Source organism: Cottoperca gobio, chromosome 13, assembly GCF_900634415.1.
Source record: "Cottoperca gobio chromosome 13, fCotGob3.1, whole genome shotgun sequence".
NCBI classification, from domain to species: Eukaryota; Metazoa; Chordata; class Actinopteri; order Perciformes; family Bovichtidae; genus Cottoperca; species Cottoperca gobio.
In genome coordinates, this window is record NC_041367.1 from 18371851 (window position 1) to 18660208 (window position 288358).

General features: G+C 39.6%; 1 protein-coding gene across 3 annotated transcripts; it reads left to right on the forward strand.

Moving 5' to 3' along the window:
• The first annotated feature begins 67044 nt into the window (after positions 1-67044).
• On the forward strand, positions 67045-209630 carry nectin1b (nectin cell adhesion molecule 1b). Of its 3 annotated transcripts, XM_029445967.1 has the most exons (9): positions 67045-67922; positions 114911-115282; positions 117175-117474; positions 118150-118267; positions 123755-123906; positions 175853-176000; positions 185647-185740; positions 191490-191591; positions 206967-209630. In XM_029445967.1, exons 1-9 carry the CDS (start codon positions 67871-67873, stop codon positions 207204-207206), a joined length of 1578 nt encoding a protein of 525 aa, XP_029301827.1. In that variant the 5' UTR covers positions 67045-67870; the 3' UTR covers positions 207207-209630. The 3 variants fall into 3 exon arrangements, with proteins under 3 accessions (XP_029301827.1, XP_029301829.1, XP_029301828.1); XM_029445969.1 differs by lacking the exons at positions 185647-185740; positions 191490-191591; positions 206967-209630 and adding an exon at positions 177719-179897; XM_029445968.1 differs by lacking the exons at positions 175853-176000; positions 185647-185740; positions 191490-191591; positions 206967-209630 and adding an exon at positions 137454-138651 and having other exon boundaries at positions 67053-67922.
• Positions 209631-288358: the final 78728 nt, after the last annotated feature.

The window sequence follows — 288358 nt, forward strand, 5'->3', positions numbered from 1 at the left end:
TGAGAAGTTCATGTCTTCTCTGGTGGGTTTCTATTTAAAATGTCTGTCCAGTAAACAACATTTATAGCGCCAACTGTCTGTCATTTTAATGAAGTGCTTCACTCGGATAGCCATCCAGAAACTGGACAAGCAGTATGGGGAGACTGACTACAAATAAAACTAACTCGGACGTCTACGACACAATCACACATTATGTGAGTTTATGTTACAACCTACCCCACTACTGTGATAATTTGCTTTAACAAGATCTACACTAACTCAAATGAAAGAAACTTATTTATTATAACTTTTAGCAAAAAGAAAATTGCTGTATTTGAAAAATATGAATACAAAAAATTATTATTACTATATTTATTTCTTAAATTATGTTTAGTACATTCATTGGCATATTTATTTATTGAGTCATTTATTTTTTCATTTTGGCAGTTTACTTCCTCCATGATTATGTTAATATTCATCCAGGTTTACATGACTCGCATTACATTCATAATATTGTCATATTCAGAATAATAGTGTGTATGTGAATGCATCAGTATTAACAATATAATAATAGTTTTATACTCTTATAATTGAATCAGATATCGGTGACATTTTCCTGCATGAAGCTGAAAAAACTTGTGTAATTTTGCTGCTGATTTTACATTTAATACATGAGACCTTTCTTTTATTAAATCAAATAATCATTCATATCTTACACAGCACTGTACATTTTATTTTTATATTTTATACATCTGTCATATTCTATTTTAGCTTGTTTTTATTTACATTTTGAGATTTCATATTTTATAAGACTTTTTGTTTTTACAAATAAATAAATAATAAAAAAGCTATTTATAACCTCATTTATATTATAATATATATATATATATATATATATATATATATATATATATATATATATACAGTGTGTGTGTGTGTGTGTGTGTGTGTGTGTGTGTGTGTGTGTGTGTGTGTGTGTGTGTACTGGATTCTTAAATGTGAATGTGTCACACAGGCCTAAGGGTTTAATCCCTGTCACAGTTGTGGCAAATGTAGATGGCTCTCCCTGGGGTGCAGGTTTTGTCGGTCTAGAACTAACTTTTTAATGAGCTGTTACAGCTCTCCCTACTCCAAGCAGCCACTACATAGCTAACTGTTTTAGCATGTGGGTTTTAAATTAGCATGAATGCAAAGCATCAAATTATAAAATGCTACTTTAAGTTATGTAAGTCAAACCATTGCATCAACAATATAATGAACACTTGGCACAAAAATATCTTTGTAACATTTATGTACTTAGTTTACTTACTTTAATTGTAAAATCCACAATGTTGCTCCCAGAGACAGAGCCATTTATGCCACAAAATGGGAGTGTACGATAGCCTATTGATGCCATCACCATAGCTATTTTCTGAGTGGTCACACTGACAGTGTGTGACAGTATAGTCCTGCATCAAGGCTAGGTCATTTGGGATGTGCCTGATATTCAGTCTGTGTGTAGCCACTGTCATCAGCAGCCAAGATGGTAGTTCATACCTGTCAACCCTCTTGTTTTTCCTGGGATTATCTCGTATTTTTACTTCTATCCCGTTTTTGTCCCTTTTAAATATTTTCCCGTAATTATCCCGTATTTTTAACCTTTCAAAAAAAACAAATAGGCCTAAAAAAAAGTGGTAAAGTGTCCTCCGGTAGAGCAGGTAGCAGTATTATGTTTAAATTTAGCTGAAAAACGTTATCCGCCAGTAAACACACAGAAGAAGAAAACAGGAACAATAACACAGAAGAAGAAGACGAAAACAGATGATGAGAGTCACAGTGAACGGGAGATAGATGGAGACGCAGTTGTACCTGCCAAACAATTTAAAACTTTATGCAAGTAACTAGCCAAATGAGAGGAGACCTTCCCTTATTTATTAAAAGCAGAGTCGGGCAAACTCGTGCTTTTTGTAAAGTGTGCCATTCAGATGTTAGCATCGCACACGGCGGAATAAGCAATGTTCTCCAGTATGAACAATCGTCCAAGCACAAGTACGCCAAGAGGCACAAAAACATCCACTGTCAATGACTTCATGTGTGACAAGAATTGTGTCGGAGGCAGACCAAGTGACCAGAGCTGAGGGAAAGATGTCAATGCTTTGCGTTAAAAATAATGTAGCCTTCAGCTTCTGCGTTGATTTCAGTCGCAGTGTCGCGACATGTTTCCCGACTCTGACATCGCAAGGAAGTCCTCGTCGGGGGAAACAAAAGCCACACAACTCATCAATCATCAAATAAATTGATGATAATAACTCATCAATGTCTGTACAAGTAATACATATAATACAATAAACATGTATTTCCTGAATGTATACCCGTCCCTTATGTGTTTACATTTACATTGGTGGCTGAGAGCTGTTACAATATGGGCGGGGTCCGGCAAAAAATCTCCCTTATTTTGAAATTCCAATGTTGACAGGTATGTAGTAGTTACATCATCAGGCACTGCTATAAGCAACAAAGCTAACATTAGTGTTAGCTTGACAATGCTAGTAGGCCTAGATATATTTTAGACATAGTAGCTATTTATTTTTACAGGGCAGACCAGTGGTGGTATCTACGGGTACATTTACTGAAGTTTACAATACTAATTTATCTTTTGTTTTTGTGCTCACCGTGTTTTCAACCCTTTCACGGTGTGTTTTCAGTTCATGAAAGGTAATTGTAACATTTTGGTTGCCTAAAAATGTCTTTTGTAGCATTCAGTTATATTTAGCTCCACCCTCTTGTCTCACTTCTGGTTGCTAAAAAACAAAGATGGTGACAACCAAAACGCCAAACTAGATGCTTCAAAACAGTAGTCCACAAACCAATGGTTGAAGTCGCGCCCACTTCTTATATACAGTTTATGGTTGTAATAGTGGTGGGCTACTTATTTCCTCCTGCATAGGATAGGGTTGCCACTACAGGTTCCTCTGCAGCCATTTTGCATTTAGGCCTTGCTTAGGCTGATAGTGTTACCATATCCTATCATTACATGATGGTGTCTCCTGTCTGTATATACAGTGACATTTGAATTCAATTATGTACAAATTATATACAAATCTATGGTACAAAAGACATCAATCTTAACTAGTAAATAAATCATGCGCATCTTCATGGGAAAGTATATTTTTATGATACAGTGAATATATTGAACACAAGTATTTAGTAGTGTAGAAACACCATTTTTAGAGGAAAGGGTTGGATAAAGATATGCTGAAATACTAGATAGCTTCATCTCTTCGGGTTAAAGAATGATTCTAATGAAACACTCTGAGGAGGACAAATCCCTCTTTGGTTAAACTGCTCACATATCCTACTGTGATGAGGGCTCTCAGAGAGACATTGCTTTGATTGAAGATCAATAAAGCTATGCCGTACATGTCAGGTGCATGTAAAGTCACAGTATGTGGTATTGTGGTACATGTTTTCTTTGGTCTTTGGGGGACACTTTGCTATGCTCACCCTAGTCAACCATCTTGTGTTAACAGTAATCCAGGCATGCTTTGATTTGAAATGCAGAATGGTATTTAGAAACAAATTAGGATTTACAATCATAATCTGACAAATGGCTCAAAAATGTATTAAATATTGAGAAAGAGAGAGGACAGGAAAAGCACCTCCGAATCAGGAGTAAATCAGTGCACACAACAGAGAAGTGAAGTTATGGTGGTGACATGAAGCACATCAGTTCTTGAGGGATCTCAACAACAACAGACACAGGTATGAAAGCAGAAAATAACGGTTACTAAAAGAGGAATTGTTGCTTGCAACAAACGACAGACAGAGAGAGCAGCCAAAGTAAATAAGGCCACAGATGAGATTGATCAAAACAGTGCAATTGAGTGTAGAAACACTGCGGCTTGTCAGATGTTCTCATTGGCTTAGGAAGTAACTGCAAGTATCTCCAGCAAAGTGTGTAAGTGAGTCACAGAGATGAAAATGGTTCCAGCTCAAAGCTTTTTTCAGTTGTTTCCAATTACTGCCAGCAGTGATCTGAAACAAGAGAGAGCTCATGGAGGTATGGGCTTTTGGGACCTTTAAAAGGACGAGACAGATCTGATGTTGAAGGATAGTAGGCGGAACACAAAGTTTCTTCAGAAATGGTCTACAGTTGTCAAAGATTTAGATTTATCGTTAGTTTGTACTTTTGAAAATGTCATTTTTTTGTGCAATTAGTTTCAGTTCTCTTATTATGTTTAAGTTATAGGCTTAGTATCTTTGTTCGAAATGTTATAATGCAAACAGAGTAGAAAATGTGCTTTTTTTTACCCGTAGGGTATACGCTACAGATAAAATGCATTATTCATTGTGCATTCATTCTTTTTAATGCCGACAGTAGAGATGTGACTGATTCATGGATATCAGTAGTTTTTTATTGTTTCGTAAAAATCTATGTCTATTCTATGTGGTCAGTTGCCTTTTAAATGCAAACAGTGCCAAATGTACCCAAAAGTAAGTAAGACATACAGATGTGATGACATATATTGACATTGCCTAGTTTTTGAAAAAGAGGTAGAATACAGTATGTATTCATAATAAGGCTTTAAACATTCTTGAAGCAAGGAAAACGCTTTTGATGTGCAGCCCTACGGTCATTTTTGTTCATTCTCTAATATATGTCCCAATGCAGCAAATTGACGTAAATTAAATTGTATTCTTTTTATCAATCAACTTTCTTGCAAAGTTGCTCAGCTTAAGCTTACTGTATGATAGCTATTACAGCTTCAGCGTCTGTCAGACACATTTCTTTCATCATCAATAATTCAATTGTTTTTTTCTTTGTTTTTTTATAGTAAAAGAGGCTCCCTAGAGTTGCTAGAGCTGAGGTGACGTCTTCAAATTACTGTCTAAAACTCAAAGATATTCCATTTACATCCTATAAAAATAGAGAACTGCACAGCGTATATATATATACAACAGGATATGTGAATTTGACACCAAAGACACTCATCTTGCGAGAATATTATAATCATTCACAACATCTGTTTGTTGCTGCTGGTTTCAAGTATCTAATTTAAATGTCTACTGCTGTACTGCTGCAATTCTATATTCTACACTAAAACAAAGACTTCATTTAGCTGTGAGAAGATCTGGACAAATGAATTCAAGGTTTTAAAAAGGCAATAAAAACCTTTGACAGTATAGTTATTTGCCTACATGATAAAAGTCCAAGAGGATTAAAAAAGAGCTTCTTGCTTGCTGGCCTGAGAGAGGTTTTCTTTTTTACCACTTGAGAGAGCTCTTGCTGCTTTTATTTCTGCTGGATCTCCAGTTCCTCATTCACCAAGTCAGCACACGCAGTTTGATCCTGCTGGACTACCATTTTCCACGGGGTAATAAGAGTTAAAGAGTGAGGGCTAGGCTATCATGTTCACGGTCACTCGTAAGCAGCAGATTTTCTGCCGAAGCACAGTGTCTCCCCCATGGCCTCCCCTATAGTGCAAAAGTGGAGAGGCAATTGTGTGAGGATTATCAGTCTCCTATTACTGCAAATGTCACTGCATCAGCACCACTCAACGTGATTATGTCAATAGGGAAACACATTGGCAGTGTTTACTGACTCCGAAACCGAGAGCTGGGAGAGTGGAGTTGCTTTTGCCGTAGGCCAAGAGGGAAATTAAAAGATAATCAAGAAACACTGACCCTCAGTGGTAGTCCTGCTGTAAAACCTAATACCAACATATAGCAATGAACACATCCTTAGTTCCTCTAAGCAATTACAAAGACAATAGATAGATTAAATCTGACTGCAGCAGAGTATAAATAATGAAGCAACATTTTCTCAAGTGCTTATAGGGAATGAGACAACATTATTACTCATTAGCAGACACAATGGACATTTATTTAGACGCATAAATCTCCTGATTGACTTTTATAAACACACCAAAGATAATTTCTTATTGCTACAGTACAAATGAGCAACACAATCTAAATAAATAAAATGATGAAATGATCCATATTTTTTATTTTCTTTGCTACTTTCCTAGCTCTCACATTGCTTCACAACGTCTGCTAAAGAAATGGACTTCGATACCATAATAACCCTGAGAGGCTTTAGCTTTGCTCCACTTCTGTCTGTGAATCTGACATCAAAGCTTGCACTCCTAATCCGCCTGCCCTATGGAGGTAAACAGTGGCCCATGTGTCGATACCTGGCCTGATGACGAAGGACTACCGCGTGCTATGCGGGGGCACTCTGAGCTGGATTAAGACAAAGTAATCCGCTCTGTGGAGATATGGGGAATAACCGGAGAGGTGCCAGAGGTAAAGCAAATAAATGATGTGTTCCTTTTGTGGGAAATCTTTAGTAACACCCTCTGTGCTGCAGTACAATGACTACTTCCTGTCTCTTTTCATAGATGGTGGGGGGGGGGTATGTTAGCCGACGTTCATCCTGATGGTTTTATGTACAGCTAATATATGGAGCCTTTTTACTATCTTTATCTCTTAAGAGCGTGTTTTTCAATTTGAAAGGATGCCTTCTTCATGTCACGTTCAGATTTTGTAACGCTTTCCCCAAAAACAATGCCCTCGCACTCAAAAAGTCCCTGCTTTCGCTTAGACTGGTTCTGCTTCTGCTCAAACTGCATGCTTGCACTCAGATATATTGTTGCTTGCACAGATTTCCTGCGCTCCAGCTTCAGCCCTTCACCTCGCACTCAGGCTGCTTCTGTGCGCACGTGAAAAGTCTGCTCTCGGATTTCTCCTTTGCTCTTGGATTTTTCGTGTAATATCCCTGTCAAAAAGGTGCAATTAAATGATCCTTGTTGTGGGTTTGTTTGCTTTACTTTTAGAGCATCTCAGATGGGCGGTTACTCTTTATACAGGTTCATTCATCCCCTTCCGCCTCCAAAGCTTTACTATATGTAGTTCCCTGGCTTTTTGGAACAACTTTTGGAATAAAATGACACTAAATATAGCCTACATGTATCAACGCCCGTACTGTTTCTTTTGCTATAGGCCTAATAGCTACATCGGTCTCCCGTTAATGTAGCTGTTATATTATGCTAAAGGATATCGAACAGTGTTGTCGGTCAGTGGAGAAAGTTACAGTTAGCATGTAGCCGTGGCTCTGTCAGCTTGGCTAAGTGCTGAAAAGAAGCCTGGGGTTATTCTTACTTTCCTCTATGAATGAGTCATAAACTGCTCTGGCATTATGGAGAGCCTTCTAATACGTTTTAAGATTATCTAGCCAGACTACTATAGCCTAGCCTATGTAGTTCCCTGGCTTTTTTTTTTTTTTTACGACTTTTGGAATAAATTGACAGTTAATATATATATATATCAGCGCCCCTACTTTTTATTTTTGTTAAATAGCTACACTGCATCAACAACGTCAGCTCCTGCTCGTTGACAGCTGAACACAGAGAGATATTAGCTTTCTGATGCTAGCTAAAACCGTGATGGTAATCACCGCGGTCTGCCTCTTCTCCTTAATACATCCATTGTTTACATGCATTAAGCTATCTCCCTCGTTGTAGCTTTAACTGAACATACTCATGCTGAAAAGTGCTGTATTTTCAGTGTCAGTGGATTAATGCACAGATAACATTAGCTCTGTTACGCTCCGTCATGTTTTTCTTATAGTGAGTGAGGACTGGGTGCCGTGGTGTATAATGTTATTGATTGTCAGTGGTATTCCTGCAGACTATTGCTGCTGTGGTCGTTAACCACCAAAAGAGGGCTTGAAGCGCGGCTCGGCACCATGGAAAGTTAGTGGAGCTACTGCAGCTGTTAGCAAGCTCCGTACAGACTCATGCTAAACGTAAATACAGTAAGACGTCAGCGGGCGGTAATGACATCCGTATGAGTAAATCGGAGTGCATTAAAATGAATGTGGAGTTGTGTGTACATATGCAAAGACAATGTCAGACTAGTTTTCTCTGGTCCCCTGCTAAACCTAACCAGGGATGACATGTTAAACCGCATGTCATCATTCCAACACTGGCTGTCATGGTGTTGTCCAGATAATGATGTGAGCTTCATAGATAATTGGCAGACTTTCTGGGGAACTCCTGGACTGATTGGGAGAGTCGGCATTTATCCTACTTTGGAAGGAGTGAATCTCATATCTAGTAACATTACAAAGTTTAGATATGTCTTACACGATTCGGACTCTTAAACATCAGATCTTTGTCATCTCAAACTGGACTAGTAAAGTATTTATTATCAGATAATAAGATGAATTTATTTTGTCTCACTGAAACCTGGCTGAGACATGAAGAATATGTCAGTCTAAATGAATCCACTCCTCCTGGTCATATTAATACTCACATTCCTCGAGGCACAAGCCGAGGAGGTGGAGTTGCAGCCATATTCTACTCAAGCCAATTAATCAATCCTAAACCTGAACTAAACTATAACTCTTTTGAAAGCCTTGTTGTTACGCTCTCAAACCCAACATGGAAAACAATAAAGCTGGTCCGTATTCTGAATTTATATCTGAATTCACAGAATTCTTATCCGGTTTATTCCTTAAAACAGATAAAGTAAGTACTGTAGGTGACTTTAATATTCATGCGGACGTCAATATTTACAGCCTTAATACTGTTTATCTCATTATTTGATTCAATTGGGTTCAGTCAGAATGTACATGAACCAACTCACTGTTTAAATTTAAGGAAGTGATTCCATTGGCACTTCTTTCAATACCATGTCTCAATATCAATATAATGGAGGACTCCAATGCTAACTTTAGTCCCTCCCAAATAATCATCTTGTCGATAGTGCTGCAGGCTCACTGCGAATGTCACATGACTCTGTCGCTCCTCTAAAAAAGAAGATAATAAAACAGAGAAAGCAAGTTTCATGGCTTAACCCTCAAATAAAACCCGCCTGTTTGCCATCCTGGCTCCAAAATGCTGGAACGAGATGCAGATTGAAATCAGGTGAGCAGAAATTCTTCACACCTTCCGTCACAGACTGAAAATCCATCTGTTTCGGCAGCCCCTTGGTAAATAAAAAACAAACTTATTTCTGTATGTAGCACTTCAATTGGTTTGGCTTATTTGAAGCTATTGCACTGCACTTAAAATTATTTAACCTGTTTGAAGCTAAAGCAAGATTCTTGCTGTTTGGAATTGTATCCTCATGATTGTTTGCACTTATTGTAAGTTGCTTTAAACAAAAGCGTCAGCTGAATGAACTGTAATGTAATGTTAAACCCCAAACTAAAAAAAAAGTTGAGAAACTTGAAAGGAAGTGGTGTTTCACCTAAAATAATTGTGTTTAGTCTGGCTAGATAATCTTAAAATATATAAGAAGGCTTTCCGTAATGCTAGAGCAGCTTATTACTCTTCATTAATAGAAGAAACATAAGAACAACCCCAGGTTTCTTTTCAGCACTGTAGCCAGGCTGACAGAGAGCCACAGCTATATATATATATATATATATATACACATACACATATATATATATGTATAAACATACACACACACACACATGCTAACTGTAATTTTCTCCACTGACCGACAACACTGTTCAATCTTAGAATAATATAATACCTACATTGGCTGATGTAGCTATTAGAGCAAAAGAAAAAGTGTGGGCATTGATAAAAAAAAGTGGTTTGAAAAAAAAAAGCCAGGGAACTACATATAGTAAACCTTGGAGGCAGAAGGGACCTGGTTAAAGAGTAACCGCCCATCTAGGACGCTTTATAAGTGAGCTATGTGAGTGCGAGGGCATGGTTTGGGGGGAAAGCATTACAAAATCAAGGAGTCATGCTCTCAAATAGAAAATGAGTCATATATTGTATCTGTAGATTGTACAAAACACTGAATAGCAATATAAAAGCAGTGCACTGGGAAATGAGTTTGTGTGCTGTAGTAGGCCATGTCCACTTCCTCCAGTTTTGCCCCAAAACCTAGGCCACAGTATGTACTGTATTATGTATTTTGTGTGTCATTTGTAAAGTAGTTTTATGGCACCCCCTGTGAGGGAATGTAGAAATGCATGGTTTGGCTTATGGTTCAGCCAGGCTGACTGCGGCAAGGCTGTCAGGCGCCACTGATGTCTCTTAACATTGTTACATATGGTGGGATCCAGCATCATAAATCTCAGTGCAGTTTACTACTAGCTTGTATTGCTGTTGCCATTTGGTTCCTCAATTCAAAACGGATTATTTCAGGCACTGCATATGATTGTAGTTTAAATTCAGAAGGAAAATAATATATTTTCCATGAGTCCAGGTGTGATTGGTTATCGCAGAGCAGGATTAATATTTTGTTTCTAGCCCAAAAAGGCTATGCTATGAATGGTGGGCAGTAGCCTGATGTATCTCTCTACAGTCAGTGTGACACTATGATGAGAGAACTCTCACATATATCTTTTTTAGATTTTGTTAAAAAAAAGTTATGAAATGGTTAAAAGAATAAGTTGTATTTATATTATTTAATAGGCGTTAAGTGTCAAATTAATTGTCTCACTGTTATGCATTTAGTGTGTGGTTGAAAAGTTGTTGAAAATGGTGAGATGCATTGATACATTGATACGTTTGCTGCAAATTTGTCAAAAAGTAAATATTAGTAAAAATGAATAACCTGAATTAGGTAGCCAGATTTGTGTCAACATATTATGGGATAGAATACTTTTGTTTTTTTTAACTGTCACCACACTGCCTCCCTCAGGCTGAATTGCATGACATTTGGCACTCATGCATTTCAAGATGAGATAAAACTTCATTTATCCCGGGGGAAATAGTTGTGTACAAAGTGGGAAAGAGTGCACATATACAGTGTATAGTACAAGTTTTTATACAAGGCAACTCTTTGATTCTGTTCGTCTTCAGCACATGTGCAGTTTGCCTGCCTTCATGGTTATATAGGCCACTCACTTTTCAACAATCAAAACCAAGTCAAATCTACCTCTAGAATGGTCAAAGAACATTTGTTCTACATACACACTGAAATGTAATGACAATATAAGGATGTGTAGAACAACACCTACAACATAAAAGAACAAACAAATGATTTGTGTCTTTTATTGAGCCGCTCTGCCTCAACAAATATATAAATTGGCTTCACCATGAACATTTACACAAACTCGATCACTCACTCACTTACTCTTCCAACCAACCAACCATAAAACCATGATTGCGTCAACCAAGGCACCGAGGAGAAACAAATAAAACCGAATAGCAATTTTAGGATTTGGGATATCTGGACATGTAACTGTAATGTTTTCCCAAAGTAATGTGGTGGAGCGTAGCCGGAACTGTCATAACGAGCCGTGGATGATTTATTGTTTACTTGGGTAAAGACAGAGGGATTTAAGTGGAGCAGGCTGCTTTGTTAAAGGTGTTGTGCTCCCTCTCACCGGCTGATAGAAAACAACACGTGCAAACTTTGGAACAAAACTCAAACTAGTGAGGTGAGCCAATCCTACAGATTTCCCCAGGCTGATGTACATTTCAGGCCTGCTGGGAATGTTGTGCATGTGTTGAATCAAATGTGATTCAGGGTTCAGTTATGTGTGTGTGTGTGTGTGTGTGTGTGTGTGTGTGTGTGTGTGTGTGTGTGTGTGTGTGCGTGTGTGTGTGTGTGTGTGTGTGTGTGTGTGTGTGTGTGTGTGTCTGTGTCTGTGTGTGTGTGGGGTTACAATTACAGTACACAAATTACTGTAATTGAGTGACAAACACAGACAATGATGGACAAATGTTTTGATGGAGAATTAAGTCAAATTAGATATTACTGGTATAAACATATGTTGTATATATGAGTCTCTCTCAAATAAATGTATAGATGGAAAATAAAAATACAGGCAAAGTACAGCAAGGGTCAAGAACATAAATATAGAATATAAAAAATACAATACTAGCATTCACTCAGCAGCTTGGTACACACCCACCTGCATTATCATACTGTATGGGCAATTTAAAATCTCTAATTCAAAATCTGCAATTTAAGTGAAAAACATATCTAGTATTGAATTTTACACAGAAGCAAACAAGTCTAAAGCAACAGCTGTTCCTTAGGAAACAGCTTGGCTGAGTCATAATTCATGATGTGACCAAACAACTTATTGCCAACAACATTGTGTAAAAACTTCCCTTTTGGTGCAATAATGCAGCACCTGCATGCATTAATCTACTGCATGACAAAGGGGCTGCAATGCTTCCCGATGAAGCCAAAGTAGCTCAAAGCTAACTGAAGAACATTCTCTAAATGCATTCACTGTCAACCAGAGATATGTCACCTTTTTTCTTTTAACCAAAAGTCACTGCCCTGCTCAAATCAGTGAGGATGACAGAGCGCTTGGCTTTAGCTTCCTCTGAGCAACACAGAGGAATATGTTGAGCTCAGTCTTTGGCAACACTTACCCTGTATAAATTGTTAACATCAATCCCAAATGATGCACCTGCATGTTGAACCTGCAGGGGATTATACAGTATATCATAGTTAGAGACAGTGTCTCAAAGAGGAATCTCATTACAATTTGCTCCATGAAAAATAATGAAAGAAATGACAAATGAACAAAAATTGCACAAATTCACTTCCAATCTCTAAATTTGGCAACAAGGATGCTTTATCACAATTTTTCTGCGGTACTATTCTCAATATATTTTTATGACGGATTATCTGTTGTATATCGTGTGTTTTTTGTATTAGGTGAAAATACCTGCCGCATCCTATTTAAGAGGCAAATTAAATGTTGCTATGGAATTTATAAATGCCTGTATAATGCAGGTATTATCCTTTTTCCCACCGAATTGACAGTGCACACACATACAGCAATTCAATCAATGTTGTTCGTCTGCTCATCTGACAGTTCTGTCTGAGTCTCCCACTGTGCTCCAAGGATTAGCTGACGTGTTGGATAGTATTCAGGGTATCATTGGTAGAAAGAGTAACATCTGCTGGTGCAGAACTCGAGGCACACTGAAATAAATAGTGTCAGTTCAAACAGCTATAGCGCAATTGAGTCTTTCAATCAGTCCATGGGTTTTTAGCATGGATTAAGCAACAGTGCAAATACTCATAATTATGTCTGCATCAAATAATTATCAGATAACTATTCATATTCATACTTCATATCTCAACCGGCAGTTATATAAAAGTAATATAAAATGCTGTATTTGTATTTTTCCTGGAAAGCACGCATCCACCTACCATCACATTTCTCATGCATTTTTTAGTCAACTGTTCTCATGCCAGGATGCACTTGAAAAAGCCTATCTGGTCTTTGTGAGAATCCATCTGCATGTCTTTAAAGTCCTCTATTAGAAAGTTAAATGAGCACATGAATATCCCTAGGGATCGTTTACCTGCATTGGATAGAAAATACGATTTTTATGGTGGAGTAGACATTACAGTGCAGCCACAAAGTAGAATGGATAGCCTTGGTCCAAAGCTTATTTAACACTTGATGTCATGCGGCTACATCATTTGTGCAGGCGGGATAACTCATTTGGAAAATGAAAATTCCCTTGGAGTGATGTGTAAGACCTAATTGGCTGCAATATTGTATGATTTGTAGATTACTTCTTGTCAGCCACTTCACCGGGTGCAAAAATGGTTGGTAATGTGTCAGGCTGGATTGTCTGAAGGGCTGTGTCTGATATTTGTTTTTGAAGAAACATCTCATTACAAATATATCTTGTTCACTCACAAATACAAAATACAGGAAAAGGTAGCAACTGTGAAACAGATTTTATTCACAACTATTCACCACCTAAGCTTCTTGATAACATACAAATTCTCAACAAGCATATCTGTTGTTGCAGTTATGCAAATTGACCAAAGGATGGAGCCCAAAGACAGAGATTTCCAGGCTTGCTGCTGGACACTTCAAGAGATTTAGTCTGTGAGGTTCATGCGTGGAGTCTGAATAAAACATGCTTCTCTTGTGCCTTCAGCAATATAACAACATCAAGACTTCATTTCATCGCCGTCTGGCCAAAGTCGCATTTGATTATTACTTTATTTCCTTTTAGCATTCAACTATTTCAAAGGCTTAATATCACTCAGAGGAAGGTCTTAGATTTTGTTAGGAAAATGTTGAGCTCCAAGGCAGTTTCCATTACTATAGGTCAACAAGGTATTAATAGAAACAAGGAAAGACATTAAGGAGAAATTTGCTGGTCTTTCTTTGGTGACTCACCACATTTATATGTGGAGGCACCAGTGTTTTCATGTAGCTCAGGTCTTTCTGGAGCTGTCTGCCCACTCACAGCTCCCATGTAAATACAATTGTTTGCTATGAGCTAGTTTCAGCTAAAGGTTAGAGGCAATGACCTCCGTCCAGCTCTAATTAATCAGAGCGATGCAACTTCCCACTCCATTAACCTTACAGGAGTGAGAGGTTCATAAATGACGCAGGCCAGACCTATGTGATGAAGCGGCTGCTGGTGTTTTCAGTTAAACGGTTACGTCAGCAACACTCATTTATACACATCACAATAGAGATCCAGTAATGTAGTCCATTTTCAGCAAGTCACTTGTTCTGTTTGAGACTATCCTTCCCTAGGGTTAAAGTTCTAATGGAGACTACGCAAACCGGAAAACACTGTGGTAGTGAATTGTCAATCACAAGGTAGCCACGCCTCAAAGCCTATGCTGCTTTATTATCTATTTTACTCTAAATGGGACCATAATTCACAAAATGAACATCATGCTGTATTGAAGAGGACATGAAACTAGCGACTGAGACCAAACACTCATTTTTTAAACCTGAGACATTAAATCAAATGAGAAGTCGGGTCATTTTCTCATAGACTTCTGTACAATCTGATTTTTCTGACTTTTGTTTTGCAACCAGTAATAGCCCACTATTGAAAGAATGCAGGTTTTTGGCCCTTCTGCATCGACTTCACATGTCAGACCCGATGTTGCCGCTTGGTTGCCCAAAATGACTGATCCTTACGTCATGGTGATTTTCCCATGGAGAAACACAACTTTATCAGCAGATAAGAAACATTGATATTAGACAATTCTGCAAATCACTGGATTATGTTCAATGCCAATGTTTTTCCAATTATTATTTCAACAACTGCATGGCAAATGGTATGATTAAGGTTGGGGAAAGATTGTGTTTGCTACAAATACATTAATTGCCTCACTGTGAAAGTAACAAGTTCCAGTCTCTTGCAAGAAAGTCAGACATGCTGCATGTGTACATATACAACTTCAACATGCACACCCTTACTTTCCACTTTGTTACATTGAGGCCACTCTACTCGGATTGGTCGTAATGTGAATTGTGGAATATGCCAATATGGACTTTATACCTTGGGATTCTGGGCTGAGAGGAGACATCTTTGGTCATTTGTTCAAGCAGGTTCAACCAACATACATTTACCTCAGTAGCAAAGCAGGAAGTAAAGCTGCATTCCTACACCAGTCTGAAAGATCTTACCCAAAATTCCCACTAAAAGGCAAGACACCATTGCCATGTCCACAACACTCAATGGTGGTTTCTTCTTCATGACCATCTTTCCCTAATCTTAACCAAGTGTTTCTGGTTTCCTAGCTATAATTTGTTTTGCCATGACCACAATCTTTTTTCCCAACAAGTAATTTGTTGTGTCTTTGTTTACTGATTGGGGTGTCAGATCAACAAAATACTCATGAGTCATTTTGGAAAACCCTGATAAACTATTTTGTCATTAAGATGACAGATTGTCTATCTCATTGAATCACATTCATTAACAAGGGTGATTTTACTCTGTTATAATTAGATGCACACAGAGCTGCAACGATTAGTTCATCATTTATGCCATTTTCAAGCAGAAATATCAAACAAACTGCTCCTTACATCCTCGTAACTATCAAGATTTCCTGCTTCAATCTATTAAATATTGTAAATTGAATATTTGTTTGTTTTTTGACTGATTGAAAACAAAGACATTTCAACATATGACCCTCGACTTTGAAAAACTTGAATGAATATTTTTCTATTTTCGAAACAAATAATTTAATTATAAATAGTGGTTAGTTGCAGCAGTAAATGTAAAACACATTCAAACCTGTGAGCTGCCATTGTGTTTCTTTGAAGCACCTCATGGAGAAATGGGACACAATTTAACTTTTGCAGTCTGGTTCTGAATTCAAATCAAAGTCCTTCCACTTACAAGTCTACTTTTCAAAGGTCAGAGAATCTCTGGGAGCAATAACCATCTGTTTCACAGTTGTCTCGTGTACTCTGTTTAGGGAAGTGGAGAAATAGAAAATACAACTTGCCATGTGCAGAGAGGAGAAAAGTACACTGTCAAGCTGGAGAAAAAAAAGGAGAAAAGAAAAAGCTGAAAATCAGTAAAGCATCAGTTTCTGCTCTACTTTTCGATGAGAAAGTTTTCCATCTATGGCAATGAATGCTTATCTGTACAGTGCCGATTTGAAGTTGCTTCATGGAAACGCAGTTTATTTAACAAGCAGTCTTATGTTGTATATCAAAGTTTATAGAAGGTGAAAATGTGGGAGCAGATGGTTATTTCTACTGGAGATTTTGCAGAAATAAATCTGATGACAAATGTGAAACATAACGTGAAATGGATATAATGGGAAAATGGGTAGCTTGATGTTTTTTTAATTTCAAGCTGACACTTTTATTAACTTCTCGTCATGTTGGTGGTATCTATAATGGAAGTCAATGCTTGTGCAGCAGACCTGATTCAAAATCAATTTCCAACATTGAACATTCATCTATCTCTCGGTCTTCCTTTGGTTGGGTAAAGGTGCTTGAATCTACTTCAACCGCCATAGAACCGAGAATTCAATCCCATACAGTCACACACCTGCATAAGCACATCCACTCCTACAGGGTCACAGAACAGAAGCATAAAAGTCGTGCCCATATACACAACAAAACAATAAAGCAAGGAACGGTATTATTTCACTATAGTCTAATTTAGTTGCTTCTTTTTCAGGGAAAGCAGTTAAGAGAGCTGTGTGTGTCACCTCCGATGATCTGATGTCAGGTTTGTTCTGACTGACAGCTGAGCAGAGTGATGTCACTCCACAGTTTGTCAAGTAGTGTGCCCAGGGGCTATAGGACACCATTTATCTTGGGAAATACGTCACTGGGGCTTAACTTTACGTTTTTTACCCATCAGACTATCTAATGTTGGCGGGGATGATTTGGGGCTGAATTAACATCCACTTTTGTCTCACTGTCAGAGGGGGAAAATACCACGAGTCATGGTGCAGCTTTAAGTAGCTTCATAATCTAGACAAACATTGTACAAATTTTTTTTTTTATTGGCTGGTATTCATTAATTCATGTTTGACTCCATGCGTGTTTGAAGTTTAATTGGGTCTTATGCCACTCACATATGCAACTATGCACACAAGCATACAAATACAGTAAATGCACAATTGTTGACTCGATGCAATGGACTGGACTTTGAGTAAGAAAACAAACAGCTTAGTTATTTTACCTTTATTTATTTATATTTATATTTATTTTTATTTGAACTGATGTGCAAGTGATTTGTTGTCGTATTATAATAACATAGCATTTGACATGTACACGCATGTATGTCACAAAGTAGACCCTTAGGTTCTTTTAATACCCCAGTCTTGATACACACAGCAGAGTTCTGTTTTAAAACGTATACGTCTTTAAATCCGTAGCAGCAAAATTGCATGTGTCAAAAAGGCCACATTTTAAACAATCAGTCCTTAAAGATCGATTCAAAACAGAAAGATCAGACAGAGTCTTTACACTGCTGCTGGTAGCAGGCGGGGAAAGGAGGGTTTCTGTGTGACTCAGTTATCAGCACACTCTTCCTGGTCGAGAAGGCAGCAGTGTCGGTCCTTCCCGCTGTCTTTATTCGGTGCGCTCTGTCCGACAGTTTGCAGTTTCACCTCTGGATGTGGTGTGCCTTCCTGAACGCTGTCCGTGCTGTTCTCCACACCTGACCTGCACCACCAGGTCCCAGCTCTCATCTGACCCCCCCTATCCCCATCACAGCCCTGAGCAGCTCTGTCCAATCCCACGCATCTCTCTTGATTATCTGAAACGCCTCAGGTGTATTTTACAGAGTGTCTTAATTGCCTGCCAGGCAAAGCATAAAGTAAATAACCAGAGGAAAAACAACACCACGCTCCAAAGAACATTTACACTGTAAAACATGCAAAACACTAGCTTCCTGGCTTCACTTTGTGACATGTACACTATATGCATATATGTGGTTTGTCAGTTGCAAAGTGTATATTTATGTTCTGTGTTTTATTATGCAAGTTACATTTGCAAGGTGTTTTGTGTTAAAAAATGGCTGGTCCTTGGATGTTGGCGACGTCATTGGTGCGATGAGATCATCTCCGACGACTTCCTGCTCTGCTGAGTGGCATGCTTCATCTGCTGACAGGATGTAACACCCCAGGACTAATTCATTCTTCTTTTAAGAGAAATTCCATTTCTTGTCAGCCGCTTGCACACTCAATAGTACATATCGTGCAGTTAACATATTATAGAGACGTCTCATCGGCTGACCAGTGGGAGAAATTAAGTGTTGCTCTCTTTGAATCAGCCATAGCGGTGTAGCAATTATTTCAGTGTAACAAAAAAAATCTCAAAGTGATACTTTGAATAAAATATGAGGCTCATTCTCTGAGCGACTTCAAGCAGGGGCTGATGGTAAAACTGGTAAGCGCGTGAATAAATGGATGTCACTTTTATAAATGTATCCGACGGTGAAATCAATTATAATTGATCCCCTATTTATGAAAGTTGGCAGGGACATTTATTAAGCCTCTGAGGGTTCGGAGTTTGATTAAATGGGCTGAGCGGCTGGGCCTGGTTGTTTTCATGTCATAACAACACTTAGTTTTGTAAAGTGCATCAACAGTGTGTCTGAGTAACATTTATTTTTCCAGTTGTGACAATCGGTGTTGGCATTCTTCACCTTTTGAAGTGAGATCCTGTTTCAACTAATTATGAGAAAGATATGCAAATAAATTGCTCATTCGATATAGGTCACATAAGCACTCACACATGTGCACATTTTGGATTTGTGTAACCTCTTGTTGTTTGTTCCAACGTTGTAGCCTGAAGCTATTTTTTGTCCTTACCTCTGTGTTTTTTTGCAGCTATGGTTCTGTGGCTTGTTCTCGCCACATGGGTGGCCTTTCGATATGGTAACAGCCTTTAGACCATCGCAACCAATCAGAAGTAACATATTAGTGCCAGTCATGTTAGAGTAGGTTGTTTTGTTGGAAGCATTATTTATTTGAAACAACGTTAAGCCCCAGAGTGGATGAAATGTATTTTCTGTACTTGAGAAGAAATTACAGTCAAGATAAGCAATGAATTAGCTTTTAGTGACATTAGATTAGCATTAGTGCATTAGATTGCATTTGAGTCTCTCTCCCTTCCTCTTTCTCTCTCTCACACACACACACACACGCACACACACACACACACACACGCACACGCACACACACACACTACCTACAATTCAATTTCAGTAATCAGATTTATTTTCAACATAGACAATGCTGTTTCCGCCAGAAGCCAATGCTGGAACATTTCATCAACATCTTGACACAATCACAAGTCAGATGTCTAATTTACATTTGGCCACATGCCACTGAGCTAATTAATGATTTAAATCCGTTTGGATGGTGAACACAAATCAATAGTTCTTCTCTTTAGACACTTTAGTGGAGTCATCAGTTGAAAAGTTTAGAGCAAGTTTGTTTAAGAGGCCTGAAATGTACACTATAGGCTCATTTATATATATATATATATATATATATATATATATATATACATACACACACACACACATACATATATAGGCTTTTTTAAAACAATATTTTGAAAACAGCTGCTGAAAATCACTGACTATGAAGAGGGAAAATGTTGAAATATTAGAGGGAAAGTAGGTCATTTTCATTTCACTTTCTAATGCAATGCCTTAGTTTAAAGCCTGAAAGTCTTCCATATGCTCTGCAGAACTCTGTTACCTGGTTATTTCATGTCAAGTACGTGTCCGTTAGTATAAAAGAAAATGGATTTCATATTGTGGCCCTCTCACCTGGGAATCGTCTCACTTCAGCTCTCCTCTCAGATATACCTTTAGTTCCAGCTGTTTGCCCTTTCGGACTCCCAGAGCAGGCTGGCCTTTGTGTTTGTTCTCTGCACTGCATTTTGAACAATGGCGTTGTGAGTGGGATCAGTGCAACCTCAGCAGCAGCAGTTACTGTATTGATTTGGATCATGGTGTAAGTTGTTCCTTGTCTTTGTACCAAAATAACATTGAGTGGTGTGATACATATGTACCTCTACACCCCGAGCAGAAAGCTGTAGCCTGTAATGTCTGAATACAACTTGAAATAGGAAAGTTATGTTATATCCTGCTACTGTCTTCACAATAAATACAGATGTTAGTCTTGTCTTTGTATTTTATCCCAGTGGATGATTTCCAAATATAGAAACTAGAATAAACAATCTCGATTCTTTCGTCAAGGTTTGAAAGTTGCATTTTGAACTTGGGACAAAATTCCATTTACATTTTTACTCCATTATTTGACATTTAGTTAGATCCTTGAAGAGTAAATTATTCTCACTGCAAGAGACTCAGATCACAATCAAGATAAAGCGAAAAAAAACAGTCATCTGTGTTCATTATGTCCATGATCTCATAATGCAGTTTGGGTGTGCTTAGTTTTTTACGCTGTGATTTTGTAGTGTCTATTATGACACTGCAAGTTTCAGTGTTTTATTGTATCAAATAAATATTCTCGTAGTCCCAGAAAATTCTTGCAATTCTTGCAGTCACTTAAGAAAAAACTTTGCCAGTTCAGTCTTTAATGAGCAACTCTGCTTTTTACTGTGAGCCTGATGGCTTCACAGGTTTGCGTCACACAGCAGTTCTCTGGTTTCCTGCTTTGGGAGAGAGCTCTCCACGATTGCAATTAATCTCTGGACTGTTTTAAGCTAAGTGAATAACAAGGAGAAGATTCAGAAGTCGACGAAAGTTCCCCTCCACTGGCTGCAGAGACTTTATTTAAAATAAAACTTTTTTGTGACATGTTGGGATGACGGCATCGCGTAAATAAAGTGAAACAGATCTTAACTGTTGAACCACTGTGGATAAAAACTGCAAAACATTTAAGTTGATTGTCAGGACTTTAACCTCCGCTGCACTTTATCTGTTGGAATCAAAAGAGATACGAGCGCAGAGCAACACAATTATAAAATGTGTCAGTGTTTAACTTATTTCTGAGTTCACAAAAGTGGTTTTATGTCATTTGGACTTTACCCTCTAAAAGTTTTAGAGCATACCACACAATGGCAGATGAGTCATTATGGAGCTCAAGAGAACTTTACTGTTGACAAATGATATTCATATCACTTACAAGCTGAAGCTCACCCGAGATAACACATACAGTTTAAAGCCTTGAAGAAAATAGCTCTTTGATTTATATGTAACTGGTATTTCAAGGGTTCCTATACTTTTATTTGTCAAAGACATTCAAGTAGAGACATTTTAGATCAAGAGGCTTAAATGTTTTTTAGCTGGGACCTAGGAAGAAACAATCAAAGTCACACAGAACACATTATTGATTGCACCTGAACTTTTATCTGTTGTTTTCAGCTGTCTGATTTCAGCAGGTGCACTTTGCCTTCAAATTATGCAGCTCTTATTTAGGACACAGCAGCGCATTCAGGTTTTAGATGAGACAAGCATTAGAATAAGAACAAGCAAAGCAATCACTATCTTTTCTTGTCCATGTCGCTTTCAAAGACATTAGCCTTCTTGTTAGATTATCCAACTACCACTGCTTGTAAAGCCATGACAATAATGTAAATGTCCCTTGATTCTTGCGTACACTTCTTGAACTTGCTGTTAACAGTGACAGTCACAGCTGTGGGCTGTCTAATCACAGCATTATGCCACATTCAACTTCAAACCATAATTACAAGCAGTCGAGTGGGAAGAAACTCTCACGTGAGCCTACGAGGTCGAATTCCAATTCAGGGATGTTGGGGATTTCTGACAGTGGTGATAACTTCCACTTGTCAACAACCTGCTGGCAGACTGGCTGCAAAGCCACCACCACTGACACTTAAGACTAAATTAAATCCAATATCAACACTCGTTCAATAGATTCTAGTGGGGTTAGGTTTTATGCTAGAAAAACAAACGTAATGATTCACACGGAAGTACATTTTCAGTGATGCTTATGATACTTACATAAGTTTACTTAAATAAAATGCTTACTGCTAATGGAGTATTTATTTATATATTGTAGAATTGCTACTTTTACATAAATAAAGGTTCTGGATTCGTCTTCCACCACTGAGAAAAGGATATAAACAAAATAATACACATATAGAGTACGTAATAAATACATATTAAAATGATGGCTACTGCCAAAAATACTCCTAAATGAATATACAAAATAGAAAACAAAATGTACTAGGATTAATACTGTATGGTCCCTATACTTGAAACTCACTACACTGCATGTTAGGACATAACTCCCTGTACGAATATTACTGTACCCTAATAAATTGGATTACAAAACCGTGCACACAGATTGTGACTCTGATGGCACGGTTTACACATCAAGTGTATAGTTAATAAACAAACATGTGTTGAAAACATGGTGCCATCTACCAAAGTCTCAACAACCAATTATTTATTATTACGTCAGTGGAATAATGGATTAGTTGACAGCATGCTATCCTTAGACTCTTCATTCCTGTAGTTTGATGAACAACTGTTGGATGGATAAAGGTCAGTTTGCCTCTTTCCATTGTTTCACCAAATACCAGACACACTGACTGTCTGCCCTGCACATTGTATAATGATGGTAATTATCCTCATGGGAATTAGAAAAAGAAATCCTTCCGTATCGACCGTGCGGCTCTCCCTCAGCGAGATGGCGGGAGAGACTGTTTCCTTTATCCAACACTCCACAACAAATTTCCCATTGACGTTGCTTTTCATTTTTCTACCTCATTAATGTAATTGGAGCGCATAGAAAAGCATTCTACTCATTTTCAATACATTTGCATCTCTGAAAAGGAAACCTTAACCCTGGCGGAGTTATTGTAGAATCCTGCAGAAGATAAAACTTGTTGTTCTCCGAGTCCCATTTAACACTCACAACCAAAACAGATTTGAGATGATGCTTTTATAGCCTCAAATAAACCACTCCAGGTCAAACAATATACCCCGGCTTCCAGCCACATTTACAATAATAATGTCCAATTTCTAAAGATTCCCAGATACTTGTTTTTTTTATGCGTGCCCAGCATCATATTGATTTAGTTTCACAAACATAGGCGAGCTGAGGCACACGGAGTAAACTGTTACCTTGTAGTGTATAAAATTATTAAACTCTTAAAGAGACAGCTTTTATTTAATCACATGGACTATGTAAGGCGCTTCGTGGCACACATACTAAATGTAGCATTTTATTGGGGCTTGCATGTGACATTCTCATCTGTGGCCTCCTGCAGGGTTATATAACTCAAACATCCCTGCAGCCACTGAGACAGAAAATGTCCTCTTCAGTTCACTGAGGCATACCAGCCCCTGACAACCATTACTGTGGCCCCTTGCTTCCTCTACATTGTGAGCATGAATACATTTCCATGACTCCCACATGCTCAATCTTTCATGACAGGGATGTGTGTGAAATCTTAAGCCAGCCTCCCCTACCTATAGTGTAGTGCCAGGTGCACAGCTCGCAGCGGCATCAGGATACTAAGCTGACTGGCAGAGGAAGAGGCATTTCATTTTTTACACACAGTCGCAGCTTTCTTCACTTAAATCCTGCAAGATTGTTTGAAAGGAATAACTCGTCTTTTATGAGGAATTGTCAAAAACAAGCGCGGGGATAAAAACCCTGCAATGAAAAATCAGGAGTTGGGGATTTGCTTCAGTACACATTAATAAGGTCATTTTACTGATAGTAGAATTTTAGATTTTTTTAGTGGTCAGAATAGAACAGTATCAGACTCTAAGCACTAATCATCTTACTGTGCAGAATCAATTGCAATGACGTTTATTGCCACATGGATACTGCCAGCACTAAATATGCAAGAAAGTGCGGAGGCTAATGATGCTTGCCAATGGGGGCTTGAGTTGATATTATAACAGATTGCACTTCAGTCAGGGTCTAGCCAGTGGGAAAAAAGAAGCAGCTTCTTTATTCATGGAGAAAATTGTGAGCACAAAGAGGAGAGGTAAGCGTCATGGATGGGAGAGAGTTGTTTACACTCTAAGGGAAATTTTACACTTCAAAGGATTAACTGTGTCTCAGTTTTGACAGTGAAATATAAAGGTTATTCGAAATATAAAGATTTCCCCTCATAGTTTCCAATCCAAGAAGTCATTATTGATCCTGTATGTATTCTCAGTCCTATATATTTTTTGTGAAGTTTATCAGAGCGCTCTTGTGATGAATTTGCACATTTGAACAATAGTGTGTCCTCATCTGTGAATGTTAACTTTCCTTTTCATTCCTCACATCCTCTATACTGTGAGGCACATCAAACGGACAATGTGGGATTCTTATTAAATAAAATGACAAACGTGGAGGAAAGATTGAGTTCTGGGATATAAAGTTTCTGCCTGGCATGAAAGATGGAGCAGCGGTTGACAAGAATTTTTTTTTTTTTTAAGGAAAGTGTTGAATACATCCAGCAGTTTCTGCACATTTACCTCTGATGCAAGAGACTGTCACCTGTAACGTCGGCCAAACATGTCTCTCCTCAGCCTATTCATTTCAACTGCTGGACTTGACATTCATCAAAATATTACACAAATCCAAAAGGTTTAGGAGACTCTGGTGTCATCTGTCACACAGATGAATTTGCCTCAACCAAATGATGTATACCAGCTACATTGCTCCAGCCATAAAATGTACTCTTCGAATAATTATGACGCAAGTCTGAACGCTTTGTATTCAAACCACTCTCGGTCTTATGAAACTATGTGCAGTTGCAAGTTGTTACCTGGATGATTCGTCAAATAAGTTGTCGTTTCCTTTCTTTTGATCTGCAGTGTTCTGTCGTCTTATTGTGAGAGCCCTTTTTCAGATCTCGCTTTCAAAAATGTCCATCTGAGCTAATAGGATGAAAAGTGGTTGGAGGCATAGCTAGCATAAACATTCTCTTTGCTGAGATTAAAGCACTGTTTCTAAGATGAAAGTGCAAACATAGACGTTTTGCTAATTTTCATCTATTTCATTCTCAGCTCCGTCAGCTCCCATTGTTAGGATTGTGTTGGTGGGGCACATTTGAGTGTCTGGATGGAAGTATGGTGTAAAATACACAGTTGCTAGATCTGCATAAATACTTATATTTTAATCTAAAAGTTAACAGGTAACACTGCACCACTTTGTGTAATGTGCTAATTGAGTTTTATGACGGGCTGCTTCAGGTGTGTGTCGCTGACTGCTGCTTTCGTGTTCCAGAGTTGCTAATCTAGTGTTGCTCCCCATTTCTCAGATTATAAAGCTTCACAAGAAGCAATTGCAAAAGCACTCTCCTTCCCCACAGGGAGTTCTGACCTCTCACAGTGATTTCCACCGTGTTCTGCTAAAACGTACATGTCTAACTTAATCTAATCCCCCTCAATGTATTTTTATTTTTTGTCTTAAATCATCTGCTTTTATATTTGACATAAGCAAATGGAGTAATGACCATGTTACAGCTCAGTGTTTCCTGAGGGTCTACAAGATCTAATTTTTTTATCCGGCGCTCTTTTTTTTGTCCTTGAGCAATATCCTTGTGAGGCAATAAAACATCCATGTACACCTGAGAGAAGTAAAAAGAAGAAAAATAAATTGCCTTTGTGCTCAGTGGGCCAAAGGCAGGGAAGAAACAGAAGCTCATCGCTGCAGCCTCTTTGTACTACTAATTCGAGTTTACATTTACGTCCTCTCATCTTTGGGGGTCAATCATCATACTTCAAAAGTATTTATTGTGAGTAAGTATTGTACTGGTGCCGTTCATGTGAGTCCGAGCGTCTGTGAGGCGAGTGAAAGGAAACGCTAGTGCGCCTTTTCTATGGACCCATAGTTGCAGCGATCACCTGAAGATTGGGTACTCCAACGCTGTGTCTAACTCTCTTTATCCATCTATGCCTGATCATGTTGAAGGTCGAGGCCCTGGCTGGTTGCACAGCAAACAACAAAGATGACAAAAGCTCTTGGCAATCGACCTTCATCACCATCTTAACCGTCCACTCCCGGCAAGAAACCACGTTCGGCGGCAAAGAAAAGGAGTGATGTAAAAAGAGGCAAAACAAAATTAAACATTGCCGTGGCTTTCCACCGCTGCAGACAGCTCTTGGCAGGTAAAGAGATAAGGTTTTTATGATTAACTTGCAGCATTTCTTCCAGGATGGCAAGTAACACTGGCTATGTAACGTAACATAGTGCAACTAATGTCAACACAAATGAAAAGAAACATTGCGAATGGCTGTTTTGATGTGACTGTTTTCTTTTTGTCTTGCTAAAATTGAGCTAATCAAGCTATAGAGGGTATGTGCTGCTTTCACTTTCCCCCCGAAACACGGCCACCTCAGTCGAGTGGCAAAAGTGCAAAACAACATCCTGCAACATGGATGACATTAGAAGCCACAGGTGAAGACTCTAAAACAGCAGTGTTATTTTCACCGGCTCTAAGTATCCCACAGAGGTATTCAGAACACTTGCCTGTAGTCGGGCGATTGTATGCAGTACTCTACGCTCACAGGAATACCTCGAGTGGATCTGCCCACGCTTGGTAAGCCAAAGGGGGAAGAAAGAGAAAAAGAATAGACAACATGTATGCAGTATGTCTTTCAAAGGGACTTCAGCATGGAGCGACTATGAGAAGACACCAGCAGCACCCTGGAGTGCTTTGTCACAGAGCAAATGCCTTGCAAGAGTGGAAAACTGGAACGCACTCACAGAGGTCATAGCTCTGACAAGGCTACACACAACTCTAGATTAGTTCTTTTCATATTAGAACATGTTTAGAATGTTTTAATCTGTACCTTGATCCATTTCAAATACAAATAGCGTAGCAGATTGTCTGTGCTGCAATGATTTTTCATACCTTATTTAAATCCGGTCAGCAAATATACAGTTAGGGTTTTGTATAAAACTGTAAAGTTAAAGTCAAACCCATGATAAATGAGTTTGAATGTATCATGTTGCTGTTGGAACATCTACAGGTAAAATGGCATTAGATTTAGCAGAGTAGTTTGGGTAATTGGTTACAAGTGCACAATGTGTTTATCACTTATGGCAATTTTTGTGAATCTGTATTAAATAACGTACAGATTGTCTGAAATGTGTAGGAGTGAGAGGGAACAATGTAAATGTGGACAATCTGTTGAGGCAGAAAAATGTGAGGCCATTACTGAAAAACTTCTAAGATACTGATATAGTGTTGTTGCTTCAGTTGCTAAAAAGTATGTTGTTAAAGCTGGGGTAGGCGGTATAGTTTTGGAGTCACTGGACAAAAATTCCATAACAACTTTTCAGCTTCCACAAAAAATCCACAAATGCAAATGTGCAGCCTACACGTCCCTTCAGAGAGTGAAAGCCTGATTCAACTTTGAAATATCCTGCAGTACAAGTTCCTATACCTGCATAGGCAACAACTGCCTGCACTGCAAAGTAACCAACAAAGGGAAGACTGACTTATCAAAACAAGAGTAGCACAATATCTGTGAGGCGTTTCAGAGATGGAGAGAAAATGTTGCTAATAGTTTAGCGGTTAAACTATTAGCAACATTTTCTCTTGGCTACGATAGGTAACCATGGCGGAGGGTTCACTTCTGTGTCGAGGACACAGCACAGGGCTGCGGCAGCAGAGGGAGGACCCCCAAACCTCGACAGCTGCACGGCCCATAGGAACTCTAAAAACCCAGGAAAACCTCTGAAATGATGGCGGCTTTATTCGCCTTTTCCAGAAAACTGCCTTCCCTGGGATACTGGTTGAATTACAATTGTGCTCAAAGTTTATTATAGATTTTTTTACCCATTGACGTCCAAGTAATATTGCGTACTGCCGCTTTAATAAGATGCACCGCTTGATTCTTAGGTTGTGTAGTGAGCAATAGAATGTATTGCGTCCATTCAAAGTTTCAAAACGACCTCCTTATAAAACATGCAGAAAATAGGAAGTAGGAGGAGTAGCAGGAAGTGGTATCAGCGGCACTTTAATGAATGTTAGCTTACAGCTGTAAATGAACAGAGCGGAACAGAAATCTTGTGTTTCATGCGGATCTGTGTCGTTTTGCCGATACCTGATCCGTTTAAGGTAAAAGTGCAGCCCTTTAACTGTAGTCTCTTAAATAGTCTTTGATATATCTTGTTAACCAATGCAATGTGTTAAATAAAAAAATCTCATCTCTTTCTACCTGAAAGGGATGAACGGAGGAACAAGAAGCTTTGTTGATTAATGCCACTGTACTGTTTTTATGAGAGAGGGGGTATACATTAATTTCACTTTTGGGATTCTTTCACATCAGCATACAGTAAATTGATTTTTAGGAGGGAGGTGTTCATTTTAATATCCCAGGCCATTTGTAACCATGAAAGCAAGAGCTGCTCATCAGCATTTTGGAAATTATATAAGCTTCCATGAGAATATGAAGAGGAGCTGCTCACACTCTGCATAGCACCTTTTGAAGCTTGAAATATGCTACGTGACATTTAAAATCCTTCATCATTTCCACTGGTTCTTTACTTAGCAGCAGCTGACCCAGGCGCAGTTTACGGGTAACACAAGGGAAAACAACTTCTTTGTGTACCTTCTTCATCCTTCCTGTGAACTCTTTTTACCGTGAGCTCACAGATGACAACGCTTGTTTGAATTGTCTTTGATAGATCTGCTCAACTATGCTTAACAAGATTAACATAAAAACACTTATTTTAAATCTTTACTTATTCATTGTATTTTAGTATTTGCAACCTTGTGTGTATTTCCAGTGTCATTTCCAAATATGCTTTACAATAGTGAAGAAGGGTGATTGGAAGACTACTATATGAAATAATGTAATTCTCTTGTTAACACGTCGGTAAATAGCATTTAAGTGAGATGAGCGCTACCTGTGTGTGATGGCTATAACAAGCTGCAATTACATGATGGCACTTCTTGCCAATTTGCGGCTCCTGTCAGCTCCCACAGTGGGGCTGTCTTTGAGATTGTAAAGAGGAACAAGTGTAACATTTGAATAGGCGATGTGAAACAATGAAGATGCTCATATAATCAGGAAATGTAATATGGCGTTTTGCTCAGATGTTAGCATTTAGCTGAGTTTATTGAATTCAAACTAACTGCATTATGTGATTATTCAGTGGAGGAATAATCTGCCTTCTCATCCATGTCGCCTTTGTTAAAGTTTTGCACAAGTGATTTAAATCTCAGCTTCTCAGTAAACTTTATGTATTCGATGTACATTTCAGGTACGTATAATTATCAGAATATAACCTTGTTAATGAGAAACAACGGCATTGGCTATAACACATTTGGAATAGTTCTTTGAGTTTCAACTGTTTTGTGCAGCTCAGCGGGCTGCTTTCCCTCTTACAGTATTTCAAGGATGAATGTTTTCCATTACATACATTGTGCATTGCTTATCCACAGGAAGCCACTCGTGGTCTGACAAGCATTGACCCGTGATACCAGAACCTGTCATCATGGAATTTTTTCATGAATCTTTCACTGGGATGAAACTATATTCCAATGTCACACCGTGCAGTTTGGTAGTGAGGAGCCAATGGAAGTGTGGATACTGTCTGAATGAATAGTTATTATACATCTTTAAAACTACTATGTATTGTACTGACTACTCACCACAGGGACACACTGTTTTCCCTATGACACACTAAAAACTGTTATTATGAGAGTTTTACCACTATCATTGCTATAACACAAATAGCCCACTGTGTGAGGATCCAAAGGTATTTTACTCCCAGTGCTCCTGGGCATCAGTTTTTTGCCACATAGTTTGTGCCCTTTTCAGGCTTATTGTATATCCCCATATGATTTACAAAGGACATTTACAGTAAGGGATTATAACAAGAAAGTTCATCCCAGTAGCCACATAGGTGTTCTGATAGAGACATGACAAGATGTATAATATTATAATGTTTCCTTAACCTATAGGGACATATTCAAACTATTCATTCATTAAAAGCTCCTCAATGAAATGTACAACAACTGAAGTAGAAAGTAGAATAATTGTATGCATTTCTTATTTTTTGATCCCTCAAACTTGTAGGAAACATAAAATACCCGGAAAACATAGATGCACATCCATTTCAGTTTTGGTTAGGGAACCCACACATAATTGAATTTGCAGTGTGAATGCCTTCGGCACATTCATTGGAAAACAGAATATTCAAATCTACAGTACATTAATGTGACATGATATATGCTGCTCTGCACAAAATCATGGAAATAATGGTTTTGCATCAGAAATATGAAATCTGCTTATTCATGCCAGCAGTTTTATCAAATGCAATGAATGAGAAAACTTACTGAAGGATACAAATTCTATTTATCCTTTATTGTTTCTTTGTTTTGTCTTTTACTTCTTTGTTCTGCTCTTTAGACGCACCAGATGTCATATTATTATATTATCATTTGTATTAAGGTGGAATCTGGCACTGCCACTCTTCGTGAATGATTAAAAACACAGGCACGTACATTGTGTTTGCTTAGTTGTGCAGGGATTGGAATTTGAATATCCATTTCAATTATTCATAAACCAATCAGACGATCTAATTCTTTACCTTTATACTATTATGACTCAACAGTTCATAACCTAATACGATATCTTAGCTGTTGCATTATGTGAGGCCAGAGAGAGTTACCTCGGTATAAAGGACATAATGGACTTATGTTAAGATCAGACTTGGTGTATAGGCCTTGATTCACGTATGTAAAAATAAACCTTGTATGTGTTTTTAATGGAACTGTACACTTCAGGGTTGAGCTGGTCCGTGGCAGCACACAAATCTGCACTTTACAGTAGATATACTTTATATTCACGCCTGCTGTAGAAGCTCTCAATCACAATCACTCCTCAGATTTCATGTCAGGTTTTGGTGTGATATGAACTCCTCCCCACATGGGAAAAAAATATCAAAAGTAAAAAATGAAATTCAAAACTGTTGCCTGAAGCGATTATTCCAGACTCTGTTATGTCATCTCTTCTGCCTCTTCGCGCCCGTTTGGTATCTTCTGGTATAAAGTGATCACAGACCAGCCAGGCTGGCAAACATGAGCATGCTGTGTGTAGTTTACTCACAGGATTTTTGGATATTCAAGTTCATTTCATTAAAATAATGTGTTTCCTGTTGCCATTCAGAACCTGAAAAGTTGCCTATAGTGCAGCTTCATGTCAAAGTCTAAATTAAGGAAAGAATGAAAGGGATGTACCCAAATAAGCTATTAAACAAATGCACACATATGAAATGTCATTTTCAAATTTGTATGCCTCATTTTGAGTGGAGAACGCACTCTGCAAAGATCATTTGGCCTGCGGGCACAGGCGCCATTAAACATTGATCGTGCGTTTACTCAGGTTTCAGGGTCGCATAAAAAACAGGGAGACGCGACATAATGCAAAAACAGAGAGCTATGGGAAAATATTTTGCCACTACATACTAAAAGTCAGTCACATCAACACTTAAATAAGCAAGTAAATACTTAAACCCATTATTCAGAAGGGAAATTGTAGTTATCATCCCGTCAGCAGCACATTTAGTGACGTTCTGACCATTCTGTGCTGTTGTTCAATCACTTCTGCTCATTTTCTTTAAACAGTCTTAACCTGTCAGTGCTATTATCACAACATCTATTGCATATCAGCAAAAGGTATTAATTCACCCAAAACGTTTCATTCATGCTTCAAAACCTAGTTATTGTCTCAGTAAATTGGCCAATGTTACCAAAATGAAACATTGTTTTGTCATCGTGTGAGCCGTACTGATCAAAATGTTTAGATGTTTTTTCACCATGGCAACCCTGGAAATGTTTCTTATAGAAAACTCTGTTTTGTTCTGCTTTGTTATTGACACTGACTGCTTACTGTACTACACAAGAATGTCAGTTCTGTCTAGCTGAAGGCTATTGTGTTTGAGCTTTTTAGATTCCCATTTCAACAGTAGGTAAAAGTTTAATGCTGTACAACACTGTAGTACAGCACTGTAGTAAGGATATGCACAAAATATTGTTTGTATACTAAATGTATTTGTTTAGCAATGTGTTACAATGTAACAGAACATTTCCTTCCATGTAGAGTCATACAGTGAAGAGAAATGTGCCACACAATGCAGCAACAATGAATAAACCTGTACCTGTAAATTGTACCTCCTTACAGTACATATCACCAGGATACTTATGGAATACACACGTATGTCTGACAGATTTTGATAATTGAATGGATTACTTTAGCATGTGATGGCTCAAAGGTTTCTGGAATGTTTAGAAATAGTTTTTGAAGAGTATTTACTGAGAATCAACTCATCACTTTGGATCAGCAAGCCATGTGCAAGTGGTTATCGTGCAAATCGTACACAATAACACTTGCTCTTTAGCACACATGTGCCAAAACACATGCAATTCGCTGGAATTAATGAGAAATTCATTCAAGAATTGAGCCAGAGCGAATGAACAAAACTAAGTAAAAAGTAGACACGTTCACACCCACTACTGACTCTCTTGAGGTTGTAAAAGGTCCAACAATATCTGAAATCAAAGAGGAAACTTCCCTGGCGAGTAATTGCAACATGTTATCTGATCATCGGGATGCAGAATATATTTTGTCGGTTCTGCCTCATCACACTCATCTCTCTCATTGTTGTGGAGGCAGAGTTGAGACAGAACCAGATTAGAGTGTCCTCTGATGAATGCTTAGGAGATAACCCCTCACAGGTACCGCTTCACACAAAATTACAAATATGTCGAGGCAGCTTGTGACAGGACACCAGTATGGCTAGCGGTGTGCACCCAAGTGATACAAAATACAGCTAGATAGTAAATCACTGGCTCTGGCTCCAGGGATGAGAGCACCGGTGGCAGTCACACCGTTGAGCTGCATCGTGGATGAGGCATCGTATTGGCAGTGCACTGAGGATGTGTTTGAAGTGATGAATAGTGGAAGCCTAACACACAAGATATCTGGGCACATTCTGTCTCGCTTATTATACAGCCAGGGTTTGCTTTGCTGGATAAAACAGATTCATCTTCTCAGCCCAGAAGCAAAACCCTTGTGTTTTCTTCGCGTCCCGTGTTTCTGCTCAAATGCAAGCACTGTCTGCACCTTTTCTGATTTAAAGATATTGTGTGCTGTACATTCTGTATAAAAATGGCAGTCCTGTAGATGTAACACTTGGAATGATTCTTGAGTGATGCTTTGTACATATTTTGCAGTTTGAAATACTTTTCCATTCTTGGCACAATCCATGTTGGTAATCTACCATTTACTAAAAATATAAAACAACAAGAATCTGCCTAGTCTTACTCTGCCAACACCATGTTTCACTGTCCCAGTGCAGGACAATCTGCAACTTTTGTCATTGGATAATGCCAAAAAACTGATGATGTTCAGGGAACAGCATCTTTGTCGAGGCTGAGCCTATGACAGGGTGACAATGTGTAGCGATAGCTTCCATACCTGAGGTGAGTTAAGCCATCAACTGTATGCTGTCTGGACATATAAAAAGGTAATGCAACATACGCAGACAAATTGGAAGGGGCTGGCACAAAAATTGTGACAGCCAATTGGAAGACTTGCCAAACACAGTCCATAATTTAAGACTGAAACTTTCCTGAAGCTGTACACCCATCCTAAAATGAAAAACAATGGTCATAGTTTGTTTTGAGGATGTTAGTCTCTTGGCTGCACGACAGGGAGAGGAATATTGTAGCTATAAATGAAAAAAAGCCCACATCTTATGTCAATACACGAGAGTCAGAGTGTGTGCTCTTTGCTCTCACTATGTGCCTCTTTGAAGAAATAAGAGTGAATATAAAAAAAGTACATTTTGCAGACCTTGTCACAAGGGATTAAAGAGTATTGGAACATGATACACAAATATGACAAATGTACGATAACAGTGACAGAATGGAATTGGAAATGTTGTACCCAGTTTAGAAATGTCCTTTTATATCGCATACAATACCAGCAGTCAATGTGATATTGTCAGTTGTTAGCTCTGCTGGGGAGTATTAGAAAATAGCCTTAATCTTTTTATAGAAGTATTGTTGTAATTTTCTGATTTTCAAGTCGTTCGACTCTGTCCTCAACTCACCACCACACCCTATATGATGATGAGAATGGTCTGCATGGGTTTTCTTCTTTCTTTAAATCGTGTCTGTCATCACATTAATCATTTAATATTATTTGATATCTGGTTCAGTAATTTCTTAACAGTAATGTTCATTATATTGTCCCATTGTTCCTCGTTGGTCCGTTGTCTATGTTTCCTGGTGTGGTTGGTCCCTCTGTGTTGATCCTGGTGCTCCCTCGTGCTATCGTGCCAACCTGGTTTGTCCTTTTTCTTGTTGCCTTAGCCTGATCCCTCAGTTTTGTTTTATACCGTTGTGTAGTATTTAGCTTTGTTTATTAAAGCTTGCTTTTTGTTTGTAACCTGCCTGTTGTGTGTACTTGCGCTTGAGTCCTCTTTTAACCGCACCGAGATCGAACAAACCGACTATAAAATGGACCCAGCAGATCTGTTTGAGGATGAACTAAGAGCGTTGATATTTCCTCATATGTGTTTATGAAGACTGGAAACAAGCCTATTGTAGGGAGGTCCAACAGGCTGCTCTTGGCAAGCAGGAAAGTGGCTGATAAGGCCTGGCTGAGGAGTTTTTTGCCTGAGTGACAGATACTTTTTAAACACCCCTGATTGGCAGCCTGAATCGCAAGCCTAACCCTCCCAGTCAGCTAGCCACCACTTCATAAACCTTGTGTTCCTGACTCTGCAGCCGATCCTCTGGCTCAAGCCTCAAACCCATTCTTGGGAACTCGCCTGGCTCTTGGAGGTCGTCAATGTCTCCCAGGCATCTGGGGAGGAAACCCAGCCATCCTGTCAGCTTCAAGTCTGCTCCTCGGCCTGAGTCTCCGCTGCCTAGCAATTCTGAGTCCCTGCTGCCCAGCAACCCTAAGTCTCCTTGGCCAACACCAAGCGAGTTCGAGTCCTTGCGTTGGCGTTCCAGCCGACACCTGATCCTGCCTCAGCTGCGGCAGACCCCAGTTTCTCCCACCGAGCTGTTGCATTCCCCTATCCCTGTTCTCCCAGCCAAGCTGTGGCAGTCCCGGTTTCCTGCTGAGTCCCTCCTTTGTTGCTGCCCTTCCCCCAGAGCGGCGCTCGTCTGGTTGTCCTCTTGCCCTTTTTTAAGGTTACACACAAGCAAGACTTTAGCCATAGTTATGGTTTGATACACAATTTACTACATAATTCCCTGGGGGTTTAGAAGAAAGCATGTTTTCTACATATGTATCCATTTTTACTCAAATGTGAATAATTATGCAAGATTATATGAGAATGATCTGAGTTACATTTCAAGGATATGATTGTCAGTAATCAGTGAATACAAATAATGAGCTTTATCTTTATTGTTCTCCGATAAAAAAAGAAACGAAAAAAACTGCCCACACGGGGCATGTGTGAAGGATGCACATTATCTTTCGACTCTGCAGTCTGCTCTCTTGGCTGCTTCATCAAACAATGCCATTATCCCAGATCAGCATGTGCTACATGGGTAGATAAGAACTTGTAAATTATACAGCAGTTATACTACTGCAAGTGGCAGAGAGTAACTTCTCCACAGCAGCTACATTAAATCAGCTCCCCTCAACAAAAAGGTGTCTCCTTTGGTTTGAACTCATCTTTGCAGCTTGGTGCCTCATCTCCCTTTTAAAATACCTCTCACTTGTCCTCTGTGGAGGTTTGCGATGTCCTGCAGCACATATTACTAAACAGTGGAGAGCATGGATGGACTCCTTTGGAGATCCAAATTCTAATTATGTAAATGAACTCAACTTTATTTTAAGATTGAATGCTGATAGTGAACTTTCCATGTTTTGGTAAAACTTGATTCTGCTCGCCTGGAAGGTCAGCCTCTTTTTTCATTAAATGTCCGGCCTTGAGGTATTGCCGACAAAGTATAATCACTATTCTGCATTAATATGCTGATCAAATCCTGGGTTCCAGGCATAGACGTGGCTTTTCATCCCTGCCATCCTGCCCCCACATTTCCCATCAAATATTCAACATCAAATATGCACGAGCATCATCATCAATGCAGTTTTGGGCACACTGTACCTGCTACAGGGTTAATTCCCGGATCCAGGATCGTGCATCCTTGACTGCCCATTTAAGCAGAAAGGGATGGCTCTCGTGGCTACGCCTGGCTGCAGACATCATCTACAATCTGTTTGAATCGGGGATGTTATGCATTCTAAATGCATTTTGCAGAGGGAAAACGCCTCCCCATTTTTCCTTGAAAATTCTATATGATGTCCTTCTATTTCAAATGAAGAAGGTAAGAGATCTATGCAGCGGGGAGTAGCACTAGTTGAGCTAATAATTGATAATTGCAAAGGTGCAGTGGTAACCAGTTCAGGCTGTTCTCATACGCATAGCTAACCCTAAAAAAGGTAATGCACTGCATTAGTGTATGCATAATCCCACAATATATGTATGTATGTTTTCCACGTAATTGTAATCCAGGAAGTATAAAGAACGACACAATTTGCACAGGGAGGATGTCAGGGTGGATGAGTGGGTCCAAAAACACCAGACTATCACCCAGGAGGCGCTGTTCATGTTTCGTGTGAAACCTGAATAGATGTATTCATCACTTAACTTCCATACTTAAGTAATGCCACTTGTGTATGTTATGTTAAGCCAAACCACAATATTTTCCTGAGCCTAAAAATACCATACAAATCGTTGTATGAGGATACGTTGACCTGTAGGTTTTCTGTTGTCTACCTTCATTTTCCTGTAGGAGCACTGGAAAAACTATGAAAAGCCATGCATTGCTTTGCATGAAAAACGATATTTCTGTGGACGTCCTGTAGTGATGCTGATGCAGTCAGAACAAATGCATCATACCTCGCAGCATCACTGTCATACCCATAATCAAAGTAAATAATGTCCTCTCCGCTTTCATCCCTCTTAAGAATTGCGTGAAGAAACGCCAACACAAAGAGCACTTACTCTTCATCTCCTTATATATTTGCATACAGCATACAAATAATCCCTATTAATAAGTGGACAAAATGTGTAAAGCAGCATGAATAAAGCCCTCCCAAAGGCTTTAAAAATTATGCCAGTTATCATTTTCATAATTCAAATACTCAGCTAAAACACCAGGTTTAAGCTGAATAATGCTGAACACAGTTACAAGCTTCAGTAAACCCCGCTGTGTCCCTAAGATCTGCACTTCACATCTCACTGTACACACAAATCTCCGAGCAGTGATAACTGTCATCCTGAAGGTCAAGATTTCCAATAGCCTGTCTTGAGAATGTGAGATAGCCAAGGTATAAAGAGATGGAGATAGAATAAGAAAAAAATGATTATAGTGGAATCTGACATTTTCTGGATAAATGCACTTTGGCACTCAGAGACTGATTGTGAGTGACACTCTATGACCAGTCCAAGCCTTTCTGAGCATCTGTGCTGTCAGAGACAGCGAGGGGAGGTGGCTGATCTGGTTGTGTTATCATGTGGATGTTATTCTCTCGCTGAATAACTTACAGCTAGAAGATTATATTCGACAACAGTATACAGAGAGAATAAGTAATGTTGGCATTTCTTCCTTTTGCAGCAGAGGTCTGTCAGGTGATTTAACACACCCATGGCAGCCTTATTCAAGGTCCTCAGCTCTCAGCTTCAGTGGTTTTTACCAGCTGATTGTGTTCCTGAATAAAGCTACTTTGTTTTCTCAACTTAATTTATAAGACATAGGAAGTTGATTTGCCCCTAATAATTTTGATTGATTTTGTGTTAGATGATGTCAGCTTGTTTACTTGCAAACCATATTGTCTCCAACTTCACTGTCTCAGTCTTAACACATCTGATTTTCACACCAGATAATTTGCCTCGGTGTCCTGAGAAGGAAAAGCAATAATTCTGAGATTTTCAGATTTAAAGGTCAGTGTGAAAGAGACACTTTTCATGGTTGATATTTGGCAATGTTATGGGTCCTGTCAATGGCCTTTGGGCTATGAAGAGGTCAAAACTCCAGCAACACTTGTATAGAAGAGCACTTATATATATATATATATATATATATATATATACAACAACTTTATTGTAAGACCAACGTGTTTCAGCGTGTAGTTTTCTAAGTGCAAGACCATCTTTCATTCCACGTGTTGCCAATGAAAGAAGCTTTGGAAGCTGTACTGACTGACTGGTACTGATATAGTGCTGAACAGAGCAAATGACTCATTATTCTGTGTATATTTCTCTGTGAAAGAGAGAGATAGTGGGAATAGCATTCTTTATTTTCCCTCATTTGTAGTCACATTGAAATATCCACAATTTTCTAGCTACAATACTGAAGCTAATATTGTAAAGAGTGTGAAGAGATTGTAATAGTAATGTTAGTATGCAAGTAGCATCAATGGATATCTGTTTGCTTACATTATTATGCTCAATAGCTTGTCAGTCAGCTTGCAGCACAAAACTTTTATTTCTATTTGATTTAGCACATTCCTAAATTGAAACAGTCCTCTGGGTCCTTGATGAATAAAAGATAACAAAATAAAACAACAATGAAACTATGAATATGTGATAATACCAACAGTCTACAGAGTCTGTCAGCTTGTGGATCCTCACTTTTAGCTCAATTCTAATCACATTATAACAAGAAACTTAAACTATTTATCTTGTTATAATGTGAAATGTTGCAGCAGGTCATGCTTGGTGTGGGCTGTTATGCTGATGAACGTGACTGGCGAACACGGCTGTCGTTATCTCTCCTGTCGCTCGACGTTCATTTGAAGAGATTTTGTAAAAGAGATTGTTTTGAATGCAGCCCAGGTATTTATTTAATTAGCTAAGCTTATGGTCTTAATGGTTTTCATGAACAGGCTTCTAGTCGTGCTGCCTAGTAATTATATTTTGTAATAGTAGGCTATTACAAAATTGTCAGACTGATGGACTGATGGACACATCCACGAATCATAGCTTCATCAGCTTAAAAAAACGTTGATGTGGGTAGATTTTGTAGGCGTATCAAAAATACATTTTAATACGTGTTTTGTTTCACACATTTACGACTATTTGTTCTCGTAGTTATGACACAAATACGATAATTTCAAGCCTCTGGCATGATAGTTTAATATTTCCCATCTGGTGAAGCTGGACATGACATAGGCTTACATACCTACATACAGTATCTACATCCCTACATCCCTACATACCTACCTATGCATACATACATACACACATACATACATACACACATACATACATACATACATACATACATACACGTATACATGCATACATACACACATACATACATACATACATACATACACGTATACATGCATACATACATACATACATACATACATACATACATACATACATACATACATACATACACGTATACATACATACATACATACATACATACACGTACATACATACATACATACATACATACATACATACACGTACATACATACATACATACATACATACATACATACACGTATACATACATACATACATACATACATACGTATACATACATACATACATACATACACGTATACATACATACATACATACATACATACATACATACATACATACATACATACATACATACATACATACATACATACATACATACATACATACATACATACATACATACATACACGTATACATACATACATACACGTATACATACATACATACATACATACATACATACATACACGTATACACGTATACATACATACATACATACATACATACATACATACATACATACATACATACATACATACATACATACATACATACATACATGCATACATCTAAATAGATCTAAAAACCCACAAAAGTGGCTTTCAGAAAAGATAAAAATTGCCACTATGGTGCACATGCTGATTGAATGTGAACACCATGTCTCTTTGCCTCCTCATAGAACTAGCTGTCTTTCATCTTTCAGCAGTTGAAATTCTACATGACAGCACTCTTTCTCAGGGACTTTCTTTTTTTTGGCTGTTTGGACAGTTTTCTAGTGGACCTTCATGATGTTGTCAGTTGTGGCTGCCTGGAGATTTATGATGCAATTGCACAGCCTTTATAAGAAAAAAAACATATGAGCTCAGTAAACACTGAGGACATCATTTAGCTTAAATGTCTTCAACCTTTTCTTCCAATAAGAAAAAATAATGGTGACGTGTCCGAATAAATCAGCCATTTTGCTCATCAGAGAAACATCGATGGCCTCCGCGGCTTCATTGTGGTCTGAGGAGATAACATATTTGAATGATCTGACTGGAGTGCACGTGAGCTGCAATTGTAGACTGCTGCAAGAAACAAAGGTTTTCTGTGACTGGCAGAAACAGATAGGCTGCTTTTGTTCTCTCTGCAAAGCTCCTGTTGGCTTGACCTAAGCCAGGATGACATGTTCACCTCCTATCCTCAGTACCTATTTCTGGATGACTGTAACTTGCTCTGACATTGCTAGGGGCAACACTTCCTCTGTATAACTCACAATGTAATGGTTCACTGATATTTTTTGGCTGTTATTTATCGCAGGCAAAAAAAAATAAAAAACATTTCTGGGGAGAAAAATGGAATAAAATGTGTTTTGGGCCAACATAGCTGAAATCATAATTAGTATAAACATTGTATTTGCATTTTTGAATGCTTTGAACAGGAAGCAGCTTATAACATCATTTTGTTCACATTCATTAACAGTTGGACTAAAATAAAGGACATGCACAGCAACAAAGCCAAAACATCAAAATGTATAACAAAATCCGTTTTACTATGAACTATAATTCAATATCCGGCGAAAATAATCCATCACAGTCGAGTAAATGACTCATCACGAATTTAGAATAAAAATAGATTCTATCTCTTACCAACTGTAAGGAATGCAACCCACGTCACAGTGTGAGATGCATTAAAGGACACACCAGTTCTCTTGTTTAAAAACATACATTATGTCTTGCAAGTACACGAGGACATGTGTGCTTTGTGAAGCAAGCCGTCACATTGTCAAAGACATATATGTGCAAGTGCTCTTAAACAATATGAATAGTACAGGTCCATAGTTTATGGGAATACAAGCTTTACCTCTCTATTCTAGCATTTTCTATTTGTTATATATGAAAACCTTTTATGTTATTCAGTGCCAGAGAAAGCGCTATGTCTGCATTTTAAGTAGGAATAAATTGTCAATTTTGTTTATACATTTCCTTTGACATTCCACAATGTTGTCAATAAATATCGTCTTCAAAAACGTCCCAAAAGGCACATTAAAGAGTTTATATGATTGATCAAGTTGTACACACTTCAATCATTGTGCTGTTTAGTGAATAATCCAAGAATATGAAGTATGTCGCTGCTACTCCCACACGTCTAAGAAGGCCTTGTGGCAATAACTGGTCAGGCAAAGTGAGGAAAGAAGGGAGAAGAGTCAACTGGAAACTCATTTTAATCAACCTTTTCTCACCGCACATAATAGGCTACATTTTGCTATCTAGTCCATCAGGATAATCACCTTTGGTTTCGCATGCTGCAATCAGTTTGACTCTGTATCAAAAATTTAAATTGCAGCACGCAGCACAAAGAAGTATTTCAGAAGTGTGATAGAAAAGGAATGTTCTGGCGGCAAGACCATTTTGAATAAAATATGCCTGAAGATTAAAACCAGTTTCTGCCATTTAAAGGGGAAACAGGGTGGAATTTCAATCATCAAAGGTGCTCTTATGAATGGCAGTGTGGTTTGCTTCGGATTGGAGTTTTTTTTTTTCAACCACTGAGGAAAATTAGAGAGATGCTGATAACATGCATCAAAGGCAGGCACTTATACTCAAGGCTGTGATGTGGCAGTGTTGCCTGCTACACTGCCAGCAGCATCCAGGACGATTTTATTTTTTAATGTTCTCCATCTCATCATTGTGAGCAAAACTTGAAAATATTGCCAGTCAAGGTAGTTCAAACATAAACTCAGAGTCAATAAAACTGCCTTTAACAGTGAGCAAAGCAAACACGATTTCAGGTTTGTGAATCTCACAGCTTGTTGTCTAATATTGACTCTACTGCGGGAATGTAGGGATAACAAGCAAATTGTCAAATCAAGTGTCATACCCCTGTGATTGAGACTAAAAGGAAACAAAACACATTATATCATTTTTATTAAGCTATGCTTCTGTGTTCAGAGTATTGCTGAATTTCAGAGCTCGAACCTGTAGCGACTGGCGAGAAGCAGTCAGATCCTGAGCACAGCTGAGAGCTCTGTTCTATTTATAATGCGTAGGGCACTCGCCTGTCCTCATGAATAAACCTTACTGGGATGAATGCTTCCCACTGGGACTACAAAATGGGAGCGAATGGAGGGTAATATCCGTACTTTCATCACACCGAGACAGAATACATCAACAACTTCAGCAAGTAGGAAATTAATAGATTAAATCACAAGTGGAGGATACTGTCGGGTTTTATCCTATACTGTTGAGATATCCTCTGTAAATGTTCAGGGTGTTTTTTTTATTAATATTAATAAAATGAAACTGAAATGTTGTTTGCTAAATGCAAAGGATAAATGGTTAAAATAGTAATATATAAACAGTTGACTAACAGTTTAAAAATAGTTATCTTAAAACAATTGATAACACATTTTAAATAGTTTGCTAAAAACACTGGATGAACAGTCAGCTTAAAGGTGCAATGTGTTTCGAGCCAGGGAAACAGGGGGCAGTACTGCACCTCTAAACTGGGTCCATACAATCTCTAATTACATTTTAGTTGTAGTAGTTTGGCATATTTATTGTATTCTAATTTATTCTTTACATCGTGTATTGCATTTACTCCTGTGTAATACCTGTCAGTCAGTCAGTCGGCAAGAATACACAAAATTCTACCAAACTGCTGAAACTCTGAGAGCCGGTCAAAGAACACTGCGATCTTATAATCTTCATCTGCCGACAGCTATTCACTCGGTGAAACAGCCTCCTGCAGCTGTGAGGACCAAGCGAGGTGGTGCGGGTGGTTGTCTCTGTACTGAGGACAGACTGCAGCTACAGTGACTCACTATCACCTCTAGAGGAACAAGTGGTATTACAGACTGGACGTAGCGCAGCTAGCTGTTAGCATGCTAACTTCAGGAGATATCTCTGCAACACAACACATAGACATCTTTGACATAACGTCAACACGGTTACCTCTTCACATTCTGTTGATAATGTTAGTTAATTGTGTTAATGTTTTAAGTTTAAATTCAGGCATGTCTTGCACATTGAACCCTTAAAGGCGACATTGTATGTTTATTTTCAGGTCCATACTTGTATTTTGAGTTTCTAGAACATGTTTACAAAAACGCGTCTCTTTAAGACCCCCTCCAGAAAAGCCCATGTATGATTATAGGAAGGAGAGACACATCTGAATAGCTTATTGAATCAGACAGTTTGTAAGTTTGTACCCACATATATGTACACAGGCACTAAAGAAGTGAGTCTTTTGTATTAAGTCCTCATTAAAGCAATTGGCTAAATAGTTTAAATGTCCAGTTTCAGTATGAAAAGAAACTTGATCAAAGCAACCTAAATATGGACATTCAATCATATTTAAAAAAATAAATACTGTAACAATATCCACTTGTATTCAACCAATTAATAGTGTTAAATAACATGTAGTTTATAATCGGTTCACAAGAGCATATTTGATGCACATGAAGGAGAATTTGAGCTCATCTGACAGGGCTGTGAGTGTACGTCTACGCCAAACAAACAAAAAGTTGTGAACCACAGCTTTAATGATTTAAAGCTGTGCACTCAGTGTGGACGCATGTTGTGTGTTTGAGATATTGCCTTCAAGCTGTATTCTTTGTGGTAAGAGTTCTATACAATTACACCCTGTTGTGAAGCAAAAGCAATACACTGTTATGTATTGTTGGTGATGATTAATAAGCTTACTGACCTCTGGGTAGCATCGTAGCAGAAAAGTGATGACTCAAGCATGCCAGCAGCATGACCCAGGAGGACATTGTGACTCTAGCCATGAACTGAATATCCTGTTTTTGCATTGTTAGTTTATGATATGTGTGTTTCTTAGTGACATAAATTGCTCACCTTCAACTCGCACCCAGCATCCGGCTTAAATTGGACCACAAGCTCTCTACAAAATACTCCTCAGTAGATCAACGTAAAGCTTGCTTAAGAAAGTTTCAGAAAGAAAAAGTACTTTAAAACAACAGAAACATAATTGATTGATACAAACGCAACGCTTTTGTGTCGTACTGTATATCGAAGACACGTCACCTTCCTCTTCTTGTTTAATACCACAACAGCAGCCCCAATTTACTTTTTAATTCCCATCTCCAACAATGAACAAAACAGGCGGCTGAATTTGTAAACAACTGTCTCTGTTTTTTCCAACTCAGTGCTTTGATGTGACCCTAAGGTGATGCCAATAGGATTGACAACACGCTTCTGCAGGGCTTTTGGATTTGGAATAAATCACAGAGACAGGCCCTACCCTCTCGGTGCTGTGCTCCTGGACATTAATATATCTCCCATATAGCTCACTGCCCCAGTCACTTCGTTCAGATGAGAAAAACGACAAGGTGCCTTGGGGGAAATAAATTGCATGTATGCAATTTACTAATACATGGGAGAAATAACACCTCATAAATGTCGGTAGGTAAGCGGGAGAAGGTGTAGATTTGACAGCGATTAATTTATTCTCAACAGCTCACTGCTTTAAATACAGAATGAAGGCGTGAGACATCACAAGCCTAAATCAAAGTATATCATGTCAAAACAGTAACAAATGAGAGACACATAACAAGTCTGATTTCATACTTTCAGATCAAAAGAGCACAAATTGTAAATGCAGGTATGAGGTCAATGATAGGTGAATCTCACTCTGGGTTTCTCATATCGCCTGAAAGAAAGAAAATCATTGTATATCATTTTAAATGTGTCTTAAAACAGCTGTATGTGTCAAATTCAACACTTCAAGCTCATATTTAATATTGTTCTTCAGCAGAAACGTCCCTGAAATGTGTTGTCATGCATAAGAAAATTAACCTTTATATTTCTTTTCTGTTATGTTTGATTAGGTTTCGCCAGAAACAATCGCAGCAGGGGATTGTATATTGCATTACACCCACATTAATGCAAAACCGGTTGGTAGATTATCCTATGGCTGCATCACATCTTATTTCACGGGTAAATAAAGGATCAAGAACACATTAGAGACTACTCTCGTATTAAATCAAGTTACAGCTGAACATTATTTGCAGACATGACATAATAAAATGTTTCATTTCAAGTGGTTGTTAAGCATTTATGCCACAAATCACATGACCTCTCAAAATACCTCTGCCTTTTTCATATTTTATGCCTCCTGCCTAATTTAAAGGAAGGAATTAGAGCATAAAATGACTTAGCTGTGTATGGGGGAGGAGCAGTGGACACACACATGACATTAAGCACTACCCGTTTCCTCACCCCGAGCTGATGCCTACAAAAGAGATATTTCTTTTATTGCAAGATGTAAAAATGTCTAATTTAAAATCTGACTTACATTATAGAAGTCCAGTTTCCTGAGGCGGATATGGCAATGTGCACTAAGCTATTCAGCATCAACAGATGCACACACATTGAGATTCAAAGCCAAACATGCAGAGTTCGGGGGGGGGATTACATGTTGCTGAATTACAATAACCTGATTAATTCAGATGTTATCTGTTGGATCACACTCACTGTGGAATATCACATTCACCATTCAGGTCATTTCAAATGCAGAAATTGATTTTTTAATTATTCGACTGTGAACACAAACAACACTGTCCATCATATCTCAAATTAAACTGACAACTAGTTGACCCGAAAGTGACAGAAATCTAATTATTTGCCGACTCTGAGTTGTCCAGTGAATTATGTATATCAATTTAAAGAAACGTCACAGCCTTAAACCAGATTAACCGCATCTGTGAGTCGTTTTTAATTTGGATTATTTTCAGTCTCGCACACACAAATAACAAAATAAACTATCTAACCATCTAAAACACTGCTGCCTTCAATATCTAACAGGAGTAATACAGATGCACCAATTCTTCTTTCGCACTGAAATGATGTGTATAACAGCTGTCACAATATCAGATTGCCATTATTTGATTATTGTGGCCAAAAGAATTGACAATAATAAAACTATCACTATATCTATAGAACATTTGAAAATAATAAAAAATAAAGCTATTAGTCCAATTTATCTTTAACTTTGTATGAGGAGAGACTAAATATATTTGGTCCAAAGTAAACTGAAGCACATGGCAAACAACTTTATTTAAATAAAATGAAAGCCAAGTGCGTCCTTATCATAGCCGCACAGTATAGCGAATCACATTCTCTTTGATAACCTCCCAAAATCAGGAACTAATTCAGCACAGGCGGGAACAACTGTGAGGGGACAACAGGCTGCGTGTGTTCATACAATAACAAAAAAATAAATATGTCAAATATATGAATATATATAATAAATAACTTGTTTCAAAGCCATATAGATCAGTCTATTACATTTCTTAAATAACACTCATCTTTAACTTTGCTCAATAGCATGTTGTTGAACAGGAAATGTTTCAAAGTTGAAACTAAAAGCCAAGACTCATTAGTGAGTGACCATTAGTGAGATAATATAGCATCAACAGTACACCAAGGATCCTGAGACACATTCATTCCTGACATCACTTGTATACAAAAAGAGTCCATGACACGTAGCCTGCAAACACTCCTGAAAACAAGCAGCATTGTGTATGCATCGTTCCATTCACAACAAAACATACATAGCGATCACAATGTCAGCAACGTGTTGAAGTGGATGTGTTAAAAATACAGCACAGGCTATAAAAGGTTACAGAAAGGTGTTTCCCCAGCTGTACCAGTGACAAAACAGCCAACCTAATTAATTATTCTAAATAAAAGGATTCAACTCTGCAGATTGTCAGTTCGTTGCACATTTAATAGTGTGCTGTTTTGTAACCCTTATTTAACCCGACAAGTTAAATGAGGACACCTCCCTCAACGGCAACGGCCTGCTGGGGGAATAGTAGAATGGAGATGCATTTGCACGGACAGACCCCCCCCAAGCCGCACATACATATACAACCACACACAAATGTACAGTATACACACAGTTTACGATGACAGGTGATATATTTTCTGCTTGATATGCTGTAGCCCTGTAATCTTAATCTTGCTCTTTCAGATTTGTTTAATGTCACGACATAAGACATGACTGCAGCTGGCACACTGTGCAGAGCCTACATGTAGAGAGAAGCCTTTATTATGGATATAGGAAGAGAAATACTTCCTCATTTCTACCTCTCTTTATTTGCAAAGAAAAACAAGGGTTTAGTACGTTTCATACAGCTACATTTGAATCCAACAACACACACACACACACACACACACACACACACACACACACACACACACACACACACACGCTCTCAAGCAAGTTATTTTATAGGTTGTACCATTTATATGTTAAAAAGTAGAGCAAATGGCGTCGCCTCCACAAGAGGAGTCACTTCTCAGCCTCCAGAGGTTATAAAGACCAATCTCACAGCAGCATAACAGGATGTAAAACATGCATGAGTAGTTTGCAGCATCATGGGGAGTGTTAGCTAAGCCAGCCTTGACATCTCTTATATAATGCTAATGCAACACTGGGATCTAACCGGGCTTTTTGCTGTCTCGTAGCAATTCCACTGCAGCTATTCCACTAAATAATATTCCATTTCACCTCCCCTGTAATTCCGCCTTGTCTGTAATTATTATTTTATTTTGCGTAAATAAACGACCTGTGTGCCACAAATGGACTTCAATGCACTGCCTTGCTCCCACTAGATGTGTATGGTGCTCATTGCTCAGTCAGTCATTTCAAATGTGTAAAATTCATTACACATGCATCATTGATTTTAAGCTTCATTTGCATTGTGTGGAGCCTAAGGTGTTGACTGTGTTGTAGAAAGAATGGTTTTCACTGGCAAACAACTCCAGCTAAAGCAGACACTAAGCACATTGTTTTCCTAGCTTTCTTTGATGGTTTCATTTAAATATCTTTCATGAGTTAATAAAAGCAGGAGCAGATGGAAAAATATTACATTTCACAGCATAGAGGTTTTGATTTTCTCAGGCCAGCGCGCTGAACATTATTTAGTTTAGTTCCAGAGCTGGAACATTACTTGCACAGCGATTTTAATTTTCCAAAACTTTTATGAAACAAAGCAAATTTTGTCAGTTTCATGAATCAGGTTTTATACAGGGTCTTTCTTTGAAGCACTGCAGTGTTTGTTTTGGTGCATGCGCCGCTGGATCAACACTGTCAGGTTGTGGGATGTAATGCATTCATTAGGAAGTCAAATGTGGCACAGCCTACAGCTGCACTCCTCCACCTGTCTGGCTTGAATCCTCCAAAATCAAAGCGACAGCCAGCACTTTAACGCAATGAATGAATGAAGAAAAAACTGAAAGAAAGTAACTGGATTTTGCAATAGGACCAGCCACAACGCCAAATTGGGCCAGGGGCATAAAGTGGGTGGGCCACCTTTTAATCTGGTAAAGATTTGGTTTATTTAACAAAAAGGACTTTGATCACAAAGAAGTGAGACACACAATTAGAAATAAATCAATACATGTGTAACTTGTGGTGCTGTGGGTTTACACAGTATTGTTTTCAGAGCTGTTACCAGGAGTCCCAGTTAGTTTTATTACATTAATCAACACCTGGAATTTAGCTTAAAAATCAGTGTTTGAAACGGCCCTCTGATCAACTTCTCAATACAAAGCAGGAAAGAGGCTTACATTATGGTGGTTGTAGTGTCATTATTTTGCTGATTGACCCTCTGTTATTGCTCTCCATTATTGTATCAATACGAGTTTCCTGATTGCATCCACATAAGATGCATTTGCATTTTGTTTACGGCAGGCATTGAGCGATGTGACTCCAGTGACCATTACATTGCCTCTCTGCAGATTGGCTTGGTAGTAAGTTGGGAGACTATTCCAAAAATAGGCTCAAGTGACAGCAAACATACAAGCTACTGAAGTGCCCTCGAGCAAGACACTGCAACACCTTCAGGTACGCTGTGCTGTAGCTGGAAGCACACTGAGACCACAGTGGAAATAAGGAATCTGTGGCGTCTGACGCATAAAAGAAAATTCAGGCTGTGACAGCTTTCCTCTTTATTTCCATGCACAAAATAAGAAAATATACAGAAATGTTTGCAACTGAGCTCGATTCATTGAAAATAATCTTTCTTACGTAAGAAAAGGTTTCTTTAAGAATGTGGAAATTGCACTGAGCTGTTGCAATGATTAGTCTAAGTGCTAATCAATGTCAGCCATAATTACTCAATGTTTGCAATGTGGGTTTCTTGGTGGCTTGATAAACTGTTTTGCTATCTCCCCCCCACACCCATCACATTTTATTTTGTCTGTTGCTGTGGAGGACATAAAAATCTGGGTTGTTCCCTCCCACAGGGAGAGGCCAGTCTCCAGGGAGAGTTTGCGACAGACAGACGTGATTATCATCCATCTGTTCAATTAACTGTCAGCTTTCTCAGAAATGAATGAAAAGGCTGCACAAATAAAGTACATTGATAAAGTCAGAAGACAAATTGAAACAGTGGCCTCATGCATTTGAAAGCGTGAAATGTAAAAATGGACACACACAAAATGCAAACTGGAAAAGAAAGAAAGAATTTAGCTAATTTCCGAGAAGAAATATGCATAATATCGATATCTTGCCTCTCTGGCAAGTGATAAGGATAATGAGCTTTTCTTCCTCCTCTGCTGGGTTCAAGGAAATCCCATTCTCTGTGTTACAGATGTAAGTCTCATTATCTGACCTGAGTTTCTTCACTTCAATTCCCACAGTCTTTGCTCACTAAGCGCATCAGGCTGATTAAAGAACTTTTCTTGGAGACTAAGCCTGTTTTATGCGTGGGTCCCCTGTTATCACACCACAAGCACAGCCCTGTGCTCTGGTGGCCAAATAGATAGTGTTTCCCAAAGCTGGCTTTAACTCAGACAGCAGCTCATCACCTTTCTCCATTCCTCAGGTTCCCTCCCCTTTAAACAGCATCACAGCATCACACACGCACACACACACACACACACACACACACACACACACACACACACACACACACACACACACACACACATCAAAGCATCCATGCAGTGAACTTTACAGCACGTTTGCAAAGCTATAGTAAACTAAATCACACAGCATCTTTCAGAATGTTTGCTTTGCTCGTATTTCTATTCACATATTTAAAGATATTCAAAGGTTTTGTGCTGAAACCATAATCGATTTACCTCTAGTTGACCATCAGATAATGTATTGTCATCAACAATTGATAATGGTATAATAATGCATTCGTCAAACAAAATTGCAAAACAACTGGATCAAGCTCAAATATGAGGATCTGCTGCTTTTATCACTTAAATATTGTGAATTGATTAGTTTTAAATTCTTGGTCAGACAAAACATGCTATTTTGTATTTCCCTGGTGTACTGGGAACTTGTTAAAACAATTTTCCATTATTTGATGGACATTTGAAAATCCATAGATCAATTGAAAGTGAAAATAATCATTGGTTGCAGTGAACTAGAAAATGGTTTACATTTGACTGTATGCATTTTGAAAATAAGATGGTATATATTGGAATAAACCTGACACGATTTACCAAATAAAAGGGATTTCCATAAATGTTAATTCACTTTCTGAGGCTTTGTCATTTCCATGCAGACAACTGTTCGCCTTTGAAACATTCTGAACTGCTGGGCTTGAAATCATGTTGTCTGAAAATGTAACTTTGCAGCCTGTACACCAAGCGATAGTAGTTATGTAACTGAAAGATGCAGCATGAAAATGACCATGAAGCAAGCCCCCTTAAGGACAACAACTCGTAAAATATATATATATTATTTGTTGTTGTCATGGAAACATAGCCAAATAGCCAGTCCAACAAAGCTGCCAGACGCTGATGGTCTGAGGCTCTTTTTGATGATAAGCCGACCTGACACTATTTTCACTGTCCCCATGGAAGAAGGAAGAAGCCATCACGCTGGCTTGATCAAACCGGATCTCAAATATCATTTTCACACAGGAACAGCCTCCTCTTTGGAAGTCTCACTTGCATAATTACCTTTTTTTTAAAGGGGCCACGTGTGATGTTACACATTTACAGTATCCTGTGACTATTTGAACAACTACAGTTAATTGTTAAAGTATTAACCTCACTTTGGTGTTCAAGACTGTTAGTTATACCACAATATCCAATGGAAATCTATAGAATGTCTGTTTGGTGTTTATGTAAAACTCGCCCCAAGAAAATGCAAATAATGCAAAAGTTCATCTGAAAATGCAAAATGTGTTCAAGCAGAGTGTACTAAACATGAATACAAAGGTAACATTTGAGATGCATGTAACAAAAAACACATACTTGCAAGAGATTGATTCTCATTGTTTTGGGAGAAGGCCTATGTGAAACTCATCAATGTTTTCATGTGATGAATGAATGCTAAAAGGATGACAAAATGCAGCTGTTTTTCAAATTTCCCACAGGCACAATATTCCACCAGGAGACAGAGTTATGTTTGTTTACAGCAAAAGGACTTTGTGTCCTTTTATTAGTCCAACTACTGAAGTGCCCGTGAAAAACAAGCCTGTTCAGAACACGCCTAATGCTTGGTCTTTACACTCGACACTGTTATTCCTCGACTCCTGAGCAATACACGTGCCTTGACAGAGATGCATATAACATATAAGTTAGTATGGCAAAAATGTATACAATTTGAATTGTAATGGCAGAGTTGCGGTGTTCCTGTGGGCTCCGTGCTCGTTGACTCCAAGTAATGTCAGGTATCATGGTATCATCCACGCATTAAGTATATCTAGCATCCTGCAAAAGTGAACTGCAGTCAATGAGACCGTACAGGTCCGCTGCAGCCCTGAAGTCTCTCCTCTGCTGCTGCAAAGAGCGCTGCACGCTCTTAGTCGAGGTTTATTAATATTAAACATGTCGCGTGTCAAAATAATCCCTTTCACAGCCTGTCAAAGCAGGAAAAGCACAGGTGTGAATAATCACATGGAATGTAGCCATCGTTAATATTGTTCATTTCACCTGTGCTTTTCCTGCTTTGGCAAGTCCATTGCACCTAATTCCACAAAGCATGTCCTTGGGTCCCCAGCAATAGTCTCTAGAGCCACCAAATGTAAACTAGTTTGGATTAACACTTTCTGAGATATGTGACGGACATACCCACATACATACATATTTACTTATATACAGACAGACAGAAAGATTGACAAACAGATTTACTGATATAGATTCCTTGCTTTAAAGTTAAATAGCAGCCATTGCATTGGACATGCCTTTTTAACAAGTTGGAAACACAGCATGATGCTTTGCAAATTATTCAATAGATGATTTCTGCAGTGTTGGCAGTATGACACGTGTATACAGTGCTGTATTCTGTCCTATTTATTTCACCCTCACTAAGGGCTTTGAGTCACCCATCTCTGCACCTGTGTACACTGAAATATGCATATACATTACAGCTAACTATATAGGGATCCCTGGATATTAATCCGCACACACCGGTTCGTTTACATGTGTGAGGCTGACTTAGCAGTTATACTGTTTTCTAAGAAACTCAAAAAGTTAAATGTAATGGTTGGTTGCCCCTTGGACTATTATGAGGACTATCGTGAATCATTTCACTTTGATGGCCTTGTGTTTCAAGGATGGGCTGCTGTGATGTAGTTTTTAGGTCATTCTGTGTAGAGAAACCTTAACGTGCAGAAGCTGTATTTGGATTGGCTGCCAGATCTAGTCAGCCTTGGGGCTGAAGACTGAGCACCAGCGTCCGGATCATCACCAGCTTGTACGCTCCTCCTAGGAGGTAATAAGCCTGGGGGGACGTGTATGGAGAAGCATTGGATCCTGTCACACTTCTCCTCTCCATACATGTCAGACACATGCAGAGAAATAGGCCTACAGGGTTAGATCAGTCAGGGAAAGCGCTCCCACTCTCCTGGTCCTCCAGAGCCATTTAGTGATCATAGAACCTGAGTTACAACGAGTAACTATAATTTTTTTGCAGCATATTTAAATATTTAGAGTGAATGTTGAAAGGCTTGCAGTGATCGCTGGGTTTTGTCTGTCAACTGGCCCTCAGCTCCCATCACGTCCAAAAAGTGGCCCTTGAACTAAGCAATTTGATTATCACAGATACAAAACCCATTCCTTTCTACTGTATTGTTTGGTAGATTTTCGTTAGATCAGCAACATTCACACGCTGAGAAAAACCAGCTGTAATCAATTTCAGCATCCTGAAGTCTTATCAGCTCTAGCAGGTCCTCTTTCTTTCTTTATTTTCAGCTATCTTCATATTCTCAAATGTTGCTACCCTCGGTTGAAAAAAATACTTTTTCACAAAAACTTCATACGACTGGTTGTTACCAGGAGGTGAATGCTGATAACCCCATGGCATGCACAGAGGGTATTATTCAAACTCATGCAGGCATACCGGCTTTAGGGATAGGCTGGTGGACTGTTGGAGTTTTCAAACATGAACATGAGACCAACAGGACAGGATCACGTTTTTTGAGATTGAGGGTGTGGATTTATTAATCTGTGGCTGTTGACTGGGTTTTATTTTCTGTCAGACGACTTATATTCCTGCAGCATGCTTGCTCCCTTTGAATCAGATTGCACCTTATCAGAAGAAACAGACTGCGCAGAGCTATCTTAAGATACTGCAGCAGGCTGAGCTCTCGATCCACGTGTCGTTCAATAGGCACATTAGCCACATCATTATTGCAAGCCCAGTGACACCAACGCTACTTTGAGGCAACCCCCTGTTGTTGAGCTCGCTACATATCTAATTGAAAACCAGATGTTTCTCTCACATAAGCAGTAAAGAGGATTGATCTGGAGCTGATTCCTTGCCCCCACTGTGATAATACGAACATAAACAAGTCCTCCAGATACAAACAGATTTCCATCTCTCTCTCAAACAGAATGTGCTTTTCTTGATCTTTTACTAAACAAAATGATCCACATAAATGTGTTACCTATCTCTTAGGTTTTACCCCAGCAGAGAAATGATAATCAAATAAGTTCCATGACTTACTTTACTGATACTTCAGCCATGATTTAATATTATAATGGAACTGGCTGTTGCCCAAAGCTAGAATTTATTCACACAGACAGAGTAATTTTGTCTTTGTGCACCTCCAGAATGGTCCCTGTGATGAGCCCTGTGTCACTGCCCACCCATTTGCTGATAGCCCACTGGTCACTCACCATCTCTCTCATTTTCTCTCTGCAGGCCTTTGAAGCCCAAGACTGAAATTAAAGATCTCCAGATATAATCCTTTCCTTGCAGCTCTTGGGTCGTCTTTCCTCTTCTTGCTCAGCAGTTTAGCTCCGCAGTCTTTGCTTCGCACAGTGACATGTATTTCTGTCAAGTGCAGTAACTTGAATTTTATTGTGTTATTGAGATGCATAATCTATCAATCTATGAATAATACATTTATTTATATAACACTTTTCAAAACAGATGTTACAAAGTGCTTCACAAGACAATAATAGCAGAGAAGTTAAGCAAAAGTAAAAACAATAGCGTAAGTATTAAAACAGAACATACAATAACAGTATAGTCGTAAAATAGTCAAGTGATAAAACAAGATGATCAAAACAAATATATATATATACACAAACACATACATACATACCATTTTTACTTTACCCATGAGGTTTAACTCTTCTCAAACAGCTAAATATATTTTCAATAATAATAATGTTATTGCAATCAGAACCTTGCATTTTTAATTCTGCTCTTTATAACATTTACATTACAGGTCATTTATCAGACGCTCTTATCCAGAGCAACTTACAGTGAACTAACTATAGGAACAGTCTCCGTGGAGCAGCTCAGGGTTAAGTACCTTGCTCAGGGGCAGCCCTAGTAATGAATTCACAACCATCTGGTGTTGTATTTGGAGACTGATGCATGAACCACTAGGCCACCTAATGAATGAATTGTATAATGTGTAAATGAATGCATTGCCTATTGCGTTTCAAATTAATGTTAAATATTTTGTCCGTCATAGCTTCATTTTCCCAGTTTCTTTTTTTTCCATCTTAAAAGTTCTGGCCGGAAGTGCAAAGTTCAAGAAAAGTTAAGTTTACTCGTCAAAGTTCAAACCGGGAGAGCAGTCATTAACAAGTCTAATGACAAGTCCATGAAGGGGAAGGCAGAATAATCGGAGCCCAAAAACAAGCAGGCAGGGTCAGAACGGGCAGATCAGATAAACAGAATAAGACACTAATAACTAACTGGACAGCTTGACACACAAGACAATCTGACAGGGACCAAGTGAAAGTGAACTTGTATACTGTATATGCTGAGGGACTAATGAGGGAATGAGTCGCAGGTGAGGAGAAAGGCGAGGGAAACCAGGTGAGGGGAGCGAGTATACTGCGAGTGCCGAGAAGGAGGCAGAATCTGAAATGACAGGACTGTTAATGATAAGGCAAAACCAGATGAAAACAAACTAAAAGTGGGTGGAATTTGTGACAAGCAGAGAAAAAACTTTGCCGTTACTAAAACTTCTTCATATGCTAAGATAACTGCAGATAATAATCCCACTCAAATGACAGGGTAGAATATATCTTCTGCCTGCAGTGCATTTCCTGAGAGCTTAACATAACAGCTATTGATTGCATTTGGGTGCACATCTGATGGCTTTTATAATTGTTAATATTGATGTCAGTGCAGAATATTAGAATGAAATTTGCAAGAACACAAGCAGTGAAATTACTTTCTGTCTGCTGCCATGCTGTTAAAAGCATTAAAGTGTGCTCAAGGAGTGCAGACATGTCTGTCTTCCGTATGAATCAGCAGACTCTTACAAAGTCGAATCATGTCTTCCCCTGGTATCCAACACTGATTGATTAACCTTTTCCTACTCTGATTATGTTATTGGAGTAAAATGAGACATATTGAAGGAGATTGTACTGTTTTGATGAGCAGCTTTAGGAAATACATCTTATCATCGGCATAACATCAAATCTGAGCGCAATCCATTACACTCAAGAAGAAAGAGCCATCTCGTGTTTTTTCTGTTGAAGCTTCCAAACTACCGCACATCTCTTCTCTTGCTTAGGTCTAGTAACTACAGCACACGATCCAGTAACTCCCTCACCTTATGCACTACTGTTGACAGCTCTGCTTTCAGGTGCTGAAATGCACCTTTTAAATGGAGTAACCTGCAGACCGCCCTCAAACTACAGTCTTACATTCCTTTTTGAAGATTATAAAGCTTTATTATCTGATTTAGTTTAATGATTCTCATAACAGTTTTTAATTCTTTGTTTATTGTGTAGTTGTGTTTTGTTTTGCTGCTTGTGTTCTTGTGAATGTTTCTTGTTCTCATGTCTCTCTCGGAAAAGAGATCTCAATCTCAATAAGACTGCGTGATTAAATAAATCCAACTCATATAAGCAAACTTTGAACACAACATAGTGAGTCAGAAACTGTGAAATCTGTTTTGTGATCCCTAATACATTTTTGGAGGATGCTGGTGACCAGCTTAAAAGTGTATTTCCACGCTCCTATTTAGAACCGCCAGCGTATTCAACTGTTTTCTTGTTTTTTCCATCAATACAAAAGAGTGGCCTTTCGTGTCACTCCTTCCAGATAAATGTATGCTAATAATCTGCATGGTAAATAAATCATGAAATATAAATAGAAGTTAGTAGAAACCAGCAGAAAGCACGTGTCTCTCTGCAAACACTTTTAATTATGTATTCCTTTGAAATAAAGAAATGAAATCACCCGCCTCAGGCAATAGTCTGGAGTAGCCTGAGCGTGAATGCAGTCAGCATTTCAAAATGTCCAATTTAGGTTTTTGTACATTTACTTTGCATTAATGTACAGGGAGACCAGGAAGGAACATCAAATCCATAATAAATAAATCCATTTATTTCTCTGTCATCATCCAATTTATGTTTATGTTTTTTGGTTTGGATTACTTGCAGTCAAAAGCACAGACATAGCAATCAGTAATAAATATAAGAGTAAACACACCCTCGTATTGCAATAACTGATATGTGTTGTTTACTAACAGCACATTGGGGGTGCAGTGTTCTGGAAAACATTCACTCAACAAGGGGTTTGGGTTTAATGATCATGTCGTGGGTGACACAGCAGATGATAGACAATATAATTATAAACAAACAATTTGGTTAATGCTGAATCATCCAGCATCTCAACTGGAGGATTGAGACTCTGATACTAACATAGTGGCAGAGCAGCTGTGTCACCTTCAGGCGTCCTCCTCAGAGTCTGTCAGAAGGAGATTTTCCCCCTGTTATTGCTTTGTAAAATTGCTGATTTATGTTGACAACATTGAGGAAGTTTTTTCCACATTGCTTTTTGACCTTGTAGATATTTGCATGGACTCCATGCTCTCTGGAGTCTAGAGGTGTGGTTTGTGGGCGTAGCTGATTTTAAATATTCCTGTGGTGTCCTGAAGCCAAGGTAATGGAGAGTCTTTATTTTCTACAAGGAGTGTTGCAGCACTGGTTGTTTTCAAGCGTGCTAAATCCTTGTTGTGTAGGACCAGTTAAGATGTTGATTATATTAGGCATTTTATCTGACAGGACAGGCCTGGAACATTTTCTGTGAATGTGTGAAGCACATGTGCTAAACCGTGGCTTTAAATGCCGGCACAAAAGCTGGATTCAATTCGTTCTCCATTCAGCAATCAATTCAGCAAAATGGATATTCTTCAAAATTCAAAACAGTGAAAAGCTTTTGGCATGAAAAGGTTGTCATACTGAACCAGGAGATATCAGAGTGAATACTCGACCATTAGCAAATGAGGCAGATTCTATTTACAATTTGAATTGATTGGATTGAAAGCGAATCAACCCCGGCTGGCACACGTGGACATCACTGACAGTAACCTGCCTTCCACAGCTTAAGAAGGAACAGCTATTCTAAACCTCGTCTATTTTTAGCACTGATGAGTGAAATAAATATGGCTTATTGCCATCAGAAGGGTACTGTGATTATGAAACCATGAGTGATTTAGGGATGGCTGATAGCACCCTCAGAATAATAATTCATTTTTCATGTGGGTAAGTCTGGTCGCTTCTGTATGAGAGCAGAGACAGCCACATTTTAACAAGGCAGCCAATCAAAGTGGAGACAGCCTAGCTTGGCTATAGGACGTCAAAGTGCCTTGAAAATGAGCCCGTTGATAGATAGTTAAAACCATGTAACTTAGCAAGTGCTGCCATGCATGTAATCCATCTCATTATCCTCAGAGCAGAGATTTTATCCTGCTGCCACTGCAAAAGCGCCTCCGTGCTGAGATGTAGCTGTTGGATCCACAGTTTGCAAAGATTGCAATCACAACACTTCGGCACAGTTTCAACTGGAGCTGAGAGTCGCAAAAAATCAAGGGTGAACGGATTAGTGTAGCTTTGACTATTGGAAAATATAAACAGTCGAAAAAGGAAGCACATTTGCACTGGACAGGGTAGATTCTAGTGCGTCTAAGAGCATCAGTTAAATTCATATTTTCAGTTAAGTAAGAATAAGGTTTTAGATACCGAAGATGACATTCTAAATGCAACAAATCAATTAAGAAGATAACCATTTTAATTCCCACTTTATTCATTTGATAGTATGTCAAGATATTGTTGTTGAGAAAGAAAAAACTATTTTATGTCAACTCATCTTTCTGCACTGCAATGGCTCTCTCTGTTTACTAGCACATTAGGCTAATGTTCACTCATTAGTGGCAGCTAGCTAGCAGACAGAGATAAATTGTATCCCTGCAGAAATAAATGTGGCAATGCAGTATGCTGTGAGTTGATATTCACTCATTTGCCAGTTTCCTAGTTAACTTGTCTACTGTAGTAGGTGAGTAACAGGATGTGACTACTTTATTAGAGATTGATTTCCTCTTTAAGTTGAGAACTGGCATTTCCTAAATGTCCCCTGAAGGAAAGAATTACCCAAAGTCTGTCTCTCACATTCACATACACACACATACACCCACATGCACAAGTATATCATCCCTCCTTGTCTTGTAAGTGAAACTCAGGATTCATAAATAGAAGACTGAATACCTGCTCTGTACACGCAATTTGAAATGCTGTAGGCTGCAGTACGTCATCTGTATTTCTTTGGTTAGCCATCATTTTGCTGTTTTAAAACAAAAAACACAACAGCACTGAACTATGGAAGCATAATGCATTTAGCTTGACAAAGAAAAATCACCGGGCTTTCTTGCAGTAACAAGGTCTTTTGTTATGATTAGGAGATATTTTCCTTTTATTACTAAATCTGTTTCCATTATCATGAAAAAGGATGTAGTATTATCAAAGTTTTTCTCAGTATTAAGCACCTATTTGGATCCTTGTCTTATCCTATAAAACATATCAGTGCACATCTCAGATTTAATCACATAATTCAAGTAAATCTACTGATTTTCAATAACAATGGCATGCTTTAAGTAATCATTAACCTAAATACAGTGAAATTATCAGTTTTAAGCTAAAGTTTGCATTAGTTTATTTATAATAGACCTCTGATTATTTTGAAAACTTCAGGCTAATGAAGTATTTTTGTGATTGTGCCTTGCTTGAAGGTATTTTAGACAGAAACAATAGTTCATTATGTGTTCAGTATTTTTTACCTTTGAATGCAAAATGTAAAATGTTCATGTGGGAGATAAAGGTGAAGGTGGAGCATCTGGTTAGTGCCTCCATTCTTCACCAGGTTGCTCCCATAACAAAGCGTATTGTTTCCTTCATCAAGTCATGTCCCGGGTTTACGAACAAACTGCGTTCCAGATCGACTATGAAAGCTGTTAAGTCACCGTACAACTTTAAAGTTCTGCTCAACTGTTTGGTAGAGCACATTTTGAGTCACTATATCTTATATATATATTTTATATTTGATTTTATTATGTTATTTTATTTGACTTTTTCTAAAATAAATATATTTTTTCTAAAAGCATGTTCATACTTCATATTAAATACGGCGAAAACGGTGGTGTATGCTGAAACATTGAGAGTTGTTTTTATCGCACCAATGACAAAAAAAATGCAAAGAACATTTTTTTCCATTGCATTTTTCTTTGTGAGGACATTTAAGGGATACTACTTCAAACCAATAATTTACGGCTCCGGTAACACCAACTCCCTATTCTACACAATCAATAAGCTCTTAAAGCCAACTAGTACACCCCTCCCACCCCTCCAGCACCATCCAAGCAATGCAATACATTTTTTAAACTCAAAATTGCAGATATTAATAGCAGTGTATAAGCTCGGGTCCTGATTTTCCCAATTCCTGTCCTCCCTCTAGTGGCCTATCCAGTTTCAATACAATCTCTGTTAACTACATCTCTAAACTCAACACTATGATGCAGGCCACCTCCTGATCCCTGTATGCTGTTGCGACCTCAATACTTAAAATAAAAAGCATCATAAACAACTCCCTGTCCACTGGTATTGTCCCTTACAAACTACAAACTGCTGTCATTACTCCCATCACGAAAAAAAACTTGTAGTTATTTGGACTACCTCTCCAATTAACAGACCTATCTCCAATTTGCCCTTCTTTGTCCAAATTATATAACGCGCAATTTCAGAGCAGCTCAATAACTACCCCTCCACTCATCACTTGTTAGAGCCCTTTCAGTCAGAAGTCAGAACTGGTAACAGTTTTGAAACAGCACTAGTCAGGGTAACCAATGATTTCCCATTCCTTCGACACGGTCGATATTTTCATACTACTCAACCACATGAAAAGTGTGGTTGATCCAACTCAGCGCCTCTTAAACATGGAGTCCCACAAGGTTCTGTTTCGGGCCCACTTTTATTCTGTATTTCGGGCACACAATAAGGAGATATGGGCTGTTAGATGGACAACACTCAAATTACTAAATCAATCAAACTTGATTTGGCTGACCCCTGACCCTGCTTGGCTTTGAATTGAATTGGTTTATCACCTTCGTTACCTCTAAATTAGATTAATGGAAGGTTTTGTTCTTCGGTCTCCCATCAAATACATATAACTAGTAAACGTTCCCGTATTCTTACACTCACCTCCCCATATCAAAATGAAGTATAACTCCAATCTTACTTACACCGGCTTCCTGTTCACTCTCGCATAGAGTACAAAATCCTCACACAGACATACAAAGCTGTTCATGGCACTGCGCCCCATTATCTGTGACCTCATTCATACTTACACACCCTCCCACCCACTTTGCTCGAACCATTCTCCAACAACCCTGCTGCAATCTGAAAACTATGGGCGACAGAGCCTTTTGCTGCAGTGCCCCCCAGTCTCCTTAGTTTTGAGAAACGTCTTAAAACATCTTAAACATTTGCTAAGAAATGTTCTTATAATGCATAATGCATAATGTGTTTGTGTGTATTATCTCTCTATACCTGCAATGTTGCGTGCTTTCAGGCCTAATGTTATTGTTTGTGCTTGTATCCTGTCTGCTGCTTTAGGTCTAGAAAAGAGCTTTACGAATAAATGTATATATTTTCTTTTACATTAAATAGTACCAGCTTCACTCTTAAATGCTAACAAACACACAGAGACCTATTAAATATGAACTTTTCTTCAATTTATTTCAAATTATAATAACATTATTTATCCTATAAGGACAGTTCAATGAATTCCATTACATTAAACATAACACATAACATATTGTACATTTCAAATGATAGATAGCAGAGTCCAGATGTTTTCATTTGCATTTTTGTCCCATTGAAGCGCAGTGTGTGGGCAGAGGTCAGGTGTCAAATGTATTTATATTTAAAATACCATATCATTGTCCACTTTTAGAAACCTCATAAACCATTTATATTTGGCCACAGAGGTACTTTACCTTCAATTTGTCCAACACTGAGGCACCAGAGGTGAGAGGAGTACGAAGGACTTGTCATCTAATCTTTTCTTACCTTTTCTTAGGATCCACTGAGAGTTAAACTCTTTAATACTTCCTCTGTTCTTCTTCCAGTGATTTTGGAGCACATGGTGCTAATGCCAGAAAGCCAACATATTACCCTTTGATTGGTATTTAGATAAAAAAGATAATACTATGTCGATAAAAACACTGTAAAAGGTTGATAAGACCTTTCCATTTGCTTTAAAGGAGATTAGCCGTCTCTTACAGTGCAGTGTTGGCTTTTCTCTTCAATGCTGCGTTTGTGTGTTTGGTGCAACATGAATATGTCACCAAAGATCTTGATGGTATCACCAATATGAATTAAACCTCCTCAAGGGAGTAGTTTGTTTTAACATGTATTTTATATTTTAGCTCCACTGGCTGTAAAGATTGGCTGTATCACTCGGTTACTACTGTGGCCCGGTTTGGCAACTGGCTATAACAATGTTAGTCCTGTTAGAGTATTTATGTCTACAAATAATTTATAATAATCGCTTTATACTGCTTGGAGATTGAACAACACTTAAAAATTCATTTAACAATTCAAGTTTTTGCTTCTACAGGATTGAAGACATTACCAGTCTCAGTCTCGTGGGTGAAACAATTACTATCCACGGTATGAAGTCATTACATTAAAATGGTCAGTAATGTGTTTGCAACAATACAATTACACAGCATTTAATGATGAGGCAAATCAGGTAAAAACAGCCTGGTAAGGGTGTTTGCTATTTCCTTATGAGTATCATGTTTTTGTAACACTTTCAAGATTTTCATATGTTCAGACATCAACGCTAGATATAACTTTAACATTGTAGATCTGTCTACAATTTCTATAGGACACAGATTTCTCTATCACATGTTTTTCAGGCCAGGGAAACTAACAGTTTTGGATCAAAAGTGTTGTCTTCTCTCCAGGGAGGCAGACTTGGGTCAGGCCCAATGCAGATTTCATGCTATTCTGGACTGCTAAAAACCTGGATTGTGTTTCTCTCATGAGCACATTGCCAAACTTCTGCCATTATCTTTGTGCTCACAATTGCAAGATTGTGACAGCTTACATTATGTCACCAATGCGACAGATGATAATGATGACAAAAATCATTGTTTGCATCACTGACAGAGGTGATGACAGAATGTGTGACGTGTGTGAAACAGACACCCACCCTGTGTAACAGCAGTTATTTTGACATAATGTATCAGAATTAGGTTGTTTTTCTAAATGGATTTTGTTTTAGAAAATCAGTTTTGAGAAGATTTTTCAAAATAAAACAAAAATATTGAAATAATATCACCAGAGTTGCCAAATTGGATCTTTTAATTTATATAATATCATTTTCACAGGTAATACAATGCTTGAAGTCTGAATAAACATATACATACAGTAGTAATACTGTCATCAGCAAAATATCCATAACTTTCTCTGTGCAGAGAAATGCATCATCACTGTTTATTTGACAATGATGTGTTAATCAGAAAACCCTTCATCTAAAGTTCCTAAATCTCCGCAGTGGCTCGTTCCCGGTCTTGAGCTCTGGCACAAGCCAGAATGAGTATATCAAATTTCATCAGCTCGCCTGTAAATCAATCATAACCTCGGCCACTCAATGAAGAGGGCATCTGAGTTAATGCACCACAGGCAAGGGGCAAACAGATTCTTTCAGCCATAATGTGTCACATGAAGTTTGGCCAAGCATTGAAGCTTTTTGAGAAAATATTTTGACAATTTCCCACACTGAAACCCTCTGCTGATCAATGAGCTCCGGCCACTGGAGAGCTAGTTGTTGAGTGCCTTGCTCAAGCACATATTTCAGGTAGTTCAGGCTACTGCTGCTGCACTAACCTTTCAAGGTTTATAAAGTAAAGTGATTATCTCCTGTATGGTAAAGACGTAGTGTAACATTGACATTGTTTATTCATTCTGTGTATTTTATCTATAACCTTGGAAATACTCCTGCTATCTTAAGGCCCTATCACACATATCCGTATGACAGAAACGTATACCGGCGCATACGAAATATCGGCAATAGGTTGATATACATTAAGGGTATGTTGTGATCGTTTGAAGGACGCAGACGATACGTCGAACACGCCAGACATACGCCCTGTCACACAGTTCAGTATGGCAGAAATATGCCGCAGTATATGAAAAGTAGCTCAAAATACATCCAACTTTTCCACAGCGGTGTTGTAGCTGACACATACATAACGAATACATAACTAATTATTATACGTATGTCAAACATATTGATAGAGTATCATTTACTTATACAAAACAGATCGTCTGGCCAACGGAGCTGGAAAAGTGCCATTTGGTTCACGTCATGCTGATGCTGGAGAACAGCTAGAATGTTCTCTTGTCACAGCCTCTCAGCATCATCCATGCTCTTTGATGATGGGGTGATGTATTCATCAAGACGTGCTGTGAAGAAGTGAGGATGAGCTACTCACAGGGACCCTATATAATATATTCAAACCCCAATAAGCTCCCAAAACGCTAGCTGAACGCTAGCTGTACTGTAGAAACACGTTTAATAAGTTACTCCTCCGTCAGGCATCATCTTAACAGAGGGTAGGAATAGGTTATCCACTCGTTATCGATAGATTGGCTGTAGGATTCACCGTCAGCCGACGTAGCCTATATCTAACGTTCCTCTAACGTAGTCACGTAGGTATTTACGTATGTCTAACGTAACGCAATTTATGTGTAACGTCTGCATAACTTATGAAGCACATATTGGGTACGTCCAAATTTTTTTAACATGCTCAAAACATTTTCACAGACTCAGAATTCAACAACGCACCCCAGCGTAACACAACGTGCTCTTAACGAATACTACTTATGCCTTACCTTATATCAACGTACACCAGCATATTGCCGATATTTTGTTATACGTTATGCATTCGTTGGGCATTCGTCTGATACATTATGTATAAGTAATATAAGTATAAGTGATATGTTATCAATAGGTTAGACATAAGTATCTGTATACGTTCACTTTTCCGATCTGATCCGATGAAAAGTTGGACGTATTTGGACTCTGACAAATTGTGAGCTATTTTTCGTATACGTTTCCCGCCATACGGATATGTGTGACAGGGCCTTTACGTTATACCCATGAATTTCCCTTTTTCCATGTGTGTCTTGTGTTTCAGTGGCAAACTACACAGCACATTCAGTTGACAGGATTATATACAGCTAAAAACACCACTTTGGGATAAGGATGCATCATTTCAAGCAGCAGCCGTTTCGTTTTTATTCGCAGCTTTGTATTTGACAAAACAAAATGTTAAGTCCTACAGTTTATCTGTATGCTGCCAGTACGTATGCACTAGTCTGGTTGTATTGTGTTAAACAGGATTGTAGTCATGTTTATTAAGTACACATCTTTCACTTAGATAGAGTATGTCTCATGTGGTATTCCACTTTATCCAGCATGATTTATGTTGCCGTGCTCCAATCACTACAGTGACCCTAATAACCAATTGGCCTGGTGTTCATTTGTCATGCCAGGTAATTCCTCTTGCTGTTCAGCAGATAATTCTGTGGCGCTGATAGTGAATCACGAGCAGAGACGGGATGTTGATCACGTGCAAGCCTGCAAACTCCAAAACAACACAATGGATTCCGAGATAACACATTAAGCATGAGGGTCTTGGTCTGTTTTATTTATCTGAAAAACTACTGTCCACAAGAGGGAAGTGTTATCACATTCATCCTCCCATTCATTTACAGGCAGTACCTTCACAGGCCGGATCCTGTTTGGTTGCTTCTGGGGAAAAGGATGAACTGGCTCGGGAGTGAGGAGGAAGGAAGGAAAAGGGGGGGCTGGGTACTGTTCGTCAGCTCCACCTCCCATGCACATGCATACAAACATAAATAATTGAAAATGTAAAGAAAATGTTTCAGTCATTTGTTCCCTCTAAGATCATTATCATGTATGTATTATAGTGCTGCTTCCGCTGTGTTTAATTGACAAAAAACGTTACCTCACTATGAGAATATGTAAGGATGACATATTATGATCATATTTTAGCTTTCACTGCCCCACCCTGGCATGTTTGTTAGACTTGTGGTTCACATGAGGTCTGGGGTGCTGCAGGGGTCATAGAGGGGATCTCTGATGGTGCACTGCATATGAAAAATACTGCATTTTCTCACTTATTAAACTCATTTGAATGTTGTAATAATCGACAAATGTAGGTGTTTTGGTTTGGGGATATGCTGTTCTTTGCTCTTTTGGTCATTGGACACTAATTTCATTATCATCCTAATTTCTATTTGGGAGGAAATGGGGGAAATTGTCATAATAAAATGAAAATGTATTTAGTCCTTTATGCTTTTCACCAGTAGACCACCAGTCATGATTGGATTCAAACAGATTCCTCAACATATGAGAGGCTATTTTTTTTTTCATATAGTATTTTTTTCAGTCACGACTAGGCACAAAGTCGGTTTTGGTTTTGATTCTCATTTCCCTTCAGTCTCACATGTTTCGGGGGTTCTTTAGGTCGTGTGAGATTTAGTCATATGCACAATGCATTATTTCACTTCAGCATGACTGTACACGCTGTCACCGTCCTCTTCCCACATCCCCACCCTGTATCTTCGACGGATCTATCTCAATCCTCCTCAAATTGTTTTTCCTTTTCCTCACTATTGTATCACCTTTTGTTCCAAATCGAGTCATTTTGAGGTGCATAAAAAAAGTTTGACAGTCACTTCCTAGGGGGTCTACCAGGCTGCTGTGTGTTTTTTTTTTTTCAGCCGACGCATTTTCTTTTTGCAGGACAATCCAGGCTCCTCCCTTGCACAACGTCACCCGATCCAGATCTCTCCCAAAGCGTCAGCGATAGTCAGCAACACACTGTGGTGGCACATTAGCTGGGCGGTGCGCATAGCGGGAGAAAGCAACACTGTATTTCATCCAACAACAAAAAAAACGATCAAGAAAGGGGGGTGCATCCCACCATTTCCAGAGTTACAACAACTTCACCGGCCTGGTGTGGCTGATCTCTCCGACTGGCCGTGTCTGCAGACAGGGAGAACTGGGAACTTAAGGAACTAAAACGGACGGTGCCAGCAGATTATCTGTTAGGTGCTGTGTCAATTGCAGACGGAAGAACAAGGCGACATTTCCCCCGGAGGAACTCTTCCAAGTGTTGGAAACTTCCCAGCGCAGCATCGATCGAGGACCTCCCGCCCACTTTACCTCTGATCCACAATCCTGGAAGGAGGGAGAGAGTCCTGCAGTCGCTGCGGTGGATGGAGCAACAAAGGCTACATGGTTAAACTCGAATAGCTGCTTTGATAAGAACCCAACTCTGCTTCTCTCCTCGCGTGCTGTTTCCTAAAAGACTCCATCACCTAAACGGCAAATCTGTAGCCGCAATTGGATCTCATTTTGGGGACCTGGCCAGGTTCTACTTAGTGCAAACTCTCCCTGCCAGCCAGAGGAATCGCTGTAGACGTGAAATTGATGCTTTGGTACGGAGAAGGGCAACACCGATCCTCTAGTTTTGCGAAAGTCTCCTACTGCTCAGTGAGGGAGGTAGACTAGTTCGAGCAGAAGTGGGATTTGCAGAAGTTGCATGCTTGGTCTTTGTCGTCTCGAGTGAGCCCCGTTCATCCACTCTCAGCTTATCAGACGAGATCCGGATAGTTGAGGTGCCATGGCGATGTGTGTGGGGATGTGGATACTCCTGCTAGCGCTGCACGTCCAAGGTAAGCCGCAGACTTCAGCAGGGAATCATCCGAGACATATGTGCCTTCATTTATCATATCACCTCCCTGCCTGCTTCTCAGTGTGTGTGTGTGCTGCATGATGTTTTGCAATAACGCACACTTGATTAATGCATGAATGGGTGTATCGATTTGATGGCGTGGTTTGCGTTTTGCAACAAGATGTGCAAATGAGTGAAATAAAATTGGAAAATGTTTTGAATGAAATCAAATCGGCTGCAGAATACTTGGCTGCAATATAATGAAGTTACCCGGGCAGCAGGCAGATGGCGATATATGCGAACCGTGTAGGCCAGCACTCTCCAAGTTTTCCAATATCTCATAGTGATGGCAACTCTGAGTGCTCCTGAATGATTATTGAAACTTGTGGCTTGTTATTATCAGCTCTTTTCTGTCAGATGCATATTCTAAACTATTAGAATTTAAGGACTCATGATGTCCAAATCCTTCATGTTAAACTGATTATGAAATCCACAGGCCTTTGCTGTTTGTTTTTCATATTCAATCTTGATATTTTTTGAGGAAGACTGACTCATAATCTGGTGACATTTATCTTCGGCTCCAGTCATACTTTGTCCTGAATACATAATAGATTTTAGGAGACAGAGAGAGATGGAGTGTGTCTTTTGGGCGGAGGATGAGGTGTTGAGGGAAGCACTGGTGGTTGATAAATGAAGTGATAATTTGACATTGATCGTCCTGACATTAAAGCTTCCTCAACTGGGCTTAATTATTTAAACACATGCTCAATAACAATATTTGACTCTTAATAGAAAAATCATCATTATTTTGGTTAGATTGACAACCTTAATTGTAAAACAAAAACAAGCCAACAATAAAACATCATCTATAGGTGTGTGTGTGTGTGTGTGTGTGTGTGTGTGTGTGTGTGTGTGTGTGTGTGTGTGTGTGTGTGGGATCCATTATCTACAGGGGTTTTAAGGCTTAGTTGAATGTTTACTCGTTTGTTTACATCTTGAACAAGTAAATTCGGGTCTGGCGCCCCTATTTTAAGAAAGGAATGTAAGGGGGTCAAGTGTGGTCAAGAAATGTCAGATCGTGTTTTGAATGGCAGTGATGTCGTAATTTTCTCTGACAGACTGCAGCTTGTACGTGTTTACTTAATCTTACATCTTGGTGATCCCTTTCTAGTCCAAAAAGTATTTTCTAGTGCAAATATTTTTGTCACATCTCGGTTGTTATCCCTCCACCTCCTTCGAGCTCCAGAACAAACCAAGATGTTAACCTTGCTCGCAGCGAGGCTTCATGTGGCGTCATGTGTTTAAGACCGATTGAATACTTTGATCAAAAGCCCTGTCTGATTTACATTGAGATGATCCCTTTGCTTGTGGAGAAGATCAGGATTAACTGGTTCCCTTGGGATTCATGGTGGAAATCTTTTGAAGCTGTTCAATCAAGGGAGTGGAAAAATATCTCGAAAATTGCACTTAAAGTGTCCTGGAAATGTCTTATTTGAGCAAAGCAGGAGGTGTTTTCTAAGCCTAATTAGACATTGCATGAATAACTTTGCTCTTCTTTATTTTATTCATTTTTTTGTTGCTAAGGGTTATTTAAAACCAAAGTGACTGCACAATTCCTGCTTCAGACATCTTCTTGAAGGGAAGGGCTTAGAAAATGTTTCATTGCAGCAGTTGTTTTGGAGCAATTTCTTTTGTGATGCAAAAACAAGAATCTGGTCTTTCACCCTGAGGTTAAAGGGCGTTGCCATAAATGCCTACTGTCTTTGATGGCTTAATTGATATACAACGTGTTCCAGACTCTTCCCTCATTATAGATGCACAAACATGTGGGAGAATGGCCCTAACAAATGGAAGTAGCAACACAATCCTTTTGCAGTTATCCATCAGGGAAAGCCATTTGTGCTTGTCGTGGTAATAACCATTTGTAGAAAGCACCAGAGTGCCAGATTCATAAACAGAAAAATATTCCGAGCTGCTCGCCAAATAGATTATCAAATAAAAGGAATGTTAAGAATAATGGATCTTTGTATAGTAACAGCAGCTCTGCTCCTGCTTTCTTATATTAGCACTCGGTCTCCCCGGTACTCCAGGCTGATATTTAATTGAGTGTGAATTGAGTTTGCAACCAGGTGGTTGTTTATGGCTTGGCTCCATCCTCGGGTCCTGGTGCTGTACGAGCCTATATAGATATCACTCTCAGTGGTGGGATAAAGAGATTTCCCAGCTTTAATTCCTCATCTTAGTTGGATTAAACATTTGGGAAATGAATGCTGAATGGTGGACGAGCATCAACTTTGAATGTAGACTATTCTTCGGGAAGGGAGATTGTGCAGTTGTGTATTATAATCTTTGTAATGACTTGGCAGGCTAAACTCTTTCTGCTGGAGACCCCTGTTGTTCAGTTCTGTCAGTCACTTAATGCAGTCTCTCATTTGAGTTTCCACAGCACAGTTGTTTGTGTCACTGCCCTTTAACTTTATGTGACGTTTAAATCTCACGTGATGTCTCCTGAGAGATGTGAACCACAGGTGACGTTTCTTGTTTCCTTTTGATGGACAGCTTTATTGTTTGACTCTTTAGGGTTAATTGCTCAGCTAACTGCCTGATTTCTATGCACACGCTTGTCACCGAAGCCTGATGCACAACAGTTTATTTTGACTCATGACAATTGGCAGTCACATGCTGTGCTGCCCGAGTGTGTATTTGTTTTTCAGACACATTTGAAGCACATTGAAGTCAACCTTAGTGTATGAAATGTCACGTACTTCGGATTGGATTGATTGATTGAATAGCTGGCATGTTCATAAATAGTGTTGAAAATGGAAGTTTGATGTTGAGCATTGAAACAGGCAGTGAAATGTTTCCTTCGGTGGATCATGGAACGAATACTGCTGGAACATTGTAATTAGCATTTTGACTCTCTGTCTTTTGAAGAGAAACTGTAATTGCTAGTCCGTGGCATTTCACATTTCATTTGGACGACAGTTGTATTATAGTGAAATGAAGAGAGTCACTACGGGATTGTTGGGCCTTGATAGTTTGAGTGTGAATGCAAATTGCTCTGATCCTCGCTCCTTTGGGGAGTCTCCCTTTGGTCCCTGCTGAGGTGATGGATGGGAGAGAGAGCTCCGAGTCCTGGGAGACTAGCTTGAGGGGAGCTGACAGGAGATTAAGCTTCGCTTTCGCCATAGAAACTAATGGAGGTACTTGGCCACTCAAACTTCATCTCTTTGAGCATTTAGCTCATTGTGGTTCTGCTGTCAGCTCTTTAGCAAATCCTTCTCCAAACACTGCATGAAACATCTCTGTGAAGGGAAGTGGCTGTGTTTTGTCTGTTATGAATCTGGAAATGAAGTTGCCCTTCATTAATTTCAGTTTTCTTTTCTTTGGCAAAATATTTGAATTAGAAGTTTTGTTCCATACACCACAGCGATTGATCCAAGAGGCCACGTTCTCAGTTTTCTTTGTAAGTTCACGATGCACATCAGCCACCGTGGTCTCCGCCTAAAGCCTGCGTATCACAAAATGGATTAATAAAACATGACGATAAGCACTGAACCTAAATAATGGAAAGTTTATGACAAAATGGAGTGTTCTCTCCATGCCGAAGACTCCACAAATAGTATTCAATGAATGTTAAATTGAATTCACCTCTGAGTTTGAAGTTTATTTGCAGGATTTTAGTCCTGATGAGGAATGAATGAATGTTTCAAGGCCTCGACTTTAAATGTCTCTGCGGTGATGGAATAGTTTGGATAACTGAACAAAGCTATTTTCAGGGATATAAAAAGATAGTCAAATATCAGAGTTATGTTTGTTCCAGACACAGGCTGTCTAAAGTTACCAGAAAGCTTGTTTTGTCAGAACATGCAGTTCAGTATCATATGTTTTCATTTGTTATTTTAGTGTACAGTGTCTGTTAGGTGTCCTCTCCTGCTTCTCTGCTTTCTTCACACTAGACTGTCACCATGCTGGATCAGGATGGCGAACACGTTTATCAGGAAGCTGCAGCTGCAATTTTCTGCTTTTAAATCCTTGAAATGTGTCTCTGTTTCAACTCGAATCGCAGAATCAGCTAAGTAAGGAAAAGGGAAATCAATAACAGGGATCAAATCTCACCCTGGGCTTTCTGATTTGGCATTAGTCTGTCGAGTCGGTTTCTTTCTATTTAGCCGATCCTTGTCGAGGGATTAAATGGTTAAATTCCTGTTCTGCTCTTGAGAATGAGAATGGCATTGACTGACTACACTTTGTTCCAAATTTTCCTTGCAGTTTGTCAGATAGCTGTTCCAGCATCCGAGGATAGGCTTATTATGGTTCCCGAGTCGATGTAAATCTTCCCTGAAGAAAAAGTAAATAATCTCACATGTTGGAGGGATTCTGACAGTCTGCACTGTTTCCATGTGACTGCGTCTTGGCTTGCCGCTCGCTTGTAAAGTTATTTTGCACTGTTTCTCCCTCGGAGCTCAGTTACTATAGTTACTACCTGTAATAAGCCATTTCAGTTAAAGATCAATCATATTCATTTACAGGAACTGCAACCATTTCTGTGTTTTTTCCAGGCGATGTGCGAAGGCAACGCTGCCTTTTTAATGCATCATTTACATTTTTTTTATGCAGTCGTCTTGTATTTTCTGCTTCGTCGTATAATATTTTTTAATCTTATGGGAATAGCATGCTATGTGACTGGGTTTACAACTGGGGCATTTAGTCACGGGCTAATTCCCGGTCTTCCCACTAAGACTGTTTTCCTTTTAAAATAAAGCAGATCTGATCAGTGCATCATCCCCTGTGTGACAGCCTGAACAAGTCAATTTACACCAGGCAGGAGCAAAGGGCTCCTAAACTAGTCAGTGAAGAACCTGCTGAGAATGAAGCGGAACGTGTTTCCTATAATGTAGAATTTAAAACATCTCTAGGTAGCGGAATTTTGACCCAATACCTGTGTCACAGAAACGCATACGTACAAACACACTATGTATTTTCTGTCACCTGATTGGCTTCATTAACTTTGAGGTTGTGTAACATTGGCTTGTGTGCTCGTCTCTCACGGCTTTACTTTGTGAACCAGTTAAAAAAACTTGACAGACTAGTTGATTACCATGTTTTCTGACTCAGTTGAATTTTGTGCTGACTTGCAGTCTTTTGACAAGAGCTGGCCTGCAGCTGCCTCCTACTGTCCTGGGTCGGACCCAAATATCAGTTGGCGGACGTATCGGGCCAATAAAGGCCTTGAATTAAATATTTAATGGAAGTTTCTCCCTTACGACGACAATGTCGATCTGATGTTCTTTGTCACTACCTTATAATTCCACTTTTAAAATCTTCTATGTTATTGTTAAATCATTTTAAGTATACCATTTTTTTCGAAAGTAAATAATGTTTTCTAGAGTTTCTTCCTTCCTGGCGTAAGTATTTGAAAGAGCCGTTTTAGTCTCCGTTTCACTCGAGATTTCTTGTGCTTTTGACACTCGACTGCTCGAGTAAGTGGCTTATCCATCCTGTAAAAGCAAATTCCGCTGAAAATTCTGAATGTTTTGAATTTGTGGCCTCAGACAGGTCAACTGAGAAGGCAGTGAATATTTACAAAAGCTGTCTCCAATTCTGACTGAGAACATCCGTACCGCCATCATAAACCATATCTGGCTGTCAATCCCATTACATGCCTTCCAGCTCGCCGACTGCACATGCCATACAACGGTAAATACCAACCAGGGCTAAAGTTGAAATGGAATCTTGGCTTGCCAAACCCATTGGAAGGAAAATATCGAGCATTCACTTCTCATTTACAAAGGGTTTCAATCTTCTGTTACGGAAATGCTAGGAATCACAGTCATATCAAAATTTCCGTCATTGGTACATATCACCCGAGGTTTCACTGAGCCGCAGTGCTGATCTCCTACCAGAACTTTACATTTTTCTCTTTTACTTTCAACAAACTTGAGTGTCACCCCCCCCCCCCCCCTCCTCCTCCTCACCCTCTATCTCTTCTCCCCTTCCCTCCCTCTCCTGTCTCCTCGCTCTGCCTTTGAGGACGGTGCTCGCTGAGAGTTGGCTTGGTTAGCACTTGATACAAAAGGGGGTTTGTTTCATGAAATGTTTCCCTTTTTAATGAGTGATGGTGTTCGCTCATTTAATATTCCGCACTGATATCTCTCCGGGAGCTGACTGTGCTTCAAAGCAACAGCGTGGTTGTAAATGGGAGTGGGTGAGGGTGGGGCGGCAGCAGCGGTGGTGTTGGTGTTATAAGGGAGGGGTTGGGGGCTGCTTAGAAAACACAAACACAGGTTTATTTATTCTCCCAGACATATAGCTAAGCCTCCCGTGTGCTGCAGCTTGGTGCAAAGCTCCTTAGTGCCCTCGTCCTGTGCAGACAGACGAGCAAAATATGACTGATAACAGGTCAGCTCTGTGTCTGTCATATTCCTCTCAGTGTGCGTCTTTCAGTCATGCTTGAACCTTTCCTTGCTGTTATCGACTTTAAAGATAATTGCTCAATTTAAAAGGATTTCAATTGCTTGCGTGTAAACATTTCTGAGAATATTTCAGCTGTTATTCGTCACTCCACACGCACCACAGCTGACACCATGGTTTGCCGGTGCCTGCATTATACTGAGATTGAGGTCAACCGAAATTCTTCATTTTGCATTTTGTTTGTTCGTGCACATGGTTCAAGTCTGCTGTGAAAGAGATGAAGATAAACAGAGATAGACTGCAGTTTGGCATTGATCCTTCTGTTTTGTTAGTAGCGTCTATTCCAAAGCAACTAATGTAGTCTGCTATTGATTCCCCAGTTTCAAGCTTGGCTGAATTTGACTTCAATGTTGCATTGTTTTCAGAAAATCACGTGTGCTAAATGGCCTCCGCCTCCTTCCTGTATGCCCTCTCTTTTTTTAACTGGTATTGCAAAAGGTGTGATTATCAGAAGATTTTGTATTTAAATGTGTGTGACACAGAGGTCAGAGAATGAGTATTGGAATCACTAGTCCCACCTCCGAGCGGGGAAAGGGGTTGTGTTTATCCCTTTATCTCGCATAAACACTGCCCCTATTTGAACTATTGACTTGTATGCATACAAGCAGAGCTGTAGGCTATGGCTCTGCAGTGCTTAAACTATATTTACTTCTCTAAATGCAGTGCACTAATTCACACATACAGTATCTCATATGCCAGTAAAAGGAAGAAAAAAAACCAAGGAGAACATGCATTAAATTAATTTCATTCCAGACATCTATTAGGATACACTTGTATGAACATGGAGTCATTTATTCATATATAGATAGAAGATGTGTGCACACCCTCCACACACAAAGGACTGTCCAGGACTGCTGCAGTATCCCTAATGCATTATGACAGCCTGGAAAGCAAGTCTCCCTCATGAGGACCTGCTGCTGCACCAGTCTGCCCCCTACCATCCTTTGTGTCTTCTCGACCCTATCTGATGTATGGTTGTGACCCATATTATATTTTAAAAATATATCATTCAAGTTTCTTTGATGTTATATCAACTGACATTTTTTTTCACGGACATATGACATAAGCAAGCATGTTTGATGTTGCAGTAGTGATATGTCTTTGATAGCATTTATTTTTACAGTTGAACATTAAATGTTATTTTTGGAAGACAACAGCAAATATAATATAACAGTAGAATTTGAACTCTAAACAATAACATTTTTATGTAAAATAAAGTTTTTACAATAATGATGAAACATGCCAAAATACAGTATATGATGTCGGCAGTATTTTTGTGGTATTAATTTCCTATCTTCTACAGATTATGTTCATTGCAGCAGTTTTTATTTTTTTCCTTTTTCCGAGTTATTTTTGGAGAGAAGAGTAATGTCTGATCATTTCCAGATTTGCAAAATGTTCAACAATAATGTCTTTCAGTTGATATCTCCTGTTATAGCAGCTCATGGCAACTAACATTTTAGGTTCAGGAAAAGACTGTCATGGTAACCGAAATGAGGCTACGCTATGTTAACTTTAGAAAAAACAAAACCTTTACTAAAGGTTATAGGACAATCCAGGTCATAGTTGACCTGGAAGCTGAATACTAGGGGGTATTCACTTTTTGTCTGGGATACATTTTATTATATATATAGAAAAATAAAAGCCTATAAAATGCCTGCTGTACCCCCACCCACCTCTCCCCTTCTCCTCCTCCTCCTCCTCCTCCTCCTCACTTCTTCGTGCCTCTTGCAGTTGAATAACTTTGCCAGGGGTTTCCACATGGGAGCTCCCACTCTGGCAGCACATGTCCTGCTTGGCTGCAGGTTTGCAAGTGGAATTAACCAGTCAGGAATCTGGAGAGAGCTTTGATACCAGTAAAGGAATCACGCAGAGCCATTTTGTTCACAGCAATTATCAGTTGAGCCATGAAGATGCCAAATGTCATGTCAGGCCAGAGAAACAGAAGGTTGGAGGGTCAAGGGTCCCCCCACTCCCGCCTACGTGTCAAACATATGAGTTACAGCATTTATATGATGATAAGTTATGCAGATATAAGTGGCCACAAGAACACCCACTTACTGACCCTGCGCCCACGTACTGTGGCTCAGAGTCTCACCGAGTGAGAGTGAACATTGCAGTTTGCTGCCTTTTATTGATGTATCTGCGTTCCAGTTCTTCTCCCAATTTAACCATGTGTTCAGTACACATAGTGTATGAGAATCGTAATATTTATTTGGTTACAGGAGCTTGTGATTGTTCCCGGCACTGTGTACCTCCTTTGTCAGCATTACGAAACTGAAGATAGAAGCTAAAGAGGAACAAATGTTGGGATGAGAAACTCGATATAGACGAAGTTTAATACCGCAGCAAAACCCTTAAAATACCTCCCCTCTTCTGGCCTGCAGACTCATACCTCTGAGGACGCCAAGTTTCAAATTGTTCTGCAGAATGGGTTTAAGGATCGTACCTTCCTTCCTAGTCATGGAAGACAATTTGCAAGGGAAAACAGCAGCCTAAATGTAAAGAGTAAAAGGGGAAATGGAGATTTACATGTAGTCCCTGCGGGGGATGGGAGTTTACAGAGGGTCATGCTGAATGAGGCTATGTTCCAGGGGATTCTAGTTTGCCTTCAACTAGTGTTCTTGGCTGAAGTTCTATTTAGGCACATTGGGTCTGCTCTTTGGAAGAAAAGACTTGTGCAAATAAGAGTTCATTCAATTTTTTCCAGCTCATTAAGCCTGTTTTCTTTTCCTTAGCGGGAAGCTAGTGGACCCCCCTAAACCAAATTATATTCTCCATTAAAGCTATCTTCAAACAAATGCGTTGCGCGTTTCATAATTGAAGAATATTATGACACATAAAACAGTAAATTAAATTAAAAGCTCTGTGATGTGCGAAATATCATATTGTCCTCTGAATTAGTCTAATTAAAGCCTTTCTTAATTTAAGTAATAAGCGATTCAGAAGCTCAATCAGATCTTTTAGAATGAGTGGGTTCAAGTCAATATTAAATTGAACTTCCTTTTTTCAATAGACTTCTCAATATGCGATGAAAGTAGTCGGGCAATGAGACTGATTGGATATATCCCACATCACCAAGGGTGTGTTTCATCCCTGCTGTTCGCAAAATTTTGGTGAAGCAAAAAAAAGAAGAAGCATTTCCTGGCAGAGTGAGTGGTGCTCCTGTGGAAGTAATCCAAATAACAGAGGGCAGGTTCTGTACGTCGTTGTATGGGATTTAAAGAGTTAATCCTATTGATTGGGTTGTGGGATTTGACAATGTAATTCTGGGGGAAGGTATTCTGACTTCTCACCGTTGAGAAGATTCGTTGTGTGAGATTCGGAGGCAGTCCCCCGTCGCCGTAACGTGTGTGTGTGTGTGTGTGTGTGTGTGTGTGTGTGTGTGTGTGTGTGTGTGTGTGTCGCAGAGTGCGCAAATGCATACGTCCGTGCGCAGGCCCTAGGCAGAGGCAACTTCACGTTGCCTGCCCTGCTCCCCCCTGATCCTGACCCACTTTCTTTCCCCCGCTCCCTCTTTAATTGCCGCGCGGCACACTGAGGCCATCTGCTCGACTGAGGCCCGTCGCCATGGAGATGCTGGGAGGCTTTTCGGATTTGCTGTGGACTGACCAACAGGGAAATAGAGGTCAGGGAATGGGGGTAGGGTGTTGGACAGTCATAGGGGCTCCAGAGCGGTGATGAAATACTCGTCTGACAGTAAAGTAGTATATGTATGATACAACATACACAGTCAGATCCTCTAAGTGCTTTTAAGAATATACATGTTATCGGGAAAATGAGCTTTTCATGATTTATGATCCCAGAGATTCAACGGGACCTGAGAGGTTCCCCTAAAACTGAGCGTTCATACAACAATCCCTCAATTTAGCCCGAAACATGAAAATAATGACATTTTGAATTACATGGATCTGACACCAAGAGCTTGAATGTCCCAATCAGGAACAATAAAAAAGTTTATCTGGAACTTCTTCACATAGTTATATATCTTGAGTCCAGAGGGGGACAATGAAACAAAACTTTCCTGATTAATACAAATTACGCTTTCCACTTTTGCTCCGAGGCCATTTTCCAACAAAGGGCCATTCGTCTGTGTTATGATTAATGTGTTGCCTCAGTCAGATGTGTATTTAGCGTCGTCTCATCTGCCTGCTTGGATCATATTGAGCTGTGTTCCTTTATCCTCATGAGTGTCTTTGTATATTTTGCTGCTCCTGCTTATTTCCTTCCCATTGACACGTCTCAGTGAAGAAGCAGTTGTGCTATGTTTCCAATTAACACTCAGGCGTATTTCAGAGCCGTGGTCTGTACGGTTAGGCCGCCTCTCGCTCCTCAGACTGTCAGCTGCATTTGCATCAAGCCTGCTGCCCCGTGTGTAGTTTAAACATTCAGATATTCCATGCCTGTTCCACAGGATCATATGGTCAAATAGCTAAATGTGGCATTTTATTCCAGGAGAATGTTTTACTTAAATGGCTCTAATGGAGTCTTGGTATTGACCTCTGGCACATGCACAGTCTTGAGCTTTGAGAGAAACTCTTTATATTTACTCCTCTTTCAAAGGTCAATATTGGTAACTGTCATTTCTGAAGTGCCATTTATAGGTCAATAGCTCATTAGTAATCCGGTGGAGTTGGGTTCAAATGCAGCTGCTACCAATTCCACTTTCATGTTCAGTGCAAAGCCACAGGATTCTGTTACAATGATGAAGAACTCGACATGATTAATATCATTTTGTCAAGAACACCGGGCTTATTTTACTCTACAGCTGTGACTAATGATTATTGTCCCTATTTTCCATTATAGTTTAATGTTTTGATTATTTTGTTTTTATAGTTTGAGCTATAAAACGGAAGACAATAATGAGAAATGAGAAGCTGGAAACAGAATGTTTGGCATTTTTTCTCTTGATGATTACGAAGCTCCCCAAATAGTTAATTGTCATTTCATTTTGAAAGATGAACTTGGATAAATTGACGCATTGTTCCAGCACTATCACACACATTAGGCTACACAGGAATGCTGTTGCTGCAGGATACCATAGCTTTACTAGGTGGTAATGTGACCAGTAATGTGTGTTTGTCTGTCTGGCAGACAGACTTATGGAAGTGTTCGCCTCTTCCATGGAATTAAACTACTTTGTGGTGTCTGAGTTACACTGCATTTCTACCAGATTGCGTAACAAGAGTCAGACCTCCTACGAAGACTGTCAGAATCCACAGACTTTGCGGTCGTCACTATCTGCATAGATGCCTCAGTCGCACTTCAGACAGCTTATTTTGCTGCTCCATCACCTGCCAGTGACAGAGTAACACAGGAGGCTGTGACAGCGGAAAAAGTAGCTCTGTCAATTTAAACCCCAGTGAGCGCTTGATCTCTGAGCTGCCCAAATGTATAGTCGGAGCTGAAGTTAACAAGACAATGTGCCTGTAATTGAACCGGGCCCTTTTCAGCACTGTGAAAAGATAGAGACACCGTCAGCCTGCTCTCCAGTCAAGGTCATGATGTCGAGGGCTGGATGTGTTGTATTTACTGCCATGCCCTTCGTCCTATCACAGCTTATCCAGCTGCTGCTGTGCAGAGGTGGGGTGGGAACGTGTGCGCTCTGTGGGCAGCACCCTAGATTATGTGCTCGGAGAGATTAATCAAATCGTATGATGTTATGCTATGAAAGAGTGACCAAGTAAAGTTTCATCCAGCCAGTGTTGCCCACATTTGCCCCTTAAGCTGCATTGAATGTTGCTTTGCTTGTCCGGCCTGTCGTTGGCCAAGGGGAAATAGAGTTATAGCTTGACATGAACTGGTGCAATGATGAGAAATAAACTGTCTTTCCAAAGGATTATGTCATGGCAGAGCACTGTGGATGGTCCTAGTTAGTTGGAGTGTTTTTCATAGTCCTTGATGTGCCAAACTCCTGATTGCAGTTTGAATGGAGGCCACGCTAAAGGAGGACTCTAATTACCCCTCCTCAAGTGCACATGCTGACTACGCAGTGGTGCCTTTTTTTGATTTGTTTAACAAGGGCCGCCGTCCTCCTGTGTCCTTATTTGAATTGAGCTTTTAGTATCATCCAACTCCGGACTCTCCTCTGCAACCGTGTCCGAGGCTGTTTAAGCACAGAAGCCTATACTAAAAAGATTTGTATTCCCTTTTTATGGACAGCAGGGGGAAAAAAGGTTATTCACTATTCAACAGAATGCCATCTCCTCCTCCACTCAACGGAATATTTATTTATTTACCCTTTGGATGCCATTTTGGTCTGTAGAATCCCTGGAGAGGAAAATGCATTAAGCCACTCACTGTATTTACTTGTGTTGGATTGATGTGTGAGGGCAGGCCAGAGGATGGAGGATGGGAAATTGATCGTCGGTGAATGACTGTCAGGGGAATCTTGACATCCACAACTGCTTTCACGCTTTGAACTTGAAGAATTCATCAAGCAGAAACTCCGTTCCATCTGAGGATACATCTACTCACCGCATAGATTAACATATTGCTCTTTGTTCAGGCACACGCACTTGAGTGGTGTGCCTTATTTAATTGTATATAATAATAACTCAACATCCAGGTTATCATAGTAAACCCAAACAAGTACTGAGCCCTGGTACATTTGTTAATGTGTCTTCTCTCGCTTATGAATAGTGGCGATGTTCTATTGCAGTGTGAAAATCAGGCCATTTCCCACATTCTGTAATATGTATCTGTGAAATTATTGGATGGATTGCAGACTTACAAGTTCCTCTAGGAGTTATGGCATTGATTTGGAAATACAAATAGCTAAACATAGAAATCACACATAGTAAATACAGCAATATTCATGTCATATAAATATCCTAATGGTTTGCAGCGGTAGCATTTGTCTGCATAGAAGCTCTCATTTTTCATAATTCCTCTGCAGTACATCAACTGCAAATCAACAAAACATTGTTTTTTGACTTGCAATGGCTATCGGTTGTTGTACTCTAAAGGATAAATATGGAAAATGTATTTTACTGTATGTTTAAGAAAAACCTGCAGTACAATTGCAATCGCCACAAGATCAAAAATAATCATAACAACAGAACAGGAGGAACTGGTTAGGTGGAGCTGACTGTGAAGATGGCCACAGTGGTATTGTGTTTGAAGGGAAGTGGGCTGAAGGCTCGTGGTATTACTTTTTTAGAAACAAATGGGTGAAAAGTGATGGGTGGATTAGCAGTTTTTGCACACTATCAAAGAGTGCTGTACAAAATACTCTTTTGCCTATTGTGGAGGCTCTCTCTATTGAGTATGGGAATGACACATTTGCAAGGTAATCCCTGGAGCAAAGGTCTGGTTTATTTAACATTAACACAAAGAAAGTCTCAAAACTAAACACAGCTAAGAGTCTGTATTCTGCAAATACAGTTTTAATAATAAATGATATCCTTTTTAAAATTCCCTGCGAGATAAACAAAAGCCAGGAATGAAAGGCTTATCTATGTGCCTTTTGAGGTTTGCCTTCCCACACACCTTGAAAAGAGTTCTCATCTGGCAAATCTTTTTTTTTTTTTTTTTTTTTTGAAAGGCCTGCATGAATTTAAGAGGGGAGCCAATAAAAAAACTACCATTACAGGCTATGTTATATTTTGAATTAAAGGCATTTCAAGGTTGGGTAGGCGGATCTCCCAGGCATGAATAAGCCCTTTGTGCTTCATGTGTAGACTCATTTGTTTAGCTCGTCTGGATTCAGACAGTACTGATTTTCATGCGGTGGATGAGAAATTAGACTTCATGAACGAGAGAATTACGTGCATTACTGTTTCATGATGATGCACGTTTACTCAAATCCACATAATTGCCGATTATTTCTCAATCTTTGCGGGAGTCTAAAACGTGCTCCCACAGGTTTGATGCCTGAATATTCAGGCTGCAATTTGCCAAATCATTATTGTAAGTGAAATTTTGTTCTCAGCTGACTTCCCTGGTTTAACAAAGGTTTAATTAAAAAAAGAAAAGCTGCACTCTGAATTAGGTACATATTGTGATGCGGTTACGGTCACACAACGTTTAAAGTTAGGACTGAAACATCATCGTGCCTGTTCTCTCACTCAAAGAATGTAGCCATGCAAGACTGAGACGACTTCCTGTTCTACTTAATTCATATGATTAATTACATTTTGTCAATTAATATTCTTGACTAGTTATGTCTTTCAGATTATTCACCACCATGACTTGAACCTTAGATTTATGATTAATATTTATAGCAGAGCTGTCATCCTCCTGTGAATCAACAAGGCTTCAAAACTCAAGAGCCAGTTGATGTGCAATAAATCAAAGATTGAGCAGGAAAAATTTAGAATTGTGTAACCTTTCTGCAGAAAACTTACTATGTGATTTATTAGTACAGAGATGTTTGCTCCTCCTACTCCTATTACGTGTTTTAGGTATTGTAGGAAATGAATATATCCAAGAGACTGAATGAGCTGAGGCAGCATGACTGCAATGCATGCATTACAATGGAGTGTGTGTGTGCAGGCTTTTCTTTCACGCAAAGTCCCTTTACACACACACACACACACACACACACACAAACACAAACACACACACACACACACACAGCGTTGAGGTACTACTATACTATCCAATCCCCAGAGCTTGCCTGAATGTGTGGAAGTATTTTTAGAACCACACATGCACACACAACATGATGTGTCAGGGCGGCATCATGTTAAGGATTCAGTCAGATGGTCCTTAACGCTTCGCCCAGAGCGCTGCAGAAGGGATGTGTTTGTACCCAGCGCTGGAGGGGGGTCACGTGCTGACCTCATTGTGTGCACGAGTAAGTGCACTCTGCAGCATCAGTGTGCAGCTCTCCTCCACATAATGAGAAAAGCGACTTATTTCAGTGCTTATAGCTAATAGATTGATTTCCCTGGCTCAAATATCCTAGACAGACACTTTTTTTTTTACGCTCTCAAGTCGGTGAGAGAGGCAAAGGCAGCATTAAAAAATGAAAAATGGACCCCTTCTCTGAAATGCATAATATTTTTATCCCTAGAAAGGAACTGACATGCTTTATTACTCTTTGCCTCACCACCGCCACCCATCCCTCATAGAGAGCCGTGTGCTACAGTAGTGCTGCACTGCTATGGAGAAGCACTTTGCAATGGAAAAACCACATTGCTCCTTCGTAAACACAGAGGTTAATGTCTTATTTACAAGCCGCAGCCCCCACGGTTGACATGTTGGCACAGATGTCTTGCAGCCTTTTTGAAACAGCGCAGGCAAAGGTGATCCAGGACAGACAGATCCATCTTCCGCCGTCCTCCTCTCAGTGTTTTGGCCTGACGGAAGTCCCATATCCCCCTTCCTGGACCTTCAAAGATTGCAGCTGGCCTGCTTTCTTCACCGGTACATTAACTCCTGCAGCCTGCGTTGCTTCTCTGGAGCAGATGCAGCCAGAAGAAAACAAAGCTAGCAGGCCAGGGGGTTAATCACACTCATCTTGAGGTCTGGCGCGCTGTTGCCAGGTGTGTCACACTCAAAGTACACTTGGCTTCTCTTTTGTTGCTGCTCTTTGACCTCAGCCTTTCACACCAATTGCAGTATGTGTTTGTGAGCACGTAAAGAAAAACAGGATCTATTCAAGATCCTGAGACTGATGGATTTTGTTACAGCCTATATGTCACGTTTACATGCAAGTCCTGCAGAAGGAACAGGAAGTGAGTTAAGCGCGGACGCTGGATGTTCTCAGTGGTGTTGTGTTTTTTGAAGTGAAGAATTCTATTGCTGGAATGTAAAATAGTACAGTGGTCACAAAACATAAAACATAAATATTTTGACTCTAGATAGATCAAATGGCCCCTGAATCTGCACAGTGTCTGGGAGGGCCGAGTTGAAACCACTAAAGAAGAATTACAAAACACCTTGAATTTGTTTCAGATTTGTGTTTTATTACTTGTTGCATTTAGGTTTTGGGATTATATGTTCTGTTACAACTTTATTTGACATTTTATTTCATATAGTGTACTAGCATGTATCTCTTAGACTGTTGCACAATACACCAGGGGGGCCAACGTAACAATAGTTATTCCTCCTCCTTCACTGATTTGTGACATTCACATCGTAACTCCGACAGTATTGCTCGTGACAGATTGTATTTGAATAAGGCCAGAGTTGTACATCAATATGCCAGTGACATTTTCTATCATGTCGACTCTTGGCATCAAATGTACTTTGTTTGTAAATATAACCAGCAGGGAAAATACTTATTTCTTTAAAAAGGAATCATAAACAACTAGTTCTGGCATATCTAACTCATTTGAGAATGAGATTGATACCTGGTAAAGAACATCGAGGTTGTCTCTTGGCCTTGAATTGTCACAAAACATAATGTGGAATTTTCCGAGCTGGTGTCGCCGCAGTTAAATTCTTGTTAAGTCTGTTACATGCTTATCGTTCCTCTCTGTTCCCAGTGATGCATTTGTGTGGTAAAATGCCAATTCCCTTTTTTGAATGCCTCTCCTAAGACACAGCTGCCTACTTAGATAGCTAATGGCTGTGTTTTGTGCTGCCGCGCTGTGAGCCGAGTGTGGCGCGATGGCATTTGTTCTGACCGCCCAAGGCCTGGTCTGTCATGGTGTATCAGGCCAGCCAGTGGCCATGACTCACACATGAACCCTCTGGGTGCTGAAGCTCACCGAGAGAAGACACAGGAGTTTAATGTTCAGCGCCCGGAAATACATTTGTCGGCTTTTGAGGTGGGGAGGAGGGGAGGAGGGGAGTAGGGGCAGTGCTGATGAGGAGGTGTTAGTGAATATTTTCTCAGCATAACAGCTGGGCCTGCAGAGGTATTTTCACAGTGCTAAAGGTGCTCATGTTTTCTCGGCATCTCGATCTGGGCAAAACCATCCTGATTTTGCACTGAATTTGCCAGAATTCCCGCTGCAAGCAAACAGCGTGTCCAGCTCTATGGCATCTGCTTCCTTGGATTTTCTGTTAATTTAGTTGATCTGTTTAGGCATTGGCCTTTTCTTTGTCTGCTCAGTCACAGTGCTGCTCATGCAAACCCCCCACAGCTGTCCTGTTTATTTTCAACAAACTATGGTTTTCTCCTTTTGCATACTTAAACTGCTTCAATTTCGGCCAGCTTCCCTGGAGTGATGCGGCATTTAGCACAGCAAATGTAAAAGCTTTCACGGCTTGGTATGGGTTGCGTTCGTATTTTATGAACTAATGATAGAGAACAGCAAAACAAACATTTGAATAATTGAAAATGCCACAGATAAGTACTTTAACCTGGGCCCCTGAGACGCATGCTGATATTGTCAGGTGCTTGGTTCCCTTTGCTTGCCTTTCTGCTTCCTCTGATGGCTTCATCTCACACACTTGACATATTTTCAGAATCATATCCATCAATAGATGTCAGCTAGCCCCCCCTCCACGTTCACTGACAAAAACAGTGGCTGTTGTATAACATCATCTATCATCCTGGGGCCTTTGTTCAGCATCCTGTCTCATACGGGGGCTAGCAGCCAGTGCGAGGGTGGCATTCTATTTGACAGGCCAGTGCAGATGCTAAATGACAGTGACACAAAGAGGGGGCCCACCACGCAGGTCCTGACAGGGCTGTTTTCCATAGAGATGAGGCTTGACTTGACTTAAAGGCCCAACCCAAAATCAGATTACAGCACCGCTCTTGACACCTCTTTGGCCTAGTTTTGATGTTTGTAATTTCCCTCGATAGGAAACACTTTTCATGTGACTTCTGAACGTCAGATTGAAATGTTCTTTGAAGCTCCCAGTGGTTTCTTTGCCTTTTGTGTTGCTTGGAAATTATATTCATCAAGTGTGTATACTTCCGATTAAAAAGGGTTAGTAGAAATTTCCTCTCAGCTTTTAACTTTTGGTTTGTTTTGAAGTTTGGAGTTAAACCATTAACTTGACCAACATGTAACATCACATGTGTATCCTGTTGAAGTGTCCTCAAGCTAGAAACTGAACCATTGTCTGTTCTCTGAGTCACCCTGGTTTAGAGCGTTTGCCGCAAGAGTAAATGTAATGCTAATATTCATTACAGTGTTTCGGCTTACCTTATATCCATTTTCTCTTACGCCCCCCAGGAGAACGGCTGCTCTGAAACCTTTTGTTAAACTGAGAATATAAAGTACATTCATATCTGCAGTCACATCTGTTGTTGGGATATGGATACGTAGACACGTCGCCCCACTGTAGTCAGATTACACAGCCTTGCCATTTGCAAAGTTGTCTTTCTTGCTTAGGTGTGTCGAGGCTGGTTTTGGAGTCACATCGGTTTTGTTTGTGCTTGTGCTGCTACTATATGGAGCCGATGGCTGTCATCTTGCAGGATTAGCGTCTTGTAAAAGCTTTATTGTCTCCCTCAAAATGCAATGTCATGTGACTCTGGCTTTCATGTCTACACAATCTAATGCACAATGCTGAAAATATTCAGACAAGTTTACATTGGTACATGAAAAGTCAAACATCTAAAATGTATAAAATTGCCATCACAATTTGTTGCAAATATGTGTCCAGCGCCAGAAAGAGAATCATTATATTAATGGCCTCATTTCAAAGCTCCTTTTATGCAACTTTGATGTCCAGTCAGTGTCATTGTGTGGAATCCATTAGAGAGAAGGAAAGCTTGCCTTGATTTGCCTCCTAGTGAAATAAATGCAAGATAAATGCACAGCATTTATAGATCTGAGGTGGGTCTGCGAGTATGTGCCTCTTTGTACCTGTAAGTGACAAGAACAGAGATAAAAGCAAAGGACATGTTACACACTCACATGTGACCACTTGTCCACCTGGAACCAACACGTTGATACACGTGTAAGACTCATAGTTGGTTGTTAATCATGTTTGTGTTCTGTGGTCGTTCGAGGCTATCTTCAGAGCTGAAGTCACTTTGTTTGTCATCAGGATCCATTTCAAACAAGATTAGATCATAGGCTAAGAGCTAATTATTGGTTTTTGGATCTGAGTCCTGGTTTGAATACAGGGATTTTAACACTACAAGATATATTTATATTTAACATTTGTGCTATTTTCTCAAGAACGTCTGCCCTTGTTGGAATGACAATATCAGTGAGGGATTGTGCAGCCTTGGTGGAGGTATGAGCTCTCAGAGTGCTCGGGAGCATTAGGTAATATGCAACCTTTATTAACTTGAATCAAGTTCCATAGACAGGAAATACAACATCTACACAATGCCTTGTGTTTTTCTGGAACTTCCCCACTTCATTCACACATCTCCATGAAAGTAGCATGCAACTGAAACCAACAATTAGGTCACACCTTCAAATTGAGGATCAGTAACTGAAACATCTTCTGCTAAAATATATTTAGAAAATACTGCACTGGAACGGAATTGTCCTGTTTTTACTAAGAATGTACCTTACTTTGAATGAACGGGGGATACATTTATTTAAATGAATTGTTCACCTGTTTAGTCTATGAGGGACCACTGTGCTAAAACCCATTATTAAAGGAATGGCACTGAGCTTTTAAAGCTGGAGTCTCAAACAGACACACACTGATGGCTTATAAAGCTGTCATCATCTAAAGAGTTAAAGGGACACTGTGAAGGCGAGGGGTTCACAGAACATGTTGTTTTAACTCAGCACAGATAGAAGGACATCTTTTTATTTAGTTTATAAATGGGATTTCTTATGTCTTGAAAGGCAGACCCACTTGTGGGCTGCTTGGATATCAGTCTACTTTGTCTTTATTTCTGTAAAAAAAATAAAAAAGCTGTCTGCAGTATTTCAGACACCATCTTTGTGTATGACACAGCTACATTTCTTTTCAAAAGGGTACTTCACATTTGCCATTAGGAAAATATATGGATTTAGTGTGCAGCCTATCGTTTCGCTATCAAAAAAAAAAAGCTTCAGTATCTCCAGAGAAGTGCAGGAATTGCAAGTGTCAGCTTTAGCTTTTAGTAGCCTAAACGCCTGACATTTGCTTCAGCATTAGCCACTTCTGTGTAGACTATAGGGATAATGCACCCAGAGAGTTGCATGCCACAGGTCCTGCCACGATGTGAACTTGCTATAGAAATGTTGGAAAACTAAACTCAACGCCATTCATATCCTGCTCACTACAGGGAAGGCTGACTCATCAAAAGAAGGCTCAGTTTTCTCCTTGGGGTAGAAGTTCACAATTTTGTTCGTCCGGCCTTCTGTCGTTTATTTATAGTAATAACCCGGGGAGGATTTGTAGTCCAGCTTTGTGTCAGCCTGCATCACCCGATCCTTAAACTGTAACAGCATCCCTCACTACACCTCGCCATTCTTTGCTGCAGAGCTGAAATTGTACCCTGCTTTCTCTCTGAGAGCTCACTGCTGCAATCTTTTTTTTTTATCTGCCGCTGCACACTTCTTCACTTAAATAAATAAGACACTGATCAAGCGGTGCATTCTGTTTTAAGAACAAAACTAACGGTGATTACACAGGCATCTTTTGATACAATGCTCAGAAGCTATTTATTATTATTTTTGTTTCAGGAAATGAGGATTTTGTAAATTCCTGTTGTAGTGCTCTAATAGGCGACAGGTGAGAAGCGTCTGAAAAGCCTGCTGCGAATGCAAGCTGTTTCCTGTGACAGCTTCATCTGTGAAACCATATTCTCCAAGGGCTCAAAGCCTGCCCAGGGATCACTGAGACCGTTTAAGATTACATGTCTGCTGGCAGGGAGCAGCAGATAGGTGAAAATAATTGGCTTCGTCACCATCCGCCCCTCCACCTCCCCTCCCCTTTCACTCCTTGCGGTGACTGCAAAAAAATAGTGACACGGTGAGGCAAAAGGAGCCCAACCTCCCAACACCACCTGAGCTACACGTCTTGTCTACACCGATGCTGTAGCCCGGCTCCAGTGGCATATAATCAAGAGAGGGAACCCATCTGCCTCTCGCTGATTGGGTGTAAAAGAGGTTGCAGACCTAGTTTTATGCAATTAGTGGAGGGATGCCAGACGCTAATGGAACACAGAAGTGTTGGCAAAGCATTATGATGGGTTTGTTGGGGCCACGGGAAGTAAAATAAAAAAAAGAGGACTTGCCCAGAGGAAGAGTAGCACTGTACAGTATTTAAAACAATAAACTGGAATGGACGTGGGGGAAATTATCCAAACACAGCATGCTTTTGGGTCCTGGGCTTTTTAAGGAGGGGCATTGTGGGGAAGTGAGGCTGCTCAGTATAACATGATAACTATTATTGAAGTAATGCAGATGGTTAGGCGCAGGGGGAGCACTCTTGAGGGAAACATTAGTGAATGGGAATTTCTGTAATAATTAAGCGCTAATTTGTGTTGACGGCGGATGCGGTGTTGATGCTTTCGCAAGACTCGGCCAAATCTGATTGGTGACAGCAGAGAGGAGGAGACCTTTTGTGTTGACACAAAGCATCTCAGAGGGGGATAAAAGCAAACATTGGGACATGGGGGATTTGTTATGCATGCTTTAAATGTCACGTTTTGAATTTGAGGATCGCAGAAATAGCAAAGCTTAAGATAGGCTGCATGCTAACGCTGTACGCCAGACAGGAGTCTTAATCAGACCAGGCAGGTTTTCAGATTGTGTAAAATTAGTGCTGGAATAGTCATGTGCAAGTAATTTGGCTTGTTTATGTACTTAAGCATTAACAAGGCACCCCGTTGAGTCTGTTGAGCAATCCTTTTGGTATATGTTAGAGTTAACTTTTAAGGTGAATTTGAAAGTATAAAAACAAGGTCAGCCACAAAGGCTTCATTATTGATTAATCTGTCGACAATTTTTGTGCTTAGTAGATTAATCATTTTGAAATGGTTTGTTTTGTCGAGCCAACAGTCTACAACTCAAAGATATTCCATTTGCATTGATATAAAACATGAAAAGGAGCAAATTTACGCAAATATGCAAAGCTAGATCCTTCAGATTGATGTTTGCTTGATAAATGACTTCAAAGATAAATTGATTATCAGAAATTTTTGCAATTCATTTTCTGTGTATTGACATATAGCTTTAGCACTGATGTAAAACTCAAAATACCCAATGGGGGTTCCAGATAAGAACAGAAAGCCATCTTTCAGTTTGATTGTGAAAAGTGTTATTCGTGTAAGGTTGATACATTCTTAAATCTCCAATGTTTTATTCATGACATGTCTATTAACAAGGAGTCTTACAATGAGCAGGCGTTGCAGAAATAAAGATGCAGCATGGGGCAGAAGTGAAACACTGCTAGTTCAGCAGTAGTCGGGTCGAGGAATGAGCCTTGGTTGACTTGGTGCGGTGGCCTCCCTGTTAGCGAACCAATTAAAATACGCAAACCATCACGGATCACATGAAAGCAGCGCAGATAAATTGGTAAAGGGATAAAGTGTAGCAGATGCTCCGAGTTAGAGGGGACTGTAATGTCACCATCCCGCTCTCCGTTTGCAGCTATAGGGAGATCTGAACAATGTCTCCGGCAGTCTCTGGAGGGTTATTCTTCCATTTTTTTTTCTTCTTTGTTTGCACTTCCCCCTTAAGAATGCTTCGCTGCCAAAGTGTCACTGGGGGTTTTAAATAAATGATCACGATATGCACTTATCGGATGACAGCTCTGCATTCTCTGCACCAGGCACACTCATCTGCTGGAAGTTCAGGTTTGAGCTGTGACAGGAAGGACAAGTCCCTGCCTGCACCTACAACGCCAAACCAACCGTCTCTGTCGAAACAATTACTCATAATACCAGAGGCTCAGCCTACTGAATAGGGCTGTTGTTTAGCTGTTGCCATGTAAATATTCCTCACATGAATCATTCTTGATATTCCTGGACCTGCAGTTTACAAAGACCTTAACATTGGTTCACTGTCAGCAGATAGATGGTGAAGGTGGTATCCAACAAAATTGTCACTTGGAGGCCCCAAGAATAACTTGCAGTAAAGACATTTGCTTGGGAGAAAACAACCAAATGGATGTGAAGTGGGGGAAGAGGAAGGTCCCCCACAGTAAGGCTCTAGCCTGTGCTGTTTTCCTGCAGAGGCAAAGTGTCCTTATACAGATGTAGGGAGTTCAGATGTGGTTAGAGCTTCGGCTTTTCAGACACACTGCTCCTCATGGACATTGGCAGTGGACGGGCACCGAGTGGCTGTCAATCCTTGAAGCTTGTTTGCACAAAGCAGAGAGTGAGGCGTGTTTGGCTGGCAGCGGCGCTCACTGGGGTTTTCAAGCGTCTCATATTGGCCATGTTCGTGGTTAGTGAAATGTGTAGAAATTATATGTGACTCTGGCCAGAGCGTAAGCTGCGGCAGAGGCGGACACACCCGACTCACCCACACGTCTGGGACAAACTGAAAAAAAAAGGAAGGAAAAAAGAAGCAGCATTGGTGACATCAGCCGTGTACCGAGCTGTTTAACCGGTCTGTGGATGGGAGTCGTAATCTAGAAAAGCCGTTAAACTCACCCTCAGGTGGTTTGGACTGGTGTGTGTACGTGTACATTTGTTAAGACGGAGTGTCTGTTCCATTTGGGATTTGTTTGAGTTTGGCAGAAGTGTATTAAGTGTGTTATTTAGACACTACGAACGCTGGGGATTACTATGGTCGAGTTTGCACAAGTGGACTCTGCCATTGCTAAAGAGGGTCACATACCTGTACGTAGTATTATGGAGGGGTAGTGATACGTCTGCGTTTCTTATTCACTGTCATGCATGTAAGCATGAATGGTTCTGAATAGACTAAAGTATGTTCTTAAAATAATCCCAGGTGGTTAAGGGAACAAAAAAAAAAGATATTATGGAACACCATTAACAGAACAAGTCGAGCCTTTTCTCAGTTTTTCCCAAAAATGTGATTGACTAGCGCAAATTTCAGTGACTTCATTTAATTGTGTGGTTAAAACCTGCTTCCAATTGCATATAGGCAGTGAACTGCTGTAGAAGTGACAGTGAGTGTACCCCAGAGGTTCCCAAATTGCTCACTTTCAACCAAATTTAGCAGAGTTTTAACCCAGACGCCGACACTTCTTTTGACCTGCCAATCATCACAGATTTCTGGGTTCCTCTCTTACTCCCATTTGAGTGTGTCAACTTTAAAAGTCGTGTTTTCAGCTTTGATTATACAAGAAACATCACCCATTTACCCTATTTAAGAAGAAGTAAAATGATTATTTATATGCCATGTGACACCAATAACAACGAATGGATTTCTTTTTCTCAAGCTTGCAGTGCTGTGTCAATGCCAGCTTGACTGCTGTGAGTGTGAACACACATGTCTTAATATGGGAGCAAGAGGATCAGAGACCAAAGATTGTAATAGAAACATTGAAGTAGAGCCAACGGCACCATGGACACATTTATTCACCTCATTATATCCAGTCATACTGCTGATATGTTTACATGAAACAAACATTTGGAAAATGTGGCAACACAATACATTTCCTTGAACTTTGAAGGGTATTCATTTAAGGATTGAATAGTACTTTAATTATGTCACTTGCTCTAAAGCTGAAAGACATAAATACTTATTCTTTACAGATGCTTAAATTGAAACTGTCGCACAACTCGAATGCTTACTGGTATTTCACTACGCAGATTGTGTGGCTTTTGAAAGCGGGATTGGTTCTGACACAATTACCTCACCATTCAGAAATATCACAATTTCACACTACACACCATGAAACGGCCTTATCACACCGACCAGCCCTCGGGTCTGCTCCTTTTTAGGTGTCTCATTCATAGTCCAATAATTATTTTAGACTTCAAATTTATTGACTTAATTTACCTTTAATGTATCTTTCTCTGTCAAGAAGCCCACAGTGTGTTGCTTTATTGACCTACACTGAACCAAAGACTGCCTTTATATCTGAGCTTTTGAGGAGAGAAGGAAAGAAAAAAAAGATGTGGACATGCTTCCTTGTTGTTTTTGCACTGAGCACTGCTTCTCGTTCACACATTATATCGTACAGAATTATCAAGCAGCCTGGCTACAATTTAATAAAAGTGTTTTATGTATATTGTTATCCTGTGGGCTGCTTACTCATTAGTTTTACACCCACGTTACACGGCGCTATCTCTTCTCAATGGCACATCTGCTAACTGCATCTGTGAAGCGGGCGCCGAGGCTGGAAACCAGGTGTGCTGCCGAACAAGACCCAAGTATTACACATAGACTATTCATTTCTCAGGCTGAATGTTCATCCCTCCCTCACTGATGACTGTGGACTCTTTCAGACCAGACGTGCCCTGCAATCTGGAAATAGGCTTGTTTTTCTTTTAAAAGGACTCGTATATATTCTGTAGGATCAATGTTTTTTTTTGTTGACAAGGCTGTCTGTATTATACCCCAGTGAGGACAAAAAGGAGGACAACATCTTGTCAAATGTCAGTTTAATCTTCTACCTATTTCTTTATTTTACATGTTCCTTTCAACATGTGCATCCTTTCACATCCTTCTTTTTTGTTTTTCATAAAAAAAGGACTTTGCACCATCTTCTACATGCATCATGTGTAAATAAAAGCAGTCGCAATGCCAGGGAACGCATAATAACAATGTTCCTCGTAGGTTTGACGCTTGCAGAGAGACCTTTGTGATCTCTATGGGCTGCTATACAAAGGCCAAAGCTCAGAGGTTGTATGTTGCAGTGAACGGTAAAGGAAATATATAAATTATGTGTTTCTTTACCATATTTTACCTTTTTATGAACATTGAAAGCATGGCCACACGTACACGGCTGTGGAGGCCATATTTACATTCAACAACACATCTAGTCCTGACTTGTTGGTTTGTTTGAGCATTTTGGCAACGATCTCCATGGAGACATTCCAGCTCAAGTTTACTCAACATGGAAGTATAAACAACACATAATGCTGGAATAAAGCTCTCATTTAAAACTGAGCTTGAACATATTGATGTGTCCTTCGCTCGGTTATGAAATGTAGGTGTGTATTGAAATGTAATGTGGCACATTTGAGAATAGTTGCATGCGCATCATAATATAAATGCACATTTAGCTTGATGGCCCTTCACTGTGCTTTTAATTAGCTTAATTCAATCATTCAACTGTGTTCTCATCATGGTCTATAAATAAGCCACATTTTTATTCAGCTGTTCCTTAAGGATATTTTCTGCTGCTTTGGTTCCATAATGCAGTTCTAAGCTGTGCACTGATGCTCGTATGAAAATTTGATGCACTACACGCTTGGTTCTCCCTCATCGCTGCGCACGGGCAAAACAAGCCCATGCCTCTCAAACTCCCATTTGATCTCGCAACCCAGCTGTTTCTCTGCTCTCTGTCCTCTCCTTCTACATCCTGGTTCTTCTTCCTTTCTCTTTATCCTCATCACTTCATATGTGCAAAACATAAGTAAAAAAACTGCAGGCTTATGTGTGCCTCTGTTACATTGGTTACATTGGTATGCTACTTTTAGGTTTCAAAAAGGGGCCAGTGAGAAGCTTTTGTCTCCTCTTCATAAAAAATTCACTGACCTTGACTGACCTTTTATGTGTCAGAAATCGTAGAAGCACAGAAACATGGTTTCTGGGTGCTTTTAAGAAACTACCCGGGGAAAACTGCACCACTGTCCTAAAATGCACTTAGTGTGAGGCTTTGGTCACTTTTTGTGAGTACTTTTCACATTAGCATTTGATTTCAAAAAGCAAAATAGAGTGTAATAAATAAATTGCTATATTTATAATGTAAAACACTCCTAAAAGTCCCTGTTAAACCGTTGCTGGAGTGTCTGTTAGGCTGTGTTGTTCCTTGGAAATAAGTAATTCAGTATTAAAAAAGCATAAAAAGTGACTAATCGAAAAACGACCGATTAGTCGACTAAGAGGGGACATCCCTACTTTGTTTGACACAACTTTGTAGTCGTTCCTACGATCCCTCACAATTCCACTCTGCCAAACACCGATTCTTTCATCAGGAACTTTACTGTTTACAGTGTGGGCGTCGTACGTTCACAAGGTAGAGTGCAGTATCTTGCTAAGCACATAAAAGGAGACAAAAGAGACACAGCAAATAGAAGCGCTGCCTGATAAAATGAATCTCTGAGGAATGAAAGTGCTCATCTCGATCTTTCCCTTTTCCATCCTACCGTTTGTCTATTTTTGCGTCTCCTTCTGCTTTTCTTATAATACTCCCCTGCCTTCTTTCATTGTTATAATACAGTAGGTACCCTTGGATGTGTTTGGAACATGTGAATGAAACATTCAAACAAAGATCTTGGGATGAAAACGGGATGTTTTTTACTGCTGGAGAAGGCCTTTTTGTTTGCCTGTATGTTTCTGTTTCTGTGTTCGCTGGTTATCCTGTCAGCAGCCTCTCAGAGGATCTGCTACATGACTCCGTGAGCCATACAGACCAGACCATATAGTGAGTGTAAACATGTCAGAGCCAAATCTCAGGGTGATAACCCCAGCAAGGTCAGTCAAGGACATTGTTGCCTCAAGGAGGGGACACACACACACCACACAATAATGCTGAACTGCTATTTTATTCATGCTCTCACTGGGTTGAGCATATTGAATATTTAGACAAGATGAACTATAATGCATCCCCCACCATTGTTTTTATTCATTAGGGGGCTCAAGGTTTAGAAGCAGGCCAGTGCAGGTCAATGAATTCTAAATAGAGTGGAACCTTATTTTTCCAAACTTTAATCCTTCCTGTGGGTGTTTGAATCTGAATGATTCTTTCACTGAATCATGAAGTGCATGTAAAACATTGCACTCATTTCTGAATTGTGAATTGCAACTGCACTGAGGAGTATTTCCTGTAATCTGAACACTCTCTGTTCCTCAAAAGTGTGTGTTATTTTGGATAGCAGCTGATTCAAGGGCATCTGCTGGATCTTCGAAGACGAACTGCAACAATTCTTCAAGAAAGAACAGAAAGAATAATCAGTTCTTGGCTTACTGTTATGATAAGGAAGAAATATGGGCAAGAGTTAAAAGATGTCAAGCAAGTGACAGCAACATGTCTGATTACTTTAACCGTCAGCGTGGCAAAAATAGAAATGTCAGCTCAGTCTGTGTCAAATTGTTGCCTCAGATGCAGGGTGAACGCCAAATGCTGCAGCTTTTATAAAATTCATGGCACAGTTTTAGAATTTGTATTACTTATAGTGACACGTATTGAGCTGAACAGAGCTCATTGCTCCAACTGCACGTCGCGGATTCACTTGTTAAACTGCTCGAGCTCTCTTACTCGAAAACTCTTCTGACTTGGCTCACTAACTCAGGATTCCAAGCTCTTAGGGACAGACCAAGGCCCACTTGATTAAAATGCCATTATTCTTTTTGGCATTGTAATCATCAGTATAGCATTTCATACGGAACGCTTTCATACTTTATGAGTTCTAAATATAATTATATTCTTGTGAGTTAATTTATCTCTCTGGCATTTGGAGACTGTAGAACAATGTAGATCCCATAGATCTGGCTTTTCAAAAAAGTCTGATTTTTTTTATTGCTAAATTATTTTTATATCCTGTATCCTTCAACAATATTACCGTTTCTATGTGTATTTAGATTTTTAATAAAAAAAAATCTGACGCTGTAGAACTTTCGTAGTTTCGTAGGTGGTTCTCCTTTCTAATGGCAGCTCCGCATTTCTTCTATATATCGCAATGATTTGCTTCTAAAACACAAAGTCAAAGCTTTCACTGACTGTCACCTGATGTTCTTACATGACATGCTGCTCTGTTACTTCCTCGACTGTGATGCGCAATGCAACATTAAAAAAAAAGAGCAAAAAAGAGGACATGGTGCCGTTTTCCAGCCACAAGCAAAATGCAACTTGCAGCAGCTGAGATTGACCACGCTGCATGGAAAGAGTGATATTTTTGGATTTCAAATAAAGTTAATGAGAGTTAATGTATTCTCTTGCAACTTGCAATGCATTCCAGCGAGCCACAGATGTGTGTATTACAATCTGCTTGTGCAAGTCCTGGTCTTGTAAATTACATCGACTTTGTGTACTTGAGAATTTATGTACAGAAAGGCGCTACTCAAACTCCTAGTGTTACAGTGAGACTGAATGATGGTCACTGCAGTCACAAGTGACAATTACAAGATGATAAAAGGTTAAATGTAGTGTATCAGTAGCACAAGAGTCATAAAGCCAACAAATTAACCCTAACCCTAAATTACATCACTTTCACAGCTCTGTCTAAAGTTTGCTAACATTAGCTACCATAAAGCACTGGTCACTCCATACAAAGAAAGTTTGTAGCACCTTTTCTAAAAGTTTTTTAGCTTTTCATACAGTTCTTTATTTGTTTTGAGTCTTACCGGTCAGTCAAAAAGAACATGTAAATGTATTTATTTATTTCAACATGAACATATTACGAATTTCAACCTCTTTACCATTATCACTCATATTATCACACAAATGCTTCTTTTGCTGTACACAGATAGCAGCCGTCCAACTGTTATCCAATTATAGTGCCATCCACCCTACGGCTAATCAAACTTTTAATTCTCTCATGGTGCCTCATTCTGTAATTGGTTTATGTAGTGAAACCAACAAACAGTGCACATCTAGACTAGCAATCCCCTGACAGCCACACATGCTGAGTCTGCTAAATTAGCTCTAAACAAATACACCAAAAAAAACTTTTAAGGTAACCCCTTGTTGGTTGGATGTAGACGACCAGCAGAGACCTACCATGGAGTATTTGGATAGGGCTTTACGGTAACTCTGTGGGATGAATCGTAAGCTGGAAGAACGATTATACAGTAAAACGGTAGATTGCAACATGATTGCTTTACTAGGAGCTTTTCTTGCTGTCGTCTGTCTGCCTAACAACCTACCACCACAGAGGAATTAGCCATTTGCCTTTTCTCTTGCAATCACTACTGTGGTTGTGTGTTGAACAACGTTCCTCCATCATGGACGGGAGCTACTTCAAGACATGGAATGGATGCTGTTTCGAGCTGGTGGTTGGCTTTGTGCACTCAACCCGCCGTGTTAGATTGCAGTAATAATATAGTAGGTGTCAAATCAGTCTTGGATGTAACTACTAGGTGTGTTATCCCTATAAAAAGTGAAAAGCAAGAACAACAAAGTGAGTAGTTTGAGTGAATTTTACTTTTCAAGAGGCAGTAGCTTTTAAAACATTTTCTTTCCACATAGACAGAAATATGTTCTCCGTGCCGTAACATGAACAAGAATTCATCTTGTGGGAATTCTTCGCAGCATTTTAAGAGGGCTCTTTGTATAAAAAGCATGCAGAGGTTTTGGCTGCCTCTCTCCCACTATGGGATTGTGTCAAGCTCCCTGCAAAAATTGTACAACGGCCTCACTGATTGCTTTTGTTGCAGCCCCTTTATGACCCCCGGCAGGGTGAGCATTTAAGGTGCTGTTGGATTCTTTTTTCAGCAAAAGTAAAGGAGATCTTGGAAGTATAGTGACTTGTTTCTGACTCGCAGAGAGTTGAAAGAGCGGCACAAAATAACAACCTCCACAGCACACAGGGCCCTTTGTAACACCTTTTCAGTTGTGAGGGGAGAATAATCACAAAGCTACCAGTGGAAAGCTCAGTGCGCTTTGAGACCCATGGTGAAATGGCCTATAGAAGTGATCTGAATAATAATATTAAAAAGAATAGCAATCTCTTCACACACACTCACTCAGAAACCTGTGTTAAGATTGAGGCGTCATGCAAGTTCCCTGGAGTTGGAGTGCTCCGTTGTCTGCGATCACAGGACTGACTCATTTTAAGTTGTGCAAGGTAAATCATGTCTGGGCAGGTTTTGTGACGTTGTTTTTGCTCTTCTTCTTGTATCGAAACATAAGCAGCTGGCCTGCACCGGCCTGCAACTCTTACATCTTGACAGTGTGGATCCTTCAGGTGTTCAGCGGAGTGTGTCACGGGTGCAGCCGAGCCAGCTGATACGAAGGTTGAGAGCCATCAGCAGAGTTTAACAATGTTTCACACTCTCTGACTGGCTTGCCTGGTGAGAAAAAAAGCAGAAAAAAAGCAGCGCAAACAACCTTCGAGTTGTGTCCCGTCACAGTTCATCAGCCAAGCAAAGTCAAGCTGGCTGAGCTGTGGGAAAGATGGGAGCGTCACCTCAGCCTGTCGAGGCCTGCTCACCCTGCAGGGGAGTGGCAGCACATTAACAAAGAGCCTCCTGCAGCGGAGAGCGGGAGCAGCCAGGCTCTGTCCTTCAACCACCTAATAAGCCAAGGAGTAGGACACAGACCTGGCTGCGCCGCACCCTGCAAATAAACTAGCTATAAGGATGGCCGTGCAAATTATTATGCTCGATGTGGCCGTTTCCGCTTTGCTAGTCTAACGGGGAGAGGGCGAGCACGGCTTTGTCATGTGGCATTCTTCTAACTAGGTCACAACAAGTTTCATTTTAGTGCAGCCGAGCGCGATCTGCTCGTAGCTAGAAAATGGATATATAAATATTAAACAGTTTTATTTATTTATTTTTTTCATGTTGTTTTTCTTCTATCTCCACAATAACAGGATTAAAAAAGGGGGACAATACATTTGTATTCATAATGTAAACTGCATTTCAAAACTATAGCAAAATTATGGTGTGCATGATAATTGCTAAATAACTAACTGTTTGGGGAATAGGAGAACAACACACTGTTAATTGCTGCGCACCATCGATGTTCCCACCTCCCAGGAAACTAATGTCTTTGATCATTGCTTGAATACAAAAAAGAGTACACTTAACTCTAAATGCATCTGCTATTAATGCTAGTTTGTTGGTGAATCAACTTTCATCAGGAACAATAAGCTGACATATTAATAAGCGACTATTATTCTGAAGTCTCACAGTGTGAACTCGTGGTTTATATATATGTATTTTAGGGAGATTTGTTTTACTTTTTTGGTGCCATTATTCAGAAATACAATCTTACATCAGTTAAATGTTTGGATTGATCAGCTATTGAGGACACATTTACTCATCAGCTAAATCCACATTAATAAGGGAGATCAGCAATCACTCTGTTCCAAATGTTACCCGATGCAAAATGGCGTCAGCGTGAGCCACCACATTAGCATGATAAATGTAAACGCAGTCGCTGGAGAGGCTGCTGATTAGTATGAAGCATTCCTGCCTGGTAAAACATTTGGAGAAAAATGTCTCTTTATTGTCTCTGCCCTGCACCAACACATAGCCTCTAGCCTCTGCAGCTCCATGGACACCAACACATCTATTATGTATGAAGGGTCGGCTGTGTCACTGTACAGCATCTGAGCATACGCTGCAGCCAAGCTGGAGAATATAAAAGCAGCTTTAAGAGCCCAGCCTCTATTGAAATCCTTCAGCCCACCACTAGCCTTCATCATTCAGCGATTTATTGTATTTCATTCCAAGACAGTGTGTGAAGGGTTAGCACACATTTTGCTGCTGTAAAATGATTTTATTTTAATGTAAATTAAATGTGTTATAAAAATGTAAAATCTAGCTGTATTTGTAATAACCCTGTTCCTTGCTGTTAAGCTTGGAATAGCAAAGTGACACCCTGTCACTCCCTTATTTTATTGAATCTCAGTAGCTTGTAGAGTTGTATGTATCTACATAAGCCGTCACAAATAGCTCAAGTCGACCAAAAGATAAAATGATTAATGTGATTATTTGCCCTGTTTTCTTTCCTTACCCTAAACATATCCATCATTCTGAAATGAATACTGGCTGTAATTACCACCCTGATATGCATGACGGATTAATGCAGAACACAGTCTAAAATTATAAATAACTTTAAACAAGAACAAACCCAAGATTATGCCCACAAGGAAAACCCCCGTCACGGCTCACTGCCCTTTGTTTTACTCTGTCCTGCATTAGCCCATATGTCCAGCTTTATTCCAGCATCCATTCACAACATTTATGTGCGTATTGCCTTGTGATCATCCACAACTTTGAATGCACAAATGCAATTTTGTCAATTGTCAAGACGCTCATTTCTGCTCAGACATTTTCTAGCAGCTCTGCGAGGCTGGGATTGCAGGTGAGTGAGTGTTGTAGCACAGGGTACACTAGCAATCTGTGAAGGGCACGGAGAAGATGAGATACTTTCAGCCAAGATACTGTCATTTTGTAGGCAACAGATATGTGCACTAGTGCTGAACACACTGGCATTTATAATCCTGGTGGCAGTAAGTGCTCCCTGAAAATACCCAGGCTATAGTGGAAAGATGTCATCATCAACTAATGACAAACTATCTAAATGTCATGCTTGTAATTGTCACTGGTAGTCAATAATTACTGAATGCTACAATTAACAGTGAACATGATTTTTAGTCGAAAAACACAGTTGGTCATTTTTACAGCCTTGTTTCCTTGTAAACGTCCCTTTTTTTCACGTATTATGCAAAATGTTAAAATTGCAGAAGAGGAAAAGAGTGCCTTTTGATTGTGATTAAATGTGCGGAGGTCTGAGGCTCAGTATAGTTTGAATCTCAATTCATATTAATGTGTTATATAAACATGTTTATTTAATTTAAAACCCTTTCATTTGACAAAAAAAGACACAATTTAATCAGTAAATATCTGAATAAAGAATTTTGATTTATTCCTTAGTCTTTACTAATAGTCTTTAATCTGAATTCAACAAACAACACTAAAGGTCTGACCAGACATTCAATGCAATTTTTCAATGACTGATGCCTATTTCGTACTAAGTAGAGACCCAGTCGCAAATAAGCAAAACTTGTCATATTATGTCTTTCGCACATTACCCACAAAATCCATATATGTTATGAGTCTATCCACGCTTTCTTACCTAGTGTAGCTTAAGGACATTGTATCACATCTTCACTCCTTCTGACCTTGTTTGAAACCATCTCCTGTGAATAATAAGAAAAGATGCATGCACGAGGAAGGGCCAAAGAGTAGCTGCAAATGGAGATGTAACCTAGCACTTCACCAACACTTTCACCCTTTCCTCCTGCAAACCCAGTTTCACACCTACTTAAAAATACTACTGGAGAAGTGTGAACTTGCTTCTTTCACCTTACTGTTGTGCTACATCTTCATTAAATATCTAAATGTATCTAAGGGATAAAGAACGTGTGCGGTTCCCCAGATAGTATATTGTAACTGCTTATTTGGTGTAAAAAGTCATTAACCAGTTCAGAAATAACCCCAAACAGTCTCCCTTTGTAGGCAAAATCTTTAGCGTTCACATTTAATCTATTTTAATCGCTCAACTGAGCAGTTTCTTATCAATCTCTTGCACTCATTAGTAAAACGATAACTATGATATTATGACATAAAGTTGTATAAGTAATGATTCCCCTTTAATGGAAATGAGCAAGTCTGATGCCTTCATAATGCTTGCTTGGCAGCGTCTTCAAACATATCTTTGTTATGCAAGTCAGTTAAATCGACTACTTTGTTTTCTCACAGCAAACATAGACAAGATTACAAACCGTATTGACATGATAAAAACGAGAGCACAATGTGCCTCTGTGCTCACTACTGAATCAGATCAAGATAGACCAGCTAGGTGACTGTTTTTAGCAGGGATCCAGAAACCTGCAAAACTGGAAGGACTCTAGAGATGAAAGTATAAATGAGTGGTGTGTGGGACACGCTTGGAGTTATCTTTTGATGAAAGTCACCCGTCTCTTGAAGTCTTAAACCATGGTATTAGGTTTCATTTTATAGATTATTGTGAGATCCAATGTCAAAAGAAGAACATTTTCTCTTCTGTGAAGCTCTGAGTGGAAAGCCTACCAGAGGGGATGAAATCGTTAAGGTATCCACGGGAGCAGGTATCTTAATTCACTATCATCCAAACTCAGGTTGAAGTAAATTGAAATGTCCATCTCTGGATTATGACTCCAGAGAGCATGACCAGCTGTTGCAGTTTGTGAGACCATCTTTTTTTCAAGATTACAGCGAGAGAGAGAGAGAGAGAGAGAGAGAGAGAGAGAAAACATGTGGACAAGGCACAATAAACTCTGTGATTCGAGTAACTTATTTGGAGAGACTTCAAGTGAACTTCAAACATCTCTTTAATGATCTGTAATCCTTTGGCAAATCTTCAATGGGCAGCCGGGCTTTCAAAGTTATTTTTACCAGGATGTGGAAATCCATGATGAAATTAAGTCTGAAGCTGGAAAAAGAATAAATACATTTCACTGTGTGCTTGTCGCTCTGCGTTTTATTCTGCAGGGGGTTTTAAACTAAAGCAAAGGCAATCTTTAGATGCCCTTGGATGTACAAATATGGTCATCCCCTACTGAGAACAACACTTTCCCTTTTTGATATGACGACAAGCAGACGGAAGTCAAAAGAGGAAGAGCCAGGTGAAAGGTTCTTTGCAAGCCAAAGTAGCGCTAGAAAAAGAAAACGTTGGCTCTTAATGGAGCCATTGATCCTGCGCCAATGGAGGACACACCCAGTAGGGGACTGGCTCACAGCGAGCAGACAGGTGTTCGCTCGATATCTGTCCCACTTCTCTGACCTTAAAGCTTTTAATCAGCTCTGCCAGAGAGCTTGTCAATCCTGTCAAACAATGAGCAGCCCACAGTATAGACACAGTAAGGGAGGCCAACTTGAGGGTAAGAGCTCCGAATAATACTCCTGCAGCCCTGAGGAAAAAGCCTGTACATGCAGTGTACAGCTATTTTGTCTGGGCTCCCACTGGACTGGCCCCTGTGTCAGCTACAGTGGTAGTCTAACCTATGTCAGCAGATTTCAAAGGCTATTAATGCCAACGCGTAGGCGTTCACGTGAGTGATTTCATGTGGGATTATTTCTGTGGCTACAAAAAGCTTTTGGTTGACTCCCAAAAAACAGTTTGTTGCTCCATTGGTTGAATGATTGACAGGGATTTCAATACGGCTAAATTGAGTTGTTGAATCTCCCTGTGACTGCCTGCTTCTGATCAATAGTAATACACTATCAGGATTTGTCAGCTATACTTTATTTCTTTGTTTCATCCAAGCCCTACGAGCTAGAGGCCGTTCAGTTCTCACAGGCTCATTTCACTGCATCCTTCTGCATTACCAGTCCGAATTGGCACATTGTGAAGTTTAACTACAGAATATCTTTTCAACACGGAGGGTAATTACGGGGCTGGCTTGATTGCAGTTAATAGCACAAGCTGTCAGCAGAGCAGTCACACAGCAGTCACACAGTTACAATTTGGCCACACTGAAATTGCATTGCGCCGCACAATTATCTCCAGTCACTGGAAGCTCTCTTCACAAACGTTCATCTTATCTGAATGCTTCTTATTATTACGTTCCAAACTTAAATGTTGGGATAAGCACAAAGTGATTGTTGATCCCACTGCTTTAAGTCTGGGCTCAGTTTTATTCAACACTAAACACGTTAAATCCCGCTCCTTAATAATTTTCAATAGCAGAAGCTACACTTAAAAAGGCAAGCTATGAGTTCATTTCATTACTTTTTTTATGCCCCAAGCCCACAGCCCACCCACTGTGGTGTTTTCAGATGAAACCGAGAGAAGTCGTTTTGTACATTTTTGATTCCTATGATTGATTGGCGCTCACATTCTTTCTCTTACCAGTCACATTTTAGAAGTGCCTGTCCTGTTTTTCTAGCCGTGGACATCTTTGATAATCTACCGAATGCTTTTCGTGTCCTGGATCTCTGTGTCAATACACATTGTTAGGCATCCAGCGAGCAGAGGAGACTGTAGTAACTCATACCACCCGACTCAGCTTTCAGGCTGTTCCTTTCTCCTTGCTGTGGCTTTGTGGTTCCTTACTTATGTCTCCATGTCAGTTGCTTTTCTCTTGAAAGGCCAGTTGCAAAATGTGCAGACATTGAAGTGCTGTTATTTCATTGTATTCTTTAAAAGCTTTCCATCAAAAATAATGTTACAATATGAAGAATGAAAGACACAGATGCCCAAAGAACAAAACGTCCAGAAAATTGCTCCCTCTGATGTTCTTGTTAAGTTTTTAAAAGTAGCTCCATTTACCAATATTGTTTATGTTTTTTTTCATGCTGACAAGCAGACATACAAGATAAATTGCCGTGGCGTCAAAATGACATATAGGCAAGATATTTCATAATATCCCACATGCATGTAGAGCCTGATGTACTGGAAGACAGCGTATGGAAACATCCTGAGCTGTGAGAAAGTGCTGTATATGGTGAGGCTCAGGGTCGGGTGGGAAAGACAATACTCCATCACAGCTGGAAAGCACATGCAGCAGAATATGAACATGGTCCTGAGATGTGGTGAGCATTCCAACGGTTATATGTATGTGGAACATGGAGCCTTACTCGCCTTGGAAAGATAGGCTGTGGTCGTGGTTTAGGAAATGGTTCAGTCCTGGTCTCGGAGTTCTGCCGAGAACCGCTGGATTTCATAGAGGTCTATGATCAAAACACACATGAAAAAGGGGAATTTGGCAAAGGCCAGAAACCAACATTTATGCTGAAACACTGCATGTTCCCATGTAGCCATCTCCACCACATGTTGGCATCAATCTTGTCGTTTTGTTTACATGTCATACTTGCTGTTGATGCTTCTTCTGTAACTTCTGTGTCACTTTTTTATAAGAAGTCAGTTTAGAGTCAAGGTCACAGAGACTTCAGGGCAAAATGATCCTGTACAAAAAATCCTGGCCGTGCAGCAAGGAATGCGTGTTAAAAATGCACATGCATTACCAAGGTGAAACATTATTTAAATAACAAGATAAGATAACATGTTCAGGGATAGAATAAGTATAGCATATCTAACTGTATCAGCTTAAGTAAGTGTGCACATTCATTTCTCCAGTGGGGAAAACAGGATACTAATCCGTGCCTAAATGATGTGACTGCAGGGCAAAATTCATAATCGTGTTTATTTGTACTTAATTCCTTCTACGCGTGTACATAGATGACTGGTCTGTTACAGTATTAGGTCGATGCTAATGGTGAGTTGATTTTATTGCTTTTAGTTTGCATGAGATGTCGCTGCTCGTGCCACGAGGGCTGATAATCAGCTAAAGATTTGCTATTGTGACAACACTTGTTTTGAGAAAATGCACCGCATTTGTCAGAGTCCCATGGTGACCATGACTCAGACACATACTAAGTGTGCTTGTTAATTGATAGCAGACTGGGGCTCCAGCCCACTGCCCACTTCAGCTGGAGTGTGAATTCCCTCTCCTATATGTTAATAGTTCCGCTGTATAAATGGCCCGCGCCAGCAATGCTGGAGAAGAATAGCTCGGTGCAACACAACAAGCAGAGCCGTGCGCACATTGCCCCTGCTGTCCTCTTTAAGTCCCAACCACAATTAGAGATGCACTTTGATGACAGCCAGTTCTTCTATCCCCCCCCCATACATCTTTAAAAATGTATGATATGCAGAGCATTCATTTATTTCAAGAAATCTTTGGAGGCCGCTCGCAGACTGAAAATGTCTGAAAAAAACTCAGTGGCAGTAATCAAATATTGATTGTATGTTCTATTTTCTTGGTGTAATAAGTCACTGGTCATGCAACACTGCTCCCCCCCACCCCCTCAGGCTTCCTTCCTCCTGCATGCCTGTAAGATATCAGCTGGCCTTTGTCAAAAAACAAAAAAAAAGGTAGATAAACTCCTCCGGTAAAGGTCGACACAGGTCAGATGCCAAGAACTATATTCTACGCTCTCATTGAGTATTTCTAAAGGTCACGTTGCATGTGGTGTACGGTTTTACACCCATTTTACACATTTTCACTGAGCATGCAGAAGGTCTCGAAATCACTTTATTTTCCTTCCTCAATCGTCCCGTTTCAGCTGAATACTTGTTTGATTTTTGAAATCCTAATGTTTTATAATGTATCCAACACAAGTGCTTGGCATGATCACATGGAAGTATTCAGTGTTTGTACTCTATGCAAGACTTATCTTTACTTGTGGACAATGGAACAGATGGTGTGAGAGAAGGATTTGTCATGCATGGTTGTCCAGGGCCAGACTCTTTCTCAGCACTTTTTGGCAGGACTTTATATGCGTTTCATGCTGTATTTACTAAGTGCTTAACAGAGGTATAGGGTACTGCTGTGATGCTGGCTCAGACTGAGCCACCCCCATCCTATACGTCCCACTCCAAAACCATTCTTATAGATAATCCTGTGTGCTGCATTGTCCAGTGCATATTCAGTAAGGATGTTTGTGCTTCGTAGTTCGATAAGCAACATTAATAGTGACTCATACATACAAAGCGAGGCAACCTGCAGGGATGATGGGCTGCAACAAATTATTATTTTTATCACAATTATTTTGTCATATATATTTTTCCACATACATTCTTTGATCTCGAAAATGTCAGAAAAGAGTGGAAAATTACATTACATGTTCACAGGGCCCAAGGGGACGTCTTCAAACTGCCTGTTGGTTGTTTTATCAACCAACAGTCCAAACCCCAAAGACATCAAATGATATAAAAAGCAATAAATCCTCACACTGGAAAGCCGGGCCAGCAAATCTTTGGCATTTTTACTTCATCAGTAATTCAAAGGATTAATACTTAGATTAATAGATAGACCGTTGATTTCAGCAAATTTATTCAAGTGAAGTACGGCAGCCCAAGGTTTACCTGTGTATCTACACTTTATTGACATGCATTGTGGTTCTTTTTAGGTGAAATGTCAGGTCAGCCACCTTTATGTCAAATGGACATAGATCTAAATAAATTGTCCTTGTACTATTCCATTAAGGACCGTTTCAGTTAGATCCTCTTTAACCTTTCCCGCGAGGTCTGCGTAACCTACGAGTATCACGAGGAGCTTCTCTCGCAGTAGTTTTATTATAGCATTACGTCGACTGTTTAAAAAGACATGTACACATAGCCTCAGTGTCACCCAGTGCTAATACTGATACTTCCATGGGAGGTGTGTTGCCTGCAGCGTCGTCTCTCTTCCACTTTAATATCCTGAGTGCTATAATCTGCTCACCACGTCTGACCCACTGCGTGTCACTCTCACTGCTTACCCTCCCCCGTAACTCCCCAAAATCCTCAACATCAAATTTATGTAACCCCCACCACACCCCTCAACTCATCCGTGCTTCCGAGCCCATACCTGCAGCAGCCAGGGCTCTGCTTGTCTGAGACCATAATGCATCACTTTGCAGCGTGCCTGCCCTGTGGCCCTCTTTTTATTTATTGATCAGCTCGCTCCCGTTAAGATGTCTCAACAGCTGCCCTGGTTTTAAAGCCAAAGAAAACTTTTGCATTATTGAAAAATAACCAGTGCACATCACCGTGCACGCTGAGCCCATTCTGTGGATGAGATGCTTTGTTGACTAATTGTCTGGGCCGTGTAAGTGCTCCCCAGTGTCTTGGCTTGAGATCTGTCTCATAAAGCATGTTATTATCTAGCTGTTATTGCTCTCGCACCACAGCATCTCATTTCTGATCCCTCATTTTGAAAATTGCAGTACCTGGATCCGTGCCCTGTTTTGCCCCCTCAGTTTCACTGTAACGCTTACAGTCATTAATTTACCAGCCATGGGGACTCTCCCCCCTGTTCAGTTGTACCCGGGCCTTTTGTTTACTGGCAGTTGCTTGCTATCTGGTATCAGTGGGTGATGTCATCATGCCATTTGGTCAGGTAACGTCAACGCTGTTTATTTAGTGTCGTAGAACCGAAACCGTGGTGGCCTTGTTTAGTTAAGCTGCAGGGGGAGGGAGGACGGTCAGAGCTCTCTGATGCTGTGTTTACACTCGATACGTGCCATACTTAGTCTCTCTCTCTCTCTCTCTCTCTCTCTCTCTCTCTCTCTCTCTCTCTCTCTCTCTCTCTCTCTCTCTCTCTCTCTCTCTCTCTCTCTCTCTCTCTCTCTCTCTCTCTCTCTCTCTCTCTACCCTAGGGCAAAGCCTAATTTATTTTTTGCCCAGCTTTATTTGTCATTGCCACGGTCAAAAACAACTGAAATCCCAGATTACTTCTATCATATTTCCTATTAGACCAGAATATATAAGGCATTAACTACAGGCAATGTTACCCACACTGTATATATTAAATTCAAAGAGGCTCCCAAAAAAAGGACATATTTTCGGTTCTCTGAAATAGTCTGAACACAAAATGGAGGTGCTTTTTCCAGTGTTTCATTCATGGATGAATCATGATCACGCTGAAATAAGATGAGAATCTCCGTTGCAGGCAAACTGATGCATCCCCTTGACATTTGAAATGCCTTTAGAGCTGCTGGAGGGGCGTGCGTGTGTGGGCTTGTGTTCTGAACCTCGGTGGTGCCTTTATGAAACGATGGATGCAGCTACATTAGGTGAGAATTGGTGCGTACGGTTGACTGGCCGATGCTACGCACCGTCAACCTGAAAGTTGTGGTTTTATATGTGGAAAACACACGACTACTGTGCGGCGACGTTCGCTCATTACGTTTCTCTCTACCCCAAAACAAACAGCCGTTGGGAATAGTTCAAATGAAATGCACAACGCCTTTCATGGAGCAATCCCAGATTGGGAAGTTCCCTAGCACAATAAATATTCCCGATAATCATTAACATTTACAGCTCAGCAGATGTTACATTGTACTCAATGGACGAGTGTGTTGTACAAAATACTATTTTAAATTTGAACCAGATAGTGGAAAATTAGGAACAGGTCTACTAACCATCTGTTCCAGTTACGCTTGCCTCTGTAGTTGAATGTTTGCTTTGGGAGGAAGAGGGTAAAGAGAGCTGGTTTGGCAGGTACACCATTGTTTACCCAAGAGACCTGGCTGATGCACCATCAAATAGTGTCTGAGTGTAGATTAAAACAAATTGTCTGACACATTCTGCTCCATCTCAGAAAGATGAATGGCCATATTCAACAAAAAGCAACATTAAACATAGAATATAGCTGTTAATATGGCTATAAAAGCCGCCATCAGCGTGCGATAGTTCCCAGTTATCCTGGATAGTAATACCGTCGTTTATTGTATAAAGCATTTTGGAAAGCACTTCTGTTGATAACATCAATAAAATGCCACTGGTTAAGCTCCAAAATACTGACAGAGAAAAAAGAGTACTAATGTTCCACCATGGGAATAAACAAGCAACTAATGTGGGTGTTATGTGTGTATGAGACAGAAGATTTGGACTCCCCCCTCTGAACACCCCATGTGTGGTCATGATTATGAATAGAGGAGCACAGAGGCCTGTTCTATTGCCGTGGGAACTGGGACTACATTAAACAGTCATTACCCTGAGTGGCTCAAGCCAATGTAAACAACAATAGTTAAGTAACAATGGATAACCAAAGTATACCAAGCATGACGAGATGATGTGTATTTGGCAAGAGGTTTATACCAAAACACGGCTGATTTATCTGCGGAGCCGCAGTTGATGAGACATAGATTTTACCTATTTGCCCAAATTAAATGTTAGTGCCGATGTTGGACAGAAGCAGGAAATATTCCATGTCCTCTGGAAGACCAAACAGAGCGCTCAGTCTATTGAAAATGGAAACTATTCACTCTTTCCTCCCCTAAAAGCCACTGAGAAGGCATTTAGGTCCAAGAAGGGTGCAGTTTAATGACATCACATTACACATTTTCTGGGTTTTGAAGTTTTCTAACTTCAAACGGGAACATCTCACTGCCATTTGGGACTGACAGTGTGCCAAGTTTCCTGGTGGGGCTTTAAATAGAAGACATTAATGAGTGCCTCTTCTAAAATATGCATCGAGTCCTATTTAATCTTTGCCTTCCTCACATTGCAGCAGCAAGAGGTGAATTATTCTGAACTTTATTTGACTGAGGCACAAATGGATTTCTCTTGGATGAGCTTGGCCCAAGTAATGAACCAATCATTGTCTTTTGAGATATTGTTGGTCGTGGGCCAGTTCAGCTAAGGAAAAAAAGACAATAGTGTTACATATCCATTACGAGATGAGCTGCCAAGTAGCAGTTGTTTTATGGAAAAGAAGAGGGGAGGCACTCTGGTTTTCAATTTAAGGCTTTATGTTGTTGTTATTGTTTTATATGTTGAGCAAGTTCTGGTTTAACATTGTGCTGAATAACATGTGGGATTAAACGGATGGATGAATGTGGTATATTTAGTGTTGAAACTTTAATTAGATTTTTTCTCTCCGCTGCAGATACAAAAAGCAAATATTAAATGTTAATATCATGTTTCTCATTCATTTTTTATTTGTTACAGAAAGGAATCAAGCTTGTTTTTCATGTTTGTGTTTGTATTCCCACATGGGTAACACAATCTCTGATTGATTTATTCCCCCCTTAGCTTTTGTTATCGTCACAGGTCTATATTTTCCTTTTGTACCGTCCACACACCCGCCCATTTGACTGAAGGTTGTTAGTAGGTGCATTGTCCAATATGCCATGTGCAAACATCACAAAGCACATGCTTTTCCTTGCAGCCTCGCAGACCAGATCTTATTACAGTTGAATGTTCTGTGCACAGATCTGTGCCGCGGCCTTGGGAGTCTCTTCCTATCAGTGCAGGGCCAGACGGTACAGCAGCTGTTTTAATAGTGCCCCATATGTCCCCTTTGATCCAAGTCAGCTCACCTGGTGTGAATCAAACCACTCTTTTTTTATATTCTGCCAGTTTGACCATACTATGTTTGTGTGTCCTATTGCCTTTCCTTCCAGAAATAGGGTTCCTCTCTCCTCTGGCAACTCTCAAGGCAGTGTCTAGCCCCAGGTGTATTAAAGCATGACTGTCCCCCCAATCACCCTCTTGTCAGGGTCACAACAAAGCAGCAGCACATGAGACAACACCAGCCAGCCTCAAACCCACAGCACACCTACAAATCTCTCGAAAGCGCCGCCTTCCTTTTTGGCTCCCTCTCACCTGTTCTGCATCTGCACTTCTTTGCCTATCTTTTTTCCCCCCCTTTCTGCACCGCTGGCTCTTATAACCGCTCACAAATTCTACCTTCTTGCATGTTTGTGGCTCTGCTCTTCTATGGCTTTTCCGCTCTGTGGCGTAGTCTGTAATTACAGCTCTATACTGTGAGCTCAGCCAAGGACTCGGTCCTTGAGTGAAAGGGGTCCCTGTGGGCGCCCACGGTCCTTCACGGAGGGGATTTAGGCTCTGTGGCTGTGTAATTATGCCTATTCCTCTGGTTTCCATTTGCGTGAGCTGCTGTTTATTTAGTTCAATCTGAGTGGGGAGCATCTGACTCAAAGGAGGAAGGGCAGAGGGAGGGAGGGGCTGCAGCTTTTAACAAAGCCAGCCCCTGCCACGATTGTTTTAGCATTCAAGTGGGTGAGGTCTGGCCAGGTACATATTTATGACTTTTTACAGCCTTCCTGCAAACATGCCCCCCCCCCAACTTGAGATTAAACTTTAACTAGTGTCGTCGCACAGTAAATTGTGTTTACTATTTCAAAAAAGATCACACTATAGCTGCCACAACTGGTAATCTAAGCTGTGATAAAATGGAGTAAAGCATTGCCCCGCGGCGCACGAGGACACAGGTGTTCCTCAAGGTACAGATGACAAGGTTGCCAGTCCTCCCTGTCAAACTGTATTAGTAAATCAATCTGTCATTGACAAATCCCCCCAAGTTTAAATCTCTAGAGAGAGGGTCTTGCTGATGTGGCCAGAAGGAAATGAAAGATGATGTGCACTCAGTAACTTCAAAAGGTTGTCACTTTTGTTTTTTTATATGATTTGATGTAGGTAGTGGAGGCTGTACTTGAGGATATAACTGTGGATAGAAATTGCCTTTCACTTGTAATGCGCTGCATTCCAGCATAAACCGTTCAATCTGAGAGTTGTGCGGCCGCTATGAGAGATGGAAAGAAATGCATTGTTCAACTTAATGGTCCTCTAGCCAGAGTCTGCACCAACTATCTCCTCTCTTCGTGCATGTATTGTGCCCTGGTGTACTTTGGCTGACTACCTACAATTTTCAAAAGAAAGATATTGAAGACAATCGCTGCTGCTGCTGCTTAGACAGTTTGACAGCTTGCACGCACAACTCCCCCATCTCTCTGCTTCAGATGCATGTATAGTTGAAGATACACTATATCAGATATTGCATTCAGTGGGTGTATACATAAATGGGTCTCTCTTATGTATTCTTACACTTTTTAAAGCCCCCTGTGGAAAGTTTATCTCTGAACACAGCGATTATCCATCATTGTGATGCCGTTACTCATTGTTAAAGAGCCGCTCTGTTTGCGCAGCATGTGTGTAGGCCCCAGTCCTCCACTTGAGGCCACAACATATTTTTCTCCCTGACTTTATTCACTGGTGGCTTTATGAGTCCAGTGTGATTAACGGAGCTATTTCACTCTTTTTCTTCCTGTGGGTCCACGTCTATCCATAGGAGATAATTATAGCTGTGGCTGGTTGTAAATACAAGGCGAGCCAGGAGTTGTCCTACCAGGAAATAGGACATCATCAGACTTCACCTGGAAAGGAACATAAATTAGAGGCTGAGATAACAAAGACGTGTGGAAGAGAACAGGATGCTGCAGCAGTTCAATGACACATCTGTTTGGTCATTTCAGAGCCCCCAGACCAGGTGTGAATGAAAGTTGCAGTTGTCGGAACAATTGATTGAAGTAACAAAGAAGGGCGAGAGCCGGAAGAAGAGCTGCAACAATTATCTTCAATATTGATTTACCTGCTGCTCTATTTCTTCTGATTAATCAATAATTATTTTGTCATTAAAATAAACCGAAACCTAAAGATATTCAGTTTACAATGATACAAAACAGCAAATCCTCCCTTTTGACAGGCTGGAATTGCAATTGTGTGGAATTGTGTCTTAATACACGACCAAGTGATCATGAAAATTATTTTCAGTTCATTTTCTGTTAATCAGTTAATTGTGAGATAAAAGCAGGCAGGCTGAAAGGGACAGCTTATGACAGTATGCAGACATACGATGCATCAAGTAAAAAGCCAAGGGGCATGAGAAACAGAGGTTCACACTTGAGTTTAGTAAAAGGTCAACATATGCATGAAAGATTAAACCCCAGGCGAGTTTACAGAAGGTCTATCCTTTCTAATTGACCCTTTTTTTTCTTTTCTTTTTGCTACCAAGCTCCCCACAGGCTTCAGGAGAGGAGAATCATTTCTGTGTTTTTATATAGTTAAAGTGTGTGCTCTCATTGTTTTGGGTGCTTACGCCACATTGTTTCTTTTAATAGTAGCTTCAGGCATTCATTGAAGTATTTGTGTGTAAAAAGTAATTAAAATGACAATGGGCTAGCCAGTTTGTTGCTGGGTAGGTAGAGGGGCAGCGCGGCAGATGATGACTGCCCTCGCGCTTATTCATTCGTGCTGCATTGGTTCTCGCTCGGTCCTTCCATCTCATCAGAAACAGTACCCCCGTGTATAAAGACAAGGTTGTATAGATGTTCCCATTATGTTAATAACTCCTCCAGCTTTTACACACAACCACCTCCATGTTCCAACTCTATACCCTGATGTTAAGGGAGCAGACGTTGCTTCTGTAGCATATAGGAGATTGTGTGGCTGAATCCATGAGTTTGACTGTGAGTGCTGTGCGTGCATGTACTACCTAGGAGGCTGAATTGACTCTTTGGCTTTCTGTGCATGTACTTGCTATTGACTGTGCTTGGTCTTGGACACTTGTTAATCGTAATTGAATGTTTCGTTTTTTTTCTTTCTGTCTGTTACTTCTAGCTGGCAACGGGCAGATGGTGCAGATGGACTCCAGTAAGTCTGGCTTTGTGGGATCACAAGTGGAACTGCGCTGCATTTTCATCAACAGTAACCCGCCTGTCAAGATCTCTCAAGTCACCTGGCAGAAGCTCCTCAACGGCACCAAACAGAACGTGGCCATAGCCAACCCAGCCCTCGGCGTGTCCGTTCTGCCACCCTTTAAGGAGCGGGTCAGCTTCAAGCAGGCGGCGGTTCGCCATCGCACGCCCTCGCTGGAGGACACCACCATCGTGTTCTCCAGCCTGCAGCTCTCTGATGAAGCTGCCTACATCTGCGAGTATACCACGTTTCCTGCGGGAAACCGGGAGAACATGGTCAACCTCACTGTATTTGGTAAGAACTTGTATAGAAATAGTTAAAAGTAAAGATTTTGGAGATTATCAGAAATCCAGGAAATTTTGGCAAGATATTGTATTTTAGTGGAAACAAATTCTGCCTTTAAATGGGTTTGTGTTTACCCTGTTCATGAGAAGAGTCTATATAAACTCGCCCCCAATGTGGTATTCATAAGTTCACGAGTTGTTAAGAGTTTGCCGATATCAGGAATGGCAGTGGTCGTACATTTATCTTTATAAAATAAGTTAATATGTTGACATTTTTGTCATTTTCAGTTGTTCTTCTTAATTCTACAATATATCTGAAGAAAATGTTGACATTCCCAACAGCTCAACTTTCTCTAAAGTGTAACGTTAATATTGCCATTGACTAGCAGCAGTGTTCCCATGATTTAACCACTTGAACACAACCATATAGTGTACAGAACTTCCCATTTTGTAACTACAAGCTCCATTTGAAAGCAGCAGAAGTCCCCAGTACAGATTTAAAACTTAGTTGTTTTTGGCAGTCATGCAATTTGTTTTCTTTTTTATCTAGATCTGATTTGTTTCCATTGATACAAAAGCACCAACAACATCACCCAACTGTCTCTTTTCAGCTTTGTGACAATGATTTGTTTTTATCAATATGTTTCAAGACAAAAAACAGGTGTTGCGTCTTAGCAACAGGTAAAGAGTTATGCCCTCGATAATGTTAGTGCTGTTCTGAAGAGAAGTCAGAGAGTTGCACAACATGTCACCTAAATTTGGGTTATCTTCGACGAAAGAACATCACATTCTGAATCAGATAACGCGGGGTCAAACTTCTTTCTCTTTAGTCAAAGCCTAAACGAAAACACTTTTACAGCTCTGCTCCTCGATGTTACATTGCCACAGGTGTTGTTGTAAAGCAGGTTGAGTTTTTTTTGAACACCTAAAAACCAGATGCTGCTGTAGAGCTGCTGCTATAATGACGTTGTTTACAGTTAAAACCATCGGCAACCATCACATCATAGCTGAGTGTCATTCCATTTAGGACCTTGTTGTGTATACATGTTAATTGTTGAGGAGTGACGTGTCGTTTAACTCCCGTCCCATTGGTCCATGTGGCTTTTACAAAATAGGAAACCGCTGCAGAGAGCAGTCAATAAAAATGGAAGGTGAGACGTAAATCAATAAGGCCTCTTCAGGGTGTATAATTTGCCTTGAATAATCTCATTTTGTGGGAAACAAAGGAGCGCCTGAGACATACTTTACTTTGGCAAGATGCAGCTTTGAAAAGGTTGTATGCTGACTCTGATTAGGGATCTAATTAGAAATTAAGTGTTGGTGTGTTTTCCATTAAGTCCCAGTAAAAGAAAAAGCACTTGGCTTAAGTAGTCCCTATTGCCAGAGCTTCTTGTCAGTTCTGAGTCCCCATTTTGTGTAACTGAGCCTCCCAGGTCTTTTTAGGCTTCTGCGGCTCAGTGAACGTTAGGAACCTGTGTGCAGATAACCAACCGGTAGCGTTCAAAGAGTCCTCTTCATGGCTTATCTCTTTCAGTTGTGCTCAAACTCAAGCCTGCCTTTTGATGTACTAAAGAGTAGATTGCTAATTGGCAACTCGCAAAGGATTCAAATTGGATGATTGTGCATTTGGGTAAGCAAGTGGATTCGACAGCTGCAAGAGCTTTGACAACTGCTTTTGCTTTGAGGAAGGAAAGAAGCAAAACTTTTCTGGATTTGAGTTGCAGCACTGTTTTCATCTCACATCCCTTTAGTTGAATTTACTTTGACTTCGAAAAGCTCATTGTAGACAAAACTAGATACTATAATGAGATGGAAACTGAACAAAAAAAAGACAAGATCTCTATTTAATGAGCTTTGACTACATGTAAGTAATCTGATTGCTTTATCCTCTCTTCTCCACAGCTCGGCCTATGACACGTATGACCCTGACGACGCCCACGATTGTGGCCAGGTCCTCAAAACGCAAGATGACTGTTGCCACTTGTGTGTCAGCCAATGGGAAGCCCCCAAGTGTGATCAAATGGGACACCAGGTTGAAGGGCGAAGCCACTTTCCAGGAGACTCGCAACCAAAACGGGACGGTGACGGTACGAAGCAACTACGTGGTGGTGCCGAGCCGCGAGACCCACAAACAGAAGCTGACGTGTATCGTGACATACCGGAACGAAAGGATCACAGACAGCGTGGTGCTCAACGTGCAGTGTAAGAATCTGTCCATCTTAAAGCTGCCGTATTAAGGCTATTTTACAGATTTGTTTTTTTCTTTAAATAAGCAGGTTGGGTTGAACTTATTTTCACCTGTATTTCATGTTCTCATGCATCATGTTTTGGTTTCCTGCTGCAAGAGTGAACTGATCACCATAGTTTACAGTAAACAAGGCCCTCAGCTCGGAAACTTTTCCAGTTAGACAAAGTCAAGAAAACAAACAAGCAAATGAGCTGCTGAGTATGCACCAGACTCCCAACAGGAAAATGTTATAATACAAATATATTTATTTTCACAAAAAAAAAAATCTTCCCAATTTTTAAAAATTATTTACTAAATTCACATCTTAAAAAGAAAAAATATATCTCCAGGAAAAAACAACACTAAAAAATACAGCCTCATAAATCAATTTTGTGCAAAAGGTATGTAGGAGGAGTTCACTGTTTTACTGTTTAATTTAATTGTCCTATACACTTGGTTAGATTATGCTATTATACTTTACTTATTAACAGTATTTACCCCTAACTATAGTTATGTAAAAAAGTAGTAAAGCTAAAAAAAATGTTGAGAAATTGTTTAAAGTTTTTTTTGGCAATAGTTAAGTTGCTACAACAGAGTTTTTAGATGATGTTGTGAAGTGATGAACTGACTTTGGTGTGACTTCCTTACAGACGAACCTGAAGTGAAGATCGAGGGCTTTGATGGAAACTGGTACCTGAACCGTCAGAATGTTCAGCTGACCTGCAGGGCTGACGCTAACCCCCCTGTCACCATCTACCAGTGGAAACTGTGAGTCTGACTAAACCCACACAAAACCCCTTAAGGCTCAGAAGACAAGACAGCATTGCTACGTGTTGTTTCTCTCACTTTGAAAAAAAAAGTGTGTATGTGGGGAGCTTATAAAAAGCACAAGACGGCCTAGTCGAATGGAGTCTGATCGTTTCCAAAAAGTGTTTTGTATGTGTGTGTGTGTGAAAAGAAAGAAATTTGCAAAGATGAAAACACAGCGACTCCCTCATCCTGAAAGGTCTCTCTGTTTATTTGTTTGTTTATAAAATGTGTAATGAAGATAAAACTTAGACCCAAAGCAGAGCACAATGGTCCTATTACGGCTGCAACACACACACACACACACACACACCCCTATCTGCCTGATGGTCACAGACACTATGAGATAAATGTAAACAGTGCATGCTTTGCTTTTCTTTTGGGGTTTTGCTTTGTAGTCTGAGGACCAGCATGCAGGTGGAGGCGTAAGAAAGCGTCATTGTTAGCGATGTTGTGTTCTCATGAGGGCACAGAAGGCAGCGGTTTGTCCCTGACACACAGAGGAGAGGGCTGAAACTGAAAGCTGGAGTACGAGCCGTGGATTAAGGCCGGCATACCGCAGGCCTGACATCAGTGTTTTTGCCTCTGAGACTATCACTGCAAATACATGAGCAAGAAGAGATACAAACATGTTTTCAAGGCCTCTGGGAACCTCCAAAGAACCCCGGGTTTGATCTGCTTTGAGTAATTGCATGAAAGTCGGTGACGCAGAAATGATGCAGTTTACATATGAGCATTGACACATGGAAGAAATACAACTAAAATGCAGAATTGTTTGCCGTAACTTACACTGATCAAACTCTGTTACTGTGTTTTGATGTCAGATGAAAAATAAATTATAGAAAGGTAGATGCAGCTCTTTGAATACAAAACAACTTTTGTGAGCCTATCAAGGTTTTAAATGAAAGTATTATACGGTAAAATTGAGGGATAAATGTAGCAATTTGTCGTGTAATTGCTTGGTGAAGGCTTGGTTGAGGAATATGTCACTATACTTGAGTGGATGTGGATTAATAGACCATTGTGCCCTCATTGTATCTACTCTACGGGCCACTGTTGGATTTTAATGAGGCATGGGAAGTTTTCCCCCTCTTTTTCCTTATGCATAGATTTAGCTCTGAGGGCACACACTGATATACACACAGCAGCAACAGAAGACGACAAGATAGAGAAGATTTGACCTGCTTGGGTTTTTAATTTTTTTTTTTATCAGAGGCAAAGAAAGATTTAAGGAGATAAGGGAAGCGAGGGAGAGAAGAGGCGAAGGCTGAAGAGATGTGATCTAGAAAGACGAGGGCACTGTGCTGACAGATAGGAGGGGACGGCCATTGCTGCACTGAAAATGAGATGCCAAATCTGTTGTGAAGGTTCCCCTGGGCTCCTGTGTGGAGGTCAGCACAAGGCTGTGACGGAAGGATCCGGAACAGGCCGGCAGGATTGCGTCACACTACACCACAAAAACACACACACAATAGGTGTAGCCAAATGCAATACATATTAATGTCTCTGAGGAGGTCCACATTATTTTCATAGACAATGAATTGTGTATAGTATAGTGAGTAGTCGGTGAGATCAGAGGTTTTTATTTTATTTATTTGGCTTATTGTAGCAGCTATTTGTATTCCGTTTTCACACTTTCTTTGTCTCCCTGCATTGTGTGGAGAAGATAAAGAATTGGAGCATCTTTGATTAGTTTTTTTGTTAGAGCACAATGCCAGAGCTATTTCTCAAAATGGGTTAATTGGGAGCTGCACGAACTTAATGGAGACTCGACAAAACCTATTTGAACTTTATTGTTTGTTTTTTTTAAATGTTTGCTCGTAGGGCATTCTTCACTCGCCACGCTCATTTGTTGAGTCTGTTTCAAGTGCATACTCTAGTTTCCAGTGAGCACAGGAATACTAAGTGGGGGAAGGGAGGAGTGAAGAGTTGTTCATGATCACAAAAAACTCTATTACTCGTGTGCTAAGATTTCACACTTAATAGTTTCCCTCTTTTTTTCCTCTCCCTAAAAAGCAATATTCTGCCACACACACACATATGGGATTCTATAAATAAGGAAGCAGCATTATTGTTATCACATTGTGATTACTTCCAACTCCTCTCTAATTAGTTGGCTTACTTATCTCTGTTGTAAAAAAAATTTGATTCTATTATTCATGTCAATTAAAGGCCACCGTAAGGGAGTAAAGTACTATTCACCAATAGCTGTGGATAAAACCCACAGATGACTGAATCTTCCTTTTAAGGCAGGTTTAATGCCCCTTTTATTTAACAATTAGTAAATATTGCTAATGTTGCCTGCGGCTCATCAAAGACAGTGAAACCTCACATTAAACTTGAATGTAAGAACACTTTCAGGTCAATTACACATATGGATGTTTGATTAAAGACATTGTCCTTTAGTGCTTCTTATTTGTTAGTTTGAATTCCGTAAAGTCTAAATTTCTTCTTCTAATGAAGATTTTAAACTCCTCTAATCCGTCGCATGTCCAATGTGAAATGTCTTAATTTTAGACCTGATTTATGAATAACAATAGCATTTTAAAATGTTGGCCTTTGAGCACGAACAGACTGTTTTTTCTGTATTGAAGTTTAAAGCCGCCTCCACACCATCGTGCAGTTTGTAGTGGGATGGATAGAGTGTCCTTGAGTCCCCTCAGCCCACCCTCCTCCACGCACCCACATGTGTACAAACACATACTGTACATGCATGCACACGAGCAAGCCGGCCAGTCATCAAAGAATCTGCATCACTCTCGAGCTGTTTGTTAGCCTTTCATTTTCACTGCCCCATGGGCTCCGCAAACACACACACACGCACATTCAGATGTCTCGTACAAATGCTCTGCTCGCTGCACAATCTGCGGTGAATAGCATCTTGCCAGCCTTCCTTTCTGCAGCAAATCAATTGAGCTTTGCAGGACTCAGCATTTGATAGAGGTTCACAAGGTAACTGATTATTGAATCGTGACGTACTGTATTGAGGGTTGTTTGCAGCTCCGTTGCGAAATGTCGCCAGGCTGGCCAATGAAAAACTACTCGACCGCAGCTCTTTCTATTACCCTTTTTGTTCCAGACTGTGGACACTTTATTGCTGAGAAAAAAAAAAGGTAACACTTGGAAGGTCATATCTATAATAGATTATAATCACATTCTTAGAACATTTGAATGCATTTATAAGGTTTTACAAATCTCTTTATACATTTGTCATTAGGCATGACAATTTATGACAAGGTTTATAAAGTATTATAAGTGGTGACATAATATATTATAGGTTTACTAATCATAAGGCTTTACCCACTGTTGACACTTTGGCATTGAGGTATAACGCATTATGAATGCTGAACATATACATTATATCCACCATTTACAATACTTTATAAACCTTGTTATAAGTTGTCATGCCTGATAAAAATATAGAAATGTTTATAGTTTTCTAAAGCTCTATAAATGCATTTTCATGTCTTACGAATGTGCTTATAATGCATTATAGACATGACCTTCATTTAACGTGTTACCGTGTTTTTATACAGACTCGCCCTAAAAGTCTGCTCCGTAATATATGCGTTTAAATACATATGGATCAGCTGTTTCCAATCGACATATTACATATTAATTACAAATAGCTTGTCACTGTGTCTTTCCCCCTGTCACTGAAGAGCCTTGTTGAAAGTCTGTTTAGTGCAGCTCAAGTGCTTGATGTTCCACACATTGTTGTTGGAGGCCGTATTTTATTGCTTCTCATTTACCGTAATTTCCGGACTATAAGCCGCGACTTTTTCCCCATTTTGCGACCCTGCGGCTTATATAACAGTGCGGCTTATCTATGGATTTTTACAGCTAACGGCCACTAGGGGAATTCCTAAATCTATGGATTTTACAGGTTACAGTCCACCGGATGCAGGGAAAGAGCGCGCAAAAGTAGCGAGTGGTACGAGAGACAGACGGACATTACGAGAGCGAGGCAGTGTGTGAGACACCCTCATTATGGAAATATATATATTTATTTCGAGGAGTCTTATTTTGTTAAATATGCTTTTATGTTGATACTCCTGAAACCGGATACTCCTGAAACCGGCACTTTCTGGGGGTTCGCGCCACTTTTTCGGGAGACGGAAAGAAGGATACGCTGAAGAGAGGGGTGCATGTCCAAAAACCCCGACTGTGGAGTTACCGTATGATGATGACTTCCATGTGTTTCTTCTGTTTCAACGGTAATTTATGGACAAATTAAGGAAAACACCAACGGTCAGAGACAATAAATGCTGATTGAACAGGCAGAAGTTCTCCATCGTTATTTCCTGGTTCTACACAACACAACGCAGAGTCGATCGTGGTGTCAGCTACAGACCGGCTACATACACATCAGTCAATTTAGCGTCTGCGGCTTATAGCCCAGTGCGGTTTATATATGTACAAATTAGTCAATTTAGCGTCTGCGGCTTATAGTCAGGTGCGGTTTATAGTCCGAAAATTACGGTAGTTTTTTCTCTGGCTGTCATAAATGGAGAATTACTTTGTTTTTAATGTTCTTGCACACCAGCAGATCTCAAAGTAAGAGCAAGGCCAGGAGTGAAGGGAGGGAGGTCTTTGCTGCATCCTTTAAAAGAAAAAACAAAGTCACCCACACCCAGCAGCTCACCACACTCAGACCACAGAGTTATTTGATATTTTCACAGTTTGTAGCTCTACTTAAGCTGGATCCATTCAGAGCAGCTGATGAAGCTCATCGAGGGGAAGGCAACAGGAAATGGCTAATTGTCACAAAATGTGATACCTTTTTTCCAAGCCTCCGGGCTACACAAAAGGGGTCCAGATAATAGAATGGAGGGTTAGTGTGCTCATGATCCCTGACCTCAAAGTGTGCTGACCTGATCAAAAGACATGAGCAAGTCTGAACGCGGTAAAAGATAGCGAACCATGAAGACAAACACCTCAGGCAGGAGAGACGGTCTCCAGTTCTCATTGACAGCCCAGCATTTGGTAGATTCTACATTTATCGCTTGATCAGCTGCCTCTCTTGACAGCCCCCCTGAGTTTTGTGTCCAGCCATGTGAGCTGTGCCGTAGTAAAGCAAAGAAGAACTGTTCCACCCCCACCCCCCACCATCCTCCTACCACTGTCTGTTTTGTATTCCACATGCCAACAAATCCTGTGTCCTCAGGCATCAGCTATGTCTTGCCTGTTTGGACCTGCTGGGAATCCCTGTCCTCATAATTTTGTTTGGACTTGATGGATGATGGCTGAAATATAGCACTGTCAAATATTTCTGGTATTTATCTTACCCTTGCACACACATCCAGGTTTGTTTGGCACTAGAGACTGTATTTTTCATGCGCATTGAATTGCTTTGCTGCTCCCGGGAGAGGGTGGACTGTGGTCTGGTGTAATTCTTCCTTTTTATGGTGTCTGTATTATTGCCTCTCCCTCTCTCTCTCACCACAGCTTGAACGGCTCCCTGCCCAGTAATGTGGAGATCAAGAACAACACCCTGTTCTTCAAGGGACCAGTTTCCTACGACCTGGCCGGCACCTACATCTGCGACGCGACCAATGGCATCGGGACTCGCACTGGCATCGTGGACGTCAACATCACAGGTAGGTTGATAAAGGCGGTCGCTTTCGTTTTCTCTGTCCCTTCAGTAACTCTGGCATGGCTTACATCAATACAGTACCCTGCTAAAGGAAACCATCAGACCCCTGTCTGCACAAATGAGCACAAATATCTATACGTATACGCACAGACCAGCTGATTGTAGCAGATTGCCTGTGTTTTCTTGATGCTTCTCCCACCTGGCCTGGCTGTGCGGCAACCCTGCTGCACTGCAAGGCAGGTTAGATGAGTTGAAAAAAAAGCCTCTGTGTTTGTGTATCAAAACTGCACACACAAACTGTGAGAACAGCCGCCCCCCTTCCACCCTGCCCTGTTACGCACCCAGGCACATGTGTGGGAGCGATATAAAGCAGGTCTATTATCAGCGCCTAAAATAACATCATGGAAAATGGGGGTTTGAGGTGAAGGTACTGTATTGATCATAGTTTGCTCGCATCACGCTCCCATTTCTCCGAACAGCCCATGCCTCTTTTGTAGTCGAGCTCTACGTTCGTTCTTTTGTCTCTTCTGTCTTCCGGGGAAAATAAAATGCTGAACAAAACTGATTCAGTTCCCTTGCCTTCCACATAATCGTTGGCACACACGCACGGTGGTTCCTCTGGATTATTATCCATAGGAGAAGATATTTTGCACTCAAAGCCTTTGCTCCACCAGATCTGACTTTTGCTATATGTACTTCTAATGTGGGAAGCTTCTTCTATTGGTCCCAGCTGTGTGTGTGGTATTGGGAGACTGTGACAGTTTTGCAGCTCTGGTCGGACTGGAAGGACATTTTTCCCTTCACTCTTTGTTCTGCTTGGTTTCTGGGAAGCGGGGGTGTTCTAACTTGCATTGCTTTGCATGTTGACTCATGTTGTGTCTCTGGGAACGCTGTGCTTGGTGTGAAGTGAACAGCTGTGCCTTACAGTATCATTGCAAACTTTTTTCCCCCCCTGTTTCCTCTCTTTGAGTGTGTTATTCTGTACTGGTTAAGGGTAAGGCTAGAAGGACAAAGCAGCTTTGTAGGATATGATGTCATTACTTGAGATGTGAGAAGTTGCCCATCTAAACTAGGCGGGTTAGCAGTGCAATAATACAAATCTCAAAGGAGCTTGAATAGCCCTTACTTATCAAGCAGGAAAGTGAGGAAGTAATCTACCGTCAGTAAATCACCCTGCACCAGCTTGTATTGAGTAATTGTGTTCCGAAGACATTGTACTGTTTGATACTATATCCCTTTGGAAAGGCAAAACAAAGGCACCAAAGTCATTTTCTATTTCAGCTTTTTCATTGATTGCTTAAATTAACAAACCACATTGCTGTTGTCCCTGTGGTCTTTTTGTTTATTCTCATCATCTGTGTGTATAATTGTATTAAGTGAGCGAGGTGTGTGGGTACATCGTTTAAGCACATTCAGTTTCGATTTGTCTACATACAAATTTTATATTTATATTATATTTACATATCTACATATACAGTATATATACAGTATATATGTCTGGATAGATGGATGGATGGATAGATAGATAGATAGATAGATAGATAGATAGATAGATAGATAGATAGATAGATAGATAGATAGATAGATAGATAGATAGATAGATAGATAGATAGATAGATAGATGTGTATGTTAAGCCACGTAAAGGTTTGCAGCAGGTTAAAGAAAATGTAATGATTGAATTTGAAGCTGTGAAAACACTCTTTGCTTTCAGTGAGACCTAGCTGTTACTCCCTACCAGTCTACATGTTTACAGTAATTAATCCACTTAGTTATTACATGTCTTTTAGAGAGCTAGAATTATGTTAAACAGAAGTGTTCTTCTTGACATCTTGATTGTCACGTTTCTCCTCGCTGAAAGAACTCATCCATGATATCTGGAGATACACTAAGTACCGTCTTGCCGACTAGGGCTGCACAATTATGGCCCGCAATGAAAATCACGATTATTTTTGATGAATATTGAGATCAAGATTATTCACAATAATCACAATTAATCATCGATTTTAGGGAACAAATACTTGTACTGCACTTTCACACTTAAATCAACAGAGCACTGCTTTCGCTTCCACCTTGTGTTACATTCCTGCCAATGAACAAATCTTTGCATCAAAATGAGACTTAAAAAAAGGTTCTCCGACACCTGAATTCAGTACATTTTCGATTTGCCCGTCTGCTCTGTGTTGTATATTACTGTTCTACTGACTGCAGCCGCAGCATTCAGCAGAGCACACATTTTAAATGCCAATATCGCAGTTGATGGTGTTAATTTAATTGTGGGTAGCCAAACTCGTGATCGCAATTAATATTCTATTAATTGTGCAGCCCTCGTGCCAACACATACTGTATCCTGAATATTGAAAATCACACGGTACTTGATGGTCTGTTTGCATCCTCTGTAGTAATAAGCTGGCTGGATGCTAGCTGCAAGTGGGATTTCTATATTGTTAGATGGCAAAAGTCCTGGATTTTAGAATACATCCCCAAAGGGTCCCATACAAGCCTTAAAAGCATGTTGCCAGTTCCCATAGTAACAGTGACAAGAAGAGCCAGCCTCCACGCACAGTTCAGAGCCTCAGCTCTAACATGGAGCCCAGTCAAATTGCAGCTCACAAACAGCCAGAGTTGACTGTCAAACAGTAGTCTGGTTTGGTGCTTTAGGTTACAGAGAGGAGTGCAGCAGCAGCATGTACAAACAGGGGCCAAGCTGTCCCTGCCCTTGTGCCTCATGCAGGTCCAACATGGATACCTTACAGTGGGATCATACGACGCTTGTGCTCTTTGCTGATGTTGTGAAACGTTAGTCTTGTCCTGTCTTGAGCAGGCTTATCAGCATAATCTCCTGCACCACCAAGAAAGATCATTAACCTTCGAGGATGAGAAATGTTTCTGTTTAGAAGACATGTCTGTGAATGTAGTGGCAGACTTTGCATCAGCTATTAAGACGAGCATAAAAGACTGTTAGAGGTGAACTTGAGGGTGGGCATGGCGTTTCCTTCTAATTCTTTTTGAAGTGCTCTGTGCAGCCTTGACATTGGCTGAGCTTAATGACCCGGTGGTGGAGTTAAAGAAGTATGCTGATGCTTCATTAACTTCAAAGAGCATCGTTGTGCCTCCCAACAGCCTCAGACAGGCCTGGCTGAGACATGGCAGGTGAGAGAGCCCACTGCTGGCTGCTGTTCAAGGCTGCAGCATCGGGCCTCAGTAATGCTGAGGGAAGGTGACCAAGCCGATAGCTGCAGTATGTTGTTCAACAGAGCAACCGGAGCTTAACATTTATAGACTAGTGCTGAAGATGAGTATTTATTGTCCTTGTTACAGGGCATATTTCAATGCTTTTGGACTAAGAGGCACTCCGGCCTTTTTTAGCCTGCGGTATACTTTGTCTGCGCAATGACAAATATGACACAATCTATCAAGCACTTCATACCACCATTGCACATAGTTTTGTCACTATGAAGATTTATCCAAATGCACTACTACCAGCTGCATTATGCATGGCGTTGGCAGTAGCGCTTTTTGTTTTCATTTTGAAGATGATTTTTAGATTGACACAGCAATATACACCTGCCAGCGAGACAACCCTGCTTCCAGTGTCAGGAAGATAAAATATCCCAGACAACTTGTTTGAATCACAGAAAACCAATTTTTTCACACTGGGAAACAGCACTGATGGAGCACTTAAAGAATGCACATTTTAATCAAGCTCCTCAGTTTTCGCGGACGGGTTTGCGAGAGCCGCATAACTGTCACCTCGGCAGATAGCGGGCCCACAGAGCACCTTGTTTCAATTTGTTTTGGGATAGTGTTTGCTTTGGAGATGGCATCGACTACGGTAAGTCACATGGGCAAAGGCGGCTTTCTCCAAGGACATGTGTTCCGCAGATATGGTGTCGCTTGTCAGAATCTAATGAACCACTCTCCTGTTTTAATCAATCCTCACTCTCATGAAAATAAAAAGGGGAAAGTGGAAGTCTGAGGGAAAAAGAAGAGAGCGAGGGGATCTATGTGCCTCTTCTTAGCAAACACCTCTCTCATTCACATTCAGTTCACGTTCAGAAATCTCCAGAGGGAAAGTTGACAAGTCGTCAGTTCTGATTAATCAGAGAATTAGCATCATAGGCCATGTTAAGAAATAGAGACAATTAAACAGCCCCACAATGAAAATTATTATCGATTGATTCTCAGCAGCTTTTAAACTGTCTGATAGGAAAACTTTGACTCCTCTGAAATATTGCAGCTGAGAAAGCCGCAGGAAGGGGAATGAATAATGTGGTTGAACCTCAAAGATCCTCCCCAACTTAAGAGACTAAAATCAGCCTTTCATTAAGATAATCAGCTTTCCCACCATCGCACTCGACACAATTCCAAGCGGCCATCTTTAACAGCGCATAATAAAAAGTGATGAATGGCCGTTTTGTCAGGATGGCCTTACAATTATGTCATTATCACCCCTGAGAAAGGGGATGTGTGTGTTTTTTTGTCTTGGCAGCACACTGTAATGTGACTTGTGGGAACATTCCTCTCAGTGGAGCAGCACATTCACTACAGAATTAATTTGTTTACTCACTTGAATAATCTTTTGAACTTGATAAGATATTGTTTAACCTTGACTCTCCCACACAACAGCGCTAATCTTTGTGAGATGGGGGCCGGAGTGAGTCAAAGAAAATGCATAATTCCTGCCACATTAGTAGGATCAGCTGTGAAGGATAATATCAAATCATCTCGGGGTCAGCCATCATGTGATCCTTTTCAGTGATTCCACTTACGGCCCGGCAGCGCTAAGTTTCATTCCCCTTTGTCGGAGCTATGGCACAGAGAGAGCAGAGGTGCAGTCAGCTTTGCTACAGGGCTTTACCACTTGGGTTAAGCTGGATGGAGTGAGAGCGTTCTCATCAATTTAGCTGGAAAGCGTGAGGATGGATCCTTCTATAAGCACCGGTGCCGAGATCTGTTCACGCTAGCCTGAACCTGTATGAGAAAATGAAGTTGAGAGAGACCACATGGTGAAAATGAGATTAATAAAACATTGGCAGTCCAATGGAAATATAAATATACTACTGTATCCATGTGGCAGAAGGAGATGCTTCAGTGGGTCTGATCTTTTTGGGGAATTTAGTTGGGGAGGAAAAGTGGATTCCAGAAATGGACTACCAGGAAAACCTGGAGAGGTGCAGAGAAAGGGCAGGATGACTTTATGTAACAGCTTGTGTCAACTCCTGATGTTCTCTGCTTCCTCCAAGTCCTACATTACAATGAGAAGCAAAGACATTGAGACACAGTGGTAGTGGGAGGAGTTGACTTTCTTATAAAAGTACCCACATTGTCTTTTTTTTACAATTTATGGAACAATAGCTATGTATGTATGACGATTCCTAAAGCTTGCCAGCAGGTTGGCAGGAAAGCAGCAGCGTGTTGTTGGCAGTGGTAAAAGGAGCTTTTTCTACATACATTTAAATTACTGAGCAGTAGCTGTTACTCTTGAGATGACATTAGATGTTATAATTCTCTGGAAAATTGTATAGCAATTTGAACTGCATGCATAACAGACATTTTACAGCCGACATTATAGTTATCCAATTTCTTTAGCCACAGTTAGACATTTATAAGACGTGTTGTTTATTAGACAGGTATTGCCCTCATTGTGATATTTCTCCTGGTTTCTTCTCTTTTCTAAAGAAATGAACAGCTGTGAAATGGACGCATTCTGTAAAACATCAAAAACAGTTTTGCTAAATGATGTGATACTCACCACTGATTCCTCACCAATCTCGGAACAATCCAATTAGCAACTTGAGACGCGAGAATGGAGTTGGAGTTGAGAGACGATGACGTCTACAATCAAATTGATAGACAAGTAGCCACCTTTTAAGCTTTCAAGCTAATTTTACACAGATAATAAGCTCAATCGTCGTCAGACGAGATTGCATTTTGGCCAATGTGTGCCTCCTCATTTGCTCTCCACACGAACTGTTTACCTGTATTAAACCAAGTCCTGCTTAAACGTGATTAGTCAATAATACTCAAACTGCAAACGGAAACGATGCCAACATCTTGACCCATTGCCTACAGATGTTTAATATGAATGCAGAATGTGTGTATAGAGATTAATTCCTCATAGTCTTGAGAAATACATTAAATTAAGGACACAGTGATATCATTTCATTGGACTTGGAGGGAGACTTTAGGACAGAGTGGTTCTCATGGCAAATGCTTAAACTATTGTCCACAGGAGGTGGGAAATACCAAGAACAATCCTTAACTCTTTGTAGTGGCTTTAAAAGAAACGAGAAAACTGTGAATAACAGTCATTGTTGATGGCATGGTTCATTTTTAGCAGTCCAGTAACGGACACATTGCTCTCTCCGTCACTGCGACCAAGATGATGGCTCTGTGTGATAAAACTTGCGAGAGCGCGACAGGAACATCCTTGAATAAAACAAGTATCGGCCCATATATTACTGACATCTAACAGCAGAGCCATTCCACGCAGCCATTTGTCTCTTTTCTTTTCTGTGACATCATAATGTCTCTTGTCTCTGTCAGCTGTGCACAGGCTCCCCCAGCAATGTAACATTTGTTTGTCTTCGCCTGTCATGGTGGAGTCTGAGTCAATCTGTGCTGTATAGCTAGAGCACATTTCAATGTCACCGCCTGCATTATTCATAGATTCAAAGGCCACACGCGTATATCTTGTATATCATTGCACCCTCACTTCAAGTAGACACATGTTGGCAGGCGGGTTGAGGAGCTCATCCAGTGTCCCGGTCTCCTGCTCCCAATGCTAGCTTCTCATCACCGTTGAACTTCCAGATCCGGTGTCTACAAACCTCGAAAGATCTGGGTCTGCAGGCTGATAGAGTGACTGTCTAGCCCCGACATCCTCACTACAGGAGGGGCTGCTCGCTGCTTCGATCCTGCCAAGAATACACTTCATTATCCAAATGAGACATTAGCTTGAGCCGCTCCCGTGCTTGCACACTATAGGCCACCCCATAAAGCCCCTGCTGTGTTGTGCTGTGTCAGGGAGAGCACTGAGGGGGAAGACATTGTGGCTGCAGCTCATTTTGCATAAAATGGAGGAGAGTGATGCTTACTGTGTAAAGGGGCCCTTTTTGTTTGTTATTTGGAGAAGAAGAGATAGCCCGGCTGTGAGAGTGAAATGGAAATGTCACCAGGGGAGAGCATGTGAGAGCAGAGCAGCTGAGATCGTAGTGATTTATCTTAACATTTGTTTCTGCATGGCTTGCTGTTTCTGCTCTCCAGAGGATATGCAGAGGAGAGGGATGTGGCAGACAGATGGAGCAGGGGGATTGGCTGAGACCCTTCGGCCCAGCTCTGCTCCTCCGTCCTCCTCGCTCTCCTCCTCACTGTCCACCCATGTGGTGTTGGATCTGTCACGCCTCCCTGAGAGCCTGATGAAGTAGGTCAGACGCTGTCCCAGGGTCTGACCACTGGCTCCAGAGCCGCTGTGTGGTGATTCACTCATTACACACAGCTCCAAAATAACAACAAGGAGACAGAAGGAAAAAAAACGACAAGGAACAGAGGAGAAGCTGAGGGTAGAATTGTGCAGTGAACAAACATTGCCCCGACGTCTTGTGGCTTAACGCCTTTTAACATGCAGATTTGTTTGCTGCATGTCTGCTGACCCAATAACTTATCCTTACAGCACTTCCACTTAGCAATGCAGCCAAATGCAGGCTAGCAGGGAAATGTAGAGATGCATTAATAATGGTACCTTTTCAGCAAACATGTTTCTTAAAAGAGCATTGATGTTTAGATGCCTGTGTTAATATTCATTGCTCATTAAAGGCTTATTAAGAATGATTAATACAACCCCCGAAGCACACAATGACAATATTACTGTATATCAACTAGGGCACAAATCATGCTTTTTGAACAGGAACAAGTATTTTCAATCACAACTTGGATATGGGAAGTGCTCTCATTTGTAAACTTAATCAGGCTTCTTGTTGGTATGACTTTATTGTTTATTTCAACTTTAAACCACCAGAAATATGATTGAAAGACTGTCCAATGTTGTGAATCCTTCGTCACCAGGAGAGGCCAACAAAAATAAAAGTCAGAATTTACGTGCTGCTTCTGCTCTCGAGAGATGAACTCATAAAGCAGTCTCTGTTTCTCTGACAGGACCGTCCCGCGAGTCGTTGCATGTTCACAAAACGTCACACATGATGTCACCAGCGTCATCTCCTCCAGTACATCCCATGCCTCTTATCCGTCTACTTCTTTACAGGGAATTTAATACGTGTGTGTGTGTCTGTGTGTGTGTATATATATATATATATATATATATATATATATATATATATATATATATATATATATATATATATATATATACATATATACATACATACATACATACATACATACATATACATATATATATATATATATATACATATATATACAAAAAAGTTAGATATTGGAAGGCGGGCGTGCAGTGAAAGAGAGCTTTGCCTCAGCGTCAACTCCCCGGTAGCATATTAAATTCTTGTCAGTGATGAGCTTTTATTCGTTGTGGCAGCATTACATTTCCTTCACAACCACTGGCAAATTCAGACAGGGGAGTAATGAGGATCGTTGGAATCACTGAATTAATGCGTCTTCCCTGATTGTTCCCATCCTCACTCACTCATTACGCCGCTCTTTATTTGCCGGTGTCACTCCCCCGCCTCTCAAAGGCACTCGCTCCGTCTTCTCTTTTCCTCTTGTTGCCTCTCGTCAAACTCTCAGAGTAGCCCTCTGTTTTCTTTTCATCTTCTGTTGTCTGCAGCTTGTTCCTCATTTAGTCATATTTAAACGCCACTCCCTGCGCCGCTCTTTGAAATCCTCTCTCATTCTCCCAGCCTCTGTCATAACACCTTGTCCAAGTGATTGCGCTAAGACTCAGGAATGTTTGTACCTGTCTCTCTCCTCCTTTTTTTCATGTGCAGACATGACTGGAGCACACCCAGAAACTGTACCTGCAGGACGGAGTTGCGATACAGTTTCTCTCCCTTTAGAAGCCCCTTACTGCTTCACACATTCCTCTCCTTCAATGTCTTTGAACAGTGTGCGGCTGGCTTGTGTTGCACTGTAGCTTTCACTGAAATACAAAACCCTGCTCTGAATGTATGTTGTTTTCTGAAGCCACAAATCTGGCACGGAGTAGTGTGTGCAGCATTTGTTTACCATTTGTTTCTCTTAAAGACTTCCTTCTGTTTTAGACAAATGACTCAGAGGGAGAACAATCATCGGGTTGTGAAGGAAAGAGATTTTGTCACTAAAAATGGTCGGAGGTAGTAAATCATCCACTCCATCAAGTCAAATGTGAGTGTTCAAAATAGTATGATTAATGCAATACAAAATACATGGTGGTTGTAGGGTTTAAACGGCTGCAATATTCATGTTGTTCATTACCTGTATAAATCTATCATGCCTTTGGATTGAATTATAGCCTTTCATAGCACATTGTGGCACCTATTAATCTCAATAGCACATTTTAGTCGTTGTGACTCAAGGTTACCTCCCTATCTGCGTATTTCCAGCGTCGTGTTAATAGACACTGTCTTTTGTTGCCTGGAACAGTATCAGGGCTGTTGTTGTGCTGCTTTGAGGTCTTTTTTATCTATCTGTTGGCAGGTGTTGCCAGTAGCAATGGCGCGCTGGTGGAACGCCTCCTCCCTCCTCTGCGCTGTCAAACACCCCTACATACCCCAGCCATTTCAAATGCGTTTTATTATTAGCGTTTCTCTAACGTAATTCGTTTGCACCATAGCCAAGTTCTAATTTCACATGCTCACATTCCCTGTACATGTGACAGACAAAGGCGCTGGTGAAATTCAAAAATCGTTTCCCATTTTGTTATCCATGTTGCATACACGAGGCCAAGTGGGCTGAATGGGAGGTTGTGATGTGACCTTGCGGAGGGATAAGTACAGAGCAGAAGTGAGCTGGATAACACCATCAGAACAAGAACTGTTCTTTGCCAACACACTTCTTTGAGTTGCAAAATAAAAGCAGCGTGTTCCTCCACTGCACTGAAGTGGTCTGATGAGCTTCTTTCTTTGCTTTTAAAGCACCCCCATTACAGAGATAGAGCCACCTGAACACTTCAATAATCCTCTCTTGCATTCCTTTAGTAAAACATCTCAATGGCTTCATTCCTTCTTTTCAGTACGGCAACTTCCTAGGCCTCCACGGAGGTGGATGTACCTGCCAAAGAGCCACAAAAATACCAGCATGTTTACAACTGCTTTCATGTTTATAGTTTGTACGGACTATAACTCATTCTTCAATCATTAGCGTTGACATTCACATTCTTCAAATACGAGTGTCAAGAGGTGGTGTCACCTGATCCTTTATAGAAATGGAGGTGATGGAGAGCGCCTTTGATGGCTCGCTGCATCTTCTTTTACTGCGGCTATTCTGTATTTTTAATGGTCTCGCCTTGTGTTTCTCACCTCTCTAAGTGGTAAATATTGAGTCTTGGCATCTTTAGAAATGCAAGGCAAAGGGCTTCCTAATTAAGATTGACTAAGGAGTCTGATGAGAGGCAAGACATATCCTAGCAAAGGAAGGCAGTTACTGGAGGAGCAGAGGATTACGGGAGAACGTTTTTTCACTTTTCTCTCTCCTCCTTCAATCCTCTGGATTTTCACCCTTCTTTGGGCTTGCTGGGAGGATGTGTTCTCGAGCAGGGGTGACCTGGCCCGGCTCTCTCATTCATGTGTGTAATGAAGGCCTCTGTCTGAATAATCCCATTAGGTGGTGAGATTAAAACCTGAGCTGATATTTGAGACTGTGCCCGGCACCGCTTTAGAAATTGGAGAGCTTTTCTGTCGGCCCTGGGAGAGAGGGGGCCGAGGAAGAGCAGCTGAGGAGAGTGACTATGTTTGGGAGGTCGTCGCTCCTTTGGACTGATAGGGTGCCATTGTAATTAAAGGAGAGGGGGAGGCTCCAGCAGCTTCTCGAATTCGCCCATATCCATCCCTTTCTACCAGAGTTATGCAGAGATTCATCTTTTCCACTAAACAGCAGTTATAATCGAGTGTAATGGTTTTGATTCAACTGTCTAGGGCAATAATTTAAAAAATAATTTTCTGTTTATATGGGAAATTTGTCTTTTTTGTTTTGCATGATGAGGATAGCAGAGGTTTTTATATTGGCTGTTTTTTGCTGTTACTTTTAGGATTGCTTAACACAAAGTTTCATTTTGGCTCAATTATGATTAGTTTCCAATTTCAAAAAGACAATTTCCATAATTGTCTATATTGAGCAGTTCACTGTGTAATGCACTACACATGCTATCTGCCATGTGTTGCCTTTACGTTGTAACATCTCCATAATAATTTGTGCATACAGTAAAGTGGTGGGGGGAAATCGATTATTTTACGATTCACAACTTCCAAAAAAAAGAATTTAAATAAAGAAATGACATGAAAGACCAGTTGTACAGTGCTATTTTGTGTGTAATTTATTTTGTTTATTGGCAAGTTTCTGAAAAATAAAAAGCCAGCTAACCTAAGCCTAACACTTTTATTTATGCAACAGGCATCATTTTATTTTGTTATAACTTGAACTTGTTATTCTTGAAGTCTTGAGGATTGAGAAACACTAAAACATTGTTTAGTGTTTATTTGTGCAGGTTTAGAATTTAAAAAATATTATATTTTGTCTTAGGTTTATTGCAATCAGTTGTTTTTACTTTTTCAAATATTTAAAAAAGTCTATAATCTTGTACACACACTTCACTCTGCTTTCTTGCCATAATTTGCCACAGCGCCTTTAATAGCACACAGCTGAAAAGTAGCACCCATATGTACAGAAGTGGGAATTGTTTCGAATCTAGAATCGATTTTGAATCAAATCGTGACATAACAAAAGATTCACACCCCTGATACAGTGTAACAACTGTGTTAAACGTGTGACATTTAAGATGGCACAGGGTGACGTTTGTTGATGTAAATGTCCGTAAAAGTGTATCAAGAAGGAACATCTTGTACTTGTTAGTTAAATAAATCTTACTGATCTGCTTCCTGAAAATTACAGAACTTGTTTTGATCAGATCCAGAGAGTTCCTCTGAGAAGACAGCTGATGAACAGTGTGAAGATCTATGCTTACTAGATTATGTTGAGTCATAACAGGATGGTAATACATCAGTACAACAGTGGGCAGAAATAGCATCTAGGCAGTAAATCTTTTCTGTGTCTCGTCTTGTCGAGCCTTTTTGCATAGCGAGTCTGTGGTGTTCGCCCTGCGTGAACAGAGGGAGCTTCCGACTCGCTGGAAACTTTCCTTCTCTTTTTTCTCCAGTCCTCTCCCACACCATTTTTTCAGGAGATTGTTTAACTCTTTGTTGTTGTTTTCCACCCCACCTCTCTATTGAGGTCTTGAAGTTAAACGTGCCTGTGCTCTGCAGGTTTAGACAAGCGCTTTTGCGCCTGGAGGCTTTGATCATATTTCCTAAAAACATCTCTTCTGTCTCTACGCTTCAAGGAGCTCTGCAGGTTTTAAGTAAAGACTTGTATGTAAGGGACATAGCTTTCAACGCTTACATTCGCTGTAAGCAACAGCTGTGCGTGTCATGAGCATTGTTACATTCCTGTGAGGAGGCTCTAAAATGGTGGAGTGAATGTGATTTTTTCAGTGTAGCTCCAGATACGGTAAGATGTTGGCAGTTATGAATAATAAACCATGTATCTGTTTTCTATTTTGCAAGGCTAAATTCCAGCAGTTAGATTCTTGAATCTTGGTTATTGTTTATCTCTAGCAGGCAATTAGTCATTGTCACTCTGTTCTCTAGATTAGAGCACATCTTTGACTCGTTTGATACTTCCCTCTTTACTGAATAATGTATATTTTTCTGTGGAAGAATATTCTGTATTTTCTTGTGCTGTCTGCTCTGCTGTCTGAATGGAGGAGCTTCATGTTTATCAGCTCTCTTGATGCATTGTGGCTGTATATGCTTGGCTGCTAATAATCATCTCTGCCAGTGCTCTTTCATTGCATTACCGCTACACTGATGATGAAGATGGTTATATTTCATGCTGGACTGTACTACAGTATATCATGCTCTGTGCTTACTTTGACTTGTGTGAAAGCGGCAAAGCTGAATGTATTAACTGAAAGGCAACGTGGATTCATTCTTCCACAGTTTGTTCATTAAATTGTTTCATTTTCTTCCGCCTTCCAAACAGAGAAGAAACGATGGTTAATGCATGCTGACAAACTGCATTCACTTTGATCTCTTCAGTCTTTTTACTCTCTGGTTTTGTGTGGACTGGATGTTTATTTCTTTCCATGTCTGAAACTGCATGTGACTGTTAATGACGGAGCCCTGCCACACTCGGTAAGGGCTCCTTTGGGGTTGGGGGTTGCCGTGGGGCTGGGGGTCCTTCCTTTTCCCTTTGCTTTTCCGTCCTTGTCTCCCTTACTTCATCTTTCCTAAAAAAAAAAAAAAAAATCTACACCTGCACAAATGCACCTCCTCCCACCAGAGCACTGACACACTCCCTTCCATCTGTCTTTTCCTACCCAGAATTCCCTAACAACCCGACATCCAGGGGCCAAGAGATCACGCAGGAGCAGCACAATGCAGGTGCCGCCATCGGGGGCGCTGTGGGGGGAGTCGCCCTGTTGGGCGTGGCGGCCATACTGCTCTTCGTATTCCTGCGCCGCCGCCAGCGCACCTTCAAAGGAGACTACAGCACCAAGAAACACGTGTTCGGTAACGGGTACAGTAAGGCCGGCGGCCTGCCCGCCCACCCTCCCATCCCCAAGAACCTTCAGTACCCGGACGACTCAGACGACGAGAAGAAACCCGCCCAGATCAGCGGTCCCGGAGCATTCGAGGCGAGCGAGCGCGAATTTGACACAGAGCAAGAGGACCTGAAGAGGCCCTATTTCACTGTGGACGAAGGGGAGAGCCGAGATTATGACGAGCGGACTCTGGCTTTCCAGTATGACGCTGAACCTGAGATAGCCGATGATATGATCTCTCAAACCGACGGCTCTGTCATTTCTAAGAAAGAGTGGTATGTGTAGTGGCATGCAACAACCAAACCAAACCCTTTGTCCCCCCCACCTGCATTCCACTGCACCCTTCACCTCCATCACGACCCCGCCCTCTCATTCGTCAAACTGCACCCTTCACAGTCCCCTTTCCTCTTTTGGTCAACCTAGTACCCCCTTCCCCCTGACTCCCCCCACATCAGACCCCATCCAAACTAATCTCAATTAAAAAATCAAGCGTCTATTTAAAGTGCTAGCAACATCTACTCAACAAGACAGCATTGGTATCAGTTCCATCAGGTGAATGGGCAAAGAATACAAACTAAGGTATGTAAATGGACTCCAGTGTCCAGAGTGGTGATCGGTTGATTAATACTGGTGTAATATTCTTTTTGTGTATTTTTTCATGTTCTAAATGTATTAAATGTATAAAAAGAGACTGCAGGTTGAGGTTTTGCTGAGCACATTTGTGAAAGTCCTACACTGGATGTGCGGATTTGTTTTCGTTTTTTATTACCATTGCCGTTTTTGTTATTTTTATAATGTCATTTTGTATGATTTTTAAGTGACCAGAGAATTGAGAGTTAAATGTTTGACATGATTACAGGTGGAGTTCTAAGTGTTTGTAATTTAGTGGTCAAATGTTTTAGAGAAAAAAAAAAAAAAACGCCATACAGCACCTGTATCATTTCTGTTTCTCACTGGGGTTAGCGTCCATGAAATTACTCATTTTTGTATATTTACAGCATTAAAAGCAGATGTGTTATTGCTGTTTTCCAAAGACATACTTAGTATTTCTTGACCCCCTGTGTGTATAGGCTTGGTTTGTGTCTTTACTAAGAGGGAGTCAGTTTACTGAGCCATGTGGCAGATAAATATTGAGTGTTTTCAATCCCCCCCACACACACCTAAATTTCAATCACGGTAAATAAGTTTCCACATCAGTGAATCAGAATAACAGGGGAGAGAAGGGCTGCAACAATTTTACTTTTCAGTGGTGCATCAAAATCACGTCCAAAAGAGGTTTGGTGAGTCTCGGTGTCCAGACCTTCAATAATGCTCTGAAATATCATGATTGTCAATTGACTTGACCTGTGTACACGAGCTCTCGATCTTGCCACTACAATGAAATGTGTTGTTTTTTTTGTGTTGTCATAGTTATGATTTGTTCTAACCCTTCTTTTATCAAATGGATGTCAGAGAAAAGTGTCTGGGGAGATTCCCGAATGATGACTCTATCTCTTTATAATTGTGTGACTGTGTACTGAAGAATTGGCCTAAGCCTCCTCCGCTTACACCAACAGCAATTTCTATGAGGAGTCGTCCATGGACTCAAAGGACTCGGATAGGAGGAAAGTGTCGACAGATGCTTTTATTTGCATCTATAGAGAGAACATTTTAACATGTAAAGGGAATTGAAAATATGATGGTGGCCATGCTGGAGTATAATAAGTCACCTGCTGCTTTCATTAGGTTTATTTTTTCCATCTCTTTTTTTTTCTTTCTTTCTAAAATGACTTTCAGTAGCTGTTTGGGGGATTTTAAAGGAATGAATGATTGTCCTTCTCTTAATGTTGGAATCTGAATCTGCCAATAGGGCTGTCAGAAGGCATTATATATATCTGGCTTTTTTAAATCACTGTTAATAAGTGCCAGTGGCCATAGCAAATGACTTGTTTCTCTCCTCAGCATTGAGGTCCATTACACGATCAGAAAAAATGCTTTTGCTTCAAACAAAAAAAGTTCAATGTGAAATATCGGATAAAGCCGAAGCAAAGGAGTAAATCCGAGGATATAAGCGACACATCTGACTGGCTCTGAACAATATAAATACTATATTAAGCCTTATTTTATGCATGTTTTTTGTGTTTGAGTGGATGTGCGTACGTGGCTCTTTTTTCTGTATCAATTCCAGTGCGTTTGTCCTCATTTGCAGCTCAACAGACGGCACTTTGTCAGTGTTGTCAGTATTGCCAGAGGTATGAGTTTATGGGCACACAGTACCCAGGAACAACGTTGCAGTTAAACACATAAAATAGTACATAAATATATATATATATATATATATATATATATATATATATATATATATATATATATATATATATATATTATATGAATAAAGATGAAAAAATAACATCTCCCTGAGAGCAGATTGCTGGAGATGTGAATGTTTTACAGTCCATGCTTGTCTACTGTACGTTTTTAGATGAGCATGTTAATCATGAGCCTCAATTTATATTGTATTTTCAACACAAACTTAACATTACAAAGTGGGAAATATAATGTTCTTATTAAAAGACTGTTGATTTCAGTTTAGTTAAATCTTCTACTGCCTTATTTCTGTTTTTGTTCAGTGTATCATCACAGTTTGAGAACATACATGAAACTTGCAACAGAAAGTTTCAGAGCGGGAAAACTACATGACAGTCGCAGCTGGGTTGCTACTTTCAAAGTGCAAAAGCAAATCGCAATTTGATTGCCTTTAGTTTATTGTTCACTTGCAGGTGAAATGCTTTGCTGTAACCTTTATTTTTTCATTTTTATTCCTCATAGTTTGCATATCAAAGCATGATAGAGACAAAACGTTTTAATCTTTTCTTCTTGCATTCAGTGCCTATCTAAGTCAAGAGACATGAGGTAGTCTGAACAGTTGCTGCTCCATCATATAAGTTATTCATGCCGTAGAATAACATAATGAGACATTTTGAAATATGACATGGACTGCAAACCTCTTGAAATCAGACAAATGATGGTTCTTTACTTGCAGTTAATTATAGTTAGTATCGTGGGGATGTTATTCCATACGAGCTCCAGCACAATACGAACAATGTGTCTGTACTTCTTCTTTAAATCAATTGATCTCCTAAAAGAGGCCTTCATTCAAATTGTAACTTTTAATGATGGCTTAACAGTGACACAGCACTTTTTTCTCCAATCGATTCTGGATAGTTTAAGTCCTAAAGAGATCAAACCTTTGCAACTTAGTCGCACATCGCTGACTTTTCTAAGCACAACAATTGAAACACCAATCTAGTGAAAAGAGATGAATTGAAATGAATAAAAGCAACTTTGGCCCAAAGTAAAGATCATGTCGACCCTCTTTTTAAAGCACAAGTTTAAGGTTTCATTTCACCTTTTTTCTGCATCCATTATGAAGCCACTGCCACACTAGCTTCTAAGACATGTTGGAGAAAGAAAAACCTTTCAGATTGGAGTGGACATTCTGTATACTGGTAGATGTAAACATTGTCTTCATGTTATCGGGGTGTTATGAGTTTCTATTTTGTAATACTGACTGTAACTTCATTCCATCCTAATCTACTTTTTGTATTCAGTATGTTCAACATTCCACTGTAAATACTGTACATACGGTTGAGATTATAGTTGGGATTTATTTAGGGACAACTGCGTAGGGACCCTGTTCATGTAAAATATACCTATTTTGACTGCAAACATAGAGACTCGGTGATGGATAGATGAAGTTGATGCATAGCTTATTTCCAAAGTCCCACCTAGAAATGCTCCCCAAGTACGTTTTTGATATGCCACTAGCGGCTTCACTGTCATACATAAGGGGTGACGCATACAATCTGTCGACTCAATGTTATTGAAAGAAAATCAAAAGAGAGAAATTATCTGTATGCAGCCATGTGAATGTATATTTCTGAGGGTGTTACAAATATGAAAAAAAAATCTCTTGTTCAATTGTGATGACCCAGTGAAGTAACTTGTATTTGTTTTAAGCATTAAATGAGTTCAATAGTCAACAATGTTCTGTCCCAGTTCCCTGATTGGATAGATGAGTGTTATCTGACTGAATATGGTTCACGTCTGCAACACATATCTTATCCCTGTGTATTGACTTCTGTAATTGCAGCTCTTGTGTCCCTGTCGCCTCATGCAGGTGCTTGTTTGGATTTATTTTCCAGCATTATCACTTCCTGTGAGCCTTAAGTGTAAGACACACAAGATTTGTTTTGCAAATAACCTTTCCTTCCGGTTTTAACATCTATATACCTTGTTAGGACAATATATAAATTCAGATGTTGCTCTGCTCCCATCCAGCCATTACCCAGATCCACATTGCAGCATCCAGTATTTAGCGCTTCATTGCCAGTCCACTTTTCAGAAATAAAATGGTGCCGTGCTAACGCTGGATGTCTTCGGATGCATCAACGCTTCTCTCCATTGTTCGCTCTAGTTTTTAAGTCCGAGCGTGAGACCAAACTAAATGAAAATGAAAAAGATAAAGGCAATACAATCAGACAGAAATATATTATAATCTAGACACAGTAAATCTTACAAGTGTGGAAGGTATTTTACCACCTTTACAACATGTGTTGGTGCCAAAACCGCTTCCATCACTGAGAAAAGGTAATTTAATAAAGCTGAGAGGGTCACAGTGTAGTATACTGATCGTCATTTTATTTGAGGCTAACACGTAGATAAAGGGATGGATATAGTGTAAAACAAGGCTCTATAATGGGTATTACTGGACCTGTTTAGTGTTTTCTCCCCTTTAATTGGAGAGTGAAAACTGTCCGGCAGATGTTGGTATTGAGTTCAGTGCTTAATGAAGCTGCAGTGATATGATGAGAGATGCCCAGTGTAGAGCCAGACAGATCTGTCTCAGACTGTGGGACTCAAGTGCAGACATCTGCACCGTGCACATTAAGAACAGCCCAGAGTTTGCAGCTGTTGCCATCCATTTGCTAAAAGAGCCCTTTGTAGCCCAAGGGGCTTTGATGGCACATAGGCTTTTAACATGCATGGCCATCAGTTTTTTTCCCCCCTCCTAACAGAGCCGCGAGTGGAATTCTACATTTCCTTTATCAAAGTACTCTTAGGATGAAATATGGCTGGATTTTTGTTTTAAAATATGTTCCTCATGGGCCGTGAATTCCAAAGCAAGTTTGTTAGAGCACCTCGTATGTGATGCCACTTCAGCGTAGCGTAAAATCAAACAGTACAAATTACAGCTGCGCCGTACTAAAGGCTACAATCACTGTGGAGACAAGTGAAAAATTATCTCACTGACTGCCATTACTTTGCTCGGAGATCACTGTTTTTTAATCCTCATATTTTGTGGTGCTAATAATTTCAGACGAGCAGTCGAAGCTAAATAATTCTCCAGTAATCACAATGCAGTGCCCTGAGCTGAGTAACACTTTTCTTGTGAATCACATTGGTATTCAAGTACAAGTTTCTTTTAGCAGTCAGTTTGATTTTATTGGCCACAATTGCTCACTGAACTTGGTAGAGAAGAATTGATGGCTTGCTACAGCGACTTGTTGAGCTGTCGATAAACTAAGAAGTGGGAAATATATATTAATCCGAATAGCTTCAGCACGGACGGCCAATACCACAGGTCGCTAATCTACAGTGATTAAATGGTTAATGAACATGCAGTATGCATGAGCAATTCATTGGGCTGGATACAAGAGGAAAGTTTTGCTCATTGATCAGTGAGGTGGCTTCTAGCTGCACTAGTTTGTAGTTTTGAGCCAAGTTTGTATATAGATCTGAAACATCTGATATCTTCAAATGACGGGTGTTTCAATTCAAGATCTATATTCAGTGGACTCTCAGTGACTTTATGAAATGTTCTCTCAGTAGGTGTAGTTGTTGTTACAAGCGACACAGCAACCTAACATGTGTCACAGCCTGCAGAAACATGAATATGTTATATAATAATATTACCCATGATGTTGTCATGCATAGTTATTTCTAATAAACCGTATAGGGTTTAACATTGTTCATGGCTTCAAGAAACATGTTAGAGTTTTTTTTGCTCTTGTTTTCTATCTGTTTTCAATGTGTACAGTCCCATGAGGTTGTTCATAATAAAAATGTGTTGCTGTAAACGACACTCTTACTCTTATGTTTAACATTCACAAAGGTCTTCTGGCTGTATTTAGGCACAGCTGTACACACATAACTTTATTTCTAATATAAGTTCATTTCCAAAGTTTTGCTGGATTGATCACAATACTATGAGTTCAATAACCGAGTTATAATTAATAACTTTGACGTACCTTTATCTGCAGGTTTTCAGCCGCTGCTGGAACACAGTTGTGTGTTTATGGCCTACCTGCCACTGAAGTCACATGACACTATATTTTTACACATGAAGAGATCACCCTTTAATGTGCTAAACAAAACACATCATCCTTCCACTTAGAAAATGTAATGACAGCTGTTCCATACTCCTACTTTGTGCTGATGTTACTCCAAATAAAACGGTAGCTCCATGATAACCATCAGGAAAGAGGCTGCTTACTTAAGCTGCAGATATTTTCATTGGTTGTCTGATCCTAAAACCCCATTTACTAAATTTCACTCAGTTTTTTATTCATGTCTTCTCATATTTTGAGTGCTGCGACTAAAGTTGACACAAGTTTCACTTGGAATGCCACCTAAAACCCAAGGCACATCATTTAGAGAAATACTCCTGCCACGACCAAACCGGTGAAATACAGTGAAATTCTCTCTGCTCTCAAAAATGATTTCCTCCGTAATGCTGCAGTTGACTGAATGTTCACCATGAAACAAACATTATTGTGAATGAATAGATCACAAGTGTTGTTGAAACACTAACGCAACACCTGGCTGAGTGTTGTTGACATGTTTAGAGCTCATTAGGTATTGCCATCCATTTAGGCCTTTTACAATGCCTGTGTGTGTGCTTTGCCACAGTCTGTGAATACAGCTGTGTGCACCTGACACCTGAGCTTATGGACTGCCCCAAATAATGAATGAAATGATACACAAAAGATAGTCAGCATTCGAAACAGACTTTTGATCCTTTACCTCCTCGCTGGCGACAGCCATGACTGGAGGTTTTATGTTTTTGATTGTCCGTCCGTATGTCCGTAGAACACACTAACTCATCCCCCCAAAACACATGAACGTCCACGAGAGAGCGTTGGGGAAAGGTGGGCAGCATATCGCTTTCATCGCTAACCGTATCCAACTACCTCATTCACATGTAAGAGAACACCAAATATCATCATATTGATTGTAAATAATGAACAAGGCAATTCTTAGAACTCAGCTAGCTAGCATGTTAGTATTGGGAGATTTGTCTGCCTAGCCTTGAGGAAGACTCCAGTCGAGCACAATGAGTGCCAAATGAAATGATTGAGCGGGCTCATTACAGGCCTGTGAGAGCTACATATTCCAGATTCCAGATTTATTCATTGCCAAAGTGGCAGAAACTGGAAAACAATTTGCACGTTTGTCTCTTTTTCACCATCGGCAGGAGGTGAATACGACGTCTGGGAAGAAGCAGAACTTCTGTTAGCAGTTAGCAGTCAGCAGATTTAGCCGAATCCCCCCCCCCCCCCCCCAAAAAATAACTTTCTGTTGCTGCCGTTACACAGGTTGGACTCAGCGCTCCATCAGCACACTGTTAATACCGGTGCTGGGACATTCGCCAGCCGAATCTGAGCCACCAAAGAGGCTGCACGCTCTGCCGAGAAGCAGTACTGTGTTGGCACGGAGGACGAAACAAAAACATGAGTCATTTCCTCGACCGTACAGCCTCCAGTGCCACAATACACACAGATATCTGCGCCCCACCTGGAGATTATAAGATAGCAGTGATATTTAGAAAAACTCTCAGAGTTTCAGCAGTCTAGTTTAATGAACTGACTGCCTGACAGATAGGCAGGCATACATAATACATATGACAAGCTACTACAACAACAATATAAACTGGATAATATACTATAATTGGCTTTTTTAATAACTGATGGTTTTATTGATTGACACATTTAGATTGTGTTGACCAAGTAGTAGGAGTGAAATACTGCCCCCTCTTCCTCTGGAGCAGCTGGCTCAGAACTACACATTGAACCTTTAACCTTTACCACATCTCTCTCTCTCTTTTGGTTGTAACCAATTATCATAATGACCAACCTTGTGAAAACATAATTTCAAAACCATACACCGCTCTACATGTCAACAAAATCATCATTACAGCATTTGTATTTGTGCAAACCAATTATTCACTGTTTTTATGAATACCCACAACAGTTTCTTAAAATATATAAATACATTTCATCACAAATCATATACAGTAGCATATGAAAGATAAATAATTATAGTTCTTTTTTGCAATTAGGATAAACGCAATGTGTATAAAAGGTTGAGTAACACAAACAAAGATCAATGAACTGCTTCTCTCTGCTGTGAGTCAGAACTGAGCACAGTCTAATTTCTTTGAAACTTGCTCCATTAAATAGTCATAAAGCACATATCTGAAACTCACCAGACTCCATTGATCATCTACAAACTGAATGTAGGTTGTTTATGGAAAAACCCCAAGAATGATTTGTTTACCAGATATGGCTTTTTTTTTGTTGTATATCGACTCATCTCACAAACTGTTATTTATACCATTTTAAGAAATGTTAAGTAGTTACACATTTTCCAATTTGTTTTCCATTGTGTAGAATATTTTCTGAATTTAGAGTTTGCTCAGTTTTCTTTGTTTGATAAAACATATTTTGCACCTGATCGATTGGTCATGCGGTTTACACCCCACTGATAGACAGAACAATTCAATTCTATTTCCAGAAAATGTGAAATTATAATGAATTGGCAATTATTTGGATTAACCCAAGATCAATCTGCTGAAATTATTATTGCCTATTATTTTGTAAATGAGACGGCTCATAAACAAACTGCTCGGATCCCATGAATAAATTTGTTGGCATCTTGAGGGATCCCTGCAGTAGCTGCTGAAGACACACACACACACACACACACACACACACACACACACACACACACACACACACACACACACACACACACACACACACACACACAGACACACACTAGTTTTCAGGCCCTCCCATTTTCAGAGCCGGTCATGGCATGAGCAGCTCTGCTATCCAGCTGCGCATTAGCGTTCTCCAATTAAACTCAGCCATCCCAGAGCAGAACGAAAGCCCTAAACCCTCTGGTGAGAAAAGTGCTGACAACCCTCATCTACAAAGTCCTGCTGGGAATACTGTGTCCCTATGACCATTTACCCAGCGTCAAAGAAGTTGTGTGTGTGTGAGTGAGTGTGTCTGTGTGTGTGAGTGAGTGTGTCTGTGTGTGGGTTTAAGAGGGGCAGATAGGGAGTTAGTGTGCATACCCTTCATCCCTTTGTTGACCGATGCTTTTTCTGCACTGAGCCCGAGTGACCTTAGACACACAATAACTTTTGAATTACAGTATGACTCTACATTTAGGATTGCTGTACATGTGTGAAGGAATGTGTGGTATTTGCTGGGCACGTTTGTGGTCAAAAGCTGGTAAAGTTGTTGGTCCAAGGCAAACTCTTGTCACGGGCTACAATTCAAATCTCGTTCAATATTAATTCCCGAAGGAGCGGAATGATAAAAGAGATTGTAAATGACGTTCATCCTGAGATTCTTAATTACACAGAGACTGGGCGTGGCCGCAGGAACAGAAAGATAGATTTCAAGGACATGATTTATATTGTGCACATGATAGTAATGCATATACAGTCACAATATATGTCCTGCAGCCAGTTAACAATAGGTACAGATTGTTCTTTTATTACATTTTTTAAAAACTGTTTACTTGGAGTTTAACTTCAAAACACTATTTATTTCCATATAGCAATGTTACAAATAACAGAAATCTCCTAAAAATATAGAAATAGTAATATATATTGATAAATATTCATATGACTGAAGAGCTCCAGCCTGCAGATACATTGATTATTCCCCACAGTGCTCTCAGTAAGCTGAATAAAATGATATAAGGCTTTTTGGTGCGAGTGCGATGTCATATTTGTACGATTTTAGCATTAAAATACTTTGTAATAAGACAGAGTTTGTACAAAATACAGTTGGTTTACAGATTCTGAAAGCTGAAGACCCCATGTTTTCAAAACAGTATAATTACTGTAATAATCTATTAATAGACCATCTTCCATCGCAACAATTGCACCACACCGTCGAGCTCGAGGAAGCATGCAAACACATGTTTTAAATTTAGTGCCCTAATTTCCTGTCCTGATTAATTCCATTAGCTTGATCATTTGTATTACATTTACATGTATTCATTGATTTAATTTGACTTCAGTTAAGACTAGTTTGGATGAAATGTGATTACCTATCGGTCTTATTGTTAGTCAAAAACAGACGGTTGGATTCCAGTGCGATGCAGATTGGAAAGATGATGTTTAGGAATAACATATCAACATGATCTTCACATCCAGAACACTGAGCGCACTCTGCTTTTTATAATAATTTAATAAATAAACAATACAAAAAAACCCTGTCTTCAACAGAAGGATCACTTAGGTGTCTGCGTCGTCTGTATAGTGGTTTCTCTGAAGACATACTGTCCTCAGGCTAAAGCCACGTCAAAGCCAGTGTCCTTGGTGATCATCATGCATGAATCCGCTGCTCTCACTGGGAAGAAAATGCATCACAGGCTGAGTCAAATCTCATTCAGCATCATTATGTCAGTTGAAATGAAAATTTCCATGGCCCCCAGATATTAAGCTTGCCGTGATATTCAACTGTTAAGAATCACTGAACCCGCTCACTGTAAGGAGAGCTCTCCCGTCCACATTGACAATGTGAGTTCCAGCGCCTGACAAATGGGACAAATGGGGTAAATTAAGAATCCACTGTCCCCCCCCCCCTCCACACACTCGCTTCCCTGACTATTGACTCTCACAGCTTTATCAGTGTACATTAGTGTAAGTGCCAGTCTACATTTAGACTAACAGTGCCAGAGGAGGCAGCCCATCAGCACATACAGGCATGTCTGTCGTCATGCACAGCCAATGACCCTTTGTCAGAAACAATTCTCATCAGCAGAGCCACCAGGCCGAGGCTGTGAGACTGTCCTCAACTCAAAACAAATAAGAGGGGAGTGTATACAATCAAACTGTACAACTGCACTTGGCACGATTTTCAAGTCTGAATACACCTACATGTTTGGTCCAAATCATGAAAAAGTGTCTTTGCCAAAGAATTGAGCCACAGCGGCAGGATGAATAAAAACTAAAGAGTCTAAACTTGAGCATATAAATGATCTAGTTAACGGCAGATCTCTTGCAGGTACAGAGATCTCTTGATTCACTTGCACCTTTTGTGTTTGTGTTTAGAATGTGCCACACAATGCTGTGTAGCACAGATTGCTCACTTTTGATGTTCGCAAAATGCACATACGGTAGTTGCGTCTGGCTGTCAATGTTTCACACTGCAGGCTACACTCCACAAATAGTGTGAACTGTGGCAATTCAATTTTAAATGTGAGTAGTTGGTAAAAGAGCGGCAGTTTTTTTTAGAGTGGATCTTTTTTCTTTCCACAGTTGGATATGATCAGACAGAGATGTGGAGGCATTGGAGAAAAAGAAGCAGTGGGATCTGATTAAACGCCAGCAGGGACACGCAGGTAGCTTTAGCGGCGGCTGACTTAACCACTCAATTATCTTTGGGCACCAGAGGTCATCAGAGAATATTTAATTGAGTCCAAAGTTCTAAATCTTACACCGCTTCATGACTCAGGGAATGTGTAGATGTGGACTTCTAGGCTTTGACCCCCAAACTCTGGTGTTTGAAGGTTCGACATTACTGCTAACAATAATAAATCTCCTAATCGACTACAAATGCATATGCAGAGCCGGTCATTGATTAGATTAAAGTGCTATTTGCAACTCCATCTTTGAACAGCTGATCTATGCAGAAATGCAAACTAACACAAACACAGCCAGTCGGGACTAATTCTCCTGAAGTCTCATGGCCAGTTGCCATGACGAGTCACAACCAATTAGTTGCCTCAGGAGGATTGGCTTTCTTCAGCAGCAGGTTTCAATACCCAGACCTGAGGTCAGTCACTGAGCCCACATCAGCAGAGCTTATATTGCTTTGTGCTGGGAATGTGTCCGTGGTATTTAATGGTCCATGTGAGAAAGTAGGTCCATGGACTTGATCTGTTTTAGATGTGAGACAGTTCCACATTTACAAAATGGCAATCTTGTCCTTATCTTCCAAAACGACCGTTACAGAAAAAACTCTTATACCGTTTTCTGATCTGCCACTTCTTTGGTTAAGGTCTGGCTGAGTTGAGGCAACAGAACGTACAGGATTGGCAAAAAGAAACCAATGTTGACTAATTGGAACAAGAGCAGAAGATGAACTGTGTCAAAAAGTGTCAGTTATAAGTGAAAGCATACATTGTTATTGAACGGCTTTACAAGTAATATATCATCTTTGTCATGGTGACTTGTTTGCCTCTGAGACACAACTTGGTACATACAAGCAGCTGACAGCTGTGGAATCTAATAGGTGGCTGCAATGTAAAAACGTCCAGGCGATTGGTACAAAACCAGAACTTGTCCAAGCTAACCAGCTTGTTACCGACTGGTTTTCAGGTAAAACATAATGAGATTTGGATTTTCCCCTTATGTTGTGGTTGGGAATGTAACCACATCACAGAGTAAGGTAGAGCGCTATCACAGAACTAGCTAACTTTATGGGTTTCTGCCATTGCTTTTCAAAAATGTACGTTATTTTAAGCTTCTGCTGAACTTCATCCTCCATGTTGCAGGAGCTGTGCTACTGTAACTGGTTTGACTTAAGGAGGAAGCCATTTTATTAATAATTATCAGGCACATACTGTACTTTAGTACATTTATGTTTCCTGGTTGATGTGGCAGGAGATTTGAACATTTTTCTGAGCTTTAATTTGCTAATCAAAGTTGGAACAGTATTAGCATAATTGAATACTCACTTACTGATGACATGTTTATGTATGTCTGTCTCTCCCTGACGACGATGAAGGAGCACAAGCTGATGATCACGCTGGCTTTTTTTCAAAAGAGCTTTGTTATCTTGTTTTGCTGAGAAGTTGGCAGGATCCGTTGCCTTCTGAGGAATTTCTGATTACTTTTACAACTTGTTGATCTTTCTTCATTACTTGGAATGTGCATATTGCGGAGGTTGCGTTGCATTAGCCACTGTGTACTCAATCATTAAATCACTTTTATTACTGTTCTTGCTTTGCCATGACATGAACATTTTTAGACAACAAGGATTCTTATGGTTTGAATTTGTTGCCATCAAGTCGACTGATTTAAATCTGTGAGAAGTTTATCCGACACTTTCTGCAAGACTTTGTCACCAGTTTGATTGTTTACATCTGTGATGATCATTTGATGACACACAGCTTCTCGTGGTACAAGTAGTCATTGGAATAGTGAACAGTGAGTGAGTAGAATACTGTTTGGGAACATTGTATGTGTGCACTTACATTTGCCTTGGGGCCCTGATGACTACCTCTTTTATCAGAACAACAAGCGAGGAATAACTCACCCTAATGCAAGTATCGACAGAGGCACTTCCTGCCATGAGGCATCTTGTCGAAAGGAAATGTGATACACAAGTGTTGATCTAACAAGTTTCCTTTCTTCTAATGAATAGCCTTATGGGGTAAAAGCTTCCTGTTTGAAGAGAAGGTATTCAACAACGGCAAGTGGATTCCTGGTTGAATGCTTCGTGAGTAACTTGGCAAAATGTGTCTCTTGACAAGAAAAGCTCCACTTTAAACTTCAAACTAAACAGCACCACAACTGAGCTCAACACATGCAGGTTGCTTCACACCACTGCCAACTGTGTCAAATGTAATTTATCTGTCCTGGTATTCATTTTCTCTTTATTTTTTTATATGAATTAAAATATGTATTAATGTCCTATTTAATTCTGTTCATGTTGTTTGTGAAGCACGTTGAGCTTACTTTGTGTGAAATGTGCCATACAAATACATTTGACTTGACAAAGAGGTTTTAGCGTGTGCTGCCTCGACTATTTCAATGACAGAGTTGAAGGATGTTTTCTTGTGAGCGACCCTGGGGCCTCCAACTGCAGCACATGTGCTCATGCCACTGCAAAAAAAAACTTAGGTACAGCCCCAACAAAACCCATCTATCAGCTGGCTGCAGTGCATGAGAAGTACAAAACACAATTCACGTGGCCTTGACTTTCTTTTTCATGTGAGAATCACAGTTGAATGATCACCGGGGCGACCGTTCACGGAGCGCTGCATTCAGAGGACATCTCTCTAAACACAGTGTTTTATCTGGAGGGGCCGAGCACTATTACACATCATGACTGCTGGGCTATTACAGAATATGTGTTTGGATGAAACATAAACAAAGAAGATGGAAGTAAAACTCCAGTTAACTTAAAATGATTGCTCCGATTCTATAACGCTTACTGATAATACAGTACATACATCTTCAAATATTAGATTGTTTTTATTTCAAGTAGAATTTTACCAAAAGAAACAATGTATAATATCATAACTTCAAACATCCTGTCATCAAATAAATAAAAGAAGCAGTTCAGCATGTTGGGTAAATGTGCTTATTAGCTTTCTTGCCAGGCGTTAGATTAGAAAATTGATATCACTCGTGTCAATCTTATCAGTTCACTATCGGCAAGTAAGCAGATGAACGTATTTCCCAAAATGTCAAACTATTCCTTTAAACCTACTGTTTTATTTATTCCATACACCAGATATGTTTATGGTATGAGATCACACTGACATAGATGAGCAGGAAAAACAGGGGGAAGTGATCTAGATGGCAACTCCAAAAATAGTTAAGTACAATAAACTGTATTCACCCCCGCAGGCATAAAAACAACGAACACATGCTACAGTACGCAATGCTGCATCAGCTGTACACCATACACCAGATACATAAAACCATACCCTCTGGTGCAACAATAAACACGGTGGTGTGGGATGTTAAGAAATAGAGTTCAGTTACATTTATTGTTGTTAAATGGAGTTTCAGCACCTGGGAATGTTGTTATATTACAATACATGAGGTAATGTTGTTGTTTTCTTTTTAGTGCTGATTAAATTGCTATATCTTATTGAATGCGGCTGTCTTATATGTTGTAGTGCAGAACAACGGGGAGTGGTATTGGTTTCCTACCTTATATTGAACGACAAATTTCAGTTGTAGTGAAAGTGCTTTTTTGTGTGTTGTGTGTGTGTGTGCTTTGAAGAATGAGCATGTTCTAATAATAAGTTGTTAAATTAAAAAGCTTTTTTTTTCTACTGCTTGTTAACTTTTTTATCAAAGAGATTTGTGTCGGCACTATGGTGACAGCAAATTACATTGTTAAGACTGTCCAGACAGCCACAGACAGGCCTGTAACCATTGGACCCTGACATTCCTGCTGTTTTGACACATCATCCCCATCCCTCACCTGTCATGATTGACAGAAGTCAAACCCATCCTTAGACCTGTGTACATAGACTTGTTTTTTAACTGGCTCAAAGGTCAAACAATTCAACCAAGTAGCTTTAGTGTAGAGTTTGTTGCCCTTCAGCCACCAGAAGGTCAATTGACAAAAGTAAAGAGCTGTCACATATCAACATTACCAGGTTGAGTAACAGCAACTGGGTAGTGGCTGCAGAAAATGAAGTAAAAATATAACCATTTGAAACGTGGGAAGCTATGTATCAATTATTTTGTGCCAGTTTTATTATTAGGCCTATTGTCCGACTCAGTTACCTGAACACAGAGCAGCTAATTCAGTCCTCAACGCTTGTTTCTATCAGGAGTTGTGAAATGCATTTACCAAAACCTTGCTGATAAGCTTTAATTAGAATAAAAATCATGTTGCTTTATTCAGTTCATAAAATAATGACAACACAAACTACAGTGACAGCTCATGAACAGAGCTGCAGGGCAGGCTGGAAATACCTGCAGGGCTCACAAAGAAAAGTCTCCACAAGAAAATGAACACAAAACAAATGGATTTAAAGAAATTAAAGGCAGCAAGACACACACACACACACACACACACACACACACACACACACACACACACACACACACACACACACACACTGGTCTTGGATATGATCTCAGAGGCAAACTTCCTATTCAATCTGGTAGACTATTCTATTTTTTCAAAAGACTATTCCATTTGGTCCCTTTGGTTTTGAATTTTATTCTGGTCGTGGCATCTTCAAAGGAAAGGGACAACAGTCCCAGAAGTGGCAAGTGGCTCTTGCGTCCGAACCGTGAATGTGATCTTCAGGAGTAAACAGATCATCGAAAATTGAAAATAAAAGGGGAATTTCAAAGTGGCAGACAATCAGCTGTTACAACAGTGCAATTTAAGAAAAAAAAATGTTTTTTTATTAGATGTGTTGGCTGCTGATGCCCAATATAGTGATTGTATAGGACATTACTAAACCAAAATGGGGTTTTGTTGAATATTAATTAATAGGTTAATAATTACGTACAATATATAGGTACAAAGCCTAATTAAGAAAAGGTGTGGGCACAATTGAATGTACAAATCAACAGCTCTTTGACACAGTCTCAACAACATTGAAACTAATGACCTTCACATACTGTAGGTAGTATTTGTTAAGCCTCTTTCACACATGCACTGCAACCTTGAAATTACATTACCCGGAGAAGCTGTTTGCGAGAACGCAAATGTCCTGCCAGCGCTCTTGTATTAAGTCTGTGTGATGTCCAATTGAGCCCATGTGTAAATAGAGCTGCTCATGGTCCGGGGCATTCACTGTGAGCGAGCGGGCGTGTTCTTTACATTTCTATGCTAGCCATCGAAAACCTGAAGAAAACAAACATGGGAGGGTCATTTACACGAAAACGGCAACGAAAAATCTAACTGGAGAGACGTTGAGATTCTGGAATTTCTGTTTGTAAGAGTCAATGCCTAAATCGTCAGACAAATTCAAGCAATGGTATATGAGAAATTAATATTTTTAATCATTTTCTGCATTTGCTCATGATATTGTGTCCACCCTATTTAATCATATGTTATTATTAATCTGAATGACAAAGATTTTTACTGTAGCGGATGCGTCTATTTAAATGACGACAGCTCTCCGAATGTTTTTAAGCAACTTCATTGTAGAGGAGCTTGATATGATTTTGCGTACCTCATAATTAAGTCCCTTTTCATCCATCAGGGGATGTCTTTTATGTTTGTGGGGCTGAGCTGCAGTTCGTGTTGTAGCAGTCCTCTCCTGTCATCTATTTTCAGGCCAGAATGAATCAGCCTCTCATCTCTTTTTTGTTCATTTTGACACCCGACAAAACTCATCGCCTCTAAGGGAATTGGAGTAGAGGGTCTTGTTTTGTTCTGGCAGTTCTTTCAGGAATGGCCATCAATCAGGTGATCTATTGTGTTAGTGAGGGACCTTTCTCTATTGAATTCATCACTTGCTGCAAAAAGCAGATGCTACAAAGGTATTGAAAGTTTGCAGGCTACATTATAATCTGACGTGAAAGAGCCACAGTGAAAGTCGAGGGGCAGTGCTTCATAATGATTTCACTGCCAGTTTATGTCAGGACGAGGTGACCCCATTGGACGGCATCTCGGCTTCAACAGAATTTGTATTACATGGATATTCTCTCATGATTATCCTCCACAGACTATGTTCTGGTACAGTGATTCCCACAAAACAAAAGAAGCAGATCGGATTATTTGGCATTTTCCAGAAATGGAAAATAAAGCCGAGATTGTGATGAAGCACCACAACAACAACAAAACAACCACTTGAACTCCTTGTATAATTGTTTTTTTTAATTGAAAAAACTGCACAATAACCTTTTGGATTGCATCTGTCTACATTAGACATTGAGGTTTTTGAATAGATTTGTTGCATGACAGATTGTTGAAAAAGGAGCAATCCTTTTTCCATGCAGAAACCAAATGTTGATAGATTTGGTAGAATGTCAGTAGGCTGGAATAAAGAGAGAAAACGGAGGACAGGGGTTGGTTTGGATTTGTCCATTTTGCTCCAGCTGATCGATGAGAGGGTCTGCGGTGAGCTGTCTTGAACACATTTACTTGTTGTTTCAAAGAGTGTAAAGAAACTGGGGAAGGAGTCCTTTGTAAGTCTTAATTTGCTGGCATTGTCAGTCAATGCCAGTGTTCTTTAGGCTGGGCCTGCCCAGACCAAGGATAAACACAGTGTAGGCTCTGTTTAGAGAGCCATGGATGGAGGCAACCAGAAACAAAACAAGGATCCTGGTGAAATTCTAACTGTGTGCAGCATTTCCGCAGATGACGAATTTGGGAACAATGCATGTTTGTTTCGGGTTAAGAAAGAAATATGAGATTACTCTGACATGCCTTTAGGTTACTGATTCCAAAAACCATTTCTCTAACACACTGATGTCAGAGCGAGTTTCACAGCATTTCTCAGCATCTGCAACACCAAATCAGGACTCAGCGGAGCTGAAGCTGCTTTTTCAGACAACTCTTACGGAATTGTATATCACTAAAACTTGCCAATGCCAACAGCAACAACAACTACTTTTTCTTTATGTCAAACACATAGAATACACTTTGTGAATTGCTTTCCTTTTATTTCCACACCCTGCATTTTCAGCTGTTTTTGTTGCAACTTTATGCACAATCTCGTCTTGAGAGTGGTTCATTGTCATTTTGTCCAGATTTGACAGTTTTTAGACAATATCTTCATTTGCAAGTATGACTTTAAAAGAGATATTTCAATGGCATGTGGCCCTTGGGATGTCAGTGACAAACATACCAAGTAGCACTTTACGGAATATATTGTAAACAGCTTTTAAACTCTGTGAATGAATTACCTTTCTCACATGAAGGTATTGATTCTTCACTCTGACATTTGTTGATCCACCACACCCTTTCTCTGGTTTTCTTTTTATTAAAATTCTATTCAAGTTTTCTGCCTCGTGGTTTTCACACTGAATCATAATTCTCCCCTGCCCTCATAATGGTGGCAGCCTATGAGTCTCAGCTTGTTAGACTGACATTAAATTCTGGTTCAGGCTCAGTGTTTCTCAGACACTTCGGTATAGCTTTCAGTTGTTGCCGTGTCAAAGAAAAAAAAATGATGTGGTGTTCCCACCCTCTGCCAGTCCGAACCAAAAAGGCTCCCACACAGTGTCTGTTATGAGTTCTGCTGTGGAACCGTTTTGTCAGCTGTGTGGTGTAGGAGTGGGTAATGACATGCTTTTACAGATGTCTCTAATCAGTCATGACAGGCAAACATTGGAATTCAGCTGTGGTTATTAATTTCACCGGGTAAGGCTTGATTTTAATAGTCGTACTCATGGTACATGGTGAACTGGGTTTATATTATTATAATAAAATAAGATTGTGGTTGTAACTGCAGAGTGATCACTGCGACACCAACATAGAAAAGACTAAAACCCCTTTGATTTGACTTTACAGTCAGTGAGCATTTCTTGACAAAAGTACCCTTTCTTCTTTTTTTTTGCACAATTTAAAGAACACCTCTTACTATATTTATTTCACAGACGCATTCTTAATATGTGGAATAAAGCACAATATTAAAACATGATATTACTTTTTTCGAATCTTGCACATTTTTACAACTTACAAAAGAGAAAATATCATACATTTCCTTGCAATCTGTAAATGACGCATATTAGTAGCCTACCTTTTAAGTATCAATCACAAACTTGCAACACTATTGCTCAACAGAATGTTATTTTACACAATTCTGCAAAACCCTGCATACATTCAATGATAACATTTTTCAACGTGGGAATAGTTTGACATTTTGGGAAATGCTTCTTTCTGCCAGAGAATTAGATGACCTCTCTCCTATCTGTCCGATGTTAAGACTACAGCCAGCAGCTGGTTAGCTTAGCACAAGGACTAGAAACAGAGGCAAAAAGCTAGACTAGTCCTAGTCTAGTGACAAAATATGCCAAAATACCAGCACCTCTCTAGCTCACTAATAAACACGTTAATATCTTGTACACCATTTTAAGGGGAGTTATATGCTAAACTATATCTTGTCTCTAAGCTGTTACCAAGCAATCAGCAGAGGAAGTTACTTATCCCAACCAAGAAAGAATACTGAAATGAAAGACTCAAGACAAAAAGTTAAGTGGAAGTGCCACATTACCACTGCTTCCAAAAAAGAAAAGAAACTATCTTACTCTACTGTTGCATAGTTACTTACATAGATGCAACTTATTCCTCAAAATTCAAGGTCAATCATCTTTTGCTACAAGAGGTTAGTCTATGCACAGATAGTTCCCCTTTATAATCTGCGTCTCTTTGGTGAATTAATGTGATACAAAGGCTCGAAGACAAATATGCTTTGGGCCGTGATTGACAGGTGTTTCAGCCAATGACAGTCAGCTGCTTACTTATCTCAAATTACGTTTTCCTTTCCATTGACTATATTTGGACTTTTCCGTTGCTTCAGCAACTGCCAAGATATTAATGAAGGGTAAAATCGAACCTTCAAAACATTTCTGCAACAAATCAGAGATGCTTTTCTATAGTCGGGCAGAAACACTTGCTGGACTAAAAAGAAGAAGATTGGTGGCCACCATTATGCTGTTCTCTTTGAATTCAGAGTGAGATTAAGGGAAAGGTTCTCCTTTGAGACTCACGAGATAAAGAGTTCGTCACTCCCAATGGCCTCGAGAGACTCTGCAGAAATGATTAGGTTCATGTGCCACTCAATTATCTGTTCCCTTAAAGCCTTCTCTTTGACGATGCAATTATACAGGATGGATGTGAATCATAATGATGGACACTGTGATGTGGGGCTGGCCACTGGTGGAGCTTTAAATCAGGTCTGCTTAATAGATCACACATGTCTTGGCAATGTTTGTATTTTCATTCACAAGACAAGAGTCATATTCTTTACGAGAAAAAAAAGAGGGTGGTGAATGCAGAGAGAATGACGTTTCCCTTTTACATCTGTTAAATTAATTTGCCATGAAAAGTGCTCCTGATGCTTTTTATAAACTTTCAGTGTATCTCTGCCACTTTCTTCTGATTTTTTGCCACTGACCAAAAACAAGTCGCAAGACAATGTTGCTTCTCTGTTAAAACTATCAGCATGGTCTTGCTCCTGGGTTTTTATGGAGAGGTTTAACTGTACGCTCCCTGCCTCACCAGATCATGTTTCTACTGTTCCCCCACTGAATCTCCCTTAGGCCCAGCTGCCTGGCAAAACATTCATGATTAAATGTGAGACACGAGCCGTCCTGCCAAGAGAAAGCTGGAGGAGGGGCTGCTGGCTTAGGACAACCACAGTTTGGAATTTCTTCGCTGTTTGTCATACACACAGAGAAAAATGAAAGCAGATGTAGAAGCAGAGGGAGAGGGGAGAGGAAGGGATGGAGGCAATCATCAAAGACGAGAGGTCTCTCAGGCAATAGATACTGTAGGAATAAATTTAAAGCAATATTTGCAAAGCAATATATGCTGTATAGAGACCAACGAGCCAAGTGGGGGTTTTAATTATACAGAAAATTCTCAGAAGGCGCTAACATCTCATTGGCTGGGCTAAGCCACAGTGAGCAGAGACAAGTAACCACAGTTTTTTTCTGACTAACATGCTAAGATACATTGAAGCTCCACTAATATTATAATTATATGGGAAGAACAGGAACAAATCTCTATTTATATTAGCAATGAATGAAATGACTGTGCGTATGAGAAGGATTGCTTTATGATCCAACAGAGAAACATTTCTCGATGCTTCAACACTTGAGCTCCTTTTAGCTCATAGCTTTTGTCCCGGCGCTTTCGCAAACCCCATTACCAGCACCAGATACGCCACCGTCCAAGAAAATGTTAGCACTTTAAGCTAGCTATTGAAGAAAGTCGAACATGTAGCAGCTAAAGGCAATATTTTTTCAACCTCCAGACAAATGCATAATTTAAGAAACAGCTAAGGGAACTAACACTACCTGCAGGAGCCTGGAGGGTGGAGCTGAGGGTGGTGAGGGAAAATTGGTATCACCTGGTGGGACTTCTCACTGCACTGTTTAAGGTAGAGTCATTCAGCCACTCTGTCTTTCTCTCTTGGCTTTCGCTGTTTGTTAGGTTACATTTGGTTTATTTTTCTGCACCAATAACCACAAATGCAGTGATGCAGTGATCACAATTTAAACAACATTCACTGACTACTCACACATATCGAGTTCTCCTCACACTACTTTGTTCACTTTTGAGGCAACTATCAGATGAAAGTACGGTTGGAAAAGTTTACTCGAGCTCCATCCCAATTAGCATAAATCAACTGCAGCTGTGTTAGCTCATTCACTGTGTGTAAACATGGAGACATAGAACACAGTTAATTTGATAAGCAGTATGAAGTCAAATGTAAACGGACCAGCCTGGTTTATCACTTTTGTCCCAAAAAAAGAGGAAGCATTGAAGTGTGAATGTGATGGTGGGAGAAATTATTGAAGGGCAACACTCATACATGTTTAATTTGTTGCTGTATCTGGGACAATGTGAGACTCCATCATACTGTAGAGGTTTTTAGGAATATCCCATATGCATTAAGGCACAGGCTTACCTGGGCAAACATACCATGGAAAATACCCAATACTCAAGACAACTCAGGAAAACAACTTTCACAAATATTATATGATTGTGGCCTACTTACTTACAATTACAGCAAGCACAAGGTAACACATAGCAACGTGTTTTTGCTTTTAATTGAATAGACTGATCTTCTATGTCTTGCCGTTGTGCACACAGGCCCACTTGACTTATTGTTGACATATTGTCTTATTTTGATGAGTCACATATTCTGTTTACTAATTGGCATGGCACTCCATGTACTATTTGTCGCTGTCCATTGATGGGGATTCTGAATTAATGTTGCCATTGCATATTGTGAAGGCAGGGAAGGACTTCCAAAACGTACGTAGCTCTAGGGCCTAAAGTTATATTAAGGCTGCCTCTGGGAATATCAGTGATGTATCTTCCACTGTGCTCATCTTCAATGCAGTTGCATTTTCGACCTCTAGGATAAAAAAATCTCATGTCTAGGTCACAGTTTGACCAAGATGTCGAGTTAGAAAAAACAATAGGTTTAATGTGTATGAACATCAATAGACTGTAAACATGATTTGCAGACCTGCTGGAATATTTTAAATTGTGTTCATTTTATTTGCAGATTTTTGCATTGCTGTTAAATAATTGCTGGTGTGAACTTTAGGTTTGATGTTGCCTTCAGTGTAGAGGTTTTTGTCTCTTTACAGTCTTTTGTGATATTGGTAACCGTTTTGACAACATAATTAAATTTTGAGCATGAATCTGGCCATTTTGCAAAAATCCTGTGTTTTTGTTACCTGTTCTCAAAATATCTATTGTTTCTATGAATGCCTGAGAACAATGAGAAAGAAAAAAGTAATTAAAAAATCAATTTGTGTAAATTTGACATGGCATCTACAGTCGAAGTTTTTACACTGAGCATTTCTGTTATTCTGTGTGTTTTATGGTACAAAATCTGATGTCACTGTTGTCAAGAGTCGCTGTAAGAGAAAGACTAAGAGGATTGTGAGCGATACAAAGAGAGCGAAAGAGAGAACAAGCTGTGGTGTCTGATTGAAGTGTTTGATCCAGGTCATGCTGCGGTCTAATCATTGGAGCTGTGGATAGCCACGGTCGGTGGGATGTTTTATAAAGGAGAGATGGTGGTGCAGGCCTTCTTCTCTCGGACCTAATTCAATTGAAGAATAAATGAGTTCTGTTGGTAATTTGGAGATAACCTGTGCAGTGGCCGAGCTTAAAGGAAGATAAGAAACGACACAGGAATGAAGACAAGAAAACGAGACAATTTTTCACACTGCCTTTGCTAAATTAAACTTTTCCCAGTCCTCCTCAAACTTTAATTAAAACACACACTTGCATGCACATTGCACACACAGGTTCACACAGCCGTACTCACGCGGTCGCACATCCACCAGATAATCCAATAGGAGCAATCAAGTTGTTTAAAAGAGATCAGTAGACAGTGAGCAGTGAGCCAAACTGGAACACACTGAAGCTTCTCTATCTGTCCTTCTGTTGTTAAGATTAATCAGCGAGGTACACTCTGAAAGTCAATGGTCCTTTGAAAAGTAAAACATAGTAGTGCAGTGGAGAATTTTAAAGGGTCAGTTCACCCTAAACACAAAAACATCTCACTTACTCGTACTGGTATCTTTCCAAGAAGATAGTGGTTGGTGTTTGTGCAGGTTTTTGGGTATCTTTTTGTGATTACTGCTGCTAACCCAATACAATGGAAGTTAATGGAAGCTTTCAATGGGTTTCTACCAGAGAAATAGAAAAAAGAAAACAATATACCTTAGTAGAGAAAACAGATTGTTTCGAGTTTTTGGGAAAGTGAATGGATAAAGGTGAAGATGTGTTCAGGCACAACACTCGCTGCAAAATGGCACAAATGATGTGAGGCAACAATTTGTATTCTAATCTAATCTAATCTAATTTTTGTTATTTGGTTGGGCTAAGGTTAGGGTTAGGGTTAGTGTCGGGGTTAGGGTTAGAGGAGGGAGTCATTTAAAAGGTATTTAACCTGGACTTGTTAAGCCAGTAATAATAATAATAATAATAATAATAATAATAATAATAATAATAATAATAATAATAATAATAATAATAAATAAGCTCTCAGATGTGGCACAACAGATACTCTCTACAACAACAATCCAAACAAACTATTGCCAATAACACACACTCATACATATAGTAGAAGTTAGCCTATCAAAACCAGAGCCCAACCCCTAGCCTCAAGAATAGCTCCTTAATCACAGGGCTTATATATTTTTGATCTTGTTTGAAAGTACGAAGCTAAGGAATATGAATCTATTGTAAGTAAACATAGTAAACCTATTTATATTACCATTCCAGAGTAAATGGAGATGCGTTAAAGACATAAATACAATTTTTATCCTCACCTAGTATATAATCTGAATTTTAAAGGCTATATCTCCATTATAACCATGGACAGTGATGCATCTGAATGTATTCTCCTACACTTTTACTATAGCTGGGACTGTACATTTGATGAAAATACACTAAAATACACCATTTATGATACAATTTATAAAGATATTCTGAGATGGTCTCAATGTCTTGGCCATGTTTACTGTTTACTGGAAGTTTTACTTTAAAACACTATTTATTTCCTTATAGCAATGTGACAAATAACATGAATCTCCCCAAAAATGTAAAAAGTAATGAACACAATACATTTTGATCAATAATTATATACGGCTGAAGAGGCCTATAACGTGCACATCTTTTATAAAAGTATCATCTCTGATTCTGATTCTGATCTTACATCGCTACTTCTTGTAACTACACCTCAGGGGTCTGTCAGTCTCAAGGGAAACCACATCCCTGTTTGTGTGGCACAACACGATTTAAATTGGTTTGAAATGATCTTTGATTAGTGCAATATTTTGAAAGGGATTAATGCCTCTCATCACTGCTTACACCAGGTCAAAATTATATTTTGGCCTGTTAAACCTTGCTGAAAAGGCGACGATGGATGTCATACTAAAATTGAGTAAAAACCTCAACTTCACAAAAGCATATTTTCATCTAGACTGAATGGATCATCTGTGCATCTGGTGTTTGAATCAAGTTGCCCACCGGGGTCCTCCTTGAAATGACACTGTTGCAGCTCCACTGAAACTGAACAGAGAAACATGTGGTTGTAAATGGCGCCGTGAACCTCCACATGTTAGCACTTTGTGGATGGGACCATTTTATGACTTGTCTCCAGAGCAGTTCCCCTGATTCCCAGACGATTACTTCTCTACAGAGTAGTGTTATGGTTGGTGGCAACACTCTGATCTGTAATTGCAGTGTCGAGGCATAACACGTTGTGAGACATATGCAAACCCAGCAGACACAGTATAGGGCTCTTCACTCCGTGTCAGCTTTGAGTTCATCCTTTGTCTTCAGTCTCTGAGGTGTTTCACTGCATACAATTTAACAATGTATGCTGTTTCATATAAGACTAACTATTGTTTTCAGCTGTTACACACTCTGACTTGAATTGAATTGAAACTCGGCATGCATTTTGAATACAGTCCCAATACATACAACATCATCTAAACTTGTTTATTCAAGTGGCATATTTTTCAATCTGCACAAGCAGTAGGAAAAGTTTTTTTCTTTTATTCAAATGAAATATGAAGCTGTGATGTGAGGAATCATCACACGTCTAAATCTTTATTCAGTCTTGATGGACTTAACCAAACTGTGCCGCTGCTGTCAAGGTAGGGTTAAGGTTAGCTGTGTTTGCTTTGGATTCTGGGAAGAACTGTGTGTGTTTCCTGGGCTCTTGGAGAATAATAAAGTATGTTTATACTGCGTCGTATTGACATTTATTTTCCTTATTTTCTTCTCTCTATTTTTCTTTTTGCCACAACTGAGCGGTTTCCAAAAGTAACAAGCTAAGCCCAAAGGAGGCAAGTGTTTAAATGTTTTAACCTGGTAGCTATTAAATGTCCTGTACAATAGGAGCGATTATTTTTTTAACTGTATGTGTGTATTTTTAAACACATTTTTGTATCATAATCAAAAAGAGGACAAATGCATCGGCTATAATGCACTCACATGTCTCCTCAGCTAGAGGTAACTGATGTGATGTAGTGATGTACAAAAAAATAGCATTTTTCTTCGTCTGCACTGATTTTGTTTCCAAGGACTTGCACAACTTACATTTCTTTAGAGGGTCTTTTTTTTCTCCCTTTTTCTCCCAATGCTCTTTCCCCTCACAGATTTTCCACCACAGATCATTTTCAGTGACCGCAGTAGAGTCTTGAGATTCCCCGGCAGTATTTAGCGGTGGAAGTAAGTAGCTTCAGCAGCTCGATGAAATGTCTTTGAAACTCTGGTGTCTGTCTAAGCGGTGTGTGCTCGAAGCGGAGCTGCACTCGGCTGGGGCGAGGGGTGATGGTATGCGTGCAGAATCACAATAGTCACCCCTGTTACATGGTCTGAAGCAGATCTGAGTTCAGGCAGCTTCTGTGAGTAAGAAGAGAGATTTTTCTCTTGTCTTTCGTGACAAGGACATACCTTCCTCTTTTAACTTTAAACCCTAAGCCAGACTTCACAGGGCAGGTCAGGTTTATATAAGCCCACTGCTCTGCTAATGGAAAATATGCATAGCATACCAGTGCATATGGTACATCAGAGTGAAGTGAAAAAAATATATTCTAAAACACTCAACTTTGTGGACTCATCTTTCACAGAGACTTGAATCCTCTGTTGAGATTCCTCAAACATTTCTTTGGCTGACCTACATGACAGTAATCTCAAATAGCTCTCCTCCTCGTTGACTGTAATAGCCTTAAAATTGCTGTTTGAGGTGATGGGTCATATTTGTCCCAGTGGTCATTCTTTGCTGCTTCAGCACAGTTCTAAATGACTGCAAGCGACTCTGCTCTAGTATAATAACCTGTCAGATACTCTTGTGTTCCTTTTTCTCAAATCAGAGTGATTTCACCTTCGTGTGGGGATTTGATTTTTGAGACAATAACAGATTGGCGACACAAATATATTTATTTTAGCAGTGGAGGTGATTCCAGAGAATCCCCCTGTGTGAATTTATTTTTACCTGGAAAATTCAGTATGCCCCCATACTTTGTTGTTCTCTCTACATTCCTCCTCTGTGGCAAGGACAGCGTTTCATCAATCCATGGATTGCTCCCTCATGATTGCCGCATCATGTTTTCACTGAAGTGTTTGCCTGAAATCTCAAGCGCTGTGGAGAAAGCCAATTTTAGAGTTCTTATAGCAATGTGGCTTTTCATAAACCACAATGAACTGCACATTAGTGCCAATCTGTGAAATCTGCATTCCAGTCAAGAAGCAGGGAGGCTGTGCCTGCTAGTACAGTTGTTCTGGCTGATTTACAGCCTTTATAGTCACTGCTTATGGATTTATATTCCATGTACAGGTCTATATGAATATAGAAGGTTTCAAGCTTCTTCACCACAAGAGAAGTCATGATTTCCATACATTTATTTTGATCAGTATGTGAGCATGAGCACCCTACACTCCCCTACAGGACAAGAAACTCCAACATGTTATGTCATCAAACAGACTGCTGTGATTCACCAACAGTAAGGAACATGTTAATTTATTGACAGAGAGCATATTTTTAGACCTTTTTTTCCCTGTAACTCACACAGAGTTGAATTGTATGTTTTACTCATCAGCCGTGACATGTTTATTTTATACCTAAGACATCTTCCTCTTTTAAATCTGTTTTTTTTCTTCTTGCGATTGATTTTCAGTTAGAAACACAACAACAGCATTTAATTAATTGACCATTTTAATCAGGTGGTAATTATGCAATTCATAGAGTTAATGTTATTGCTGAAGCATAATATTTTCTCCCAACAAATATAGACTCACTGTATATATCAGGGTGCAAGCTACATGGGAGATGACTCACTTGAGAACATGATTTGTGACATGTTAGGGGGGGGTCTATGAAATATTAACAATAGGCTATTTTTGTTATGTATGTAAAATGAAGTTATTATTGATGTATGATCTAGGGTGATTCATCCCTAATTCACTTAAATAAATATGCTGGCATGCATACTATTCTTGCCATCACTATAAAAGCTTGGCGGCGCAATATCATAAACTACACTCACTTTATGACACAGATCAGAAAAAAACACATTTTCTTAGTCACACTCATTATTGGCCATTATTTATTTCTCTGTTTTGTAGTCAGCATATGTCACCAAAACAACCTATTTTCCAGTTTTTGTGCATGCACTATGTCCTCTACAAGACTTTCTGCTCTGTTTTTCAATCTGAATTAAAAGATGATTATGAAAAGATGATGTGAAATTATCCAAAATATAAAAAAGGGGTGAAGTAAGGGTTTGTCTAGTACAACATCATTAATATGTTGTGATTACAGTTAGCCTATAAATCAATCTCAGAAATGTGTTTTTGTAAAGATGTTTCTTTTGATCTTAAATTTGAGACGAGACATCCAGGAATCATTTCAGAAAACATAATTGGTTCACAGTTACATACTAATTATATTTATGTATTCATGTCTAAAGATTTTCATATCTTAAAGATTTTCTATCAAACCAAAGATAGAAAAGAAGCAGTCAGCCATGTTGGAGGACCTGTTTGTTTACTGCGGTCTCTGCTCTGAACTAATGAGGACAGACGAGATGGTCATCTCTGAGATGATCTCTGAGATGGTCATCTCTGAGTAGGAAGAGGTCATGACCTTAGGACATGTTGTCTTGGTAGATTGGAGGTTGCTCAGCACTAGGTAATCCAGGAGTTTTTTTTATGGATGCTGTTAAGTGACATTTTGAGTGGTGGATCTCTTCCTCTTTAACTTGCTTTCTCTTGTTATGTCACATTATAACATATTACATATGTAATAATAATATAATAATAGCATATACAAATGGAAACATTTACACAATAACAGTAATTAACAGCTGTACAATTAGAAAATAAAAGTTCTACATATAGCATACTGTAATGAGAAGTCATTTCACCTTTGGCAATGCTAATTATCTACCCTTAGTACATAACAGAACTAAAAATAGCAAATGCAGCAGAGATGTACTCACACCGCCAGCTAGCTTCTGTTATATGGAATATAATATCAGCATCAGAGTTATACCTGGATATATGGTTGATTTATTGAGATGACTGCTTGTCACCAACGTTTGAACATATTGTGTAAAACACTTGCATGTGATTAATCACAACATGAAGGTGATTTCTAACTAAGATTGGGAAAACGATTTTGATTGATGAACTTTATGTGTCTGTGTCGATTACAATATCCCTGTCAACAATTCATCTGCCAGTGTTATAAAGAGAGTCAGCTGCGTGACAAAGAATTCTTCATCACCAGATGATAAACGAATAGGATTCCAATTCATTATTTGACATCAAACTGAACGTCATATCTCACATTAGCACAGTGTAACAATCTCTTTCAGAAAATAATGATAAACTCATAGTTTATTTTAGCACCGTTTAGATTTACAATGTTCTTTGTATCATCTCAGGGGAGGCTCCATACGTGGAATCTCACATGACTGAATCTCGAAATGATGTAGATGCCTTCAGACCATTATACTGTAGGAAATCAGATACAATTCTTATTGAAGCTGAAACAAAATGTAAAGCACAAAAGCTAATAATAAACTATTAAAAGGTTAAAGTGCAGCTGATGAAAAGACACAGTGGAGGGAAAATATAAAATCAAAATGCCAGACATGAGAGAGGTGCTATATGAATGAATATTAAAACAGGAATTCACATTCTTGTGCTTAAATCAAGTGACTTTCCAGTGTGTATAAAGTCAATGATAATCTTCCAGCGAAAGCACAAGCAGTCCAATGCAGGAATATGAATATGTTGTGTTTCAGATCTAATACTCAATCCCACAGAGGTTATTTAAGTACATCTGAGTGTGCGTGGTGCTCGAGGTGACACACTTGCTTAGCAGTAAAAGGGGCTGGCCTTTGGGATGGGATCTGCAGACTCACCAGCCCAAGTGTTGCTAAATTGAAAACCTGCTCTCGAACATATCCAGACTGACTGGGTCTGTTACTCTGTCAGCTTTTAACCAGGCAAAGGAAATTACAGCCGTGACCTCGTGGTGCTTGCCAGAGAGAGACACTGAGAAGTAATTTTGCTTACACGGAAAAGAAGGTAACAGAGGGAGGACAAGGTGGAGACGAGGGTACAGATCTGTATAAGCATTGCAGTTCCCCAAGTTTAGAGCTGGGAGCAGCCATTAAATTAGCATTCAACACATAGAGGAGTTCAGCTGGGGCATGAAAGGGCTCAAGAGCGAGGGAGTGCTTGCTAAAGCAGACTGGGAGCCCTATCACCAACACTGCACGGCCAGCTCTTTTTATGGGGCCAAAGCTAGTTCTCAGATTAGTGTTGACGCACGGCAGGGAAATATGCAGCAGAGTTACTGTACACTTTAAATCTCCCCGTCATAAAACAGAAAAACTGCAGCCTATTGGAAAAACTACTGTATATGATACTAGTATATGTTTATATATTTTTTTTAATTAAAGTGCTGGAGTAAACGGGCCAGTGGGCAACATGGATGGAAAGTTATGTAGCTTTTAAAGTAAGCTATTACATCTTGACAGCAGCTACCGGCTTCCTGAAGTTAATAAATGAGTGCAATTCACTTCCTGGAGCAACTTTGCGGCTTATTCCCCCATTAGGAGGCACTGGCCCACCCATTCCAATCATTCTTTAATTACCACTGTTTTTATTTAGGCTGTCACAGGAGGTAATACCTCATGACAGCATCAGGATCAGCTTGGCAGCCTGCAATCTCATCTTCGTTGACAGGCGCTTTGGTGCTGCTTGTCGTCGCTTCATCTACCCCGCTGGACTCAGCGGTGCACCAGACACTCCAACTGATGCCTACGTGGTGACATGGAGATCTCCAGCTTGCCTTGCTGACATTGAGTGTCGTCTGTTTAAGCGTGGAAACATGCTAAGTGTTTTTTTTCTCATAGAAGGCTCATGATTACTTCCCCAGATTGCCTTAACGTACCATTGAGTCACAAAATGTTTACACAGAAACGGGAGAGGCTATAACGTGAAACAGAATGGCTCAGCAGGCATTTATTCAGCCATGCAGTGACATCCATCCATTAGTCTAGAGTTGGTCCTAAACTGCAAGAGGCTGTCTGAGAAAATCTAAATGGGAAAATTACAAATTTTCTAAAACTAAATGCAATACTATTATGATATTAGGTTATAATCTGGCCTCAGGTGTTTCACATGTCGACCCAGCAGGTCCAAGACAGTTAAGTTCACAATGGGCTTAGTTTCCTCTTAATAACCACATCCCATGTGTTAACAATTTGTGTTTAATGAAGTGCTGCCCTCTGTGGAGTGATACAGAACAGCAATCACAGACCATCACTATCCCCCTGCCCCCATCGCCTCTGGCCCGCTGTCTCGTTTTGACACATCGGGTGCAGAGACAGACCATCAGTGTGAATCTAGGTGAAATAGAATGCAGACCTCTCCAGAGGGTAAACTACTGTGGAAAAGAGGATGACATCAGGAACCCCAGCTCCCAGGGGAGACGGCTCTGGAAACATTGAACTTTAACAAGATTACCAACTTGGGGAGGGGGCGGGAGAACGAGACGAAACAGCATGTGCCGCTTGGAGTTGGCAGCATGAAATACAGATTTATGAACTCCATTAAACCACATTTCTTTCTCTTTATTGGGGCCTGCAGCATTTACCCAATGTGGAAAAGGGTATAAAATATTTTTTCTCCAGATAAATTACTAACAGCCTGAGCATTTACTTCCACATAAGGTAGCTGTGTAACTCGAGAATAGAGAGATAAAAGCAACTAGACACCTTGACTGTTTCACTCCCCTGGTCAACCGGCTACTTGTGTAAGGCGAGCTAGAAAAACCAGACACTGTGGCCTTTGGAACAGGTGGCCATCTCAGACTGGCATTGGTAGTGTGGAGCTGGCGTGGGTTAGTAGCCAGACTCTCAATCTGTCCACTTGAAAACTCCCCAGTATTGCTGGAAAGTATGATGGACCCTGTGGAGGAGATAGCAATTACAATTTCTGATGGGAGCGAGGGAGAGTGCCAGGAGCCACATCCATTCTTGGAATATGATCAGACTTATGACTGGAACATTTTTACAAAGCGCCACTACACACAAATGTTCTCTTAATACCATGAGTGTGATGCCTTATAGTTTCAGGCTTTCTATACACTTCCTTTTTACTGTCTTTTAGTTGGATTGCCATGGGCGACTGTACATTTAAAGACATCATTAAGCTGTGAATTGTCTTGCCAGTGTTTGATGACCCACACCAGGGCTCAGCAGGTACATGGCAGCGAGCGGCTGCAAAAAACCTGCTTCCATTTAAAGCCTGCATTGGTGCATTCTGTGACAGATTGGATTTGGAGTGGGCAAAGCCTGCTCCAGCTGGAGACCGCTCACCCCTTGGCCTCTCACCTGAACTCTTCCTGCTCTGGTATGTGTGACTAACATGTTCTATGGGAGACTGGTAACACTAGAGCCCACATGTTTTGGCTATTGAGTAGTCCACAGCTGGCGCTTGAGATTACACCATTTTCACAAATTTTGAATGGTCCAGAAGCTGAATTACCGTATCACTCTGCATGTAGGTCACATTCACTCAAAAAAAGGCCACAAGCAACAGTGAGGAAGTAATCAATTTTCAGGCCACAGCTTCAGCTGATCACTTGCCTTTGCTCCACAAAAAATGTTACCAGATCTCCTTTAAGAAATAACCGCCCCATGTTGGGAGCATGCATACAAATCTGTAGGTTCTGCCCTGAGGAATGAATTAGTAATAATCACACGCAAAGCAGTTATTCACTGTGTCCCCCGAACCCCATGAGACCTCCGGCTGGCTGCGCGTCTAAACTCTGCAGCAAACAGAAGAACCTGCTGGGTCGAAGTAGCACTTAACCAATGGTGTCTTCTTGATGGATTGTCAGGGAAATTTGATTCTCCGTGGGCTACCGGCTGACATAAACCTAATGCCACAAAAGACTATCAAAGCTGATGGAGGACTGTGTTCAGGCCTGTGACTGTACTCTATGTTTGGATGCACTGTGCAGCAGAGAAAAACAACAATAGCTCATACATTTGGTTCAGCTGAATGAACTCTGGGGAGTAGATGTGACAAGACTGAAGATTGCCGCCACCTCAGAGGGAGCTGCAGCCACAAGAAGCCAAGGTCAAGTGCGTCGGCGCAAATGTGCCCCAGCGGTGGACCGACAGCACAGAGAGAGCCGCTGCATGGATGGGTGCATTACACTTATTGCAAATCAATAGCAATCTTTCAGTGGCAGCCACGAGACATATTTGAACAACAACCTTTACTCAATAGAGTTTGGTCAGATATTATGCAGGTTTTCCACTGTTGAAAAATCAAAAGAGGTCGAAGGGTTTTATACTTAATAGGTGCTCTGTAGGGTTCTTGTGGCACCTTTTTGATAATGAGCTCATGCTTTCAGGGCTGTTTGTCTTCAGGTAAATTTCATGTTTCTGTGCGATCCAACTAAAAATGGATATAAGTGTAGCCTTCAGAAGCAATACCACAACGTATAAATACTCCTGCATTCAGATATTTCCTTATTTAGAATGCATAAGTAGGCTATTATCAGCAAAATGTACTAAAATATCAAAAGTTAAAATTATTTATTTCTATTTCTAAAAATGGTGTTGTAGAAGAAGGTATAGTATACAATTTAAATGTTACAGCAAAGTACAAACACAGCAGAGTTGTACATTACATTTACAGTAGTACATTACGGTAGCTATATATATTGCTTTCGTGAAAAAGCATAATTTCCTGTGGAACAGGAGATCTGGAAAAGAGCATACTCTCTCCTAACATTATAGCTGGGGTATTCCATTTTATGAAAGTTATGTTTCTTGTTTCAACTAATTAAAATGAAGGTGTAGATAATGACGGTGCTGGTGCTAGTACTGGCACTGTTGGTGGTTGTGAAAGCAGGAAGCAGATAAATGCTGCATACAGTAACTCAATCCCCGTGTCTATTACTGTTGGCAATCCACTGTTTATTCTACAACAAGGACAAAGCCTTCTTCATGTAGTACTGCCTGTTGTGTGCTGCGTGGGGGAATTTCCAAACGATTACTTTCACAGGACTAAGTCACGGGCATCAGCGAATATAACACAACATAAATTTGAGTCTCGGCTAAAGATTAGAGCCACAGAGGCTGAGCACAATCCAAGGTTAGGCATAAATAATTTTCAGTGACTCATTTGACTGTCAGATCACCAAATTTTTCCTCAACTCTTGTGGCATCTGAACTGAACTCCAAATTCCCGTCTTCACATTCTTCAATAGCTCCTGTCCTTGAGTGTTTTCGGCAGGAACTCTTTCACTCGGTTTATTTATGCCATCAACAATCCACGTGTTAAGGGTTGAGATGTGATGTTCGGAACTGGAACTTTTATATAATAGTATTACACTTTGTGTTCCTACCACCATGTTTCCAAATTCTCAGCAATTCATCTTCTTAAAAATACATTCCCTGCAGTAATTGAATCATCAGGCACCCGTTATCTGCTACAGTTGTACTATCTTACTTGGACTAATTGAATTTGAAGGTGTTGTTGGCTGCACATACTGTAGAAGGGCTTGGCTTCTGCAGAGGGTAGCTCTCGGTTTTGTGATAAAACCATCCCAGCTCAGCATTTTCGTACACAGTGTTGGAGTTAACGGTGAGGTTTGCTACACTGTCCACATTGGCGACAGTGACATTTTTGCCTAAACGGTGCATACATGTGAAGATTGATTAAACGTGTGTACTGAAAACAAAAGCTTTAATTTTTCATGATTAAGAAGCAGACAAAGCACTCAGGCTGCGCGCCAGATGGCTCACCCTACCTTTATATGTTCGGAGGTGACAGTCTAAATCCTGTGTGCAGAGTGCCTTAGGCTCCACAACAGGGAAATTGCATTCTGATCCAGTCCACTCCTCTGTGTGTTAGTGTTATACAACAGACTATTGTGTCTGGCATTTGCATTAGGGCCATGAAATTCAGCCCACTGGCTTTCACTATGTAGCGAGATGAGACAACAGTAGGAGTTCTAGCTTATCTGTTGCCATGCTACAGCAGCGAGATCACATTCACGCCCGCTCTTCAAAGCTATACTCCACGGCCCTTTTTATTTAAATGCATCACAAGAAAGAAGTGTGTGTGCTTACAAGAAAATCTATTTACTTTCTTTTGGTGTGTAGATTTGACATGATATGACTTTTAAGTACCAGCAAACAGAAAATAAAGAAGCAGCAACAAGTGCAGCGTGACACGTCATCGTGATGGACACAATATATGTGACTTTGAGGCAGCGTGTGTTGGGTACAAGGTGGGGTAACGTGCCTGCTATTGTGTGGCCATATGTGAAGTAGTCCTCTGTGTATCTATCATTATGGGCAGTGAATCAAACAAGCAGGCAGGGGCTGTTGAGAAGAGGCCCCCTGGGAGCGAGGCCTTGTCCTGTCACTACCGGCGGGGACGGCCAGATAATAATGGAGACATCATGAGGGCACGAGATAGGCTTTCCTTTTCAAAGTGTAAGATGGGGAGAATTTGCAGTGTCCCATCACAACAGGCCCACAGCCATTGATTGGTCCCTGGCGAGTCTTAAAGAAGGACAGGTTTAACTGCTTTTTCCCCCCCGAAGTAAACAGATGCCGGGGCTGTTTGCCTTCTGAAAAAAAAAGCTCCATTATGCTTCTGAAAATAAATGACTGTCCTATTTTAGTAATACCGGACTACATCAGTTGAGACACAGTAGAAAAGGTTCACCTGCAGTAATTTAGGTTTGGCAACGTGACAACAGAGGAATTACATTTTGATGTATTCTTATGTCATACAGGACAATTCATTGACCACATGAAATGTAAAAGCGTCAAATCAGCAAGCCAATAGGCAAAGATGTGGCAATGATTTCAGAGCATGTCACATTTCTTACAATGTATGGAGCTTAAACAATAATGTGCTGGCATCAAATAAGTGTTTATTTTCCAATGTTTCCTCGAGCTTCTGATTTCTATTTTCTCTGGCATTGGTTACAGATTGGTTCAAAAACTCTAGAAGACACTTCCACAGATTGTCTCTCAAAGACATATCAAAAAATGTATATTTTTATATATGATAATAATAATAAAAATAGGTTCTAACAATGTCTTGAATTGTATCTGTACACTGCTATCCCTGTGCCTTTTTTGAAAAACTCAATAAAAAAAAGTTTTTTTTGATAGTTTGTTTCCTGTTTTAGTTTGAAAGTCTGTTTTCTCTTGTGTCTTGTCTTGTTTTACTTCCTGCCTTTGTTTGTTTCCCACCTGTGTGATTGTCTGCCCCGCCCTTATTAGTTTCACCTGTGCCTTGTAAGGCCTGCTGTCACCTGTCCCTCGTTATCTCCCTCCTTCCCTTGTGTATTTAGTCTGTGTGCTCCCCTTGTCTTCGTTTGACTTTTCTTTGACAATTCCCTAGCAGCTGTATCTGCCTGCCTTTCCTACCTGTACGTTTTCTTTTATTAAAGTATCTCTGTTGTATCTGAGCCTGCATTTGGGTCCTTACTGCCTGTGTTGCTCCATCAGCCTCAGCATGTCAACAGAGTGCTGAGCAGAAAGAGTAACATCAACAATCAGTGATGTATTAAAGCTGAGTCCTTACTCTGCAGAGGCCAGTGGATTCGAGTCCAACCCGAGGCACTTTGCTGCATGTCGTCCCCTCGCTCTCTCCCTTTCCTGTCTGCCTTTGGCTTTAGCTGTACTATTGAATAAAGGCAAAAACGCTTACAAAAAAAATAGTCTAACCAGACTAACTTTTCAACCATTTTAACAGAATTAGATTTTTCTTAGCTTAGGAAACCACAGACATGTGTGTATTGTGCATTCATTACCCCCTGTTGGCAAGGACTTTTAAATATTATAGCGGTGTGCTCTTAAGAGTGCATTTGGGTTCGCTGTCAAATTCGAGATAATTTAGGCTCCTTTTGAACAGTTGATGGAGTACACATTAGAAATACAGCAGCAGCTGCTGAGTGACCACAACTGTGTGGTATGCATGCAGTGCTAGGCTGAGCAACAACCTTCTCATCCTGAAAAACGTGTCTGACAAAAGTTGGATGTGTTTTATGACAGAAACCTCAAGCCTAAATAATACCATGTCAACTGACTAAGACAATACAATACAATACTCTATTGTGTTTTTCTTTTCTTTGGATGCATTACTGTTTTAATTTTGAAATATTTTTTAACTATTGCTTTATGTCCCCAATTTCTGTGATTTATTGCAACCATGTTGTGCCACGGAGATGTAACATTACTGTTTATATCCTTACGCTTTCCTGATATGTGGAAAACGTTGTGCCATGGAGATGTGACAGAAGTGTTCCTTTGTCCTCCCTGCTGTTGGAGTGTTATTTTTTCCAAGTTCAACGCAGCAGCATTAATAACTCGAACACCTATTCTGACACTGTTATTTCTCCTCTTGTCTGCAGAGAAGCCAATGCCGCAGGGTCCCCCAGGTGGTGTTATCGGGATCCTTGGAGGTGTCGTTGCCATTGGACTCATCATCGGCGTGGCTGTAACTGTTTTCATGGTCCATCGGCGGCAGCAGAAGACCCGCACTGAGACAGATAATGACCTGTGAGTACTGAGCCTCTGCCAGAGAACATTGCAGGGGGCTGCACGAGTGGTAAGATTAGGTGTGCACTCTTGTCAGCCCACGAGAGAGAAACACTTTGAAAAGGAAAAAAAACTTTTTTTGGGGGAGAGTTAATGTGTTCAGAGACAGAAGAACACACTGCAAACATGTCCCTGCCTCCTAGTTGTACATTGTGAGAGCTGATAATGATGAAAAATAACCTAATTGCGTCCAGACTTTTAAAAAAGCAAGCTTATTTTTGTTTACTTTTGCAGATACAATCTATGATTGTCATTGAAGCGGCAATTATTAAGTAGTTGCTTGATTGTAATGGGGGCTGTAGTGAGCCCATCTAGCATTAAAACACTATTGTTTTAATCAGGACTGATTGCAGGAGAATGTGCTGCTTGGAAAAGCTTCACCTCTGTTGGATAGTTTCATCATAAGGAAATGAAGGAGATTTTCCAGGAGATTATTGAGTATGCAGTAGGTCCAGAGGTCGGGCTGTTTCCCAATGTTATTAGGAGAAACAGTTGTGGAATTATGCAAATTAATTTTATTTTAAAGAGCAACTGGCAGATCAAAGATTTGATAACTGGCTTTAAAAACTTGCAAACTTAAAATCCCATGCTGTTCAGCGTGGAAGAATGACGCAATTATGATTCAAATATTGATCTACTTCTATCAAATCTGACGCTGCGGTGGTAGTTAAAGTCTGAACCCTACAAAAGCAATGTTTGCAGGTCCTTTAAATTGAATTTGGAATGTGTTTTAAGAATAAATAGGACTTCTTTCTTGGCATCAATTAAGCCAGTGAGACTGCTGTTAAAGTTATAGTTGTATTTATATGTATCTCTCCGATGTTATTTACTCGTGCCGCCCCTCCTCCAGTCAACCTGGTAATTTTGTTCTGCCTGTAAACCAGGGGCCATGACAATTTTGAACATTGCCAGCTGCTGCTCGTACACAGAGGGGGAAACAGAAGTTGCAGAGGATGCAGCTGAGAGAACAACAAGCGACAGAGCTTTGTGAGATCTAAAATATCCTTATGTCATTCCAAAGGTGATAAAAGTCTCTGCCATCTGTTTCGGAAGAATTGTAAGGAATCTGTTTTCAACAAAGAAGGAAACAAGCATTCAAGTTGCATATTGCTAATTGCCTTTGTCTAAAACACCTGGTTGCCAGGGTTTCCATTATGTTCTTGGCTATACTGAACATACACGATGCAAAGCACATCCCCATGGGAAGGATGCTGCTGTGTGCAGGGGTTGGCTATCTTCCTCCCTGGGAATATTACCAAAACAACTGAGGTTGGGGGTGTGCAGAATCTGGCTGAGGGTGCACATGAGTCTTTAATCAACTCGCATGATGAGATTACAGTGCTTATTTTAGAGGTCTCCCTCCAGAATCTTGTAATTGATTTGATATTCAAAGCGGTGATGCTAACATCAAGCATCGGCGAGACACTGTGCCAGGTTTTTGGCCTCAGCGGCTCCTCCTGCTGCCTCTGCGGCTGCTTGAGGTCCACCGGAGAGCCCGCCGGAGAGCCAGATAGCACACTGCTTCTACCTCTCAGGAATGCTTTTTAAGACAAATGAAGCACACAGACTCTTACCTCTCCCATTGCTTTCTGTCTCTTTCTCCCTCCCTACTAATCTATCTTTCTTTCTCACTCTGATGCCAAAGTAACTGCTCTCTGTTTCCCACTCCCCTCCCTCAGCATTGCTGTTGCTGCTGTTGCTGATAGTTGTGTGACACAGGCTCCAGAGAAGCCAGAGTCCCCCACAAGGAAAGTAGAGGCACCTGACCCCAGTCTATCCCCCGCTGAACCCTGTCCTCCTGGATCCTCTATTCTGTTGCCTGCATGTAATGGTGGCCTGCAAGTGACATACTTGAGCACACCATTGTGAGCGCTGAAAGCAGACAAACGTTCATCGACACGATCCTTTACTAGACATTCACACCGGACTTTACATCGAAACAACTTTTGAGTTCAAGGATTTTCTTTTTTCTTTTTATAACACTCGCTCAAATTGAGACGTTTGAAGTAAGATTAAAACATCTCTATTTGGTGTGTGACAAAAAAAAATACATCTAGCTAGATAAATAATTATGAATGAAAATTAAACTCGATGAAGAGTGTCAAGATAAATCAAACCTAATTAAAAGTCTTAAGATAAAATTTCCAGCTCCACTTAGAGTTTATCAGATCGGGGGAGCTTGGACAGAACAGAACACTTTTTGGACGAGATTGAACATGCATATCAAATTGTTAATCAGAGGGAAATCTGTAAGCTTATAGAGGCTTTGTTTTACATAAGCTAAAACTCACTGATAATGTCTTTTGTTAACAGACCACATTGTGCAACCTCCCTCCGCCGCCTCTTGCTCTTTCCTCTCCTTCTGTGTGCATGATTGTCGTCAAATATGCATGACAAGAGTTGTAGTCGTGTCAGTGCTGTGTAGCTGTTGTTATTGTTTCCTACTTGTAGCTCGGCATGTTAATGTAATGAGATGTGATTCAAAGCTTTCATTGTCCAGGTGAATAATTTGTGTCCGTTTTCCTGTGGCGTGTCATCAAACATGTTCTGTGTCTTAAGAAGAAACTGTTTACTTTTTCTTGAAATGTCTAATTATGTGAATGCAGATGAGTTGCAAGTGAATGTGCAGGAAAAAACCACTGCGAGAGATTCATAGTTTTATATGAGTATCTGATGTCAGGGTAAAGGGGAAGCATTTAGCCAGACTGTTTAATTCTGCATGTTGATGAGCCGTTAATCAAGCTTGGGCATTTGATAACATGCCTGACTGCACCGTCAGTCACGCCTCTGTTTTCCCTCACAAAGCAGCACATGATGTGACTCAAAATTGGTCAATCCTAATAAATCACTGGCCCTTCAGAGGCTGCACTGGCACAATAGTCAACTGATTATCAAAATAGATGGGCATTGTCAAAAGCGATGTTCTCAGAATAATGTGTTCATCGCTCTGTCTTTTGCCCGAGCGTGATGTATGACCTCCAAAATACCGAAAAGCACTGCCAATCGTGGCGCCACATCCCTGCAAAATGAATTCACCCGCTCGAGCTCCTGACGTGCTGCTGCTGTTGACACAGTTACAAATACTCGCTGGTATGAATCACTTTGATGACAACTGGCCATATTTACTACAATATCTGAAAAGGATCAAATGCAGAATGTTAAAAGGATGATGAATTATGAGCTGGATGTCATTGTCACCAAACTACATCAACTGAGTTTCCTCAACAGAGGGACAAATTCTTCGCCCTTAGGGGCTGGAAATGATTTTCCGGGACTAAAATGTAGCACCATTCTGATTTTGGAAGACACTTGAAATTATTGATCGACTCTACAGTGAAGTTAAACTGAAATATATGTGATGCTGAAGTTATAAAAATAGATGTCTCCTTTTTAGTAGGACAATTTGAAAGACGACGCTGGGAGAAGTGGTTCACAGAGATATTACTTATACTTGTGTAGCCTTTGATTTATAAACCGGTCACCAGTGCTGTTCATCTTTGCTGTGTGGAGACCTTTTTAAAATGTGATAAATGGTAACTCATTGTTGGACACCTTCTAGCTTTAAGCTGTAACCAAAGTAGGCTTGTCTGTCTGAATTATTCAACATCGACTTTCTGTACTGGGTGTGAATTTGAATCATTCCCTGTTGTTGTTTATGAGTAAAAAAACATGGTGCTTGGTTTTTTCTGTACAGAATGTTATACATGCAGTACAACTGTCTATAACATTCACCTTTACTTTCATGTTATTTTGTATAGCAGTGTATGTAATCTAGTATAAATGCCTGAGGTGTGGAAAAAGGTTTGGAAACTGGCCATTTGTGTATAATTGTAAAGTTAAATGTTCTAAAACACAAAACCTTCCAACAACAGAAATCATTTATTGATAAACTTGTCAAAGAACAAAGAAACAGAAGTCATTTTGTTTTATTCTTGTTTTGTTCTTCTCTTGTGAGAGGGTAATTGTTGTCCGCCTTTTTGAAATGATCGGAGCAAGACAAAGCATGGAAGTAATTGCCTCCTAAAGATCAAATCACATTTATCCCGTCTTGCAATTAAAAGTATCATTAGCATTTAAATTGCCTAATAAGATTGTGATCAACAGAAATCAATGAGAGCACAGAGGATCAGCTCAAACACTTCACATTGTTTTCCACGATTGGGACTGTGGTGGTCATATGGCGGCTCTTTAATCCAAACGCTTCTGGGGATGCGACACTTCACTTTCTCTCTCATGCAGCGGACAGCCAGTGTTTTCTTAACTCTGATTATCTGCAGCTCAAAAAACTGCCTCGTTGTTGCAAAAAATCCTAATAGAAAGGTCACGTTTTTTGTGAATGCATTGTTAAAGTCATTTTCTTTGCCGTAAATCTTCCCTCAGAGATTACTCTTCTCAGTTTAAGGATTAGTTATGTTTTCTCCTCGCTATCTCCCTTAAATCTCCCCTTAAGCTGCCCTGAGCCTTTCGTAGCCAACAGAGCGAGGAGGAGCGAGGTCTTCAAGGTGGATGTCTGAGTAGGAAACAGTGCAGACTTGAATGTAGCTTATGGTTCCCTGCCCGGTGCTTTCTGCTCCCCACAGGCTTGTAGTGCTTGTCAGCTTTCATTAGTGTCTGGGTGTCTCACAAAGCCAACGCCCACATGCTGCCTGCATCACATTCGGCTCCGAGGGAGTCTATGTGTAATCGCACAGCTGACATGCACATGAGGTGGTCAAGCTGGGATGAACATCGTCGTGCTGCATCTGACTAATGACGGACTGAGCAAACATTAAGTACAAACTGCAGAATTAGAAGGACTGTGATGCATCAAGAGGTGAAAGTAGGCCTACTGAATTTCTTACTCTCCATATGGTACACGGCAACAGTATACATCATAGCAGAAACAACCTTAATAAATATTTAATGTTACACAGCCTATCAAGCCTTAATTTAACTTTATCTTTATTTTGGTTGACACTATCTTGTTCTTAACATCTTTTTATTCCCAATGGCAATTCTGGCCAGTCGAAAGGTTACATCTCCAAAGTTGTACGCTCAGAAATTCAGGCTGCATATATTAATCAATAACATTCACAAGAAGAAAGGAGAAAAAAAAATGATATATAGTATGTATTAAGATCAAAGGCTAATCTTATTTAGCTTGAAAGCAGTCATTTTAATGATTTAGCTGGCATGGAGAAAAATGTATTTACCTGCAAACCCTGAGTGACTCCACAGCTGACTTAGTCATTAGTTTCGATTAGTTTGTCAGGTTTATATGTATTTATTCTGTACAGTTTGATTCCCCATATGCATGTGTAGCTTATTCTGTGTCCAAATGCTACATGCTAATTCTAGGATAGTTCTGAGCATGTAGCGTGCTCACGCTCGAGATGTCCACGTGCGCACTAAGGTTGCAAACACTTTGATTGCCCTGTCAATGGACCCAATGCACTGCACAGGAAATAAAAACATATTGAGGACAATGTGCAGACAGCTTCAGGACCATCCTGACAAATAATAAAGCAGTATTACATCTGTGGGAAAATGCTTTGCTTTCTCTTTGTAAAAGTACAATTCTGATCTATTAAAACTCGGGTCTGTGTTTCATGGTTTTATCCATCCTTATGGGTAATAAGTCTCACCTAGTCTTCTTCAAAAATCTAATGTGGTGACATCCCAAAAACAAATATCAGAATGTGCAAGAGATACAGAAGCAGACAGGCAATCACAAAGGTTTTGAAATAATTCCAAGTCCAGCCCAAATTATTGGGAAGAACGGTTCATCACATTACATTCATCACAGTTTACAGACTGACTCCCTGTTTCAGTTTTGACATACTTTGCTTGCCATATTTGTGCCCACACAATATTTTGGCTGTGTTCCCTTTCTCTTCTAATATTAGAGAGCTGCAGGGATGACATATTTTTTTTAAAGTTTAAATGCAATCGCAAGAAGTAAAGAGATGCAGTTAGGCCATAAACACCACGAGGCTGTAAAGGTGGAGGAGAGATGGCGTTTCATGTCCCAGGCGACATCTGTCGTGTCATTTAGACACTTTTTAATGACGACCTTTTTAAAGCTTGAAATTTCACGAGTGTGGTTTTTACAGACACATTTTACGTCCTAGAACAAAACGTAAAAATCTCTTAAGCTTGTGTTAACCCCAGAGCTTATTTAAGGCATCTAACCAATAACCCATTCAAAAAAACAATATACTTTGAGACAAGGAAACTGGAAGTGCAAAAGTGCTAACGTTACCACATTAGCAGAGATCAGCAATTACTTTGGCGAGTTTAACATTATAATAACTAATAGAAACTAATATGGCATTTGGAGAACGCAGACCTCCGCCAAGGCACTTTCCACAAGTGAAAAATAATGCATGGATCAACCCTAAGACTTGGATCTCCTCCAAAATGTAATGGGTTCTTCCTCTGCCCATGCTACACCCTTTCACCAAGTCTCATGAAAATGGTGCCAGTAGTTTTTCCTCCTTGGCGGAGGTAATGATGGCCGAAACTGAAATGTCATACCCAAGTTAGAAATAACTGGAATCATCCTTTAGATACACTCAAAGATGACAGCAGGAAAAAAAAGGGGCTTCTCACAGCTCGAAAATGAAAACAAATTGTGAATAGAGATGACACAGCTTCCGGAGCATCTCCAAAAAAGAAATATATCTTTGGAAAAACTTTAAGCTTTTTTTTAAGTTCAATAAGCAATAGTTTCTAGATTCATAAATTTCTTCAGTGAACATAGTAAAGACAGTAAAGTTCATTAATGTCTTGTGTACTAACAGAAACAGTATATTTTTAAAGATGAGTACATTAGTACATAGTACATTAGGACACAGCTTGGATGCCTAAGCATACACAAGCTGTATGTTTGTCTTGGCCCATGAGCACCAAGCCATACTGTATGTTTGTACGCTCTGCACACACACCACTTCATTAAACACTGATGGTACTTTTCGCTCTGTTTTCCTGCTATTGTGTCAACCAGTAGTGACAGTGTATGCGCTGACGGCCTCCTACTGTTTGTGCGTAACATGATTACAAATGTAGCTGAATTCAATCAAGACAAGGAGCTATGACAGGGAGAAAGTGGTTGCTGCTGGGTGGTAGTCATGAGACGAGGGAGTTCCTTCATGTTTGGTCAGATTCAATAAGCCCACTCCGCATATGGGGCCCGAACACACTGCCTATTGGAACAGGCTCTTTCACATAATGTGCAATGAAACGCAATCATCGGTGGTCCTATGGGATCAAATGTAAGTTGAAAAATGCAGCCGGATCTTAATGCAAATGATGCATACGTAAACATGGTATGATTTCATCCTGCATGAAGATGTGCAACTGATTTGTCTTGAAACACAATAAATATTTTATCATACGGTGGACGAGGCTGCAGATTTTCTTTTAAATAAATTGACAATAAGGTCAGTGCAAGAGGAATTAATCAGCTTTGTGTCTCAGCTAATTGAAGGAAAGTCATGATTCGGTGTCTCAGTGCATGCACAGTGCAGGCAGTGGCTGGAAATTACATTTTACCTCATGCATTTCTTGAAAGCAAATGATCTTGTCAGCTATCGCAGCTTTTTTTATTTTATTTCTCACCTGTATCAGAATCCAGTCAATCAAAAGCAACAGATTACAATACTGTATAATGAGCACGCTGCTGTACCTGTGGAAAACCGAATTTCCACAAGACTCATTATCTGTCTCAGTAAAAATATGGATGCTTCTCCTCTAAAGGCTCTGCGATGGAAAGAGTGTATTGTGCTGCCTTTCTGTGTGTTTGCCTCTGTGCTGCAGGCAGGCTGAAGAGGGTGCCACATGAATCTGGCAGCGGCACGACAGCCCTGTCTGGAGACAAGGTGATACGGACTGGAAATAATGAGCGTGAAAGAAAGAGTTAAGAGGTGCACTCATGCACAAATTTTCTGCACATTAAAACGCCGGCTTGGCCTTGCGGAAAGGTCATGTTATTCAATAAGGACGTGAACCAGTGCGAATGGGAGGCGGGAGGAGCTAGAGATAATGCATGTAGGTACACAGCTCAGTGTCTGTGCTCCACTTCATTATCTTTGATCACTCCTGATATCATGTCAGAATAGAGCAGATGACATCTGACTGCCAGCATGTTTGAGGGAAGGGGTTTTCTTTGTAACGATTTCGTAGCAACAACCTCTCTGCTGCCTTGTCTGAAATAATTATCCGGATGTACTTCAAACAAGTTCAACATCAAGCTTTCAATTACCGCTGTCTTTCCTGCCCACGATTTAATATCCCCTCGTTATTATCGTATCCACGACTGTGTGCCGGGGCGGCCTTTATCTCCAGTGAAAACTTCATTGCTGATTTGAAGAAAATGGTAGTTTACAGTTATGTTAATGGCGGCATGTAAATGGTTACAGGTGTTCAGGCTTTGTTCCTCCCCAGGTGTGTCAACAGAGGGGTGGGGCGCTCCGCCTTGGGATTAAGGGGGTGTTAGTGCCAGGGATCCAGGGAAAGGTGGAGAGCAGAAACTGCCTGCTGAGTTCTCTGAGTCACAGCTCATGTGAAACAAACAGTTGCTGCCCACTAGAAAGGCAAGTATGGAGCTATGTCCGGGCCATAAGTTTTGATCATTTCAAAATAAATGTGAAAGTTCAAAGTTCAAGTTTTGATCTTGAACTTTGAAAAATACAAATAAATAGTTTTTCAAGTTGATTAAATATTTTGATTCAGTTCTGTAATTATTTTGAATAAATTATTTTAATGTTTCACTTTTATATATTTTGGTGTTTGAGTTTTTTACTTCTCACAGTGCCTACGTTTCCTGAAGGCACCATTATTGAGGAAGGTCCTCAACCTTCTTTGTTTTGCTGTCACTCACATTTCAACGCCCCTCTCAGTTGAAGCCATGCTCCACACGCCAGATCGGGGCCAAAAGTCTGAAACTGTAAAAAAAATACAATCTGAAACTGAAAACATAAAATCTGCAACAAAAAAAAAAAAAAAGAACTCAAATATCAAAATATATATGAAAGTGAAAAATTTAAATAAATAATTTATTCTAAAGAATTACAGAACTGAATCAAAAATAATATTCCAAAATAAAAAAATATTCCACCTGAAAAACTGTTCATACACTTAGAATATATTTGAATATATTATTGTATTTTTCAAAGTTCAAGATCAAAACTTGAATTTTCAGTTTAAATATTTTTTTTTCCAAATGATAAAAACATTTGGACCGGATTTAGCTCCATAGGCAGGCAGTGTGTTTGTCCACGTGGCACTCTGGATGAGGCTCATTCCACCCTGAGGACTTGACTCACACATGCCCTTCTCCCTGCCCCCCTATACTCCCTCCATCCCTACCTCCTCACCTCAGTGTCCAATTACAGCCCACTCTCATTAGCACAGTGTCTCTCCAGCGAGAGCCTTTGAAAGGGCAGGGGGAATGGCTGCCGCCGCAACAAAGCCACCAACACGAGATCTATCAAAATCCAAGGAAAGAGTGAAAAAGGCAAGTGCAGGCAGGACTTCTCATTATAGAGTGCTGTAGAGGTGAGGGACGTAAAGGGTGGAGATCCCTGACTGTGCCGAGTGTCATGTTATCTTTTCACTCTCTTAACAGGACCGACCTCCCACCCGCCCACAAACCAGCCCCTCCTCCGCCCAAAAAGAAGAACAGTGACATGAAGGGACACTTGACATCCGATGACATCCAGGTAAGAGCCTCCTCCTCCTCCTCCTCCTCCTCCTCCTCCTCTTTACGTATCATTCTCTTCTTTGCCTGATCTGACACAGAGTCTGAGAACTTTCCAATTCCGGTCCTATTTCTAGAGTAAAAGGTTGCCAATCCAAACTTAAAAATGTTTTTGAAAATGACAAAAAACAAGTCATAACATGCCCAGTTATGTTCAAACCACAACTATAATAATACATTTCTTATACTTGTCCTCTCTGACTGATCTGACACACAGTCTGAGAACTTTCAAACTTCTGTCACATTTTCTGAGGGAAATTTTGCCAATTCAAACCCAAATATATATATAGAAAATGTAGAAAAACAAGTCAGAACATGCCCAATTATGTTCATACCACAGCTATAATAATATATGTAACAAAGCTTCAATCTTTTGCTCTTCTTGAAAAGTGATTTTACTCTACATCACTTAATGGTTGGTGTCTGAAGGGTATTTATGGGAATCCAGTGAAATGTCAGTTTAGTGACAGTGAGGCTATTGTTCCTCATGTTGAACAGTATTTCTCATCATCTCACAAAGCTGTCCAGCTGCTTCTTGTCCTCTTCTCTGGACTGGTGCTTGTCACAGAGTCCCTTCAAAAATCCAGTCACAGAACAATTAGCTCAGAGTGCTTGAATATTTAAATATAGAAATGTAATGTAATTACCAATCTGACGCTAATTAATTTCCCTCTTAATAAGTAAAGTAATGGTAAGTGGGTCAACTTTGACACATAAATACTGACCTCACACTGCATCATAAATATTAAAAAGGACTGTTGTTTGTGCTCGGAATATTTCTGGTTTGAATGCATTATTATAGCCCCTGTGTTTCCTATTGGGTATGTGCAGCATATGATTTGAAACATAATGCGCTATATGGTTATTTAACTCTATTGTATTTGGAGAATGGTGGAGATTATTAAGTACCTCTCAAGTCTGATAAACTACTTTATTTCACAGCAGTGTTTGTTTGTTTGTTTGAGAGATGTTTTCGTAATTCGAATGAGCAGTTTTATTATTAGTAAGAGACAAACTGAAATGTCAACATCGAGTGGATTAGTGAGGAGAATCTACTGATAACAATTTTCTCAGATCAGTGATCTGGGGCGAAGAGGCAAAACACTCCCCACAGACCAGTGTTCAACACCCCGGCAGTGGCACTGCTTAGATGTACAGACAGGCAGAGGTTTGGGCGGATGCATGAACAGTATGTGTGTTGCACCCTCCTTGTGAAGCTCCTTCCTGGATTGTGGAGAAACAGCTATGGGACCAACTGCAAATAAGAAAATAAAAAAGCTCTAAAAATAACAGCTGCATTCCTAGGACAAAACGTTTTTCTGTGTCTTTGCTACATTTGATTAGCAGTGGCAACTTGCAGTTTAAATTGCATTTGCTTGGCGGACATATTACATAATTTCTTGTTAGTATAAAACATGTACGTATGTAGATTTCTTGTATACTGCAAAAAAGTGTACACAATTAATCTGTAGCATGCAGAGTTGGCATACAGTTTATGTGTCTTAGATGAGACACATGGCTCTCTACAGTGGAGTTAAAGGTACAGGTCACCCCAAAATCAAAAAAGCAGATTTTTACCTGTAGTGATATTCATCAATCGAGATTGTTTTGGTGCGAGTTGCCGAGTGTTGGAGATATAGGCCCTAGTGATGCCTTTGCTCTAATATAATGGAAGCAAATGGTGTAGAAGGAAGTGTGCATCTACTCAATGACGAGCTGTAACGTATAGCTCGGGTAAGCTCAGGAGAGCCTCTCAACAATGAGTAGATGCACGCATCTTTCTGCACTGTGATACAATATAGAGTTAGTTCCATTATATTGGAGAGAAGGCATGCGTCTTTACAGGCAATATCTCCAACACTGGGCAACTCTCACCAAAACACTCTTCATAAATAGCTCTACAGGTAAGAGGAAACATGTATTTTTGATTTTGTGGTGAACTGTCACTTTAAGGCAGCATTATGAGGGCATTCATGGTGAATTATGGTGCCTTCATAATGCTTGACTACACTCATAAACACACATAATACATTCTGAAGCACTATATCAGCACTCAGCAACAGCAATCTTTATAGATGTGACTTATAATGAATTATGCGTGTGTTATGGAGATACGTGTCTAGAGGTTGACTGATTGGGCTTATAATGGACAAATGATTTTGTCCACAGCACAAAGAAAAAAGTACAATAGTATGTTTTCATCAAAGGTTGGCTACAGAGGACAGGAGTCAACAGAGTTCACAGTGAGCTTTCTAAAGCCTTTAGTCGAGGACTGTGGCACAAAATAATTGGCCATTCCAAATTGGGGAGATAAAGTTAAAAAAAGAATTATTAGAATCTGAATAATTGAAGCTTCACCTAACCGCAGTTTGCTGCTGCGTATCAGCACTGCTGAGATTTCAAATCCAACTTTATGATACTCTTTATAGCTCCAAGGTCAAACTCCTGGACATCTGTGCAGAGAAGGAAATTAAAAGAAGGGAAAGTAATGTGCTCTGTCGCCACTTGAGCAAGGCATCCAATGCTACACTCTCTGGTGATTAGTGGACAGATGTAGATTTATTAGACCCTTACAGGATTTAATGTAAAATAATGTATGGCTGTTGTTGCTTTAAAGGTTCAATGTGTAAGACAAACAATTATCTAACATTATCAACAGAATGTGAAGAGGTAACAGAGTTGACGTTATGTCAAAGACGTCTATGTGTTGTGTTGCAGAGATATCTACTGAAGTTAGCATGCTAACAGCTAGCTGCGCTACGTCCAGTCTGTAATACCACTTGTTCCTCTAGAGGTGATAGTGAGTCACTGTAGCTCCAGTCTGCCCTCAGTACAGAGGGAGAAGAAGTACAGCTGCCTGACTCGCTTATTACAGCCATGTTCCGTGTCTGTTTTTATAGTTTGTTTATTGGATTACATTTAAAGTGGTAGGAATGGGAAAACCCCCCGCACCACCTCGCTTCGTCCTCACAGCTCAGAATTACACATTGAACCTTTAAAAGAAGCTGCACGCTCAGGAAGAGAAAATATGATAAAATAAAAGTAAGCAAAAAGAAATAGCACAGAAAATAACACAGAAGGTTTGTGACACGATGGGTAAAGCACGGATGAATGAACAATAATCACTGACGCATAAACAATAAGCATGTGCATGTGCAGGAAAAGTATATGTATTAACTGAAAAAAATCCCTTTTTAAGGTTCAAGCTTTCAGGTTTCTTAATATCCATGGCTGTATTTTATTCTGCACAGCAGGTCATGACATGTGTGGCTGCACCTTCAACAATCATTCAACATCTGTTTTCCATGACAGTTTCCAAATGATACAAAAATGAAAATAATTTGCTCCGGCATAATTTGAGCTACAACTTTAAATCATAAACCACAAATCAGTCTTCTGGTCTCGCCTTCCTCCCTTCAGCTGGACAAGTTCCTGCCCCAAAACCTGTCAATCATCTTGATGGGCTGCTTCCTAAATGACACTGAGATAATCAGCATCTGTAGAACTGCCAGGCAATTTGTAATAATAACACACTTGTTGTTGTTGTTGTTGTTGTTGTTGTTGTTGTTGTTGTTGTTCATGATGTTTGTGAACTGATTTGCTAGACTTTCTCCCAACTACAAACAAATCTTTATGATAATATAAGTATAAGAAATAAGGAGTTGTTTAAAATAAAGAAATAGTATTATTAGAAAGGATCATTTATTCATTAAATTCACCCTAAAACAATGTTTTTGCTGTGGCTGCTAGACCCCCAGTTCATCTTTTTATTTATTATTTCTTAACAAATAAAGGACCACACAGACCGGTAATGCAGTATATCCTATTATTGAAATATGAACCTGAAAAAGTTGGAGATTACAGCTTTATTTTAGCATAGGTTGCTAGGTGACCAGGCTGGCCTGAAGAAATTGGCAGCATCATGGTTTTATCTTTGCCCAATGCACAGTGCAAAACTGGCAACACAGCCAAAGTATCAACATCTGCGCTCCCTACATCGCAACACTCGGTGTGTGTTGCTGTGAGATGAACTCCAAGAGCCAAACAGACGACATCCTGGAGGCAGATGTCTGTATGGGTCCAAAGAATGTTTCCTCAAGCTAATTGCTTAGGAATTCCGGTGCACAGCTCACCGTTCCATCACTCAAATATGAAATGTTTCGCCTTCTGATGTAATATAAATGGAAATGCTCACCCCTACCAAGTGCATATTGACTAAAATTCAACAGAATTATTTTTGAGTGTAAGAAAAATGGGGATCAAACAGCGTTTGGCAGCCTTTTAATCCCTCAAATTTAACTGCACAGCGGTGCGGAGAGGAAATGCATTGTTCCAACATCGGTTATATTAATCTCACATTTATTACGTTGATAACTTCATTGTTCAAGGACGACTTTGATTTCTTTCATTCACTTTTGTTTCTTTTCATTGTGCAATGTGCAGGTCTGACAAATGTTTCATGAAGGTTTTGTGTGTGCTATTCCAAAATTAATTAATTCCTTCATGTCGTGAAAGGTGTCTAGAGCCTCACCTTAAAAACCCTTTAAAGGCACTTCGCTGTCAGCGGCGTCAAACTTTGCATTGTGATTATGACAGATCAATTAGGAACACTCTGTGGTGAAAGTTTAAAACCAGCTGAAGGAAAACTATATGAGCACTTTGCACTCTCCCCCCACCACCTTTCTGATACGCTGCTTCTGTTATGCTGCAGAAAACCTTATAGCTGCATCTTGAAATTCAGAGTGAGAACCTCAAACTCGTGGATTAGCCCCCAACTAGTGTGCTGAACGGAAAAAAAAATAAAACATCTTCTGAAGGCAGCTGTCAGTTCTCGTGTCGTTATGAGATATGTATTGTATATATAAAGTGGAATAGGATTGGTTCCATCATCTTTAACCTTCTTTTATTATGTGCTCTGCTCTCTTTCCGGAATCATTTTTTATTATCACTATAGGGTTAACATCGTTCCCTGTTAGATAGTTAGACATGTATACAAAATAATTTACAATAACCCCTTCATTATGAAATCCAACATGATTCAAACTCTTGTTCTATATCTTGTAATGTACAATATTTGTTATGATGTTGAAATGGTTAATATGTTAATGTTTTGTTTTTTTCTCTTGTAAAAAGGAAGCAAGATATTATCTCTCATGTAACATATAAAGGTGGTTTCAAGGAGCTTCATCTATGTATTGACAACCTGTGTTTGCTAAACTGTAATTAATCCGCAGCGTATCTGTTTTATAATCACATGTGTCCTTCATGTATGAATTCAATTCCCTGCAGTTTCCCCTTCAGTGGCTGTGTAGCACAGCAAGCTCCTGCAGCTGTATATTTCTGCTCCACTATTTCATAAGTTTGCATCATACCTTTTGTGTGATATGGAAGGGATTAATTTGACAAAATAACTTTGATGACCATGTGGAGTTCAGCGGAGCGACTAAAGTTCAAACTGTTGTCAAGCTTGTCAGATTTCCCATCTTGTTTCTGCTCATTACCTCTGGAAAACCAAATATGAGCAAATGAAGTCAAGACATAACATTCGGCTGCTGAAATGTTGCAGCTCTGAACTAATGCGTATGCAACCACGGTAGCAGTTTAACGATGGCCGATAATTTCAAAGTTAACCTGGGTGAGGGGTTGTGGAGCCTGCTTTGGACTCTTGGAGCTCATTATGAATCTTGCTGAGCTCTCTGTGTTTCCTGTAGGTGGTTCATCTCGACAAGGATGAAGAAATGCAGAAGCTTCCACTTCAGCCTCCTTATTACGACATGGCGCCCTCTGAGTCGACCCCCTTCACTGATAAACTGGTGAGTAGTCCTATGAGCGTGTTCAAAAGGAGCTTCTCTATGAAGTGTGCATCGACAGCCGCTGCCGCTTGCGGCCAGTAGTGATTGCTGGTGCAGCTTTATATTTGAGAACAGATTGATAAATGAAATGCAACGCTGTGGTGCTTCTTGAATGTCACGAGGACCTTTAACGTAGCTGCTTCCAGCGGGTGCTCTGACCAAGTTCCATATGTCATCTTTCATATCTGCACTACTCCCCTTCGTCTATCTAAACCTGGGCCAGCCGACGTCCTCTCTCCATGTGTGTGTGTGTGTGTGTGTGTGGACTCTTCCACATTCGGACCCCAACACTCATCAGCTGCTCTGCCCTCTGACTCCCCTCCCCTCCACTTCCTCTAATCTCTCGTAATTACTTGTGTGTTTGCATGGCAACCGTGTGCAGATGAATTGCAGTACGATGCTCGACAGTATATTATTCCCCCCCCCGAGTGTTAACTGTTGACTATGAAGTGTTTGCTTTCTTGTATCAGATGCCTCCCTCAGTGGCACAGATGCTTTAGTGCTTTCAGGGGGGGGGGGGGGGAAGTTGACTGAGTTAAATAAAATAAAATATTTTGGACTTTTAGACAATGTATTTGCATGCGTAAGCCTGTGTGTTGTTGTGTCAACGCTAGCTGGAGCAGCTATATCATACAGGTGTCAAACAGGAACAATCTTCTTTCAGTTCGTATCACCACCTGCAATGTGAAGGTAAGTAGTGTCATGTTGCATGAAACAAACAAACACCTGCTGTTGGTGTAGATGTGCAAAGAGCAGCTTCCAGAGCGCTAATGTGCAGAAATTGAAGACCGTACCATGTGGGTGTTAATCTGGATTAAAGCATTTGCTATCAACACCTTGTACCCTCTGATTCCACTGTGAAATCTCTTGATCATGTCAGTGACAGTAATGTCTCTTTTAGTTATCAGTTTGATTAGATTTATCAAATAAACGTAACATTTCTAAAAAGCGCATTTACAACCGTTTCAAAAGTTACAATCATGAGTTCAAGACCTTCCTTGTTTTCTTTATTGTCAACAAATCCTGTGAAACAACAACAAACACCAATAAAGTGATTGGACTAACAAGTATTTTCTGTGTATCCAAAGCCCAATATAGTTCATGTCTCGGTATCATAGAGCTCCATTGTTACTATTAAAACACACCAGTGAGCTACACTGTGGCACTGGGTGACATGTTCCTTTTATTACCATGACCGTGATTAAGTCAGTCCCAAATAGTCCAAATACTTCCTGCTGCCATGAACACTCACTAGACAGGCTGTTCTTTATGAGAACAGCATAAAGAGTGAGTATAGAGAGTTCATGCAGGGAGGGGGAGGAGTGGTTTGGTGGGTCCAAAAACACCAGACTTTCTCCCCGTAGACCATTTGAGTCCAGTGTGAATCCAGAATGTATTTATTTGTCATGTAACTTCCCTACTTCCGTAGTTATTTTAACCCAAACCACGATCTCTTCCTAAACGTAACCAAGTTGTTTTCTGTAAAGACGCACATTTATTTTGTTGCTGGACGTTCATAGGAGAACGCAAAAAAAAGGGAGGAAAGAATATCATACTGATCCGCTGTGTGAGAACACGTTGCACTAACGCACCAAATGTGTTTTCATCCAACGCTGGTAATTTCCCCTGAGAAATTCACTATTTGTCCCTCTTTCAGTAATATCAGATAAACAACTACAGTGTCTTTAAACTTGATCTGTGTGACCTTTTGTAAAGATGTTTGTCCTCAGTAGGAACCACTGGGTTCATAGATGAAAGCCACAGTCAGAGAGTATTAAGAGAGAGACTAAGACATTGTTAGATTTGGTCTTTTCATTGGATTTGTTGAAAATAACAAATCAAGCACTCAGAGAAATAAACCAACTATTGAGTTCAATAGTTTGTAATTCACTTAAAAGGCAGCCTGGCCACTCAGGCTTTTAAGTTGAATTAACTTGCTTTTGTTACAGTGTTTGATTGACATCACAGTAAATAATGTTTTATATTTATCTGGATTGCTGGTCTGTTGAATAACTGGCTTGATGCTGTCTGCTGTGTTTATTCAAAGTTACTTTTCTTTAGTATGAAACTGATGAACACATCTCTGGCTAAACTTCCTCTGAAACATCACCTACATTTTCCATAACTGTGCTTTACAGATGCTCTTATTTACCTACATGTTTTGTGTTTTCATATTTTAGCCTGTCAGCCAAGCTTTTACAATAATACTTCTTTGCATTTATGGTTTGCTTTTTAAATGGCTCCTTGTGTCAAACACATTTTTTTTGTGATAACTCAATTACTATCACTATTTCCTCCAGACAAATTGATTTAGATTTCCTGCATAGTAATTCAAGGATATTAAACTATCATCTCCAACTCTATACACAACGGAACCAGATGTTTAATTCTGATAATCCTTGGAGTTGGACACAGACTGGGTACTTCTTTTAAGATTTATTTCCTATCTCTTTCCTATCTAACATTTCACTTAAATTGAAGTTTAGGGGCTGCTCTCAAGATGAACAGGGTATCAGTGAGCTTTTCGAAACACTATTTGTGAGAGACATGCATTGACTGCTGAGCATCGAGTGTTACTAATGATGATTCTCTAGGGGCAAAACACTATCTGCCAATTTTGAATGCGATGTGGCTGTAATTTTCCCCCTGATTGCACTCTGGTCATGACAAATATTCTTGATATTTAAATATCCAGCGAGCACAGGGTGTGAGTGGTCGGGGAATATGGGCCGGTGGAGAGATTGCATAGTAGATTTAAATTATTAACGTGAAATTCTGTAAAAGCTTGAATCATTTCTATGTAATTCTTTCTCAGATGGAAATAAGGTACACTGATGCAATGCAGGGGTGACAACAGGTATCATCCCATTGCATCTCCTCCCTCACACCCCCTCACCTTCTGTCCTGAGAGGTTGTTTAGGCAGATACAGGACAGCTGACATCTCTGCTTTGCATGTACTCAGACACGCATCTCCCAATGTCTTGCTCCATGATCACCAGGAACAAGCAGAAAGACTAAAAGTCGAAAACATTACAATTGAAAATGTTGCCGGTTGAATTGGGAGATGTGTCTGTTATAGTTTGATTCCTGCCATCATCTGTAATTCTAGGTTGTTGGTTATACAAACATCAGTGCAGTCTGACTCCCATTTGTCCCCCTCTGTGCTGAGAGTACCGCTTTGTTTTGCTTTACATAAAATGACATGTCAGTCCATCGCCACGTTAACATCCATCTTTAGTCGGTGTAATACACACATTTTCACTTCTCTTGTTGTTAGAAAGGCACAATACCTGTCAGGCGATAGACTATCAGTCGATGATGTGAAATTTATATTATTTATTATTCAAATAATGAAATAATAGCAGATATATTATCGGCCGATAATGCAAAGGTAGGATACAGTAGGTAGAGGTACGCAGCTTTGAAGTAGGTTTCAATCAGCCAATAAACAGAAGAGAAGAAGAAGAAGAAGAAGAAGAAGAAGAAGAAGAAGAAGAAGAAGAAGAAGAAGAAGAAGAAGAAGAAGAAGAAGAAGAAGAAGAAGAAGAAGAAGAAGAAGAAGAAGAAGAAGAAGAAGAAGAAGAAGAAGAGCAACAATAACAAATACATTACCAGAAAAAAAGTAATGAACATTTGAAGAGTCAGAACTGTTCTTTGATTTTGTTGCATTAATAATAGTGATGTCAGATTTGGTTGGAATATTAAATCCTTCATCATCCTTTGCTCACTGCTCCTCAGCCTTTCATACCATAAGATGTGCATAAAATACAGATTATGAACTTAAAAATACAAAACTCTGTATCTGTTATCTTATCAGTGTCGGCCATGACATGAGAAGGCAGCAATTATCGGTGTTAGTTCTTTTATCCAAACATTCCCTGTTACTACACTAAATACTTTACAATGTATTTTATATGTTTGTCTTGTCAGTGAGAGTCTATTTTTTGACGCAGTGCATTTGAGTCTCTTTTTTTAGAGCAGAAAACAACAATCCAAGAATTATTTTTGGAATTGGATAAACAGTGCTGAATGCTGTCATTGTCATTTATTGATTAACCCATTAGAGTCATTAACTCAATCATCCACATGGACAATTGCTCATCGAGTCAATCAGTCGGCCAATAATTGGAGTTTGTGCTCAGTGGTCAGATGCTGGTTGAATGAAGGACTTTGTCTGAGTTTACATGCACGATGATATTTCAGTTTTAAAGCAACATTTCCAGCTACTCCATCAGTGTGCTCTGGGGTTTTGTAAATACCTCCATGTGCAGCTCAATAACTGGGGTTACAGCCAGGACACATAAATTATTGTCTTCATAGTTTAGTTTTTCAGAAAGATTGTGTGGGCATGCGTTAACCATAATCTAAGCATTAGTTGCAACATGTGCGTTTGTTTTGTTTGGTTCCAGCGATTGTTTTTGTTTAAATCAGGTTTCATGCCCATCAACTCTGAGAATTGCGTAATATTTAGAAAATCGCACACGAGCAAAAATCTGAAATAAACACATTGTTACTGAATAGAAACCTCTCTCTGTTGCGAACGCAAACACTTTCATTAAGCTTTTTTCTGAATCTAAATTATAGAACAATGTCATTATATGCATGTAAACAAAGTCTGAATCCTTCCTCATCTCTAACCATTTATTTATTTATTCATATTTTGATTTCAGTCTGACTATTTTGTTTTTCTGTGCAACATCTCCATCTTTTCATCAGCTTGTCACATCCAGGCTTAATCTGACATTTTATTTATGTGTTCCATGATTCCACATTTGCCTTCCTCTCTAACACCGCTGCTCACTGACTCAAAATGTCCCCATGGCCGTCAGATCTTCACTCTTTATTTTTTCTCATCTGTCTGTCTGCCACTCTCTCTCTATCTCTGTCAGTCTGTCAATCTGCCTTTCTCACTCTTTCTCATATTTTTGGCTGCCTCACTCCTCACACGCCTTTCGCCTCTCTTGTCTCCAGAACTCTGGCCACAAGGACTGCGATGTCCAGTATGCGGAGCTGGATACTACAGCTTTGGCCTCTTCTCCCAGCCCACGAAGCTCTGCTCACACTGGCCCTGGGGACCTTGTCGAGTATGCAACCATCCAGCCTAGCTCACACTAGCGCATGCCATTATAGGCCTTTCCCCTCAGACTTTGGCCTCAAGGTACACAGACTGATGCACTCCTTCCCTTCGTTCATCCCCCTCTCACATGCACTGACCTCCCTTTATATGCTCCACATGGTTGCCTTGTCTACCTTCCTCTTGAGTCCCGGCCGTCATTTGATTTCCCCCTCGCAGCTTTGCAGAGAGTTTGATTGCGGTGGAGATATTTTCAGGCTATTATTTGTACAGAATATAACACTCGTGGCAGAGACGTGCAGAGACACAATGAAATCTAAATCTAGCCTGCCCATTATCGGGAGCAATCATAAGATCAGCCATTTAATTACATTTATTATATTTATTATATTGAGAAAATGTCATGTAAAATATGACTCACTGGAAAACAATATTTGAAACATTTATTTTTTCACACTTCATCTTTTCGTCTTGCCGTCGTGTGCATGAATCCTGATGGTATAGAAATGTAGGGATAGTCTCTGCCATGTGAACAGTTCCTCCTAATATCCACAGTGTGGGCGATTGAGCCGCATGAGTCTTTTGCATGAACATCTTCAAAGAATGTGCTTTCACATTTAACGTAGTGTTTCAAAATGTTTTTAACTTATGGTAATTGTCAACAACAATGAGGGTGGAAAAATATTGGAGGTATCATGTAAAATATTTTTTTTCTGAAGAGTCACAAACAACATGTGTTTCTCAAGTGATTAAGCCACACTTGAAACGTCTGATTGGTAGCAAGCTCTCATCTCCAAGATGCTGCTCTAATATCCCATCTGAACCCCACAGCAGCCAAATCCTCCCATCACACACAAGTACAGGTCATTATAGACGCACAGAAAAGTGCGATATGATGGCCCACAAATTACCTTGTTGCTAGACTGGTTGGGCTGGTTTCTATGGCAATCCCTAAAGGGTGGTAATTTTTCTTTAAGCTATTGTTGAGACATGTTGAAATGTGTTATTGAAATATTGAAGCAGCAGTTCTCTTCTAGCTGGTGTAACATCTCCAGGCAGCAAGAATTTAAAGCTACATAAGGTATTCACTCGTTGTCGGCTCCATATAACAAGAGATGCTGTTTGAATTTTGACCAGCCGAGTAACCAGAAATAATGTCAGTAAACATGTTTGTCCACCCTGCAACTCTGTGATGCTTTACACCAAGAGAAGCTAAAGAGACAATGAAGCATTGAGTCCAGCTCTCTCTGGACAAATAGCCATGGTTGCCAGGAGACAGTTTGTATCCTCCCTTTAATTATTGGCTTTGTGATGATTAGTTTACCCAATGTAACAACAATGATAAATAAGCAATTCCTCAATGTACCATTATCGACTTATACATAGCAGTCGGTTAAATTAAAGATTCTTTGGCTTGCATGATGAATAATTATGACATCTGTTGTCGTCAACGAGCTCCTCTGTCAGTTGTTCGACACGTAAACACGACAATAAAACAAAAGAACAACACAGAAAATTCATTTCAGTCAGCCAACTCACAATAATGAGTTAACTCAATACAGAGTATTTACAGTTCACTTCCTCGTTCCCTGCAATGACGGGAGTGATTGTGGAGTGACAACAATAAACGTTCCCCACAAGTCTCCTAGAAATTACATTTGTGTATATATAGTGCTAATTTGTTTTTCCACTTACGTTGGGATAAAAAAAAAAACGTGCTACATACAGAAGTTGTAGTGTGGAGATCCGGATGGATGGCAGGCGTACAAAGTGGTCAGGTTTCAACAAAATCAAGTTACGGTTGGGGAAAGATTGTGCTTTTGGTTAAGATTAAGTTAATTAAGTAAACACATCATGTCTCATGCTTCAAGTCACCGTTGAATGTTGCTTTATTTAACCAAGATCACGATCTTTCCCAGTGCTGCTAGTGCCTAATTATAACAATTTTAAAATGTGTTATCCTTAGTTTCTACGAGCGGAAACTGCAGGGATAACCAAGGGAATACGTTGAGATATGTTCCGTATTATATCAACTAACAACATATCGTCATTATGTTAATAGCAAACAGAATTAGGTTTAGTTTGAAACGTACTCACTGTATTTCTATGAGACAGGGTTGGTCAACGCGTGCATAGTGTACACCTCGCACAGCAGCGAGTTACTAGTCTTTATTGTCATAAGACCAATAAGCAGCCAGTTCTCAGGCTCCCTCCAACAATGCTCATTCAATATGAATAAAAAGCCAAAATGAGAAGGCAAAAAAGTTCAGAACTCAAATAAAAAACTAAAACACTGTATAGCAATATTATTACTGTATTGTTCAGCAAGGAGACAATCATGTATGTCAGTGTGCTGTACTGTAACAGGGAAATAGCTCTTAGACTTCCTTTCATATTGCTTATTTTTATTATTAGTAGTGATTATTTGTATAGATTTATTTAGGCTTCCATAGGAGTCAATCGAAGTATTTCAGATTGTGACTAATGCATAGACAGAGTGGAGAGCAATGATCTGGTCCTGATACAACCTTCACTCCGCCATGCAAATGAGCAGATTTAAATAGTCCTGCAAACATCGCTTTAATACAAAACCATGGCCACATTCAGTCCATATTAACATCCCAGACTTATCTCTGCTATTAAATCTTTGGCAGCTGCATGTTGGAGGAAGCTCCTCAAAGTCTCCCAAAAATATCCATAGTAAAACATAATTCATTCTGGCTTTGGGTCTTAAAAGATTTCCATTACAATACCTTCATTTTTCTTGAAACAGTAGATATTATCTTTAGTGGAGCGAAGAAGAGCCTCATTTCAAAATATCATTATGTGTTAAGGACATCATTGAAACAGGTAAAAGTGAATTAGAACAAGAGATATTATCTATATGACCGTTTTAAGTATATTCAAATATTTTGAGTTAAAATCGTGATGTAATAATTTCTTTCAAAAAATATGCAAGGCATTCACTTCTCTAATACAGTGGACGTGTACATCTAATTAACATTTCTTTACTAACAATTACAGTATGCAATTGTGTACTGTAAATAAAACAGATACCTGATATCTAAACATGTTCTAAGATTACACATTAGTTCTGAGAACAATTAATGAATTTTCATTCAGTTGTTATGTCATCGTTCACAGCTGTTCAGTCAGCAGCGCTGTGATGGATGGTATACTGTAGCAGCACAAGAGCTCCAACAGGGAATTGCCTGTAGACATTGGCTGTTTGTAAAAAGGCATTAAGCCTCGTCTTCACTGGCTCCACTCACAACGTTACACCATTCAAGAAGATCTTTGTTTGCTCAGCCAACAACTGAACTACTAGTTCATAACCAGGCTGACAAAATCCTCATTTTATTCTCTGATTTAATCTTTTATTCACCTTTTGGTCAATGACTTAAAGGTAATCTGTGAAATAAATCAGCCAACTGTTAATCACAGCTTGATTCTAGTTAAACAGCAACCTTTTGCTTTTACAAAGTTATTACATTATCAGATATGAAAAGTTATTTGGTCCATACTTCTCCAAGGTCAGCCTATCTATTTAACACACTGGTGCTTAAAAATGAGTTCAAGGTGAGCCAGATTTCATTTAGATTAACCTTCACTTTCACTTCAATTTATGCATGTGAGAATGTTCTCCTTCTTGTCCTCTTTTGCTTTATATTCGTACAAAGTCGAACATAAATCCCAATGCTTTTATTTCAGTGAGAAAGAGGAAGTCTGACCTGACCTAAACTGATCTAGAGTCAGCTCTGTTGCCGAACTTCAACATGGGGCCTTAACTGCCATCTTTGCCTGATTGATTTGGCACCTTGACCACTTACAATTGAGCAACAAAGAAGAAAAGCTGCAGGTTCTGTTGCATTAACGATAAAACAACGCAATCACACGCAACAAAGCACCTGCAGCCTTCTGTTGCATTTCCCATTTGAATAATTGTTGAATCCTCATAGAACAGTTTTGAAGCTGCTGTTGTTTCTGTTCCCGGTGTGTGAGCAGCTGGACAAGCTGAATGGACGTGTAGAAGCACAATTTGTCTCAGGTTTGATTCTTGATGTTTGCAGACTGTTGTTTGGCAGAATAAACATGACATCTGAAGACAGACAGAAGGGAGTAAACTGGTATCAAAGTGAAGTCATCCGTCTATTTTGGGCAGACCTTCCTCTTTTTACATTTGCACCTTTTTCATTTCCTGTTTCAGTTTGTGTTTATTATGTAGAAACAGGACTTGGATAGAACACAACATGCTGTCTTCTTTTATTGTTTTTAACACTTTTAGTTGTTTTTGAGCAGACGAGATGTGAACATGTGAGGAAAAGTGTCAAAATCAGTCAGGCTGAGATGGCCATTCATTTTCGAAACAGCTCCCCATTTGAAATACATTCATATTATCACTGAAAATTAGATCACATTATAACCATATGGAGTTTAACATTTTATTACATTAGTTTACTTTTTGACATGTCCTTGATATATCTGGCCCGATGTATATTGAGCGTCACAGGCATAAATCAACAGTCAATTACTTTCCAGCTACATGTTGGAATAAGTAACACACTACTGCATCAATAGTGATCAATGGTGCCATATAGCAGTCATCAGAAAGACAACAGCTTCCTAAAAATAGTGCAAAAAAGCCAAACCCAGTTTCTTTGGCAAAATAATGTTAAGAAGTCTGAATGTTCATAAAGCTAAAAGGCAACACAAGTGTACGGATAAAGCAGCAACAGTGACGTCCAGATACCACAAAACACGTCTGCCTACTGAGAGCTGGTTTCTTCAGTTGTACACCAAAGAAAGGGTCAGGGGTGAAGATGTAATGCAACATAGCTGAATAGATCTATCATATGTCAACATTACAGGTTTCTGTAAATGTGACATAATGAATTAATTGATAATTACATTATTACGCATAAATGAAGCCGCAGGGGATGCTGTGCAATGTCCTAAGAAAATACAAGATGTGCAAAAGAAGTGCACGTAACTTTAATTGCGATCATGAAATATGGGCACAGTCTCAGTTCATCTTGTAAAGGGAAAGCAACATTTTTGCTCCAGATGTTAGTGACTTTCTCCGCAGCAGACGTTGCATCTGTTTCTAGTGTTAAACAACAGGAAAACATTAGAGTGAGAGCTGTGAAGTTAACAGTCGATGTTTTCAATCATTGTCTGTCGTCACTTCAGTTCACATTCAGTGTCAGGGTATGAACCAGGCAGTGGCCGATAGTCGATGTGTTTCTCTGAACAGAGGGCTCACTCAGGGCTTTTCATTGTTCACTCTCCGTGCGAGATTATTTCCAACAATCTCTTGTTCTTACAATAATGTTGACATCCAGAAGGCCGGAGCACTCTTCTATCAGCCTCTCTAATTTTGTGACGTAGGCTGATAAGATTTGTATATTTTTACAAATGGTACATTAGTGCCTTGTGCTGCTTTTCCAATTTTTTAAGTCTAAATTCAAGGTAATGTTTTCTTTTTTTTTATGACTTTGTACAAATTAGATGTACCTTTCAAAGTAAGTAAGCTGTGTGTCTTCAGATTTCAGCCATTATTTTAAATCATCCAAGTCCTTGGCACACCGCCCAGAGTTTGATGATGAAACTGTGGAAATACATATTCAGCTTGACTTCTGCTGTACATCACCCTAAGGTGAAATAGTATACAGTCATAAAAAAAAGTTTTGTTGATTAACACAATCTTACAGGTCAAACTGAAGCAGTTGCCAATTGGCACACTAGCATACGGAGGCCTCCAATTTAAATGAAATCTGTGAAAAAATGCGGATTATTTTAATTTATTTTAGTGCAAGTAATAAAAGCAAATGACAAACAGGCTCAACTTTTCTTGAAGTTACAGACAGTATTGTAAGGCCAAGAACATAATTGGAGAAATGTAAAGCCCCGATGTGTAGGATTTGAAAAGGTCCAATGTTTATGCCCTAAGTGGTAGAAAGAACAAAGATGGCTGAAAGCAATGCTGAAATGTTTTAGTAATCTGACAGCTGGCGGCTGTTTGAGTTTTGATTTTTGTGAAACTACTGTACTTGGTGAGCTGCTCTCACATACACGTAAACCTGAGTGTGGGTGTGCTGTCAGTGAAGCACATATTTAGCTTGCAGCTGTTATAGAAATATGATTGTCAGACTGCGCTGTGGTGCTCCATGGAAATGTTTTCTTTTTTACTGGTCTGTTGGAAGAAGCCCACCTGATAATCCTAAACACGCATTGTGTCCACACAAGCTTGATAGATATATAGCATAAAATAATAACAGAGACACTGACATCATGTGATCAAAGTGTCTTATGAAGAGAACAGATAAGAAACCAACTTTCTGTGGAAAGTCAGTTAGTTGGATCTATGTATAGTGTCTATACATATTAATAATTCATTTATGTGGAGTTAAAATTGTGTTTCTGAAAGATCTCATACACTCTGGAAAACACAAATAATTTGCTTTCTTGTTAAGAGTTTGATTTAAAAAATAAAATATCATACAAAAGATTAGTAGCAGATTAGTTTATGTTAGCATAAGACTATTGAAAAAGAACAAAATCTGCACATTTTAAAAAGATCCACATAAGACCTGTATAACCACGAGCACTGTGTTTGTACGGATTATTTAAAAAAAGAGATTTAAAAAGACTAAATTAAATAGTGAGCTTTAAAATATATATGTTTTACTGTTAGAAGAGCTTGTCTTTGTGCTAAGCTAAACTGACCGGCTGCTGGCTCCAGCTTAATTTATAACAGACATAAATGTTGACAAGAAAGCAAATAAACATATCTCCCAAAATATCCAAATCTTTAAATAATTAAACCAGTTTTTATTTTTTAAATGACCAAACTTGACAGGCCTTAGTGGTTTTCAATGGTCTGAGTGGTTTAGTTCAAGCATTTCTCACAGGTAAGGTTGACTTTCTTTTACTTTCTTTTGTTAGTTTCAAGTTTAAATCCTAAATGTATTGAGACAAATTTATACGGAGGAAGAAATGCTGCTCAGTTATAATTTTGCTTAAAGTCTCCAAGGTCTTCTCAACAAGCAAAGAAATGTATAACCTGACAAAGTAGAAAGTTTTCTTCCGGTGCTTGAGCCGTCCTTGACCTGAAGCAAATAAGCTTTCCAGACACTTCTGTCTCCTGCATGTGTGTCAGGAGAGGTTTACTTGCATGTCTTCTGCTGTGAAAACACTAACTCACCTTCACACCGGATCACCGCTCACCCCTTGGTCTCCCTGAGATCCACTGTGCTTATTGTACCTCCATCCCTCACGATGTCACTTCAAATCAGAGCCTTTTCGTTGGGTATTGTTTCGATCTTTGTATCACACAAAGTGCATGTTGTTATGTCCCTGTTAATACAACTAAGGACAATTCATTTAAATGAAGATATTATTTCAGTTTGAACTTTATTTATAATTTACTATATGTGTTTTATGACGGCTTTATTATTAGTATACATGTAAACATCCACATTTTTATATTTTGTTTAGGACATGCAACAGTTTGTAGGCATATTTAAGTCTGTTTGTGGTTTTGTTGCCCCGTTGAAACATTTTCAGAGTTGGGATCATCGTTTTCGTAGATGTAGAGGTGCTTGAGGAATATTCGTAAGTTCCATTTTCACTCTCATCCATGTTTTTTTTTTTTTTTTTTTTGTCGCATGTCTGTTGTCATTACATAATCATGTATTAATCATAATTATTTTTCTTTGAAAACATCAAACCCATTCCAGGAATTTAAATTCTGAGTTCAGAGTTGATTAGGGCCTTGTGCCCACCAGGGACACACAACAAAGTAAAATGTCATTTATTATTTGTATGATTAATATTAGTGTTGTTGTTGTTGTTGTTATTTTTAATATTAATGTTAATATAATATTATTTTTTTCTTATTGTATTCTCATTATTGTGTTGTTCTTATTATTCATATTCTTACTCCTCTTATTTGTATTATTACTCTTACTCTTACTCTTATCATTATTCTTAGCATTAGTATTACTATTAGTATCATGTCCTATCTTCCCCTTTTTCAAAAAAGTTAAAATAAGGAAACTGCTGAAAAAACTATTGGATGCACCAGGCTAATTTATATTCTTGCAATGATGCTTTCTTTTGGAGGAGATCAGAAATGTAATTCTGGTCAGATTTGTTCCCAAACACTGAAATCAACACATAAACTGTTTATGGCTGAAAGCACTATATTTATGTTTGTGCAGATCAAGATAAGTGACCTTACATTGCCACAAAGATAATCTTTTTTCTTTCCTGCATTTTGTGGTGATTTCAATAGAATGAGCGAGTAGCATTGTGGGTAGCAGTGTCAATGCCAATGTAATAGCAAAATACAATTGTGTTGTTTGAAACTTGACTCTCCGCCCACCCAAAACACATGCTGGTGCAGTAGTAAAGGCAGTAAGTATTAATGAAGTCAAATGGAACCAGTACATGTCACCCACAAGTGGGATGTCTGCCTTTTATTTTACCAGAGGATTACATCTGTGTAGCAGTTTGAGTGTGATGTGAACTCACAAAGCCAAACGCAGTTTTGCATTCCTCATCCGGTGCCAGTACCTTGATTAAAAGCTTGCATAGCTCGCACCGAATGATGCAAAATAAATACCTGAAGTGCTGCACTTTTCTACGTACTTGTTGACTCTAGAAGTCACAGCTGGGTAACACTGATTCCAAGTTTACACAAGGGCATCAGCATGATAGCTGACATCCCGAAGACACGGTGTGCACAGCTCCATGTAAGATCTTAAAGCCATTATACACTTTCAAGTAACACTAGAAGCAATGTGCTTAATATGGATACATAAACAGTCAGACAATGGATGATTCAAACAACAGCAGAATAATGGCTGTGCTTAATTTTGATGGTGGCAGGAAAGAAAACAAATGTGAAAGAGCTTCTCACAAGTCTTGTTATTTAATATTCAATGAAGAAATGCTAATTACATGCAGGCATTACTTTGTGAAGTCATGGAAACAGCTTGAAACGGCACTGCAGCTATTTTACTTGTCACAAGGAGTGATACTAAGCTTGTAAAAACAGTTGTATGATGTCTTCTGTGGTTCTGGAGTTAGAGAAGGACCCCAATGATGTCATCAGGGTAATGTTGGACTGCGCCTGTGACTCACAATTATCAAAAAGACTACAGTATGTTATAAACTTGGCATGAGGGGATTGGAAAGACATGGGAATAAAAGATGGTATTGAGATGCATTTTGGGAATTGTAAGATCTGGTGTTTCTGGAGCATGATCCATATTAGCCACTAAAAGTCCGGACCTATGCGACATCGATTTTGACCATTCTTTTTTTTAATCTGTCTTCTGTAAATTCACCATAGTAAATGGCAAGTTGCTGAAGTGCCCCTTCAAATGCACACTGTTACAGTTATTGAGAGTTTTCATCATTGTAGAAATGTAAGTGTTACTAAACTGAATCATTTAAATATCATTGCTAAATAAGCACCTAAGTTCATTTTTTGTTCATCGTTTGATAATGTCAGTTGTTATAACATCCAGATGTAAATTCAGACTGAGTAGACTGAGTAGACTGAGTAGACTGATTTGACGCATGATAACTGCCACAATCCCCAAACATAACACCTCCGTTATTTTCTGAATCTGTACCCAACCCCCGCTCGCCACTGCAGAGCCACATTACCAAAGCTCCAGCTGGCCTAAACCAGTTTTCACCACCATCTGTATCTGCACCTTTCCTATCCATGAAAATAAGGCCCTCAGTCAGTGTAAAGAGTTGGTGGCCAGTTATGCACATATGGCATATTTAATACCACAGCTGGTCCTGTAATGTCTGGACTGCTACTTAACTATAAAAGCAAAATGTGTTATATAAATCCCACATTTTTTACAATCTGACAATTTATTGCAGATGTTACCACAATATTATTTGAAAAACTCAAAGCAGTATAAAAAAAAGCATCCAACCCTTTTGGCATCATGTTATCTCAGCATAGAGGATTATACATATGTATTAAATTAATTGGTAAATTTGAAGTTGTATATCGGTAATCAATAGGGAAACACACACAATAAGTGTGACATTGTTTCTGATGTCTGTATAGTAAACCACTCAGTTACCTCACTGTGTATACTCGCCGTTCTGCTGTGCACTGCAATGTACTGATGCGATGACGCTCCATTTCGGGTTCAGTCAGCCTTCCTCAGAGAAAAGAAACCCTGTGACCCTGCAGATTTGTCTTCTTCTTTTGTCTTCCTCCTCGCAGGACTCTGGGAGGCGTCCAGAAGAGCTGTTGAACCCGGCTGAATACATGAGCTACCAGCGTGTCTGCAACATGGAACCCTTCCCTGAGTCTCAGTCCGCTCCGGCCTGTCCTCCTGTTACTTTCTTGCCTCAGCACCCCTATGCGCAGCAACCACCCAACGAGCCCACGTACTCCAACACGAGCTTCCCCGCACCCGGCCCTCGAGCTCCGTTCACGTTCCCCAAGGAGCAATCCGTGTGACATGTCAAGTAACTCTTGGCTCTGCAAGAGGCAACATGATAGTGCCACAAACGCTTCATGGAAAACAAAGCTCTGCTGAACGGATGTGCATCCATTCCCACCTTGCTTCTGTTTGTTCTATAGGCTTAAAATAGAGGCCCCCTCTCCCCCTCCCCTCCCCCTCCCTCCCCCACTGAGCCATGATGAAAAGAACTTGTGACCCTGAATCCCCTGTGTATTGTGCACTGCTTGCTCCACTGAGGCTGTCTGTAGGACCCCGCTCACCTTGTGATATTAGCGTAGCCGACACAACTACCCTCGTCCACCACCCCTCACCCCTCACGAGTGCCCACTTATCCAGTCTGTCTTTTGATTGCTTCCTCCCCTTTTGAATATTTTTGCATTTTTGCCAACCGTCTAAACCGTGTACAGGATATGCCATTGTGTCACTCAAGATGTTAATTTTTTTCTTCTTTTATTATTATTTTTTTTTTTACATTTCCCACAGTGGTAGTGACCTTTTCTAGCAATGTGCTTCTTTTGTTTGTTTTCTCTTTGTCTGTCAATCATATGCTTGCTTCGTTGAAAGTGATATACTGTACTGTATGTGTGTTTGGGTGTATTCTGGTAAAAAAGAAATTAATGCAATTTGATTTGTAAAGCTAATTATCAATCTATAATGACATGGACTACCCCTTTAATGACAGTTAGCGTCAGGGTTATTACGTGAAGATGTGAATTGGCAGTCTCTAAACTGAATCCTTCATTACTTTTCATAATGGCTTCGCTGTTAGGGAGTTTGACTGGATATTTCGGAATATTAGAAGCAAATCCTCATTAGCTACAAAAAAAACTAAACAAAAGGCTTGAGATCCAACAGTATCTACTTTTTTCTATTTCTCCATGTTTTATTATCCATCCTTCCAGGATATTATTATTGTTATTATTATTATTATGAATATTATTATTTTATGAATATTATTATCTGACAGTAGTTGCCAAAGACATATAGTTTCATTTAGGTTTTTTGTCCATTTGCTTTCATGCCAGAGTTTACATTAAAACTAGCTTGTTTGATGGGAAATAATTGATTGGCAATGTGCTACACTTTCCCAGTTTACATCATCACTTGCCATATGCTGTATTTTCCATATCTGTATGTGAAAACTTGAGTTGCTCATGGAGGTTGGTCTGAGGTCCATTGCATTGTGGGTCCTTTGTGTTTGTGCGGAGTTATCAACCTACAGGAGTCGTTCTTTATGCAGGTGCAATAGGTGAAGACAATCACATACTTGGGTTGTCCTGGAAAAAAGAAACGGTACAAATAGTTCTACTCATACCGAAAGGGAACACTTTTTCAAGGACAGCCCACATGTTTAACATATTTAAATATCTTTTTGAATTTGATTTGTACTAATATAGCCTAAAGAGTTTCAAATCAGTCTAAGAAACACTGAAGAGAAAAGCTTGCTACTGTATTTTTTTATAGAATGCTTAGTTATATACGATAGCACTGAGTCCATTTTACACTGTGACTGTTCATTTCAAACCATACATAAGCTAATGTGCTTGATGAGCCAATTTCAGGATACTGCCTCATACACACGGGCCCTCTAGACACAGCAGATTTGCATAAACAAAGTTCACATTTTTTGCCATGTCAGATGTATGTTTAGAAAAAAAAATAAAGAAAAGAAAATACTTGTGTTTGTGCTCAATGTGGAAAAAATAATCCTTGAGTTGTTGAAGGTAATTTAGTGTTTACTCATATGGTGGTTAATTGGATAGAGTAAAACTTGTGAGACTTTCTTCTGTGCTCACCTTGTTGTCTTGCAATGGCTCGATATGTGTGCTAGCATTTAGTTTAAGCAGCGGCCTCTGGTTCAAACCGCTGAAGGAGTTTGATATTGCTGTACCTGCTGTGTGAAAAAACACTGAAACACTACTTTGTCTTTTTGTGACACATTTACTATTCACAAAATCCTTCCTTTTCATTATAAGTATTATTATTATATTATGTGTAAATGCTACTACTTGGTGCAAAGTATGTTTAAATGGCATTTACATGTATTCATTTTCACTGTCAAATCCTTGTTTTCAGTCACATTTGATTATTTTGAATGTCCTGAAGATAATTGCCATGTTTGTTTTCACCCTCGTTGTTTTGTGTTTTGTAAGACTGTAACATTTAGTTTTTATTTTTTTAAACATATATATAGACCTACAGCACATTTCTTTATTATTATTATTGTACATTTGTGGAAGGATGAAACCTGAATAAGTATTAGGGTTATGAGCTATTCTTGTTGCTAAATAATGAAACGATGTGAAACAATTTAACCTGTTTTTTTTTTTTATTTGAGTTATGTTTGATGTAAATATTAACAATGTATCTGATGTGTGAAAAAACAAACAAGTCATGCAGTTTAACATTAAACTTCACAAACTACCCATGTCATAGTTGTTGTAGTTCTATTGTCAACACAATAATGCACGTCTCATACTGTGTTTAAAGTGGAATTAATTCATCTCTTTTTAGGCCACTTGGGGGCAGCAGAACAAGCTAAAAACACAACAGTAAAATAACCCCTTATAAAATGATGTGGCTAACATGTTAGCCATTAGTTAACAGTTGCCTTTATATACATCCAGCAGACACAGAGCAGCAGTCGCTCCACATGATGAATGTAAGTACAATAATCTCTCTCCTTTTAGCTCTGTTTTTGGTCTCCACCAACACCAGAGGGAAATATTGGGATCTTTAGCTGCTAAATGCTCCCCTATGCTCACCAGCTAGTCGCTTGTTTCTTGGTCTGTCTGCCGTGTTATGGGTTTATCAGAGCTTTTCCTTCAAAGCTTATTGAGCTGGAGAAGCAAAACTATGAGCTACAATATGCAAAAGCAAACTCAGCAGCACTACACACTGTACGACTTTCAAAGACATCAGATTGTTGTACTGATAACATTAAAAGGACTGTCTTATAATTGGGTAACTTGAAGTTGTTGTGGTTTGCACATTACACGAGTATTCAATGACAGAGGGTCTCAAGGCGTTTCACTAGGAGGAACACCAGACAAAGTCTTTCTGCTCTTCAAACTACATTAAGTCAGCACAACACCCATGAAAAGTGAAAAGAAGCAAAACCCCGCACGAGACAGGCGTAGTTCATTACTATGGCTGATCCCTTTCATCTTAGACATACAGTACACTAGATATTTGATGTATTGTTAATATGAAATATTGAGTATTGCGGCTTTAAGAAAAATCTCAAATGTAATGTGTATTTGATTTATGTTGATATATACTGCAACCATAATAGGATAAAATAGGCAGCCTTCTAGAGTTAGCTGCCAGCTGCATATCATTGACTATTTTGCAAATTAGTAATGTCAACAAGATATCTTTCTCTTAGCTTCTATTGTTCTGTTTGCTAATTAATCCCACATCAATGCTAAGGTATCATAAAGTGTATATATATATATATATATATATATATATATATTAAATGTATCAACAAGCTGCTGTATCTTTCTGTTAGCTTTTTAATTGATCACACATCACCACAACATCAGCACAAAGTCAGTCATATATAATCCATACTATTTCAAGTCAGTGCTCCAGCTGTGTAATCAACCGTACCCAGTAGTTGTTGGTCAAAGCCAGAGTAGATCTAGTTTGGCTGCCAGAGAATGTGTAGCCTACAGCAAGCCCCCAGGAGCTGTCAAACCTGCATGTCGAAGACTTCATGCCCAGAAAGATTTCTTTGCCATAAACATCCCATTACAAAAGTAAAAGAAGAATTCCTGAACAACAAACAAACAAAAAATCTATTCTATTGAACTGCTGGTTTCTTCAATAAAAAATAATTTTAGATTTAGACATGTTCACACACCAATAGGAGATTATTGCATCTTTTAATGGATAGTGCATTCAAACATTTTTTCTTTGTATACCACGGAAAGCTGCTTTCTAAAAAGAAGACTTTTAGAAAAGCTCTCTGCTGCTTCTTGCCTTTGGCATTGCATTGGCATTAGTGTGCTCCCCTGTGTGACTCCCTGCACACATGAATGGCACTAGAATATAATATACGATTCTTGATGAGACTCATGGTGGCTTTTAACCTCACGGTTCAAAACTGTGATACATCTATGTACTATGTGTATGTGTGTGTCGCTAAAGAGAATTTTCTTCATAGTTTTTCAGCCATTAATATAGTTTTTCAGGCAAAATGTTTTTTTTGGGCCCAGCATTGTTTTGCGGCAGAGTAAACTCTTGGCCTGCAACTACGCCAATTTCTGAATTGAGCAGGCTACTTTGTTCTAATGTGGATTGTTTCTTGAACATAGGCAGCATGCCATTTAGTGTGCATGTTATTATGACTATGAGGTATTGTGTTTTGTATCCAGCCCTACCTGTGCCCCTACAGTTGAAGAGCCGTTCTAGGATGTTCAGTCGATGCTATTATTACAGTACATTATCATTAACCAATGTAGGAGTAAATTAGAAAAAAAGAATGCTTTGGATTATGAGCAGTAATGTGATATTTGTGATTTAAAGAACATGTAAATAGACTAAAATGGGAAAAAGCATGATAGGAAATCTTCTCTTTGCTCACCGCAGAGTCTCGCGGTGAAAACAGCTAGGCAGTTTTTTTTCTCGCGTTACCTCCCCTGCTGGCCTGTGTCGCTTCTCTCACCGTAGGAAAACAAAGGCAAAGCCAACTCTGATCCCTTTAACCGATAATCTCGAAGCAATGTTGGGAATATTGTTATTTATTATTATTGAAAATGTGATTCCTGGCTGAATAATTGAATAGCTATGAACCATGTTTAAACACTTTGTCCAAGGAACAACCTTATTTTCATTTGCTTTATTTATAGATGGACTCACCAATGTTAGTGCCATCCTTCAGTTTGACTCAGGATGATGTCTGCAACAAGTCTCAGATATCCTTCAGACCACATTGAGTGTTTTCACAACCATTTACCATTCTTTGAAAGCTGCAAACCTGTTATTACAGTGAAACTGGACACTATTTGTTGTAATGTAGCATCGGGGAAGCTGAAAGGAAATGAATTCAAACAGTCAGACTCTGGGGACTACTTATCTTACAGATATAGAAGAATATAATATATAGCCATAAGTTGAAAGTGCTGAGGCAGTTTTATCATTCAGTGGGGATTCAGAGTCAGTGAGTCAGCAGAAGTGCTACCTACACAGCTGATCAAAATAAAACTGAACTGAACACTGAACACTGTTGGTAACTTTTACAAAAAAGTCCCAATCAAATTTCATCAATCAAACATGTTGAATACTTACGCAGTATTATTTTCTAATTTATTTTGAGTATATTAACAATATTAAGCTTTAAAGTACCATATAGAGGATTGTGTTTTTACATGTTGTTGTGAAGCTTTTTTTGCCTTTTTACAACTGCTTTTTGTAAAAATGGTAACAAACCTGAATTTTGTAATTTTGGGAAAATAATTTAGTGCTTTATAGCCTCAAAGCTAAAACTGATACAATTGAAAATGTGAGTTTGTTGTTCCTCTGACTCACACTGTGAGTTAAAAATCAGAAAGCAAATATATTTACCAGGTACAGATTTAAATTTAAATGTATCATTTTTTCAACATTGTTATCAAGACCGTCTTCTCACGAAGGACAACATCCATCCTTTGCTGAGTCAACAAAATGTGAGACTTTTTCACGGGAGACTGAAAACATCTTTTCCGCAGAGAAAAGTCTCGAGTGCCGTTCTTTGCTGTTCTTCTAATGACGAAATACTCTCCAGTCATGATTATAACTGATGCCATTGCAGCATCTACGCTAACCTCTTTAGGAGTTTCCTTTGCTGTTTTGAACAAACAGTCGCCTCTCTGTGTTGTCACACACACGTAAATAGATCCCCGTCTATAGCTGACAATAGCTCCTCACATGACGCTGATTGGTCTGAAACACTGTGGGATGGATTTTCGTGTGATCTCGTGATCCTGCGTTTCTCCAGTGATCTTGCGAGAATCCCGTTGACATGCAAGGTGACAGAAGTCCCACTACACATCTAATCATACAGATCTAAATCCAGCTCTCTTCACACCCTCACCACCACCAGTGTCTAGACTCTGGTATATTCCTGTGCTAACTATGGCATCACTACCCCCCTATGTAGGACAGATACACCTTGGGGTCTAATTGACAAAGATTCTCCACATTTCAAACTTTAACAGGCACCATGTATTACATGTATTTGGTCTCAAATGATGTCATCCTTCCAGGAGGGACGTCAGAAGAGAAAACTCTTCCTTCTGTCATTTTCAAGGGCATGGACAAACATCGTATGTGCTTTCAATCATCCCACAAATTGTTCCACGTCTGTACTAACTTGGACTACAACAACAGGTAATTCCACACACCATCTTGATATGTCTGTATTTGTTAGGGAGACGTGGAAGGAAGCCACGGTCCTTTGTTATTTTGGGTAAATCCAGCATACTTTGATCAACACTGTGGTGAGCAACACATCGTATACAAACACGTATAATACAATTAACTTGCAGTAGTCTCATTCTTCTGTTAATTGCACCCACGAGTACATTTCAAATAAAGCTTGATCGACTGAGGGCCTTTCATTCTTTGCCGTGCACTTAACAGAAATCTTCATTCATTAAAGTTCAAAGTCTGACTTTCCCTATAGTTTCAAACTGTAAAGAAAACATATCTCTGTATCATCCACTGGTTAAATAATTATTTTTTTCTCTTACCTTATTAAAGTACGGCTACACATTGGTAGTTTTCTAATGAGCATATAATGTCATTCCATTATTAAATGAAATTAAGTCATTAGTAAATTGCTCTAATTTTAATCATAGTCTATTTTCTATATGGGAAATATTGGGCAGAAACCAAATACATTAGAATTAGTGATTTACTAATGACTAATATAGGGAGTGAACCGAATAAAACAACTGTATAATACAGTAAAATGCAATCTGATACAATTTGCAGCCTCAATAATGACCAAGCAACCGTACCAGGCTGGATGTTGTATTATATTGAGAGGTGATTGTGTTCCTGTGTCTTCTCCCTTCTTTAATAACGGAAGACCTATCGTTATTGTACACACATCATGAATGACCTTCAGGCTTGTTTCGATCATGTTTGTTTTTTTATCAATAGTTACACAGAAACAGACACAAAGATTCCAATTAGTCCCTCACATGTTTGCTTTCTCCTCCCCATCAGAATAACACACAATATCTTGTGAAATATCTGCACCAAATGTCCATGAATTTAAGATTTGTTTGCTATGACGTGCGAGAATTGAAGGATCTTTGCAAAGGACACTATACACAGCCAACTTATTAAAAAAAAGAAAATCTCTAAGAACTAACAATAACAGGACATAACACAATCACCTCCCTGCTATTAAAACCTTCCTGTGATGTTGTTGTTGGTCTGTCTGTATGGGCAGTAAAAACCAAAGAATCCTACAGAATGTCGTACTTGTAACAGAAAAAAGCTCATTCCCTCATTACCGAAGGACAGGTTAACTTGAGTGCTTTCTCCGGAGAGATGCAAGGATCGCTTGAGAACTCATCCAGAAAAGCCCACTTGATTGGATTGGGTGAAGTCTCCTGGAACAAATCCTCGGTGTCACTTCTATGTAACGCGTCGCTCTGCTCCTCTTTTGCGCATCCCTAATTTGCTTTGTCTTTCTAATATCTGTTCTAATATAGAGACATTTCAGTAACACAGACTTCCGTAATACCAATTACAGTATGACATTAGAACAGAGCAAGTTTTGCAGGTAGATTAGCTTTTGTATGTTACAGATAAAGATCAAGTTAAACATTTCATTTCAAATTTCCCATGGGGTTGAGATGGAAACAACGCAGGTGGCTTGCTTAAAAAAATATCTTTAATGTAATAATTGGACACAAAAACAGGAACAAATGTGCAATATTTTGCCATATGATGCCAAATATCACCTGTACAGTGAATTTAACACCCCTTTAACACAATACAAGCATCCCATACGGATACAGTGAATGCACACACTCTAGTAATACCAACAACATTACGACTTGATATTGAAGTCATCCAACCTAAATGACAATTCAAGTAATTTGCAATTACCTTGTATAGGAACATTTTTTGCTGCAGCATCCCTGCCTTTGAGAACATATGTCTGTTGCACAAATGATTCACATGTGCGTTTTCTGATCTGCCACCTCTATGGTTAAAAGAGTGCTCCACTTTTATAACATTGTGGGGCTTGCAATGGACATCTTTCTTTCTGTTAAGAATCAAAAATTGATGCAGCCGAACCAGAGATGTCGTCCTTTTTATTCCTTGCATTCTTCTTCATTGATAAAAACAGTTCAATTGGAGGGTGGGTTATGCTAGTAGCAGCTAACGTAGCCTCAAGCTGCGAGCCTTAAGCAGAGATGAGGAGCGAGCTACAGAGGTCTGGTGAGCTCACTTCTTTCTAACTACACACCCCCAAGTAACATTTCCCGAGGCAATCCATCAGACTCTGCGCAGCTCCCTCTGAAGCCACATAAGGATTTATAATAATAGTATTCCCCAACACCTGCATCACACTTTTCAAGTGTATCCCCGTAACCTCTTAGAAAACCCCCTAGAAAAAAACGCCTAAAATAACATTCCAAATGAATCAGGAATAACTCAACCATAAGGCTCATATGCATATTTAAGGTATTCTTTGAAAAGTAAGAAGCTAAGGAGTATGAATCCATTATAGGTAAACGTATTTATAATATCATCACAGAGTAAATGAATGTTGGAAAAATATTCTTAATAACACCACAAAGTCAGGATCCAAATCAAACAAAAGGGTTAATCTATATTCTTGCAAGAAGGAGCTGAGTTTATACATACAAAGATGATCAACTCACACACACAGATTGTAAGGCTGCCATGTGTTGCTCAGAGAAGCAACTCTCCCAGCCTCAGTATTTATATGCAAACCAATTCAGATCGGGTACCAGACATGCTAATCAATCGACTGTGGACTGTTCTTTGATTGAACAGTTCACCGCCTGTCCCCTGCTGTGTTCAACACTTAGTAGTTCCTGTATTTTCCCATCAATGAAGATGCAATGAAGGAAAACATTTTTGTATATAATCTCAATTCCAAAGATATCTTTTATAAAGATATATTCATTACATGTTGACTGTTTACTCCAAACACTATTACTTTCCATACAGCCATGTTACAAAAATGTACGTGTCAAAGAAACATTAAAATAGTAGCCTAATAAACACGTTAAATATTGATTAATATTCATATAGAACTGAAGAGCTCCGTGCCACAGACAGATAATATCCACATATCCTTCTATCTAAGCTGAATAGAATGATATAAGGCTTGTTGGCGTGAGATACAGACACCAGGTGGCCACTAACAGCTTGAGCTCCCAGCAGTGAATGTCACTCAAACTTGACAAACATGGCTGTTGTCTCCTCAATAAGGCTCACTGCGATGTCCCATCATCTTTAACTTGACTGTAGAAACGTAAGTAACTAAAATCTGTTTTTTTTGGCGAAAATAACATTTGCCTTGGTTAAATGAGAAAGCCTTGAAAAGAAAAGACTACAAGTAAAGTACAAGTACCTCACATGGGTACTCAAGTACAGTATTTCAGTGAATGCACTTAGTTACATTCCACCTCTGCACGCATGTGTGTTATCCGTGAGACAATCGCACACTGTTTTTCACTTTACTACTGGGAATGGGCCCTCATTATTTATAAAACCACAAGAAAACATGGTTAATTTTATGCATTTGCACAAATGACAAAGCTTGTCTGTAAAACAAAATCAGATACAATAACAACAACAATGCAAGAAAAACATGTATGTACATTATGGGCCTCACAAACACTTGATATTGAAGATCTATTGTACGTGTAATATTGAACAAGTTTCTGCTATTTTGTACACCTCTTGTAGCTCGACTTGCTAACAAGCTCCCTGGTTACCACACGAGGCGGCATAGTAATGAGTGTAGCTAAGCTTTGGCATGCTGTATGGGAATTATGAGCACACCTGCAATGTGTCTGTGACCAATTACAGTGTCGGGCTCCAGTCACACTATGTGTGTACAGGCTTTAAAGAGATCTCTGTCACACCCAGAATCAAAGAAAGTATTGGCCGGAGCATATTAAACAAACCCAAAGTGATTTCCCATTTTCTGTTACGTGTTAGAATAACCAGGAAAAAAATGTCATCAATTGTGACAAGTGTTTAGCGGATGCATAAACAATTCCATCTCATTACATTCTCCAATAAGTTGGATGAGGCAATTTCCTTTGAACACTTGACCTTTCAGACAAGCGTATTAAATGCATCTGTTTTGCCCTGTGTGTGTGTGTGTGTGTGTGTGTGTGTGTGTGTGTGTGTGTGTGTGTGTGTGTGTGTGTGTGTGTCTGTGTGTGTGTGTGTGTGTGTGTGTGTGTGTGTGTGTATACTGTAGATGTGTTTCTGCCTTTACTAAAAAACCTTAGCAGTCAGAATCGATGCAACTCATCTCTGGATGCGGGAAGCAGGGACAGGCAGAAGAAGCTGCCGCCCCAGATGGGCATTATGCTCATTTTTTCTCATCAGCTCTCTGCCATATTTTAATATTGTGTTAAGCTCATTTGGATGCATAGAAGAGAAAAGGGAAACAGAGATGAAATTGACTGATTCGCTGCCTTGCACAAATGGAAACAAATTCCATGTGACACTCCTCAGCAGAGGGAGATGGGCCATTTCTTCACAGTGGCCATAACCAATAAGCATTATCCCCCTGCAATACATCATACCCAATCCCTACAGTTAATCCCTTTTCCTTTTCCTAATCGCTTACTGCTGGGAGAGCAGCTATAGTAGGCCGACTTTGGCTGAAGTGTATCGATGCTGTGACTCAAGTTTTGCAAACTGATTCATATATTTGGAAGTGCTCTTGTCTGGGAATTGATATGAAATATGATATGAAACAAGTCAAATAATGAATGAGATAAAACTGTTTTTGAGCCCAAGGGAGGATGCTCATAAACTGAACATTTAAATATCCAGTTTCATTTTCACATCAGTGCAGCAAAGACTCATCATCGAGAAATTAAAGTTACTACCGAGGATCACAAAAAATAATTTTGCCCGGGGAATAAAACACAATGAGGCGCACAATGCTGTAGAATCTTGAGAAAGATCTGCTTTTCATTACAGCCACAGACAGTAATGGATTTGATTATCTCCTCTGGTCACTGACAATTACCAATCGCTTAGAGTTAATCATGTCTGTCAATCTTTTTAGTTTTTCTTTGTTCCCCCACCAATATAGAAGTGTGGGAAAGAAAGAAGTATGGACAGCACATGTATCAACATGTAGTCCAACTTCTGTGAAACTAACTAAGCTTGGTTGCAATAAATTGATGAAGTGTGCTTGTTTCGTTTGAAAGTTTCAGCTTATAAAACTATGCCACGTGGGATTTATGTACATGGTTTATGTTTTGTAATCGAGGAGAACCATTACATCATTACCGATACTGATACAGATACTTCTATTATTAACGGCGACTAATGTAGTATCATGTGCAACGTGTCACAAGGTGATTGCATCATTAATAGGCTACTTCTTCCTATAATTGCAAAACCTCTGAGTTATTTTCCAAAATATTAAGCAATTATTTTCTACTATTTGCTGTTAATTACTTAATCACATGCTTGTTAAAACACAACACAGCTTTTTATGGTAAATAACAAATGTTGATTGTCTGGATTCTCTGCACACAAAAGCAGCAGAGAAGCAAAGAGTGTAGCGTGAATGTTCATGAGCCCAGAATGTGATCTAACACAGACAGAATTATTCTTTTTGGTATCGATCCTACTGACAGATAAAAAAGGACTTGTATTTACAGAAATGATTTGGTAAATTGTTTACAGATGAGTTAGGGACAAGGTTAATACACAATTAAGTATGTTGGACGTTCTCTGGATTTCACAACTTTATTCGTAAAAGTGTCAATTGTTGCTGAAGATGTTCGGAAAATAATTCATGTTTTATCAAACTGCGTTTTGGGGCATTATTTTCTTGACTTGATCTTCAGGTCCTTGTTGGCCCTAATGCACATATCTGTTTGCTCTAAGTGTTACTTACTCTAAAAGATACAATTATTTCATTGATTTTTTTAAAGGATTCAAAGTGCCACTCATAATGAATGTATGTGTTGTGCTTTCAGAGAGGCTGCATATGAAAATAAATATTGGACCAGTGCTTTATGAAATGAGGAACCATTTTAAATCAAGTAAATAGCTTACAAAGCTCAGGACCCATTTATAGCTCCTCCTTTTTTATATAAATACTCTGTATATTCTCTCTGATTTATATGATTTAATCAATATTTGTTCATTTAATCTGAAAATGAAATCTATGAACTTTCTAACCCAAATAAATAAATTCAGGTTTGTTTTGACCTCTTGAGAGCAGCTCTGTTTAAATGTCCCTCCTTTGTTGTTCACCTGTAGGTGGTCTTGCCATTGTTTCAGCTCGTGAACAACCCTCCTTAAAATTGTCACTCAATGTCACAGCCACAGGCACAAGGGCAGCAGAAAAGACACTCCCATAAGTTTCTGACCATGCACCGCGCCATTGGGATTATCTGAGACAGGGGCGGGGAGGAAAAGACTGAAAAGCCAGAGAAACTAATTTACACGAGATCAAAAGCATGAAAGAGCACTTCTGTGGAGAGATGATAAGCCTTCAAGGCCACTGCCAGAGCCACAGGACTGTGCTCTGGTCTCAGCCATGTGGACACTTTCTCTGACCACCTGTGTCCATCATTGTCCAAGACACAAGCCACGGGGATGCTTTAACAGGAATGCCAGAGTGGCTGATAAATGGAGAGCAATGGTGAGGAGGCAGATAAACAAAACCCAGTTAGAGATAAGGAGTGTGTGGAGGGTAGAAAGTAGAAAGTAATTTTCATACATTACACTTCAAAAGGTTGAAGCCATGTGTGTGTGTTAGTGTGTGTGTGAGTGGGACAACAAACTAGAGTGTTTATTCATGATCCCAGTAATACTTTGTCACCTCTATAATCAGTATGACTAACCTTTAACCTTTCTTCTTCTGTGCTGCCTGTGATGTTGGAGACATTTTAAGCTGATGTACTCCTTAACCTCGTTGTACTACAGGCCACACCGTAGTAATAGTGCCAGCTAAAAGCTCTGGGTGTTCATGTGAATTTAAACATCTCATTATCATCTTTTATCATCTGGGATTTAGATATGTTTTTGTTAGTTTTTTTACACACGAGACACATCTCTATAGTATCGCACCAGTTATCATGTGAGTGTTGACATTGGTGCAGCTGTTGTTAAAGCTGCTTTTTCAAATAATATACAGTACAGTCTTTTTCTGATTTGTTTCCTTTATCTGTTTTACCAACTTTGCTGTTATAGTGCTTTATTTATACAATCTACATGATTAAAATGTCATGCTGAATCGTGAAGAAGCAACTCATGGGACTTTTTTAAGAAATATTTATCATATTTTTCCACTGTGGCATTTACACCGATGTAAGTGATTGGTCGGCTTTCATGTACTGCGGCAGCAGTGTCTGCAGGAAACCCAGTGGAGGAAAAAAAGTGATATTATTCAATTGAGATTTTCCTCAGTTCTGTCCATTTTGCTTCACCGGCTGCTGGCTTTTGGACTTAAAAAGACACAGAGAGCAACTATGCAGGAGAAGAAATTTAAAAACCTGCACACAGATCAGATGAAACTGTCTCCTTAACTCTGCCAGTGTCGCTCATCTTTTTTCCCTCTGCACTCTGAAGTCCAATCTTAGCCACTGTGTGTAAACTCAGCAGGAGCCACTAGCTGACAATTCTGCAAAAAGCTTTCATTAAAGTTAAACTCTGATTGCTCCATTTGAAGGTGAGATTAAAAAAAAAAACATTCATCCAAATATGCAAAAATATGAAAATCAGGTACTTATTAGGCAGCAGTGAAAACTCTGAGCAATACAAGGTTTCTAGGTTTCAATCTATCTATTTATTTATTTATCTATTTATGTATTTTTCTATTGATTTATCTATCTATCTATCCATATATCTATCTATCTATCTATTTATCTATTTATCTATTTATCTATCTATTTGTCTATTTATTATCTATCTATCTATCTATCTATCTATTTATACGTATATATGTATATACATTTATATAGATCAGGGGTGGGGAACCTCCCGCCTCCGGGCCGTATACGGCCCGCGAGACCATTTGATCCGGCCCTCGAGGTAATTCGTAAAACGCACGCAAAAGAAATCCACTAGCAAAGAAACTAGACGGCAATATTTTAAACGGCCGACTGACTGTTTTTCCTGGCCAAGGTCTCATCACGTGGTCACGTCATGTCAAAACACTTCAATTTTAAATGAGACTGTCATTGACATCAGCGAACGCAGCATGGCGAGTGTAAAACAGAGAAAGCTGGACGCGGAATGTCGTACTTTCCAGGAGAAATGGACGAATGATTATACAAAAGGCCAATGTGTCTAGTTTGTGTGGACGTACTTGCGGTGATGAAAAATAATCTCGAGCGTCATTACTGCACGAAACATGCCGAACTGCACGAGCTGAAAGGACGAGTGCGTTTTGGCCCAACAAGCAGCTCTCTGCAGAGCGTAACATACAAACATGGAAAGATAGAGAGGTAGACCACCACACCAAGAACAGACTATTCCACCACTGCTGTGCATTTATCACTGCCATGTGCAATACTCACTTTATTTTCTATCAAATCAAATCAAATCAAATTTATTTGTATAGCCCAATATCACAAATTATACATTTGTCTCAGTGTGCTTTACAGACTGTACAGGTTACAACATCCTCTGTCCTTAGACCCTCGCATCGCACAAGGAAAAACTTCCTAAAAGAAACCCCAAAATTAAAGGGGAAAAAATGGAAGAAACCTCAGGGAGAGCAACTGAGGAGGGATCCCTCTCCCAGGACGGACAGACGTGCAATAGATGTCGTGTGTACAGGATAAACAACATAGTACAAATACAACATTTGACAGAAATTATGTTGTGTTGGAAAAAAAAAGAAATAGAAAGTTTGGATGAATCCAGGAAAATGTCAATAAGGCTTCCCGGTGTCCAGCAGGACCAGGTCAGCAGGCGCTGTCACGATTCATGATCCTGACGTAAACTTTATCAGTGGCAACCTGCCACATGAGAGACAGACACTCCGGGGATGATACCCCGGATGGTGAGTTAGTAACATACATTTACATAAATGCATACAGATAGAGAGGGAGAAGAAGAGAGGGAGAAGAAGAGAGAGGGAGAGAAGGAAGAGAGCAGGGAGGTGTCCCCCGGCAGTCTAAGCCTATAGCAGCATAACTAGGGGCTGATCCAGGGCAAACCTGAGCCAGCCCTAACTATAAGCTTTATCAAAAAGGAAAGTCTTTAGCCTACTCTTAAATGTGGAGAGTGTGTCTGCCTCCCGAACACAAACTGGAAGCTGGTTCCACTGGAGAGGAGCTTGATAGCTGAAGGCTCTGGCTCCCATTGTACTCTTAGAGACTCTAGGAACCACAAGTAACCCTGCAGTCTGGGAGCGTAATGCTCTAGTTGGTTTATAAGGTACTATGAGATCTTTAAGATATGCTGGAGCCTGACCTTTAATTGATTTGTAAGTCAGGAGAAGGATTTTGAATTCTATTCTGTATTTTACCGGGAGCCAGTGCAGAGCAGCTAATACAGGAGTAATATGATCCCATTTCCTTGTTCTAGTCAATACACGTGCCGCTGCATTTTGGATCAACTGAAGAGTCTTAACCGACTTTTTTGGACAACCTGATAACAATGAGTTGCAGTAATCCAGCCTTGAAGTAACAAATGCATGGACTAGTTTTTCTGCACCATTTTGAGACAGGATGTGTCTTATTTTTGCAATGTTACGTAGATGAAAGAAGGCAGTCCTTGAGATTTGTTTTATGTGGGAGTTAAACGACAGATCTTGATCAAAGATGACGCCAAGATTCCTTACAGTGGTGCTGGAGGCCAAGTTAATGCCATCCAGAGCTTCCTATGTCATTAGAAAATGCGTTTCGGAGGCGTTTAGGGCCAAGTATAATAACTTCAGTTTTGTCTGTGTTTAACATCAAAAAGTTGCTAGACATCCAAGTTTTTATGTCCTTAAGGCATGCTTGAAGTTTAGCCAATTGATTGGTTTCATCTGGTTTAATTGATAGATATAATTGGGTATCATCCGCATAACAATGAAAGTTTATAGAGTGGTTCCTTATAATATTGCCCAAAGGAAGCATATATAAGGTGAATAGAATCGGTCCAAGTACAGAACCCTGCGGAACTCCAAGACTGACTTTGGCTGTCATGGAGGATTTATCGTTAACAAGTACAAATTGAGATCGCTCAGATAAATAGGACTTGAACCAGCTTAGTGCGGTTCCTTTTATGTGCGGTTCTATCAACCAATCTATCAATCAGTACTTATATTATTTTTTATTCTATTTAATTATTGTTTACTGCCTTTTAACTTCATATATTCTTTTGCTGTGACAAGATACATTTCCCCGTTGTGGGACTAATAAAGGATTGTTGATTTCTGATAAAACAGAAAGATGCATGGATAAAAAAGTTGCTTTTTTGCACAGCATAAAATAAAGGTGAAATGAATGGGCTGTGTCTTAAAAAAGTTTTGCAGAGGTCAATAAGTTCAATAATTAGTATGGCCCTCGAAGGATGTTGTAAAAACAAAAATGGCCCTTGATAGGAAAAAGGTTCCCCACCCCTGATATAGATAAAGATATATCATGTAATCTGTAATGGCAAATTTCCAATTTAAAAGGTTCCAATGTTCTTATGCCATCTACACAGGTAGGTGTATGGGTTCTTAGGCAGATGGAGCTTCCGGTTGTAGTTATGGATGGTTGTCAGTTCTATGGATGTCTGTTCGTGTCTGCTTGTCTGTTGCTGTTCCGGTTGAGTAGTTGGTTCGGTTGTAGGTTATCACTGATTCGTTCGGTTGTATGAGTTGATCACTGTCACTGATCTATCACTGCTGTGTTCGGGTCGGTCACTGCTTCGTTTGGGTCGCTCACTGGTGAGAACTGTTTGCTCTCTCTACCTGTGTCATATCACCCATTTCTTGTCACCTGTGCCTTATATAGTGACAGCCTAGTGCATATTATCACCGCCACCAAGTGTCCAAAATAATATTGCAGGGCTTAAACCAAATAATAATAAATGCCAACATTAATGCAAAACGGCTTCTACACCGGCCCCTAATTGTCTTAGTGTGTAACACAATTACCCATAAATAATAAAGCTATAAACATTACAGCCTTTTTTCCCCAATTGTTTTTCAATTTTACATGTTGGCATTTAATCTTCTTTCTTCATCCTTGTATGAAGTCCTTGCTGTGCCTATGTCTCAGCTTCTTGGAGCTAACATTTTAGTTATTGCTCTAAGATGTTGCTTTTAGTCTTTAGTCGACCTGTGCGCACACAACCTTGTGCGCACACAACCTTGTGCGCACACAACCTTGTGCATCTGGTTTTGTCTCCAGTATCCTGAAGAACTGTCTCTTGGGGCTCAGCCTATAGGTCTTCAGACTCTGTCTGATAAACTCCCGGCCGCCTATTTTCACCCCTTGTGTTCCTGATAAGAGGCATCCGCCAGAGGGCTTTCGCTTCCTCTTGGACGATTTCGGCCTCTCAGTCCTGTTTTTCACCTCAACAGGTTTATCTGCTGCTTCCACAGCACCACTGTCTGCGGCTCCTTTTTACGTTTCACCTTTTTCTTGGGAATCAGAATCTCTTCTTTGTCTCCTGCCTCTCCTAGAGCTTGGGCAAGCGTCTCTTCTGTAGAGTTCATGATGGAGGCTGCCTCATTGTCCTCTGCTTTGCAGTCTTGCTTCTCAGCATCCTTCAGACGAACTTGTCGCTTCTTCCCCACCTGGCCGTCTCCTCTTAGGGGACCATAGATAACCCACCCCAGTAGGGTCCTCACAGCGTATGGTCCATCCCCTTGGCTATTGACCAGCTCCCAAGGTTCCAATACCTTTGAACAATTCGTCCCAATGAGTAGGTCAATGTCAGAGTCTATCTCGTGAATATGTATTTTCTTCAAGTAAGGCCATTGTGTCAGGTCCTTTTGTAAAGGAATGTTTGACTTGGAAACAGGTATGGTCTTGTGTGTGAACACATCAGAGAGTTGAATGAAATTATCTCTGTCCAGACCAGATATTTCCAAACCTGAGAAGTGATGACTGGTAACAGGCTTCACTTGGTTGTAATGTTAAGTTTTGTCATCAAGTTTTGTCATCATCTGTGCAGAAGGTGGATGAACTTCCATGATCCAAAAATGCATATGTTTGCAAGACTGTGTCCCCTTTGTGGCTTTTTACTTTTACTGGTACAATGGAGAATACAGTTTTATCACCGGCCCCAATATGCCCACATGTATGAGGTGAGAGAACAGCATTACATCCAATTGATCTTTCATTTTGTTCCATTTGCTCTGGTTTCTTTTCCTTCTGTTCAATGTGAAGTATTTCAGGATGGGTTTGATTACACACATCACATGTCAACCGACTTTTGCAATCTCTGCTCATGTGTCCTATTTTCAAGCATCCAAAACAGGCTCCTTTCTCCTTTAAGAAGTCTATTTTTTCTCTGTGTGTTTTCCTCCTGATCTGTGGACACCGCACCAATGTGTGACCACTTTTATTACAGAGTAAACAGGTACTTTGAGCATTTGTAGTAGATCCATCCCTTTTCCTTTCATTTGTTGTCACATCTTCTTGCACTGCTGTTTCTGACAGTGTAACGTTGGTTGCAAAACTACTTGCTCTTGGTTTTGAATCTCTTGGTTTTGCAAAGATTGAGCTCTTGACAGTTGGAACAGGCTTAGCATCCTGGATGTTTCAAAACAATGGGTCTGACATGATCTTCACTTGTCTCTCTATAAAGTCCACCAGGTCAGAGAATTTAACTCGATGACCACGCTGTTCTTGTAGCTGACATGCTCTATTCCTCCACTGGTCTCTGAGCTTGTAAGGCAGTTTCAGCAGGATGGTCTTCATACTGGAAACAACATTCATTTCATCCATGTAGGTGAGATGTTCCATTGCATTGCAACAACCTCTTAGGAACAGTGAGAAGGCTTGCAATGCCTTCACATCCTCTGGTTTGATCACTGACCAGGCAAATGCCTTTTCCATATATGCGGTTGCAATCTTATATCCATCTCCAAAGTGTTCTTTAAGCAGATCCTTTGCTCTTTTGATAGCCCTGGGCCGGAGGCAGATGTTGGCAGCTGTGGACCAATTCCTTAGGCTGCCCTCTTGTGAATTCCTCCAGGAAATGCAAGCAGTCACTCTCATCATCAGTCTGTATTTCCACTCCTCTCTCAAATGCCCATATGAAAACTTCAAACTGCAAAGGATCGCCGTCATAAACAGGGATGTCTCTTGGTGGTAAAGTAGAAGACATATTTTGTTGCTACCAGAAGAGCAGTGATGTCATTTTGCCTCTGAATGAGGTCACAGATGTCAACCTGGTTACCATCATTCAGTACAGGGTGTGTGGTATGAACATGCCCCTGCCCAACTTTATGCATATGAGCTTGTACATTTTGTTTTTGAAGAGAGTATTTGGTTAGATGGGTCATATAATGAGCTTTAACAGAGGGTGCATATGTGGTTTCTTTTGTTCTTACAACCTGTTGCTTGGGATGATGAATCAGTTTTCATTAACACATTCCTTTTTTGTTGCAGTTCATGTTCATTTGCATCTGAACTTATTTTAACTGATGTTTAAAAATTTTTCAAAATAAGAGTTCATCCCATCAGACACTCTAGAGCCGCTTCTGGATCCCATGGCCTCAAGCACATTGAGTTTAGCATTTGCTGCTGGCAGTTCAGTGTCCAGTTCCAGTTGTTCCTTTCTTATTTTCAGTTGTTCCTTTCCTCTTTCCAGTTGTTCCTTTCCTCTTTCCAGTTGTTCCTTCTTTCTTTCCAGTTCATCTTCTTGTGCCTCAAGATCATGCTTTTCCCGCAGGGCGGCAACACGTTCCATTAGTGCAGCCTTTTCAGCCTGAGCTTTATTGCGAGCAGAGGACGTTGAAGATGATGCATGTGAAGAAGAGCTGGATTTCTGCTTTGATCTGAGTTTTGAAGCATTTGAAACACTGTCATCGGGTCCAATATCGTCTGAGTTGACAGCACTCTGTATGGCACTTTCAGCAATAGAGGACGTAATTTGCTGTCCAACATCAGATATCCAAACATTCACCTCTTGTACAAAACCATCAAAACTTTAAATTTTCTCATTTTGCTTTTCAAGTTCATGTTCAGGCAGTGGTAAAGTCACCAATGACTCATGCTTTTCTTTAGATTCATTGCAGAGTTGTATTAGTTGAATCAAGATTGATTTAACTTCATTTGTATTTTCATTTGATGTCATCAACTCCTTCAGCTTTTCCATTAGCTTTTTAGCTTGTTTAAACATAAGTTTCTTCTTTTCTGACACTTATCAATAAACAGTTCCCATCCTTTGGCAGTGTGTTTAATAACTCGTTTTCCCTTTCCAGAGTCACTTTCCACATCGCCATCCTGTAGCGGATCATCACACTTGACAACAGACATTTCAGTTCACTGTCCCTTTAAGAAGATCGCTTCCGGAAGAAAATCAGTTGCGACACGGCGCAATGTTTAAAAACAGCTGATCGTTGTGCATATACAATTCAGTCAACAACGTTACAGTAGCTGCTTTCCAATACAGCTTACCATTTAAACTTCTCCAATAAAGCTTAATGTTGTAGATTTTCTATGCATGTGGCTGTCGGAGTCTCCAGTCTCCATCAGTCTCCGTCAGTCAGCTGCTCAGGTGGTGATGATCTCCAGCTGATTGGCAATTGCGGCGTCAGGTGGTGAAATAAACAATCTTCCCTGTTCTAAATGCTTCACTTAATGAGCCGGTTTACTCTTATTAAGCACTTAATGTAATGGCAAATTTCCAATTTCAAAGGTTCCAATGTTCTTATGCCATCTACACAGGTAGGTGTATGGGTTCTTACGCAGATGGAGCTTCCGGTTGTAGTTATGGATGGTTGTCAGTTCTATGGATGTCTCTTCGTGTCTGCTTGTCTGTTGCTGTTCCCGTTGAGTAGTTGGTTCGGTTGTAGGTTATCACTGATTCGTTCGGTTGTATGAGTTGATCACTGTCACTGATCTATCACTGCTGTGTTCGGGTCGGTCACTGCTTCGTTTGGGTCTCTACCTGTGTCATATCACCCATTTCCTGTCACCTGTGCACCCTTATATAGTGACAGCCTAGTGCAGGGGTCTCAAACTCGATTTACCTGGGGGCCGCTGGAGATAGAGTCTGGGTGAGGCTGGGCCGCATCAAATATTCCACAAAAAAAGGGTTTCTATTATTCCCAAAAAAAGTACAACTGATCCAATCTTCTCAATCTTTAGTAATAACAGTTCAGAACATGAACGGTTCTTCAGAACATATGCTTCTCTACCCTACTCCTTGCTGCCAGAGACCTCGCAGCGCTTCCTCTTACACAGCTGAGCCACATTTGGCTTGAGGGAGGAAGCAATTGAGACCCTCAGTATGGCTTGAAGATGTTCATCAGTAAGTTTGGACCTGTACTTTGACTTATTAAAGTTCATGATGAAGAAGAGCTTTTCACACGGATATGTGCTCCCAAAAAGGCACATGGTCCGCTTGAACATCCTGGAAAGCTCAGGGAAGGTGGGGGGCAATTCTCTCAAAAATTGTCCAAGCTTGTCTGCTTTTCCACTCACCTCCCTGAACTTGGCTTTGAGTTCAGAATTGCACTGCAGGTCAATGAGCTCCATTTGAAGCACAGGAGGGGCATCTTGCACATCGAAGGAGAAGGGGTCAGCAAAAATTTGAAAATTGGCTCTGTGTGTCTTGAAGTCTGCAAACCTGTGATCAAATTCCTTCTGTAGCTTTACAATGGTTTTGTGGAGAATGCTCTGACGTTGTCACAGGCAGCACTGACAAGCTGCCCCTGGTCTTGTAATTTCTTGTTCAGTACATTCAGCTCCTGTGTGATGTCAACAAGAAAAGCTAAGTCCATGAGCCATTTGGGATCACTTAGCAAAGGAACAGCCATCCCATCCTTCTCCATGAAGGCTTTCACTTCTACTCTCAACTCAAAAAGCCTCTTCAAGACGTTTCCCCTGCTGAGCCAACGTACCTCGGTGAAGTAGAGCACATCCTCATATGCTGACTCTATTTCCTCCAAAAAGGCGTGGAACTGGCAGTGCTCTAAGCCCCTGGATCTGATATGGTTGATACATTTCACAACGACAGACATCACATTGTCAAACTTCAGGCATTTGCTGCAAAGGGCCTGCTGATGGATATTACAGTGCAGAGCAATGGCCTCCTCCACATCCTCATCTCCCAGTTTTCTTTGAACAAGTGCCACCAGTCCATTTCTCCTCCCTGTCATTGATGGCGCTCCGTCGGTTGTTATTCCAGCAAGCCTCTTCCATGGTAAACCGGCATCCACAATGGCGTCACACAGCTGGCGGAATATTTCCTGAGAGGTGATCTGGCCATGCATTGGAATCACTGTGAGCAACTCCTCCATCACTTCAAAATTGTCGTCAACACCGCGGACATACATTGCGAGCTGCGCAGTGTCAGTGATGTCTGTGCTCTCATCAAGAGCGACTGAGTATGCACGGAAATGTTTAGCTTTCTCACGCAGTTGATCGTATATGTTACCCGACAGGTCAGAAATGCGCTCTGCCACTGTGTTGGCTGAAAGGCTGATGTTGCTTAACTGACCCTTCTTTTCCGGACACACTAAATACTTGTAGCCTGTAACATGCACTTTTTGATGAACTCGCCGTCTTTGAATGGCTTTCCCGCCTTAGCAATCATCTCACTCAACACGTAGCTAGCTTCGACTGCCGCATCACTCTCTTTGCTTGCTTTCTTGTGCTCAACAAAAAAATATTCCGTCTCCCACTTTTCCTGAAATTATCTGTGCTCGTCGCCAACCTTTCTCTTTACGGCAGGTTTTGAGAAAGACATGACAGGTTGGGTGACAAAAGAAAAACGTTGTTGTCACGAGCCTGAGCTATGGTAGCCTATAAGTGATTAAAACAAATATAAAACGCCCAGGGCAACGACTCGTGCGGGCCGCACTAACACTAAACTTTGATGACAAAATATAGAGTTTTGCCGGCGGGCCGCGAGTCTGAGACCCCTGGCCTAGTGCATTTTATCACTGCCACCAAGTGTCCAAAATAATATTGCAGGGCTTAAACCAAATAATAATAAATGCCAACATTAATGCAAAACGGCTTCAACACTGTTATTCTGAAAGTAAAATTAGATTACGCAATGCAGGTTTCACAGGTTTAACAGGCTCACAGAAGTCAATGGGAAGAAACACATTTATTATTGTATCTGTCACCAGTCATTCACGGTGACCTTTACTTTCTTATCCAATAACTTACAGTAAGAGAAGTACTGAAAAGACACACAGCACTGTATCACCCTTCACATGACCTGGTCGTAAACCTGTCATAATTGACAAATGTCTAAGAATGGTTATTTTTCAATTATGTGAGCTGCTATCACCGCAGCACTATATTTCAATTAACGTATCTAAGACCCAGTGAAAACATGCTCATAAAAGGGAGGACTGTGTCATTAAAATGAATAAAAGTACTATTATCCAACTGCAGATAATTACCACAACCAAGAACTTGTCACGGTGCAATTCTTTCCACACCTTATTTAGTTCTGTAATGTTATTTAATTTGATTTAATGGTTATCTGACTTTGGATTGTAATTTTTTTATACAGCTTTTCTTGAATTGTGCTTATTAACTGTTAAAGGTGGTATCCCCTCGAGGTGAGGATGGTACATGAGCAGCTACAGCATAGAGGTTAGCCTGACTTCTGACTGCAAAGTTGATTTCTGACACTCGAGATAGAAAATCCAGCTCTGGGATGAGAAATGCTGATCTCTGTCATAGTAGCTTGTCGTAGCTAGGTGCCCTTGAGCAAAGCCTTAATTCTTTAAGTTGTACAAGTGGGGCTCATCAGGAGAAGAATGGTTACATACATAAAGGTAGCTGCCAATGCTCAACTACAAGGTGCTTAATGGAATAGATTAATGGAAAAGATATTATTGTTTACCACTTTGTCTCTTTAATATAAGGCTACAGTCTGCAGACGATTAGCTTAGCTTAGCATAAAGGCTGAAAACAGTGGGAAATCTGGTCTTAAACTAACAGGATGAAGTAATTAGTGAGTTTAAGAGATGCTGGTAGGTGGATTTTGTCACATTTGAATAGAGGCAGGCAATCTGTTCCCCACAGTTTGTGCTAAGATAAGATGACAACAAGCTAAGGTGCGGTTTAAATAACTGTTACATTGATAATGATCATAGACTGTATATAAGAAGTGGATGTAGTCACCCATTGGTTTGTGGACTGTCGTTTTGAAGCCTCAAGTTTTTGCATTTTGGATTTGGACCTGAACTTGCCAGGAAAATGTTTAATGAGCTAATAATTAAATGAGAAGTCGGGTCATTTTCTCATAGACTTTTACACAATCTGACTTATTTTTGCAACCAGTGGAGTCGCCCCCTGCTGGCTATTAGAAATGCAGGATTTAGGCACTTCTGCATCAGTTTTACTTTTCAGACCCAGAGAATGCTGCCTGACAAGGATGTAATCTAATAATCTAATGAATCATTTGTAAATTACACAAGCCATGTAAAGAGATGATGCGGGTTGTCAAAAATATTAAAGAACAAACTTACACTTAGCACTTAATAATATTTATAATTAATTATTAATTATTAATCATAACAAATGTGTGTGTGTGTCATATAAGCTAAAAAATGTCAGATGCGGTTATTTTTAGTTTCATGCCCTTCATGTGTCCTTGAAATAATAGCATCCATGAGTCCATCCTCCCGTGAAGAAGAAAGCAGACGATCTTGAATATTATGCTGTTTAAGCAGGAAAGGCTCTGGTAAAATGAATGGACGAGGGGGCAGCCAGCTCAACCGCCCAGGGTTGGAGGGTCAGCCCAGGTCAGGTGGAGGTGATGACACCGGTCAACAGCTGGTCACACCTGCAGCTTTACTGTGTAACAAGCTCGGGTCAAATGAAAGAAGGTTGTGTGATTTAAACAGCGAGCTGACTGAGGCTGCTTCATCTGATAAATAAACAATGTAATGTAATCTGAAGGGGTAGCTCTTCACTGTCATGTTAAGCTACTGCTTGATATTGATCAAGTATGCATACAATCTATGTGTACACTTTCCACTCACTTGATATACTTGGCGCCACAGCAGAACCAGCAGTTTCAGACCAACAGCCAGTGAAGAATTACAGATTTAAATTTAAATCTAATGTTGCTTGTCGTTGTGATTTTATGCTGGATATTGACTGGAATTATCCACCTTAACCTTTACCTTGATCAGATCCTGTCTACAAGTTTAAATGTAGTCCATTACCTCTTCAGAACAGCTTTCAAGTACGGGCCTTTGGTCAAGGGCCTATCATTAGTGTACTGTACCATTTGAAAGGATACCAAAAGAACACACATAGCAAACTAATTAACAAAAGTGGCTGTAACACATTGATCCTGTAGATATAAGCAAATGGTCTCAAGCTCACTGCTTACATCAGTAGCATCCGTTTGTGTGTTTTATGCAAATCAGAAGAAAATGTGGTTTTGAATATTAAAAGATGCAGGGTGGGGGCATTAACAAGTATTAACAAAGTACCTAACCCTGAGTTGCTCCAGGGAGACTGTCCCTGTAGTTAGTTCACTGTAAGTCGCTCTGGATAAGAGCGTCCGCTAAATGACCTGTAGTAGTAGTAGTAGTAGTAGTAGTAGTCCAACTTGTAGCATTCGGCAACTCTGTGTGAGGAAATTAACTTTTTAGAGGTAGTAATATTTTATCGATACAACATAAGGTGTTGGATAATGCCACTAGCAGCTGGTGCTCTACGACAGCTGCAGCTTGTAACCTGAATTGCCAAGGAAATCTGAACGACAAATGTGGAAGCTATTGTGCAGACAATAACACGAGAGCATAGCAGCACATGACTGTAAAGAAAGGTTATTATACGGTTAACTGTCTATGACTCTGAAATGACAGGGAATGTAAAACGTAACCATTTTAAAGTTGCAATTTTGGAGTTAGGGTTCAGGTGAGTAATCATAACTTAAATGAATGTATTCTGCAACAAATACAATATTGAATTCATCAGTTGCTGCTTTACTTAAATGTATATGTATACATATTTCTATTTACTATCCTTTTTATATATAGCAAGTAACATACATACGTTTACATTTGGTCGACACCTGTGTAGATAAATGATAAGGTAAAAGCTAAATTGGCATTTAGGAGACTGTGAGTCCGTGCATCATGTGGAACCTTCTTCTGCGTTCTTTGTGGGTGACATTTTGACAAAGAGCCCCCGTCAACAGCCTCTGCCTTTAGTTGGACTAGTCGTCAGGAGTCTTTTGGAAAATTAATTCATCACAAGCCAGATTAATCAAGTTAATAAATTGAGCCAATTATCCCAGAGTCAGCCCATTACTAACTTATGGTAGCTGACATAGCTTAAAGAGTGATGGACAAGCAGCTACAAGGAGCTATTTCGTGAATTTCAAGCAACATGGTTCATAATAAGTGTTCAGTGAGCAGCAGCACACAGCTCCAGTGACGCAATATGATTCACTGTCAAAGTTTCTCCAACTTTCCAAGCTCAGCACCATCAGTGTGACAGTCAGAGAGGGGAGATTAGAGTGAAGAAGAAGCTTTCAAGTCATTTGAACATTGTATGTGCTGCAGTATACAGAATATAGCATAAATACAGCGTACCGCATATACCAAGCAATGGGTCTGACATTATAGTCAACCTAATGGTCATTGTGTGACCATGAATTTAGTTAATTCATTAATAAATGGCTGGAAAATAACTATTGAATATATAATTATTGTGTGTTAACTTTTCATACATTCATGTGCATATTCTTGCATTAAAATGAAAGTTATTAGATTGTTTACCTGTTTAAGTTTATCCTGAATATATTCCAAGTTTCCCTTAAATGTTTTGCTTTTCACTCCTCACACTTTCCAACCCTGAAAACCATGACAACACAGTTAACTATTGTCAGTTAGCTCACCTCCTTTGTTATTATATTCCCTCATTATTCCTGACTTGTGCCTCTGGCACTGTCTCCTCCTGGTCACATACAAAAATGTCTTATGTCCAATCTGCAAAGACAAGAATATTTGTGGGACTTACACTTGTGTGATGTAAAGCGAGGGAGAGCATCAAAATCAATATAATCAACGTCTTTTCATCTGCGCCCATAGAATTGGATTTCCCCCTGACAAAGCCAGCGACACAAACAAACACTTACAGCTGATGGCTCACAGGAAAAAACGAGATTAAAGCAGTATTTCCAGTTACTGGCAGCTCAAAAAGACACCAGAAGTCATCAATTGATATTATACTGCAATACCGTTATTACCATCATCAAGGTTAGTTTACATGCAAAATGGGAACAGTTAGTGGACAGCAGAATGACCAGTTAGCTGATCGGAATTTAGACCGTAATAATGTATGATAAAAGTTGAGAAACACATATAAAGAACAAAGCAATCACTGGAACATACAAAAGCCAAAGCATATTGTGTGCTTTCAATGCACATTTGTTGTGTGTTTGAGATGTTTTAACCTCAGACCTAGGGATTCAACATTCAGCCAACATGTCCATGTGGGTCCCAGCTGGGTAACAAGAGGGTGTGGGCTTCAAACTGGCATACTATATTGTCCATGTCTCCCCTTGGGCATGGAAGGAGACAACCATCATCCCTGTTCCCAAAAAGCCCAAGGTTAAAGCCATGAACGATTTCAGGCTTGTGGAATTTACCTCAATCCTCTGCAAATACATGGAGAGGGTGGGCATTGGGCACTTTACCAGCATGATGAGTGAGAGTCTGAACCCAATCCAGTTTGCCTACAAGGGGAGTTGAAAATGACAGCCTAACTCTTCTGGATACAGTGGCTAGGCATCTCAACTCTACTAACTCATATGTCAGGATTTCATACATTACCTTTTCATCTGATTTTAATACAGTCTACACAAACACACTTATGCACCGCCTTTAAGGACTACAAAACAACAAAACACTGGATTTTTATGGATTAAGGAATTTTTAAAGGACAGACCCAACATGTCAGAGTGAATAGTTTTAAATCCAGAAACATTGTTTTAAATAGAGGCGCCCAACAAGGCTGTGTCTTGTTTCCATCCACTTTTTTACATTAAAAAAAAGATATAAGATATGTATGTATATATATATATATATATATATATATATATATATATATATATAATTTTATTTTAGTTTCACTTGCAATACCAACAGACTGTCACTTCTTAAAGAGGCACATCGGCCATAAAAAAAAGAAGATATTATTCTGGATGCTATATAACGGAAACAATACTGCAACACTAACTGTAACCTAATATGCTGATGACATGGCTTTGGTGGCCCACCTGAGAGATGTGAGCACTCCCTGTCCACATATGGACACCATGGTCTTCTGGTAGAGCTTCTTGGAATTGAACATCAGTATATTCCAGGGACGTTGGGTACCTGACACCCCACAACCTCTCTGCACCACTCAGGCTGGAGGGGCAGGTGGTGCAACAGGTTCAGATCTGTAAGTACCTGCGCACTGAGATGGACCAACACTTTTCACCTTTACAGTCACACAGTAATAAGAAGAGCAGACTTCATCACTGAGGACCCTTCACAAGCGCGCCACCTCTCCTTCCAGATACTGCCACCAGACAACTGCTTCCGAGCACCTCTGGTCAAGAAAGTAACTTACAAATACTTAATTCCCACTTTAATAGGCCAAAATAAGGCCATATAGACTGAGCCTACTTTTTAATGCAGCTTGTGGAAGTATGTGTGTCTTAATGTAATTTAATGTGAGTCTTTTATGAGTGTATATATTTATGGGAGCCCCTAACCTAAGCCAATTATCTATGTGATAGACAAAGTTTTAGAATTTTGAATCTCAAGAGGGCAAAGTATGGGTCATGTGAACATAAAATAGGCCGGGTACAATATGATTCATATGAGTTCAAAGTAAGACCATGTGGGCCTACTGTCGTGCATTTTTATCAGTTAACACTATAAATTGGACTATAATCAGTAGCAATTTTGAACAGATTAATAATACATTTGGCCAAGTATTCCCAATGGTGGCTGACCCGTTTGGGGCTGACATGGCAGTTCCTCTTTCACCCTGGAGCCATTTGACTGATCAACCGTTGACCAGTGAGTTGGAGGGCCCTGCTGTAGAGTCTGCTGCCCTCTTGCTCTCCCTACTCTCTTAGACAGATTGGATGTCTCATCATCATGTCTGTTGAACGAAGCATGTGAGGCAAAGCAGCATCAGCCTGGTCTGCAATTTCAACTTCAGATAAGAAACAATAAACCTTTATTGATCCCCAGAGGGGATATTTAGTCGTTGCAGCAGTACAAGAACAGCAACTGTACTGATACATAGGAAAAAAAGACATAATAAGAACAGAAGAGAATAAAAAAAATATAGAAAACTGTACAACATACTGAACGCCAAATTGCTCAGCGATGGCATTGGCATCAGTGTGTGTGAATGTTTATCTCTCCCGATATGCAGGTGGCAGGTTGTCTGGTAGCCTCTGCCTCTGTATGAATGTGTGTGTGAATGGGTGAAAGCTTAGTTGTGTTTGAGTGGTTGCAAAGACTAGAAAAGCATTATTAAAAGAAGTCCATGTAACATATAATTGATTTGTTTGAATCAATCGATGAATCATATAATCAGGATGTTAAGGTGCAGTGCAGTATACAGTGTGTACACAGTGGGGGATTTAACCAACACACCATAGTGTGTCTAAAAATGCCCCGATGAATTTTCATTTGTCATGTTATTGTCAAATAAAATGTAAGTTTATTGTAATTGAACGACATACAAATAAACATAACTATTAATCATCAAATGATCATGAATCATTAAACTAACAGAAACCTCTTTATTGAGTATTTCCCTTCTGAACACATCAGTGACGTACGGTGAGGTTCATGGCTGGAGAGGCAGGTTCTAAGTCACATCAGCAAGACTAAATATGTTACACACATACATTACATACATTAACTGGACTATGGAAAGTCAGGACGTATAATAAAAGTGTCTGTAAACATTAAATTGGCGACATACAGAGAGATAGCAACAGGCTCGTGCCAAATGCATGCGCTCAACGTGGTTTGCAAGGGATTGTGCAATCCGAGGGGAGGCTCAGCTCGTCGCTGCCTCAGCTCGCATCTCTCCTATATCTGAACGCAAATTTAGCGATTTTGACTCTAAAAATTATCAGAATTATTGTAATCATACAGAAAATGCAGTTATAGCACAGACCAGTGGACAAATATACATTTATATTTAATTTATTGTTATTTGTTTTTTTACTTTTCATGATGACGGCCCTTACTCCCCTGACCGCACGTCCCTGGAACACATAGATGGAGGCTGGCAGATTTGACTTGAGCATTCCCCTCAGCAGTTCACTGACTTCCCCAAGCTTCTCACCTGTGTCGACCCTGCTTTTTGAACTCTGTGAAGGAATTAATCCGTATTGTCTGTCAGTGAATGTGTGAACCAAGAGCTTCACTCTATGTTAAAGGACACATTCCATCTTGCAACATGGCCAGCATACCCAACACTGTGACAAATCATACCGTATGTTATTTCAGAATAAATAACCATAAATTCATGGTAGCCTGTATGTTAGTAGGGGCCTGCTTAGTCCCCGGTTGTTTACATTTATGTCGGTCTATTTAGGCAACAAAGGAACGGAAACAATATCAACAGGTCTCTGACACAGCTCATGGTCGCCTGCGATTACCGTAAATAGTTTGCCCACTGAGCTGTAAATTAAACATAATTGACAGTTAACCTAACTGGTGAGGATTATTGTCTGTACAACAATAAAATAAAAAGTAGAGAACAGTATGCTAGAGTGAGCTTTTTTATTTTAAGTAATACTTTAAAGTTATGAGAGTTACATGAACTGCATTACATTGGAAGCATCTTGCAGTCTTCATCCTGTATAAAAAGTCTTTGATATTGATCAGCATCCCTTCCAAACGTTAAACCCCTCACAGATATATCATGGCTACGTTTGTGCATCCGACATCTAACATCTAACTTAATCCACTTTTAATAAACCCTGTGACACAAACAGAAGAGATTTATTTTGCTGATGGATCCCAATGTTAGTCCAAACCTAAATGCCAGTGCGAGTTCCACAGAATGTCGGCGTGACTGAATCATCTGAAATGTACGACCGGATGAATGCATTTTTGAAGCCTTTTCAAAAAGCTGGACACAAAATAGCTCATTTGGACGCAGCAGTCTGTGGGCACATCGCCTGTGTCGGCCAGACAAATGTGGACCAGAGAAACTTCAGTTTTTTCTCTCCCTTCGTCTTCTTTTGTCAGTAGTATCAGGGATGTTGGACAAAGCGTTTAATCTTTTCTATCCTTAAAGAAGATACTGCAATGTATCAGTGTGTTCCAGCCGCCAAGTCATCGCAGACTCTTTTCCTCAATAATATGCTTGTCAAGTGTATCTTCTCTCTGTTTCCCTCCTCCTCACTCTCTTTTTTTCCCCATGGTGGCTTGTAAGCAAACAACACAGTGCTATGAATGGATGTTCAGTGCTTCAGGTTAATGTACTTCATTAGTGGTTCGGTTTTGCATGCCTGGCTTAATTTAACGGGCCGGAAAGCCTTGGGACTATTCTTATGACATTTCAAGAATGCTAGGCCTCGCATAGGAGGCTTATGTTTATGTGAAACCATGGAGAGAAAGAGAGGAGGGGAAAGGAGAAACTACAGCTTATTCTGCCTGTTAATGTCTGTTTAAAGCCTAAGGAGACAGGATGCAGACGGACCCAGGGAGGACACAGCTGGAGTGTGGAGGGGTGCTGGTGGTGATGGTGGTGGTGGTGGTGGGGGGCATTGCAAGGTAACACGCTACCAGGAGGGGGGTCACATACATGACAGCAGAGCTCCCTTTTGGTTTTCTAGTCTCCACTGAATACGTTTCCACAAATGCACTACATTAAAGATAAAAATGTGTTGTACAGAAATGGATAATATATGAAAAAAGAAATGGTTTAGTTACCATACTGCATGTAGGGCATATGTATGCACAGGCCAAAGATAAGGCAATATGAATATTAGATAGATTTTTTATGGGGCACATTAGGCACTACAATTTGTGCAGCGTAAAACTGTGCATGCTTTTCTAGTTAGTATTCTTATTGAGAACAGCCTTGAACTTAAATAAAGATGTGGGATATTTGTGACTGCCCATATGCTTATGATGTGTTGGGAAGCTTTACAGATCATTTATGATTACAGAGAAAGCTATATTATGTCCTATGTATTCTTGTGGATTAATCACCTAGTAATATCTGGATTCTGACTGACATAGGGGCAGTTGACATTATCATATGAGCCTATTTATTATACAGTCTGTGCCCCTGGGAATTTTCCATTATTAATACAAATGAAACAGACCTATAGTAGCTGTGAAAAATGTGCAATCAATGTGCATCAATACAGAAAAGATTGTCTTAACAAATGGACAAACCTGGCTGGATAAAGACACTAGAAGGGATACTTAATGGCTCACACATGGTGCTATCCTACAAAGAAGAACCTGCTCATTATTTCAAGTGAAGGCAAAGGTTATTATAGTGCAATGTAGACTGACCAACCTCGCTATCAATAAGGGCCAATTTATTGTGATGCGATGGATGTATTTTTTTTAGAAGATCCAAATCAATTCTGATTTTAATTTACTGTTGTTTCCTTAAGGAGCCAGATAATGCATACCATATGATGATAGGGTACACTTGATCATCCTTTACCAAAGGAAAGAAGATCTTTAAACAATTCCTTTTAGAGTGATGCATCATTCATCCTTCAATAACATCCGCCGTCACTGTTTATTTGTACAATATGGATAAACTGAAAACATCCTTCTTAGGAGGTGTGATTGTCTTTTTCACAGGAAACCTTAGCACAACGTTGTCTTTTCCTAAGTCTTTATGAATTTCCCTTCACATCTTTCCTTGACATCATGACATTTTCCATCATGGTCGAGGAAAAGTGGTTAAGAAAAGACATAGGTCGAACTTTATTAGACTATTCGACCGCAGCCTCTGGGCCTCTCTACTTTCTTAGCTTTGCTCAATTGCTGGATGACTATTGGATCATGATTAGAAAGATAGACTAATATTGATGTTTGACATAAATTCGTGTTTCATCAAATACATAAAAAAATGTCTTTCCTAAGGCTTGAATTAGTTTCTGACACTTAGAAAATGGGGAAAACTGTGAAGTTATCCAAAACTACTGTATCTCTGAGCTATCTCTTTAACGAAAGCGCACACATTTAGGCTTTTCTTTGAATTACTAATGTAATATATTTTCACTTCCATTCACTGAGCCTTCTCTGAAACAGCTTGGAGCTTGGAGCCCCCCTGGGGAGGCTTGCCTCCCAGTTTAAAAACATCTGATCAAATTTAATTTAATTTCTGACCTGTTAGTCGAATTGTTTGAGTTTGTAGAGTTGAAATGCACTGATTGTGTTGAAAACACCTTGTAACCTTGCAGACTTTTTTTTACAGCAGACATTTTGTCATAGCAGGAAAAACACAGTGGCTCAGTTCCATTAAGTGTCCCAGTAAACCATGCCAGTGAGCCAGCATGAACAATAGGCCCTTTTCACCGCAGCCTTTCTGACAAGTCATTGCGGAGTAAACATAGATGTAATTAATAACAATAATTACGGCCCTGATCCATTTAGGAGGACCAGGACCAGGACCAGGACCAGGACCAGGACCAGGACCAGGACCAGGACCAGGACCAGGACCAGGACCAGGACCAGGACCAGGACCAGGACCAGGACCAGGACCAGGACCAGGACCAGGACCAGGGTATTGTGCATGCTGGCTCACTGGAATGGATTTGTCACACTATATAGAATGGGACCATAATTAATTGTCTCAATTACACCTGTGTTGACCCTGCAATTACATGTCAAAATGGATGTTGTTAAGAGGGCCTTATACCAGGCCCCTGAAACAAGCTCACCTTAACAGACCTTCAGTCAATTTAATGACGCCTGTGCTTTTCCTGCTTTGACAAACCAAGAGGTCCGTGGTGAAAAAAGGTCTTTTGAGATGATGTTTTTATCAATATGTTAAAGACACAAACACAAACTATTTTAATTAGTTGTTAGAATGCAAGATAACTGTTGGAAACAAATCATTACACTAAACAAAGCTTAATTAAAGCCTGTTTATGCCTACACTATGATGCCACACTCACACACCTGACTAGTGTTGGGGAAGTCACTTTGAAAGAATACAGGAGCTTTGGAAGCTACCAATTACTTCACACTGGAAGAAGGTAAACTACAGCAAAGCTACCCTCGGGAGACATCTCTTTTGGTTAACTAAAGCTACCTAGAATATTGGTTAAAAATAAATAAATACATTAACAATGTATGTGAAACACAATAATAACAAAATATATCATAAAAACGTCCCATGCCAAGAAAATGGAAGAACAAAAGGATGTAATTCATCTACTTGAATCACTATGCAAATATAAATGCAGTTGAACTACTATGTGAACTATCAAGCAAGCAAGCTACTGCAAAATGTAGTTCACTGCTCCCCAACACGGCACCTGACACACTCCACATGATGTGCAGCACACATTGAACGCACCTCGTGCAAGAGCGCGGTATATTTGAACTGCTAATAACACGCAGTGCAGCTTGCTCCGTGCATGCCGCACTGCGTGTTTCCTGACTTTGCTGTAATTCTGCTAGGTTACAGGACACTTTTAACTGCTTTTGCTGCTTGTGATGCTTTTCATAAACAAGCCGGATGCCTACAGTCCGATCGTTTAGCTTTGAAGGGGATTTGTGGAGGAATTTCACCGGTTTAAAGGCCTTCCGCCCTCCACCTGTGTGGAATTCACTGCTGTTGGCAGCCTGGAGTTTTACTACCCGCTGGGATACAGAGGATCTTCACTTCACTTCACCAAGCTAAGTGTGCTGCTTCTGCTAATATGTGTTGTGAGTTTATGATTTGGCTATGTTGGTGTTTGTGTGCTGTTTTGAGCATGTTGGCACCTCATTTCTGCTTTTGCTGCTTGCACGTTGCTTGTTACCTGTTTGCATTGCAATTTGCTTGCACAATGTTTTGTTTGTGTGTGCAGTGGTGAAATATGTATGGTTATGTTGTTATGCGCTGAAATGGTTTTGCATTATATTTCCCTGCTGGTTGCTGACTTTTTGTTTTTAATGATGTTCTGTAGCTCACTGTAAATCAGGTGTGTTGCATTATGGTTGCTGTTGTCTTTCACACAGCCCATTCAGATACCAATAGTTATTTATCTTTTTAATATATTGACTTTATGGAAAACTCAACCTGGCTTTATGGCAGCTTGCTTTATTATTCTTCACATTATACTCATAAGTAAACTGCTGAGCTCCGCTACACACCATGATTTACAAATGATTGTGTTTTTAAATGCGTGTAAATATCTGCGGCAGAGCTGACACGTCTTAACCTGCTGCTCTGCATAGCAGGTGCATTCCTGTATTCACTGGATAGTAAATATTTTGTAATGGTCAGAGGTGCTTTACTGTGAAAGGGCTGGTGCTTCTTGCCAACACATGGCCTTGTAGATTCTAGTTGGTATCTGCTCTGTATTGCATGTGGTTATATGAGGGATTATAATCATCACACATCTGTCTGCACTGAGCTTTGTATGTTTGCAGAAAGAGACAATGTCAGAACCTAGATGTCAAAATAATACCCCTATAATACTCTTGACATAATAAATCTGTTCTGTGCGAACTGGCTGACGGAAATAGTCGTAGTGAAATGGGACATGATGGATTGCTAAAATTCTCATATAATTGCCTTGACACAGCGGTCAACATGTGCCCTTTTTTGATAACCATTGACAATCGAAATGTCTCACTAGTACAATAACTTTTTTGAACCTCTTGGTAAATCTCCCTGGAACCTGAACAAGGAGAGTGTTAACTCTGTATTTGTGCTACACAGCGGCAGGCTATTTGAACAACAAGGTTATTTTTATTCATCTAAAGTTGTAAAGCAGTGGTATTTGCTATGATTTTTAGATGTTACTGATGGTAACTGGTATTCTAGATAAGGATAACTACTGCTCACATATTTACATACTGTACACCTTTGCTTGAATGACTTATGGTGTTATGGAGCCAACACTATCAAATACTGTGTGTTGTCATTTTAGCTGTAAAATGAGGAGAAATTAATATTTTAATGTTCCAGCCACACTCTGGGGTGTCTAGTCAATAACCTATGGTAGGCTATATTTTAGCAATGGAGGGGAGAGATGGATCCCAAATATATATTTTATACCTATAAATAATTATATTTAGTTTCTTCTGCCTGTGAGGAGCTGGTGATACCTGCTTTGCAAGCTCTGCAGGCCTCTGTCACACATCCTGAATAGTGTGTGCAACACCTCAGACTGCATCTCCAGTTTAGAGTGCAAAGTCAAAGAGAAAACAGACGGCTTATTCTGCAGTGAAACAATGGAATATACTGTATATTACCCTGGGGGCATTCTCTAATGTTCATCTTTTTGTTTCAGTTTTCATAATTTGACCATTATAGTAGTTCATCATTACGAATAGTAACTTTAAATGTGAAGAAAGTCACCTCCCATAATGCTATATAAACATGAAAATCATATTTTCAATGCTGATACTGAATTAATTAGGCAAGGTAATGTATTATTAAGGAATGCAGGACAATCTTTACCATTTGTGTGTTTTGTATTTATGTATTCTCTTCACCAGTTAGACTTTAGTTGTATCCTGCAGTATATGTTCAAGCTTTTCATGGGGGCAAGGTTTTTGGCGTTCCTCAGGGAGCCGCTTTGGTCCCGCTCTCCCACTGTGCTTGATGATAATAATGAGGCAGTTTGTGAAGATTTAAGACCATTATTCACTAATGTTGGTGTGCACAGAGTGTGTTCCCATTACTGTGTCTTACTTCTAACTGGAACAGTTAAATGTTTTACTTAATTTTCTCATAGGAGTGGAAGAAGGAGGAAAATATTGTCCCTTTTTGTGTGTTTAAAGTCAAGTGTTGGAAATGATGACAAGTAAAAAGTAGAAATTCTCGACTCACTAGGAAATTAACTGGGTATCCGGAGTGTAAATTGGTGCTCTAAGGTGGCTTATTAAAAAAGGGATATGAACAGTGGGTGTGCTGGTACTATACATCGTGTTGTTGCTGCCTCCTGATTGGGCATTGAATGAGTGCAAATATCTGTGTCAGGGTGACTAATGCAAACCTCGATGGGGTAATTGAAGCCGGTTAGAGGGCGTAGATCAGACAAAATAGTACAATGAAACAGCAAAAATAATAAAAATAATTAATAGTTAAATTATATAACCACAAATCACTTAGTCACAATAAATAAAAAAAACAAACATAAAAGTAGATCATATGAAAGCAGGTCTGTTAAATAAAAAGAGCTGAAAGAAGAGAATGAATTATGAAATGTATTCAGCCGCAAGTTATTCTGAGGTCTAGAAGCACTGCTGGCAAAGGCACTATCACATCTAATTTTTAATCTAAATCAAATCAAATGTATTTATATAGCCCAATATCACAAATTATACATTTGTCTCAGTGTGCTTTACAGACTGTACATGTTACGACACCCTCTGTCCTTAGACCCTCGCATAAGTGAAAACTTCCTAAAAGAAACCCCATAATTAAAGGGGGAAAAATGGAAGAAACCTCAGAGAGAGCAACTGAGGAGGGATCCCTCTCCCAGGACGGACAGACGTGCAATAGATGTCGTGTGTACAGGATAAACAACATAGTACAAATACAACATTTGACAGAAAATGATGTTGTGTTGAAAAGAGAAAGTTTGGATGAATCCAGGAAAATGTCAAAAAGGCTTCCCGGGGTCCAGCAGGACCAGGGCAGCAGGCGCAGCCACGATTCCTGATCCTGACGTAAACTTTATCAGTGGCAACCTGCCACATGAGACACAGAAACTCTAGGGATGATACACCGGATGATGAGTTAGTAACATACATTTACATAAATGCATACAGATAGAGAGGGAGAAGAAAAGAGGGAGGGGAGAAGAGAGGAAGAGAAAGAGCAGTTCAAATCAATAGAAACCTGCCCAAGAACGTCAGTCAGTCTCTATCAGAGTCAGAGGATTTGTGATGTACTTTAAGTATCTAAAACCTGACGCGCCACACCTTCGAAACGTTTCAGAAAAATCAGTTCCGAAAGAATTTAGATGATTCCAAAGTAGAAAATAGTCCAACTGAGATCCATCATGGCTGGAAATCATACTGGATATATTCCAGTGAGATTTTTACACAACTCTGACAGAAGTTCTGAGAAGTCTAACTTCACAAACCTCATCAAACACTTTTATTTAATCATAAATTATGAATCTAAGACTGTGATACCAAACTGGTGTAAAAAACAGGACACATTCCTAGTATATTTCGGGAGGAAACATGAAAGGAATTTTCAGATAATTTACTTAAAGGCATTTTGTGAGTAGAGTGTCAGTGGCATTTCACTTCTACATTGTTAATAATACTTTGATCTGTGTGTATTGAACTTAGTACAATTATTTAACTTAATGTCTCGCTGCAACTACACTACTCTTGACACTGTTTTGTTGTGCTGTTATGGTAAGCATCATAGACATGTCGGTGGAACAAACATGCTACTGCCATCGTTCCTACTCTGTCCTCACAGATGCATCATGGGAAAAGGCAGTACAGCCCTCTTGTGTTTATTTTAGCTTTGATTCCAGTTTGACTCGAAGTTTTCAATGTGCAGGATTCTTCTCGGCCTGAGAGAGGAAAGAGAATATAGTTTTGTAATATGCTGAAGTGGATTATGAAATATACTGGAAAGTAGTCTCTTCTGAATGACGAAGGTTAATCTGCAACAGAGCAGATGATATCTTTCTTATCATTCCTCTAATCAAACCGCTTCATGTAGATGTAAGAATAGATCCAAGTGATGTCATGCTCTGCATCATTTTGAAATTAAAAATAAATCACTCATTTGCCAATTGCCCTCTTGAAAACATCAACCCCCAAAAAGCAAGTAAAGCTTTAAAGCTGCAAAATCTGACTGTATTGTTGACCTTTCTCTTTTATTCTGCACTAATTGAAGTTCAGAAAGTCTCTCTTGTCTCAGCAAATATCAGGAGGGGTGTAAGAAAACAGGAGTGAAATGCCAGCATAAGCCCCTGTAAAAATAACTCCCTTTGTCTAGCTAATTACAATGGTTGTGCTACAAACTTCATAACGAAACACATACATTTAACTTAGTTGATGTCTTCATTATATAAGATAAGATGAAATGGATCTGCTGCACATACAGGCAGTAAATACTGCTTGTCATCTTTCTGGGCTCTGTTCAATACAGTCGGGCGGTGGAGTAGAAAACTATCAAGTTTAGTTTAACTTGTCACTAATACCAAGATTGCAGTAGTTACATTTCCGATTGCTTACACTGAAATCTATATATAGATATATATCTATAGATATATATCTATAGATAGATGGATAGATAGATGCCACAGTTCTGCCCTGGGTTGTGTAACAAGACGTGTAGTTAGCTATGCAGTACTTTGTGACAGCTGAGGGTCACAAAGAATTGTATAAGCTCTGACAAGCGTCATGGGAAATGAGCATTGAACTTGCAGAGGAAATTAAAAATTAAGTGGGTTCTATATGCTGTGCCAAAACTCCAACATCACAAAGTGCACCGTTGATGTTCAAGGTGATTATATCGCGGCTAAATTGAGTGTAAATGTGAATGTTAATCACCCAAGCCTCTTCACATAAACCATTTCTCAGAAGCAGTATTGCGGTTATCACACGATCCTAAATTAACGTTCCTGGTTGAAAGCAAATTACTTAAGGAGCTGTCCTTGGTGCTGATTTTCTATGTTGAACCTCTTGACATTGGTTAGTTTCCATACAAATATATAACCATGCATAACATCATGTTGGTAAAGTGTGATTAGAAATACTTCAGCAAAGGTCTTTATGAAAACACTTTTTTGAATAATGAGTTTAAATGAAAAAAATAGCTGCCATTCTGTGCACAGATAGCTTTTTGAAAAACTGGTCATTTAAAATGTATTTCTACGTGATTGCGTTATTTAAATGCACATTTCTACATACAGTATCACATGTTTATATTTATGTTCCCTGTAATGTGTCCTATGGACAATAAAGTGCAATTGTTTAATAGCTTTACTGTTATTTTTTAATGCACAAAATAGTAGCAGCTTCTTTCTACGGGGGAATGAAAACACTAAATAAGTTACATTAGTCCTCACTGGAGCCTAAATGATTGGTTGACATAAAAAGTATTTTTTCCTAGTAAATTTAATATCTTTAGGTTTTGGACTGGATAAAATAATCATTTGTTTCACTTAAGTTACAAACAAATTAGGAGTTAAATTACTAAGACCCGTCATGGCTGGAAAAAGATACTCTCGGGAATAAAATAAAAATATGAATTGCCCTGCCACTATTTCTTTTTTAAATAATTGACACTTTCAATTTCATTATCAGTTGAAGAGTCAAAGATTAGACTCTCCGTCAGATCATCATTAGTTTTGTTATGTGATTGCTATTATTGTTGTTGTTGTTAAGACAATATTGAACAATGTCAGGGCACAAATGTGATGCGTCTCATCAGCGACACAATTTAGAAAAAGTCTGTGAATATTAAGAAATGTGTGTGTGTGTGTGTGTGTGTGTGTGTGTATAAAAGAGAAAACTTGTGAGCAATGAACCCTTGTTGAAAGAACCATTGCGTCTATAAAAGAATATTACCTTTCTCTACGTAGCAGAGTCTGAAATGACCACATTATGCTTTATTCTTCTGTGAAGTAACACAAGAATAAAAGTCCAGCTGCTGTGCCGCTCTGATATTTCAGATAATGTTTAATAAAAATGTGATGACTGATTATTGCACCTTATAACATTTGTGGCTAGTTGCTAACCGTGTCTGTTTGTTTATTGGTGTAGCAGGTCGTGTACAGAAGGGTTTTTAGAGCTTTTTCACTGCAAACAGCTGCCTGATGCGGCAGAAAACAAAGCTATAAGAGCGAGTGAGACAAAACAGTAAAGCTACAGTATGGGCCGTAAAACTGAAACAACGACCTGAAGGATGCTATAAAGCCTCGTAGAGCCGAGAGAAACTGGAGAGTCGGTCAATAATTATGAGCAGTATTTCATTCAATGTCAATATAAATACAATTTAGACAATTGGATTCTGCAAAGAACAAATATTTTTTCTCTGGTAATGTTTAGATACTTAGAATCCAAAACTTTTACTTCATACCTATCCCTCGTCTAACTTTAGTCTAGGATTGGGTTGCAACAAAATCTGCTGAAAATGTCCCATCAAATGTTGCATCTGCTCTCAAAGAAGAAGTCATTTCACTTAAATAGAAAATATGCAATACATCTGGAGGTTTAGGTTTCAAATAGTAGATTATTCATAACTTTTGAAACATTAAAACATTATAATCTTCAGAAACTTTACATTTCTGAAAGTTAAACGTAACATTGCTGCGGTAATGGCTTTTATACTTTATACTGTGAACTTTGCTAATTTCTGGCTCAGGTCAAATAGTCAAAACATCAGGTCCTATGTGTTTTCCTAACCACTATTCCTCGACCTCGATGGATAAATGTCATGAGGTTAAGGAAAGATGGGAAGGAGAATTCATGAGGGCTTAGGAAAATACAACCGTGGTGCTGAGAGAGTCCGACTGTACATACACTGGGCAACGTATTGCTGTTGCGACGGCAGATGTTATAGACGTGGGTGACGTGACTACAATTTTCTGCAGAAGGACTTCTAAAAGTGCAGCTACATATTCCGCCCCTTGAGTTCTTATAGTGTTGTTTCATGCAGGATATATACAAGTTGACAACGGTGAAACGGTCACTTTGAGACTGGTTGCTCGCGCTCACCCTCGTCCACTAATATTAATGGATATGAATCCAAATGAGTAGGATTGTATGATGATAATAATTTAAATATACTTTATGCAATGTATGCATAATTTGTTAATCTACTGCTGTACATATCATTATTCTTTAGGTTCAAACCTGTCGATTAAAACAAAAGAAAAGCTTAAACAATAACTCAGTAAACACCTTAAAATGTTGACTCAATCATTTTACAACAGTAACAAGCGTAGCCTTCACAGTTCGCCTATGGGTTTAACATATTGTTGTAAGTTCAAAACATATAAGCATTTTAGCAAGTTATGGTATGAGACGGAAAATGCTTAATCAGCACCTGTAACTTGCGTGATCTGTACTTGTCGTGTCATGATTGTTTTTGGTCGAATGTTGCCCCCGCATAAAATGTTGCTGCCGCAAGGAATTGTGGGACAGCATTATCTCCTTTCCTTTCGTAGAGGTGTATCCTACACTAAAGGAGATGACAAAGTAAGCATTGAAGCTCCTTTCTTCCACTTAGTACCTCTGGTCGACTTCACTCAGTTAGGAACCTTCCTTAACAAAAAATGACTTTTCGATCGGAGCCTTTCATTCCGATTCCGATTTATTAACTCATTTGGTATTTGGCTCTATCGAAGCCCAAACATTATAACAAACATAAAATGCTGTATATTATGTGTGCTAACACAGTATGCATTCATGTATTCATTCAAACCTTTTATTGGAATTGGAAAAAGTTCAATTCAAATTTGGAAAATGTTCATTAAGGTTTCCCTCATTGGTCATTGACGTCGAGTGACAGATGAGTCAAAGCAGTGACACAAAAAGGTGAAACCTCTAGATTAAAAAGTAAAAACAACAACACAGAAGGGTTGCAGATTGATACACAGTGGTTTGTGATCGTGGTCAGGTTTTGAACTGTGAAGAGTATCTATCTTTGACGTGTGTTGAAGGTTATTGCATGAATCAGGAGCACGACGAGAAAGAGCAGACTTTCAGAGATCAAATTCCAGCACGTTACTCCTATAGTATTACGATGTGTGTCTCTATTCAGTGGTCCTTGTCCCCTAATCCAGAGGACTGTCCACATGAAAGTTTTTGTCTCTCTCTTTACCAGAGACACTATTGTAACTGTTGACAATTGCTTTCTTGCCTGCTTGGCTGAATGCTATGATTAGTACATTCATTATATTGTCATGCTCTGATGCTCTTTTGCTCCCCATCTGCTAGCACACACAAGTATTTTACTGACAACTTCACAGGCCTAGATGGCACTCTTAAACGTTGCCAAGATGTGCTGTAAGCACCGAGGGAAAGGCAAAAGGGAATGAATATAGAGCATTTCTGGATTTTTCATAAGAGGAAATCCTCCACAAACATGAAAGCTCTTCACTGTGTGCGTCTTTAAAAAGCTGTTCATGTGCATCGTCCTCTAATCACAGTGTATAAACAAACCACACAAAACAACACAATTAGCGAAAAGAGAAAATTATAGGCAGCCTGCCCTTATAAGGGTTTTTATGTTTGTGAATTGCTGACTATAACGAGGCCTACACTCTGCTTCTCACCCCGTGGATCATTTGCAGTCTCTTCAAAACTCTTACAGTAGCTGTTGTTCACACCCACCTCCACTCCCACTCCGTTCTTTCCTCCTCACTCTCTCTTCGTTTCCGGCTGCGTAACGCTCAGGACGCTTTTATTCTGGCAAGCACAAATCCAATTTCTGGTGACTAATCTGCATTTCTTTCCCCCTCAGACTCCTCTCACTGAACATTCGCTGGACAGAGATGGAATTAACGCAGGCAGTGGGCCACAGCTGCACATGTTTAACCTTGCTTGCAGGTCCAATTGTTATGATTAGAGTTTTACATTCGCTGTGTTTGGAAAGGAAGATAAGTCTCGACTATATGCGCTACACTGTAGTTGCATGTTTTAATTTGCATAGCTTTACATTTTACCTGTGGGAAATATCCATCCTTTTATTAATGGATATCATGAATGACCCACAAACGTCATTGTTGATTTGAAAACCTTGTTTCATCAGTTAAAAAATATGCAATTATAGTGTCTTTTTTAAAAGTGAGTAATAATAATCATAATGAGTCCTGCTTGCCCTCATCACAATCAATGGTGCACCTCACCGCTGGCTGAACGGCTGCTCGTCATGGTGCTTGTGCCGTGATAACGTATGTACACCAAGAAAAATCCAATTGTTGAGAATCATTGTCGGCTGAGTTGGGGGCCTCAGCTTTTACTCATGATTTATTACAGAAGCGCTGCCACATTTGCCAATAGGAAAACACTTTCAGTGGAGTCATGGGGATATACAGAGATGGATGAGAATAAAAATTGAACAATATTTCTCCTGCACTTACCTCACATTCCCTCAAGCCGTCTCTTATTTGTGACCAGGAAAAGGAAACCAACTACATTTGATTGAGTCTAGATGCATGTGTTGGTGTTTTTATTTGGAGGTTGTTTATTTTCATAGTTGTATTTCAGTTTATTTTTGAATTCTTCCTCCGCTTTCTTTTCTTTTTTTCTTTTGGAAGGTGTCCTGTGCTGCTGGCTATTGCTCTCCTATCAGAGCTGCAGCTGCAGCCAGCTCTGTGCTTGAGATACTGGACACCGCTTCCTTTGCCACTCTGAAAGAAAATGTTCTTTCTCTGTTGTCTAGAGGAAGAACATTTATTCCTCATGGTTTATGGTCCACCTCAAAAGTGTGCTTGTTACATCTGTCGGGCTCCATATCATCCATCCCCCTGTGGCTATGCTTGATGTTATGTGTGTATTTTGTTGAGCTGCATCTATCCTCGCTACAGATAACAATCTACACAAGTCACAAACCAGCAGAATGTATCTAGACACAAGGTTATAAATGAGTTTCTACAGTGTTGTTGCTTCTGTTCTCTTATGAAGTCATATAAAGTGATCTGATCTGAAGGTAGGGGTCTTCTCTCTTACTCCAAAAAACAATAACCGCCTGTAAGTGTCTCTTTTTGTATTTTAAAATTCAGATTTATGTCATAATGTAGCATAGTGTCTACTGAAGAGCATCGTGGAAACTAGGCTTGCCCTGTTAGTCGATCTGTATGCTGTTCGGGCCTAAGCTGTCTACATGACTTGCTCACGGCCCTCACTGTCGTTTGCCAGAGGATTTGTGGTCATAGCAAAAAGCAAAACTGCCTATTTGGCAATATTTCATTGGGATTTAAGCCCAATGCTTATAGAGAACCTGGTAACATTAATGAGGCCAGACACACAGCGATCCAGGGTTAAAGATCAAAGCAAGCGCTTTACAGATATTGAGGATAATCGACAAATATCTTTTCTTGTAAAATCTCTGTTGTTGATCTCTGTAGTTTATTTACCTCACTGTGACACGCTGAGTGGAAACCTACAGTCTATTTGATCAGCATAAGTCTGTGTTAAACACTGGTTAATGTTTCAGTCAAAGTGTTCCTAATATTTTCATATTGCGTACAGTGTTTTTTACACTCCTGTGGAAGTTGATACAACAGTGATATTGTGCTATTCCCAGACCACAGAGTCTTTAAGCAGATATTACTCACTTATAGTGAATACCTCGTGCTGCATGACTGTCGATAGCAACATTGCCATATTTGCCGCATGCGGATGAAGTTAGAGAAATACACTGTGATAAATGTGTAAATGTTTCCTTTTGTGTAGAGGATGTCAAATAGCAGTTTGATTGGAATAAACAAACAAAAAACACACACTGGGCGTGATAGTCAACATGACTGACAAACAAAACATCTCGCTTCATATTCAAGGACAAAGACGGCTGGTTAACACTTCACTGTTCCAGGCTCAAGTATCAGTGTGGATTATCACCATTGGAATTGATCCAGTCATTTTCTTATATAGCTATAGATTGACTTCTTTTAAAAGAGAGAGAACTAATGTTTTTCTCAGTTCATCTGTATTGTGCCCTCATCACAGTGGCGTATTAAGATGAACTGGATTCCCTGCGTGTGTTGAATTCTAAGTTGAACGCTGTGTGTCATCTGTCGTGTGTGTGTGTCAGAAATGCATTTTGTTGGCCACAAATTGATTCTTTGTTTCAAAAGTAAAGATTTTCTTATCTTTTCTATGAAATGTTGTCACTGGAAGAAAGCTTTGATTTCATATAATAGTTCAATATAACTCTTAGTGGAAATAAAGGAGATGAATGTGTGCAACTTTAGAAGTATTTCAATGAAGGTAACAAACACTATCTTGTGAGTTCTCAGATTGGTAACAATTAGACTGTGAGTTGTTCATGTGGTGATGTTGGTGCAAAGTGTTTAGTGCAGAACACAATTTATTAAATTCTCTGTACGGATTGTCCTAACTCCTTTAAGCTGCCCTGCTAACTCGCCACTGTGCATAGTGACAGCACTCCTATGGAAATGTGACATTTGCTTTGTTTCCCGCCATCTAATGAGCCAGTTAACATTCAGTTGTTCACCCTAATTGACTCTTATGCTCACCGGATGGAGGCACAGGACTCCAAATAATTACTCTCTTTATGAGCCATCGTCTAATGAATTTAAGTGGCATATTTGCCAGTCGGCTGAGTCTGGGTGGAAGTGATGGAACAAAAAGATGTCTGCTTTCAGAGTAGTAAAACACACAATATGTTGCTGTGTATATGTGTGCTGTCGACATTTTGAAGGCAATGACAGTTGTTGGAGTTCTCCAGTACCTCTAATATTCAGCTGTTCCTTGATGAGAATATAATTCTTCAATTGCCCCGGGTATAAATAATGACGCATGTCAAGTCATCACAAGTTCAAATGTAGAAATGTTTTCAAGGCTGAGTTTGTATGAAAATATGAAATGTCATGATACCCAACTCAGAATCAAGTCAGAATGTGCCTTGAGATTTCAGGACCTTGATTGAGACGAGCATGTTCTGGCATGTTCAAATCATTTTCATAGTTTTGTGTGTTCTGTGCCCTTTTTGCGCATTAGAAACATTCATCATCGTTCAACAGTTTGGCATAAAAACTCTGAGGAAGTCGACCAGCACATCTCATCCGCAACGTTGCGTTTACGCGAACATGCCGGGGGGAGAATTGAATAATGAATGAGCCGAGAGGGCAGAAAACTGATATTATTGACAAGCAAAAAATCTTTTATAGATCATTTTGTTTGCTTGTCTGTCAAGGTCTACCAGCTGGACTTATTTCCTAACAAGAATATAAAAACTTTATTTTAACAATTTCCAGCCATTTTCATTTTCTCCTTTATTAGTATTAAGGTACTTTATGTGTAACTAGACGTGCATCAAGCAGTGAGAATGAGGCTCGGTTTAAAATAGTCAAAATGAGTAGATATACAGTAGCACTTGGGGAACGTGGCCAGTAATCGACGACACAGCCCCTGACGGAATACGATTCAGATGAATAGAGACGTTTGGGTTGTTTTTCCATGGATGATTTTATCAAACCGTTTATTACAGAAAGAAATTGGATTTCACAAAACCCGGCTGATTGTTAAAACCCAATGAAAACTTCCATGTCTATTCACATTGATAAGGGAAATTCATAATTATGCTCTCAGCAAATGGGATATGACGGCAAAGCCTGCAGTTTATCTGTCCGCTGCTAATTACTGTACAGTTTGTGATTCAATTCGTGTTCTGAGACACAGAGTTGCTCTCCACCTGGAAAAAAGACTGTAATATAATCAAGGGTGTTTTTCTACAAGTATACTGTCATACCTTCCTCATTTCATACTAAGAAGTCAAGGTGTTTCTCTTCTCCTGGTTTTCATTTGGAGCTTTGCCTTGGCTCTCAACACACATTAGCTTGTGTTTTCCTGACTTAAATAGGGTAGCTCCATGGAGGTTCACTCCTATGCAACTGCTGAGCCTCAGGTAACTAAAAGGAAGACTAGGTTTGACATACAGCAGTGCAAATGCAGTTGGGTATTATGTCAGGAATTAATAACTTTGAGCCACAGCATGAGAGGCATCTTCAGTTTTATGAAAAAAACATTTTTTGAGGTAAACCTGGTCTGTCCGTTTGTCTCACTGATTTCAATATCTATCTAAACATGCCACATCAGTAAAGGATTAATAGGAAACTAAAGACATTAAACACTGATCAGAGCATGAGTGCACACAGAGATATCACCCTTCAGTCACATAGTTAACATTTAGTCATCTGTGATACTTGAGTGTCCTTGAGCAAGACAAAGATCGTCTACCAGGTGCAAGTTAGACCCATGGCCTTTGAAAAGATGAATATTCCTTTCGAAGGTTCATAAAGTGTCAGAAAAAACAGACACATTCAGAACATCGGCAAATGTCCTCTTTGTGCAGCTGAAGGGCTCGTTCACAAATGCAGAATCACACTGCATGCTCAATAATGTCCTTGTATTTAATAAAGACAAAAGACAACTTAATCTGCATTATTGCGAGCCCTTTGGTTGACCTGACTGTGCGGAGGTGGCTGACTCAAAGTACAAAATATGCGTGATCTCTCTGAACTCTTTCATCTAAATCTGGAGCCACTTCACTAATTACATCTTTTCTCAAAAGTTAGAAAGTAACATTAGCTTTGATGTGTTGGACTATAAATAATACACTTTAAAGTAAGCTGTATGAATTCCCTCAAGTGGACATAATTTAAACATAACTCGGGTAAAACCTGCTTACGTTCCACCCCCTGGCCAGCCCGCACAGGTGAAGCACTCATCAGAACGGGTCCCACGAATTTAGCAAATATCTGGGCCGGGGCATCTGAGAGCCGCCCTGCACACTTGGCATTGCTGAGGTGGTGAAATTTTGGATGAGCTCCTTTAAGCATATCAGAGCATCCCATAAAGGCTCAGCAGAATGTTGAACACCAAGGTGCTGCTTATTCCCTGCCTGCAACAGCGCGGTGGACACATACTAATGACTCCGCCAGTCCTTCATCAGGACAACTTTCCCTCTGAATGTGTAGAATCATCATTTAAAGGTTAATGCTGCTCAATTTAGGAGTTCATATATGCAGCAACCAAGAATTATGTGATGAAAATGATGATTGTGAAATATTGTTTTACATGGAAAGCTGAACTGAACCAAATAACACAGTATCTTCTTGTTATCGCCACACTTCATAAGGTGATTATATTCCATAGAGGGTTGCTGTTTTCTGCTTTAAGTAAAGAGAAAGTACACAATCTATTACATTTATATTATGCAACCTGAATGCAGTCCGTAGTATTGAAAGTATTGACCTACTGAGATACTGTGAGCATGCTAGCATTTGCTAATTTACACGAAACACAAAGGCTGATGGGAATGTCTTTAGCTTTGCTGGTATTTAGTTAGAAAGTGAAGTATTGGTTGAATTGAAATGTTAACCTGATGGTGGCGTTAGATGAAAAGTCAGAGCATCACCAAAGTTATTACAGTTCATCCTGAGGGGAAACAGGAATCTCTGAACCAAATGGCAATCCATCCAATAGTTGTTGAGACATTTCTCTTAAAATCACAAATGTCAACCTCATGGTGGCGCTTATAAGAAAAGACAGAGGATCACTAAAGTCATTACAGTACAATCAGGGGGCCATGATTGTTTCATTGCAATCCATGATAGTTTCTTAAATGATTCCTCTTGCGTCGCTAAAATGTTTTATTTTTTCTGCAAAACACACAAAGTGATTCAAGTTACACTAGAGAACCAACATAAATGTGTAAATCTAAATATCATCACATTCAATACTGTAATAATAATAACAGAAAGACATGAGGTTTGAGGAGTTCTATCAGTCTGAAAAGTTAAATGCCTGTGATAAATGCGCACCACTAATGTAACCGATGCAAAGTCGTGTGTTGACCAAAGTGCAGCAAGTTTAGCAGCTGCTTTTCATATTACAGCTTACACTGCAAGTACAGTAAGGCTACTTGATTAAGGCGCTCTGTAAACTCATCAACACTATATGGCCTAATGTCAGTGTTCCCTACAGGCTACAGCTCATTAATTAGATTTTTAATCAAAGCATTAATCAGGTAAGCACAGGTATCTGGGTTTTTGAAAAAGAGTACATTATTCTATCCCGTTAAGGTTTAGAGCATGCAAATGTCCTGTGACGGTCTTGAGGAGGAATCGGAGATGTGTTTTTGGGGGCAGGTGGAGCCTCTGGAATAGGGCTGCACATAAAAAAAAAATTACAATTACCATATGATTCACAACATTGGAAGGAATAATAATTTTTTGCATCCTTATTTTCAGTCAAAAATATATAAAATGGTGGAGTTTGTTTTGTGAGGATCTGAACTAAACCAGATCTTTTTTCTTTACTCGGAACACATATGTTGTCTAAATATTGCCCCTTCCTGCGATTTGGATCGTGCTCTAGTCCATATTGAGATTTGGATTACATTCCAATGACTTCATTGTTCAGCCCTTGTCTGGAGCATCCTTACATGCCCACGGGGAAGACCATTTTCTTGCCAGACTGTTCCTGAGAGTGTGTTTTCGTCGGCAGAAAGGTCAGCACCTAGTGAAGTAATCATGGAGTCATTGGTATTTATCAACAACTCTATCAACTCCCTCCAGATATATTATGGCCATTTGGGGCTCTGGAGCGGTAAAAAGCTCACTTATTGCCTCCTATAAGGCAGACTGATAGTGAAAGGTAAATCTGGTGGCATTCAGTGATGGAGACTAACCTTCCGCGGCAGCTGGGCTTCCTCCCTCACCTAATTACTCAGAGGACCTGTCCAGGACTCCATGTCAGCACTGACCTCACACTGATGTAATTTGACCCCTGGCCTACACGAGGTGGTCTCTGGTGTCACTGCCAGTCAAGAAGAGGTCAATGCGTCCCACCTTAATAGTCTTCAGTTCAGACCATTTCCAAGTGACCATGAATAATCCCAATCATTCATCTGACAGAAAGGCCACAGAGCCACTGCACAGAGGATCCTCATGGCTGATGTTGCTATGACGCTCTTATGTGGACCATATTGACAGTAATAAGTGCTTCATAGTGATGAAACAGACGTATTGCTTCACTCATTCCCAACATTTATTTTATTCTGGTAAGAATAAAAAGTCCATTGTCAAAATATGTTTACGGGAACAACAAATGATTATTTCCATTATTGATTAATCAATAGTCGTTCCAATATGCAATTATACGCTGCAGCTAAAATTGGTGACATGATATCATATTTGCCTGTTAAATATTAATGCAACATGCTTTTGGCAAACAATTTCTATATGCACAACAGCCAGAAATAATTACTGTCAGAGCTGGCAATGAAAAGATGTATCACTGTAAATACGGCTCAAATAAATGCTTATACATCTCAGCACTCAGCACAGTGTGAGATGACCAAACCTCAGCCGGCCAAAATAACTAAATTCAGGCTGTGCAGTGAAAGCTACTTAGCTTATGGCTTTTCATGTAGAGAGGAAGCTTGCTATGCCGTCCTCGTCTGTAGGAAGGCAGGCTGGATACAAAACCCTTCTTTTGAAAAAGAGATGGTCTATTAAAATGACCTGCATGACAACTTGTTTTACTCTGAATGATTGACAAAAAGGCAAATATATGTATGTCAGTGGGTAAAGTAAGTCAGTGGTTTTTTTTGTTAGAAATTCTACTAATGGATCTGAATGGTGTATTTAGTTGTTGTTGAATGTGTTGCATGTGTATCATGGGGGTGAGAGTGGGCATGTAGGGGTGTGTAGACAGTCCCCACCATGTTAAAAGATGTTTGGGAACTACTTTAACAGCTTATAAGATGTCAGTACATAGAGAAACATAGCCATCATAATTTGTGGGAGGCCAAAATGGTGTCTTTTTTATTTAAATTTTTAAACTCAAAGATATGCAACTGAAATTGATATTTTGAATTTTGTTTGTTTTAGGCGAGAGGTGGCACCTTTTGTAGAGCATGCAGGAGGCAGGACATTGATCACACAATTTCACAATTTGTGCAATTATCACTTCCATGTACATATTCACTTTTACATTACAGTTCATTTAGCTGACTCTTTTGTCCAAAGCGACGTACAAAGTGCAAACAATCATGGAGATACAACTCCGAACAGCAAGAATCTTGTAAGTACAATAGCTTCAAATAGGTACAATGGTATAACAGTGTTCACTTATCCCTCGTGTTGTCCTGGGGTGCATATGGACCCCAGGACAACACTGTCTTCAAATAGCCACTTTGAAGTGCAACAACATAAGTGCAACATACAGAAACAATAGAATACTAATTCAACTATTAGCTATAAATAAGCCAAACCAACATGTGCAACATACAAAGAACAGTTATTTTGCTTTCTTCATTCGCCGAGGTGCAGTCGAAACGGATGAGTTTTCAGTCTGCACCGGAAGGTGTGAAGACTGTCTGCTGTCCTGACATCAATGGGGAGGTCGTTCCACCATTTTGGAGCCAGGATAGTAAACAGGTGGGTTTTGTTTGAGGGAAATCTGTGTCCCAGTGGGATACAACTTTTATTCAACATCGTCTCTTCAGTTAGACATTGTCATTGCCGTGTTTCGTGTAAATGACTTCTTCTTCTCCCACAAATGTTATTTTTTTTCTTTTTCAGTTTCACGCCAGCCGCAGTAGAGTCGTCATCAACACGCCCATTTGCTCGCTATGAATTCTCCGGAGAATGAGCGGCTCTATTCACACCTCAGTCGGACATTACACTGACTTTGTACGAGGGAACTGGCAGGGTAAAGTCTGTTTTAATAATGACTTACTACTCCCTCACTGAGAGTGGGACCCAGATTCCCCTCAAACAAAACCACCTGTTTGCTATCCTGGTTCCAAAATGGTAGAACAAGCTCCCCCATTGATGTCAGGTCAGCAGGAAGTCTTCACACCTTCCGTCGCAGACTGAAAACTCACCTGTTTCAACAGCACCTTGGCCAATACATTTTTTTAAATAAATCTTATTTCTGTATGTTGCACTTTTGTTTGGCTTATTTGAAGCTATTGTTCTCCACTTAAAATGATTACAGCTATTTGAAGGTAATTATTCTTGCTGTTTGGAGTGTTTTCCTCATGATTGTTTGCACTTATTGTAAGTCACTTTGGATAAAAGGGTCAGCTAAATGTATTACAATAGTAGTAATAATGTTTGGTTCTTACACTCAGCTCCTACGGGTGATGCCTCGTGGATTTCAGGGTTGCAGTGCATATGTAAAGTGGCTTACATGTTTCAGAACTATTTCAGTACTAAATCTAAGTTCATTCTTACTATGATTTATTTTGAGCGTTATATGTTTTTTTACTGTTTTAAAACTACTACTAAATATACTGTGTATTTATCTTGCAAGCTTTGGGCCCTTCAAATATAGGAATGGAGTGTTGTCTTTGGAAACTGTGGATGATGTTAAGCTCTTAAATCCCAAACTCCTTGGAAATCTGTGCAGTAAACTTATGTACACAAAAAAATATCGGAAACAATTTGGTTTTGGTACATTTTCCTTGGAGCACAAGGACTTTGAAGCACTTTGGGCATAAACAGGAGGAAACCGTGAAGGATTTTTTAGATAGCAGTTTAACCTCAGTCTTTCTCATGAATGGCTTGAACTGTATACTGCCCTCTCAAATGCAGCTTTGATTGCCTGTTGGGTTTGATGAGTATAAAATAGAATATATTCCAAACTGTGTGCCCAGCTCAAGCTGCCAGTGAGTCTCTACCGTACCTACCAAGGGCTTTTCAATGAAAGGTGTGATTTCTGTGCAGTCTCTTAAGAATACTTTACCTGAGTTTAATGAATAATGAAGCACTGCAAGGTGATTTTTACTCCTTGAAGCCATCTCACAAGTTTAGAATTCAATGTAATACTGAATGCATGATCAAGGGCACATGAGGGTTTGATGGCATCAGTGGCCTAAGCATCATTTGCTGCCTCATTTAACTTCCTCTCTCTCAGCACTATTGTCTTATTCAATCTCTGAAAAACCTACATTTAGATGTATGTGCTTCTCCATTTCATCCACACCCTGTGACTTCTGTGTCTTTGTTATTGCAGTGGAGCATGCTAGAGATTAATGGCTCTATTTCAGACAGTTATTGTTGTGTGTAGGATCCGTGTATAGGCAGAGTCACGGATGACTGTGGAAAGGCTAATGAACCCAGAGATGGGTTTCTTATAGAATCAGAGCTGATGTATGTGACTTTAGTTTGGAGGCTTGTACTGATTTTTAAATGTGGACTGTGAGAAGTCATTTTAAGTTCCATTTTAGTTTAGTGTGTCAGATGAATATAAACTTGACTGTCATCAAATTTAAACTATTACATTAAATACCTAGACTTACTTTAGGTGCTGTGATGTAAGACTACTGAATTGTACCAAATAAGCAAATAGAAAAGTTGGTGTCTCGATAAATGCGATTATACGTCTGTTTCCATTGTACTTTGTCCCATTGTACTTTGAAGCATGTGACTTAAATGTCCACTGAAGAGACGAGTAACGGCAGCAGAAAAAATCCAGTGTGTGGAGCGATGAAGAGACTGTAGCCTCAGATTAATATATGAAACGAAGCATAAATGTCCAAATATTTCCATGTTTCTTATATTCCATAACTGTAGTTGGAGGTATGTGGCAACCAGTGTGAGCTGAGCTCCCATGTAAGCAGTTAAATCCTACATCTGTGGGGGTCTCTAATACATCACCAACAACCGTTATTTTAATCAGTCAGCTGACTACGTTATTATATTTTTTGATTCTGATAAAATAGTTTTGACTTAACAATTTGTGTTTTGCTATGCGTGTTCATTTTTACGACCACATTAAAACAATGCGAGCAACCATCCAGTAGTTGTTGAGTTGTTTCAGTTTTGACCAACAGAGACCATGAGAGCCAACATGCTAACATGGCTAAAAAAAAGTCTTCATGTGAGAGAAGAATGTGAAACACTAACCATCACTCAAAGTGAGCCAGTAGATTCACAAGAGAAAAATACTTCCAAGTTCAAACATATTTGGATAAGCAGTGAGTCAGAAAAGGCCTGCAACATATTAATCGATAAGTCTTTAGTGCCAGCTATTCCACATGGGCAGCTCTCAAACACAAGATCCACCTTTATTATCCGCCTCCAGTCAGCAGCAGCTTCTCTTTGTGGTTGCAACACTAGAGGAGAGGTTTAAAAACAGGGTCACTGATATTTTTGAAAAACCAGGCAATGGAAGATTCTGTCATCCTAGGAGCAGCTTCATGTTCAGTAAGGTGTTGTAATTTCAGTATGATCTGTTTTCACTGTGAGCTGATGCTCCCAAAGACAACCAAACAGCGAGACAAAGAATATACCATTCTGTCATGTAAGGACAGTTAATTAAGTGCAACTTTTTCTTTCACTGGAGTCCTTGTTGAACGGGAGTATCAGTGGTGCAAAGCAGCTACTCAGGCAGTTAGTGTCAACATAGAGGAGGTCCCATTGTAAATCACTTCCTGAGTAATAGGTCAACTAAAATCAACAACACTTTTAAGTCCCCATGTTTATCATTCATAAGCAGTATCTGAAAATGTAGTACATGCTGTATGAGACACTATAATGTAACCGCACACACAGGACTGCTAGAATGGTTTTTAATGTGGCTCAACATTGAACAAAAATTATCCTCAACCACAGTTTTCTGCAATAACACACAGAACCATAACACCAGATTTGTCAGGAACATATTGTGGTACCCAGCCCAAGCAATAACTCCTTGGAATAAACCTGTAATTTATGGAGCCATAACAACCTGGAATAAGTTACCTATTATTATTTTGTCATAAAAATCATCCTGTAAAAAGAACATGAGTCTGTATACACAGATAATGAATGACAATACTGTAATGTACTGTGAATGACGTACTGTTGTACGAGTATAAAAGGTGCATTCATAGCTTTTATAATAGTTGAAAAATGCTGTACATTAATATGCATTTAGAAATGTCCTTATGTGAAAATGCCCTTGTGTTGTGTATACTGCTTGTGAATGTTACAGAGTGGGACTTATATCTACATCAAACCCAATCAGCTAATGGAATATGTTTCTTTGTGTAAGCTGGTATTTTCTTTTCTTATTATTTGCGTGTTGTTTTTCTATTCTGTGTGATTGGAGGGTGGCTTACACAGTTTCCTAGCATCATGCGCATTAACACTCCAGACAAGCGACGTTCTCTCACCAGCACACACCTCTGTCCGTATGACATACGACGTGTGCTGAGGGCATCAAATGATTCACATCAATCATTGTATGCCAAGATGTCGTCTTTTTTTATCAAATATTTGAAGCATCATTTTTTATTTGTTTTGTTATAACATTGGAAAAAGTATTCAATGATTATGACTAATGTTTTCTGTTTGCTTCATCAGGTCGTCCATTGTATATCTTTATACAGGTGCATGAAAGGAACAAACTACCAAAAGACAGGTTTGATTTTCACTTTAGTTAGTGAGAAAAAAAGTTTTTTATCAAACACTCTTATTCCAGTGTGACCACTTTAATATTTGAAAGAAGAGACGATCAACTCTTTTCTCTAGCTCTAAATCTTGTGTTTGGAGCAAAGGGAGAGACATTTTGTTTTGTCAGTACAACAGATCCATACTGTATGATTTTCTTCAATCAGGAAACAGTACAAAGTTTACCCCTGGTGGGTAAGCACAAAGCCTTCAGCTCCTATTTCTAAGCCAAGTCTATTTGCTCCCTGTGCTGAGTTTCCCCTCATTCACTCCCACCAGTATCTGCTGCTCACTGCTGACGTACTCACTGGATTGGCTTCACTTGTTCTTTGAGTTTCCAACAGCCACATGTCCCTCTATGTTTCCACCAACTCTTTTCAGTTACACTTTCATTGCCAACTCAGAGGTTGTTTGGTCAAAACTAATTGCACAGTAAAATCCAATTCATTGGAAAGCGAGGCTAAAGATTAGGGAAATTCCATTAGCATATGGTTAGGGGTGACTGCATTTCGGTCCTGTTTGAACTTCAAATGTCATCTCAATACCAATTACATTCTAAATTGCAATTTACCTCAGTTAATTACCTTAATTAATATTCAATGGAACACCAAAAAGACTCCTACTTGATTTGTTACAGTTTTAATTTAACATATCACGGCTCATAATCTGGCCATATACAATGTGCATCTCTGTCACTGGGCTCGACCATGTGAGCCACCTTCACATCAAACATACATTTATTCTGAGAGTAAATTGTTTTGTTTAAGTTGCATTACCGTCGCAGACTGAAAACCCAGCGATTTCGACCTTGGCCAATAATAAAAAAAACGTTCTTATTTCTTTCTTATTTCTGTATGTAACACTTAAATTGGTTTGGCTTATTTGAAGCTAATGTACTTGCAGGATTCTTGCCGTTCGAGGCGTTTTCCTCATGATTGTTTGCACTTATCTTTAGTCGCTTTGGACAAAAGCATCAGCTAAATGTAATGTAATGTAATGTTACCCAGAGTGACTCACAATGATGGCAAGATCAAAAATAGACAGAAAAGATGGACAGATAACAAATCTTTGTACTCCTTAACTGAAAATATTAAGCTTTTAATGATAGTTTAGAAGACTGTCATAGTGCATCGTGTTATAATGGGTTTTTACTACTTAACCGGTCGGTTAACATCGGGGGTTAGCAAAGATAATTTGGCAGATTTTTCTTTTCAACTTTAAATTCCTTTCAAAAAGTGAAGTAGAAATACCTTAGAAAAAAACAAGAGCATACATAAGGAATGCTTGAAACAATATATTGCAGAGGCATCTGTAAAGTAGCTGCTGCCAGAGCAATTGAGGGGTTCGGTGGAGCCTTTTCACAGGCGATATTAGTCGTCAGTTGAAAGCTCTGACACTTTGAGATCGTTTTTTCTCTCTGGAAATGAGTCTAAACGAGGAGTACTTTCATTTCATGCTCCCCATTTGCTGCCTCTCCAAGCTCTCCAGACTCTCCAGACTCCAGTGCATTTTCTATTTTCTGTTAGCCGATGCTCCTGCAGGTCAAACCACTGACCCTCATCAATACGTGGACTTGCCTCTTCCTGCAAAAAGACCACATTTGTTATTTATATCTAGCAGCATTATTGGTGGTACATGCCATTTAAATCAGTGCAGTGTACAAAAAAAAAGTACACTATACTGTATGTAAAACTGAGGGGCAACTTGAGGTATAAACAATGAAAGAGGCTGTTACTGCCAGCAGATTTCCAATATAATCAACAGGAACACATAAGAAAGTCATTTTTGAGTAGCTCGCAGAAAAGAGTGTGTGTGTGTGTCCTCTCTGCCTCTGCCTTATATTGTGTGAGAGTTATTTTCTTTCAAGGCTGAATGAGTAGGATTAAAAAAAAAACAACAGCAACAACAATGTATAGACTGCATACAAAAACTCTATACAAAAACTAGAATGCCACTTTGCCAAGGCATTTACATGCTCTTCAGAAGTTCCACCCTCCCACCAAGTTTCATGAAAATAGGGCCAGAGGTGTTTCCGTAATCCAGTTGACAGACGAACAGACAGATCGAGCCAAAAACATTACCTCCTTTGCGGAGATAATAATCCATCTCAATCATCACTTGTGATCCACTAGACGTTTGTGTCTGTATTGGCAGAGACTCTGTCCTCTGCCTGTACTTTCCTATTTTGCTGTGTTAGGGATAAACCATCTAAAGGATAAGCTAATGGATGGATGGGCATTTCAAAAGGTTTATATCGAAAGTATTCTTCTATGCGATTACAACAAATATGGCACTTTGAGGGCAAAATAACAAAACGGGTTCCCTCATAATACCTGTCACAGCCTTTAATTTCTTTGTAAACCACATTATTGATAACATATAGGAATTATTTTACTTGTTTATCTGGAGTAAATCTTGACCAAGTTTAGTGTATCTGTAAAACTGGCTGATTTTAATCTGTTGATGTTGATCGACCAAAAAGTGTTCACAACATGTCTGCTGCCATTTAATTAGCTGCACTGGAATTGAGCTTTAAAACAAAAAGGGAATGTTTTGACTGTAATTGCGCTGAATTTAGAGACACAAAGTGTCCACTTAATGCGATGATTGGGATGCGAGATTACTTTCTTTAATTTGCCACAAGTGCCATTCAGATTTTCAAAACAAAAATTAAGACTGTCATTCCTTAAAATTGTTATTCTTTCATGAATCTGAATTGTGCTTACCAACGAAAAGGAAGCACGGATATTTTTCTGGCAATATCCAGCAGCACTGACCCCAGACCTCCGACAGTGGAAGAGTGGCAACATGTTCCTGCTGCCTTTCTGGTAATTTGAGGCTGTTTTTCTTATTTTGTTCCTTTTTTCTTTACTTCTGGGCTGTTCAGGTGTTACAGAGGTATATGTTGTTGCACTCTTCCCCTGCCTTCCTAAAACCAAAGTTATAGACTCAAAATAGTTTTCACTTAATGTCACTCATACATTGCTTGGTACAGTGATGTGTCACAGTTCACCTAAAAGGCTCAGAGTATGTAACGCCTCCTGCAAGCATCAGGCGTCTGAAGGTCAGACACTGATGGTGGACAACACAACAGGGTCGCAGAGTGACCTTAGACACATGAAGAACAACAGGTAGGCAGGTAGGATACGGTGATGGTACGTATGCTATAAATCAGGACGCCTTCTGGTTAAGAGTGTCATAAGCAAAGCATTCCAGCAGCATGGACAGAGCCCGAGAGCAAACAAAGCGGTTCCTACACTGGAGTGCTGTGATGCTCAGATGATGACTACTTGTTGCACTTCCAAAAATTAAAGTACCGTAGTTTTTTGTGGTACTTTTTATGAAAGCAGAAAAAAAACAGTAGGCATCACTACTTTAAAACGGTGTTGTAAAACATTACAATTTTCAACCTATTTTGAGCAAATATTATTATTTTTGAAACTATAATTATAGAAAACGTCTAACTTGAACAAAGAGGACGAGGGGTGCCGGTATTAGAAGAGCATTGATGAGGTGGACACTAACCCTGTACCTGTGGCTCATGCTTTTTGAGATACACATATTATATTAAACTTCTATTACAACCTACATGAGTCTCATGATGTACCTGTGTGACTCGCATCTTACTGCCTTTGTTCATAATCTGTGTTATATAAACCTCACATTTCCACACAGTCAAGGAAAGAAAAATCTTGAGTCATAGTTCTGTTATAAAATCCTGGAGCACATCGGAGCCAAGAGTCAATCACAATGAACAGCAGGAAGATTGTGCCAGGATCTGATGTAGAAGAAGTTTAGCTGACTTCACTAGCATTTAGCACGGCAGCTGAGAGTTGTTCTAAGCTCACCAAATAAAACAAGAAATGTTCTGTTTGATTTAATTATCCAGTGTGTGATGTCATGTTAGATACAGTACGCTTTTACTTAAACACCTGGCAGCGAATGCAAACTTATTCTCTGTAGTAATTATTATAGCCATACCCATCTCCTTAACCCTTTCTGAAAATGGTATGTTCCCTCATGCAGTAGGGTATAGACCTAGATCTCTATATCATGTTGAATGAATAGAACTTAATAAAAAAAAGTAGGGTTTATTTACCCTTCTTTATGTGGAAATAGCAAACATTCAGATAGTAAAAGTCTTTGCTAAAGGTCTAAACCTGGAGGCAGAAATGGGACTCGCAGTTGAATCTTTCTGTTCACAGAAAAAAAAAAAGGTTCCAATATCCTCTTATACTTCTTATTTAATCATTTCACAATAATAGCTCCCAACAGGCAGTGTAAAAAATCAGTAACACAGAGTTGGACTCGCATAAGACTGATTCGTTTTTTGAGAAGAAAAAAAAAGCCATTCTGGACCTTGGCTGAAATGCCGAGCTGCAGTGCAATATAGGGTCAGTATTACATAGTTCAAGCAATTTTTTTTTGTGGGATTGTTCTCATTCCATGGATGAGTATGTAGTGAAAGTACAAACCCCTTTTTAGGCTTTTACGTGATACCTGCCCAATCTTGGCTACTGTGCCTGATTTAAGTGGGCAAAAAATAAACTGACATTATAAAAAACTCACTTTATCACTAAGCTTTATTCCCTCCGCAGCTCAAAGTCATATGCCAATTCTCCAGATTCCAGCCTGTCCTGGTCTGACAATAACAGGGTTTGTGATAATCACCTACACTATCACTATTTGAACTCAGAATTTAGCCTCCTCAAATTACCAAGGCAGTTTTATCCATGTTTCGTTGCCTGTGGGATTCACATGATATGGACATCTAAGCCTGGCGTTATTGTCATCTCCTGCAATGGACAGAAACTGGCAGCCAGGTGGGAATGGCTGGACTGTAGCCTTCCATCAAAAGGACAATGATCAGTGTCTGGTATGCTGATTCAACCATGTCACCATGTCCAGTGTGTGATAGGAACAAGAGATTGCTGTGATGGGAAATGTGAAGATGGCATCCTTTTGGCTCAGGAACTGCTGGTAAATAGCGGAAGTGACAGACGAGAGGACACGCTCGAGCAGGCAAGACGAAATTGAATCCCGTCTCGCTTAATGCCTCTGAAATGATGCGTCTCTTGCACTTCTGTGCGGAACTGTTTATTCTCTCTCCCTCTATGCCTTTGATTTATAATGTGAAGGCCTTAACATGTCCAGGTTATCAAGAAGACTATAGCTAGGCAGGTGAGTGGCTGGACATTTAGGAAAAACCTTTATTAGAAACTTCAACAGAGCAGCTTGTCGGGAAATTCGTTAACATATTTTGTTTATGCTCCCGCAGTGCTGCAGAGTACCACGGGGGACTCAATCTGTCTTTAATCGTGGTCTTTCACTTACTCATAGACGGCCAATTTGGACAGTCGGTGCTTGTCCTTGCCATATACCGCATACAAATAAGGATTGGTGCTTATCCAACTAATCATGTATCTGAATGCTAATGTTTTGATCAATGGTGGAAGTGTGTTGTCTAATGTTGTTCTTTTCTGTACGTTTAGTTCAAGTTCAACCTTTTTGCTAAGCAGAGAAAGCAGATAAAACAAAGCTGGACACTAAAGGACAACTGTGTCAACTTGAAAGTTAGCCCACACTGATGTAACATTGTCCCAGAATTAACAAATTAAATTGGATTCTAAAGAAACGTTTTTGTTGGCTTCACCTCAGCCAGAGGCAGAAATGTCAGAATAACTGTAAATAAATAAATAATGGTATTATGACAATATTTCTTATTTGGCCACCTGTTTGTTCACTTTTGTATACTTTTGTTTATAATTCTTAGATTGTGAAGATGAATAAGCTTGTATTAGGCAGAGCAAGTCTGTCTGAATGCAAGGTCGACCACAGAGATGCACATCTTAAGCACATTGAAGGTTTGCTGTGTCGAGGGTTAGGGTTACATGTATGGTGGATTTTGACATTCTGAAAACGTATTGAGGGCAAACTCTCATTTTCATGTTTGTGTTGATGTACATACTATTAATACACAATAAAAATAAAATTGCAATAAAAGAAGAATATATGGCTATATCATTTAAAACAAAGAAAACACGTTTTATTTCTGCAATGATGGTTACGATTAACAATTAAACCTTGGAATTGTGTCAGCAGTATTAACGAGATCAACTTAAAGTTTACATGAAGCATATTCTAAGTATGTGGGGCACAATAGCAAAAAGCAGGTTTTCCTAAGGGCACGGAGAATGTGGGTGAGTGACCTTCGCCTGCGGAGGCAATATTCACCTGAAAGTTAACCTAAGTTGCTTTCCAACCCAGGCCAAGATGCATGAATGTTTTTTTGGCCCTTTCGTTCGCATAGAATGGAAGTGAACATTGGAGGAATGTTAATTTGGCACATGTGTGACCGTGCCCTAACTCTGGACACATTTTTGGCACCTGCAGGGTGAGCATGTCTGTGATAAGGTACTATGGCTACCAACATTCCAAGAAAGCAGGGCTGAGAGATTAGGGGGGGAGCTTTTGTAAAATACCTTTCCAAATAAATTTGAAGTGGTCCATCCTCACTGAAAGAGCAGGCAAGCCTGTTGTTTGGTACATTATGCAAAGGTGTGTTCCATAACGATCTCCAGTGATCAACCTTAAGGCTGAGTGATGCACTGCATCTAAAAACATATTGAAACAAACTCGTACATAAACTTCTCTAAGGTATAATGTTTGGGATTAATTAGCAGGTGTTGCTTTAATTGTATCTTATATATTTTCCCAGAGAATGACTTGGTGACTGTATATTTATTGCAGTGTAATAGTAGCATTATATTCACTGTGGTATAAGAATAGACAATATTGATATTTTTCTCTACCTTCTTTCAGATTTAATTTATCTCCTAGCTTTGATCAGTAACTGGTTTTGCTTTCCTTCACATCTGATATATGAAAGAAGATGGCTCTCTATTGGGAATGATTGTATGAGGACACTCATTTCATGAAAACCATATCATCTCAATGCAGCTGTCACCCGTCTCCCAAATAACCTGCCATCTCCCGAAAAACAAACAATGTAAATGTGGGTTTTTAACTGACACAGTCCCCATTGAAAAGACTCGTCTCCAACTCGTGTGACTAAAGTATTTTTGGCGCGCAGCGAGGACGCTGATCTGTTCCAGCCACAGAGATGATTGAGGAATCATTGTCCACCTGAGTATTCAGACTCGGAGTTGATGCCGTCAGTCACTGCCTGTCGCTGTCGATTACACGTGGGTGTCGAGAAGTGTGAAAATTCAGATGTCCCATGTGGCGCTTGTCTGGCTTGGTGCGTCCTTGCCCAAAGTCAAGCAAGTAGCTGTCCTTCCTGGTGAGACAGGCGATAACTCTACACTCGCATACCTTAGGCTGTATGACACAAATATGGACTCTATCCTCTGGACACACACACACTAAACAGATTTTAATCAAGCCATAGGGGCACGACAAGTGAGTTGAGTGATTTTTATGAACTGCACAGTGACGTCTCGCTTGTCTAATATTTTGTCATTTGTCTTCGTTTTACCTGCTGTTGGCAGCAGGAACTGAAGCAGAGAGAATAATGCAGAGAGAATAATGAGTAAAGAACAAATACTTGTTTTCATCTTGACAAAATTTAGGCAGACACTTCCCAACACACACTATGTATATTTTTGGAGAATTAGTTATCTTTTTGTTTTTTTTCTTCTTTTTTTTTACGTTCTGGATTAACATGCCTGAGAGGGATTTCAGTCTCTATTCTTCTTCGTAGATTCAATGAATCCACCGCTGCTGGTCTTCTGAGATATAGTAGAAGCTCAGAGGAAACGAGGCACACCCACAGGGCCCACATTACTATTAAAGACAGCGTTAGAAAGAGGGACTGTTTTTATATTTGTTTCTCCTAGGGCTAAACAGCCTCTTCCTGCAGAACTACACAGGTCAGCTGGGGCTAAAGGCAGCTTTGCATTGACAAAAGTACCTGAGAGAAGATGGGAAATGCGGATATGTTGACACACAATTCAGTTCTCAAATTCCATGCATAGCAGAAATGCCAACAGCAGACAATATAGGGGCTGCTCCTTTTTGCTATTAATGCAAATATCGCATGTCATTATACACGAGGACGGATGAGGAGTGTAGCAAAATTCATCCCGATGGATGTTTGAGTATGAAGCCTGTCAGAAACTCACTGTATTTAATTGATTTACAACCTCAACGGGAAACTGTAAGCGGTGAAAGGAGAATGTGAATGAGACTCTGAGTATCTCACAACACATGGTGTCTGGTTTCAACAGGGAAGTGGCTCACTTGTTTTTGGAGAGTTTTGAGTGTTGAATAAATGATAGCAATTAGTTAAATGACTTTAAAACACAGATGTTTCCCTTTAAGCGAGGTTGTTCCCCTGCGGTTGTCACATTGAACATAAGAACAAGAAAAGGGTCTCACTTGTTTTGAAATGCAAATTTTGTGGTCGTATTAACCAGATCTGATCAGACGTTTGACCACACTTGTGGCCTAATGCAACCAGAGAAATTAAAAGTATGTATACCTCTGTGTAAATGGACTAGCAAAATCTCTGAAAGTTTTTTATTTTTTTATTTTTTTATTAATTTTTATTGTCTCATGGTGACCTCAATCAACAATATTGAATAAAGTCACAGTTTCATATCCCAGTGGTCTGTTTTCTCAGCTAAAAACCTGTTCATGACCTTCTTTTGTTAAATAGTTTAGGAGAAACCTTTCAGATGTCTTTCCAGCTTCAAACTCGGTAGCAGAGGCCAAACACAGCCCAAAAAGTGGCGCAATCGTCCAGTGAGGCGTAAGAGAGATTCTAGTTGATGCCTCAGTGAAGGAGAATCTTTCTTTTGTGTTGCAAGCGAATTCACTTAAGACCGGGCCTAATAATTAATATTAGTTAATATTTATTATTTTTAATTTAAAGACAGTATTTTGAGGTTATACATTATAGTATTGAATATCATAATATATTAAAGAGACAGTATCTTGAGGTAGTAAATTATAATATTGACTTAATATTTATTTATTTTTTACTTAAAGAGACCGTATCTTGAGGTTATGAATTATAATATGTATTTATTTTGTACTTAAAGAGACAGTATCTTGCGGTAGTAAATTATAATATTGACTTAATATTTATTTATTTTTTACTTAAAGAGACAGTATCTTGAGGTTATGAATTATAATATGTATTTATTTTGTACTTAAAGAGACAATATATTGAGGTAATAAATTATATTAACTTAATATTTATTATTTTTAACTTAAAGAGACAGTAATTAAATTAAAATAAAGGTTTAATTGTAGACTTTAAACAATGATGGCAACACTTTTACATATTTTTTTTAAGATGCATTAAAGCTAAAGTACATTTTCGCAGTTGGATACGAGTTGTAAACCTGAGCAGAGTGGCATGAAAAGTGATTTACATCATCATCGATTAGCTGTTAGATATCATCCGGTGGTACAGCTGCTGGAGGGAAGACTGACAATATTGTCACTCTGTAAATCACAGTCTTGGAGGACTATCGCTGCTCTCCAGACTGATCCTGATAGCATCTGTGTTTGTCTCTGGCCTACCACAGATCCTGACCTTCTATCAGATCCCAAGCCTAATCACGCAGTCCTCCTGCCTTCAGCCCTCCAGCTCTGGGTCCTGCGAGGGCACTTCCACCGTGTTGAAATGAAAACACCTTAAAGCACTTTCCATTTGCTGCTCTATAGGGAAGAGGTGATTTGTCCTTGGGGAGGTCCTCTTGGCATAATGGTCAATAATATGTGCAGTGTGTGCTGCAGACCGTCAGACTTTGTAATCTTTAAAATAATCATACAGCAGGGAGATAAATCTACAGAATCCTCAGTGAGATGTTTCCTTTTTTTCCTCAGTCCCCAAATCATAAAGGCAAAAAAAAAAAGATTTCAAAGTTTCCAGTGTGATTCATGCGACTGTTTTGATATCCCAATGAAGGCATATCGTTCTCACACTTAAGCAGCCTGGAGCTGCGAGTGGGATGTGTCCCCTTGGCTCTGCCTCTATTCTCAAACATTATGTTGATTTATTGGGCTCATATTGTCAGATACTGAGTAAACTTAGTCATTTATTTGAAGCATGGGCCAGTATTTATCCTCAAAGGAATGGTCTTGAAGCCCATTACTGTTACTATAGCAGCAGAGCCTGACCATATCCGCAGTCTCCCTCTCTCCAACTGTCTCTTTCATTCTTTACAGATAGAGTATTAGTGGCAGTAGTATTGATATTATTAGCTTTATAAATGTTATCCGTATTTAGAAAAATGCTGTTCAGGATCTGACTCAGTGAATGGATTTTACTTCTCCTTTCACTTCATACACATTGTGTCTATTGAAGCTAATTGGTGTGATCCACCTAATTAACCACTAATGGACAACTTCTTGAAAACCATTCATGCTTTTAATTCTTTATAATTAGGGAAACTGTTTTAGAGTGATGACAACTGTTGCATTGCATCAGCATAAAAGTTCATTCTTGACATTGGAAATAGGAGTTTGACTAATTTAAAGTCCATTTACGAGCTTGTTTTCGGATTCTTCAAGCACTTTTTATGGCCTTCCTCAATGGATGGTGTTTGCTCAGTTGTCATAGAGAATTATTGAAATAGTTCTTAACACTTGTACACTTTCTAGCTTTTTCTGGTGTTTTCAAATGCATCATTGTCTTCCTAAGCAAATGAGAGTTTTGTTAGTTGTCATGAGAAAACTAAATGAGCTGAGGAAGAACGTGAAAAGTAGTTGAAAGCTCTGGAAACAAGCTAGTAAGTGGACCTTAAGTGAAAAAAACTAAAATTTAATATATATATATATATATATGGGATACGTTATTATTTTGTTTTTTCACCTCAAATAATATTGTATAATGTGTATTTTAAAGTATAGAATGACGTGTATACACGTATAGGGTTTCACACGTTTCTGTATTAACAATGTGATTAACTTGGACTATGTTCAGACAAAATGCCTTGCAGGAGATAAAAGACTAAAACTATTGAAACTTTTCAGATCCAATTTATAGCACAGGTGGTGTGAAATGTAATTCATATAGCATCTGTGAAAGTGAAACTCAGTCTGATCACTCATGACACACTAAAACATGGAGGAGAGCCAGGAAGAGAGCAGATGTCTCCGTAAATGTGTGTGTTGTACATCCTCTCAGTGCACTCTTGCTATGAAAGACCAACCAAAAAGCCGCATTAGCATCAGTGTAGCTCTTATGTTACCTACCTTTTGCAGCATGCGGTTGTTGGTCAGAAAAATAATCTTTTGTTCAGTGAACGCACTCCTTCCTCATGCATGACAATCAAAAGTTGTGATGGCAGCAAATCATTAAAATGTCCAATCCTGTCATCACTCATAGATTACAGTGGTGATAGAGTCCGCCTTAAAGTTCAGAAAAGAATAGAAAAAAAAAACACTTTTGATTTGAATGTCTGAGCCAAGTGGCAACTGCAGCTGCACTTCTCCTAATGGCTGCAAGATGCTGACTCCAAGGAAACTGTATTGACGTCGAATGAAAAATCCTCCATCTCCACTCCTGAAATACAAAGTCGATATCATTTTTTTTTTCCTCAAAAAGTTAGATTCTCAATAGCTACTTCCTTTTTAATGTTCTTTTCGTGGAAAATGTGGAAGCAATTTTTCCATAAGGAAGATATTGAGGCTTAAGAAGAAATATGGTTTGAGATGTGATGGTTGATTGACAGGTTGATTGACAGGTGTCTTACAGTCGACTCCAACCAGACTACCACTTCTTGTAACAACTAGGAATGGGCGTTATAGATGAAATTAGTCATTTTTGTATTGTTTCATCAATGTTCCGGCACATCCATTCCGTGTTTATAGATACTGCATATCCAGCAATTAATACCTTACATCCAGATTTTTCCAAAAATGCCACAAAACAGTCCTGCTTTTTGATTTGCAACATTGCCCACAACGACCTTAAACAACCAGAGATACTTAAAGAGATAAGGGACCTTCCATCACAAGTGCCCAAAGCACAACATGGCATCTTGTCTCATCTAAACAGCTGTCCAAAACCCAAAGATAGTTAGTTTACAAAGATATAAAACATTCAAAAGCCACAAATCCCCACATTGAAGCTGAAACCACAGAATGTTTGGAAAATGACCACGATATGATGATTGAACTGTCAAAAAGATTAGACCAACTGAACGCTTTCAGCTCTAGATGCCATATATTATATTGTCCCACCCCAGGCCAAATAGATAATACCTCACTATTATTGTACTTCCACTATATGTTTTGCCTAATGTAACTGCTGAACTTGTTTATAATGTAAACATCTTAACATATTCATATTTACCGCTTACTCATTCACACTTCATTACCACAAAACATATGTCCATTACATTACAGTGCACTTGTACTTGTACTCTGTGCAATGACAATAAAGTTTAATCTTATCTAATCTAATTAATTTTTTTCTGGCTCTAAGAAATGCCAACATGTCAGCGAGGACTAAATTCAAATCCAGGATTCAAAAGGTGATGTGACAAACGCCACGTCCATGCTGTTTCTACAGACCATGTCTGAGTACAGCTACACGGTATTAAAATCACAAACAGCAATGTTTCTAGCTCAGCTACCTGATTATACAGCCAGACAGCTGGAGAGCACAAAAGATAAACCATTGCTCTGGCTAACTGCTTATTCTGAAATGACATGATTTGCATTAACGCTTGATCTCGCCTTGAAAATGGATCCTGCTGCTTGCTTCTTTTTGGTTTCATGTTTGACTTGAGAAAAGAGAAGGAATAGTTGGTGAATTGGAAGAAAGTGCAACAGACACATTAATTATGACAACAATCAACAACGTGCACACATACCAAAGTGGTTTCACTGGACTGTACAATTGTATTTTGAAGCATTGATGTTCAAAGGCAGTATTTCAATGAGCTTGGACAGCCCCTGTAAGGGGCTGTTCAGCTTGTTAGGTAGACCTCTACAGCAGGAATTGAAATGGTTGTCAAAACAAAGCTTTCCTGAAGCTGCTTGGGTGGGAGGGGGTTAGAGGCACACACGCACGCACGCACACAATCGCACACAATCGCACACGCACGCACACAATCGCACACAATCGGACTGTACAATTACACCTGATTGAATCCAGTGATGTCTCTCCAAAAATTGGCTTTTCATGACAAAACCTTAGGAAAGTGCTGACCCATCCTGTCCTGAGCAAACTATTATAAACACTGTGGTGAGACAGCAGCTTTATTTAATTCACCTTTCCACTACATCTCAAAGGCCAAAATGTGCCCTTGAAAAAAAGAAAAGAGCTCTAAAATTCATCATCCAGGAGCATCCTTTTAGAAAGCAATTTTCTCAACCTTAGTAGCACAATAGTTCCAAGTATGTATATGTCCCAAACAACCAAGCTCACAGGGGATTATGAAATGTATATCCACCGTACAGAATCCCAGGCTTTCTTTTAAAATCCGGGCACTCCAAAAATCACATATCCCATCACCATAGGAGGCTAGCGTGAGGGCCCCTCTACAGCACACAGCGGTGCACACAGAGGCAGCACAACGAGGGGATTCATGAAAATGAAGAGACAGATGTGAAAGGCTTCTTGATGTCTGCAGGGCTGGAGTGTCAGGTGAGCTTTTTAAACTTTATGAATTTGTAATTTAGCAGGTGGAAGTGTTGACCACTGGTTTACCAATAATCTATACCTTTCTGCACAAGATAATGGAGCGCGTAATGCCATGTTAGTGCTGAGATGATAAGGTGATTAATCAATTAGTAGATCCGCCGAAAGTTAATCGATCAACAATTTTGATAATCGTTTGACATCGATTTAATCTTTTAAGTCATTTATCAAGTTAAAATGCCTTTTGTGGCTGCTTCCCAGTAAAATGTAAATATTTTCTGCTATTTCATTTTTGTTTCTGCATTTATTTGAACATGTTTGGATTTTGTGAGTTGAACAAAACAAGCAAGGTGAAGATGTCACCTTTGTCAAAATTTAATGTATGGTGTGACCATGGCCTGGATGTAGGAAGGGGCTGATCCATTCACAGCACGGGAGGCCAGCACCAGAGTTGCAGCCTCAGTGTAACGTTTATAAAGATTTTCACCATGACATGAATATATTATTCATGTGCTGAACTGATGCAGTCAGATGACATTGTTAACCGGAGCAGCTGCATTTCACCACCCTCCACCACACAGAAGTTTTTTTTCTAAAGAGAGGAACATGGTCTCCGATTAGGAGATGGTGATTTTCTTCTGGGCTGCGTCACAATGAAGCTTGAAAGTGCTCCACTGCACATAGACGTTCACGGTCCAATGAAACCAAATGGACAACATCATCCGCAAGTGGTAAGGGGAAAGCAGTCCCCTCAAGGGAAAGACTTCTCTGGGACAATATTCACAAGTGCTGATAAAAAGAGCCATGATATTGGCTGTTGCAGGCGTTTATCAGGTTATGAAGACAGTGTGGATACAGCTCAGCTCTCTCAATTTACTGGTCAATCTGTAGTCCAACCCTCATGAAATGCTTCAGACTACATCCGTGAAGACGGAAAAGGCCCCAAAAAATCAAACACTTTAAAATGTCATGTCGGCTCGAGACTGCAGGGGTTTGAATAATCCAGTAAGGCATAGAATCAGCATAAAAATCATGTAGCGCAACCTCGCCTTTAGATGAACCTGTAATCTCTCGGTTGTCGGAAGGTGTCATTCAAACAGCGGGAATGCATGATCAATGGATTTTTTCAGCTAACAGACTACACACAGCAGCATGCTGCAGAGGCAGGTATGTGTAGAGCAGCAGAGCTGCAGGCTGCATATCACAATGGCTCACACAGAAGACAAAATAATGTATGTTGTTCTGGATATTGCTCCTGGAAATACCTTGAACATAGAATACTTGAGTCGTTTCGGATCACTGCAACATATAGCTCGTCTTTGTACCAGGAACGGATTAACATAACGCTCTGGTTAACAGAATGCATTCTAGATCAGTAGAAAATTAATTGGAAACTATTTTGATAATTGATGAATCGATAAATACATTTTTCAAGCAGCAATGTCGAAGATTCTCCTGTTCAAGGTTGACCAATGTGATTTACTCTTTTGTTTGTTAAGTAATTGTAAATTCAATATCTTTCAGTTTTGGACTGTTGGTCAGACAAAAAAAGACATTTGAAGATGATTGTGATTGGTTTAACCTTTTTCTGGCATTTAATAGACCAAACGATTAATACATAAAGAAATTACTCCAAATTAAAAAATAATAATCAGATTTATATACACAATGGAAATCGTCCGAGTTGCAGTCCAACTGGAACTCACTAATTATGGTTATCTGATAATTGTTTTAATTAACTGAGATTTATTCTAAATTCAATATGTTTAACACCCTGGGCTCTGGAAAGTTGAGCATCTTCTGACATTTTCTAGAAAAACAATTATTCAAAATAATTGGAAATTAGAATTATATATTTTTAAATAGAATCAAAAATAATTGATGGATGAATCAAGGACAATAAGTATTAGTTGCTTCCCAATGGAATAACATTTAACATATATGAAATTTACCATTCACAAAATTTAAAGCCCCTATATGTTGGACTACATAACTTTTCACATTGGCGACCCCTAGTGGTGGTATCAAAAACACACTGATCCGACCAACAAGGAGTCATTAACACACATGCTACACAAATTTAAACCCAGATTGCCAATTGTTTATACAAATAAAAACTTGTCCGAATCATTTTGGAAGATGTTTCAGTTAAATATTAATTATACACATAGGGGCTTTAAGTGTGTGATAATAGAGGAGTGGGTTAAGTGATTGTGATGGAGCGTCTCTGGCACTGATCTTTTGAGGATCACTTGCAGCACATTATGTTCTGAACTCTCCAAATAAGCACACTTGTGTCTGAAGGAACTCATGTAGTGATTTTCTTTGAAGCTAGAAAGATCATTCCCCTTATATTGTAATTTTTCTTCTATCTTAATGAATAGACACTCAGTTCAACTCTTTTTCCAAAAAATAACATAGAATTAAAGAGCACTTGGTAATAAATCTTGATTATACGCTTCTCTAATCGTTTGCTTCATGTAATCTTAAAGTTTGCTCAAATAAGTTTTTCACATCATAAATAAATCATGCCTTTTTAAAGCCTTGCCAGGGTTCTATTCTCTCTGCATCTGGCAGTTTAGATATGTGGCAGAAATGCTGAAATGCCTCCATGTTTATGAATCCTGGAGAACAGAACCATGAGTGCCAAGTGTTGTAAATAATATGTTTGGCTCTCGCTGTTTCAGCCTGGTCAGTCTGTAACGCCGAGGTCTGGGGTTAGGATCAAGCCATTTTGCCAGGGTCATGCTGGGTCGGCTTGAAGAGAAAGAAACGGACAGACCTGGTAATCCCGGAGAAGTACTGCTGCCATACTCGTCAACAATCACAACGCTCGAGGGTTTATCTCGCTGCCCGACTGAATGGCAGAGATGGGGTGTGCTTCAGTGAGTATTTTCTCAGCCAGCTCAACCTCTCTTGGGGGGGGAATGTATTTCTCATTAGAAATGCAATCAACAAACTAACAGGAAGTTAAACACCATGCGTGTTCATTGCCTCTCTCCCGTATATGTGATCTTTGTTGTCTGCTGAAGGCTCATGGTTTCTGTTGAGATCTAGCTCTTTGTGTTGAGGGGGAGCTGGAGAGCACAACAGCTTTTCCATGATTTCTCATTTCCATTTAACCACAATGGGGGGTAATTTCTTCTCCAGCCTTGATGAATGGAGAAATGCATAGGACGGAGGAAATGCGATAGCATTTTGCTCTAGATTGCAATTGCATTTAAGATTCACAGACTACACTCGTGATGTCCTGAGTATCAGCTGGCACTGGAGACACAGAATGTCTCCTAGGGATGTGATTTGAGGATCTCTGACACACAAAACGACATCAGCATGAGACGGGACGCATTGATCAAAATAAATAAATAAGAGACGCACTCATAAATACTTGATCAAATGTGAAATGATTTCTTTTCTTGTCAGTGAACAGGGGCAACACTGAAGCTGCTGAGCTCTGTGACAAGTTTTCCAAAACAGGTGCGCAGAGCACTCGAAGCCTCGCTGACAGGAGAGAGAATCCACGAAAACATGCTTACAAAGATTACCTTTACAATACACAGTGGAATGGCAACTGTCAACCTGAAGGTAATTATAGATGGAAATCGAATGTTTAACACATCTGCTTTGCAGCGATGTTAAGAATACTTGCAGGTGTTCACTCATCCTGTGTCTCTGTGCTTAAGTGAGGAGCTGTTACATGAGCTTTACAAGACTGCTGGATTTTTGCAATGAAAGAGGATTCAATATCATTTAGATTGTAGTTGATTTAAAATTGTTTGATCAGCTTTATGCGTAAAGGCTTCTTCTGATTTGTTTCATTGCTATAACATGAATGTGTGAAAGTGGACTACATAACAGACATCCAAATAAAACCATTGTTCTGATAGCAACTTACTGTAGAGTGACTGATGGCAAACAAAGAGAATATATATTTGTTCACACACACCCCATATAGCAACAACAACAACAACAATAACAACAACAACATGAAGAGTGCTTTATAGTCATTATGTATTACCATAAATGTGCACGGCCAGTTGACTGGAGGATCACTGAAAGCGTGCTGCAGTTTGAGAAATACAGAATACCTGAGAGCCTTTCTTCATTATATTCCTATATATTATGAATTGTCATCTGCTGATACTGAAGTTAACTGAGGAAGAGGAGTGTTGCTGTGCGCCCCTGTGTGTACCAAGCAGAGTGTCCTATTATCTGAATATTGTGCATTTTTAAATTGCAGAAAAATACTGCGCCATTGACTTTACACCAGGATTTTGTTGGTCAATGGCACAATCGCTGCATGTACATTCGCTACTTAAACAACTTTGGCGCTGGGCCTGAAAATTATAACTGTGTTGTACAGTAACTAGCAATCAGAGTTGCGATGGGTGTAAGATATGGCCCATTGGGTTTGATTATTATTATTATTATTATTATTATTATTATTATTATTATTATTATTATTATTATTATGCAGCATAGAGATGTTTGGGACCCCAACAAATAACAGTCATGCCAATAGTCAAGTCCTCTAATAGATGTAGTGCACATTTAGATTGAGAATTTGAATTCCCATCTTTTTAATGTTATATGAATATTAAAAGTCGGACACATTGACAGAAACAGTTGGTGGCTGTAATTCTCCAGCCATGTGCCATTTAAACATTAAAGAAGAGGGTGAAGCAAGATGACGTAATTAAAAGAGTCTAATCATATTAAATGGTCATTTTTTTTGTCGTCTGTCCCTGTGGGTCCTATATTGTTCTTTACTTAAAGCATTAAAAACCTACATTTACACATGATATTCTCTATCACGTCTTGACATGCAGGCACGTACATCCTGACAAATCACACACATCATCATCCTCAGAGCGTTAAGTGTTATGTGCATTCTTCGGATTCATTATTTTACATCAGCAGATTTTATTCTACTTTTTCTTGTGTCTTTGTTTGCTCAAAATCAGTTTTGAAAAGAGCACGTAGATATCAGTATTTTATTAAGCAGAGTATTTTAAGGAAGCCAAGCGTAAACGAAAGTGAAGTGTTAGTTTGTGAATCTTGCCAACTGGAATTCACTCCTGACACATGAGCAATAGCCAAACCATACAGCAGAAATAAAACTTGCCAGCCGCTGTCAACAGGGTAAAAAAATGAAATTGGCCTTGTCTTATCTCATACAAACAGCGTGAACACAAGGCTACATCTCACCTAACTCATACATTCCTCTGATTGTTGTAATATCGGCGAGTTTCTACCCCACCAATTCTGACTGTCCTGCAACGGCTCGACGTTATGTGCTGACTGAATCATCTTGAAACAAATGCAGAAAAATAAGCTTCGCCTGAAGAGCACAAGAAACTGTTTATCCTCCAGGCATTGTACCGCTGAGATAACATGAGCTGAGTTTTGAGGATGCTGGAATATTATACAGCGGGAATCCATTTAAGGTACAGGCGTCTGTGGTGAAAGCGACGTGTGCTGCACTGCTTAATCCTAAAGAGATAGCTTCATTAATTGTGTTCATCCCCCTCTCTGTTGCACCAGCCACATGCAGGAGTGTTGAATAAGTAATGGAAGTTGAACTGCTGAGTGACAGGATTTTAACCACACCTGTCTACACGCTGGGTGTGCCGAGAGACCGCTGAATGCATCATTCCCATCAATCTACACTTTCCACCACTGATAACTTGTTGCGGCTCTCTAAATGGGAATTTGTGAAGACAGGATTTGCAGGCTTTCTGGAGTCCAAAGATTTGTTTGGATCATGAAAACATATAAATGATGCTGATATGATAACTACAGGTCACAATGGTAAAATCACCATATGTATAATATGTTTATTTTGCATATTATAGCAGGAAGTGCCAAGCACTAGTTCAATGCATGCAACCTGGCAGATTACCTAAAAATCTACAGCAAAAATATAATATTGTATTAGTTATTAATAAAAATGTTTGGAGTAAAAGGATGCTTTAATGTATGCGTGTTCCTTTTTAAATAACGTGACTAGTGGGTGACCATAACATGGAACAAATGCACAAATGATAATCTTTTTAATAACATTACATTTTGTAATGCAGTCATAGTGTAAATAGCTTTAAGCCGGTGTGGGTAACACCAATCTGTAGTCTAGCATACAATAAATAAAGCCAAGAAAATGGATATTAAATAATAATAATAATAATACATATTTATATATATATATATATATATATATATTAAATAATAATAAATATATATATATATATATATATATAATATATATTTATATATAAATATATATATATATATTTATATATTTATATATAAATATATATATATATATATTTTGATTATTTAGTTGTTGTCTTATAAAGTATCGTATGAAACAATCATTTTGCCAGGAAGTTATTTTAAAGTCTACATTTCTCTTGGATTTCTAAGTCTCTTTGTGGTTTGTTACTCTGAAAGCTGACAGTGTTACCAGAGGCTGTGTCCTGCCAATTAGAAAAATCCTGCCAGTTTAAAAATCCTAGAAATCTCAGGTCTAAAGGTTAGAAACGTCTGCTTCTAACAGAAAATCCCCACTTCACATCTTCACTTCCAGCTGTGAATGCAAAGCTGAGAAAGTCTCTCATTCAAATCTTTACTTCCCTCTGCTTGAGGAAGATCCTGAACGGAAAACATCCACCTGAGGATATTCTAAGAGGATTACATTCCATGAAGTCATATTCAATGTTTTGATTTAGTTTATAATGAAAAGTTATATTTTCCTTTTATGTAAAAGGCCATGAACGTGACCATGTAAGAAGAGCAATAGTTTAAAGCAACTGTTTTTGGACAATAGAAGAAGACGAGTCTCGCCAGCTTGTTTGGCTGCACCGCATTGTGAACTATTGAGGCTGCTTTCAAACAAGGAATTTCTGCCTGCACTCAACATTGATTGTTTTTGACAAATCTGCGCAAAAGTCTGTGAAGAAGCCTTTTCCTCTTTTGCTTCTGAAGCAGAAAAAAAATCAACCGAACATCAGATCTTTCCTGTTTATGTGTCAATAACTGAACAGAAAATCTGCATCTGCTAAGCATCACATTGTGTCATCTGTATTTGGCCAGTTATCCACCTTGGATCATTTTTATACAGTTTACACGAGAATGCAATCACTTGACCTGAAATATTCCAATATTTTACTGCTTTTAGGAAAAGCTCAAAAATGGGTATTTTAAGGAATCAAATAGGGATGCACAATATTGGATGTTTTGCCGATATCCAAGAAGCAGATATTATCCAACTCATTGTGGCCAATATCTGGTGCCGATACCAATAGCACACGTTTTTTTCCCACCTGATTGCATAAAATATGAAGTGTCTCTTGGTAACATATTATAATGCATACTGTTATCGTGACGGCCCACTGGCAGATGCAGACATAAAATACGATGCTTTTCAAAATGTTACACATTCACTGGGCAAAATAAGAAAACTACTTCAACTTAGGTTACATCTAAAACATGCCGTATTTATTTTTATGTAACCTATCCATGTTCATTTCTGGCCGATGCCGATATTTAAAGGCCTTTATCTGCTGATAGCGATGATCCTTAGTATCAAACACCTTTTGACCGATAATGAAAAGTAAAGGTACTCAGTGGAACTTCTGACCAGTAGTAGCACTATGGAGCAAATTCTTTTTAAGAGTCGGTCCCTGTTTTGATTTTTTTATGGCGATGATGCGCTAAAAAAATGTAGCGGTGCGCTCATAAAGACTGTGAAGAAAAAGACCACTAGCCAGGATGTAAGCAATGCACAATTATAAATATTACAAACAATTGGGTTTTCCAAATGTTTTATGGGGAAGGGTATTCTTTAAACACGTTTGTTACACCTCAACGATACTTCATTATTTATGGATCCATTATGGAATTACCATTTCTCCGTTGTTACTTTAAATAGGTAGAAATACTTTTAGAACCAGTTCTGCAGCACTAATTTTATGACCAAGAGAGGAATGTAAGTCAATTTGCAGATAAAGTAGCAGTGGAGCAAGATACCTGATCAACGAGTCCCACCAAGTCTTTAAAGATTGATTAGCAGAAGTCATTCAAGCAACTGTTAACTTTTAATCAAGGCATCATTTGTGATCAATATTCTATCTACTAAATCCTAACATGAGCCTTGAAAATATTGAATACTGAGCTATGTCTCAAATTTATTCAATCCATCTCAGAAAATTGATATAGGCCTGAAGAAAAGAAAAAAAAAATGAGAGGAAATTCAAGGAGTGATGGAGCGACGGTGGTAAAGCTCTTGGAGGGGAGTGAGAAAATGAATAAGACAGAAACATAAAGACAAAGAGCCTCTTGAAGTCATCAATAACCACGACCGTGATCTCGGCAGCACTGTCCAGACACTTCAACCTGTCAAAAATATTATCTCCAGGCTGCAACATCTACTTGAAGATGTTGCAGCCGACCCCCTGTCCCCGCCCCACCCCCCAAAAGTCGATTAATATTGATTCTGCATTTGAGCAGGCATGTGTGTCGCCTCAGGTGGAACCAAATTACTTTGAAACACCCCAGGAGGGCTCTGCTTCTGGGAGAATTCTGAAAACCATTAGCCGACTGGACTGGGATAATAAAAGTAAATGAAGGCAAATAAACAATAATAAAAACCCTGCCCTTTCAATCAAGAGTAGCTGAAAAAGCCTGTGGTAATGTAAAACACAGGATCGATGTTTGTGCTGGATTAGACCCTGCTACTTTCAGTTCAGAAACATGTGCACCACCTATGGAAATGAGGAAAGTGTCAGCACCTCGTACACACTCAGATGTTTGTGAATATATTAGTCTGTGTTATCCTGTGCGCCTAAGCTTCTTATCTCACTGCTGAACCTGTGCATGAAACAACACTTTGAGTCTCTCTTTTCCCTGGACTCGAAGACTCAAACTGATAGCTCCATCTAAATAAGTGAGCAAACAAGTAAACATCAACAAGAAGTTTTACACGGTGTTAACTTAATTTTCCGACAAGCTATTGTCTTTCATGATATTGTCAATTTAAAAGTGATTAGAAGCTTTAATGTCTGGGAACCGTACACTCTACTCTGCAGGCGTTTTGCAGCATGTTTTAGTTATCCGTCTTACACATCTGGCACTTCAATTTGAAATCATATAGCTTTCTACACCGGCTATTTAGTGGTTAGCATTTCATTGGAGCTTAAAAGTTCAAGTAGAACTGCAAAACAAGACTTTAAATAAATGTTTTCCTTTGCAGAATTACACGAGTCCATTAATCAATTTAGTCTGTCGACAGAAAAAGGTTGATAAACGAGTTATCATTTTTGTTGTTGTAAATAATTAAGTACAGTACTTAAATGTGATTACTAAGCACTATGCAGACCAAATAATTTTTACGATAACATAACAAACTTTAAAAAGTGCCCAGTAGTTTTGCTTTTGGTGCTGCTGCTAATAACTGCATCATTTTACTTGAACAAAAAATGTATCTAGTCGAGAGTTTTTTCTTTTATCTATCAACATCAAAGTACCATTACTTTTTTTTCCAGGAGGAGAAAAAACCCATCTAACCAATCATACCACCCCCCCACCCCCACAATGTATCACACAATCTTTCAAAAGGGACATGAGATGTCACATGATGATACAATTTTTGTTTAATGTTCTTTCAACCAGTTTAGAATATGGAAAGACGGAAGAAAAATGAAAACGCATCCCAGTTTTGCACAAAGTGCATCCTGTGGGTGTAGTCATTGTCAGATCTGCTGCAGGTCTGTCTAATAGGAGTGGAGGTCAATTGACAAATCTGATCTAATTCGGGCTGCGCCAGAAGTGGATAATCCGGGTCAAATCTCATTCTCACTTCTCATCACATATGCATTAATGCCAACCCGCGCATATCAAATGGGACATCTTGAGGAACGATTTGACCACTCATTTCAAGAGGCTGATTATCACACAGGAATCTTCATCGCGGCAGAATCAAACGCCGCACTAGAGATAAATCAGACACGCTTTCTCATTTAACGTTAACGCAATCAAAGTGCTCTCTCTGAACACACTCTCGAATCAACATTTGGTGAGAGGAAAGGAATCAAATGTGCCTTAGTTAAAGTGTTGCCAGCCAAAGGAGATGGTGTGCTGAGACAGGCAGAAAGAGAACCGAACTCTGAAAGCTTCAAATGACTGGTTATTCCAGCAGAACTCTGCAGCACGACAGGGAGATAATGAGCTCTCTTTGATCAGAGGAGCATCGTTGTATATGATGATCATCTCTGTGTGTGTGTGTGTGTGTGTGTGTGTGTGTGTGTGTGTGTGTGTGTGTGTGTGTGTGTGTGTGTGTGTGTGTGTGTGTGTGTGTGTGTGTGTGTGTGCGCCAGCAACAGTGCCTGATGTATATTCAAGGAAGATTGTCTGCAGTAATATCCCTGAGGAGCAGCTGGCTTGTTGTTACACACACATGGGAGGCTTGCCAGGCACCTTGTCACAATCACATGGTTTTATGAAATAACAGTGGTGCTGTAGATCATGAAAAGTCCTTTAAAAGGTAACTTGGGGTCGCTTAGGACGAGGAAATAGAAACAGGATAAGAGAAAGACATAATAGCGTATAGCACAGTCTCACGGATATTAAAAAGATAACAGTTTATTATCTGTTTGATTTGTTTTGGATGGCTGAAACAGAAAATGATGATTGTGTGCTAATGACTTTGTAAAGTGTGTAAATTAATCATTCAAACATAAACAACAGCAAAAACATTCATCACTCTCCAGTTGAGAAATTTGCAAGAGTAATTGTTTCTATTTGGTTTTGCTAATTAAAGAAAGAATATGAGTTAAATTGTGTTTTGAGTGT

What these genes read in the sequence shown, in the direction of transcription:
- nectin1b (XM_029445967.1), top strand. Translation starts at nt 67,871, where the DNA reads ATGGCGATGTGTGTGGGGATGTGGATACTCCTGCTAGCGCTGCACGTC. An exon ending in GGTCAACCTCACTGTATTTG is followed by an intron (nt 115,283 to 117,174) that starts GTAAGAACTTGT and finishes TCTTCTCCACAG; the next exon opens with CTCGGCCTATGACACGTATG. An exon ending in ACCATCTACCAGTGGAAACT is followed by an intron (nt 118,268 to 123,754) that starts GTGAGTCTGACT and finishes CTCTCACCACAG; the next exon opens with CTTGAACGGCTCCCTGCCCA.